This window comes from Poecile atricapillus, chromosome 28, assembly GCF_030490865.1.
Source record: "Poecile atricapillus isolate bPoeAtr1 chromosome 28, bPoeAtr1.hap1, whole genome shotgun sequence".
NCBI classification, from domain to species: domain Eukaryota; kingdom Metazoa; phylum Chordata; class Aves; order Passeriformes; family Paridae; genus Poecile; species Poecile atricapillus.
Window position 1 is genome coordinate 2,301,177 of NC_081276.1, and position 238,087 is coordinate 2,539,263.

General features: G+C 56.2%; 18 protein-coding genes, 1 long non-coding RNA gene and 2 other non-coding genes across 31 annotated transcripts; 8 read left to right on the top strand and 13 right to left on the bottom strand.

Annotated features, from left to right (window-relative positions):
* Positions 1 to 8,903: 8,903 nt before the first annotated feature.
* Positions 8,904 to 58,128, bottom strand: GNG7 (G protein subunit gamma 7). Its single transcript, XM_058858467.1, has 5 exons — positions 58,018 to 58,128; positions 44,474 to 44,526; positions 35,800 to 35,869; positions 12,376 to 12,494; positions 8,904 to 9,544 (listed from the first exon to the last, which is right to left on the bottom strand). The coding sequence occupies exons 4-5, from the start codon at positions 12,454 to 12,456 to the stop codon at positions 9,419 to 9,421; spliced, it is 207 nt and encodes a 68-aa protein (XP_058714450.1). The 5' UTR covers positions 12,457 to 12,494; positions 35,800 to 35,869; positions 44,474 to 44,526; positions 58,018 to 58,128; the 3' UTR covers positions 8,904 to 9,418.
* Positions 58,129 to 64,232: 6,104 nt separating this feature from the next.
* Positions 64,233 to 67,669, bottom strand: DIRAS1 (DIRAS family GTPase 1). Its single transcript, XM_058858461.1, has 2 exons — positions 67,546 to 67,669; positions 64,233 to 64,892 (listed from the first exon to the last, which is right to left on the bottom strand). The coding sequence occupies exon 2, from the start codon at positions 64,869 to 64,871 to the stop codon at positions 64,275 to 64,277; it is 597 nt and encodes a 198-aa protein (XP_058714444.1). The 5' UTR covers positions 64,872 to 64,892; positions 67,546 to 67,669; the 3' UTR covers positions 64,233 to 64,274.
* Positions 67,670 to 71,130: 3,461 nt separating this feature from the next.
* SLC39A3 (solute carrier family 39 member 3) lies at positions 71,131 to 75,903 on the bottom strand. 2 transcript variants are annotated; one of them, XM_058858440.1, is made up of 4 exons: positions 75,532 to 75,903; positions 74,423 to 74,561; positions 73,097 to 73,352; positions 71,131 to 71,979 (listed from the first exon to the last, which is right to left on the bottom strand). In XM_058858440.1, exons 3-4 carry the CDS (start codon positions 73,301 to 73,303, stop codon positions 71,245 to 71,247), a joined length of 942 nt encoding a protein of 313 aa, XP_058714423.1. In that variant the 5' UTR covers positions 73,304 to 73,352; positions 74,423 to 74,561; positions 75,532 to 75,903; the 3' UTR covers positions 71,131 to 71,244. The 2 variants fall into 2 exon arrangements, with proteins under 2 accessions (XP_058714423.1, XP_058714422.1); XM_058858439.1 differs by lacking the exon at positions 75,532 to 75,903 and adding an exon at positions 75,156 to 75,212.
* Positions 75,904 to 76,126: 223 nt separating this feature from the next.
* Positions 76,127 to 96,289, bottom strand: SGTA (small glutamine rich tetratricopeptide repeat co-chaperone alpha). 2 transcript variants are annotated; one of them, XM_058858443.1, is made up of 12 exons: positions 96,234 to 96,289; positions 92,216 to 92,357; positions 89,916 to 90,019; positions 88,340 to 88,424; positions 87,354 to 87,453; positions 85,517 to 85,621; positions 84,250 to 84,388; positions 83,372 to 83,434; positions 82,494 to 82,531; positions 81,400 to 81,489; positions 78,599 to 78,714; positions 76,127 to 77,315 (listed from the first exon to the last, which is right to left on the bottom strand). In XM_058858443.1, the coding sequence occupies exons 2-11, from the start codon at positions 92,313 to 92,315 to the stop codon at positions 78,600 to 78,602; spliced, it is 939 nt and encodes a 312-aa protein (XP_058714426.1). In that variant the 5' UTR covers positions 92,316 to 92,357; positions 96,234 to 96,289; the 3' UTR covers positions 76,127 to 77,315; position 78,599. The 2 variants fall into 2 exon arrangements, with proteins under 2 accessions (XP_058714426.1, XP_058714427.1); XM_058858444.1 differs by having other exon boundaries at positions 92,216 to 92,354; positions 96,230 to 96,279.
* Positions 96,290 to 96,447: 158 nt separating this feature from the next.
* Positions 96,448 to 105,502, top strand: THOP1 (thimet oligopeptidase 1). Its single transcript, XM_058858420.1, has 13 exons — positions 96,448 to 96,703; positions 97,121 to 97,324; positions 99,412 to 99,560; positions 99,974 to 100,081; positions 100,808 to 100,910; positions 100,996 to 101,156; positions 101,242 to 101,377; positions 101,455 to 101,821; positions 102,077 to 102,278; positions 102,355 to 102,541; positions 103,071 to 103,199; positions 103,389 to 103,525; positions 103,605 to 105,502. The coding sequence occupies exons 1-13, from the start codon at positions 96,688 to 96,690 to the stop codon at positions 103,758 to 103,760; spliced, it is 2,055 nt and encodes a 684-aa protein (XP_058714403.1). The 5' UTR covers positions 96,448 to 96,687; the 3' UTR covers positions 103,761 to 105,502.
* Positions 105,503 to 105,511: 9 nt separating this feature from the next.
* On the bottom strand, positions 105,512 to 110,141 carry LOC131589223 (inactive serine/threonine-protein kinase PLK5-like). 5 transcript variants are annotated; one of them, XM_058858434.1, is made up of 8 exons: positions 109,932 to 110,141; positions 109,632 to 109,739; positions 109,381 to 109,497; positions 107,572 to 107,701; positions 107,113 to 107,200; positions 106,942 to 107,037; positions 106,099 to 106,297; positions 105,512 to 105,676 (listed from the first exon to the last, which is right to left on the bottom strand). In XM_058858434.1, exons 1-8 carry the CDS (start codon positions 110,028 to 110,030, stop codon positions 105,512 to 105,514), a joined length of 1,002 nt encoding a protein of 333 aa, XP_058714417.1. In that variant the 5' UTR covers positions 110,031 to 110,141. The 5 variants fall into 5 exon arrangements, with proteins under 5 accessions (XP_058714417.1, XP_058714416.1, XP_058714420.1 ...); XM_058858433.1 differs by having other exon boundaries at positions 107,572 to 107,722; XM_058858437.1 differs by lacking the exon at positions 109,381 to 109,497.
* Positions 110,142 to 110,219: 78 nt separating this feature from the next.
* On the top strand, positions 110,220 to 116,083 carry ADAMTSL5 (ADAMTS like 5). 2 transcript variants are annotated; one of them, XM_058858424.1, is made up of 12 exons: positions 110,220 to 110,735; positions 111,637 to 111,697; positions 111,789 to 111,928; positions 112,219 to 112,279; positions 112,365 to 112,473; positions 112,553 to 112,680; positions 112,766 to 112,889; positions 113,335 to 113,418; positions 114,005 to 114,168; positions 114,256 to 114,499; positions 114,759 to 114,844; positions 115,686 to 115,898. In XM_058858424.1, exons 1-12 carry the CDS (start codon positions 110,368 to 110,370, stop codon positions 115,749 to 115,751), a joined length of 1,635 nt encoding a protein of 544 aa, XP_058714407.1. In that variant the 5' UTR covers positions 110,220 to 110,367; the 3' UTR covers positions 115,752 to 115,898. The 2 variants fall into 2 exon arrangements, with proteins under 2 accessions (XP_058714407.1, XP_058714406.1); XM_058858423.1 differs by having other exon boundaries at positions 110,228 to 110,735; positions 114,773 to 114,844; positions 115,686 to 116,083.
* A 3,776-nt stretch (positions 116,084 to 119,859) lies between these two features.
* On the bottom strand, positions 119,860 to 126,061 carry PCSK4 (proprotein convertase subtilisin/kexin type 4). The gene is made up of 15 exons (XM_058859061.1): positions 125,864 to 126,061; positions 125,381 to 125,485; positions 125,205 to 125,300; positions 124,261 to 124,389; positions 123,257 to 123,333; positions 123,065 to 123,153; positions 122,448 to 122,620; positions 122,161 to 122,373; positions 121,927 to 122,027; positions 121,532 to 121,635; positions 121,316 to 121,433; positions 121,060 to 121,230; positions 120,743 to 120,867; positions 120,379 to 120,498; positions 119,860 to 120,305 (listed from the first exon to the last, which is right to left on the bottom strand). Exons 1-15 carry the CDS (start codon positions 126,059 to 126,061, stop codon positions 119,917 to 119,919), a joined length of 2,208 nt encoding a protein of 735 aa, XP_058715044.1. The 3' UTR covers positions 119,860 to 119,916.
* Positions 126,062 to 126,239: 178 nt separating this feature from the next.
* Positions 126,240 to 132,390, top strand: REEP6 (receptor accessory protein 6). Its single transcript, XM_058858462.1, has 5 exons — positions 126,240 to 126,465; positions 128,447 to 128,540; positions 129,339 to 129,477; positions 130,329 to 130,497; positions 131,965 to 132,390. Exons 1-5 carry the CDS (start codon positions 126,351 to 126,353, stop codon positions 132,012 to 132,014), a joined length of 567 nt encoding a protein of 188 aa, XP_058714445.1. The 5' UTR covers positions 126,240 to 126,350; the 3' UTR covers positions 132,015 to 132,390.
* A 110-nt stretch (positions 132,391 to 132,500) lies between these two features.
* Positions 132,501 to 133,479, top strand: C28H19orf25 (chromosome 28 C19orf25 homolog). Its single transcript, XM_058858466.1, has 3 exons — positions 132,501 to 132,547; positions 133,037 to 133,212; positions 133,298 to 133,479. The coding sequence occupies exons 2-3, from the start codon at positions 133,065 to 133,067 to the stop codon at positions 133,477 to 133,479; spliced, it is 330 nt and encodes a 109-aa protein (XP_058714449.1). The 5' UTR covers positions 132,501 to 132,547; positions 133,037 to 133,064.
* A 2,720-nt stretch (positions 133,480 to 136,199) lies between these two features.
* On the bottom strand, positions 136,200 to 154,042 carry APC2 (APC regulator of WNT signaling pathway 2). 2 transcript variants are annotated; one of them, XM_058858402.1, is made up of 15 exons: positions 153,764 to 154,042; positions 149,723 to 149,881; positions 149,536 to 149,626; positions 149,294 to 149,462; positions 149,112 to 149,220; positions 148,916 to 149,029; positions 148,618 to 148,695; positions 146,501 to 146,581; positions 146,035 to 146,416; positions 145,034 to 145,129; positions 144,799 to 144,938; positions 144,641 to 144,718; positions 144,441 to 144,557; positions 142,608 to 142,822; positions 136,200 to 141,932 (listed from the first exon to the last, which is right to left on the bottom strand). In XM_058858402.1, the coding sequence occupies exons 2-15, from the start codon at positions 149,861 to 149,863 to the stop codon at positions 136,553 to 136,555; spliced, it is 7,191 nt and encodes a 2,396-aa protein (XP_058714385.1). In that variant the 5' UTR covers positions 149,864 to 149,881; positions 153,764 to 154,042; the 3' UTR covers positions 136,200 to 136,552. The 2 variants fall into 2 exon arrangements, with proteins under 2 accessions (XP_058714385.1, XP_058714383.1); XM_058858400.1 differs by having other exon boundaries at positions 146,035 to 146,581.
* On the top strand, positions 142,565 to 144,757 carry LOC131589245 (uncharacterized). The gene is made up of 3 exons (XR_009279700.1): positions 142,565 to 142,703; positions 144,498 to 144,575; positions 144,696 to 144,757. It is a non-coding gene; the product is annotated as an uncharacterized LOC131589245 (long non-coding RNA).
* Positions 153,413 to 154,252, top strand: LOC131589496 (proline-rich protein 2-like). Its single transcript, XM_058859062.1, has one exon. The coding sequence runs from the start codon at positions 153,413 to 153,415 to the stop codon at positions 154,250 to 154,252; it is 840 nt and encodes a 279-aa protein (XP_058715045.1).
* A 1,928-nt stretch (positions 154,253 to 156,180) lies between these two features.
* Positions 156,181 to 159,372, bottom strand: RPS15 (ribosomal protein S15). Its single transcript, XM_058858465.1, has 4 exons — positions 159,281 to 159,372; positions 158,861 to 158,946; positions 157,246 to 157,480; positions 156,181 to 156,342 (listed from the first exon to the last, which is right to left on the bottom strand). The coding sequence occupies exons 1-4, from the start codon at positions 159,281 to 159,283 to the stop codon at positions 156,229 to 156,231; spliced, it is 438 nt and encodes a 145-aa protein (XP_058714448.1). The 5' UTR covers positions 159,284 to 159,372; the 3' UTR covers positions 156,181 to 156,228.
* A 1,538-nt stretch (positions 159,373 to 160,910) lies between these two features.
* On the bottom strand, positions 160,911 to 186,085 carry DAZAP1 (DAZ associated protein 1). Of its 3 annotated transcripts, none has more exons than XM_058858431.1 (12): positions 185,912 to 186,085; positions 179,790 to 179,830; positions 179,173 to 179,339; positions 178,840 to 178,905; positions 178,190 to 178,297; positions 175,999 to 176,047; positions 171,668 to 171,750; positions 168,216 to 168,369; positions 166,583 to 166,612; positions 166,011 to 166,151; positions 165,053 to 165,235; positions 160,911 to 161,898 (listed from the first exon to the last, which is right to left on the bottom strand). In XM_058858431.1, exons 1-12 carry the CDS (start codon positions 185,941 to 185,943, stop codon positions 161,726 to 161,728), a joined length of 1,227 nt encoding a protein of 408 aa, XP_058714414.1. In that variant the 5' UTR covers positions 185,944 to 186,085; the 3' UTR covers positions 160,911 to 161,725. The 3 variants fall into 3 exon arrangements, with proteins under 3 accessions (XP_058714414.1, XP_058714413.1, XP_058714415.1); XM_058858430.1 differs by having other exon boundaries at positions 178,190 to 178,300; XM_058858432.1 differs by lacking the exons at positions 171,668 to 171,750; positions 178,840 to 178,905; positions 179,173 to 179,339; positions 179,790 to 179,830; positions 185,912 to 186,085 and having other exon boundaries at positions 178,190 to 178,301.
* Positions 186,086 to 187,426: 1,341 nt separating this feature from the next.
* GAMT (guanidinoacetate N-methyltransferase) lies at positions 187,427 to 190,230 on the top strand. Its single transcript, XM_058858448.1, has 6 exons — positions 187,427 to 187,680; positions 188,171 to 188,316; positions 188,401 to 188,464; positions 189,035 to 189,102; positions 189,213 to 189,323; positions 189,517 to 190,230. Exons 1-6 carry the CDS (start codon positions 187,497 to 187,499, stop codon positions 189,655 to 189,657), a joined length of 714 nt encoding a protein of 237 aa, XP_058714431.1. The 5' UTR covers positions 187,427 to 187,496; the 3' UTR covers positions 189,658 to 190,230.
* A 489-nt stretch (positions 190,231 to 190,719) lies between these two features.
* On the bottom strand, positions 190,720 to 194,230 carry NDUFS7 (NADH:ubiquinone oxidoreductase core subunit S7). Its single transcript, XM_058858458.1, has 8 exons — positions 194,111 to 194,230; positions 193,853 to 193,889; positions 193,591 to 193,659; positions 193,134 to 193,248; positions 192,384 to 192,563; positions 192,264 to 192,310; positions 191,326 to 191,414; positions 190,720 to 190,916 (listed from the first exon to the last, which is right to left on the bottom strand). The coding sequence occupies exons 1-8, from the start codon at positions 194,124 to 194,126 to the stop codon at positions 190,819 to 190,821; spliced, it is 651 nt and encodes a 216-aa protein (XP_058714441.1). The 5' UTR covers positions 194,127 to 194,230; the 3' UTR covers positions 190,720 to 190,818.
* Positions 194,231 to 194,399: 169 nt separating this feature from the next.
* On the bottom strand, positions 194,400 to 194,473 carry TRNAN-GUU (transfer RNA asparagine (anticodon GUU)). Its single transcript has one exon. It is a non-coding gene; the product is annotated as a tRNA-Asn (tRNA).
* A 1,010-nt stretch (positions 194,474 to 195,483) lies between these two features.
* Positions 195,484 to 195,556, top strand: TRNAF-GAA (transfer RNA phenylalanine (anticodon GAA)). Its single transcript has one exon. It is a non-coding gene; the product is annotated as a tRNA-Phe (tRNA).
* A 1,108-nt stretch (positions 195,557 to 196,664) lies between these two features.
* PWWP3A (PWWP domain containing 3A, DNA repair factor) lies at positions 196,665 to 206,865 on the bottom strand. Its single transcript, XM_058858416.1, has 15 exons — positions 206,766 to 206,865; positions 205,848 to 205,890; positions 205,110 to 205,205; positions 204,014 to 204,105; positions 203,704 to 203,774; positions 202,213 to 203,247; positions 201,558 to 201,671; positions 201,138 to 201,208; positions 200,647 to 200,723; positions 200,092 to 200,152; positions 199,759 to 199,834; positions 199,444 to 199,494; positions 198,622 to 199,052; positions 197,846 to 197,934; positions 196,665 to 197,647 (listed from the first exon to the last, which is right to left on the bottom strand). Exons 3-15 carry the CDS (start codon positions 205,164 to 205,166, stop codon positions 197,572 to 197,574), a joined length of 2,301 nt encoding a protein of 766 aa, XP_058714399.1. The 5' UTR covers positions 205,167 to 205,205; positions 205,848 to 205,890; positions 206,766 to 206,865; the 3' UTR covers positions 196,665 to 197,571.
* Positions 206,866 to 209,992: 3,127 nt separating this feature from the next.
* On the bottom strand, positions 209,993 to 225,253 carry LOC131589497 (calcium/calmodulin-dependent protein kinase type IV-like). Its single transcript, XM_058859063.1, has 11 exons — positions 225,144 to 225,253; positions 221,626 to 221,704; positions 221,261 to 221,323; positions 218,023 to 218,105; positions 217,859 to 217,931; positions 216,343 to 216,433; positions 216,178 to 216,252; positions 213,644 to 213,719; positions 213,430 to 213,556; positions 211,413 to 211,565; positions 209,993 to 211,036 (listed from the first exon to the last, which is right to left on the bottom strand). The coding sequence occupies exons 1-11, from the start codon at positions 225,239 to 225,241 to the stop codon at positions 209,993 to 209,995; spliced, it is 1,962 nt and encodes a 653-aa protein (XP_058715046.1). The 5' UTR covers positions 225,242 to 225,253.
* Between the last annotated feature and the right edge of the window lie 12,834 nt (positions 225,254 to 238,087).

A 238,087-nucleotide genomic window follows, 5' to 3' on the forward strand; every position in this document is an offset into this window, starting at 1 on the left:
ACTGGCTGGAGCCCCAAGGGAGAGATGGACACTGGCCAGGGAGAGATGGACACTGCCCGGGGAGAGATGGACACTGGCCAGGGAGAGATGGACACTGCCCGGGCAGAGATGGACACTGGCCAGAGCCCCAAGGGAGAGATGGACACTGGCCGGAGCCCCAAGGGAGAGATGGACACCGGCCGGAGCCCGGAGACAGACGGACACTGGCTGGAGCCCCGAGGGACGGACACTGGCCGGAGCCCCAAGGGAGAGATGGACACTGGCCGGAGCCCCGAGGGACAGACGGACACTGGCCGGAGCCCCGAGGGACAGACACCGGCCGTAGCTGCCGTCCGAGGAGTCGTGCTGGACCGTGGGCTGGAGCTGGACACTCAGGATTTTTGGCAGCTGGGACCCGAAGGAGGCGAGGATTGCAGAGGGCTGGATTTTTAATTTTTTGTTGTTGTTGTTCTTGCAAAAAAACTGCTTTTCAAAGAAGTTCTCGACATCTGCACAGAGGGACCTGCACCCCCCGGGTGCTGCTTTTGCACTTGGAGACCCTGAGCTGAACCTTTAACAGAGTTTATTCTTCTACCGAGCGAGGAGCTGAATTTATTTGCAATAAAATGTCTGACGTGACTGTGGTGTTTGCTCTTCCCTCCGCTCTGCTGGAGCCGTTCCCAAGCGAGCCGGCAGCGGCATCGGCGCCTCCTGGGTGGGTTTTTGGGGTGGGCTCCACCTCCCCTGGGGGTTCCCACCCGTGTGTGGCCTCTCGGCTGCTGCAGGAGGAGGAAATTCCCACCCCGCCCTTCTCTGAAAAAAGGTTTTTTCCAAGAAAAACACCCACGAGGCGCCCTGAGCTCCGTGGGAAACTGAGGCACGGCCGGGGATGGAGTTTCCCCCCCACCCCCGCAGAAACCGCGGCCGTGGGAACCGGGCTGGGGGGGAGCCCCCGGGGGATTCCCTCCGTGCCCCGGGGGTGGGGATGGGGGGGGAATCCCGAGGGTCCCGGGGGGGTGTTTGGGGCTGGGCTGAGCTCGCCCTGCCCCGCGTGGCTCGCACGGGGTGACCCCGGGTGGCCCCGGGAGCGGTGCCAGCCCCGGCAGGGACACGCTGTCACTGCGGGCGGGGACACAGCGACCGGCCAGCCCCGGCTGGGGACACGGTGACGATCGCAGAGTGTCCCGTGCCTCGGGGACGTGCCCTGTGCCCTCATTCGGGGATTTGATCGCGGAGGGGGGGGGGGTGGGAAACTGAGGCACGGAGGCACCGCGGGGTCCCCAGGGGACAAAGTGGTGACAAAACCCTGTGGGGACCCAAACTGCGACCCCACCCCACGAGCTGTGGGGTGTCGCCGTTCCCTGGGATCCCCCCGGGACAATCCCAAAGGGAAAAGGGCGCGGGGGCGGCCGGGGCTGCCCGGACTCGTTCGGCGGCTCCGGGGTCACGGGGCCATTCCTGTCGCCGCTGTCACCGCGGCCGTGCCGCTCGTGTGACCGGTGTGTCAGCCCTCGGCTGTGTCACGGGGGCGGGAGGAGGTGACGAACCCCCAAAATCCCCCCCCCCCCCAAAATCCTCCCCAAAAATCCCCCCAGGACACCCCCGAGCGCAGCCCCCTCGGAGCTCCCCCACCCGGGACCGGGATCACGCACCTGAGACACCCCCACGGTGTCCCTGTGCCCCCCAAAACAGCAGCTGGGGCACCCCCAGAGCCCCGGAACCCCCCAAAAATCCCCCCATGGGCACAGAGACCCTCTGGGACCCCCCCCAAAACAGCAGCTGGGGCACCCCCAGAGCCCCGGAACCCCCAAAGACCCCCCCCAAACAGCAGCCCAAGGGCTCAGGAACCCTCAGACCCACCTGAGACCCCCTGGGACCCCCCAAAACAGCAGCTGGGGCACCCCCAGAGCCCCCCAAAAATCCAACCATGGGCACAGAGACCCCCTGGGACCCCCCCCAAACAGCAGCTGGGGCACCCCTAGAGCCCCGGAACCCCCCAAAAATCCAACCATGGGCACTGGGACCCCCAAAACAGCAGCTGGGGCACCCCCAGAGCCCCAGAACCCCCCAGAAATCCCCCTATGGGCACTGGGACCCCCAAAACAGCAGCTGGGGCACCCCCAGACCCCCCCCATGGACCCCAAAGTCCCCCCAGCAAGAGGGGACTCAGTGGCTCCCTCCGGTTTGGGGGTTCGGGGAGGGGTCCCCGATTCACCCCCACCCCCCCCCAAATCAGCACCGCGACCCCCCCCGCACGGCCAGCGCGGGATCATTAAACCCTGAGCCATAATTAGCTAATTAATCAATAATTAGCAGGTCGCAGCCGGCCCGGGGGGTGCAGGATGGGTGTTGGGCACCCCCCAAATGCTGACACTTTTGGGGGGAGGGGGTTTTTTTTTTGGGGGGAGGGGGTGAAGATGCCACCCCGAGTGTCCCGGGGGTGACACCGGTGTCCCGGGGGGGTTTGGGGGTCCCGGGGGGGTCACGGAGCCCCTTCCCGGCTCGGGGCACCGCTCATTTCTGGCTCTGTCCCCGGCCCCGAGCTCGGGCTCCACCCCGGGGGCGACACCGGCGACAAAAACCCGGGGGGGCACCGCCTGTGTCCCCCCCACCCCCAATTCCCCAGCGGCTCCGCCCATCCCCGGAACACTGCGGGAAACTGAGGCACGGAGCGGGAAGTCACCTCCGTGACGTCAGCATTGCGTCACGGGTGTCCCCCGTGGGGACATCGGGGCATCCCCCGCGGGCAGGGGGCGAGGGGGGGTCCCCGGGAACCCCGAGGTGACACCGGGGGGGACCCGCGGCTGTCCCGGGGCCGGGCGGGGCTGGGAGGGGAGGGGTTAATGAGGGCGGCGGGGGTTAATTAGAGCGGCGGGGGTTAATTAGAGCGGCGGGGGTTAATTAGGGCGGCGGGAGTTAATGAGGGCGGCGGGCAGGCTGAAAGCAGCCCGGGGAAGGGGGGCTGGGTGTTAATTCCCGGTGCCGCTCCCGGTTCCCGGTGAATTCCCGGCCCGGTGCCGCTCCCGGTTCCCGGTGAATTCCCGGCCCGGTGCCGCTCCCGGTTCTCGGTGAATTCCCGGCCCGGTGCCGCTCCCGGTTCTCGGTGAATTCCCGGCCCGGTGCCGCTCCCGGTTCCCGGTGAATTCCCGGCCCGGTGCCGCTCCCGGTTCCCGGGGTTTTGATGGGAATTCCGGGGGGTTTTGGGATTTTGGGATTCTGGGCTTGGATCCCGCTCTCTGTCCCACCCCCGTCACTTCCCAGCGGTTTTGGGGCTGAAAATTCCCAAGGATTCCCGCGGGAGTCGGGAATCCATTGGAATCCACTGGAATCCATTCCAAGGTCTGGGTCCCGCTGATTTTCCGGGAATGCGGCTCCGGAGCTGCCGGGGAGCTGGAACAGGCCGGGATCCCTTTTCCCGGAAAAAGGAAGGAATGCAGCGCTGGGTTTGGATCCCTCGGCTCCGGAGATTCCCGGGAAAAAGGAAATTCCCAAGAGCTCCCGTGGAGGGATGGGGAGAAGAGCGGTGGGAAAAGGGAATTCCTGAGAGCTGGGAATTCCCAAGGGCGGGATGAGGAGATTCCCGAGGAGCTGCAATTCCTGGGAATCGCCATTCCCAATCCCATCTGAGCATCCAGGGAGCTCCAGAGCCGGGGGGGAAAAGGGAATCCCTGAGACTCGGAGAATTCCCAAGGACCCTCAATCCCAGGGGATCCCGAATTCCTCCAGGATCCCGAATTCCCAGAGGATCCAGAATTCCTCCAGGATCCAGAATTCCTCCAGGATCCCGAATTCCCAGAGGACCCAGAATTCCTCCAGGATCCGGAATCCACCCAGGAATGAGGAGGGGAGATCCAGGGGGGTCTGAGCAGTTCCAGAGGGTGGGAAAAGGGAATCCCTGAGAGTGGAAAGATTCCCAAGGGGTTTCAATCCCAGGGGATCCTCAATCCCAGAGGATCCGGAATTCCTCCAGGATCCCAAATTCCTCCAGGACCCCAAATTCCTCCAGGATCTGGAATTCCTCCAGGACCCCGAATTCCTCCAGGATCCAGAATTCCTCCAGGATCTGGAATTCCTCCAGGATCCAGAATTCCTCCAGGATCTGGAATCCACCCGGGAATGAGGAGGGGAGATCCAGGGGGGTCTGAGCAGTTCCCGAGGGTGGGAAAAGGGAATCCCTGAGAGTGGAAAGATTCCCAAGGACCCTCAATCCCAGAGGGATCCTCCAGGACCCCGAATTCCTCCAGGATCTGGAATTCCTCCAGGATCCAGAATTCCTCCAGGATCCGGAATCCACCCGGGAATGAGGAGGGGAGATCCAGGGGGGTCTGAACAGTTCCAGAGGGTGGGAAAAGGGAATCCCTGAAATTCAGAGAATTCCCAAGGACCCTCAATCCCAGAGGATCCTCCAGGATCTGGAATTCCTCCAGGATCCAGAATTCCTCCAGGATCCGGAATCCACCCGGGAATGAGGAGGGGAGATCCAGGGGGGTCTGAGCGGTTCCAGAGGGTGGGAAAAGGGAATCCCTGAGAGTGGAAAGATTCCCAAGGGGTTTCAATCCCAGAGGATCCTCAATCCCAGAGGGATCCCAGAGGATCCAGAATTCCTCCAGGATCTGGAATCCACCCAGGAATGAGGAGGAGAGATCCAGGGGGGTCTGAGCAGTTCCAGAGGGTGGGAAAAGGGAATCCCTGAGATTCAGAGAATTCCCAAGGACCCTCAATCCCAGAGGGATCCTCCAGGACCCCGAATTCCTCCAGGACCCCAAATTCCTCCAGGATCCAGAATTCCTCCAGGAGCCGGAATCCACCCAGGAATGAGGAGGGGAGATCCAGGGGGGTCTGAGCAGCTCCCGAGGGTGGGAAAAGGGAATCCCTGAGAGTGGAAAGATCCCTGAGTGGATTCCCAAGGGGGTTTCAATCCCAGAGGGATCCCGGAGGATCCGGAATTCCCAGGCAGGCAGAGGAAATCTGGGAAAATGCAAAGTGAGCCTTTTTATTGTGTTATCCATTGACTTGGGAAGAAGGATTCCAGGGAATATTAAACACGAGGAGGGATCGGGGCTATGGCACACGAGAAAAGGGGGGAAAAAAATCAACAAAACAAATCCCAAAAAACAACCCCCAAAACCTCGGGAATTGCAGACGGATGAGGATCCTACGGCACAGACACCGAGCACTTCCTAAGGACAATCCGGGAAAAAAAACCTGGATCGGCGTTTGGCAATGAGATCAGAGTTTGGCAAATTAATAATAATTAATAATAATAATAATTAATTGTTTGAATGATAGATCGGAGAGGAGAAAACCAGGAGCGCCACGGGGGCTCGGAGTGGATGAATTCTTGGGATTTTAAATAAAGTTGGATTTTAAGGGAATAAAAAAAGGGGGATTTGGGAAGATCCAGAGGCTCCGGGGTGTCCCGGCTCCGTCCCCCGAGACAGGGAGGGGAGGGCAAGGCAAAGGGAGGAAAACTGGAATAGGAGCAAAGTTTCCTTTTATTCCCAGATTTCTATTTTTGGCACTGGCTTCACCCACATCCCATAAAGAAAGGCCAGACAGATCTGGGCATGTGGTTAAATCCCAAAAAAAAAAGGCTTTTATGGATCTGGGCTCCAACTCCTCCCCTTCCAGCACTTAAAAAGTCCTGAAAAGTTCTTTTTTTGTGTGGTTTTTTTTTTTGTCTCTCCCCCTTTTTTTTTTTTTTTTTTCCTGTGGTTTTTTTCCCTCCTTTTTCCTTTTTTTTTTTTTTTTTTTTTTTTGGTGTTTTTCCTTTTCTTTTTAAAACAAATTTATTTGGCAAACACAGTTAAACAAAGTACGAGCAGCTCCCGGGAATCGGGATTTTGGGATTTCTGCCGTACAAAAAAACACCCACGGGATGAGCACGGATTTACTCGGACAAGGAGAAAATTCCAGGGGGGAAAAAAAAAAAGGAAAAAAAATAAATCTAAAATTAAGGATTTTTTTTTTTTTTTTTTTTCCCACTCCCGGCTCCCTGTGGGACCCTCGGAATTCCAGGATCCCGTGGGAGATGCTCCATGGCCTTCCTGCCCCCTCTCCCTGCTCCTTTTCCCTTCTCCCAACCCCTTTTCCCTTTTCCAGCTCCTTTTCCCACCCCTTTTTCCCTTTTCCCTGCCTTTTTTTCCATTTCCCGGCCCCTTTTCCTTTCCCCCTTTTCCAAACCTTTTTTCCTGGTTCCTTGCCCCTGCTCCCTTTTTCCCCAACCCCTTTTCCCTTTTCCCAACCCCTTTTCCCTTCTCCCATCCCCTTTTTCCCTTCTCCTGGTCCCTTTTCCCTTCTCCCATCCCTTTTTTTCCCTTCTCTCTGCCTCTTTTTCCCTTTTTCCAACCCCATTTCCCGGCCCCTTTTCCTTTCCCCCTTTTCCAAACCTTTTTTCCTGGTTCCTTGCCCCTTTTCCCTTCTCCCATCCCCTTTTTCCCTTCTCCCATCCCCTTTTTCCCTTCTCCCATCCCTTTTCCCTTCTCCCATCCCTTTTTCCCTTCTCCCACCCTTTTTCCCGGCTCTTTTTCCCTTCTCCCATCCCTTTTTCCCTTCTCCCATCCTTTTTCCCGGCTCCTTTTCCCTTCTCCCATCCCTTTTTCCCTTCTCCCATCCCTTTTTCCCTTCTCCCATCCCTTTTTCCCTTCTCCCATCCCTTTTTCCCTTCTCCCATCCCTTTTTCCCTTCTCCCGGCTCCTTTGTCTCGGGCAGGATCCCGGGATGGGGGAGGCAGAGGGACCCCGAAGCCTCCGAGCGAGAATTCCTTGGGATCCCCATCCCGTGGGATTCTCCCGGGACGGGGGCGGGGGTTGGAGCCCCTGAGGAGGAGGAGGAGGAGGAGGAGGAGGAGGAGGAAGAATTCCCGGCTCCGGGATAGCACCAAGCTCTGGTCTCGAACACAGAGGAAGAATCAGATCTGGAGTAGAAAAATAAGGCTGGAATTGTCCGAGAGTTTCAGGACAGAGGGAATTCCCTCCTGGAGAAGGAATCCCGGGCCGGGAGCTTGGAGCAGGATGGGATGAGGGGGATTTGGGATCGAACTCTCCAGAAAAAGCTTTGCTGGGGGGACAGGGAGGGAAATGATTGGGAAATGATCCCGTTTTCCCTACTCTGCTGGGATGGGCGGGACATTCCCGAGCCCTGGAATTCCGGGACACCGCGGGGAGCTTTCCCAGGAAAAGCCGCTCGGCTTTCAGTGTTAAAAACCTGGGATTTTCCCCATTTTGTTGCCAAATGAGGGCGGGCTGAAAAGAAGGAATTGCGAATTCCCGGGGCTGTGGAGCGGCTCTGCCCATCCCGGCTCCCCCGGGAATTCCATCGCCTCTGGAAAACGCCTGGAGCAGCTCCCGGTGTCCAGCCTGCCCCGCTTTGGGAATTTCGCAATTCCGGATCCAGGGAATTGGGAATCCTTTCCCATGGGAATTGCAATTCCCTGTCCCGTGATGGGATCCCTGGCATTCCTAACCCAATCCAAAGCTTTTTTGGGGAATGGGGAAACTCCCAGGATTTCACCTCAGGGTTGTTTTTATCCCTTTCCCAAAAAACCTCGGGAGAACCGGGAATGGCCTCTCCCTGCCGTGGCCTTGGGAAATCTTTTCCAGCCTCACGGATTCTGGGATTCTGGGATTCTGGGAATGTCTCCCAGGAGCTGCTGAGCCCCGGGATGGGCCCTGGGGACATGGACTGGGCTTGGACACCCAAATCCCGGGATCTGCCTCTTCCCGACGGATCCTGTGGCCACTCCATGGGAATTCCCGGAGCTCTCCCGAGCATCCACCAGCCCTGGCACTTTCCAAGGGCCCCATGGAAGTGTCTCCTGCTCCCCCTTTTCCCTGGATCCCCCTTTTCCCTGGAATCCCCCTTTTCCCTGGACCCACCTTTCCCTGGATTCTCCTTTCCCTGGGTCCCCCTTTCCCTGGATCCCCTTTTCCCTGGATCCCCTTTTCCCTGGATTCTCCTTTCCCTGGATCCCCCTTTCCTTCTCCCCCTTTCCCTGGATCCCCCTTTTCCCTGGATCCCCCTTTCCTTCTCCCCCTTTTCCCTGGATCCCCCTTTCCTTCTCCCCCTTTTCCCTGGATCCCCCTTTTCCCTGGATCCCCCTTTTCCCTGGATCCCCCTTTCCCTGGATCCCCCTTTTCCCTGGATCCCCCTTTTCCCTGGATCTCCCCTTTCCCTGGATCCCCCCCTTTCCCTGGATCCCCCTTTCCCTGGATCCCCCTTTCCCTGGATCCCCCTTTTCCCTGGATTCTCCTTTCCCTGGATCCCCCTTTTTTCTTCTCCCCTTTTCCCTGGATCCCCCTTTCCCTGGATTCTCCTCTTCCCTGGATCCCTCTTTTCCTTCTCCCCTTTTCCCTGGAATCCCCCTTTTCCCTGGATCCCCCTTTCCCTGGATCCCCCTTTCCCTGGATCCCCCTTTCCCTGGATCCCCTTTTCCCTGGATCTCCCTTTTCCCTGGATCCCCTTTTCCCTGGATCCTCCTTTTCCCTGGATCCCCCTTTTCCCTGGATTCTCCTTTCCCTGGATCCCCCTTTTTTCTTCTCCCCTTTTCCCTGGATCCCCCTTTTCCCTGGATCCCCCTTTCCCTGGATCCCCCTTTCCCTGGATCCCTTTTTTCTTCTCCCCTTTCCCTGGATTCTCCTTTCCCTGGAGTTCAGCGGGAAGAATTCCAGTGCGGAAAAGGGAGATGGGAAACGCCGGGAATTTGCCGATTTGGGTTGAAACCCCCCCAAAAAAAGTCGATTTTTCCAAGATTCTGGATGCAGCGGGAGGCTCCTTCCCTTCCCGAATTTGGGGACAGCACAAAGATCCCGGCCTCCCCCATCCCTAAAATTCCTCCTGGGATTTCTCCCAGCTGAGAATTCCCCCGAGTGGAGCCGTGGGATGCAGGGAAAAGCTGCTCCAGCCTCCCTTTGGCCATTCCCAACTGGGATTTTTCCAGCTGGATTTGGGGATTTTGGGGGTTTTTTTTTGTTTTTTTTTTTTTAATTCTGGTTTTCTACAAAATCTCTCCCACCTCGTCCCTTCTCCAGAGGAAATTCCCGCTTGGATTCCCACTGGGAATGACCCCGCCCTCCTCCTCCTCCTCCTCCTGCACCGCCCCTTTCCCAAATCCAAATATCCCGATAAAAAAAATCCCCCTCCTCCCTTTCCTCCCAATTTTTAAATCCCAATTTCAATTTTTAATCCAGCTTTCCTTTCCCTAAAATCCCCCCCTTTCCCAAATGGATTTTTTCAGGATTTTTTTAGGGGATGTTTTTTTTCTCAGGGAATTTTTTGGATTTTTTTTTTGTTTTTTTTCTCACGAATTATTATTATTATTATTTTTTTTAAGTTCTGTTTGAAGCCAGCGTTGAGTTTTTACCCCCTGGGCGCAGGTGGAAGTGTGGAGGAAGCTGGATCCGGAGGTTGGATGGGAATTCCTTTCCGGAAGGATCCGGAGCTATAGGATGGTGCAGGGTTTTTTGTCCTTAAAGGGATTCTCGGAAGCGGGAACTCCCACCAGGAGAGGATCGTTCCGGGCATGCTGCTCACAATAATTCATCAGCTCCGAGGATGCTTTGGACACCTGGAAATTGGGGAAAAAAAATCAGGAATTTGTGGGAATATTCCCAGTTTGGAGTCACTGGAACTTCCAGGAGTTTTGGGGATTTACATCCAGATTTTCCCTGAAATTTTCCCTGAAATTTGGTGGAGATGAGAAATATGGATGTGGAAAATCAGGATTTGTAGTGAGGAGTGTGGGGAAATAACCCAGCAGGGAGATGTAAATGGAATATTGTATCCATGGTTTTTAGGGATTTGGGATTAGTCTGAGGATCCTTTAGAGACCTGGATATTGGGAAAAAAAACCCAGGAATTTGTGGGAATATTCCCAGTTTGGAGTCACTGGAACTTCCAGGAGTTTTGGGGATTTACATCCAGACTTTCCCTGAAATTTCCACTGAAATTTGGTGGAGATGAGGAGGAAAAATGAGAATTGGACATGGAAAATCAGGATTTGTAGTGAGGAGTATGGGGAAATAACCCAGCAGGGAGATGTAAATGGAATATTGTATCCATGGTTTTTAGGGATTTGGGATTAGCTCTGAGGATCCTTTAGAGATCTGGATATTGGGAAAAAACCCCAGGAATTTGTGGGAATATTCCCAGTTTGGAGTCTCTGGAACTTCCAGGAGTTTTGGGGATTTACATCCAGATTTTCCCTGAAATTTCCACTGAAATTTGGTGGAGATGAGGAGGAAAAATGGGAATTGGACATGGAAAATTGGGATTTGTAGTGAGGAGTGTGGGGAAATAGCCCAGCAGGGAGATGTAAATGGAATATTGTATCCATGTTTTTTAGGGATTTGGGATGAATCTGAGGATCCTTTAGAGATCTGAAATTTTCCTGGATATTGGGGAAAAAATCCCCAGGAATTTGTGGGAATATTCCCAGTTTGGAGTCACTGGAACTTCCAGGAGTTTTGGGGATTTACATCCAGATTTTCCCTGAAATTTCCACTGAAATTTGGTGGAGGAGGAAAAATGGGAATTGGAAAATCAGGATTTGTAGAGAGGAGTGTGGGGAAATAACCCAGCAGGGAGATGTAAATGGAATATTGTATCCATGGTTTTCAGGGATTTGGCATCAGCTCCAAAGATGCTTTCAATACCTGGAAATTGGGGAAAAAATCCCCAGGAATTTGTGGGAATATTCCCAGTTTGGAGTCACTGGAATTTCCAGGAGTTTTGGGGATTTACATCCAGATTTTCCCTGAAATTTGGTGGAGATGAGGAGGAAAAATGAGGATTGGACATGGAAAATCAGGATTTATAGTGAGGAGTGTGGGGAAATAACCCAGCAGGGAGATTTAAATGGAGTATTGTATCCATGGTTTTTAGGGATTTGGGATTAGTCTGAGGATCCTTTAGAGACCTGGATATTGGGGGAAAAAAAATCAGGAATTTGTGGGAATATTCCCAGTTTGGAGTCACTTGAACTTCCAGGATTTTTGGGGTTTACATCCAGATTTTCCCAACAGAAATTTGGTGGAGATGAGGAAAAATGGATGTGGAAAATCAGGATTTGTAGTGAGGAGTGTGGGGAAACAACCCAGCAGGGAGATGTAAATGGAATATTGTATCCATGGTTTTCAGGGATTTGGGATTAGTCTGAGGATCCTTTAGAGACCTGAAACTTTCCTGGATATTGGGAAAAAAACCCCAGGAATTTGTGGGAATATTCCCAGTTTGGAGTCACTGGAACTTCCAGGAGTTTTGGGGATTTACATCCAGATTTTCCCTGAAATTTCCACTGAAATTTGGTGGAGATGAGAAATATGGATGTGGAAAATCAGGATTTGTAGTGAGGACTGTGGGGAAATAACCCAGCAGGGAGATTTAAATGGAATATTGTATCCATGGTTTTCAGGGATTTGGGATTAGCTCTGAGGATCCTTTAGAGACCTGGATATTGGGGAAAAAAAATCAGGAATTTGTGGGAATATTCCCAGTTTGGAGTCACTGGAATTTCCAGGAGTTTTGGGGATTTACATCCAGATTTTCCCTGAAATTTCCACTGAAATTCGGTGGAGATGAGGAGGAAAAATGGGAATTGGACATGGAAAATCAGGATTTATAGAGAGGAGTGTGGGGAAATAACCCAGCAGGGAGATGTAAATGGAATATTGTATCCATGGTTTTCAGGGATTTGGCATCAGCTCCAAAGATGCTTTCAATACCTGGATATTGGGGAAAAAATCCCCAGGAATTTGTGGGAATATTCCCAGTTTGGAGTCTCTGGAACTTCCAGGAGTTTTGGGGATTTACATCCAGATTTTCCCTGAAATTTTCCCTGAAATTTGGTGGAGATGAGAAATACGGATGTGGAAAATCAGGATTTGTACTGAGGAGTGTGGGGAAATAACCCAGCAGGGAGATGTAAATGGAATATTGTATCCATGGTTTTTAGGGATTTGGGATTAGCTCTGAGGATCCTTTAGAGACCTGAAACTTTCCTGGATATTGGGAAAAAAATCCAGGAATTTGTGGGAATATTCCCAGTTTGGAGTCACTGGAACTTCCAGGATTTTTGGGGTTTACATCCAGCTTTTCCCAACAGAAATTTGGTGGAGATGAGGAAAAATGGATGTGGAAAACCAGGATTTATAGTGAGGAGTGTGGGGAAATAACCCAGCAGGGAGATGTAAATGGAATATTGTATCCATGTTTTTCAGGGATTTGGGATTAGCTCCACCTGGATGTTGAGGGGTGAAAACCCAGGAATTTGTGGGATATTCCCAGCCTGGAGAGGATTTCCATCTCCAGATCCCAGAGGGAATCCTGGATCGCCGCCATCCCGAGCTGGGCTCATCCCAGGGGGGGAAAAGTCGGGATTTTTCCCGCTGCCATCCTCACCTTGATCCTCTCGATGCCGGCCTCGATGCGGAGCTGCTCCACCAGCTTGCGGGCCTGCGCTATGTTGTTAGTCGTGGACATTCTCTGCCATCGGCTCCGGGCCCTGGCACAGCAGAATCCTGGAAAAAACATGGAAAAAGCGGGGTTGGAGCGGGGCACGGAGCTGCTCCGGCTGCGGGACCACGGCGGCAGCGCCAGGGATTTGTGTGTGGTGTTCCCGTGGGGTTTGGGTGCACATTTCCCATGGGATTTGTGTGTGGTGTTCCCGTGGGGTTTGTGTCCGGAATTCCCATGGGATTTGTGTCCGGAATTCCCATGGGATTTGTGTGTGGTGTTCCCGTGGGGTTTGTGTCCGGAATTCCCATGGGATTTGTGTCCAGACTTCCATGGGATTTGTGTCCGGAATTCCCATGGGATTTGTGTCCAGATTTCCCATGGGATTTGTGTCCGGACTTCCATGGGATTTGTGTGTGGCATTCCCATGGGATTTGTGTCTGGAATTCCATGGGATTTGTGTCCAACTCTGTGGGGCCATGTCCAACCTCTCCATTGGATCATGTCCATCCTCCCCACAGGATCACATCCAATCTCCCCACAGGATCACATCCAATCTCCCCATGGGATCACATCCAATCTCTCCATGGGATCACATCCAATCTCCCCACGGGATCATGTCCATCCTGCCCCTGGGATCATGTCCAATATTCCCATGGGATCACATCCAATCTCCCCATGGAATCATGTCCAATCTCCCCACGGGATCACATCCAATCTCCTCATGGGATCATGTCCATCCTCTCCATTGGATCATGTCCAATCTCCCCATGGGATCACATCCATCCTGCCCATGGGATCACATCCAACCTCCCCATGGGATCACATCCAATCTCCCCATGGGATCACATCCAATCTCCCCATGGGATCATGTCCATCCTCCCCATGGGATCACATCCAATCTCCCCACGGGATCACATCCAATCTCCCCATGGGATCACATCCATCCTGCCCCTGGGATCATGTCCATCCTGCCCTGGAGCCGTGTCCCTGCACCCCCACAATTCCTGGCAGACCCTGCCCCCTCTCCTCCCCCTCACTTTCACCCAACAACCGAAGGATTTTCTCCACAACACCAAAAGAATCCTCCCCAATCCCAGGGCCGGCCGCTCCAAACCCCTTGGCCAGACCCCAAAATCCAGGGGATTTCTCTGGGTGACACCTCCGTGTCCCAGCTGGTGACTCAGCCCTTCCCACCGTCCCAACAGAGCTGGAGACCATTCCAGGAGGAGCAGGAGCCAAAGCAAACACGGCTCAGACCCCGCCGGCGCTCCCAGCCCCGCCAGCCGCCCACCGCAGCCTTTCCACCGCTTCATTCCAGACTCCTCCAAGCTTCTCCCCACGCCTGGCGGCTTCAAAGCCAAACATTCCCGGCGGGATCGGGCTGGGAGCGCCCGTCCCATCCCAAAAATCCTCGCCGTCTCGCCTGTGTTTGGACATTTGGGGAGTTTATTCCAGACCGCAAGGGCGCTCTCAGGGATTGTTTTGCTTGGCAGCAATTCCCGGCTCCTCAATCCCTGAGCAAAACTCGGGAATTCTGCGGGGGGAGGAACCAGAGGCGCTCCAGCCCCGCGTTCCCGGCTCTGCCGCGGAGAATTCCCTGAATTTGCAGGGTTCTTTGGGAATCTCCGCCTCTCCCGTCCTGGAAGTTAAGTCAGGCCAAGATGGGGAAGCTGCCAGGGTGAAATCAGGTCTGGCTCTGTGGAACAGAGGAGGAGGAAGGCGGCTGTTCCTCCGGGGAAGGACGGGAGCTGCAGCTCCCAGGATCCCAGGGAATCCCAGCAGGGCCTTTTCCCTCTCCCAAGGGTAAAGAGAAGGTGCTGAGTTCCTCAGTGGGGTCTGAATCCTTCCCAGTCCCAGATTCCACAGGGGGATCTGAATCCCTCCTAATTCCAGATTCCTCAGGGGGATCTGAATCCATCCTAATTCCAGATTCCACAGGGGGATCTGAATCCCTCCTAATTCCAGATTCCTCAGGGGGATCTGAATCCCTCCTAATTCCAGATTCCTCAGGGGGATCTGAATCCCTCCTAATTCCAGATTCCTCAGGGGGATCTGAATCCCTCCCAGTCCCAAATTCCACAGGGGGATCTGAATCCTTCCCAGTCCTAAATTCCACAGGGGGATCTGAATCCTTCCCAGTCCCAAATTACACAGGGGGATCTGAATCCCTCCTAATTCCAGATTCCTCAGTGGGGTCTGAATCCCTCCCAGTCCCAGATTCCACAGGGGGATCTGAATCCGTCCTAATTCCAGATTCCTCAGTGGGGTCTGAATCCCTCCTAATTCCAGATTCCACAGGGGGATCTGAATCCCTCCTAATTCCAGATCCCACAGGGGGATCTGCATCGCTCCCACTCCCAAATTCCACAGGGGGATCTGAATCCCTTCCAATCCCAAATTCCACAGGGGGATCTCAGTCCCTTCCAATCCCAAATTCCACTGTGGGATCTGAATCCCTCCTAATCCTAAATTCCACGTGGGGAATCTGAATCCCTTCCAATCCCAAATTCCACTGTGGGATCTACATTGCTCCCAATCCCAGATTCTACTGTGAGATTGCACTGCTCCCACTCCCAGATTCCTCCCTGGGATCTGAATCCCTCCCAATCCCCTATTCCACTGTCTGAATCCCTCCCAATCCCATATTCCACTGTCTGAATCCCTCCCAATCCCATATTCCACTGTCTGAATCCCTCCCACTCCCAGATTCCACCCTGGGATCTGAATCCCTCCCAGTCCCAGGTTCTGCAATGGGATTAAGAGCAGGGAAAAGCTCCGTGTCAAAGTCCAGCTCCTTCCAAATCCACGAGCTCCAGAGCCCTTCCTGCTGCAGGCACTGCCAGCACCACGGTTCACCTGGACAAGGAATTAGCAGCAGGCAGCAGGGGGGTGGAAAAATTCAAGGAATTTGTGTTTCCAAGTGTTTGCAGCAGCACAGGATCACCTGGCTGTACTTTCTCAGCTTCCTGTTTACGGAGCCAGGCTGATGAATCAGCCCAGGGAGAGTTCAGAGAACTCCTGGGAGCTGTTCCCACCCCCATCCCTGTCCCTGCAGCTTCCTGAGGATCCCAGGCTGCCTGAAGGAAGGATGGTGTGGAGAGGGTCCTGATCCAGGCAGGAATTGTTAAATGAGTATCCTAAAAATCCCTGGCAGGGCAGAGATGTTCTCCTCCCTGGTTTATGGTTTCAGGGAGTTCCAGGAGCTCTGCAGCTCCCAGGATCCCGGGGAATTCCTGTTTCCCTTTTCCCTCTCCCCAGAGCAGCGAGGAGCAGCAGTCGGTGCTGAGTCCCACAGTGGGATCTGAATCCCTCCCAGTCCCAAATTCCACTGGTTCCACTGTGGGATCTGAATCCCTCCCAGTCCCAAATTCCACTGGTTCCACTGTGGGATCTGAATCTCTCCCAGTCCCAAATTCCACTGGTTCCACTGTTCCACTGGTTCGACATTGTTCCCCATCCCAGATTCCCCAGGGATCTGAATCCCTCCCAGTCCCAGATTCCCAAAGGATCTGAAACCTTTCCAGTCCCAAATTCCACAGGGATCTGAATGCCTCCCAGTCCCAGATTCCCAAAGGATCTGAATCCCTCCCAGTCCCAGATTCCACCCTGGGATCTGAATCCCTCCCAATCCCAGATTCCCCAGGGATCTGAATCCCTCCCAATCCCAGATCCCACAGCAGGACCCGACCCCCTCCCAGTCCCGGTTCCCGCTGGTTCCCTGGGTCCCGGGGTGAGCTGTGACCCCTCAGTGCCGTTAACGGGAGCGGCCCCAGGGATCCTCCCCGCGCTCGGCTCCGGCTGCGAGCCGGGAAAGCCAAAACAACCCCTGGAGACGTCCCTCGGCACCGGGGGATGGGGGAACAGCCCCAGGGACAGGCAGGAGAGCAGCCAGAGGTGGGTGATGCAGCTTTGGATCCAGCTGTGCTCCCTTTGGATCCAGCTGTGCTCCCTTTGGATCCAGCTGTGCCCCCTTTGGATCCAGCTGTGCCCCCTTTGGATCCAGCTGTGCTCTCTGGATCCAGCTGTGCTCTGTTTGGATCCAGCTGTGCCCTGACTTTGGATCCAGCTGTGCCCTGGATTTGGATCCAGCTGTGCTTTCTTTGGATCCAGCTGTGCCCTGGATTTGGATCCTGCACTGCCCTGCATTTGGATCCAGCTGTGCCCTGCATTTGGATCCAGCTGTGCCCCCTTTGGATCCAGCTGTGCCCTGGATTTGGATCCTGCACTGCCCTGCATTTGGATCCAGCTGTGCCCCCTTTGGATCCAGCTGTGCCCTGGATTTGGATCCAGCTGTGCCCTGCATTTGGATCCAGCTGTGCCCTGGATTTGGATCCAGCTGTGCTCTCTGGATCCAGCTGTGCTCTCTGGATCCAGCTGTGCTCTCTGGATCCAGCTGTGCTCTCTTTGGATCCAGCTGTGCTCTCTTTGGATCCAGCTGTGCTCTCTGGATCCAGCTGTGCCCCCTTTAGATCCAGCTGTGCTCTCTGGATCCAGCTGTACTCTCTGGATCCAGCTGTGCCCTGCATTTGGATCCAGCTGTGCTCTCTGGATCCAGCTGTGCCCCCTTTGGATCCAGCTGTGCCCCCTTTGGATCCAGCTGTGCCCCCTTTGGATCCAGCTGTGCTCTCTGGATCCAGCTGTGCTCTGTTTGGATCCAGCTGTGCCCTGACTTTGGATCCAGCTGTGCCCTGGATTTGGATCCAGCTGTGCTTTCTTTGGATCCAGCTGTGCCCTGGATTTGGATCCTGCACTGCCCTGCATTTGGATCCAGCTGTGCCCTGCATTTGGATCCAGCTGTGCCCCCTTTGGATCCAGCTGTGCCCTGGATTTGGATCCAGCTGTGCTCTCTTTGGATCCAGCTGTGCCCTGGATTTGGATCCAGCTGTGCCCTGCATTTGGATCCAGCTGTGCCCTGGATTTGGATCCAGCTGTGCTCTCTGGATCCAGCTGTGCTCTCTGGATCCAGCTGTGCTCTCTGGATCCAGCTGTGCTCTCTTTGGATCCAGCTGTGCTCTCTTTGGATCCAGCTGTGCCCCCTTTAGATCCAGCTGTGCTCTCTGGATCCAGCTGTACTCTCTGGATCCAGCTGTGCCCTGCATTTGGATCCAGCTGTGCTCTCTGGATCCAGCTGTACTCTCTGGATCCAGCTGTGCCCTGCATTTGGATCCAGCTGTGCTCTCTGGATCCAGCTGTGCCCCCTTTAGATCCAGCTGTGCCCTGCATTTGGATCCAGCTGTGCTCTCTCTGGATCCAGCTGTGCCCTGGATTTGGATCCATCTCCACCGTCCCTTTGCCCACATTTTAAGGAACGCGGTGTTTGTGAAAGGGCCGGGCAGGAAGCACAGCAGGGACACGCAGCTCTCCTGCACATCCTCCCCAAGGGAAGAAACAACCCCCAGAGCCAGAATTCCTTCCTGCCAGGGGGGGAAAACCTCGGGAATTCGGCCTGGCCCCACCCGCAGCTGCTGCTGGAGCTTTTCCCTTCCCTGGCTCCGTGACTCAGCACCAGCCCCGCTCTCCTTTCCCTGAGTCACCCCAACCCTCGCTCAGCACCGACAAATCTCCCCCAATTCCCGCTGCGGCGCCTCCCGAGGCCTTTCCCGGCCCATCCCGGGACAATCGGATTTTCGGGAATGGTGTCGCTCCTCACGCTGTGCCCGGGAGCTGTTCCAGGAGGGATGAAATCACTCCCGGGCAGCTCTCCCTGTTCCTCCGGCAGATCCCAGCCCAGGGAACGCTCACAGGAAGATTTCCCAGCAGCTGGAAAACGGCGCTAAAACCGCGGGGAAGCGATAAAAAAATCAGGGAACACCAAGACAGGGGCAGGGAGGGATCATCCCGAGGCCAAGGACACAAAGAGCTGGGAGGGAGGTTGGGAAATGCAGCCGGGGATGTTTGGGAATGATGGAAACGCATCCCAGGGAGGCTCTGGCTGCGGGAGCAGCCCTGGAATCAGCAGGATTTGGTGTTTTAAAGCCATTTGGATATTCTGGAGTAAAAACTGGATCCACGTCCTGACTCAGCAGGAATCTCTGGTTCCATCCCTGAATTTCCAGGCTCAAATCCGCTGCCATTCCCGGGAATGCGGCGGGTGGGGCTGAGGCTGTGGCGGCAGAGCCCCGAGGTGATGGGAGCGCACGGAGCCGCTCTGATCCCGGCCAAAATCCCCATTTGGGCTGTTTTCCTGGGAAAAATCCCCATTTGGGCTGTTTTCCTGGGAAAAATCCCCATTTGGGCTGTTTTCCTGGGAAAAATCCCCATTTGGGCTGTTTTCCTGGGAAAAGGGAGCGGTGACGGTGACAGAGCGGTGACAGAGCGGTGACAGAGCCGTGACAGAGCCGTGACAGCAGCGCTGGCTCTGCCGAGCCGTGACTCAGCAGCGGCTCCGTGCTCGGCTCCTCCTCCTCCTCCTCCTCCTCCTCCTCCTCCTCTCCCATCACGGATCCCGGCTGGCCCCGAGCAGCCTCTGCCCTTTCATCCATTTATTTATGGATTCCTTGGTGGATTTCTTCCCGGCTGGGATGGATCAAGAAGAACTTTGATCCTTTCTCTGTCAGCTCATCCAAACCTTTCCTTCCCTTTTCCTCAGCTCACCCAAACCTTTCTCTGCTTTTTTCCCTCATTTTACCCAAACCTTTCCTTCCCTTTTCCTTCAGCTCACCCAAACCTTTCCCAGCTTTTTCCTCATTTCACCCAAACCTTTCCTTTCCTCTTCCTTCATTTCACCCAAACCTTTCCTTCCCTTTTCCTTTGTTTCACCCAAACCTTTCGTTCCCTTTTCCTTCATTTTACCCAAACCTTTCCTTCCCTTTTCCTTCAGCTCACCCAAACCTTTCCTTCCCTTTTCCTTCATTTTACCCAAACCTTTCCTTCCCTTTTCCTTTGTTTCACCCAAACCTTTCCCTGCTTTTTCCTCATTTCACCCAAACCTTTCCCTCCTTTTCCTTTGTTTCACCCAAACCTTTCCCTGCTTTTTCCCCTCATTTCACCCAAACCTTTCCTTCCCTTTTTCCTCATTTCACCCAAACATTTTCCTCCCTTTTCCCTCATTTTACCCAAACCTTTCCTTCCCTTTTCCTTCAGCTCACCCAAACCTTTCCTTCCTTTTCCCTCATTTTACCCAAACCTTTCCTTCCCTTCCCTTTTCCCTCATTTCACCCAAACCTTTCCCTCCTTTTTCCCTCTCCTTTTCCAACCGAAACGTGGCCTCGGGATGAGGGTGAGGAGGCTGAAACCGGCCGGGCCTGTCGGGGCCTGAGGGCTGAGCCCTGGCCCGGATCGCTCGGGTTTATCCCACGGTGCCACCTGCGCTGACGCCAGCGCGGAAAAATGCGCTGATCCCGGAATTCCTCCCATTCCTCTCATAGCTGAGAGCTGCCACTCCTCCCACACCGAGAGTCTGGGCAACACTCACCCTTCCAGGACCTCACTGACCCCTCAGGACCCTCTCTACCCTTCCAGGACCCCCTCTACCCTTCCAGGACCCCATTTACCCCTCAGGACCCTCTCTTCCCTTCCAGGACCCCATTTACCCCTCAGGACCCTCTCTTCCCTTCCAGGACCCCATTTACCCCTCAGAACCCTCTCTACCCTTCCAGGACCCTCTCTACCCTTCCAGGACCCCATTCACCCCTAAGGACCCTCTCTACCCTTCCAGGACCCCATTCACCCCTCAGGACCCTCTCTTCCCTTCCAGGACCCCATTTACCCCTCAGAACCCTCTCTGCCCTTCCAGGACCCCATTCACCCCTCAGGATCATTTCTTCCCTTCCAGGACCCTCTCTACCCTTCCAGGACCCCATTTACCCCTCAGGATCATTTCTTCCCTTCCAGGACTTCATTTACCCCTCAGGTCCCCATTTACCCTTCCAGGATCCCCATCTCAGAGCCAGCTCCCGTTTTTTGGGGATGAACTCATGGATTTTGGGATCAGAGTGAGCTGAGATCATCCCGGAGCCAGCTCCCGTTTTTGGGATGAATTCATGGATTTTGGGATCAGACCGAGCTGGGATCCCCATCCCAGAGCCAGCTCCCGTTTTTGGGATGAACTCACAGATTTTGGGATCAGAGTGAGCTGGAATCACCATCCCAGAGCCAGCTCCTGTTTTTTGGGGATGAGCTCATGGATTTTGGGATCAGATCAAGCCAGGATCATCATCCCCAGAGCCAGCTCCCGTTTTTTGGGATGAATTCATGGATTTTGGGATCAGAGTGAGCTGAGATCCCCATCCCAGAGCCAGCTCCTGTTTTTTGGGATGAATTCATGGATTTTGGGATCAGAGTGAGCTGGGATCATCATCCCAGAGCCAGCTCCCGTTTTTGGGATGAACTCACGGATTTTGGGATCAGAGTGAGCTGGAATCACCATCCCAGAGCCAGCTCCCGTTTTTGGGGATGAGCTCATGGATTTTGGGATCAGAGTGAGCTGGGATCATCCCAGAGCCAGCTCCCGTTTTTTGGGATGAGCTCATGGATTTTGGGATCAGATCGAGCCGGGATCATCATCCCCAGAGCCAGCTCCCGTTTTTGGGATGAGCTGATGGATTTTGGGATCAGATCAAGCCAGGATCCCCATCCCAGAGCCAGCTCCTGTTTTTTGGGATGAATTCATGGATTTTGGGATCAGAGCGAGCTGACATCCCCATCCCAGAGCCAGCTCCTGTTTTTTGGGATGAATTCATGGATTTTGGGATCAGAGCGAGCTGACATCCCCATCCCAGAGCCAGCTCCCGTTTTTTGGGATGAACTCATGGATTTTGGGATCAGATCGAGGCTCCTGGTCCGGGAGGGAACAAAGGCGGCTCCGTTTCCCCCCGGCACTTCCTGAGCAGCCTCAAGGAGCCATTGATCGGATTTTTCCCTGACTGCAGCAACTTTTTATTCCCTGCCTTTGAGTTTTTTTGGGATTTTCTTTTTTTTCCCCCCTCCTTTCAGATCTCTGGATTTCGGTGGGACCAGGAGCAATCGTAGGGAAAACTCCCAAAAACTCTCCAAAAACTCCCTAAAAACTCCCTAAAAGCTCTAAAACCTCCCTTGATCCAGAGCAGTCTGAAACATTCCCAAGAAATTCCCTCATTTTTTTCCAGGAAAACTTAAAGTTCCCGAATCCCCCCCTTTTTTCCCAGGAAAACCTGAAGTCCCCAGGACTTCATCCCTTGATCCAGAGCAGTCTGAAGCATTCCCAAGAAATCCCCCCCTTTTTCCCAGGAAAACCTAAAGTCCCCTAAGGAATTCCTCCCATTTTTTCAGGGAAACCTGAAGCTCCCAAGAAATTCCCTCTTTTTTTTCCAGGGAAACCTGAAGTCCCCAGGAATTCACCCCTCAATCCACTGCAGCCTGAAAAATTCCCCCTTTTTCCAGGAAAACCTGAAGTCCCCAGGAATTCATCCCTTGATCCAGAGGTCTGAAGCATTCCCAAGAAATCCCCCCCCTTTTTCCCAGGAAAACCTAAAGTCCCCTAAGGAATTCCCTCCCTTTTTCCAGGAAAACCTGAAGCCCCCAGGAATTCACCCCTCAATCCAAAGTACTCTGAAGAAATTCCCAAGAAATTCCCCCCTTTTTTCCAGGAAAACCTGAAGTCCCCTAAGGAATTCCCCATTTTTTCCAGGAAAACCTGAAGTCCCCAGGAATTCATCCCTTGATCCAGAGGTCTGAAGCATTCCCAAGAAATCCCATAAACTCACCACATTTTTCCAGGGCTGCCTGGTGCATTCCCAAGAAATTCCCCCATTTTTTTCCAGGGAAACCTGAAGCTCCCAGAAATTCCTCCCTCGATCCACTGCAGTCTCAAGAAATTCCCAAGAATTCCCCCCCTTTTTCCAGGAAAACCTGAAGTCCCCTAAGGAATTCCCTCCCTTTTTCCATGAAAACCTGAAGTCCCCTAAGGAATTCCTCCCATTTTTTCCCAGGAAAACCTGAAGTCCCCATAGGAATTCCCCCCTTTTTCCATGGAAACCTGAAGTCCCCTAAGGAATTCCTCCCATTTTTTCCAGGAAAACCTGAAGTCCCCATAGGAATTCCCCCCTTTTTCCATGGAAACCTGAAGTCCCCCCAGGAATTCCTCCCGTTTTCCCTCCCTGCCATTCCCGGCTGGAATTCCCTGCTCCCCGATTTCCCGGGAACAGCAGGGTGGGGATTCCTGGCAGCTCTGCCAGGGCAATTCCAGCTCCGTGCCCTGAGTCACCGGAGCACATTCCAGAGTTTATTTTTAGCTCTCCCAATAAAAACAAATCCAATTAAAAAAACAAAAAAACCTGTGAGGGCAGAACATCTTCCAGCTCCCAAATCCCAAAATCCCCAAAAAATTGGAATTTGCTTTTCCAGGTCCCTGGGGGAGATTTGCAGAGTTTTTCCCTGTGCTTTAAATCCCATTTTTCAGCAGGAAAAGCTCCCTGGATCACACCAGGGAAGGTTTTTCCATAGGGATGAGTTCCCAAAGCTGGGAGTGAGGTCACCCAGAGCTCTGGGGTGAATTCCCGAAGGAATTTGGTCCTTTTTCCTCCCCTCCTGCTCCGGAGAGCTCGGGATCAGCTGGAATCTCCTTCTCCTGGATTTCCCTGGAGCAGCTCCACATTTTCCAGCTCAGGGAGGATCAGTCCCTGAGGGAGGAATTCACCAGGAGCAGGAGAGCTCAGCCCTGCTGGGAAACAAAATCCCAAAAACTCGACTCCAGAACTTGGGGATGAACACCCAGCTCCAGCTCCGGGCTGGAATGGGAACACGGAGCTGCTCCGGGATCCTCATTCCCTAAAAAACAGCCCTGCTGGAATCAGAGCCTGGCTCATTCCCGGCTCATTCCCAGTTCATTCCCAGTTCATTCCCATCCTGGAATGGGAACACGGAGCTGCTGGAACCAGGGCCCGGCTCATTCCCGGTTCATTCCCAGCTCATTCCCGGCTCATTCCCGGCTCATTCCCAGCTCATTCCTGCTCTGGACTGGGAACACGGAGCTGCTCCGGGATCCTCATTCCCTAAAAAAGGGCCCTGTGGAACCGGGACCTGGCTCATTCCGAGCTCATTCCTGCTCTGGAATGGGAACACGGAGCTGCTGGAACCAGGGCCCGGCTCATTCCCGGCTCATTCCCAGCTCATTCCTGTTCTGGAATGGGAACACGGAGCTGCTCCGGGATCCTCATTCCCTAAAAAACAGCCCTGCTGGAACCAGGACCTGGCTCATTCCCAGCTCATTCCTGTATTGGATTGGGGACAGGGAGCCCCCTGGGATCCTCATTCCCTAAAAAAGGGCCCTGTGGAACTGGGACCTGGCTCATTCCCAGCTCATTCCCGGCTCATTCCCGGCTCATTCCCATTCTGGAATGGGAACACGGAGCCCTCTGGGATCCTCATTCCCTACAAAAAGCCCTGCTGGAATCAGGGCCCAGCTCATTCCCAGCTCATTCCCGGCTCATTCCCAGCTCATTCCCGGCTCATTCCCATCCTGGAATGGGAACACGGAGCCCTCTGGGATGTTCATTCCCTACAAAGGTGCTGCTGGAATCAGGGCCCGGCTCATTCCCGGCTCATTCCCAACTCATTCCCGGCTCATTCCTGGCTCATTCCCGTTCCCTGACCTTTGGGCACCGCTCCTCCTCCTCCTCCTCCTCCTCCCATCCCCATCCCGTGATTTCCCCATCCCATCCCAGCTTTGTTTCGGGATCTCCGGGCGGTGCCAAATCCCCCCCTCCATCCCCCCGGCCGCATCCAGAGCGGGATGAGCGCATGGATCGGGATCCCGATGATTCCTCATCCACCAAACCCCGTGACCGCCGCTCGTTTTCCCGCAAAACCGCGGTTTTTTGGGAAAATGGGATGAGTGTGGGATCACGGGATGGGCGAGGGGAGGGAGCTGAAGGCTCTTTGCTCCCGGTCACGCTGCGCTGGAGCCGCTCCAAGCCTGAGCTCAGCGCTGGGAATGCTGCCAGAGGGGCCGGCAGGGCTAAAAAAGGGAATTTTCCTTTGGAAAAGAATGGGATGAGGAGAGGGAGGAACGTGAGGGAGAGGCCTCGGGGTCACGGGAAAACCTCGGTGGTTAAATTTGGAAATTTATCTGCTGCAGGATGGGGAAAAACAGGGATAGGGAAAGAGGTGGAATTCCTGGAGAGGTTTTGGAGTGAGCTCATTACGGGGATTTGCGGGATACAGGGAATGGCTTCCCCCTGGAAAAGGGAACTTTTTCCCACTGGAAAAGGGAACTTTTTTATCCACTGGAAAAGGGAACTTTTCTATCCACTGGAAAAGGGGAGTTTTGAGGGGGATTTGGGAAGGGATTCCTGCCTGTGAGGGTGGGGACGGGATGGGATGGAATTCCCGGAGAAGCTGCGGGAATCAGCGGGGTCAGTGGTGCCAAAATCCCATGGGATAACCCCAGGATCACATTTAGGGTCAGAAGGGTTTGTGGTGCCAAAATCCCATGGGATAACCCTGGGATCACATTTAGGATCAGAGGGGTTTGGGATGGACAAATCCCATGGGATAACCCCGGGATCACATTTAGGGTGGGGTTTGGGATGGACAAATCCCATGGGATAACCCCAGGATCACATTTAGGATCAGAGGGGTTTGGGATGGACAAATCCCATGGGATAACCCCGGGAACACATTTAGGATCAGAGGGGTTTGGGATGCACCAATCCCATGGGATAACCCTGGGATCACATTTAGGGTCAGAGGGGTTTGGGATGCAGAAATTCCATGGGATAACCCTGGGATCACATTTAGGGTGGGGTTTGGGATTTACAAATCCCATGGGATAATTCTGGGATCACATTTAGGATCAGAGGGGTTTGGGATTTACAAATCCCATGGGATAACCCCGGGATCACATTTGGGGTCAGAGGGGTTTGGGATGCACAAATCCCATGGGATAACCCCAGGATCACATTTAGGGTCAGAGGGGTTTGGGATGCACAAATCCCCATTTCCAAGCAGGAAATTCCATATTTTGGGCACCTGGATCTTGCACTCAAACAAGATCTTAACGGATCAAACCCACAATTCCCAACAATTCTGTTTTCCTAGGAAAGCTGGGTGTCGATTCCTCAGATTCCATGGAATCCCAAACCCAATCCCAGCCTCAATCCCACAGTTTAACACATCCCTGACGCTCCAGGGCTCTCAATTCCCACCCTTTTCTGGGAAAACTTTCAAACCCCCAGCTTGGAAAAGATTTTCAGGGTCACCACGGGACAGGGAACTTCCCAAACCACGGGAAGAAGGAAAAAGGAAAAACTTTTCCTCCAGGAAAAAGAGGGAATTTCCCCACCCTGCACAGAATTCCTGCTTTTCCTCATCCCTCATTTCAGATTAATTAACGCTGCTCCCACCTGGAGTCTCCCAGGACTAAAAATAAAGGGAGGAGAGGCCGGATTTAGAATCCCGTGAAAAAATTTGGCACTTTGGAATTCCAAATTTGGGAGCTGTGCTGGGAATTTGGCTGCTCCAGAACGGCTGCAGCCTTTGGCACCGTGCTGCTCTTCCTCCTCCTCCTTTCCCACCTCCTCCTCCTCCTCCTCCTCTTCCCAATCCTTCCCTGGCACAGGAATCACCCAGGAATCCGCTCATCCCGGTTTTTCTCTTGGAAAAAAGCAGGGAAAAGGATTCTCTCCTTCCGAGCTGAGCCCGTGCCAGGTGCTGGAGGATCCCACAGCAATTCCAGCTTTTCCCAAAGCTGGATCCGGCTCCCTGGGGCTGAATCGGCTGGGTCACCATCCCAAATTCCCAAACAATTCCCAAATCATTCCCAAATCATTCCCAAACAATTCCCAAATCATTCCCAAATTATTCCCAAATTATTCCCAAATTATTCCCAAGCAATTCCCAAATCATTCCCAAACAATTCCCAAATAATTCCCAAATCATTCCCAAATCATTCCCAAATTATTCCCAAATCATTCCCAAATTCCCAAACAATTCCCAAATCATTCCCAAATTATTCCCAAATCATTCCCAAATCACTCCCAAACAATTCCCAAATCATTCCCAAACAATTCCCAAACAATTCCCAAATCATTCCCAAATCATTCCCAAATCATTCCCAAATCCCCAAATAATTCCCAAATCATTCCCAAATAATTCCCAAATAATTCCCAAATTCCCAAATCATTCCCAAATCATTCCCAAATCATTCCCAAATAATTCCCAAATAATTCCCAAATTCCCAAACAATTCCCAAATCATTCCCAAATAATTCCCAAATCATTCCCAAATTCCCAAATCATTCCCAAATCATTCCCAAATCATTCCCAAATCATTCCCAAATGGCAGCAGGGGTTCAGGCTGGGAATGTTCCCTGAGGGATGGAATAAGGACAGCACCAGATTTAGGGATGGGAAGGGAATTAAAAGCAGCTTTTGTGGGAAAAATGGGAATTTTGGGATCGGGCAGGCGGCAAAAGCTCTGCTGGGTGAGATTCCCAAAGGTGGGAGGAGGAGGAAGGAGAGGGATCAGTGCTCCAGGAATTCCAGGAATTCCAGGAATTCCAGGAGTTCCAAAGGAGGTGGAAGTGCTGGGAATGGAGAGCCGGGACATGGAATCATGGAATGGCTCCAGGAATCAGGGCTGGCTCAGGGAATTCGGGATGGTTTGGGTTGGTTCATGGAATTCTGGGATGGTTTGGGTTGGTTCATGGAATTCTGGGATGGTTTGGGTTTCTTCATGGAATTCTGGGATGGTTCATGGAATTCTGGGATGGTTTGGGTTTCTTCATGGAATTCTGGGATGGTTTGGGTTGGTTCATGGAATTCTGGGATGGTTCATGGAATTCTGGGATGGTTTGGGTTGGTTCATGGAATTCTGGGATGGTTTGGGTTGGTTCAAGGAATTCTGGGATGGTTTGGGTTTGTTCATGGAATTCTGGGTTGGTTCATGGAATTCTGGGATGGTTTGGGTTTGTTCAGGGAATTCTGGGATGGTTTGGGTTTGTTCATGGAATTCTGGGGTGGTTTGAGTTTCTTCATGGAATTCTGGGATGGTTTGGGTTTGTTCATGGAATTCTGGGGTGGTTTGAGTTTCTTCATGGAATTCTGGGATGGTTTGGGTTTGTTCATGGAATTCTGGGATGGTTTGGGTTGGTTCATGGAATTCTGGGATGGTTTGGGTTTCTTCATGGAATTCTGGGATGGTTCAAGGAATTCTGGGATGGTTTGGGTTGGTTCATGGAATTCTGGGATGGTTCATGGAATTCTGGGATGGTTTGGGTTTCTTCATGGAATTCTGGGATGGTTTGGGTTGGTTCATGGAATTCTGGGATGGTTTGGGTTGGGAAGAAGCTTAACCCTCAAATTCCTAACCCTCAAATTCCTAATCCTCAAATTCCTAATCCTAAAATTCAATCCTAAAATTCCTAATCCTCCCATTCCCAATCCAGGCTCTGATTTGGAATTTCAGGAGTTTTAAGGCCAGGAATTGAAAGGAAAGAACGGAGGAAGTTTCCACCCAAACCTGAGGCTGCCTTATCCCAAAAATCCAGCGGGAAGAGCTGCTCTTCCCATCCAACAGCTGGAAAACATCTGGAGCTGGAAAGGGGAGCTCTGGGATCAGCTCCCAGCTCCGCAGGGACCCCTGGTTTATAGGAAATCATGGAATTCTTGGATCTGGGAGGGGTTTAAGGATCATCCCAGACAATTCCCACCATCCTGGGCTGCTCCAACGCGGCCTCGGCACTTCCAGGGATCCAGGGGCAGCCACAGCTGCTCTGGGAATCTCCCAAAATCCCAAAATCGGGGCTGGGAACTCAGGCTGGAGCCGTTCCCAGCCTGTGATGCCTTTCCCAGATGTGCTCCCGCATCAAAACATTCCAAGGCTTTTTCCCAGGGGAAAACGGAGCCCGAATTCCCCCAAAACCTGGGAAAACAAAGAGGTGTCAACTCTCCCAGGAAGGGAAAGCAACATCCAAGAGGGAAGGAGCAAAAGTTTGGGAATTCTGGCTTGTTCCGTGTGTTTGGGCTCTGAGGATAAAGATTTTCCTGGAAATAAATTTTTACTAAAAAAATCACGGAAAATTTTCCCTCCTCAACTGCTCCAAAATTTCCCCACGGGGTCACTGGGACAATCCAATCCTAAAAAATCCCAGGATTTCTGAGCAAATCCTGTTTTTAACGGGATCCAGGACAGCCTCAAAATTCCCTGTGCTGGGCTTTGGGCATGGTGGGAATGCTGAGCTTCCCAAAATCCCAAATTCCCATCTCCCAGCGGTATTTAGGGCATGGAAAAACATGGAAAAACATGGATTTGATCCTGCAAACACTCGGTGCTCATCAATCCAAGACTGGGAATGCGGGAGAAAGGAAAAGCTTCCTCAGAGACCTCCAGAATTCCCAGGTTTTTTGGGTGTTCTCCACTTTCCCTGCAGAATTCCAAAGGAAAGGAGGAGCAGCAGGTTTGGGAAGCAGAGGTTTGGAAAAGCAGCTTGGGTGATCTTCATTCCCCTCCAAAAAATAGGGAAAGTATTTCTCCTTCTTCTCATTCCCCTCCAAAAATGGGGAAACTCCTCCTCTTCTTCACATTCCTCCCAAAAATGGGGAAAATAACTCTCCCTCTCATCTCCTGCCAAAAAAATGGGGGAAACTCCTCCCCTTCTCCTCATTTCCTCCCAAAAAATGGGGAAACTCCTCCTCTTCTTCACATTTCCCCCCCAAAAATAGGGAAAATAACTCTCCTTCTCCTCATTCCCTCCCAAAATTTGGGAAAACTCCTCTCCCTTTCCTCAATCCCCTCTGAAAAACAGGGAAAGCATTTCTCCCTCTCCTCATTTCCTCCCGAAAACAGGAGCGGCTCAGGAGACGCCACTCAGCTCCGGGAGGGTGGAACGGGACGGGATCTGGGGATGGGATCCAGGGATGGGATCTGGGGATGGGATCTGGGGATGGGATCTGGGAGAGGAGACGGGGATGGGATCTGGGAATGGGATCTGGGAATGGGATCCGGGGATGGGATCTGGGGATGGGATCTGGGGATGGGATCTGGGAGAGGAGACAGGGATGGGATCCGGGGATGGGATCTGGGGATGGGATCTGGGGATGGGATCTGGGGATGGGATCTGGGAGAGGAGACGGGGATGGGATCTGGGGATGGGAACTGGGGATGGGATGTGGGGATGGGATCCAGGGATGGGATCTGGGGATGGGATCTGGGAGAGGAGACGGGGATGGGATCTGGGGATGGGATCTGGGGATGGGATCTGGGGATGGGATCTGGGGATGGGATCTGGGGATGGGAACTGGGGATGGGATCCAGGGATGGGATCTGGGAGAGGAGACGGGGATGGGATCTGGGGATGGGAACTGGGGATGGGATGTGGGGATGGGAACTGGGGATGGGATCTGGGGATGGGAACTGGGGATGGGATCTGGGGATGGGATCTGGGAAAGGAGACAGGGATGGGATCTGGGGATGGGATCTGGGGATGGGATCTGGGAGAGGAGATGGGGATGGGATCTGGGGATGGGATCTGGGGATGGGATCCAGGGATGGGATCCAGGGATGGGATCTGGGGATGGGATCCAGGGATGGGATCCGGGGATGGGATCTGGGAGAGGATCTGGGAGACAGGGATATGATCTGGGGACGGGATCTGGGGACTGGATCTGGGAGAGGTGGCAGGGATGGGATTTGGGGATGGGATCTGGGAGAGGAGACAGGAGAGGAGGCAGGGACGGGATCCAGGGACAGCATCTGGGGACAGGAACTGGGGACAGGATCCAGGACAGGATCTGGAGATGGGATCCGGGAGAGGCAGCAGGGATGGGATTTGGAAATGGGATTTGGAAATGGGATCTGGGGACAGGATCTAGGGACAGGATTTGGGGACAGGATCTGGGGACAGGATCTGGGGACAGGATCTGGGGACAGGATTTGGGGACAGGATCCAGGGACAGGATTTGGGGACAGGATTTGGGGACAGGATTTGGAGACAGGATCTGGGGAGAGGCCCTTAGGGACAGGTTTTAAGGACAGGATCCAGGGACAGGATTTAGGGACAGAATCCAGGGACAGGATCCAGGGAGAGGCTTCAGGAACGGGATTTGGGGACAGGATTTGGGGACAGGATTTGGGGAGATGGAGATGTTTCAGGGACAGCTTTTAGGGAGAAGTTTTAGCCACGGATTTCAAGGAGAGATTTTAGGGAGGGATTTTAGCCACAGACTTTAGGGCCAGACTCTAGGGAGAGATTTCAGGGCTGGATTTCAGGGCCAGAATCAGTCTGGAAGGAGAATTCCTGGGAAATTCAGGAAGCTGGAACAGCCAGAGCAGCACAAACAACTCCGCAGTCACGGGGCTTGAAAGGCTCTTTGAATTTCTGTGCGCAAAAAGGACGGAGCGCAAATGCCACGGGCGGCTCCAAAGGCTCTGGATCATCCCGATGATCCATCCCCACCTCCCCCAGGGAATGAGTCAGGCAGGCCCCGAGCAGGGCAACACCTCCAGCCTCCGACACTTCCCAGGAAAATCTCATTTCTGCAGCTCAGAGAGCAAAAAACCGCCAGGGATTGGGTGCAGGCTGCGTAGAAAATCCACGTGGAGCGGATTGAGCAGCGCCCAGCAGCAGGCACAGAGCCAAAAAGTTTTCATTTGTTCTGTTTTTCCTCCTCCCAACAGGCACAGGAACCCAAAAGGTTTTTATTTGTCTGATTTTTCCCTCTTTTCAGCAGGAACAATAGCCTAAAAAATTTTTATTTGCTTGATTTTCCCCTCTTCCCAAAAGCCAGAAGTTTTTATCTGCTCGGTTTTTCCTCTTTCCAGCAGGCACAGGAGCCTAAAAGTTTTCTTTCTAATTGATTTTCTCCCCTCCCAACAGGCACAGAAACCCAAAAGTTTTTTATCTCCCCAATTTTCTCCCCTCCCAACAGGCACAGAAACCCAAAAGTTTTTTATCTCCCCAATTTTCTCTCTTCCCAACAGGCACAGAAACCCAAAAGTTTTTTATCTCCCCAATTTTCTCTCCTCCCAACAGGCACAGAAACCCAAAAGTTTTTTATCTCCCCAGTTTTCTCTCCTCCCAACAGGCACAGAAACCTGAAAGATTTTATCTGCTCCATTTTCTTTCCTCCCAAAACACACAAGAACCTAAAAGTTTTTTATCTGCTCGATTTTCCCTTTTCCCAACAGCCACAAGAACCCAAAAGTTTTCTTTCTGCCCGATTTTCTCTCCTCTCAAAATGCACAGGAACCTGAAATTTCTTTATCTGCTCGATTTTCCCTCTTCCCAAAATGCACAGGAGCCCAAAATTTCTTTTCTCCTCCCCGTTTTCTCTCCTCCCCGCACATCTGGGCAGCTGTTGAGGCCCAGACTCGGGGCAGAGGAAGGTGGAACCCCCCGGGTGCAGCTGGAAGGGCCCCCCCAATAAACCCCGGCAGGATTTGGGCTCTGGGGCGGCTCCGGGATCGGGGAACGGGGGAGGGAATTTTGGGAGGCCGGGATTTGAGTAATGGGTGGGGGGGGAGAGGGGGGGGCTTAGCTCAGGGTGCAGGAATCCATCTGTCTGTGTGTCTGTCTGTCTGTGTGTCTGTGTGTGTGTCTGTCTGTCCGTCTGTCTGTGTGTGTGTGTGTCTGTCTGTGTGTCTGTGTGTGTGTGTGTGTCTGTGTGTGTGTGTCTGTCTGTCTGTGTATGTGTCTATGTGTGTGTCTGTCTGTCTGCCTGCCTACCTGTCTGTCTGTCCATCTGTCTGTGTGTCTGTGTGTCCGTCTGTCTGCCTGTCTGTCCGTCTGTGTCTGTGTGTGTGTCTGTCTGCCTGTCTGTGTGTCTGTCTGTCCATCTGTCTGTGTCTGTGTGTGTCCGTCTGTCTGCCTGTCTGTGTGTCTGTCTGCCTGTCTGTCTGTCCGTCTGTCTGTGTGTCTGTCTGTCTGTGTGTCTGCCTGTCTGTGTGTGTGTGTCTGTCTGTCAGTCTGTCCGTGTGTCTGTCTGTCTGTGTGCCTGTCTGTGTGTCCGCCTGTCTGTGTGTCTGTCCATCTGTCTGTCTGCCTGTCTGTCCATGTGTCTGTCTGTCCGTGTGTCTGTCTGTCTGTCTGTCCATCTGTCTGTCTGTCTGTCTGTCCATGTGTCTCTGTGTCCATCTGTCTGTGTGTCCGTGTGTCCATGTGTCTGTCTGTCTGCCTGTCTGTCCATGTGTCTGTCTGTCCATGTGTCTGTCTGTCTGTCTGTCTGTCCATGTGTCTGTCTGCCTGTCTGTCCATGTGTCTGTCTGTCCATGTGTCTGTCTGTCTGTCTGTCTGTCCATGTGTCTGTCTGTCTGTCTGTCCATGTGTCTGTCTGTCCATGTGTCTGTCTGTCTGTCTGTCTGTCCATGTGTCTCTGTGTCTGTCTGTCTGTCCATGTGTCTGTCTGTCCATGTGTCTGTCTGTCTGTCTGTCCATGTGTCTCTGTGTCTGTCTGTCTGTCCATGTGTCCGTCTGTCTGTCTGTCTGTCCATCTGTCTGTGTGTCCATGTGTCTCTGTGTCCGTCTGTCTGTCTGCTGCTGCCCTCTGCTGCCGTAGCCGGGCGGGGATTCTCTGTTTTGGGGAGGTTTTGTTTTTGGGGTTGGGGTTGGGGTGTCAGAGCTCGGCTCGGGGTGAAGAGTGCGGGGAAATGTGTCCTCATCTTCATCTTCATTGTCATCCTCGTCCCCCTTCTCATCGTCCCCATCCTCATCTTCATCTTCATTGTCATCCTCGTCCTCACACTCATCGCCATCCTCGTCTTCTTCATACCCATCCTCATCCTCCTTCTCATCATCCTCATCGCCATCCTCGTCTTCATCCTCATCCCCATCCTCATCTTCATTGTCATTGTTATCCTCGTCCCCCTTCTCATCATCCTCATCCTCACCCTCATCTTCATCCTCATCCCCATCCTCATCCTCCTTCTCATCCTCCTCATCCCCATCCTCATCTTAATTTTCATTGTCATCCTCGTCCTCATGCTCATTGCATCCTCATCTTCATCCCCATCCTCATCTTCATCCTCATCCTCCTTCTCATCTTCATCCTCCTCATCCCCATCCTCATCCTCATCCCCAGAGAAGATTTTTGCCTGGTTTTTGGGGTGAAATGTGCAGAACAGGAAGGATTTTGGCTCCTTTTTAGGGGGAAAATGAGACAGGGAGAGATATTTGCTCCATTTTGGGGGGAAAATGTGAAAAACAGGAGCTGTTTCTTCAATTTTTGGGTGGGAATGAGGATTTGGAGAGGTGTTTACCCCATTTTTGGGTGGGAATGAGGATCTGGAGAGGTGTTTACCCCATTTTTGGGGGGGAAAATATGAAAAAGAGCAGGAATTTCTCCCATTTTAGAGAAGAACATGAAGAATAGGAGATTTTTGCCCCATTTTTGGGTGGGAATGAGGATTTGGAGAGGTGTTTGCTCCATCCTCATCCCAGGAAAGTCCCAGCGCTCCCGGTGGCTCCGTTGCTGGCTCCAGTTTAATTAGAGCGCTTTAATTAGGGAATTTGCATAGAAATTAATGAGCACCGCCCCCCCGCGGTCCGAGCGCGCCCTCTGCCGCCCGCAGCGGCAGCTGCAGCCGGGGAAATGCGGGATTTCTCCAAGAAATAAATGGGATTTGCAATGGTTTTCCACCCGAAATGAACAAAATCGGCCGCAAAATTCACAGAACTCGGCTGTGGAAATGCGGAGCTCGGGAGACACCCCTGACAACCCCAAATGTCACCCCAAAAACAACCCCAAAAACAACCTCAAAAACAACCTCAAAACACAACCCCAAACACAACCCCAAACACAACCCCAAATGTCACCCCAAAAACAACCCCAAAAACAACCTCAAAACCAACTCCAAACACAACCCCAAAAACAACCTCAAAAACAACCTCAAAAACAACCCCAAAAACAACTCCAGAAACAATCTCAAAACCAACTCCAAACACAACCCCAAACACAACCCCAAAAACAATCCCAAACACAACCCCAAAACCAATCCCAAACACGACCCCAAAAACAGCCCCAAACAACCCCAAAACCAACACAAAACAACCCCAAACAGCCCCCAAAACAACCCCAAACAACCTCAAACACGACCCCAAAACAACCCCAAACAACCCCAAACACAACCAAACACAACCCCAAACACAATCCTAAACATAACCTCAAAACCAGCCCCAAACACAACCCCAAAACCAACACAGAACAACCCCAAAATAACCCCAAACAGCCCCAAACGTAACGAGCAGCACCCACAGTCAGCACCTCTGGATCCAAACCAATTCCAAACCAGTTCCAAACCAGTTCCAAACCAATTCCAAACCAGTTCCAAACCAATTCCAAACCAATTCCAAACCCATTCCAAACCAGTTCCAAACCAGTTTAAACCAATTCCAAACCATTTCCAAACCAATTCCAAACCAATTTAAATCAATTCCAAACTCATTCCAAACCCATTCCAAACCAATTCCAAACTCATTCCAATTCCAAACCAATTCCAAACCCATTCCAAACCAGTTCCAAACCAATTCCAAACCAATTCCAAACCAGTTCCAAACCAATTTAAACCAATTCCAAACCAATTCCAAACCAGTTCCAAACCAATTTAAACCAATTCCAAACCAATTCCAAATCAATTCCAAACCAATTCCAAACCAATTCCAAACCAATTCCAAACCAATTCCAAACCAATTCCAAATCAATTCCAAACCAATTCCAAACCAATTTAAACCAATTCCAAACCAATTCCAAACCAATTCCAAACCAGTTCCAAACCAATTTAAACCAATTCCAAACCAATTTCAAACCAGTTCCAAACCAATTTAAACCAATTCCAAACCAATTCCAAATCAATTCCAAACCAATTCCAAACCAATTCCAAATCAATTCCAAACCAATTCCAAACCAATTTAAACCAATTCCAAACCAATTCCAAACCAGTTCCAAACCCATTCCAATTCCAAACCAATTTCCAAACCCATTCCAAACTCATTTCAAACCCATTTCAATTCCAAACCAATTCCAAACCAATTTAAACCAATTCCAAACCCATTCCAATTCCAAACCAATTCCAAACCAGTTTAAACCAATTCCAAACCCATTCCAATTCCAAACCAATTCCAAACTCATTCCAAACCAATTCCAATTCCAAACTCATTCCAAACTCATTTCAAACCCATTTCAATTCCAATTCCAAACCAATTCCAAACTCATTCCAATTCCAAACCAATTTAAACCCATTCCAAACCCATTCCAAACCCATTCCAATTCCAAACTCATTCCAAACCAATTTAAACCAATTCCAAACTCATTCCAAACCAGTTCCAAACCAATTCCAAACCCATTCCAATTCCAAACCAATTCCAAACCCCTCATCCAGACGGTTTTTCCAGAAAAAAATGAAGCAATTAACAGGAAATTAATTAACAAGGAGACAAATGCCGAGCTCTCCTCTCACCTTCCTACTGCAGAGCAGTCCCGGCCTCCGTCCCCGATCCCGGCGCTTCCTCGGTTTCCCTGGATTCCTCCTGCCAAGGAAAAGGGGAATTCAGCAATTTGGGAATTTCAGGAATTTCCAGCGGGAAATCGGGAATCCAAAATCAGAATATCGGAATCCGTTCTTGGTTTTTTAGAAATCCCAACAAAAGGGAAATATTTGGGTCTAAATCCAGGGTTTTTTTGGGGGGGGGGAAATGAGGAAAAAATCTCATTTTTGGAGGGGAATATGAAGGAGAGGAAGAATTTGTATCGTTTTTGAGGAGAACGAGGCGCTGCAGAGGGGTTTGCTCCATTTTTGGGGTGGAATGTGAAGAACAGGAGCCGTTTTTCCCGTTTTTAGAAGGGAATGAGGACAGGGAGAGGTTTTTATTCCCATTTTTTGGGGGGGAATATGAAAAAGAGAAAGAGTTTCCCCCCATTTCAGGGAAGAATGTGAAGAAAAGAAGATTTTTTACCTCATTTTTGGGGTGAAATGTGCAGAACAGGAAGGAGTTTGGACCTTTTTTGGGGGGGAAATGAGACAGGGAGAGAAGTTTGCTCCATTTTGGGGGGAAAATGTGAAAAACAGGAGCTGTTTCCCCCATTTTTGGGTGGGAATGAGGATTTGGAAAGGTGTTTACCCCACTTTTGGGGTGGAACATAAAAAAAAGAGAGAATTTCCCCCATTTTAGAGAAGAACATGAAGAATTAGAGATTTTTGCCCCATTTTTGGGAGGAAATGAGGATTTGGAGAGGTGTTTCCCCCATTTTTGGGGTGGAACATGAAAAAAAAAGATAATTTTCCCCATTTTAGAAAAGAACACAAAGAATGGGCGCAGGTTCCCCCATTTTTGGGTGGGAATGAGGATCTGGAAAGGTGTTTCCCCCATTTTTGGGGTGAAACATAAAAAAAAAGAGAATTTCCTCCATTTTAGAGAAGAACATGAAGAATAGGAGCTGCTTCCTCCATTTTTGAGAGGAAATAAGGATTTGGAGAGGTGTTTACCCCATTTTTGGGAGGAAATAAGGATTTGGAGAGGTGTTTGCCCCATTTTTAGAAGGAAATGAGGATTTGGAGAGGTGTTTACCCCATTTTTGGGAGGAAATGAGGATTTGGAGAGGTGTTTCCCCCATTTTTAGAAGGGAATGAGGATTTGGAGAGGTGTTTACCCCATTTTTGGGGTGAAACATGAAAAAAAAAGAGAATTTCCCCCATTTGAGAGAAGAACACAAAGAATGGGCGCAGGTTCCCCCATTTTTGGGTGGGAATGAGGATTTGGAGAGGTGTTTGCCCCATTTTTGGGAGGGAATGAGGATTTGGAGAGGTTTTTGCCCCATTTTTGGGGTGAAACATGAAAAAAAAAGATAATTTCCCCCATTTTAGAGAAGAACATGAAGAATAGGAGCTGTTTCCCTCACTTCTGGGAGGAAATAAGGATTTGGAGAGGTGTTTACCCCATTTTTGGAAGGAAATAAGGATTTGGAGAGGTGTTTACCCCATTTTTGGGTGGGAATGAGGATTTGGAGAGGTGTTTCCCCCATTTTTAGAAGGAAATAAGGATTTGGAGAGGTGTTTCCCCCATTTTTAGAAGGGAATGAGGATCTGGAAAGGTTTTTGCCCCATTTTTGGGGTGAAACATGAAAAAAACCAGAAAATTTCCCCCATTTTAGAGAAGAACACGAAGAGAAGGAGGAGGAATTTCCCCTATTTTAAAAAAACATGAATTTTTTGGTGGGGAGGAACATAAAATAATATAAACAATATAAACTATTCCAGTGACATTTCAGCACAGAAAGCCTCAGCCTGTCCCGCTCAGCACATCCTGGCAGGTGGAATTCCCAGGAAAACCTCGTTCCCAGGCTGCAGGAACGAGCTGAACTTGGGAGAGCTCCCAAAACTTTGTTGGGAACCCCTCGTGCTTCACGTCCCTGGCTCCTTCCCAGTAAAACATTGCTCAACCCCGAGCCAGGATGAATTCCAGGAATCCATCGGAGCTGAAATCCAAGCCTGGTTGTTTTTCTCCCTGCTTGGATGTAAACACTTGGGGTTGGGTTTTATTTTCTGGTTGTTGTTGTTGTTTTGGTTTTTCTGTCAAATTCACGTCAGTGATTCCGGGCTCGGGGTCAGCTCAGGGCTCCTCTCTTCCTCCTCCTCCTCCTCCTCCTGGGGATTCAGGGATGGGAAACAGCCCAAAAAAAACAGTTTAAAGTTGGTGGGGTTTGTATTTAAACCCAGTTTAAAGTTGTCAGTTTTGTCTTTAAACCCAGTTTAAAGTGGGTGAGTTTTTGCCTTCAAACACAGTTTAAACTTGGTGAGTTTTTGCCTTTAAACCCAGTTTAAACTTGGTGGGTTTTTGCCTTTTAAACCCAGTTTAAAGTTGTGAGTTTTTGCCTTTAAACCCAGTTTAAAGTTGGTGAGTTTTTGTTTTTAAACCCAGTTTAAAGTTGGTGGGTTTTGTCTTTAAACCCAGTTTAAAGTTGTGAGTTTTTGTTTTTAAACCCAGTTTAAAGTTGGTGGGGTTTTGTTTTTAAACCCAGTTTAAAGTTGTGAGTTTTGTCTTTAAACCCAATTTAAACTTGGTGGGTTTTTGCCTTTTAAACCCAGTTTAAAGTTGTGAGTTTTTGCCTTTAAACCCAGTTTAAAGTTGGTGAGTTTTTGCCTTTAAACCCAGTTTAAAGTGGGTGAGTTTTTGCCTTCAAACACAGTTTAAACTTGGTGAGTTTTTGCCTTTAAACCCAGTTTAAAGTTGCTGGGGTTTTGTCTTTAAACCCAGGAGTTCTCCAGCCCTTTCCCAGCTCATTCCCTGGCCTGGCTCCAAGCCCCAGCTCCCCCAGGATTAAATCCCCTCCTGGATCAGCCCCAGACTCAATCCTGCCCCTTTGTGCTCCGTGGATATTCCCAGATCCAGGCCCAGAGCCGGGCTTGTCCCATCCCTAAAACCATCCCCTACAAACAGCAACCAGGGCCAGCACCCCAAAACCATCCCCTACAAACAGCAACCAGGGCCAGCACCCCAAAACCATCCCCTACAAACAGCAACCAGGGCCAGCACCCCAAAACCATCCCCTACAAACAAACAGCAACCAGGGCCAGCACCCCAAAACCATCCCCTACACACAGCAACCAGGGCCTGCACCCCAAAACCATCCCCTACAAACAGCAACCAGGGCCAGCACCCCAAAACCATCCCCTACAAACAAACAGCAACCAGGGCCAGCACCCCAAAACCATCCCCTAAAAACAAACAGCAACCAGGGCCAGCACCCCAAAACCATCCCCTACACACAGCAACCAGGGCCAGCACCCCAAAACCATCCCCTACAAACAGCAGCCAGGGCCAGCACCCCAAAACCATCCCCTACAAACAGCAACCAGGGCCAGCACCCCAAAACCATCCCCTACAAACAGCAACCAGGGCCAGCACCCCAAAACCATCCCCTACAAACAGCAACCAGGGCCAGCACCCCAAAACCATCCCCTACAAACAAACAGCAACCAGGGCCAGCACCCCAAAACCATCCCCTACAAACAGCAACCAGGGCCAGCACCCCAAAACCATCCCCTACAAACAAACAGCAACCAGGGCCAGCACCCCAAAACCATCCCCTACAAACAAACAGCAACCAGGGCCAGCACCCCAAAACCATCCCCTACAAACAGCAGCCAGGGCTGCACCCCAAAACCATCCCCTACAAACAAACAGCAACCAGGGCCAGCACCCCAAAACCATCCCCTACAAACAAACAGCAACCAGGGCCAGCACCCCAAAACCATCCCCTACAAACAGCAACCAGGGCCAGCACCCCAAAACCATCCCCTACAAACAGCAACCAGGGCCAGCACCCCAAAACCATCCCCTAAAAACAGCAACCAGGGCCTGCACCCCAAAACCATCCCCTACACACAGCAACCAGGGCCAGCACCCCAAAACCATCCCCTACAAACAGCAACCAGGGCCAGCACCCCAAAACCATCCCCTACAAACAGCAGCCAGGGCCAGCACCCCAAAACCATCCCCCACAAACAGCAACCAGGGCCAGCACCCCAAAACCATCCCCTACAAACAGCAACCAGGGCCAGCACCCCAAAACCATCCCCTACAAACAGCAACCAGGGCCAGCACCCCAAAACCATCCCCTAAAAACAAACAGCAACCAGGGCCAGCACCCCAAAACCATCCCCTACAAACAGCAGCCAGGGCCAGCACCCCAAAACCATCCCCTACAAACAGCAACCAGGGCCAGCACCCCAAAACCATCCCCTACAAACAAACAGCAACCAGGGCCAGCACCCCAAAACCATCCCCTAAAAACAGCAACCAGGGCCAGCACCCCAAAACCATCCCCTACAAACAGCAACCAGGGCCAGCACCCCAAAACCATCCCCTACAAACAAACAGCAACCAGGGCCAGCACCCCAAAACCATCCCCTAAAAACAGCAACCAGGGCCAGCACCCCAAAACCATCCCCTAAAAACAGCAACCAGGGCCAGCACCCCAAAACCATCCCCCACAAACAGCAACCAGGGCCAGCACCCCAAAACCATCCAGGGCAAGGCTCAAAATCCTCAAAATCAAAATTTGTGAGCAAAGATTTTTCTCTGGAGCACAACCATTTCCCAGGAATTACAACAAGAACAACCATTTCCCTGAGTTTTCCTCTTTTTTTTTCCCTGATTTCCTCCTGGTTTGGATGAACCCAGGGATCCCAAATCCATCCCTCCCCTCCTGGAGGACACCCCAAGTGCACTAATTAGGGCACTAATTAGGGCAAAGTGACACAAATGGGACAGGAAATGGAATTTTGTTGGGTTTATTTTTTTAGGAAAGTGAGGCAAGAGGAGGCAGGGATGGAGGGAACAGGAGCAGCGGTCACATGAGGCTGCCCAGCCCCATTAGCCACGCTAATGAGTTTCTCAGTTAATGAGTTTCTCAGTTAATTACTCAGGATGAGGAGCTGGGAGCGGACACAGCTCCACTGCCAGGGACACACTGCCCTCTCTTGGAGACTCCAAACCCAACCCCGCCAAGGATTGAGGATAAAAAACCGCTGGAATCTCCTAAAAAATGAGATTTTTCCCCAAGAAACACCTCAGGCCTGGCTGGTGATTCCTGGAGGAGCAGGGAACACGTCTGGAGCTGCTCCTGGGACAGGTCAGTCCCCTTGGAAAACCTCTGGAAAACATCTGGAAAACCTCTGGAAAACCTCGGGATAACCTCGGGATAACCTCTGGATAACCTCTGGATAACCTCTGGATAACCTTTGGAAAACCTCTGGAAAACCTCTGGATAACCTCTGGATAACCTCTGGATAACCTCTGGAAAACCTCTGGATAACCTCGGGATAACCTCTGGATAACCTCTGGAAAACCTCTGGATAACCTCTGGAAAACCTCTGGATAACCTCTGGATAACCTCTGGAAAACCTCTGGATAACCTCTGGATAACCTCTGGATAACCTCTGGATAACCTCTGGAAAACCTCTGGAAAACCTCTGGATAACCTCTGGATAACCTCGGGATAACCTCGGGATAACCTCGGGATAACCTCTGGATAACCTTTGGATAACCTCGGGATAACCTCTGGATAACCTCTGGACAACCTCTGGAAAACCTTGGGATAACCTCTGGATAACCTCTGGATAACCTCTGGAAAACCTCTGGAAAACCTCTGGATAACCTCTGGATAACCTCTGGAAAACCTCTGGATAACCTCGGGATAACCTCGGGATAACCTCTGGAAAACCTCTGGAAAACCTCTGGATAACCTCTGGATAACCTCTGGATAACCTCGGGATAACCTCGGGAAAACCTCTGGATAACCTCGGGATAACCTCTGGATAACCTCTGGAAAACCTCTGGATAACCTCTGGATAACCTCTGGAAAACCTCTGGATAACCTCTGGATAACCTCTGGAAAACCTCTGGATAACCTCGGGATAACCTCTGGATAACCTCTGGAAAACCTCTGGATAACCTCTGGATAACCTCTGGAAAACCTCTGGATAACCTCGGGATAACCTCTGGATAACCTCTGGATAACCTCGGGATAACCTCGGGATGACCTCTGGAAAACCTTGGGATAACCTCTGGATAACCTCGGGATAACCTCTGGATAACCTCGGGATAACCTCTGGAAAACCTCTGGATAACCTCGGGATAACCTCTGGATAACCTCTGGATAACCTCTGGATAACCTCGGGATAACCTCTGGATAACCTCTGGATAACCTCTGGATAACCTCGGGATAACCTCTGGAAAACCTCTGGATAACCTCGGGATAACCTCTGGAAAACCTCGGGATAACCTCTGGAAAACCTCTGGATAACCTCTGGAAAACCTCAGGATAACCTCTGGAAAACCTCTGGATAACCTCTGGAAAACCTCGGGATAACCTCGGGAAAACCTCGGGAAAACCTCGGGATAACCTCTGGAAAACCTCTGGATAACCTCTGGAAAACCTCTGGAAAACCTCTGGAAAACCTCTGGATAACCTCTGGATAACCTCTGGATAACCTCTGGAAAACCTCTGGATAACCTCTGGAAAACCTCGAGATAACCTCGGGATAACCTCTGGAAAACCTCTGGAAAACCTCTGGAAAACCTCTGGATAACCTCGGGATAACCTCTGGACAACCTCTGGAAAACCTCTGGAAAACCTCTGGATAACCTCGGGATAACCTCTGGATAACCTCGGGATAACCTCTGGATAACCTTGGGATAACCTCTGGATAACCTCTGGAAAACCTCTGGAAAACCTCGGGATAACCTTGGGATAACCTCTGCAAAACCTCTGGAAAACCTCTGGATCTCTTCAGCAAAACCCAGATTTATTTTTTTTTAGGATTAAGGAATTGGAAAGATGGAGAATATTGAAAGATTATTGATAGATATTGATGGATATTGATAGATATTGATGGATATTGATGGATATTGATGGATACTGATGGATATTGATAGATATTGATAGATATTGATGGATATTGATGGATATTGATGGATATTGATATTGATGGATATTGATGGATATTGATGGATATTGATGGATATTGATGGATATTGATAGATATTGATGGATACTGATGGATATTGATGGATATTGATGGATATTGATGGATATTGATGGATATTGATAGATATTGATAGATATTGATAGATATTGATAGATATTGATGGTATTGATGGATATTGATAGATATTGATAGATATTGATAGATATTGTTAGATATTGATAGATATTGATAGATATTGATGGATATTGATGGATATTGATGGATATTGATAGATATTGATGGATATTGATGGATATTGATGGATATTGATGGATATTGATGGATATTGATGGATATTGATGGATATTGATGGATATTGATGGATATTGATGGATATTGATAGATATTGAGAGGGGTGATATTGAATATGAGCGATGATATTGTGGTGTCACAGAGGGGTTGGGGATGGAATGGACAGGAAGGATCAGCCAATTCCAGGAAAAAGAATGGAATTGCAGGAAAAGGATGGAATTGCTGGGATAAGGATGGAATTGCAGGGAAAAGGATGGAATTGCAGGAAAAGGATGGAATTGCTGGGATAAGGATGGAATTGCTGGGATAAGGATGGAATTGCAGGAAAAAGGATGGAATTGCAGGGAAAAGAATGGAATTGCAGGGAAAAGGATGGAATTGCAGGGATAAGGATGGAATTGCAGGGATAAGGATGGAATTGCAGGGAAAAGGATGGAATTGCTGGGAAAAGGATGGAATTCCATGAAAAAGGATGGAATTGCTGGGATAAGGATGGAATTGCAGGGAAAAGGATGGAATTGCAGGAAAAAGGATGGAATTGCAGGGAAAAGGATGGAATTGCAGGGAAAAGAATGGAATTGCTGGGAAAAGGATGGAATTGCTGGGATAAGGATGGAATTCCATGAAAAAGGATGGAATTGCAGGGATAAGGATGGAATTGCAGGGAAAAGGATGGAATTGCAGGGAAAAGGAGGGAATTGCAGAAAAAAGGATGGAATTGCAGGAAAAGAATGGAATTGCAGGAAAAGAATGGAATTTCAGGAAAATGATGGAATTGCAGGAAAAAGGATGGAATTGCAGGGAAAAGAATGGAATTGCAGGGAAAAGGATGGAATTGCAGGGAAAAGGATGGAATTGCAGGGATAAGGATGGAATTGCAGGGAAAGGAATGGAATTGCAGGGATAAGGATGGAATTGCTGGGATAAGGATGGAATTGCTCAGATAAGGATGGAATTGCAGGGAAAAGGATGGAATTTCAGGGAAAAGGATGGAATTCCATGAAAAAGGATGGAATTGCAGTTTGGATAAGGATGGAATTCCATGGAAAAGGATGGAATTGCAGTTTGGATAAGGATGGAATTCCATGGAAAAGGATGGAATTGCAGGGATAAGGATGGAATCCCATGAAAAAGGATGGAATTCCATGAAAAAGGATGGAATTGCAGTTTGGAGGCTCCACTCTGGGTTCCTGTGTGATTTCCTGCTCTCCATGCAGGGAGGGCTCAGCACGGCCACTGGGGCTGCACCTCCCAGCCTGGGTGAACTTTGGGATCATTCCCACCCAAATTCCCATTGGGAAATTCCCGGATTTTGAGGCTCAGGGGGTGTTTGGGTGCTGCTGGCACCTACCTGGGCAGGTGTCCCCAGCTCCTCTGGCACACGGGGGGAAAAGGATGGATCTCCTAAAATAAAATAGAATAAATTAAATTAAATTAAAATAATTTAAAAAATAAAATAAAATAAAATAAAATAGAATAAAATAAAATAGAATAAAATAAAATAAAATAAAATAAAAAGAATAAAATAAAATAATAAAAATAAAATAAAATAAATAAAATAAAGAAATTAAATTAAAAATAAAATAAAATAAAATAATTAAAAATAAAATAAAATGAAATAAAATAATTTTTAAAATAAAATAAAATAAAAAAATAAATAAAATTAAAAATAAAATAAAATGAAATAAAATAATTTTAAAAATAAAATAATTAAATAAATAAGATTAAAAATAAATAAAATAAAATAAAATAAAATAAATAAAATAAAATAAATAAAATAAATAAATTAAATTATAAATAAAATAAAATAAAATAAAATAATTTTTAAAATAAAATAAATAAATAAATAAAATTAAAAATAAAATAAAATAAAATAAAATAAAATAAAATAAAATAAAATAAAATAAAATAAGACAATTTCCAGCAATTGAAAGGATCCCACAGGGAATTCCAGCTCTTCTCAACCCCAGATTCGAGCCCAGCAGCTGAAGCACCTCACACCTTTTCCCCCATTTCCAGCAGCCCCTTTTTCCCTGTTTTTTCCCATTTTTTCCCTGTTTTTTCCCCATTTTTTCCCTGCTGGAATCCATCCCATCCCAGAATGATTTAAAACACCTCACACCTTTTCCCCATTTCCACCATTCCATTTTTCCCCTGGTTTTTCCCTGTTTTTTCCCCATTTTTCCCTGTTTTTTCCCCATTTTTTCCCATTTTTTCCCTGTTTTTTCCCCATTTTTTCCCATTTTTTCCCCATTTTTTCCCATTTTTTCCCTGTTTTCTCCCTGCTGGAATCCAGCCCACCCCAGAACAATTTAAATCCACCCAGCCACATGAGGGCTGTGTCCTCTGGGGTGCTTTATTTACTATAAACTATTTATCATTTTATTTACTATTTATGTAAATTCAGGACCTGCCTCACAGATTTTTTTAGCAGGGGGATGAAATCCTAAAAATCCTCAAAGGAGATTTTTAGTGAGGATGAGAAAAGCACTCGAGGTGGATTTTTCCATGCTCATCCAAAGAGTTTGGGATTAAAAAAAAATAACCTTCAATTTCCATCAATTCAGACCTGGCTTTGAATTTATTCCAATAAGAGATTTTTTTAAATTTATTCAAAAAAATATTTTTTAATTTATTCCAAAAGAGATTCTTTTTTTAAAATTTATTTGAATTTATTCCAAAAAATATTTTTGAATTTATTCCAAAAGAGAATTTTTTAAATTTATTTGAATTTATTCCAAAAAATATTTTTGAATTTATTCCAAAAGAGATTCTTTTTTTTAAATTTATTTGAATTTATTCAAAAAAATATTTTTGAATTTATTCCAAAAGAGATTTTTTTTTTAATTTATTTGAATTTATTCCAAAAAATATTTTTGAATTTATTCCAAAAGAGAATTTTTTTTAAATTTATTTGAATTTATTAAAAAAAATATTTTTGCATTTATTCCAAAAGAGATTTGGGGTTTTTTTAATTAATTTGAATTTATTCCAAAAAATATTTTTGACTTTATTCCAAAAGAGAATTTTTTTTTTAATTTATTTGAATTTATTCCAAAAAATATTTTTGAATTTATTCCAAGAGAATTTTTTTTAATTTATTTGAATTTATTAAAAAAAATATTTTTGCATTTATTCCAAAAGAGATTTTTTTTTATTTATTTGAATTCATTAAAAAAAATATTTTTGCATTTATTCCAAAAGAGATTTTTTTTTTTTTTAATTTATTTGAATTTATTCCAAAAAATATTTTTGAATTAATTCCAAAAGAGAATTTTATTTTTTTGGTTTTGGTGGAGGAGGAAAATCCCCCCTGGCAGCTCCCAGGCTGTGCAATTCCATACGTGAGTCTGAAGATGGCTCCATTGGAATGAGGAATTGATTCCATGGATCCATCCATGGATCCATCCATGGATCCTCCATCCCCCACCTGCCCAAAGCAGGAATGGAGAGAAAATTCCCAATTCCCTGCAGGGATCCCAGGGGATTTGCTGAAGGAAACAGCTCCATCCATGACATCCCTGAGGCTGGGAGAGGGGAATTTCAACAAAAGAAAAATCCAGGGAAAAACCAGCGACTGCTGGAAGTGAAAGACAAGGAGAGTGACAGAGATTTCAGGGAAGAAAGGGAAGAGGAAGGCAGAGCTGCAGCATTTCATCTTCTGTTCCTCCCCACAACGAGCCAATTAAAAAGCCCACACACTAAATTAATTCCAGTTCCAGGGGAGCTGGAAATACAGAGCCACTATTTAGGTTAGGGAAAATTGCTGCATTCTGCTCCTTTGTCAGGTGGCAGAGAATGACATCTGCAAAAGGGGGAAAAAATCAAATTAAAAAAAAATAAAATAATAAAGCAGAGTTTGGGCCCCAGCACAGGGGGAGTAAAGGAAAGGGAATTCAGGGATTTGAGGATTTGAGGAGCCTCATCCCCACGGACACGGGGCCAGGGCACAGATCTGGGCAAAGATCCTGATGTTTTCCTCACATCCCAGTGATGCTCTCCCCACATCCTGACGTTGTTTTCCCCACATCCCGATGTTTTCCCCACATTCTGAGGATCTTCTCCCCAAATCCTGATGTTTCCCCCATATCCTGATGTTTTCCACACATCCTGATGTTGTTTTCCCCACATCCCGATGTTTTTCTCACATTCTGATGATCTTCTCCCCAAATCCTGATGTTTCCCCCATATCCCATTGTTTTCCCCACATTCTGATGTTGTTTCCCCCATATCCCGATATTTTCCCCACATCCTGATGTTGTTTTCCCCACATCCCAGTGATGCTCTCCCCAAATCCCGACGTTTCCCCCACATCCTAATGTTTTCCCCACATCCTGATGTTGTTTTCCCCACATTCTGAGGATCTTCTCCCCAAATCCTGATGTTTCCCCCATATCCAAATGTTTTCCACACATCCTGATGTTGTTTCCCCATATCCTGATGTTGTTTCCCCCACATCCCAATGTCTTCCCCACATCTCAGTGTTCTCCCCACATCCTGATGTTTTTCCCACATTCTGATGATCTTCTCCCCATATCCAAATGTTTCCCCCATATCCCAATGTTTTCCCCATATCCTGATGTTGTTTTGCCCACATCCCAGTGATGTTCTCCCCACATCCCAGTGATGTTCTCCCCACATCCCAGTGATGTTCTCCCCACATCCCAGTGATGTTCTCCCCACATCCTGATGTTTTCCCCACATTCTGATGTTGTTTTCCCCACATTCTGATGATCTTCTCCCCAAATCCCGACGTTTCCCCCACATCCTAATGTTTTCCCCACATCCTGATGTTGTTTTCCCCACATTCTGAGGATCTTCTCCCCAAATCCTGATGTTTCCCCCATATCCTGATGTTTTCCCCACATCCTGATGTTGTTTTCCCCACATCCCAGTGATGTTCTCCCCATATCCCGATGTTTTCCCCACATTCTGAGGATCTTCTCCCCAAATTCTGATGTTTCCCCCACATCCCAATGATCTTTTCCCCACATCTCAGTATTTCCCCCACATCCCAATGATCTTTTCCTTGTGTCACCCTCGCTCCCAGCTCCACCAAGAACCCTTCGGAGAGAGCAACCGCCCCAAAGCCCTGGAATTCCACAAAACCCCGCTCCCAAGGAGATCCCTGCCGGAGCCAGGAGAGCCGGGAAAGCAACCCAGGAGTATTTCTAGGGCTGGATTAGAGCGGGATCTGCTGGGAATGCAGGGAATGGAGCAAATTCCCATTCCCAGAGAGGTGACAGATGGATGGGCTCTCACTTCCCAATCCATCTTTTTCTTTACACAGAGCTGCTGCAGCTTTATCCAGCTCTGCTCCTGGAATTCTCTCCCGTTCCCGCTTCCTTCGGGCTGGTGGGACGGGTATTAATTAAAAATTATTAATTAATTAATTCATGTTAATTCAATCCTGGAATTGCTCCTCCACTTCCTACTCCAACCACCAGCTCCACAACAACCTTTTCCATCGGGATAATGTCGTTATCCCGGGAGGAATGGATGGGATGATCATCCCACATTTTATTTCCACAAAACCTGGCAAAAAACGGGTTTTTCCTTGAATAATCCCACTGAAATTTACCAGCTGGGAAAATGCAGGAATATCAAATTTTACAAATCCTGGAATTTCCAACCACCCGGAGCACGGAGGAGAAAATATTCCCGCTGGGATAAAACCTGGGAGAACATTCAGGAAAAACAGGGATGTGGACAAAAAGCTTTTCCCATCCGTTCTAGGATTCAATGGAACGTGGCCAGTCCCAGCCCTCTTCCCACCCATCCATTCTGTTTTATTTTAATCACCAGCCCCAAACCCCAGCCATGGGCAGCATTTCTTGGATCAGCTGGATACAATCAGTCCCAGCAGGAATCCAAACCCGTAATTACGTGGAAAAACGGAGGGAGGGTTTATTTATGCAGGGGACGGGAGTTTTGAGGATGAGACGAATAAATCAGGGGGAAACGGTTAAAAAAGAAGGATTGGGGAAGTTTGGTGAAGAAAAGCAGCTGCAGCAGAGGCTCTGTGGCTTCTGGAATTGCAGGAAAAACGGGAGGTTTGGACCTGGAATGCTTTGGGAATGTTGGGATTCGGGGAAGCGGAGCAGCCCCCCCTGCCTTGGCTGTGAATCCATTTCCTACCCAGCTTTGTTCAGCCTCCCATAAAAACTTCCTGCCCTTGCACCGACCTTCCCAGAGCGCTTTTCCCCACCCTGGAGCCATTCCCACCTTTTCCCAGGCTGCCAAAACCTCCCTGGGAGCGAATCCCTTCGGAATCACATCCACCTTTATTCCCAAATCCTATCCAAACCACCTCTCCCAAAAAAACACCTCTGGGGACTCTCCCAAGTTTTCCCAACCGCTGGAAAACACGGATTTGATATTTTTTTTTCCCCCTCTCACCCAGGGATGCACACACAATGCATCTCCTCTGGTTGACAACCCCTCTTCTATTTCGGGAATGCTCATCCGCAGGTGGAATTGGATTTCTGTTCCCATGACTGACAACACAACTCCATCCCGGCCTATGGCAGCTGCTGCTATTTTCAGCTCTCTGCCTCTCTCCAGTATTATTCCAAAGGTGAGAACTATTTCCAGAGAACACCAGAACAGCGTTTTTCACACCTTCACAGGGGAAAAAAAATATGGGAAAAAAAAAAACAATGGAGGAATTTTGGAAGTTTTGCCACGGGGCGAAGAATTGTCTGCGGTGAAGGGAGTTAATGAGCTGGTGGAGGGTTAAAATGGAATTTAAATCCGTGTTGGAATGGGGAAAATAATCTTTAAATAATCTTTAAAGTGGGGTGCCACGGAGATATTCCTCAGCAGAAGGCAGGGAAGCGCTGATTCCATGGATCCTGGCAATGTGGGAATGGGAATTGTGTGTAGGGATTTATAAATCCATAAAAACGGGTGAAAAGGGATGGAATTCCGAGCTGGAAATGCTGAATGTGGAGGGTGGGATTTGGGTTTACAAGTTCTCAATCCAGTGTGAGAGTGGAGGATCCTCTGGAGCCTCTGGATCCTCGGGAAGAGGAGGAGAGGGTGGGATAATGAGGCAGGGAATGGTAAGCAGTTAATTAGCAATTAGAGAGGGAGAGGCAGAGATTTCTCCTCGCTGACCCGCTCATCCCAACTCATCCCGACATTCCCGGGGTGTGGGAATGGCTCCTGCCCACCCCTCTGTGATTCCCCAAAAAAATCTGTTCCCATGATGGAAAAAAGGGGGAAAATGGGGGGGGAAAAATGGGGGGAAACTGAGAGAGAATGGGGAAAAAATGGGGAAAAATGGGAAAAAAATTGGGAGAAAAATGGGGGGGAAATGGAAGAAAATGGGGGAAAAATGGGTGGGAAATGGAAGAAAATGGGGGAAAATGGGGAAAAAATGGGAGGAAAATGGAGAGAAAATGGGGGAAAATGGGAAAAAATTGGGAGAAAAATGGGGGGAAAATGGAGAGAAAATGGGGGAAAATGGGAAAAAATTGGGAGAAAAATGGGAGCAAAATGGGGGGAAATGGGACAAAAGGGAAAGAAATGGGAAAGAAATGGGAAAGAAATGGAGAAAAAATGAGAAAAAATGGGGGAAAAATGGGGGGAAATAGGGAAAAAATGAGGGGAAAATTGGGGAAAATTGGGAAAAAAATGGGGGGAAAATGAGGGAAAAAATGGGAAAACAATGGGAAAAAATGGGAAAAAAATCCAGCCACAATGCCAGGATAAATGGAATTCACCTCAAGCCATCCACGTGCAATTCCCACCGACATTCCCGAGCCAGCCCTTCAGTGTCAGTGCCCCACAGGGCTGCAGGGAAGGAATTTTTCCCCTAAAGCCACGGCTGCTCTCCCAGAGTAGGTGTTGCCCCGTGACTAATCCCTGGAAGCCACCCAGATCCATCAGCTGCTGATTCCAGCGTTGGATAAACGTGGAATTCTTTATTTCACCTCTGTGGAAATGTGGCTAATCCTGGCCACAGCCCCACGGAGTGAAGGTGCTGCTTGGCACAGCTGGAATATTGGATAAACTGGAATATTGGAATGTTGGTAAAGGGATTTGGATTGTGGCTCTGTTGGTGTAAATCCCCCCCAAATCCCGGGATTTTGCTGCCTTTCCCAGAAATGTGTTTGCAGCGAGGCCCTGTGGAGCAGTGACAGGCACGGAATGGGCTGTGGAGTCACCAAACTGGGATTCAGAGGAGGATTTCGGTTGGAAAATTGTTCCTGGATCATCAAATCCAAGCTGTGCCCAATGCCCACCTTGTCCCCAGCCCAGAGCTGCGAGTGCCACCTCCAGGGACTCCTGGGACACCTCCAGGGACTCCTGGGACACCTCCAGGGACTCCTGGGACACCTCCAGGGATTCCTGGGACACCTCCAGGGATTCCTGCGACTCCAAACCTCCCTGGCCAGCCCTTTCCAAGGCCTGGCCACCTCTTCCATGAGGAAATTCCTGCTGTTCTCCCACCTGCAGCTCCCTCAGGCTGTTCCCTCCTGTCCTGGTGTCCCCTGGGACCCCCCTGGCTGTCCCCTCCTGCCAGGGACGTGTGGAGATTGGGAATGTCCCCCCTGATCCTGCTTTTCTCCAGGCTGAGCCCCTTCACAGCTCCCCCAGGAATTCTCCAGTCTCTTCCCAGGAGTTCTCCAGACCCTTCCAGCTCCCCAAGGAATTCTCCAGACCATTTCCAGCTCCTTCATGAATTCTGCAAACTCTTCCCAGCTCCTTCACAAATTCTTCTGACCCTTCCCAGCTCCCTCAGGAATTCTCCAGACCATTCCCAGCTCCCCCAGGAATTCTCCAGACCATTTCCAGCTCCCTCAGGAATTCTGCAAACTCTTCCCAGCTCCTTCACAAATTCTTCTGACCCTTCCCAGCTCCCTCAGGAATTCTCCAGACCATTCCCAGCTCCCCCAGGAATTCTCCAGACCATTTCCAGCTCCCTCAGGAATTCTCCAGACCATTCCCAGCTCCCTCAGGAATTCTCCAGACCATTCCCAGCTCCCTCAGGAATTCTCCAGACCATTCCCAGCTCCCTCAGGAATTCTCCAGACCATTCCCAGCTCCTTCAGGAATTCTCCAGCCCCTTCCCAGCTCCTTTTCCTATTTTTTTAAGGGAAGAGGGATTGGCTGGGAGGAGCAGGGAATGCTCAGCTCAGGGATGCTGGAGCACCAGGAGCCAGCTGAGCTCAGTGGAACAGGATAAACTCGGGAGAGATAAAGACATATCTGGGATCACGCTGCCGCCTGTGCCAGAACGTCTGCTGGGAATGTCTGGATCGTGGATTTGTTTCCCAAAAAAAACCCCAGCGTGCTGCACAGCTCCAAGCTGATGGACAGACATTCCTGGTCTGGAAAACCATGGAATGCTTTGGGTTGGAAAAGTCCATCCAGTGTCACCCACACCTCCTATTCCCAACCTGGGACAATTCCCTGGCGTTCGAAGGGAAAGCAGCACCGGGATTTAAATTGGAAGGGAAAGCACGGGGAGAGGCCAGATCATCCTAAAAAAAGCCAATGGATCGGGATTCCATAACCCAAATGATGGGAATGCCAAGGTTTAATTGGGATCAGTGCAATTAAACCTGCCTGACACCGGTGGAATTCCGTGGATGCTCCCTCGTGGAATAGAGGGAAAAACAATTCCCAAGATTTCACCCAGGAGCTCCTTGGAAACGCTGCCAGATCCTGTGGATCCCTGGAAATGCAGCACCTGGAGCTTCCTGGATCCTGAACCCGGCAGAACCGCCAGGACCCCACGTAGGGACAGAATTCCCAAGCTGGAAACGCATCCAGCAATTCTCAGCCTGCCCAAAAGGTTTTGTTTTAATAAAAAAGGGAAATAAAGAGTCCCCCAGGCCTCCATTTCTTCTCCCTGGTAGAAAAGTTTGATGAAATTCCCAACATTTGTTTGGGAATTGCACCATAAATTCTCGGAGGAGCAGCCGGGCCACGTCAGGATTTATGGAGCATAAACACCGAGCTCTTGCCAGCAACAAAAAAAAATAAAAATGAAGCAACTCAGAGTGGAGGAAATGAAAAATAAAACAGCACAAAAAACCTCCCAAAAAAGAAGAGAAATCCAGAGAAATCCTCCTGCAGCTCCCGAGCTCGGGATGAGCTCTGGAGGGGACAAACCACACCAGGATTGTTTCAATCTCGTGCATTTTTCTAACAGCAGAGGAGGCAGAAATGGACAAAATGCCTCCAGGGCTGAAAAAAACAAAACTAAAAACCCTTTCCAAACTATTCTATAGATTTAAAAATAGATTTCTTTTTCATTCCCAGAGGGGACAAGTTGGGAATAAAACAAAAAAAAAAAGCTTTTTAGAGGGGGATGTTGAGAGTGTCCATCCCTGGCTGTCACCTGAGAGGGATCTGGGAATGCCAAGAGTGGGAATTTCCTTCCCTCTGGAATCAGGGCTCGTTTTCCTGCTCCTCCATTCCCATCAGGAGCGAGATTATTGTTCCAATAACTCTTTTCTCCCATTGCTTTCTGGAACATGAAAACAAAGGAGGTTTCTCAGCTTTTGGAAAGTCACTAAAAATCCATCTTGAAGCGGAAATTCGGGAATGTTTTCATCTCTACAGACCCAAGCCAGGCTGAAGTGGTTTAAAACTCCTTCTTGTCTGTCAGGAGAGGGGAAAAACCGCACGATAAACGATGAAAAAGCACAACCCTTAACTAAATTTCCTGTTTTGTGTCTCGGCGTTAACAGCGTGCCCGAATTTCCTCTTTTTTTTTTTTTTTTTTTATTATTTTTTTCTGTCCTTAACGTCACAGCCAATCCCTCCCCACCCATTCCACAAAAACCCCGAACTGCTGGAGATTCCAGCTCATTCCCAGGAAAAATCCAGCTCCTCACACCCCTTAAAACAAAGATTAAACCTCCCTCAGAGCCCCCACCAGCGAGAATTCACCCAATTCAACCAATTACTCCCCAAAATTAAACACACTTTTGCTTGGGGTGGTTTCTTAATTAATTCCTGGCTGCTCAGGTATTTTGGAGGAGGAAAAAAACGAAAAAAAAAGGAATTTTTTCCTTCTTTTTTTTTCCAGGATTGTGCAAGAATTTCATTTTTTTGGGGGGGAGTGGGGGAGAAGATGGAAACTGGAGAGCGTTTGCGAGCGAGTTTCACTTTCAGAAACTCCAAATGCCGCCGTGCTTTGGGGCACAATGGCTCGTTTGTCCCCTGGGTTTCCATCCAGGCCCTTTTTGGCACGACCCAGCGGCAGCAGATGATAACAGGAGGGACCAAAAGCAAGGCCTGGGCTCTGCCAGTTCTCTGAATCCCAGCAATTTATTGTCAAGTACAAATTAAGTGGGGAAATCTCGGACTAATTAATATTTAAGACAAAGCTCTTTCTCTCTCAGCTTTTGAGTTTTTTTGTTGGGTTTTGTTTTTTTTTTTTTTGTCTGAATGTGACAACGGGCAGGCAGGGAACTGGATTTATTTATGGTTTTAGTTCTGTTCCCTTTCCAGTTTGTGGAAAAGCCAGGGGAGAGGAAGATAAAGAAAAAAAAAAATCACCTGGCAACAGGTGAGACACCCTGAGCAGAGACCCTGGGGATGCTGCAGCTGGGAAATCCAGAATCTGGCTCCACAAAGAAGATTTTTGTGGATAAACCACTCCAGGAATTCCGGGATATTGGAATTAGAGGTTTCCACCACTTCAGGAATTCCAGGATATTGGAATTAGAGGTTTCCACCACTTCAGGAATTCCAGGATATTGGAATTAGAGGTTTCCACTGCTTCAGGAACCCCAGGATATTGGAATTAGAGGTTTCCACTGCTTCAGGAACCCCAGGATATTGGAATTAGAGGTTTCCACTGCTTCAGGAATTCCAGGATATTGGAATTAGAGGTTTCCACTGCTTCAGGAATTCCAGGATATTGGAATTAGAGGTTTCCACCTCAGAGCTCCACTGTGAGACCTTCACATCAAGGTCAGGTTGGAATTTTGGGGCTTGGAGCAACCTGTGGATAGTGGAAGATGTCCCTGCCTGTGACTGGATGGGTTTTAGGGTCCATCCAAGCCAAACCACCCCAGGATTTTTGGTGACCTCAACTCCTCTGATTTCTCATAAAAATGAGGAAATCAACACTGGTTCTACAGCCTCAAGCAGGTCCCTCACTTATCTCACATCAGCACACACACACCGTATTTTATAAATCACTTTTTCCCCCTCACTCTCTTTTTCCAGGCACAAGAATCCCCAAACAACCACAAAATTCCCCCTCTGATTTTCCAGGTTTTTCCAGCCCTTTTCCCCACAGCCTCTGGAAACTCTTCCAGAGCTGCACTGGGGGTTACAAATCCAACCAAACCATCCCATTTTTCCACCCTGAGCTCATTTTTAGGGCTGAAAAGGCAAGAAAATGATTTGTTTAAGCGCCAGCTCCAGCTCTGTGCTCGCCACCTCCTCCCAAACAGCTCCCCCCACCCGCTGGCCACTGGACAAGTGGCCACTTGGAGCCTTCCACGAACCAGAGCGTTCCCAGGGCGATTATTCCGGAGCTGGAGCTCATCCAGCCCCAGCTCTAACGGGGCAGCGACAGCCACAATCCCCTAAGAGCGAGGAAACTGCCGTAAAATCAGGAAACTGCCATCAAATCAGGAAACTGCCACCAAATCAGGAAACTGCCACCAAATCAGGAAACTGCCACCAAATCAGCTTTTTCCAAGAGTGTCCAGTTCCTCCGGAGCCAAGAGAAGCGGGGTCCCTCGTTAGGCTAACGAGCTCCGGGGCACGATGACAAGGCCGAGCTCCAGGGCACGAGGCTGATAAGGGGGATGAGAAGGGGACAGAGCTCCGTGTCCCCTGTCACACGCTCCCCTCCCGGCTCGGATCCCTGCTGTGCTCCCTTCAAACAGGGATCAACGTGCCCAGGGCAGCTCGGGATGCTTTCATTCCCTCCGGAACAGCGCATCCAGGGATGAGATGGGAACAGCGGGAAAACGGGAATGGGCACCAAAACTGTGTCAAGCGTGGCAGCCCCCCCGCCCCAGCAGCCACACAAAAGAGCCATTTCCATTCGTGTCACAGCCACAGATGGCAGGAGAAAACCTCTGGGACAATCAGCTCCGTTTAAATGTATTGATCCAGCTTTTTTTTGGGGTGGTTTGTGGGTTTTTTTGCCTGTTTTTCCCAGCAAAAGAAGGGGATGAATGGTGGCTACAGAGTCACAAATTCCCGTGGATTTGTTTTATGGTCACGGAGCTGAGCTGGGAGGTGAAGGATCTGCTCACCTGGCTGTGGATATCCCACAGGGCAGGGAGACAAAGACCTGTGGAACCCCCCAGGGGGGATGGAGGCCTGAGCTCAGCCCTGAGAAGCCACCGGGCTCCGAAAAGCTGAAGAAAACCAAGCAATCGCCTCCAAGGCCTGGAGTTTACTTGGATTAAATACTGACTTGCTGACTCCTGTGGTCTGTCACACACCAGATTTCTCTCCTGGGAGGAATCACCCCCATTGGACGGGTCCAGGGCAGCGTCACAAGGAGCTCACAAAGCTGGAGGGTACCAGTTTTCCCAAAAAAAAAACCCTATTTAGCCACAATAACTTCCTCCAAGCAGCAGCAGAGGTGTCTCAGAGCAGACACAGCTCCAGCCCAGCCCACCTGGCTTTGCTTTAAGGCCACACCTGACAGCCACAGCCCAGGATGGAGGCAAATCCCAGATTTGTACCCACAGCTCCAATCCCTGCTTCCCTGCACTTCCCCAACTCCTAAAGGACGCCCAGCTTCCCATTCCACACCTCTAATTGGAAGTGAGGAGCAGGAGACAGATTTCTCTCTCTCTCCCTTTGTCTGCGGCACCCACTTACCTCCTCTACACCTCAATAACACAAAACCCAGATCCTGCAGCCACCCCTCCTTTATGTAACCCACACAATTCCCCGAATCCTGCCTGGATCAGGCGGGATCCCAGCGCTGTCCTCTGCCAGCCACCGGCTCCTCTCCACACCAACCCACCCTCAACTCGCACGCGGGAAACAAACAAGGAAATTATGAGATGTTGGACGTTCTGCCGAGCTCCCAACCTCCTTTTTCACCCCAAAACAGGGTCTGCTTCACCATTAAAGTCACCCAACTTCCCAAGCAGCTGGCGCTGAACCGTGCCCCTCATCCATTCCGACTGTCCCTTGTCACCTCGGCCACCCAAAAATGCCCCTCAGCACCCCACCCCCGGCGCCAGCCATCGCCCCCTGCCCCCCAATCCGCTCAATTCCTCCACCTCAAAACCTGGAGACCCCCCAGAAATCCACCACAGCCCCCCTCTGTGCCCCCCGAACAGCCCCACGTCATCTCCTCGCTCCAAGCCTTGCACCGAAATCTCCCCCAGCGCTGTGACCCCCCCCGGGACCCCCGGAGCTGCTCACCCCAATCCCCCACCCTGGCCAGGCTCCAGCACCCCCCTCTGCCCCCCCAGGACCCCCAAACCCCCGGCCCAGCCTCCCCCAGACCTGCCCAGGGCTTCTCTTGTCCCACCCCTCTCCTGCCCAGCTCCCCCCGAGCCCCCCCGGTACCCCCAGCCCCTTCCCACCCCCCGATCCCCCCTCATCCTCCCCAAGGTCCCCCCTGTCCCCAGCCCTCCCTCAGCCCCCCGACCCCAGCCCCCTTCCAGCCCTGCCCGGGGCCCCCCACACCCCCCCAGAACCTCCCGCCGCCCTCCCCGGGCCCCCCGCCCCTCTCCCCCTGCCCGCACCCCCCTCACGCCCCCCGGAGCCCCCTCAAACCTCCCCGGGCGCCCCCGGCCCAGCCCCGCCGCCCCCCACGGGCGGAGAGGGGCCCCGGGCAGGGCCGCGCCGGGGCGGGAGCTCCGCCAAGCCGCGGCCTGAGCCAGCCGGGCGTCCCCCCCCGCTGTCCCCGGCCGTCCCGCCCCGCTCGCGGCGGCTCCTCACCGGTACCGGCGGGAGCGGGCGCGGCGGGCGCGGAGCGGAGCCGCCGCCTCAGACACCGCGCGGCGCAACGCACCCTGCTGGCCCGCGGGCGGCGCCGGCCCCGCCCCCCGCGCCTGACGGACAGCGCCCGCAGCCAATGGGAAAGCGCGGAGAGCGGCGCGCGGGGGGAGGTCCCGCCGGGGGGCGGGGCCGGGAGCGGCCGCCAAGTTCGGTTGCGGCGGCGGCGAGAAGGGAGGGCGGGGAGGGGGCGGGGCCGCCGGAGGAGCGGCGGGAGAAGTGACCAATCAGTGCGCGGGGCGGGAAACGGGGGTGTGGCTTCATAAACAGCTCATTAATATTAATGAGGTGGGAGGGGGCACGTGGCGGCCGGGGCGCGAGGCACCGGGAGGGGACACCCCGGGAGCACCGGGGATCCCCCGGTGTGTGGCGTCCCCTCCGTCCCCTGGTCCCTCCCCAAGGCCTCCCCGGGACCCCCGAGTCCGTGCTCCTCCGGAACCCTCGGTGCAGCCTGACCGGACCCCTGTGAGCCCCCGGAGCGTGGGGGTGCTGTGCCGCCCACCGCCCCCTCCTGCCCTGGGCAGCCCCGGGGGGACACGGGCGGGGGAGGGACCCCCGGGACACCCCCACACGCCGTGGCCCCACCCCACGGCACTGCACAGGTGAGGGGAGCAGGATGCGGGGGGATGCGGGACCGATCTCCTGGATGCTCCGCAGGGACCCCAGGAGCGGCCCCGCCGCAGGTTCGCCCCCCGTTTCCACCGGGACCCCCGAGCCCCGCGTGGCTGCGGGGAAAGGCTGCGGGTCCCACAGACCCCCTGTGTGACCCCACTGCGGGGCTTGGGGCACCCCAAATTCCCCAAACATCCCCGGGCACAGCCCTTCCCCTCCGGGCTCTGCCCAGCCCTGTGTGCCGGGGGTCTCAGCCCCGCTGTCCCCCCACCCTGGGGAGCCGCTGCCCCCTGGGAACCGAGGGGAAAATCCGTGGGGATGAATCAGCAGCGGGCGGGAGTCACGCTGGAGGAGCGGGGGGAGCGGAAATCACGCCCTGAATCGAGGCTTTGATTCCCCCCGCGGCCGCCACCGGCACCGGGCGAGCGCGGCCGGCGGGTCCCGGTGGTGCCTGGTCCCGGTGTCCCCTCGGGGGTCCCGGTGTGGGGACACAGCCGCGTCCCCGGGGCAGCAGCCATCGCTTCCCAGCGCAGCACGCACCATTCCAGCCGCGATCCCAGCAGGAATTGAGGTGGAGAAACGCCAAGCCCGGGCTGTCCCCACCGCGGCGGGGACGTGGCCCCGCGGCCGGGCACACACGGCACAGCCCTGGCCGGCGGCTTGAATTGGGCTGAAAACTCAATAATCCTGTTATCCTGATTTTCCCTTTAATCCAGTTTGCTCCCATATGTCCCGGCCCGCCGTGTCCTAATCCGCTTTTCCTGCAGATGGGCAGCGCCGGGCTCGGGGGAACCCCGAGGGGTGCCGGGGCCGCCGTGTCCCCCCCGCTCGGCGACACGAGGGGACAATATTCCCAATATTCCAGGCAGCACCCACGGCAGTGCGAGACACGATGCCAGGAGCCGCTTTGGGTCCCAAAATGCGGATTTGTGAAATCGATGGCCGCGGGATGCAGCCACGGAGGAGGGAGCGACGGGAACCGCGCCGCGGCTCATCCCAGCGCTCATCCCATGGCTCATCCCGCTAATTAACGCTCAGGAGCAGCTTTGTTTAAAGCCTGGACCCGGGGGAGGCTCCGGGCGCCCGGCGAGGATCCTCCCTCCCGGTCCTGCCCTGGTTTTTGGGAGCTCAGGGTGAGGTTTGGGAGGGCTGCAGGGACCCAGCGCTTCCCGGGAGAAGAATCCTGGAGGTCATTCCTGGGAGTATCCCGAGGGACACCCGGGGCTGCAGCAGGACCGCGGTGTCCCCTGACACGGCGGGCACAGGTCCCCATTGCGGGGGGACAGTGGGAGGGGACAGAGGGGACAGAGATGGGGAGTGGGAGAGCCGGGAATGGAGGGAAGCTGAGATTTTCCACCCCCGAGGTGTTGTGGAGCCTCTGGAAGCGCTCTGAGTTTTGGTTTGATGGTGCCACCCCAAATAGCTGAGAGTCCTGAGGGGTCGCAGCAGGTGGGGGCTGGCACCGAGTGTCCCCATGTCCCTGTCCCGCTGTCCCCCGGATCCGCCCAGGCCACAGAAGGGACACGGGGACAGGAGCGGTTCCCACGGGCAGTGCCAGGGAGCTGTGACATCCCTGCGGAGCTGGCACTGTCCCCACGGAGCTCAGAGCATCCCCCTCATGGATCTGTGACTGTCCCCACCCAGTCCTGACTGTCCCCACGGAGCCACGATGTCCTCACGGAGCCGTGGCTGTCCCCAGGGACCTCTGTGGCTTTCCACAGTGACATTGCCAGCCCCGACATTCCCGGGAGCTGTGACTGCTCCCACAGATCTGTGTTATCCCATGGATCCAGAGCCATCCCCAGGATCCACAACCATCCCCACGGATCCACAATCATCACCAGGATCCAGAACCATCCCCAGGATCCACAACCATCCCCGGGCATCCACAGCCATCCCCAGGATCCAGAACCATCCCCAGGGATCCAGAACCATCCCCAGGATCCAGAACCATCCCCATGGATCCAAAACCAACCCCAGGATCCAGAACCATTCCCATGGATCCACAGCCATCCCCAGGGATCCAAAACCAACCCCAGGATCCAGAGCCATCCCCATGGATCCAGAACCATCCCCATGGATCCAGAACCATCCCCAGGATCCACAACCATCCCCATGGATCCACAACCATCCCTGGGGATCCACGACCATCCTCACAGATCCAGAACCATCCCCATGGATCCACGACCATCCCCATGGGTCCACAACCATCCTCAGGATCCACAACCATCCCCATGGATCCAGAGCCGTCCCCAGGGATCCACAACCATCCCCAGGGATATATGAGCATATCCACAGATCCCTGCCATCCCACTGGATCCCTGCCATGCCCAGAGATCCATGCCATCCCCTCAGGTCTGTACCATCCCTGCAGATCCCTGTCATCCCTACAGATCCCTGTCATCCTCACGGCTCCGTGCCATCCCCTCGGATCCCTGACAATCCCCACGGATCCATGACGATCCCCACGGATCCACGACCATTCCCTGGAACCCCTGCGCATCCCCCGGAGCTGTGCCCTGGCCGGGCTCTCGGTGCCCTCGGCGGTCCCGTTCCCGCTCCCCCCGCCCGTTCCCGCTCCCCCCGCCCGTTCCCGCTCCCGGAGCCCACGCGGCTCCCGCGCCCGGGGAGCAGCGCTGGTTTCCATGGCAACGGGCGTGATGACGCACGCGCCGCGCTCCCGCCCCCTCCCCGCGGGAACGGCCGGGGACGGCGACACGCGGGAGCGCGCGCGGAACGGGGGACACACACCTGACACACACCTGGCACACACCTGGCACACACCTGGCACAGACCTGGCATGTGGGGCACACACCTGACACACAGCTGGCACACACCTGGCACACACCTGGCACACACCTGGCACACAGCTGGCACACACCTGGCACACACCTGGCACACAGCTGGCACACAGCTGGCATGTGGGGCACACACCTGACACACACCTGGCACACAGCTGGCACAGACCTGGCACACAGCTGGCATGTGGGGCACACACCTGGCACACGTCTGGCACACACCTGGCATGTGGGGGACACACTTGGCATGTGGGGCACACACCTGGCATGTGGAGGACACACCTGGCACACACCTGGCATGTGGGGCACACAGCTGGCACACACCTGACACACACCTGGCATGTGGGGCACACACCTGGCACACACCTGGCACACACCTGGCACACACCTGGCACACATCACACACCTGCAGACGTGTGTCTGTGGCCGTCCCACAGAGCCGTGATTGTCCCCAGGGTCGCGCAAACACTTCACACACAAATCACACACACACAGTGACAGAGCAGGGTGTCACACACAGATCAAACTCACACACACAAACACACAAACACATCACACACACAGATCACACTCACACACACAAACACACACACAAACACATCACATACACAAACACAGACCACAAACACACACACACACATCACAAACACACACATCACACTCACACACACAAACACACCACACACAAACACAGATCACAAACACACACAGATCTCACACACACACAAACACATCACACACAAACAGATCACACACACACACACAGATCACACACATAATGACAGAGCAGGGTGTCACAGACATACAGATCACACACACACACAAACACAGATCACACACACAGATCACACACAAACACATCACACACACACAGATCACACACAAACACAGATCACACACATAATGACAGAGCAGGGTGTCACAGACACACAGATCACAAACACACACAGATCACACACACAGATCACACACACACACACACACAGAGATCACAAACACACACACATAGATACACACATCACACACACACAGACACAGAGATCACACTCACACACACAAACACAGATCACACACACACAGATCTCACACACAAACACATCACACAAACACAGATCACACACACACAGATCTCACACACACACATAGACACACACACACACACACAAACACATCACACACACAGATCACACACACACAGATCACAAAAACACAGACTCACACACACAAACACATCACACACACACACACACACAGATCACAAAAACACAGACTCACACACACAAACACATCACACACACACACAGATCACACACACAAACACACACAGACACACACATACACACAGAGCACAAAAACACACAGACTCACACACACAAACACATCACACACACACAGAGACACACACACACACACAGATCACAAAAACACAGACTCACACACACAAACACATCACACACACACAGACACACACACACAGAGATCACAAAAACACAGACTCACACACACAAACACATCACACCTCTCTCCCCCCTTCCCGTGCCCCCCCCGTGGCCTCTCGCCCCGGCCGGGGGCGGCTCCGGGGACGGGGAGCGTTTCTCGTCTCTTTATTGAAGGAAGACTATTTCTAGAATAAAGGCTACATCGTCACTCCCCTCGTCCCCTGGGCCCTCAGATCCTCGTGTAAAAAGCCGGGGGGTGCGGGGAGCTGGGGGGGGGCTCGGCCTGCCCGGGGACCCCCCCTCGGGGACACCCCGGTGGCGGCGGGGGAAGGAGCGGGGCCGGAGCGAGGGGACAAACCTCGAGGGGACGAGGGGCTGGTGACAGCGCGGGGACCCCGCTCCGGCCGCGGGGGAACAAGCGGGGCTGCGCCAGAGCTGGAGGGTGCCGGGGGGTCCCGGGGGTGCGGGGCCAGGCCAGCCCGCGGGGAGGGGGCGCTGGGGACGGGGTGGCACTGGCCGCCAGCGGGGCACCGCTCCCGGTGGGGAGGGGGCAGCGGGGGGCGCGGGGGGCCCGGCCGGCTCTGGGGCCGGGGCTCTCCCGCCGGAGCTCACCAGGATTGTGCTGGGTCAGGACCTCCCATCGCGGACCCGATGCTTTGTGCTTGGGCTGGCGGCTCCGGCTGCGGCACCGGGGCTGGGGGGGACACGGGGTGAGGGGGGCCCGCGGCGCCGGGGTGGGGCTGGGGGCTCGGGGGTGGCACCACGATGGGGCTGGGGGGGGTCACGGTTCCGGGCTGGGGGCTCGGGGGGCCGCGGAGGCGGACGGAGCTCGGGGGGCTCGGGGGACACCAGGATGGGGCAGGGGGACCGGGGGACACCGGGCAGGGGGACACGGGCACCGCGCAGGGGCTGCCCCCGCCCCGGGTCTCTGCCCGCAGGAGCAGAGCGCTATGGCGTGGGGCTGGGGGCGCGGGGGAGGAGGGGGGGACCGGGACACGCGGGACTGTCCCCAAGGGTGACACCGCCACCCCCACGTGGCACCGTCCTTCCCTCCCACGAGGACCGAGGGCGGCCGGGCCCGGTGGCACCGGTTGTGCTGTGCGTGCCGGGGGCGCGCTCCGGCCGTGCCGGTGGCGAGTCCCCGTTCCTGCCGTGCCCGGGGCCGGGGTGGCCGCGTGTCCCTGGGCTCGGCCCCGTCTTCACCCCCGGCCCCGGGCACAGTCACAGTGATGGCACACGGAGGACGAGGGGACGGTCCCGCTGCGGTGCCACTGCCACGTCCAGCCGTGGGGGGGAGGAGGGTGCGGGGGGTATCCGGAGTGGGGAGGGGGGCGCGGGCCAGTCCGGGGCTCTACATGATGCTGCACTTCCCCTTGATTTTGTCTGTCCTCTTCTGCTTGCTGGAGCGCTTCCCGTCGATGGTGAGGCTGACGTTCCTCCTCTTCTCCAGGTTCAGCAGCTCCTGGAAGAGCTCCTTGACGTTGTAGTTCATCTTGGCCGAGGTCTCCATGAAGGCGCATTTCCACTCCTTGGCCATGGCCTCCCCCTCCCTGCTCTCCACCTCGCGCTGCGTCTCGTCGCACTTGTTGCCCACCAGCATGATGGGGATGCTCTCCACGCTGCCCTTGATCTGCACGATCTGCTGGTAGATGGGCTTCAGCTCCTCCAGCGACTGCTTGCTGGTGACCGAGAAGACCAGGATGAAGGCATGGCCCTTGGAGATGGACAGGCGCTGCATGGCCGGGAACTGGTGGCTGCCGGTGGTGTCGGTGATCTGCAGGGTGCACACGCTCTTGTCGCAGCTGATCACCTGCCGGTACGTGTCCTCGATGGTGGGGATGTAGGTGTCGCGGAAGGTCCCCTTGACGAAGCGCAGCACCAGCGAGCTCTTGCCCACGCCGCCGGCGCCGAACACCACCACGCGGTAATCGTTGCTCTGCTCCGGCATCTTGCCCCGCAGTCGCCGCCGCTGCGGGGGGACAGGGAGGTGTCACCACCCGAATCCAGTGGTTTGCCCCCACCCCCCGAGAGATGCAGCCCCGGCTGGGAGCTGGGCTCGCTGCCCTTGGGACGCCCTTGCCGGCCCGGGGTGCGGCCGCCTCGGTTATTTTTACCGGCTGCCCGCTGTGGCCATATGGCCGAGCGTGGCCACCGGCACCGCAGCTGCTGCCGAGGCTGCCGGGGGGGGTCGCTGGGCAGGGACCCCCCGAGCCCGCTCTGCAGGGCACTCACCGGCCCGGAGAGGTCACGGTGGCACCTGGAGCGCCCAGCTGGGCTCTCTGCCCAGGTTCGGAGGTGCCCTTTGGCACGCAGACTGTGCTGCTGTGTCCTGCCACCCCTGTCACTTGCTGTCACCCTGTCCCACGCCGTGTCACCCCCGTGCTCCGCTCCCACCCCACGGGTGTGCTGGGGAGCGGAGGGAAGGAGCGTGGCACAGCCGTGGGCTACGGGCGGTGGGCAGTGGGTCAGAGACCCCTCCTGGCCACCCTCACGCTGCCAAACCTCGGTGCCCACCCACAGGGGACAGCTGGACCTGGGCAGGGTCCCCAGTGCCCACCCACAGGGGACAGCTGGACCTGGGCAGGGTCCCCAGTGCCCACCCGCAGGGGACAGCTGGACCTGGGCAGGGTCCCCTGTGCCCACCCGCAGGGGACAGCTGGACCTGGGCAGGGTCCCCAATGCCCACCCACAGGGGACAGCTGGACCTGGGCAGGGTCCCCAGTGCCCACCCACAGGGGACAGCTGGACCTGGGCAGGGTCCCCTGTGCCCACCCGCAGGGGACAGCTGGACCTGGGCAGGGTCCCCAATGCCCACCCACAGGGGACAGCTGGACCTGGGCAGGGTCCCCAGTGCCCACCCACAGGGGACAGCTGGACCTGGGCAGGGTCCCCGGTGCCCCTCGAGTGCTGCAGCCCCGGGTGTGAAATGAGGGGGCAGCGCCGGTGCTGGGCCCTGCTCCGGTTCCCCCAGCGCAGAGCAGGGCTGGCAGCACCAGCTCTGTCCCAGGAGGGTCCCCAGGGCGTGTGGGACCCTCAGAGAGCCTTGGGGACATGAAACCCAGCACGGGACAGGGTTCCCAAAGGTGTCCAGTCACGGGATGAGTGGGAAGGAGGGGAGGGAAGGGGTCCTGAGCACTGCTGAAGGACTGTCCCCAGTCAGCTCCACTGCTGCCACCCCAGCTCAGGGAAGGGGGACACAAAGTGCCCCCGACAGCCCCGTGCTGGTGGCTGCCCTGGGCACGGCAGCTCCTCCTGCATCCCTGAGCATCTCCAGGGGAACCAGCCCCTTCCCACGACCGCTGCCTCCCCATCCCAGGCCACCGGGGGGGTCCGGACCTCACAAAGCAGCCCCAGAACCCCGAAATGTCCCCAAAGAGCAGAGCCAGGTGAGGCTGGGAGCTGGAGGAGCCCATCCCCGCAGCCTCGGGCAGCCAAGGAGCTCAGCCCATCGTGGGCTCCTTGGATCCCACCACGCTGGGAGCGTCACCAGCACCCGGGGGCTGGGGCTGGAGCGGGGGCCGGGGCTGAGCTGGCGCGTGGGAACGTCCAACCTCAGCTGGGGCTGGCAGTGGTCCCACCCTGTCCCACCTGTGCCATCCCACCTGTGTCACCTGCCTGTCCCACCTGTCCCATCCCACTTGTTCCACCTGTCCATGGCACCGCCAAAAGCGCCCCCGGCCCCACAGCCCCGCCATGGAGAGCTGAGGTGAGGGCTGGGCTGGACAGACCCCCACGGAACCCGGGGGGCTCTTTGGGGTGACCCCATGGTCTGTTGGCCCGACCCCAACAGTCCCTGGTACCCCCCCTCAGCTCGTGGGCAGGGACCCCCCGGGCCTGACCCTGCCGGGGGGCTCTGCACCCCCAAGACCCCCCAGCGCCCTCCCACTCGTGCCCCCAGCGCTGGGGGCGACAGCGGTGGGGAGCCGGGGGTCAGCACGGAGGGCAGGGGTGGGATGGGGAGCAGGGGAAGGGCAGGGGGAGGATGGAGGGGCAGGAGAAGGGGCTGGATGGAGGGATGGAGGGGCTGGATGGAGGGATGGAGGGGCAGGGAAGAGCAGGATGGAGGGATGGAGGGGCAGGGAAGGGCAGGATGGAGGGATGGAGGGGCAGGAGAAGGGGCAGGATGGAGGGGCAGGGAAGGGCAGGATGGAGGGATGGAGGGGCAGGATGGAGGGATGGAGGGGCAGGGAAGGGCAGGATGGAGGGGCAGGGAAGGGCAGGATGGAGGGATGGAGGGGCAGGAGAAGGGGCAGGATGGAGGGGCAGGGAAGGGCAGGATGGAGGGATGGAGGGGCAGGGAAGGGGCAGGATGGAGGGGCAGAGGAAGAGCAGGGTGAACGAGCATCCCGCTCAGGATGGAGATGGAGAGGCAGGGGAAGAGCAGGACACAGATGGAGGGGCAGGATGGAGATGGAGGAGCAGGAGAAGGGGCGGGAGGGACGAGCATCCCGCTCACGATGGAGACGGAGAGGCAGCAGAAGGGCACGGACAGATGGCGGGGCAGGGTCGCGGGTCCCCCCGCGCCGCTCCCCGCCCTTGCCGGCAGCACCCCCGGTCCCCGCGCCGGCCGCGCTCCCCCGGCCCCCGCCGCGCCGGTCGCATTGCGGTGCCCGCCGCCTCACCGTGTCCTGCCCGGGATCCGCCCTTGGCTGCGGGCGGCGCGGCGGCCTCAGCGCATGGCCCGGCCCGGGGCGGCCCCGGCCGGCTCGGCTCCGCTCCGCCCGGCTCGGCTCGGTGCGGCGGGGCTCGGCGGGGGCTGCGGCCGGTGCGGCGGGGCCGGTCGGGCTCGGCGGGCTCGGCTCGGCTCGGCTCGGTGCGGTGCGGCCGCCGCAGAGCCGATCCCGCCCCGCCGCCGGCCCCGCCCGCCGCGCCCGCCCCGCCCGGACCCCCGGGCCCGGCCCCGGGACGGGGAGGGGGACACACGGACAGCCATGGGGACACACGGACAGACATGGGGACACACGGACGGCGATCAGCGAGAACGGGGACACGCGGGCAGGGAGGGGGATGGAAACACAGACGGGAACGGGATGGGGACGCACGGAGACACAAACAGGGTGACACGGATAGGGACGGGTGGGGATGGGGACAGGGACACACGGATGGGAACACACGGAGAGAGATGGGGACACGTGGGGGTGAGGGTGGAGAGCCAGGCAGGGAGACACGGACAGGGACACACGGACAGGGACACATGGACAGGGACACTTGGGAATGGGGGACACATGGACAGGGACACTTGGGGACAGGGACACACGGACAGGGACACACGGACAGGGACACACGGACAGGGACACTTGGGGACGGGGACACACGGACAGGGACCCCACACGGACAGGGACACACGGACAGGGACACACGGACAGGGACCCCACACGGACAGGGACACTTGGGGATGGGGACACACGGACAGGGACCCCACACGGACAGGGACACACGGACAGGGACACACGGACAGGGACACATGGGAATGGGGGACACACGGACAGGGACACTTGGGAATGGGGGACACACGGACAGGGACACATGGGAATGGGGGACACACGGACAGGGACCCCACACGGACAGGGACACAATTGGGGACATGAATCCATATGAGGAGGGGCAGCCCAGGGACTTGTGGATGGGGACCGAGCCCCACAGGTGGTGACAGGGGACACAGGGACGGGACAGACGGATGCCAAGGTCCCAGCCAGGCAGGGCACGGCTGGCAGAGGGTGCCGTGAGCCCCAGTGGCATTGGGGGTGGCCTGGGCAGCGATGCCGGGCTTTGGGGACACAGAGGCCACGGTGCCACCCCAGCACAGGGCCTCTGTCACCAACTGGTGTCACTGCTCATGGCAGAGCCCCAAAACCCCAGAGGGGACACACGGGGGGTCCTGGTGGGGCTGTGGGACACTCAAGTGCTGCCTGAGCGGGAGCAGAAGAGCCGCAGGGTGACCATCCCCAGCTGTGTGTCCCAGAGGTGACAGAAGTGACTCCGGGGCTCCCGCGGTCCCTGCCACAGCCGGGCTCTGCTCCTGCCACTCCCGAGTGGTGGCAGCAATTAAAATCCGCAGCCTCTATTAATAAACAGCCGGCGGGCACCGGGCCACGCTGGCACCCACGCGTCCCCACGGGAACGGGGAGAACGACACGGGGACCTCGGCCAGCCCCGGGAGGTGACAATGGCCGGGGAGGGGTGGGGGGGTGGCAGCCTGAGCCCCCCGCGCCGCGCTCGGAGCCGGATACTCCTCGTTAGAGGGAATGAATGAGTTTTCCTTGCTCGTTTTCCTGCGGCTCCTCCTCGTTCCATTGAGCCGCAGCTCCCCGCCGGGCCTGACGCAACGGGGCGGCCGCTCACGCAGGGCTGAATCACGGCGCTGCCGAGCCGGGGCTGCTCGGGGGGTCCCGGCTCCCCTCCCCCGGGCTCGGCACGGCTCGGGGGGGTCCCGCCGGAGGGGTTTGGTTGCCCGGGGAGGGGGCTCAGCCCACGCCGGGGCCGGGCACGTGTGGCCGCCGCGTGAGCCGGACGCGGAGCAGCCACGGGGGACAGCAAATAAAAAAAAAAGCGAGTGACAGCGAGGGGAGAAGGGCAGGGAATTTATTGGGAGCAGCAGGGCCTCCTCCTCCTCCTCCTCCTGCCCGGAGCACGGGATGATCCTGTGGATGAACCCCCCCCAAAGGCGGTGGGATGAGGATGGGGGAGCTCAGCACCCCCAGGCGCTTCACAGCCCTCCCCGATCCCAAACCGCAGCAGGAGGAGGGTGCGAAGCGGAGGTGACAGCCCAACAGGGGACACTCAGCACCGTGTCACCTCTCCCCCTCATCCCCCCCAGGAGAGAGGTCACCCCTCAGGGGAGGTGACAGAGCCCTGAGGCTTTACCACGCCGAAGCAAATCACGTTCTCCTCATCCTGCTGGTTTGTGTCATGCCAGGCCCAAAATAACCTCCCTCCGCCTCGCCCCCCCTCTCCACTCCAGGTTTTCAAAGGAAGATTAATTGACTCGGGGATGTTGCAGCAATTAAACTAACGAGCCCCAGGATCTGTCAGATGATGCTCAGCTGCCTCCATATGCTGCAGCTGGGCCACCGCGGAGGCTCCGAGCCTCCTTCCCGCTGCCGGCACTGCGCCATCCTTATAATTCCATCAGCGCTTCCAGGAGCCCGGCGGAAGCTGCTGCAGGAGCGAAGGCTCCGGGTAATTAAAATGCAGCCCCTGCCTGAGCCAGGCTGTGTTTCACGGCTGGGGAGGAGCACATTCCCAGCTCCAGCCTCTGATCCCAGCTCCTTGCTCCCGAGGGTAAATCCGGCGGGATCGGCGGCTGCTGAGAGCTGCTCGTGTTTCCCAGCAGCGGCTCCGCTCCCCGCCAAGGGAGCCCATTCCATTCCTTTGGAAACCTGGAGGAGCCTCGGAGCAGCCCCTGATGGGAACTGCTCAGCCCCCAGGACTGCAGAGCACTGAAAACACCAGAGTTTGCCCCAAAATATCAGTGCTGGAAATCATTACTGCCCGTTTGCTGCGAGCTCATGGATCCCAGGTTCTGGGTAAAGCAAGGATCTGTTCCATCCCTGCAAGTGTCCAAGGCCAGGCTGGACAGGGTTTGGAGCAACCTGGGATAGTGGATGGGCTTTAAGGTCCCTCCCAACCCAAACCATCCTGGGATTCATCCTGATTTTCAGAGGTTTTCCTTAGGGAACGCTCAGCCTGTGGAGACCATGCTGAGAAGGAAGCAGGGTAGAGGCGCCCGGCCTCGTTTCTTCCATGAATCCCTGGGAAAGCTGAGCTCCCCGAGCTCCAGGTGGGCCACTGGAAGCTGTGTGGAGCCAGCAGGGCCCAGAAGGCTGGAGCCCCACAGGGATGTTATTTTTGGCAGCTCTTACAACCAGGTTTTGCTCCGAACTAAGCCGGCGAAAGCAGCTTAGCGCAGCCTGGCAATCCCTGCTCCCACCTGCTCTGCCTCCATTCCCGCTTGTTCCTCACCTCCTCGGAGCCCCCGCTGCAGGCTCCTGGCCCGAGGGGAAGGAGGGAGAGCGGGGTGGGCTCTGGGCAGTGCAGGAAGCCACAGGCACTGGAGGAGCTCCTGGAAGCACATTTCACCCAGATCCTTAACGTCTGTGTCCGCTAATCCCCGCAGTCCCTCGGGCAGGGACGATCCCTCGGGCTATTCCTCACTCTGAACACACGGGAAGAGTTTCTCCTCCTCCAGGTCCTCACGGAAACACCTCCAGGTCCTCACGGAAACACCGCCCGGCTCGGCCGTTCCAGCGGTGAAAGGGGCGGCTCCTCCCGGCGCCGGTGGGAGGGGAGAGGCGAGCTTTGCTCCCTCGGCTTCCCGAGGCTCACCAGGGGATGAGCACCAGCCCGGCCAGCGCGGCGTAGCCCAGCACCAGGCACAGCACCTTGAGCAGCCGGTGGCTCTTGTCCTCCAGCTCCTTGGCCAGGATCTCGAAGAAGGTGACGAAGAGGAAGGTGCCGCCGGCGACGCCCTGCAGCAGCAGGGACGCCACGCTGCCCGCGGCGTTGCGGCTGCTCTCGATGCCCATCCCGACGCCGATTCCCAGCGGGATCATCAGGCACACGGCCACCGCCAGCTTGGCCGCGTCCCTCAGCGCCAGCGAGGCCTTGGCCATGCTGATCCCCAAAGCCACGGCCACCAGCGTCTCGTGCACGGCCACTCCCAGGAACAAGCTGACCACTCTGCCGCCGTCCTCCTGCAGGCCCAGGGCCAGGCCCTCGAAGATGGAGTGGGTGCACAGGGCGAACACCAGCCCCAGCAGGCGCCGGGGGCCGCAGCGCGCCAGCTCCGGCAGCGCCAGGCCGTGCGAGCCGGGGCCGTGCTCCCCGTACGGGGCGCGCCCGCGGGACGGGCCCATGAACGGGCTCTCGTACTCGGAGTCGCTGCCCGCGTCCGAGCCGGCGTTGAAGGTCTCCAGGTCGATGAAGGAGGGTTTCTCCTTCTGGAAGGTCAGGAAGAGCTGGTCCACGAAGACTGACAGGAAGAAGCCGACCATCATGATGGTCTCGGCCACAGGGTAGTCCATGGTGACGTTGTTCTGCCTGAGCACCTCATCGAGCTGGAAGGGAGCAAAAGATCCAGCCCTTTATCCCTCTGGGGGGAACCATTCCCACAGATCCACAGTGAATCCATCCCCTTTATCCCTCTGGGGGGAACCATTCCCACAGATCCACAATGGATCCAGCCCTTTATCCCTCTGGGGGGAACCATTCCCACAGATCCACAATGGATCCAGCCCTTTATCCCTCTGGAAAGAAATATTCCCACAGATCCACAATGGATCCAGCCCTTCATCCCTCTGGAAAGAAACATTCCCACAGATCCACAATGGATCCAGCCCTTTATCCCTCTGGAAAGAAACATTCCCACAGATCCACAATGGATCCATCCCCTTCATCCCTCTGTAAAGAAACATTCCCACAGATCCACAATGGATCCAGCCCTTTATCCCTCTGGAGGGAACCATTCCCACAGATCCACAATGGATCCAGCCCTTTATCCCTCTGGAAAGAAACATTCCCACAGATCCACAATGGATCCAGCCCTTCATCCCTCTGGGGGGAACCATTCCCACAGATCCACAATGGATCCAGCCCTTCATCCCTCTGGAAAGAAACATTCCCACAGATCCACAGTGAATCCATCCCCTTTATCCCTCTGGAGGGAAACATTCCCACAGATCCACAATGGATCCAGCCCTTCATCCCTCTGGAAAGAAACATTCCCACAGATCCACAGTGAATCCATCCCCTTCATCCCTCTGGGGGGAACCATTCCCACAGATCCACAATGGATCCAGCCCTTTATCCCTCTGGAGGGAAACACTCCCACATGGACACAGTGAATCCATCTCTGTTCCTCTGGAGGGAACCATTCCCACAGACCCACAGTGGATCCATCCCCCTGTCCCTCTGCAGGGAGACATTCCCACACGGACACTCCATGGATCCGTGATGTACCTTGGCAGGGGACAGGGAATCCCTGCCTTGCTGTTTGATCCTCGCAGCCTCCTCTGCATCCCACAAATCCCCATGATTTCCATGGAGAGAAGCAGGAGCTGCCCTTCATGGACATGTCTGAGGCTGTTCCAGCAGGACACAGCCCCCTCACTCCCATTCCCACCCGGGATCCCGCAGGCTCAGCCATCCCCAATCCAGGATTTCAGCGGGACTCACCTTCCCTCTCACGGCGGGCAGGAGGGCGTTGAAGCAGGTGGCCAGGAAGACTCCGCCCCCGAAGGAATTCCAGAGGGCCAGGATCTTCCGGGAGCGCTGAGCCTTCTCGTAGTCAGCCTCGATGATCCTGACGGGCAGCAGGGCCCCGGCCAGCACCAGGACACAGATCCCCAGCAGACACAGCACCTTGGCCACCACGATCCTCATCCTGACAGGATTCCACACCTCTGGGTGTGCTCAGAGCAGGGACATCAGCCTGGACAGGGGTGGGAATAACACAGAGGTTTGTTTTTTTCCCCTTTAGGAGCCACAGAAAGCAGCAGGGAAAAGTTAAAAGTGTGTTCAAAAGGAATTTGAGAGCCCTGGAATTGTGGTCACTTCAAACCACCCTTCCCTGCAGGTCTTCGAGGCCAGGTTGGACACTGGGAAATCCCTGCCAGGGCCTCCCCGCACTCCCAGGGTGGAATTCCTTCCCAAATTTCCATCTGTCTCCTTCCCAAATTTCCATCTGTCTCCTTCCCAAAATCCCATCTGTCCCCTTCCCAAAATCCCATCTGTCCCCTTCCCAAAATCCCATCTGTCCCCTTCCCAAAATCCCATCTCACCCCTTCCCAAAATCCCATCTCTCCCCTTCCCAAAATCCCATCTCACCCCTTCCCAAAATCCCATCTCTCCCCTTCCCAAAATCCCATCTCTCCCCTTCCCAAAATCCCATCTCTCCCCTTCCCAAAATCCCACCTGTCCCCTTCCCAAAATCCCACCTGTCCCCTTCCCAAAATCCCATCTGTCCCCTTCCCAAAATCCCATCTCTCCCCTTCCCAAAATCCCATCTCTCCCCTTCCCAAAATCCCATCTCTCCCCTTCCCAAAATCCCACCTGTCCCCTTCCCAAAATCCCATCTCTCCCCTTCCCAAAATCCCACCTATCCCAGCCCTGTGGCCCATTCCCCATCTCCTGCCAGCCCAGGCCCCGTGCCACGTCCCTCTTTAAGGGACATCAAGGGACAAAGAGAGGAATTCAGAACCCATCAGGTGACACTGACTCACTCCAGGTCTGGCCAAGCCCAAAATCTGGGCCCAGGCACCACCCACGGCAGTGCCAGGGCAGAGGGAAGGGATCAAATCCTCCTTTCCCACAGCTCACACCTCTGGAACGCACCTGGCTCCCCACAGAAACCCTTAAACCTCTTTTTTTCCCCCATTTTTCACCCAAACCAGCCCCTTCCAAAGCCTCGAGTTGAGGCAGAGCAGCCACATCCAGCATCCCTGAATGGATGGAGGGAAAGGAAGCTCCAGGAACACCTGGAACACCCCAGGAACTCCTCACCTGCTCCTCCTGCACACCTGGGCTGCGTCCCCAGCCCCAAAACCGCTGCACCAAGGGATTGACTCAGCTCCTGCTCGGATTAGTGGCTCATAATGAAGCATCCAAGCGATGAAAAATATTATATAATTCAGGCAGGGCTCTGTGGGAGGAAAAACAAAAGGGGTTCCTCATCCGTGAGCCTCTAAATGCCAGGGATTCTGTTAAAAACCGGCCCTTTCAAGCCTTGGAGATTGTCCCATCACTTTAAAAAAGGGGGTGATGGGGAAGGGGCTCCTGGAAAGGGGGCAGAGATGAGGGGAGGGGGCTCAGGGCTGCTGGGAGGGGGGTGAGCAGCTCCAATGGCGAGAGTTCAGCTGGGGAGACCCTCAGAGGGGGCCGGGGTCTGCCCTGAGCCCTCCAAGGTGGGGAGAGAACCCAGCTCCAGCCGCTCCCAGGCAGATGGAGCCCAGCCCGAGCCCCTCATGGTGGGGAAGGGGCCCAGCCCCAGCCCCTCATGGCGAGAAACCCCTCACAGGAGCTTGGGCTCCGCCGCCATCCCCTCACACCCAGAGCGGCCGAGCCCCAACCCCTCAACACAAGGTTGGGGTCCAGCCCCTCACACAGGGGGCCGCTCTCCCGGCCCTGTCCCCCCTCCCAGCCCCGCTGCGACCCCCGGTTCCCCTCCCCGGCCCCGCCATCCCCTCACGACCCCCTCGCCCCCGTTACCCCGGCAACCGCCCCCCCCTCCACTCACGGCCGGCCCCGCTCGCTCCCGGCCCGGCCGCCCCGCACGCGCCCGCCCACGGCGCCCTCCCATTGGCTGAGGCGGAAAAGCCGATTTCTGATTGGCCGCCCGAGCTGTCAATCAGCACGGCCACGCTGAGGTAGCGGGGAAGCGGCGATTGAGGTCCGCGGGAAACGCGTCCCGCAGCGCTGGGTTCCGGGGATCGCCGGGAAAAACGGGAATGGGAAAAACGGGAAAAACGGGAAAAATGGGAAAAAACGGGAAAAACGGGAACGCCGGGAATGGGAAAACCCTGGAACAGCGTCCCCGACACCCACACCACCTCCTCCTGCCGCTCTGTGATCAAACCGCGCCAATGGCAGCTGCAGGGAGAGCTGAGGCCCACCTGAAAATTCCATAAAATTCCATAAAATTCCGTAAAATTCCATAAAATTCCCGCTTTTTTCTTTTCGCTGTCAGCTCCCAGAGGAGCCAGGACTTTCTGGGAAATTCTATCACTTCATCTTGGAGCTCAGGGCCAGGCAAATCCTCTGGAATCAGGAGCCGCTCCAGGTAAAGCAGGAGAAATTCCCTGGAAAACCTCGCCTGGAATTCAGGGCTGGAAAAACCCAAAAAAGGTGGAAAAACACCAAAAAAAAAAACCGAGACAGGAAAAAAAGGAGGAAGGTGAAGGAAAGGAAATAAAATGAGCCCAAAACAGAGGGAAAACGGCTCCGTGGTTTCCGTATTTTTGGATAATTCCAGAATATTTTCCTTTCCAGCCTCAAATTCCTTCGGCTACAAAAAAAAGAAAAATAAAAAGGGATTCAGGGAAGGAGAAATAGGGGAAAAAAAATTAAAAGTTTTCTTGTTTTTGTGTTGTAGGAAAGCGCAGGAGGAGAATTCCCACCGGGAAGGCCAAAAAAATTGGGAAAAATGGGATAAACGGAGCCCGAAACCCACGGAAAATTCTGGAAAATCACCTGAGCACGACGACGGGATAACAACCAAAGTGTCCAAATGTTTTTATTCCTCACGAGTGACACGAACCACATGAATTCCATGGAGCCTCCTCCAAAAAAAAAAAACAAAAACCAAAAAAAAAACCAAAACAAAAAAAAATAAATCACTTTTTTTTTTTTTTTAATTTTTCCATGATTTTTTTTTCCGTCTCCCGAACGTTCCGGAGGGGCTCCTCCTCCCCCCAGGAGCCAAAAAAATCGGATTTAAATCCCCTTTTTTTTTTGGATTTCAAAAAAAATCCTCTGCTCTCACCCCGCTGGGAATTTGAGGCGGCTCCAGGAGTTTCTCCCTGCCCGAATTCCTGGATTTTTTTTTGGATCCAAATTTGGATCCAAAGTGGGGAATTTTTGGTTCCCTCCACCCCGACCCCAGCTGACATGCAATTAAAAAATCAAAATAATTAGGAAAAAACTCCTTTAAACACACTAAAAACGCTTTCACTCCCTCCCTGCTGACGTTCCATGGGAGAAATTCCCATTTTTTTGTTGTTTTTCCCAGAGTTGCCGCACACCCAACGGGATTTTCCAGGATTTTTTTGGGATGGGGGATAAAAAAAAAACCCCAAAAAAATGCCCTGGGGGGAGGTTCAGTCCTGAGTCCCCCGTGGATCCTGGAAAAGGGAGCGGCAGAATTCCCAAAAATCCCAGACTTGGAGCGAAATCCTCATTCCCAGAAAGTGGAAAAATCCTGGGAATTCCAGGGTGGGGACGAGCAGGGACTCAAACACTTCTTGGAAGTGGCTCCCGAGGAGGGGAAAATTAGGGGGGGGGAAAAGAAAAATAAATGAAGAATTTGATTGGAAATTCTGCAAAAAAAACCAAAAAATTGGGAATAAAAATCCCCCAGGCAGCGATTTGGGAATTTCCCAGCGGAATTCTCCCAGTTCAGGTGGGAAATTTTGAGTTCAGCTCTGCTGGGGCTGCCAGGAAAATGAAATAAAATTTAAAATTTTGGGAAAAAGGGGGAAAAAAAAGGGAGGAGCAGGGTGGGAAAATTGGGAATTCTCGGTGGCATGCAGGGCACGGAAAGATTTGGGAATTATTTTGTTTTTTATCCGTTGAAGTTTTGGGTTTTTTTTTTCCCCCCCTCTCGGACACTTCCAAGTCAAGAAATGGCGACACGGACGCGGCTCCCAGCTGGAAAAGCAAATTCTGGAATTCCCAGGGGCTGTGGAGAGAGGAAAAAGAGGGAATTCAGCTGGGGGAAAAAAAGGGGAATTTCATGATTTTAATTGGTTTGAATTTCTTTTGATTTCTTTTATTTGGAATGGATTGCTTTATTTTGGAGTTTGATTTAATTTCAGTTTAATTTGTTTTAAATTGAAATTGTTACATGGTAAATTAAATGTAAATTGAATTGATTTGTCTTTATTAAAACTAACAGGTTTTGATTAGAATAATCAACTATAATAATCATTAATTATAAGAAAATAATTATATATTTATATATATTATACTTTATATATACTATATATATTATACTTTATATACACTATATATACTTTATATATAATTAATTATTAATTAGAAGAAATAATCATTATTTCATCTTCTAATAAACAAAAATCACCCATTTAACAACTTTAATAAAAAAAAGTATTTAATATTCTTGATTAATTAGAATAATTTCTTTATTAACTATCATAAGAAACCATCATTAGTCAATTATTTTATCTTCTAGTAAACAAGAACCACCCATTTAACAGCTTTAATAAATGAAATATATTCAATATATTAAATATATCCAATATATTCAATATATTAAATATTAATTATATTAATTAATTATTAATATATTAATTATTATATACTGAATATATAAATTAAAACAAATTAATTAAATAAATAAAATAAATGAATAAAATAAAATAAATAAATAAAATTAAACCAACAAATAAATAAAATAAATAAAATTAAATAAATAAATTAAAGAAATAAATTAAACCAAACACATTAATAAAATTAACTAAATAAATAAATGAATTATATTAAATACATTATATACATTAAATAAATAAATCAAATACATTAAACACATAAATAAAATTAATTAAATAAATAAATAGATATTAGATACATTATATACATTAAATTATAAATATATTAAATATTAATATATTAATATATAATATATCAATATATTATATTAATATTATATATTAATATGATAATATATTTAATAAATATATTAAATATATTTAATAAAGCATTAAATTATTAAATATACATTTATTAAATTAAATAAATCAAATAAATCAAATAAATTAAATACATAAATAAAATTAATTAGATAAATAAATTTGGGCTGGAATTCCCTCATTTTGCCTTTTCAGTGACATTAAAAAATTATCAAAAAATTTTCAAAAATCAACGTTTTAAACGTTTTTCTCGGAATGGGAATGAATTGATTGGAATTTGCTGGAATCCCGTGGGATCCCGGCCTCCTCCCACCTCACTCCTGCTGCTCCTCGTTGCTGGCGCTCGGGGTCCGGCTCCGGATTTGGCTGCGGAGCTGCTCGATCAGCTCAGGGTTCTGCTGCTGCATCTGCTGCGCAAACTGCTGGCCCCTGCAGGGGGACACGGGGACATTGGGGACATTGGGGACATCAGGGGACATGGGGACATCAGGGACCGCAAACTGCTGGCCCCTGCATGGGGACACACGGACACAGGGACACACAGACATCAGGGACCACAAACTGCTGGCCCCTGCATGGGGACATGGGGACATCAGGACACACAGACATCAGGGACATGGGGACATCAGGGACCATGAACTGCTGGCCCCTGCATGGGGACATGGGGACATCAGGGACATGGGGACATCGGGGACATGGGGACATCAGGGACATGGGGACATCAGGGACATGGGGACATCAGGGACATCGGGGACATGGGGACATCAGGGACATGGGGACATGGGGACATCAGGGACCGCAAACTGCTGGCCCCTGCATGGGGACACGGGGACATCAGGGACATGGGGACATCAGGGACATGGGGACATGGGGACATCAGGGACTGCAAACTGCTGGCCCCTGCATGGGGACATCAGGGACATGGGGACATCAGGGACCGCAAACTGCTGGCCCCTGCATGGGGACATGGGGACATCAGGGACATCAGGGGACACACGGACATGGGGACATCAGGGGCATCAGGGGACATGGGGACATCAGGGACATGGGGACATCAGGGACCGCAAACTGCTGGCCCCTGCATGGGGACATCAGGGACATGGGGACATCAGGGACATGGGGACACCGGGGACACAAGGACATCAGGACACACAGACACACCAACATCAGGGACACACAGACATCAGGGACCGCGAACTGCTGGCCCCTGCATGGGGACATGGGGACATCAGGGACATGGGGACATGGGGACATCAGGGACATGGGGACATCAGGGACACACGGACATCAGGGGACATGGGGACATCAGGGGACATCAGGGACACACAGACATCAGGACACACAGACACACCAACATCAGGGACACACGGACATCAGGGACCGTGAACTGCTGGCCCCTGCATGGGGACACACGTTCACAGGGACACGGGGACACACGGACATCGGGGACACACGGACATCAGGGACCGCCAACTGCTGGCCCCTGCAGACACACGGACACACGGACACTGGGGACACACGGACACATGGACATCAGGGACACACGGACATGGGGATATGGGGACACACAGACATCAAGGATAGAGGGACACAGGGACAGTGGGACATGTGGGTATGGGGACAGACTGACATCAGGGACATGGGGACAGCAGGGACACTGGAGACATGGGGACACGGGACACCAGTGAGAAGTCCTCGGTAACACAGGACAGGGACACCAGGGACAGGAGAGGGGACACAGGACAGGGGACACAGGGGACACAGGACAGGGGACACAGGACAGGGGACACAGGACAGGGGACACAGGGGACACAGGAGAGGGGACACAGGGGATACAGGAGAGGGGACACAGGAGAGGGGACACAGGACAGGGGACACAGGACAGGGGACACAGGAGAGGGGACACAGGGGACACAGGAGAGGGGACACAGGAGAGGGGACACAGGACAGGGGACACAGGACAGGGGACACAGACAACAGCCTGGGACATTCCCAGCCCTGGATCTACGATTGTTCCCCTGGATTGTCCCCCCTGATTGTTCCCCCTGATTGTCCCCAGGATTGTCCCCAGCCTGTCCCCAGGACTGTCCCCAGGATTGTCCCCAGCCTGTCCCCAGCCTGTCCCCAGGATTGTCCCCAGGACTGTCCCCAGGACTGTCCCCAGGCTGTCCCCAGGCTGTCCCCTGCCTGTTCCCAGCCTGTCCCCAGCCTGTCCCCAGGACTGTCCCCAGGACTGTCCCCAGCCTGTCCCCACCCGTCCCCAGGACTGTCCCCAGCCTATCCCAGCCTGTTCCCAGGGTGTCTCCAGGGTGTCCCCAGCCTGTCCCCAGGACTGTTCCCAGGACTGTCCCCAGCCTGTCCCCAGCCTGTCCCCAGGACTGTCCCCTGCCTGTCCCCAGCCTGTCCCCAGCCTGTCCCCAGGATTGTCCCCAGGATTGTCCCCAGCCTGTCCCCAGGACTGTCCCCAGGATTGTCCCCAGGACTGTCCCCAGCCTGTCCCCAGGATTGTCCCCAGGACTGTCCCCAGCCTGTCCCCAGGACTGTCCCCTGCCTGTCCCCAGCCTGTCCCCAGGATTGTCCCCAGGATTGTCCCCAGGACTGTCCCCAGCCTGTCCCCAGGATTGTCCCCAGGATTGTCCCCAGGACTGTCCCCAGCGTGTCCCCAGGATTGTCCCCAGGATTGTCCCCAGGACTGTCCCCAGCCTGTCCCCAGGATTGTCCCCAGGATTGTCCCCAGGACTGTCCCCAGCCTGTCCCCAGGATTGTCCCCTGCCTGTCCCCTGCCTGTCCCCAGCCTGTCCCCAGGATTGTCCCCAGGATTGTCCCCAGCCTGTCCCCAGGACTGTCCCCAGGATTGTCCCCAGGACTGTCCCCAGCCTGTCCCCAGGATTGTCCCCAGCCTGTCCCCAGGATTGTCCCCAGGACTGTCCCCAGCCTGTCCCCAGGATTGTCCCCTGCCTGTCCCCTGCCTGTCCCCAGCCTGTCCCCACTGTGTCCCCAGGACTGTCCCCAGCCTGTCCCCAGGATTGTCCCCAGCCTGTCCCCAGGATTGTCCCCAGCCTGTCCCCAGGATTGTCCCCAGGACTGTCCCCGCCCGTCCCCAGCCGCGCTCACGCCTGGATCAGGCTGGCCAGGTCGTTGGTGTTGGGGCTGCTCCCGGCCGCTCCCATGGCGTTGTGGCCTCCCGAGATCATCCCGGACATTCTGGGAGGGAAGAAAAGGGGGAAAAATCCCAAAAAATCCTGAAAATCCCAAAGAATCCCAAAAAATCCCAAAGAATCCCAAAGAATTCAAAAAAATCCTGAGAAATAAAAAAAAAAATCCCAAAAAATCCCAAAGAATCCCAAAAAATCCCAAAGAATCCCAAAGAATTCAAAAAAATCCTGAGAAATCAAAAAAAAAATCCCAAAAAATCCCAAAGAATACCAAAAAATCCCAAAGAATCCCAAAGAATCCCCAAAAATCCCAAAAAATCCCAAAGAATCCCAAAGAATCCCAAAGAATCCCAAAGAATCCCAAAGAATCCCGTGTTTTACACCTGGGAATGGGAGCAGCTCCCCATCCCAAGGATCACAGAATTCCCTGCTCCAGCTTTTCCTGGATCAGCTGGAAAGATGTAATTAAAGTGAACAATAAATAATTGTGATAATGCCAATATTCCCAGATTCCTGGATTTATGGAATTTCAGCCCTGCTCCAGGGCTGGATCCAGGCAGGAATTCCAGCTGGCAGCAGGCACAGGAGAAGCCAATGGGAGCTGAGTGGTCTCATCCCAAAAAATCCAAGGATTTGGGGGCTCCAGAGGGTCCCTCCCTCCTCCCCCAGGCCTGGCCTGAGCATTCCCTGGATTTAGGAATTTATCCATTTTCCTGAAATACCATGGACTGCTCCTCACAACCATCCAGGAATGGGAATATTCCCATTTCACCCGAGCTGGGAAATCCTGGAATCCCATCAAAAAGCCAATTCCAGGGGGCCGTGATCCATCCCATCCCACCTCCCTCTGGAATGATTTCATTCCAACCCCTCTCCCAGCACCTCCCAGAGCTCAGGGAACTGGGGCTGCTTCCCAGCCCCCCTCCACATTCCAGGCCCAAATTCCCTCCCCAGATTCCCTCCTGTTCCCATGGGGAAAGGCCAAAGCCACGGAGAGAGAGCCTGGAGGGAGAAATTCCCGGAGGGAATAAAGAAAAGCGGGATCCAACTCACAGCTGTTGTACTTGGGGGTTGTTCATGAGGTTTGAGGCCTGTGGGGAATAAAAAACGACAGAGTGGGATCAACCCCAAAGGGAAAGCTTGGGAATCCTTGGGAATCCTTGGGAATCCGGGAAAAAGGGGAAAGAAGAGCAAAGGTGGAGCCTGGAGCAGCCCAAGCCATTCCAGAGCCTGTGGAAAGACTGCGGAGAAATTCCCGGCTTTGTCGGAGCTGGAGGGAACAGCAGCAGCTTCCACACAGCTCCAGGGATTGGGAAAAGCTCCCAGAGAGGCTCCAGCCCAAGGAATTCCATGTGAGGAGACACTGGGGTTCCCAGAGAGGCTCCATCCCAAGGAATTCCATGGGAGGAGACACCAGAGAGCCTGGAGAGGCTCCATCCCAAGGAATTCCAGCCTGGAAAAGCTCCCAGAGAGGCTCCAGCCCAAGGAATTCCATGGGAGGAGACACCAGAGAGCCTGGAGAGGCTCCATCCCAAGGAATTCCAGCCGGGAAAAGCTCCCAGAGAGGCTCCATCCCAAGGAATTCCATGTGGGGAGACACTGGGGTTCCCAGAGAGGCTCCATCCCAAGGAATTCCATGTGGGGAGACACTTGGGCTCCCAGAGAGGCTCCATCCCAAGGAATTCCAGCTGGGAAAAGCTCCCAGAGAGGCTCCATCCCAAGGAATTCCATGTGGGGAGACACTTGGGCTCCCAGAGAGGCTCCATCCCAAGGAATTCCAGCCGGGAAAAGCTCCCAGAGAGGCTCCATCCCAAGGAATTCCAGCCTGGAAAAGCTCCCAGAGAGGCTCCATCCCAAGGAATTCCATGGGAGGAGACACCAGAGCTCCCGGGGCGGCCCCAATCCCAAGGAATCCCGGGATCTGGAATTACCATGCTCATGAAGCCGGGGTTGTTCAGCAATCCGGCCAAGTCGAAGCCTCCGGGGCCGCCGGTCTGGAGGAGAGAGAGCAGAGCCAGCCCTCATTCCCAGCCCTCATTCCCATTCCCAGCCCTCATTCCCATTCCCATCCTATTCCCAGCCCTCATTCCCATCCTATTCCCATTCCCAGCCCTCATTCCCATTCCCAGCCCTCATTCCCATCGTATTCCCATTCCCAGCCCTCATTCCCAGCCCTCATTCCCATCCTATTCCCATTCCCAGCCCTCATTCCCATTCCCAGCCCTCATTCCCAGGGAATTCCAGTGAAAACCTTAAGAAATTCCCAAATTCTGGGACTTTAAGCTTAAAAAAATTTCCCAAATTCCAGGGCTTTAACCTTAAAAAATTCCCAAATTCCAAGACCTCCTTTAACCTTAAAAATTCCCCAAATTCCAGGGCTTTAACCTTAAAAAAAATCTCCAAATTCCAGGACTTACCAGGACCTCTTTTACCTTAAAAAAATTCCCAAATTCCAGGATTCTAACCTTAAAAATCCCCAATTTCCAGGATTTTAACCTTAAAAATTCCCAATTTCCAGGATTTTAACCTTAAAAACTCCCCAAATTCCAGGACTTACCAGGACCTCTTTTAACTTAAAAAAATTCCCAAATTCCAGGATTTTAACCTTAAAAATCCCCAAATTCCAGGACTTACCAGGACCCCTTTTAACTTAAAAAAATTCCCAAATTCCAGAATTTTAACCTTAAAAAAATCCCCAAATTCCAGGATTTTAACCTTAAAAAAATCCCCAAATTCCAGGATTTTAACCTTAAAAATTCCCCAAATTCCAGGATTTTTACCTTAAAAACCCCCAAATTCCAGGACTCACCGGACTGGGAGTCTCCTTCATTTTCTGTTCAGCGATTTTGAGGTTGGATTTGTAAGTTTCATTTTCTGGATCCAATTCCAGAGCTTTTTTATAATAAACCACGGCTTCCGTGTGTTTGTTTAGGCTGGAGAGGGCCAGGCTGGGAAGAAAATCAAAATTCAAAGTCACAAAAGATGTTTTTTGGTAATTTTTTAATTTATTTGGTCCATATCAATTTCCTAAAAATTTAAAAATAAGATTTTTTTTCTCCACCCTGAAAAGCTGAAACACCAGGGATTTTTTGGGGGGATTTCAAGGATCCAAAATTCCCTGGAAAAAATAAAAATTAAAGTCACAGAGAGGTTTTTTTTGGTCACTTTTTAAATTTAATTAGCTCATACCAATTTTCTAAAAATTAAAAAATAGGAATTTTTCTCCACCCTAAAAACCTGAAACACCAGGGAAGTTTTTTGGGGGGTTTCAAGGATCCAAATTCCCTGGAAAAAAAATTAAAAAGAATTTAAAAATTAAAGTCACAGAAGATTTTTTTTGGGTTAATTTTTTAATTTATTTGGTCCATATCAATTTTCTAAAAATTTAAAAATAGGATTTTTTCCTCCACCCTGAAAAGCTGAAACATCAAGGAATTTTTGGGGTGTTCAGGGATCCAAATTCCCTCGAAAAAAATAAAAAAAATTTAAAAATTAAAGTCACAGAGGGGTTTTTTTTGTCACTTTTTAAATTTAATTGGCCCATACCAATTTTCTAAAAATTTAAAAATAGGAATTTTTCTCCACCCTAAAAACCTGAAACACCAGGGAATTTTTTGGGGGATTTCAAGGATCCAAAATTCCCTGGAAAAAACAAAAATTAAAGTCACAGAAGATTTTTTTTGGTAATTTTTTAATTTATTTGGTCCATATCAATTTTCTAAAAATTTAAAAATAGGATTTTTTTCTCCACCCTGAAAAGCTGAAACAGCAGGGAATTTTTTGGGGTGTTCAGGGATCCAAATTCCCTGGAAAGAAAATTTAAAACATTTAAAAAATTAAATCCACAGAGGGGTTTTATTTGTGACTTTTTAAATCCATCAGCTTTCTAAAAATTAAAAAAAAAAGAACTTTTCTCCACCCTAAAGAACTGAAACACCAGGAAATTTTTCCATGGTGGAACAAACCAACAAAATCCCCATTCTGGGGTGTTCCAGGACCCAAAATTCCATGGGGAAAGGCGGAAAATTCCATGGGAAAAGTGGGAATTTTCAGGGATTTTCTGGGAATTCTCTCACCCCATCCTGCCGTAGGCTTTGCTGTAGCTGGGGTCGATGCCGATGGCTCGCTCGCAATCCCGCACGGCTCCGGCGTAATTCCCCAGCTTGCTGTAGGCAGCAGCTCTGGGAAAAGGTGGAAAAATGGGAATTAGGGAATGCTGAAAAGCTGGAATATCCCAAGGGAATTCCCTCCCAATCCCAGCTTCTCCCAGCTGGGAAAATTCCTTTTGGTTTCTCTCCTTCCCTTCGGTTTCTCTGATTTTCAAAGAGGGGAAATTTGGTTTGAAGGTGAATTTTTGGGGTTTTTGGGTTTGTCACGGTGAGGTTGCCAAGAGTGAGATTCCCTCCCCCTGGAGCCAATTCCCAGCCCAAAATTCCCAGTCCAAAATTCCCAGCCAAAAAAATTCCCAGCCAAAATTCCCAGCCAAAAAAATTCCCAGCCCAAATTCCCAGCCAAAAAAATTCCCAGCCCAAATTCCCAGCCAAAAAAATTCCCAACCCAAATTCCCAGCCAGAATTCCCAGCCCAAAATTCCCAGCCCAAAATTCCCAGCCCAAAATTCCCAGCCCAAAATTCCAGCCAAAATTCCCAGCCCAAAATTCCCAGCCCAAAATTCCCAGCCAAAAAAATTCCCAGCCCAAAATTCCCAGCCCAAAATTCCCAGCCCAAAATTCCCAGCCAGAATTCCAAGCCCAAATTCCCTTCCCATCTCCGGGTGGATCTGAGCTCCCACCACAAGCAGGGAAATCCCGTCCCAGCCGAGATCAAAATTTGCTTTATCCAAGAATTCCCTGAGGAACAACACAAAATCCTCCTCCCCCCTCCCACACACAGATCCCTGGATTCCCCAGCAGATCCCTGGATTCCTCAGCAGATCCCTGGATTCCCCAGCTCCTTGTTCCATCCCTGAATTCCCCAGCTCCTCTCTCCATCCCTGAATTCCCCAGCTCCTCTCTCCATCCCTGAATTCCCCAGCTCCTCTCTCCATCCCTGGATTCCTCAGCAGCTCCATCCCTGGATTCCCCAGCTCCTCTCTCCTTCCCTGAATTCCTCTCTCCATCCCTGGATTCCCCAGCAGATCCCTGGATCCCCCAGCAGATCCCTGGATTCCTCAGCAGCTCCATCCCTGAATTCCTCAGCTCCTCACTCCATCCCTGGATTCCTCAGCAGATCCCTGGATTCCCCAGCTCCTTGTTCCATCCCTGAATTCCCCAGCAGATCCCTGAATTTCTCACTCCATCCCTGAATTCCCCAGCTCCTCTCTCCATCCCTGAATTCCTCAGCAGATCCCTGAATTCCCCAGCAGATCCCTGAATTCCTCTCTCCCTCCCTGAATTCCCCAGCAGATCCCTGGATTCCTCAGCTCCTTGTTCCATCCCTGAATTCCTCAGCAGATCCCTGGATTCCCCAGCAGATCCCTGGATTCCTCAGCAGCTCCATCCCTGAATTCCCCAGGTCCTCTCTCCCTCCCTGAATTCCCCAGCAGATCCCTGAATTCCCCAGCAGATCCCTGAATTCCTCACTCCATCCCTGAATTTCTCATTCCATCCCTGAATTCCTCACTCCATCCCTGAATTCCCCAGCAGATCCCTGGATTCCTCACTCCATCCCTGAATTCCCCAGCTCCTCTCTCCATCCCTGAATTCCTCAGCTCCTCACTCCACCCCACAATTCCCACCCCATCCCTCATCCCTCCCATGCCTCACAAAGCTCATTCCCACTCCCAGGAGATCCCAGGAGATCCCAGGAGATCCCAACGAGCGAGGAACCCATCCCAACCCCCCCAGGATCCGTGAAAAAGCCTGGGAATTTTGTCCCTCTGGGAATGCTGCTGCAGGGAGGAGCGGCTGGGTACCTGTTGCAGAAATAAACGGCGTTGGCCGGGTTTAACTCGATGGCTTTTCCATAAAAAGACACGGCAGCCTCGAAGTTTTCCGCCTTCATTTGGTCGTTTCCTGTCAGGAATGTGGGAAAAGATCGGGAATGGGGCAAAAAAAATCCAGGGATAAACCAAAGGAAAGGTCAGGATCCATGGAAATGGCACAGGGTTTTTGTCAGCACAAACTGGGAATTCTATCCCGTTCCCTCAGCATCCTCACGGCTGGGAATTCCTTCCCAAAATCCCATCCAAATTCCCCTTTTCCCAGCAGGAAGCCATTCCCTGTGTCCTGGAATTCCATCCCTTATCCCAAATCCCTCTCCAGATTTCCTGGAGCTCCTTTAGGCTCTGGAAGTGGCTCCCACCTTTCCTTGGACGCTCCCAGGGATCCAGGGACAGCCAGAGCTGCTCTGGGAATTCCATCCCATTCCCTCAGCACTCTCCCAGCTGGGAATTCCTTCCCAAAATCCCATCCAAACTCCCCTTTCCCAGCAGGAAGCCCTTCCCTGCATCCCAGAATTCCATCCCTTATCCCAAATCCTTTATCCTGCAGCTCCTTTAAGCCCTGGAAGGAGCTCCCTGGAGCTTCTCCCACCTTTCCTTGGACACCTATCCTGGGAATTCCAGCATTCCTGGATCCTGAATCCCAAAACCCAGGCTCTGCCTCAGGGGGAAGCGTTGCATCAACGCCCATCCCGGTTTTTCCCAGGAAAAATCCGTGCAGGGAGCAGGAGGGATGGATGCTCCACACCCCACAGGATTTCTGGGATCAAAATCCCACTGGGATCCAAAACCCCCTGGCACCAAAACCTCCCCAACCCTCCTGGAGAGCCAAAGCAGGAACAGAAAACATTCCCTGTTTTCTCCTCATCCCATTCCAAGCATTCCCCAGGTGCCAGGGAATGCAGATCCCTTCCCAATTAGCAGCAAATCCTCGTTATCCAAAGCCCAGGGCTCGTCACCTTCCGTCTTGAGCCGTTCAGCCTCGGCCACGTCATCCTCCGAGGGCGTCACGGGCTCCGAGTTCGTTCTGGAATGTTCCAGCTCCTTCCAAGGACAGGGAGAATGTTGGGAAGGTAGAATTAGAAAGAGATTATAAATATGACTGTAGCCAGAAAGGCTAAAGAAGAAATACAAATGATGGCATGGTTTGAATAATTCAAAGAAACCGGGCTGATATGCCAGAACACATTCTTTCCTGCAATAAAACCAAGCTGAGACCCCTCTCCCCAGCCTTATAAGGAAAGGTCTGAAGGACCCTGAGATAACTAAAAATATGCAAAAATAGCGTTTTCTATAGGTTGCACACAAATGTTACTGTATTAGTATGCTTAGAAAGATTGGTTAGTAAAGGAATAGAATATTCATATGTATAGGTTATATAAGTAATTGTAAAAGAGAGTTCGCTCTCTCTCTTGGTAACTTTTAACTTTTTGTTCTCTTTGCTCTCTTTGTTCTCTTGGTTCTCTTGTCTCTCTTACTACGTTCTCTTGCTGCTATTTCCTGCTCTTCTTTATCTCTTTTTCCCGGCTCTCTCACTTCTCTTCTGTTCTGTTACTCTATTTCTTAGCAATCTTAAGTCTTGAACTCATGTATTCGTATCTTACCCTATTTTGTATTGCTCTCTCTGAGCCTGCTTTGAGCTCTATCTGCTGGCTCATAGCAGGGTCCCTCTTTCTCTCTATCCCACGCCCTGAAATAAACTTCTAACCCCTAACTCGCTTATAGAGGTCTTTGTCGTGTCTCACACCGTCCCCAGAAAGGGTCTCTGTCGTGGTTTTAAGCTAGTAACAAAAAACTACTTATTTTCTGCTAGAGATATGGATTAAAATAAGAGCAAAACAGGCTTAAAACTTAAAAGGAATAAAGACAGTTTATTAACAAACTACTAGAATAAGAATACCAAAATAAACTTTCAGAGAACCCTTTTACTTTTTTACTGTTCACTGTTTTCCAGGAAGGCTCACAGAGACAACTGAAGAAGATTTTTACCTTTGAATCACTTATCCTTAAAAATAACATCCCTAAATTCAATTTGACCCATTGCACATTTCAGAATAGTGTGAAATGGGAGGAGTGGACTCTAGAAACTCCATGGACTAGCAGAAAGAGACTTCTGTTTCTCTATGGGGACTGATGAAAAGACTCTGAAATTGAGACTGTTTTTGACCACCAAGATTGTAAAACTATTTTTTTTTTTTTTGTCTCTATGTTGTTATGTGTACAAAGAAATGATCAAGTAGTGAAAAGTAAAAGGGTTCTCTGAAAGTTTATTTTGGTATTCTTATTCTAGTAGTTTGTTAATAAACTGTCTTTATTCCTTTTAAGTTTTAAGCCTGTTTTGCTCTTATTTTAATCCATATCTCTAGCAAAAAATAAGTAGTTTTTTGTTACTAGCTTAAAACCACGACAGTCTCCTACAGGAGAAGCTGAGGTGAGGATTCCCAGCAATTCCCATTTTCCCAGCCCTGCCAGGGGAGCAGCAGGCTCCTGGAAAATCCAGCAGGGAAAAGGGAACATTCCAGAACACTCGCTCACCTTCCCTGCCACAGCTTCAAATATTTCGGGAAGGGTCTGGGACACAGCCAGGCTTTGATCTTCCATGGAGACCCCAAACGCTGTTTCCAGGCACTGGATGGCCACTGGATAAGAAAAATCAGGATATGAATTAATTAACATTCATCCTTCTCCCTCATCTCTAAAAAAAAAATGGGAAAAAAACTCAATATTTTATGGGATTTTTGGGTCGTATCTGCAGGTTTTGGCAAAACTCAGAGGAGCTCCCTGTGGATATCCTGGATGGAGCTGATCCCGATTCCCAGCCCCTCGAGGATTCCTGGGGGTTGGAAGTGAGTCAGGCTGGGGCTGAATTCACAGCTGGGAATGTGGGAACAGCCCAGAATTCCAAGGAGAGATCCAGAAATTCCCCTGGCTCTGGGAACAGCCCAGAATTCCAAGGAGAGATCCAGAAATTCCCCTGGCTCTGGGAACCCTGAGCCAACTCCTCCCTGCCCAGGCTTGGGAAGCTGCTGTTCCCAGGGAAAAGCTGTTCCCAGGGAAAAGAGAACTTCCCAGAGCTCTCCTGCCAGGTTTTACATCCCAAAATATCCCATTCCCAGCATCCATCCCCCAGGAATGTCCCCCCAAGCCTTTCCCGGGACAAAACCACAAATCAAGGACTGAACCTTGAGCTCCTTAAGGAAACCTTTCAAAATATCCACGTGCTCTCCCTGCCCTTTGGAATGGGCTGGAAAAAACCTGAGGGATGGAATTTTGGGGAGCAGAAGAGGAAAAACAAACCCCAGGAACACAAAAATTATCCCAGGAGCATAAAAATTATCCCAGGAGCATAAAAATCGTCCCAGGAGCACAAAAATTATCCCTGGAGCACCAAAATCTTCCCAGGAGCACAAAAAGTATCCCTGGAGCACCAAAATCATCCCTGGAGCACCAAAATCTTCATTGGAGTACAAAAATTATCCCTGGAGCACAGAAATTATCCCTGGAGCACAGAAGTTATCCCAGGAGCACAAAAATCATCCCTGGAGCACAAAAATTATCCCAGGAGCACAAAAATATTCCCAGGATCCAGGGAATTGCCATTTCCCAGCCCAGAGAATCCTCCCGGCTCTGCCTCATCCCAGATTAATCCTCCAGGACCCCGAGCAGGATCAGGGAGGTTTTTGACCCCAGGTTCATCCCTGACTCCAGCTCAGCTGCTCCTGGAAGAGATCAGAAGGCACCAGAATCCCTGGAAAACTCCCAAAAGGAAAAATTAACTCCAAAATGCCAAAGGGAAAAATGAATCCCAAAGTCTTGAGAGGAAAAATTATCTCCAAAATCCCCAAAAGGAAAAAACTCCAAAATCCCCAAAGGGAAAAATTAACTCAGAAATTCCAAAAGGAACAATTAACTCCAAAATCCCCAAAGAAAAAAATTAATTCAAAAATCCCAAAAGGAAAAAATTCCAAAATCCCCAAAGGGGAAAATTAACTCAGAAATCCCATAAGGAAAAATTAACTCAAAAATCCCCAAAAGGAAAAACTAATTCCAAAATCCCTAAAGGAAAAATTAACTCCAAAATCCCAAAAGGGAAATTTAACTCCAAAATCCCTAAAGGGAAAAATTAACTCAGAAATCCCAAAAGGAAAAATTAATTCCAAAATCCCTAAAGGGAAATTTAACTCCAAAATCACAAAAAGGAAAAAATTAACTCAGAAATCCCAAAAGGAAAAAAATAATTCCAAAATCCCTAAAGGGAAACTTAACTCAGAAATCCCAAAAGGAAAAAATTAACTCAGAAATCCCCAAAGGGAAATTTAAATCCAAAATCCCAAAAGGGGAAAATTAACCCCAAAATCCCAAAGGGAAAAATTAACTCAGAAATCCCAAAAGGGAAAAACTCCAAAATCCCCAAAGGGAAAAATTAACTCAGAAATCCCAAAAGGAAAAAATTCCAAAATCCCCAAAGGGAAAAATTAACTCAGAAATCCCAAAAGGAAAAAATTAAATCCAAAATCCCAAAAGGAAAAAATTAAATCCAAAATCCCAAAGGGAAAAAATTAATTCCAAAATCCCGTAAGGAAAAAATTAACTCAGAAATCCCATAAGGAAAAAACTCCAAAATCCCCAAAAGGGAAAAATTAACTCAGAAATCCCAAAAGGAAGAAAATTAAATCCAAAATCCCCAAAGGAAAAAATGAACTGCAGAATTCCAGCACCGGGAGCATCCCGGCCAAACCCAGGGGCAGAAAAAAGGGAAATAAACCCCAAATTCTCCCAAATTCTCCCAAATTTTCCCAAATTTTCCCAAATTTTCCCCTGATCCTCCCACCCACCTTCCAAACTCTCCTGAGCATCCGGGGACATTTTCCCGCTCTGGAGCTGGGTGTGCAGGAATTGGATGATGGAAAAGGCGAGACGCTTCTGGTCTGCCATGCTGGGAGAGAGGCTCCACCGCTCCTGCCTTCCCAAAAACTCCTGGAAAAACGGGAAAACATGGATCAGAGGAGGGAAAGTGTGAGGCTCCACCGCTCCTGCCTTCCCAAAAAACTCCTGGAAAAACAGAAAACATGGATTGTGAGGCTCCACCGCTCCTGCCTTCCCAAAAAACACCTGGAAAAACGGGAATCATGGATCAGACAAGGAAAAGGGAAAGGGGTGTGAGGCTCCACCGCTCCTGCCTTCCCAAAAAACTCCTGGAATCACAGAAAACATGGATTGTGAGGCTCCACCGCTCCTGCCTTCCCAAAAACTCCTGGAAAAACGGGAAAACATGGATTGTGAGGCTCCACCGCTCCTGCCTTCCCAAAAACTCCTGGAAAAACGGGAAAATATGGATTGTGAGGCTCCACCACTCCTGCCTTCCCAAAAAACACCTGGAAAAACGGGAAACATGGATTGTGAGGCTCCACCGCTCCTGCCTTCCCAAAAACACCTGGAATCACAGAAAACATGGATCAGAGCAGGAAAAGTGTGAGGCTCCACCGCTCCTGCCTTCCCAAAAAACTCCTGGAATCACAGAAAACATGGATTGTGAGGCTCCACCGCTCCTGCCTTCCCAAAAAACTCCTGGAAAAACGGGAAACATGGATCAGAGGAGGGAAAGGGTGAGGCTCCACTGCTCCTGCCTTCCCAAAAAACATCTGGAATCATGGAAAACATGGATCAGAGCAGGGAAAGGGAAAGGGGTGTGAGGCTCCACCGCTCCTGCCTTCCCAAAAACACCTGGAAAAACAGAAAACATGGATTGTGAGGCTCCACCGCTCCTGCCTTCCCAAAAAACTCCTGGAATCACAGAAAACATGGATTGTGAGGCTCCACTGCTCCTGCCTTCCCAAAAAACACCTGGAAAAACAGGAAAACATGGATCAGAAGAGGAAAAGGGAAAGGGTTTTGGGGTGTGAGGCTCCACCGCTCCTGCCTTCCCAAAAAACACCTGGAATCACAGAAAACATGGATTGTGAGGCTCCACCGCTCCTGCCTTCCCAAAAAATACCTGGAATCACGGAAAACATGGATCAGAGCAGGAAAAGTGTGAGGCTCCACCGCTCCTGCCTTCCCAAAAAACACCTGGAAAAACGGGAATCATGGATCAGACAAGGGAAAGTGTGAGGCTCCACCGCTCCTGCCTTCCCAAAAAACTCCTGGAATCATGGAATTTATGGATCAGAGGAGGGAAAGGGAAAGGGTTTTGGGGTGTGAGGCTCCACCGCTCCTGCCTTCCCAAAAAAGGAAACATGGAAATCTGGGATCACAGGAGGGAAAGGAAAAGGGTTTTGGGGTGTGAGGCTCCACCACTCCTGCCTTTCCCAAAAAACACCTGGAATCAGGGAAATCCGGGATCACAGGAGGGAAAGGGAAAGGGTTTTGGGGCTGCTGTGCCTCGGAGGGAGTTTTCTGGGATCAGGGAATTGTTGGATTTGGGAGATGAGGGGGTTGGGATGAGTGACAGCTCCAGAATGTTCTTTATGGGCTTCAGGAATTCTCCAGGTTTGGATTCGCCCTGTGCTTGGCACAATCCCACCCCAGGGGTCTGAAATCCTTGGAGCGCTGAGGAGTTCAGCAGGAAAAATTCCCACTTTTCTGCTCCTGGCTCCAAAGGTGGGAGCAGAAGGAATTGGAGACCCCAGAGCTGGCCCAGCCTGTCCTGGCAGGGAAATCCCAAAAATCCCAAAGCCAAGAGATCCCAAAAATCACAACCCAAGGCTGGGAATTCCCAGCAATCCCACGGCATTCCCAACGATCCCATGACAGTTCCCAACGATCCCACTGCAATTCCCAATGATCCCATGACAATTCCCAACGATCCCATGACAATTCCCAACGATCCCATGACAGTTCCCAACGATCCCACTGCAATTCCCAATGATCCCATGACAATTCCCAGTGATCCCAGGACAATTCCCAGTGATCCCATGACAATTCCCAGTGATCCCAGGACAATTCCCAATGATCCTGCTGCAATTCCCAATGATCCCACGGCATTCCCAACAATCCCATGACAGTTCCCAACGATCCCATGACAATTCCCAGCGATCCCACTGTAATTCCCAATGATCCTGCTGCAATTCCCAGCGATCCCACGGCATTCCCAATGATCCCACTGCAATTCCCAATGATCCTGCTGCAATTCCCAATGATCCCACTGCAATTCCCAATGATCCCACGACAATTCCCAGGGATCCTGCTGCCATTCCCAGCAATCCCGTGACAATTCCCAGGGATCCCGTGACAATTCCCAACGATCCCACGGCAATTCCCAAGGATCCCAGGACAATTCCCAGTGATCCCAGGACAATTCCCAACGATCCCGTGACAATTCCCAGAGATCCCACTGCAATTCCCAATGATCCCATGACAATTCCCAACGATCCTGCTGCAATTCCCAATGATCCTGCTGCAGTTCCCAGTGATCCCACTGCAATTCCCAGGGATTCTGCTGCAATTCCCAATGATCCCACTGCAATTCCCATCGACTTCATGACAATTCCCAATGATCCCACTGCAATTCCCAATGATCCTGCTGCAATTCCCAATGATCCTGCTGCAGTTCCCAGTGATCCCACTGCAATTCCCAGTGATCCCAGGACAATTCCCAATGATCCCAGGACAATTCCCAACGATTCCCCGGTAATTCCCAAGGATCCCATGGCAATTCCCAACGATCCCCCGGTAATTCCCGAGGGAAAGCGGCTCCGCTGCTGCTGCCGGGCTCTGCCGGTCCCGAGCGTTACCGGGTTTGTGGAGCTCAGCCGGGATCGTTCCACCGGGAAAGGAGCTCCAGTGAACGAGCCCAGCGGTACCGGAGCGGCACCGGAGCGGCACCGGAGAGGAACCGGAGAGACACCGGAGCAGAACCGGAGAGGCACCGGAGAGGAACTGGAGCAGAACCGGAGCGGCACCGGAGAGGCACCGGAGCAGAACCGGAGCGGCACCGGAGAGGCACCGGAGCGGTACCGGAGAGGCACCGGAGCGGCACCGGAGCAGAACCGGAGAGGCACCGGAGCAGAACCGGAGAGGCACCGGAGAGGTACCGGAGAGGCACCGGAGCAGAACTGGAGAGGCACCGGAGTGGAACCGGAGAGGCACCGGAGAGGAACCGGAGAGGCACCGGAGCGGCACCGGAGAGGCACCAGAGAGGCACCGGAGAGGCACCGGAGTGGTACCGGAGCGGTACCGGAGCGGTACCGGAGCGGCACCGGAGAGGCACCGGAGAGGCACCGGAGCGGAACCGGAGAGGCACCGGAGTGGTACCGGAGAGGCACCGGAGCGGTACCGGAGCAGAACCGGAGAGGCACCGGAGAGGCACCGGAGCGGTACCGGAGCAGAATCGGAGAGGCACCGGAGCGGTACCGGAGAGGCACCGGAGCGGCACCGGGCCCGCCTGTGCTCCCGTTCTCCAGCCCCAGGAGCCCCCAGCCTCCGCCGGCTGCCGGGGCGGGCGGAGAAGGGAAGGCACCGCTCCCCGGTGTCCCCTCCCCGTGTCCCAAAGCCCCGGGAGCACCGGCCGGACCCTCCCCCGCTGGAGGCAACCGGGGACCCCCGGCCCAGCCCCGCGCCCGCCGCCACCGCCGGGGGTGTCCCCGGAGCTGGCACCAGCAGCACTGGAGACAGAGAAGCCCCAGCGGAGGGCACAGTCCGCTCCCGGTACATCCCGCTCCCGGTACATCCCGTCCGGTCCCGCCCCCCAAGGCCCCGGTGCACCCGGTACCCCCCGCTGCCGCTGCCCCCATGCGGCCCGGCACCGCGGCTGCCGGCGGGCAGCACGGCCCGGCAGCAGCGGGCCCAGAGGCGGAGGGGTCCCGGTGAGGGCCCCGTCCCGGTGCCGGTGTCCCCCGGTCCCCCCGCACTCACCGGACACTGCCTGGGCCGGGCGCGCTCCCGCACTGCGCATGCGCCGCGCCCCCTGCGCGCCGGCGCCACCACGGCCACGCCCCTTCCCTTATAAGGCCATAAGGGCGTGGCCTGCGGCGGAAGCCACGCCCCCAGCGGTACCATAGAGATGCGGGGGCGTTGCCATGGGAACGGGCGGGCGGGACCCGGGGATGCTCCGCGCCCGCCCCGCGCCCGCCCCGGGGCCGCTCCCGGCCCGCTCCGAGGGTCGCGCCGGGGATGAGCCGCCCCCGCTCCCCGGCTCCGCTGCGCTGCGCTCGAGGCGGGAGCGGCCCGGTCCTCCACGCTCCCAGCATGCCCCGCTCTCCCGCCCGCCTCTCCGGTCGGGGCACATGCTCGGTGCGTGGGGCCGGCCCGGTTTCCTCCCGGCCTCGTCAGCAGCGCGGGGCCTCCCGATACCCGCGGTACCCCCGGCATGGCCCCCCCGACAGGTACCGGCGGCTGGCGGCGGGATGGGAGCGCGGGGAGAGCGGGGGAAGGGAGAGGGATGGGGCGGCGGGACCGGCCCAGGGACAGCGGGACCGGCCCGGGGACAGCAGCTCGGGCCCGGGGACAGCGGGACCGGCAGGGGGACAGCAGCTCGGGCCCGGGGACAGCAGCTCGGGCCCGGGGACAGCCCCTCAGGCCCCCCCTGGTCTCCTCTGCCCCCCCGGTCACCTCTGTGCCCCGCACGGCCTTGGCAGGGACACCTGGCGGGGCAGGAATCAGGTTTCGGTGGATTTAGGGAGAAGAGCTCCCTGGAGACGATCCGGCCGCAAATCCGCGCTCCTCCGAGCTGGGCTCGCTCCAGGCCCTCCCTGGAAGGGCTTTCCCGGAGCTTTTCCCGATCTTTCCCCGCTGTCCCGCAGGGAATGTCGTGGACAGCCAAGCCCCGCGGCTCGTGGCCAACCTGCTGCGCTGGGACCTGACGGCCGAGCAGATCGAGGCCATGGCCACCGAGCTGACCGAGAGCACCAAGCTCGTCTACGACCGCGTGGGAGCCCAGGAGCGCGGCGAGGTCTCCTACGAGAACACCCTGAAGGCTCTGGCGGACGTGGAGGTGGAATACACAGGTGGGAACCCGGGATTTGTGGGGATCGGGGAAGGGGAGGCTGTTCCTGCCCCTCCTCCCCTGGAGAGGCTGGTGCAGATTTCCCCGATTTTGGGAAAAAGGAACGGGCTCCACCCCCCCGAGGAGACACAGGAGGTGAGAGCACGGAATCCCAGCGTGGTTTGGGTTGAAGGGACCTCAAAGCCCAACTTCCACCGTGCCAGGCTGCTCCTGGACACTTCCAGGGAAGGGATATCAGGCAGGAATTCCTCCCTGGGAAAGAGAACCAGAGAATCTGTGGCTGCCCCATCCCTGGAAGTGTCCCAGGCCACCAGGGATAGTGGAAGATGTCCCTGCCCAGAGCAGGGCTGAGCTTTGAGGTCACTTCCAGTCATTCCACGATTATTAAGATTTTTTTTTTTGATGTTTTTTTAGCTCTGTGCCATCACCTGCTTTTCTCTCCCCCTGGCTGCCAGCAGAACATTGTTTTTCTTCCCCAGTTAATGTTTATACAGCACAAAGAACAGATTTGGAAGAGCAAATTCACCCTTTGGCAGCAGCAGCCACGTTCCCAAGGCTGTCCTGGCTTTCCTGTGTCACCAGTGGGAACAAAGAAAAGATCCCAGAAATTCTCACCTCCTTCCTCCTTTTTCCCCTGGTGGATAAATGTCTCTCCACGTGCCTGCCGTGTTTCCTGCTGGGATTTTTTGGGGAATAGGAAATCCTGGTGGGAATTCTTTGGGAGAGTAAATCCTGCTAGGATTTTTTTGGGAAAGTGCCACGGCGATTTTTTGGGAGAGCCAAATTTGCTGTGATTTTTTTTGAGTAAATCCCTCTGAGATGTTTTTGGAGAGTAAATCCTGCTGGGATTTTTTTGGGGGACTGAATGCCACTGGGATTTTTTGGGGGGAGTCAATCCCTCTGGGATTTTTTGGGGATAGGAAATCCTGCTGTGATTTTTTTGGAGGGCAAAATCTGCTGTGATTTTTAGGAGAATAAATCCCTCTGTGATTTTTTGGGGGGAGTCAATCCCTCTGGGATTTTTTTTGAGGGTAAAATCTGCTGTGAATTTTTGGGGAATAAATCCTGCTGTGATTTTTTGGGACAATAAATCTGCTGTGATTTTTAGGAGAATAAATCCCACTGTGATTTTTTTGGGGGGAGTCAATCCCTCTGGGATTTTTTTGGAGGGTAAAATCTGCTGTGAATTTTTGGGGAATAAATCCTGCTGTGAATTTTTGGGGAATAAATCCTGCTGTCAATTTTTGAGAGAATAAATCTGCTGCAATTTTTTGGGAGAATAAATCCCACTGGGATTTTTTTGGGAGGAGAGGAGAACACCACAATGTGATGGCACCAAAACCTCAGTTCTGGTGTCTTTCTGAACAATTATTTACAGCAGGGCTGACAATTCAGGTGACAACCTTGTGACACCTGTGCTCAAGCTGTCTGGGGCAGGGAGCAGCTTCATCTTCCTCCTCTCCCTGTTCTTTTTTTTCCCTGAAACAACAGGAAAAAGAGAATTGCTCTTGCTCAGCAGGAGGAATGCTCATCTCAGCGTGGCTGTCAGCAGTTCCCTGCCTGAGCCGCCTGCTCAGCTGCTCCTGGGGGGAGAATCCAGGTGCTCCAGAGCAGCTGCAGCGCTGTTCCTGCAGGGTTTTTTTGCAGGGATAGCAGCAGGGAATGTTCTCCCTGTTTCCTGGGGTGGGATTGTCTCAGGACAGGCTGCACCTGGGGCGTGGTGGGTTTTTTTTGGGGGAGGTGTCTGTAGGGAGGGATTCTTGGAGCTTGGAAGGAGACAGGGAATGCTGCTGCTGCTGCTGTTGGGAATCATGGAATTCCTCCAGCTGCATCGAGTCCAGCTCCCAGCCCTGCACAGGACACCCCAAAAGCTGGGGCAGAGCCGTTGGGGGGGTCTCACAGTCACAGAATTCCCGTGGATTTTGGGGGAAGCACTGTGGGAATCCAGCGGGTGGACACGCCGGGGAAGCGACAGAAAGCAGCCAGAGCCACATCCCACCTCTGGGCGTTTTGGGAGATGCTCTGGGGCTGCCAGCCTGGCTCTGGGGGTGCAGATCCATCATCCCTGTCCCCTTTTTGTCCCTGCAGTCCGTAGGAACATGCTGGATTTCCCCCAGCACGTGTCCCCCTGCAAGGCCATCCGCGCCGCCAGCACCGAGGCCGACAAGAAGCTCTCGGAGTTCGACGTGGAGATGAGCATGAGGCAGGACGTGTACCAGAGGATTGTGTGGCTCCAGGTGTGTCCCCTGGCAGCCAGGCAGGGCGCTGGGACCCTCCTGGAAATCCCAGAAAATTCTTTTCCCTCGTCCCAGAGCTGAGAAGGGAGCGGCAGGGCGGGCCAGCTGCTGGTGAGGGATGGGGAATTTGGGATTGGGGGCTCTGCCCCCACTCAGAGCCTTGATCACCCCTTTGCTGAGGGGTTGTTGGTGAATCCAACCCAAAAATTCCCCCACAAAACGCTGATGTGGCACAAAAACATTTAAAATAAGTTTAATCTGGGAGGAAGCCGTGCCCAGAGGAACCACTGCACCAACCCAGAGCCTCCCCTGGTTCCATTTGGTGTTCCCAGAGCTCCCACTGGGACACAGCTTCCTGCAGCACCTGATCCTGCAGCTCCCTGAGGAGGAATCTTATTTCTTTTTTTCCCCAGGAGAAAGCAGAGAGCGCTTCCCTGGAGCCTGAGGCTAAGAGGTACCTGGAGAGGCTGATCAAGCTGGGGAAAAGGAACGGGCTCCACCTCCCCGAGGAGACACAGGAGGTGAGAGCACGGAATCCCAGCATGGTTTGGGTTGAAGGGACCTCAAAGCCCAACTTCCACCGTGCCAGGCTGCTCCTGGACACTTCCAGGGAAGGGACAGCCACAGCTCCTCTGGGAAATCTCTGCCAGCGCCTCCCCACCCTCACAGGAAGGGATTTTTTCCTGATATCCCATCTAATCCTATTTCTTGTCAGTGAATCCATTCCTCCTTGTTCCTGCCACAGGATCCCTGGTGGGGCTCAAGGCTGAGGCTCAGATTTGGGTTTTGCCCCCAGTTCTGGTGATTTTTGGGTGATGTTTCCAGCTCCCCCTTTTTCCTTTCCATCCAAGGAAATTCCTGGGAAGCTGAAATTGGGCAATTAGCACCAAATCCCCACATTCCAAGGGCTGGAGTTGGGCTGTGAGGGATCTGAGCTGCTCAGGGGCCTCCCTCTCTTAATCATGCACCAGCAGAGAAGCTCAAAACTGGGTTAAAACCAGAAGAAAAGGTGAAATAAGGAGAGGGGAGGTGGTTCCTGCAGCTCCTGGGGCGGCAGGGAACAGGCAGGACCTTGCTGAGGTGGCTGATCCCTGCCAGGTGTGACCCCAGGGAGCCTGTTCAGGGCTGCCTGCACGCCAATTAATGAATTAATGAATTAATTCTGCCAAGGCCAGGCTCAGTGCTCAGCGCTGGGGGCAGCCTGAGCGCTCCCCTGAGCTCTGACCCCGATTTTCTGCCTCCTGAAGAAAATCAAAGCGATCAAGAAAAAGCTGAGCGTGCTTTGCATCGACTTCAACAAGAACCTCAACGAGGACACCACCTTCCTGCCCTTCTCCAGGGAGGAACTGGGTATGGAATGGCCGGACTGGGAGATCCCAGAGCATTCCTGGACAATCCTGGGCTCTCCCTCAGCCCCTGCCTGCTCTTTTCCCAGGGGGGCTCCCCGAGGATTTCCTGAACTCGCTGGAGAAGACGGAGGATGGGAAGCTGAAGGTCACCCTCAAGTACCCACACTATTTCCCCCTGCTGAAGAAGTGCTACGTGCCCGAGACCAGGAGGAAGGTGGAGGAGATGTTCAACTCCAGGTGCAAAGAGGTCGGTGGGGCTGGCAGGGATCTCCCCTGGGATTCCTGTTCCTCTCCACGCTGCTTCCCTTCTCCCCTCACTCTCTGCCTCGCAGGAGAACTGCCTGATCCTGAAGGAGCTGGTGGACCTGAGGGCTCAGAAGGCCAATCTGCTGGGCTTCAGCACCCACGCCGACTTCGTGCTGGAGATGAACATGGCCAAGAGCAGCCGGACGGTGGCCACGTTCCTGGGTACGCCCCGAGCAGGGACATCCCGGGCCGGGTGTGCTGCTCTGCTCCCAGTCCCAACCCTGCCTGCCTCCCCCCAGATGAGCTGGCCCAGAAGCTGAAGCCCCTGGGGGAGAAGGAGCGGGCCGTGATCCTGGACCTGAAGAAGAAGGAGTGCGAGAAGCGCGGGCTGGAGTTCGACAACCGCATCAACGCCTGGGACATGCGCTACTACATGAACCAGGTGGAGGAGACCAAGTACAGCGTGGACCAGAACCTGCTCAAGGAGTATTTCCCCATGCAGGTGGTCACCACGGGCCTGCTGGCCATCTACCAGGAGCTGCTGGGCCTCACCTTCCACCTGGAGGAGAAGGCTCAGGTGTGGCACGAGGACGTGCAGCTCTACACGGTGAGGGACACGTCCTCCGGGGAGACCATCGGCAAGTTCTACCTGGACCTGTACCCACGGTGAGGCCTGGGGCGAGGGGAAATCCGGGAGCAGAGCCTGAGGAAGGGGAGATTCCCGCTCCCAGACCAGTGTGGGGTGCTGGGGCAGGGATGGGGGTCACTGGGAGCATCACCGGGAGCGTCACCGGGAGCGTCACCGGGAGCGTCACCGGGAGCGTCACCGGGGGATCCTGCTCTGAGGACCACAACGGGGGAGGAGAACGTGGCTGTGCCTGGCTTTGGGGAGGATCCCTGAGCCTCCTCTCCCTCCCCCAGGGAAGGGAAGTACGGCCACGCCGCCTGCTTCGGCCTCCAGCCCGGCTGCCTCCTGCCGGACTCCAGCCGCCAGATCTCGGTGGCCGCCATGGTGGCCAATTTCACCAAACCCACGCCGGACGCCCCTTCCCTGCTGCAGCACGACGAGGTGGAGACCTATTTCCATGAATTTGGGCACGTCATGCACCAGCTGTGCTCTCAGGTGAGGCCTCCCTCCGTTGGGGTTTTCCCCCCCGTCCCTCTTTCCCGCGGAATTCCGAGCCGGCCGCGTCCCGCAGGCGCAGTTTGCCATGTTCAGCGGGACGCACGTGGAGCGGGACTTCGTGGAGGCCCCGTCGCAGATGTTGGAGAACTGGGTGTGGGAGAAGGAGCCGCTGCTGCGCATGTCCAGGCACTACAAGACAGGGAGCCCCATCCCCGATGAGCTGCTGGAGAAGCTGATTAAATCCCGGCAGGCCAACACAGGTGGGAGGGAATTGGTGTCCCCCGGCTGTGGGGACGGGAAGGGGACGCTCAGCTGGGGATGGGAAAGGCTTTTCCTTGCTCTGGGGGTTCTGAGGGGATGGGGGGAAGGAACATGTGGGAGGAGGGAGGGTGATGTGGCAGTGACAGTGACAGAGAGGTGCCACCCAGGCTGCCCTGCTGCCACCAGCCTCGGTGATGCTGCTGCAGGCAGGGTGGCAGCCTCAGTTTACCTCCTCCTTCTCCTCCTTCTCCTCCTTCTCCTCCTCCTCCTCCTTCTCCTCCTTCTCCTCCTTCTCCTCCTTCTCCTCCTTCTCTCTCCTCCTTCTCCTTCTCCTCCTTCTCCTCCTTCTCCTCCTTCTCCTCCTTCTCCTCCTTCTCCTCCTTCCCCTCCTTCCCCTCCTTCCCCTCCTTCCCCTCCTTCCCCTCCTTCCCCTCCTTCCCCTCCTTCCCCTCCTTCCCCTCCTTCCCCTCCTTCCCCTCCTTCTCCTCCTCCTCCTCCTCCTCCTCCTCCTCCTCTTTTTGGGATCAGGGCTCTTCAACCTGCGCCAGATCGTCCTGGCCAAGGTGGACCAGGCGCTGCACACCCAGACCAAGGCTGACCCCGTGGAGGTGTTTGCCCAGCTCTGTGAAGAGGTGCTGGGTGTCCCTGCCACCCCAGGTACCCCGTGTCACCCTGCCACCCTCCTGTCCCCACACACAGGGCTCAGATCCTCTCGGGTGGGGACAGTTTCTGCTGGCTCTGGGAAAAGCAGAGCTGGAAGAAGCTGGGAAGTTCCTCCCTTTATCCCCTGGGACAGCCCTGGAGGAGGTTTTTCCCACAGGGAAAATGCCCCTTGTGTCCCCTCAGGCACAAACATGCCGGCCACCTTCGGCCACCTGGCCGGGGGCTACGACGCTCAGTACTACGGCTACCTCTGGAGCGAGGTGTACTCCATGGACATGTTCCACACCCGCTTCAAGCAGGAGGGAATCATGAACTGCAAGGTAGGGAGAGGGTTCTGGGTGTGGCCAGGCACATTTTGGGTGTGCCAGCCCCACCCCACACCCCGGTGTGTGCCCGCAGGTGGGCATGGACTACAGGAACTGCATCCTGCGGCCCGGCGGCTCCGCGGACGCGTCGGACATGCTGAGGAGGTTCCTGGGCCGGGAGCCCAAGCAGGACGCTTTCCTGGCCAGCAAGGGACTGAAGGTGGAGAGCAACTCGGTGCCTTCAGCCTGAGGCGCCTCCGGGGCCGTGCCGGGGGAAGCTCCTGCCCACGCACCCGCCCTCGCCCGGTTCCCGTCACCAAACACCCCCCGGGCCGCCCCTGCCCGGAGCTGCCCCTCCAGGCTCCCCCTCCTGGGCTTTGGGAGCCGGGCTCAGCCCTCTGTGGTGACGCAGAGGTGACCTGTCCTCGTCCCCTCTGGGGCTGGGGGTCACCCGCACCAATTGGCTGAACTTTGAACCTGATTCCTGCACCAGGGTGAGTTTTGGCCTCATTTTGGAGCCGGGGAGGAGGGGGAGAGGAGTTCCCAAACTTGAATCTTTGTTTTTAAATCCCTTCTCTTTTAAGAAATCTCCTTCTTGTTGTTGTTGCCACCTCGGCTTGGTTTGTGACACAGCTGTCACCAGGGCAGGGACAGTCCCGCTCTCCCCAGCTTTGGGCAGCTCTTGGCTGTGCAGTAAAGATGGGGAGATGCCAGAGCTCAGAACCTGCAGGGAGCTGACTGGAACACCCTGCCCTGAGCCCCTCAGGGACCCTCCTGCCCGGCAGGGGGACGGAGGTGGCCGGTGCAGGCGTTCCCATGGCCTCTGTGTGCTGCCAGATGTCCCAGGGCCACCTCGGGGTCGTCCTGGGGCCACCCCAGGGCAGCCAGGGGGGCTCAGGCTGTGACAGCCCGAGGGTGTTGCTGTTGCTGTCAGCTCCGAGCCGGGCTGGGGCAGGGGAGGGTTGTGTTTATGACTGAAAACAGCGAGCTGACAGCTTCAAACAACACAAATGCCGGGATAAAAATATCCCACGGGCTCCGTGCCAGGCCTTGAGCTGCCAGCGGCGCCACGGGGAGGGACAGCAGCCAGCCTGGGCTGTGCCACCTGCCCCGGGCTGTCCCCAGCGCGCCCCTGGAGCCTGTGTGGCACCAACTGTTGTGGCACGAGGTTCCTGACCCCGCTGGCCAAAGGCTGGGTTTGCTCCCGGCTTGGGAGAGGTTTGGAGCGGATTCCTCAGGAGCTGAGGAGCTCCAAGGGGGGAGTTGGGATTTGTGTCCCCACCCCTTCCAGCCTCGGGTGCGTTGAGAGCCGTGGGCTCCGTCCCTGCTGCGCTTTGGGGACACAAGTGACAGCCACCATCACAGGGAATCCACAGAGCTCCCCCCCAGCACCGAGTCCTTGCTGTCACCTCCCTCCCCCAGACCCTGCTGGTGGCAGGGGGAGGCCGGTGACAGCCCCCAGCCCGTCCCCTCTGGCTCTGAGTCCCCTCTGGAAGCGGCTCCTCGGTGCTGGCCGGGGCCACCTCGAGCATCTTGTCCTTGTCCCCCCTCTCTGTGTTCCGGGTGCTGCCGGCCCCGCGCTGTCCCTGGCTGTTTTTAGTGTCCTGTTTTACCGAGCTTTCACCATTCCTCCAACTCTTCTCTCCAGAGACAGCTTTGGAGCTGGACAGGGAAACCACGCACTTTCCTCCCTTTTCTCCCAGTAGGGGTGACCTGGCACCTCTCCAGTCCCAGGAGCAGCACCGGGACGTGGAGCTGCACCTCCCCATCCCCATCCCAGGCTGGCAGGGAAGAGAGCTCCTTTATTTTGGGGTGGGTTTGGATTTGGGGGTTGTGGGGTTTTTTTTTTTCCTGCTAACAGTTTTAAGGGCAAACCGGTGTGTGCGTGTGTGTGTGCGTGTGTGTTCGTACTGGTCACGTCCCACCCCGCTTGTTTCCATGACTGGATTTTAGACGGTTCCCAGCACTAATAAAGGTTTTTTCCTCCACGGATGTTCGGCCTCAGGTGCTTTGGGGAGGGGCACGGCCACCCCCAGGGGTGACAGGGACGCAGCCACAGCCCCTCCAGCACCGCAGCCCCCGCAGGATCCGGCGCAGGGGCTCCTGTCCCACGAAGATGGGCACGGAGTGGCAGGCGCGGGGTGGCAGCGCCTGGGGTGTGAAACCCTGGGGGGCGACAGGCGGTGACACCCCCGTGTCCCCCGGTGTCTCTTGGCGTCCCCCCCGTGTCCCCCGGTGTCCCTCCCGTGTCCCCCGGTGTCCCTCCCCTGTCCCTCGGGGTCCCCCCGGTGTCCCCGCGTGTCCCCTGGTGTCCCTCAGGGTCCCCCCCCGTGTCCCTCGGGGTCTCTCCGGTGTCCCCACGTGTCCCCCCGTGTCCCTCGGGGTCCCTCCCGTGTCCTCCGGTGTCCCTCGGGGTCCCCCCGGTGTCCCTGCATGTCCCCCGGTGTCCCTCGGGGTCCCTCCCGTGTCCCCCGGTGTCCCTCGGGGTCCCCCCCAGTGTCTCTTGGGGTCCCCCCCGTGTCCCTCGGGGTCCCCCCCGTGTCCCCCGGTGTTCCTCGGTGTCCCCCCCGTGTCCCCCAGCCCCACACCTGGGTGAGGAAGGGGTGTCCCAGCACCCCCGCCAGGCTGGGCCGTGCCGCGGGCTCGGGGTCCAGCATGTGGGCGATGAGGGCGCGGGCGCGGGGGGAGAGCTGGGGGGGCAGCGGGTACCGAGCCCCCCGGATGCGCCGGTACAGCTCCGGCCGGTGGCGAGCCTCGAACGGGGCGTGGCCGGTCAGCGCCGTGTACCTGGGGGGGAGCGGATGGGAGGCAGGGCCGGGAGCGTCCCTGTCCCCGCTCCGGTGTCCCTGTCCCCACTCCGGTGTCCCCGCCCCCGCTCCGGTGTCCCTGTCCCCGCTCCGGTGTCCCCGCCCCCGCTCCGGTGTCCCTGTCCCCGCTCCGGTGTCCCCGTCCCCACTCCGGTGTCCCTGTCCCCCCTCTGATCCCCTGTCCCCGCTCCGGTGTCCCCGTCCCCCCTCCGGTGTCCCTGTCCCCCCTCTGATCCCCTGTCCCCGCTCCGGTGTCCCTGTCCTCACTCCGGTGTCCCCGTCCTCCCTCTGACCCCCCTCACCCTCTCTCCATCTCCCTGAGCCCTCCCTCCATCTCCCCTCATCCTCCCTCCATCTCCCCTCCTCCTCTCTCCATCTCCCCTCATCCTCCCTCCCTCTCCCCTCACCCTCTCTCCATCTCCCCTCATCCTCCCTCCCTTTCCCTTCATCCTCTCTCCATCCCTCCTCACCCTCCCTCCATCCCCCCTCATCCTCCCTCCCTCTCCCTTCATCCATCTCCCCTTATCCTCTCTGCATCCCCCCTCATCCTCCCTCCATCCCCCTCACCCTCCCTCCCTCTCCCCTCATCCTCCCTCCCTCCCTCTCCCCTCCCTCCCCGCTCACACAGCGCAGCCCAGGGCCCAGACATCCGATGGCACCGCGTGTCCCCTGCGCTCCAGCACCTCCGGGGCCAGGTACGCGGGTGTCCCACAGAGCGCCCTGAGCCGGGGGACAGGAGAGGTGACCCCCGGGGACACCAGGGGGGAACCCCCCGTCCCTGCAGCTCCCGCTCACCCCCAGCGCCGCCCGGGCGGTGCCGCCCGCCGGGCCAGCCCCAGGTCCCCGATCTTCACCCGCATCCGCTCCGTCACCAAGAAGTTGCCTGTGGAGGGAGGGACGCGAACCTCGTCACCCTCGGGTCACCCTCGGGTCACCCCCCGGTGCCTCGGGTCGTCCCCGGTGCCTCGGGTCACCCCCCCGGTGCCTCGGGTCAACCCCCCCCGGTGCCTCGGGTCACTCCCCCGGTGCCTCGGGTCACTCCCCGGTGCCTCGGATCGCCCCCGGTGCCTCGGGTCACCCCCCCGGTGCCTCGGGTCACTCCCCCCGGTGCCTCGGGTCACTCCCCCGGTGCCTCGGGTCACTCCCCCGGTGCCTCGGATCGTCCCCGGTGCCTCGGGTCACCCCCCGGTGCCTCGGGTCACCCCCCCCCGGTGCCTCGGGTCGCCCCCGGGTGTCCCCCCGAGCCCCACGCACTCAGTTTGAGGTCCCGGTGGACGAGCCCGTGCCCGTGCAGGTAGCGCAGCCCCGAGAGCAGCTGCCGCAGGTAGTAACGCACCTCCGGCTCCGTCAGGCGGCCCCGAGCCCGCAGGATGTCAGCCAGGGACTGGGGACAGAGTGACAGGGGCTGGGGACAGAGTGAGAGGGGCTGGGGACAGAGTGACAGGGACTGGGGACAGCGACAGGGGCTGGGGACAGAGTGACAGGGGCTGGGGACAGTGACAGGGACTGGGGACAGAGTGACAGGGACTGGGGACAGGGACTGGGGACAGAGTGACAGGGGCTGGGGACAGTGACAGGGGCTGGGGACAGAGTGACAGGGGCTGGGGACAAGGACAGGGGCTGGGGACAGAGTGACAGGGGCTGGGGACAGAGTGACAGGGACTGGGGACAGAGTGACAGGGGTTGGGGACAAGGACAGGGGCTGGGGACAGTGACAGATGCTGGGGACAGGGACAGGGACTGGGAGGCCTGGGGACAGAGCAAGGCACCAGGCTGGGCGCTGCTGAAGTCCCGGCCTGAGCGAGCTCAGTTTCGGGGTTCAGTGGCTCCATTTTGGGGTGTTTGGTCTCAGTTTTGAGGTTCAGGGGCTCATTTTTGGGCTGTGGAATTTCAGGGTTCAAAGGCTCAATTTCGGGCTGCAGGGGCAGTTTTTCGGGGTTCTAGACCTCGGTTTTGGGGTTCTAGAGTTCGGTTTCAGGGTTCTGTAGCTCTGTTTCGGGGTTCAGGAGCTCGGTCTCGGGGATCTAGAGCTCGGTTTCGGGGTTCTGGAGCTCGGTTTCGGGGTTCAGGAGCTCTGTTTCGGGGTTCTGGAGCTCTGTTTCGGGGTTCAGGAGCTCTGTTTCGGGGTTCTGGAGCTCGGTTTATGGGTTCAGTAGCTCTGTTTCGGGGTTCAGTAGCTCTGTTTCGGGGTTCTGGAGCTCGGTTTATGGGTTCAGTAGCTCTGTTTCGGGGTTCAGGAGCTCTGTTTCGGGGTTCTGGAGCTCGGTTTATGGGTTCAGTAGCTCTGTTTCGGGGTTCAGGAGCTCTGTTTCGGGGTTCTGGAGCTCTGTTTCGGGGTTCAGGAGCTCGGTTTCAGGATTCAGGAGCTCGGTTTCGGGGTTCTGGAGCTCGGTTTCGGGGTTCAGGAGCTCTGTTTCGGGGTTCTGGAGCTCGGTTTCGGGGTTCAGGAGCTCTGTTTCGGGGTTCTGGAGCTCGGATTCAGGGTTCTAGAGCTCTCTTTGGGGGTTCAGGAGCTCTGTTTCGGGGTTCAGGAGCTCTGTTTCGGGGTTCTGGAGCTCGGTTTATGGGTTCAGTAGCTCTGTTTCGGGGTTCAGGAGCTCTGTTTCGGGGTTCTGGAGCTCGGTTTATGGGTTCAGTAGCTCTGTTTCGGGGTTCAGGAGCTCTGTTTCGGGGTTCTGGAGCTCGGTTTATGGGTTCAGTAGCTCTGTTTCGGGGTTCAGGAGCTCTGTTTCGGGGTTCTGGAGCTCTGTTTCGGGGTTCAGGAGCTCGGTTTCAGGATTCAGGAGCTCGGTTTCGGGGTTCTGGAGCTCGGTTTCGGGGTTCAGGAGCTCTGTTTCGGGGTTCTGGAGCTCGGTTTCGGGGTTCAGGAGCTCTGTTTCGGGGTTCTGGAGCTCGGATTCAGGGTTCTAGAGCTCTCTTTGGGGGTTCAGGAGCTCTGTTTCGGGGTTCAGGAGCTCTGTTTCGGGGTTCTGGAGCTCGGTTTATGGGTTCAGTAGCTCTGTTTCGGGGTTCAGGAGCTCTGTTTCGGGGTTCAGGAGCTCGGTTTCGGGGTTCAGGTCTCACCCCGCGGCTGCAGAGCTCCAGCAGCAGGCAGAGGTGGCCGCGGTCGGTGAAGTGCCCGTGCAGGCGCACGATGTGCCGGTGGCGCAGGTGCCGCTGCAGCTCCCGCTCCCGCTCCACCTGCACCGACAGCAGCCCGGCAGCCCCGGGGGGGGGACCCTCGGCATCCGGAGACCCCCGGGAACCCACCCTGAGAGGGGCTACCCCACGGCTACCGTCCCCTCTCGGTGGCGAGTGTCCCCGGGAGGACTCACCCTGTCCCCGATGGCCGCAGTGGCGAGCCGGGCTCGCGGGATCAGCTTGGCCGCGTACAGCCGGCCACTGGTCACCTCTGTCACCTGGTAGCAGCGGCCGAAGGTGCCCTGCGGGTGGGAGTGGGCAGCCAGGAGGGGCTCCCGAGGGTCGGGGCGCCCACCCAGGCACCGGAGCTGCTGAGGCTCAGTCCCCTGCCTCAGTTTCCCCTTCCTCAGAAGGGATGGGGTGGGTCCCCAGCGGGGAGGGGGCGCTGGGGAGGGGGCGAGGGGCGGTTCAGGGGGGCGAGGGGGTGGATTTACCTCTCCCAGGAGCCGTCCCCGCTTGTAGAGCGCGCCGCTGTCCCAGTCCCGGAGGTACCAAGCGGGGGGGGGCTCAGCCCCTGCGCTCCGCGGGACCATCCCGCCCGCTCTGCTCGGCACCGGCGACACCCCAAGGGAGGGACACCCGCACCCCGACACTCACTGTAACCCCTTCAGCTCCGGGCTGCGGGTGCCCCTGGAGCCCAAGGGTGCTGCGTGTCCCCCCCACCCCCCCGCACACCCAACACCCACCGCTCTGGACCCCCCAAGCCCCCTCAGAAGACCCCATCACGCAGCGGAGACCCCCTCGGGGGTCCCGGCCCCTCGGGGATGCCCAGCACCGGGAGGTCCCGGATCGGGATCCGACCGCGCAGGGGGGTCCTGGCGCCCCTTCCCCTCCCCCGCTGGGGCTGAGGGGGTCCCAGGGGGGGCGCTGATGTTGCTTCGCAGCACCCGCGACCCCCGAGACGCCACCAGCCCCCCCCCGACCGGCGGAGCTCCGGGCCCCCAAGGGTTAACGGGCGGCCGGGGAGGGCTGGGCGCACCTTTGGGGCTGGATATTAATAACGCGGCGGGGAGGGACGGGAGGCGAACGGGGAGGGTGTGTGTGGGGGGGGGGGAAGCCTCGCCCGGCCCCCCCGGAGCTGCGCAGGCGATGCCCGCTCGCCCCGGGTCCCCCCCGCTCCCCGCAGCCGGGACACCGGACCGGGACCGAGCCGCCGGGACGCCGCGGGCGAGGCGCGGCATGGCCGGGGGGGGCTGTGGGGGCGGCTCGGACCCCCGAGGGGGACCCCACGGTGCTGGGTAAGCTCCTGATTTCTGCTTTAACCCTCGCGGACCCCCCTGCCCCCCACCCCTGCGCACCCCCGGAGCTCCTGCGGGGAAACTGAGGCACGCGGTGCCCCCGCCCCCCCCCCGGCGCTGCCAGCGGGGTCTGGGCATCACCCACCCGGTACCGTCCGAGACTCGGCGGGGTCCGGACGCTCCCAAAACCCCCCCGGAGCGGCGGCAGCGCGACCCCCCGGCCTTTTCCCTGTCCTGCTGGGGGGACCCAGAGCCCAGGGCTGCCGGTGGCCACCCGCGACCCCCCGGTAGCCGCGGGAGCTGCGCGGCGGGACGGAAGCGGCCGGGCCGGGGCATTCCCCGAGACGGGGATGGGACCCGGCACCCCCCGCACCCCCCGCACCTCCCAGAACCCGAGCTGGGCGCTTTGGGGGGTGCTGCAGGATCGGGCTCTTTGCGCCTTGGGGGTCCCCCCCGCTGCCCCCCACCCTGCTCGCCCCACGGCGGGGCCGGATCCGGATCGGGGAGCGACGCGGAGCCCCGGCGAGCAGGTCTGGTCCTGCCCCGGCAGGCAGCGATCCCGGCCCGGCGCCCGCCGCGGGGCCCCGGGGGCGGCGGGGCCGTCGCCCGTCCCGGGGCCGGTGGGGACGTGTGGGGGGACACGGCGTCACCTCCGGGGTGTCCCCCAGCCGCCTGTCCCCGCATCCCCTCCCTGGGGACCCTCCCGCTGGGAGTTGCCCCCACCTCACCCCGTCCCCCTCACCGGCGATGATGATGATGGTGATGGTGATGATGATGATGATGATGATGATGATGATGATGATGATGATGATGGCCCCACCTCGGCGGCGATGCTGGGCTGGGGGGCCAGCCCGGGGTCACCCTGCTGGCCCTGGGGGGCTCAGGGCTCTCTGCTCCGCAGGTCCTGGCGGCCGTGGCGGCTGCTGCTGCTGGCCTGGCTCAGCCTGGTGGGCACGGCACAGGTGAGGGGGCTGGGGGGCAGCTCAGGGCTTTGGGGCACCCCCGAGCTCCTTCACCCCGCTCCCAGCGCTGACCCTCACCTTCCTCACGCAGGACTCAGCCCTGGGGATCCCAGCGAGGGTCTCCGAGCCCCCCGCTCGGCCCCGGGGGATTTGGGGGTCCTGGGGACCCTGGAGCTCCTGCTCCAGCTCGTGTGGGGACGGCGTCGCCCTGCGCAGCCGGAGGTGCCTGCGGTGAGTGCGGGATGGGGCAGCCCCTGGGGTGTCCCCAACCTCCGTGTGGCACCCAAATCCCACGGCAGGGCCTTGCCACCACCTCGTGTCCCCCTGGGCCCTCAGCGCCACCCTGAGCCCGGTGCCTCCACCCTGGGGCGCGGCTCCAAAGGGGTGAGGGACACTGCGGGACATCGGGGTCCCCAATCCTCTTCCGCTGCCCTGTGCGGGAGCGCCTCGGTGGCCCGGTGGCCCTGTGGCTGTCCCTGTGGGGGACAGGGAGGGGACACACGCTGTCCCTGTGACCGCAGGACCAGCGAGGAGCAGCCGTGCCCGGGGGAGCCGCGGCAGTACCGGCTCTGCCAGCTCCAGGTGAGCGCCGGGAGCGCCGCGGCACCGACCGGGCTGTCCCCGCTCCCCGCGGCGGCTCCCCGGCTCCATCGTGCTGCTCCCGCAGGGCTGCCCCAGCGGCTCCGTGCCCTTCCGGGCCATGCAGTGCTCCCTCTACGACAACCGGCCCGTCCTGGGCACCTCCGCCCGCTACCGCTGGGTGCCCTTCCACGGAGGTGAGTCCCGGGGTGCTGACGGCCTCACCGGGGGCTGTCCCCGGCATCACCCCAACCCCTTCCCACCCTGCTCTGGCAGCCCCAAACCTCTGCGACCTCAACTGCCTGGCCGAGGGACACAACTTCTACTACAGCTTCGGCCGGGTGCTGGACGGGACCCGCTGCGGGCCCGGCTCCCCGGACCTGTGCGTCGGTGGGCGCTGCCTGGTGAGTGCGCCGGGACCCCCGAACCCCCCAGAACCCCCCGGAACCCGAGCCCCCCGCGCTGAGGGGGTGTCTGGGCTCCCCGCAGAGCGTGGGCTGTGACGGGATCCTGGGCTCGGGCTCACGCCCCGACGCCTGCGGCCACTGCGGCAGCGGCCACGGCTCGTGTGTCCTCGTCCAGCGGCTGTTCCAGGGCTCGGACCCCTCCTCCGGTGAATGAACCATTGCCCCGGCCCCCTCCATGGGTGAATGCTTTGGCTCTTGGCTCCCCTGTCCTCCTGTCCCCCTGTTCATCCGTGTCCCCAGGGCATCGCCTGGGTCCCCCCATTGTCCCTTCCCCTCTCCATGTCCCCCCATCCACGGTGGGAGGTCTGTGGTCCCTCCCTGTCCCCAACACGCAGGGACAGGGGCTCGGAGCAGGGATTCACTCGGGGGGGTTTCACTCATTGCAGAGGCGTCACTCCTGGGGGCTCTGCTACGTCCCCAGGGGTGTCCAGGGTCACTCCGAGTCCCTCTGTCCTCGGGTCCCCGATGTCCCAGCACGTGGGGCCCAGCTGGGTGAATACCCCAGACCCGGGTCCCCTCTGTGCCTGTCCCCTGTCCCTCTGTCCCCTCGGGGTGTCCCCTGGGCCCTGCCCTGACTCTGCCCCTCCCCAGGATATTTGGGATACGTGAACGTGACCAAGATCCCGGCCGGGGCCACCCACATCAAGGTGACGGACAGGAGCCGCAACTACCTGGGTAGGCTGTGAACTGCCTCCGTCCCAGTCAGTCCCAGTCCATCCCAGTTGGCCCGGGCAGGGCAGGGCAGGGCAGGGCAGGGCAGGGCAGGGCAGGGTGGCCGTGTCACGCAGTGCTGGCCCATGTTTGTCCCATGTCGTGCCGTGCCGCTCCCTCCCTCGGATGCTGTTTTGAGCATCGCGGGGTCAGTGAACTCGCAAGCGCTCGGGGCAATTTTCCAGAGGCCGCGGCCGCGCGTTTTGGGAAGGGCTGAGCTGGATCAGGGCCAGACCGGCCGCTGCAGCGCCAGGACAGGGACCTCCATCCCCACCCCCCGTCCCCTTTCCCATGCAGCTGGAGCCCCTTCCCCCATCCCAGCCAGGATTTGGGGGCTCGGGGCTGGGTTCGCACACCAGGCTTTGGGCCCGAAGCCAAGATCCTACAGGAACGCGGATTGCCGGAGCCCCGAGCGCGGCTCCCCGGCCCACGCTGCCCTCCCGCGCCGGGAGAGGCCTCCGGTGGGGAGCCGGCCGGGGGTCCCGGGGGCCGTGCGGGGGTCCCGGGGGCCGTGCGGGGCTGGCTTTGCCGGATCCGCTCCCTCCCGCAGCGCTGATGGCGAGTGACGGGCGCTACGTCCTCAACGGGGACTGGGCCATCGCCTGGCCGGGGCCCTACGAGGCTGCGGGGACCCTCCTGACCTACAGCCGGGCCCCCGACGGCACCGAGAGCCTGGAGGCGCCCGGACCCACCCAGGAGGACCTGCACGTGATGGTGAGGGCTGGGTGGGACACGGCGGTGGGGACAGCCCCCACCCCCCGGCCCCCACCGCTCCTCCCAGCCCCTCCCGTGCCCCCCCAGGTGCTGCTGCAGGAGCCCAACCCCGGTATCGAGTACCGGTTCTGGCTGCCCCGCGGGCACCCCCAGCTCGGCCGCGGTGACACGAGCCCCCTGCGGCAGCCCCAGCCCCGGGGGGCCGGCAGCCCCCCGCCCCCGGAGCCCCCGCTCAGCCCGGCCCCCGCGCCGCCCCCACAGCCCGGGGGCTTCACCACGGAGCCGCCGCCGAGGAGCCCCCCTGGCTGGAGCCAGGACGTGGCTGCCGCAGGTACCTGCTCGGGGGTCCCCGCAGGAACCTCCTCGGGGGTCCCCACAGCCCCCCAAAGCCCCCCACGCCCCTGGCTGGGAGCATCCTGGGCTGCCCATGGGGAGCAATAAGATGGGGACCCTAAAAAGGACCCTAAAAACCCTCGCCAGGGCTCTCAGGAGCCCCGTGTGACCCTCTGGACCCACAAGCTCCCCTCCCAAAGTTTCATGAGGGGGTTCGGGGGGTTCAGGGGTCCCCTGTGCCCCCTGAATTGCTGCAGCTTTATCCCCGCAGGGCGCTGCGGGAGGTGCCGCCCGCCCAAGGGGCGCTCCCAGCGCATCCGGCACTTCTGCCAGAGCGACTTCGGTGAGCGCCGGGACCGGAGGGTCCGCGGGGAGTGGGACACCCGTCAGGGGTGGGACAGGGCCGAGGACACTGCAGGGACAATGCCAGCAGCGGGAAGGAGCGCGGGATGATAGCAGGGGCGGTGCTGGGGACGGGAACGCGCTCAGGGTGAGGGCAGGGATGATGAGAGGAATGGGAAGGGGCTCGGGGTGATACCAGGGATGATGAGAGGAATGGGAAGGGACTCGGGGTGATGCCAGGGATGATGAGAGGAATGGGAAGGGGCTCGGGGTGAGGCCAGGGATGATGAGAGGAATGGGAAGGGGCTCAGGGTGAGGGCAGGGATGATGAGAGGAATGGGAAGGGGCTCGGGGTGATGCCAGGGATGATGAGAGGAATGGGAAGGGGCTCGGGGTGAGGGCAGGGATGATGAGAGGAATGGGAAGGGGCTCGAGGTGAGGGCAGGGACGATGCCAGGGGTGGGAAGGGGCTTCCCTGTCCCCGCTGCTGGGACAGGAAGGGGCTCAGGGTGATGCCAGGACAATTCCAGGGGTGGGAATGTGCTCAGGGTGATGCCAGGGCTGATGTCAGGGATGGGAAGGGATTTGGGCTGATATTGGTGACGGGAGGGGTCTCAGGGCATTACCAGGGCAATACCAGGGGTGTGAAAGGGCTCAGGGTGGCACCAGGGCCGATCCAGGGATGGGAAGGGGCTTGAACTGATGTCGATGACATGAAGGAGCTCAGGGTGATGCTGAGGATCACCAAGAAGAGACTTGGGGTGATGCCAGAGGCGATGGGCTGGGAAAGTGGGACAGGAAGAGGCTGAAGATGCCCCATCCTCACCCCCCTCACCCCCCAGTATTCCACGGGCGGATCCTGGCGCGGCGCCTGGTGGGGCAGGAGACGCGCTACGAGGTGGAGGTGAAGGAGCGGTACCGGCAGCGCTTCCCGCTGGTGGCCCGGGAGTACCTGTGGGTGCCCAACACCTGCGGCTGCCCCGCGCTGCGCCCGGGCGGCGAGTACCTGCTGATGGCTCGGCGCCACGTCAACCACGAGCACACCTTGAACCGCATCCTGCTGCAGGACGACGGCTACGCCCGGCCCTGGACGCCCCGCGAGGCCCGGCTGGTGCGGGAGGCGGCCCGGAGCTGTCCCCAGTCCCGGCCGCCCTGAGCCTCGCCCCGCTGGCACCGCCGGGCACCGAACCCTTCCCACGCCCCCTCCCCGCGATGTCCCCCCCACCCCGCCCGGTCCATCTCGCCGTCCTTGGGGTGCACGTGGCAGCGGGGGGGGGGTGGAGAGGGGGGTGGTAATTTATTGTTTTTGCAGAAAATAAATTGTTTATCCCCTCGCTCGCTGCGTGAGTGTCCCTTCCTGGCTGGCGACGGCCCAGGGGGTCCTCCCATTTCTGTGTCCCCATGGGCAGGGGGGGCTCCACCGTGTCCCTTCCCAGCTTAGGGGGTCCCCTTTGTGTCCCCATGGGGCTCCTCTGTGTCCCTCTGATTCAGGGGGTCCCCTTTGTGTCCCCATGGGGCTCCTCCGTGTCCCTCTGATTCAGGGGGTCCCCTTTGTGTCCCCATGGGGCTCCTCCGTGTCCCTCTGATTCAGGGGGTCCCCTTTGTGTCCCCATGGGGCTCCTCCGTGTCCCTCTGATTTAGGGGGTCCCCTTTGTGTCCCCATGGGGCTCCTCTGTGTCCCTCTGGTTCAGGGGGTCCCCTTTGTGTCCCCATGGGGCTCCTCTGTGTCCCTCTGATTCAGGGGGTCCCCTCTGTGTCCCCATGAGCAGGGGGTCGCCTCCGTGTCCCTCCAGTTCAGGGGGTCCCCTCTGTGTCCCCATGAGCAGGGGGTCGCCTCCGTGTCCCCTCGCTGAGCCCCAGGAGCAGCTGGCACCCTGCAGCGTGTCGCTGTCGCTGTCCCCATGGCCGCGTGCCAGGCTCTCCCTGCCGGGGTCGGGGACCTCCCGCTTATCTCCCTTCCGGCGGAGCCGAGCGTGTCCCCCCCCCGTGCCGGAGCCCCCCCGCCCGTAACCCAACCCTTGGGCTGGTGGCGGCCACCGCGGGGCCCCTGTGGGGACAGGAGGTGACCGGGGCCACCCCGGGGGGCTTCGCCAGCTCGGGGCCGCCTGGGGGTGGGTTTGGAGCTGATGCCAGGAGAAGCTGAGACCTCGCAGCTCGTGTGGCTTGGGACTGTCCCCAAATGGGGTCCCGATGGCTCTGAGGTGCCCCGAGGGGCAGATGCCAGCCCAGGAATGTCCTTGTCACAGCGGGTGACATCACCACGGGCCGGAGCCCTGGCACCAGCTGGGGAGCCCAGAACGGAGCCCCAGCCGGTCCCGGTAAAGTCTGAGTGGTTCCAGGTGCTCCGGGGTGATTTGGGCTGCAGAGCTTCCTCCACCCTATAAAAACCCTCCCTCCCGCCCCCCGCCCCTCACGGCTGGTTTGGGGCTGCTGGGGGGGTTTGTCAGAGCCATGGAGGGTTTGGGGGCCACCCCACGCACGGAGAAACCCCCCGGGGGGGTCCAGGGGCTCTCGACCCCCAGGGCCGCGGCTCGTGGTCGGGCCAAGAGCCGGCAGAGAGAGGGGGAGCAGGGGGAGCGCGTCCCGCGGGGGTGGGTGCGGGTCCCCTGCTCCCCCACCACGCCCGGGAAGGGGCGGCTGGTCCGGCGGGGTCCCGAGGAGCGCCCCAGCCCCGGGGAAAGCGGTGAGCGCGTCCCTGCCCGGGGAGATCCCTGCGTGGGGCAGGGGGGGCTGCTCTGGCTGTGCTGACGGGATCCCTCTGCCCCTCAGACCCTGCGAGCCCCCCTCCACCGCCGCCCTGCCCCGAGGGCTCCTATTTCTCGGCGCTCCCCGAGGTTGAGCATCAGGACCCCGCTGTCCCCCCAAGCCTGTGAGTGTAAGGGGGGTCCCCATAACCCCCCAATATGTGGGAGGGGTCCAACAGCCCCCCCAGCACCGCTGACCCTCTGCCTTCCCCCCTCCAGGCCGAGCTCGGGGGCCCTGACCCCTGGGATGGACGGTCCCCGGAAGATCCGGAGCAAGTTGCAGCACACCCTGGTCCTGGAGCTGGTGAGCTGGGAGGGGCTGGGGGGGCTCTGCAGCGCCTGGGGCTGGGGGCTCACCCTGTTCCCTGTCCCCAGGATGGGACCCTGCTCTACTCCTCCCTGCTCGCCCGGGGGCAGCAGGATGCCACGGCCACCTTCACCATGAACTTCCAGGCCAGTTCCTACAAGGTGGGTGCCTCGGGGTTGGGACAGTGGGTGTTGGGGAGCTGTGCTTTGGGGCTGTGGCTCTCGACTGCCACCCCACGTGGCCTCTGTGCCAGTGTCCCTTGAAGGGCAAGGGGCTGTGAAACCCGAGTGGTGAGGATGATGAGGGATCCCGCTGAGGGCTCCCCTTGGGGCTCACCTTGGTGTCAGGAGTGGGGTGCTGGTGCTTCTCCAAGATGCTGTTCCCTCCCAGGTCCACGTGAAGCTGCGTCCACACGTGCAGGAGTTCTTGGAGAGCCTTTCCAAGACCTATGAGGTACCCGGAGCCCCCGGGATCTGTGGGGTGACCCTGGGGACTTCCCATGCAGGGAACCTTCACCCTCTCTCTGCCAGATCTTCATCTACACCACTGCCAAGAAGGACTATGCCAAGAAGCTGCTGGAGGTGCTGGACCCCAAGAAGAAGCTGATCAGGTGATGGTGCTGCCCCGCTGGGGACCTCCTGTGTGACAGGGTGGGGTCCCCACGGCTCTGTCTCCCCGCCAGGCGCTGCCTCTCCCAGTCGGATTGTGTCTGCTCCCAGGGCTGCTACTGGAAGGACCTGACCCAGCTGGGCAGGGACCTGGCCAAGACGGTGGCCCTGGACCATGCCATGCAGGGCTTCCCTGCCCAGGTAGGGCAGAGCCGCTCCCAGAGGGAATTTGAGCATCCCCGTCCCCGGGAGCGCCGTGGCTGTGCCGGATCCAACCTTCTCCCTGTCCCCCCCAGGCTGCCAACTGGATCCCGGTGCCACCGTGGTCTGGGGACCCTCAGGATGAGGAACTGCTGCCCCTCATCCCGGTGCTGGAGCAGCTGGGCCAGGCGGTAGGAGATGTGGGGATGGGGACAGGAAGGGGACGGGGGCTCTGGGCACTCCCCTACCCCTCCTCTCCCTGCGCAGGAGGACGTGCGCCCCGAGATCCAGCGGCGATTCCCGCCCCAACAGCTGCCTGCATGAGGATGAGCCTGGAGGAGCTCTGGGAGAGGCCCTGGGGAAGCTGTGGATGCTCAGGGACATCCAGCACCTCATCCCATGGAGCTGGGCTGGCTGTCCCAGGAGCCTCCCTTGGTGTTTGCAGGGATCCCAGCTCATCCCTGGGGGTGTCCCCAAGGAGAGCCCCTGCCTTTGGACACGGAGCTCCGTCCTGGCTCCCTCCTCTCCCTGCTCTGTAAGGTCCAGCCAAGGCTTTCACGGGTCATTATAAGCTTGGAGAAAGGTCTGGCTCTGTCTTAATTCCCGAAACTCTTCAGCTGAGCAAACACGCTGTGCTGGGGACGGCACAGCCGGGGAAGGGGGGGACACAAACCACATCCCCGGTGTCCTGGGGCAGCCCAGGGCCCTGGCACGGGGCCGGTGCTCCCGGGAGGGCCCCAGCTGGCAGCTGTCCCTGTCCCATGCCTGCCCCGTGCCGTGGGTGCCACATGCCAGGGCACAGCTGCCACACGTGGGACAGAGCCACCCTGAGACCCCTTTTTTACGGCCTGAAGCTGCTGGTGAACAGGAATTGGGGACTTTGGAGGGGGTCTGGGCTGGCCTCTGCTGCCTCATGGGCTCGTGGCCGAGCTCCTGCTGTGGCCACGCGGGTGCAGCTGTTTGGGGACACGTCACAGCTCATCCCTCTGAGCCTGGGAAAGGACACAAGGGCTCCTGGCCCCTCTGGGAATGTCTCTGTCCCCAGGGGTGTGGGAGGAGCACCCACCCCTGTCCCCTCGCACAGCTGGACACGGGGTGGGACCATCCCAGGCGCTGCTGGGAGGGGGAATCACCCTTGGAGAGGGCAGCTGGAAAAGCAACAACGCTTTATTTCAGAAGCCAGGCACCATCCCAGCTCTGTCCCGGGCTGGTGTCACTCTGTCCTCCTGGCCTGGGCACAGCACGGAGCCCCTTTGCCAGCGCAAAGCACCGTGCGGTACGTGGGGTACAGCACCCCTGCCAGCACCAGGCTGCTGCAGACCAGGACCGTGACAACCACGAGGTCCCTGCGCAGCCCCACGGGGCCGGGGGAGCTCTCCTCGGGCTGCTGGCAGCTGTGGGTGACGTCGTGGAAGGTGCGGCCGGAGGGACAGGAGGTGCAGTTGTTGGCAGAGGAGCCCTGGCAGGTGTAGCAGGACGGGTGGCAGCTGGCACAGACGCGGGCGGTGTCCCTGGGGGTGGCACTCTGGGCTCGCCCGTAGTAGCGTGGGGGGCAGTAGGACAGGCAGGAGCCGTGGTGGGTGTACAGGGAGCTGCCACAGTCTGTGGGGAGAGGCTGGGGTGAGATTCGAGGGACTCTGAGCGTTGTCACTGTCCCCCCCAAAGCCTCGCTCACCCTCGCAGGCTCCCTGCTCGTCCCTCCTGAGACACTCGTCGGTGGCGGTGGCTGCGGAGGGCCTGGCTGGCATGTCCTCATCCGTGCCGTGCAGGTGCAGGGTGAAGCTGCTCAGCTGGCCTGGGGACAGCAGGGACAGGGGGGCTGCCAGGTGAGGGCTATGGGGCTGGAAGCTTTGGGGTTGTGCTCTGCTCCCGGCCGTGTGCTGGCCAAGGAGACTCCCAAAGCTCGGGCTCCTGTGGAAAAGGGCTCATGGCCAGGAAGGAGAAGCCAAGAAATTTCCCATTCAAGTGGGGGAAGGAAGAGTGGCCAAGCACAGAGTGACCCCAGTAAAAATGGGGTTCACCCCCCATGGGGCACCCACCTGTGTTCTGGTTATCGCCCCTGTTCTCCAGCTGGAGGGTCCAGATCCCCTTGGGGTTCTCATCCCAGAAGTGAGTGGACATGAAGCTCCAGTCCTTGTAGCCGTCCTGGCTGGTGTCATAGGGGCTGGAGGAGGAGAGCAGAGCTGGGAGTGCCAGCCCAGGGGCCTGGAGGGGCAGGGTGGGACCTGAAGGGTCACCCTGTTCCTGCCCTGAGGGGACACTCCCACGTGGCAGGGGTCCAGAGGGGTTTTGGGTGCAGTGACCCCTTTTTGGGACTCTCCAGGCCGTGGGATCCCCGGTGCTCCCCTGTCCTTACCGCACTGTCACCAGCGTGGACGTGGTCCCCATGGGGCTGCTCAGAGCCACCACCAGGTCCCCCCTGCGGCTGTAGCTCAGCGACAGCTGGACCTGGACGTGCTCCAGGGAGCGGATGCTCTCGGAGCAGGAGGAGGCATCCGTGGAGATGGTGAGCCTGGAGCCGATGTCCCTGTCCAGGACAAGCTGTGGGTGAGGGTGTTCCCAGATGGGGCAAATCCCCGTGGGAGGCTGGACCTGGGCTCGCTGTCCCTTACCTGGGGACCTGGACGGCCTGGACCGAACACTTCTCCTGGGGCCGAGTCCCTGTCCACGTGGTGGCCGCCTGCACCAGCAGCCCCGCGTCCAGCAGCCCGTAGCCGTAGTAGTGGCTCACTGGGACACAGGTGGCACCCAAGAGAGGGAGCCGTGAGCCCCTGGGTGCCAGCAGGGGGCTGCTGGAAGGTGTCCCAGGGGCTGAGCCCTGCACTCACCCCTGCGCCCCACGCCGTTCTCGGCCCAGTCCTCTGCCTGCAGGTGAGCGGGTCTGGAGGCCCTGACGATGAGGTGCTGCAGGTCACGCCACGTCAGGGCTGGGCTGGAAGCGAGGAGGACATGGGGACAGAGGTCTGGGTTGGTTTTTAAGGAGGAAATTTGGATCTTCTGGGGTGGGTAGAGCAATGGTGAGGGCCCAAGCTGATCCTCCCAGTGATTTCCTTCAGTGCTAAAATGGGAGCAAAGAGCTCCAGAGGACAATCCTCCCTCTCTCCCGTGGCCCTGGGGGAAGGCCATGACTGCACCCCAACCTTCCTGCTGTCCCTCCCCTTCCTCGCCCCTGCTTGGGCACCAGCTCTCCCTGGCAGTGTCCCTCTGTCTCGGTGTCACCTACTTGGCCTCCAGCGCCAGGGCCACCATCCCCGCGGCCAGCGGGGCCGAGGCGGAGGTGCCGGTGTGTTTGTCTGTGCAGCGGTGGTGCAGGTCAGTGGTCACCTGTGGGGACAGGGGCTGCTCTCAGCACTGTTCCCAAGAAATCCGCCCGGAGCTGGGCTACCTTCAGCAAATTCTCCTTTTGGAGACACCGTGCTGGGATCTGCGTCTGCCCCAGAGCTCTTGTGACACTCACAACCTGCACCGTGCTGGTGCTCCTGCTGCTGTAGGTGGTGGTGAGGATGGCGGGGCAGCTCTCGCCGTAGCGGGGCCGCTGCCCGTCCCCCAGGGCGCTGCCCACCGACACCGTGTAGATGCTGTTGGTGTAGCCATCGCAGTTGCAGTTGTCATAGTTGGTGCCACCGTTGCCTGAGGCCCAGATAAAGATGGAGCCGAGCCCGCCCCGTCCCTGTTGAAGATCAGAGTGGGGTGAGCACGGTGTCCTCACATCCCTGGGGTCCCTGAGGTCGGGGCTGGGCGTACCTGGACCACTCCTCTCTGGAAAGCGGCCGCAGCCAGGACTCCCGGCCCGTCCACCGTCCTGCCGTCATCCTCGGGGCCCCAGCTGGCGCTGTAGATGTGGATGTACTGCAGCTGCAGGCTCAGGGCCTGAGCCTCCACGATGTCGGTGATGGAGCCGTCCAGCATGCGCACACCTGAGGGCAGGAGCCGCTGCAGCACCGGGAGAGGCCGCGGTGGCTGCCAGGGGACGGGAGCCAGGCAGGTGCCACCGCGAGGGAAGGACCTGGGGACACCTTGCCAGGACCCCACAGCTTCCAGCAGCTTTCACATGACCCTGCCCTAAGGAGATCAGGCCCCCCGTGCCGCTGCCATGAGCTGCTTCCCAAAGCTCCTCATTAAGCCTTTTGTAATTAAGCCCAGGGAGTGCTCCCGGCTTTTAACCCCCTTTGCCACCCTCACTTCCCACGGCAGAGCCTGAGCCTGCCCTGCTGGGTGTTGGGCTGAGCACTGAACCCCGGGCTGGGGTCACACTGCAGCACCCTGGGCACCCCCATGAGCCCCAGAGCAGCCAGCCCTGGCCATTCCACAGGGGGCTGGAGCTGATTTCCAACTCCCCTCCCACGGGAGCAGTGTCTCACCTCCGATTCTGGAGTTGTAGGCGACGCCTGCGCCACAGACCCCGTTGTTGGCCACAGCTGCCACTTCCCCTGCACAGCGTGTCCCATGCCTGGGGGGCACAGAGTGACCCTGTGAGGGGTGGGGGGCCTGGGACAGCCCCAGCCCCCCCCAGAGATGAACCCCCCCAGTGTGGGGAGCTGGGCAGAACCCACCAGTTCCTGTCCCCCTCTCCGTATCGGGGTTGGGGATCGGGGTCGTTGCTGTTGAAGTCGTAACTTGCCAGCGGGTCCTGTTACAGAGCGAGGCAGCGGCGTGGGCCAAAGGGCCTGGGCAGGGCTGTGACAGCTCGGCACAGGCGCCTGGCACCGAGCCCGGCGCTGGCACAGCCGAGGGCCAGCCCGGGGGGACAGCGGGGCCCCTTCGTGCCCCAGAGCTGGAGCCAAACCCTGAGAGGGAAGGGAGCACCAGGAGGGGCTGAGGGAGATGGGAAGGGGCTCAGCCTGGAGAAAAAGAGGAGCAGGGGGGACCTTCTGGCTCTGCACGACTCCCTGATAGGAGGGGACAGCCGGGGAGTGTCGGGCTGTGCTCCCAGGGACAACAGGGAACAGCCTCAAGCTGTGCCAGGTGGGAGAACAGCAGGAATTTCCTCATGGAAAGGGCGGTCAGGCCTTGGCAGGGGCTGCCCAGGGAGGTTTGGAGTCGCCATCCCTGGAGGTGGCTCCGGGCTGGGGACAAGGTGGGCATCGGGCACAGCTTGGACTGGAGCCTGAAGCCCTTTTGCAGCCTCAGTGACTCTGGGGTTCTGCAGAAAGGGGTGAAAGCAGCACAACGTGGCTGCTTCCCTGCCAGAGCCCAGCGTGCCGAGCCACCTGAGGGCGACCCTGGCTGGCCACACAGCCCGCAGTGAGGAACCACAACCCACGGAAACAGCGGTGCTCCAAACACCCAGGATTGCCTTTCCTTCCCCGAGGAGCACAGGAGGGTTTACCAGCTTTACTGGCTTTGCAGCTTGCTGTAATTACAGCTATTTCGGGGGCTCTGGTGTGTGTACAAGTTCTAACATTTCCTCAGTGTGAGATTTCTCTGCGGGAGACTCCAAACCTTGGATCCAGCCCTGGAGAGGCCGAGCTCCCACCACACAGAGCCAGGGGTGGGATGAAGGTGCTGAGTCCCACCCTCCCTGAAGGAGCTGGGCCCTGGAGCCCCCCATAGTTACGTAGTTGGCAGCCAGGTCAGGATGATCCTTCTCCAGCCCATCATCCAGGACTGTCAGCACCACCCCCAGCCCCGTGTAGCCTCTGCTCCAAGCCGTGAGGATGTTCAGGTCGGGATGGACGTCGTTGTTCTGGAAAAGAGATTAAATCTGATCGGCAGCCCGGGGTCACCTTGGAGGGCTCCTGCTGCCTCATCACTGCCGGCATTAGCTGGGTTTATGTCTCGGTGGGGCACTGGGAAGGGCATTGCCAGAGGCTGGGGGGGATTCTGCCCCTCTGCCCAGCCCTGGGAGGCAATTCTGGGGTGCTGTGGCCAGCTCTGGGCTCCTCGGGACATGGAGCTCCCAGAGTGGGTCCAGTGCAGGGTGACAAAGTGGAGGAGGGGATTGGAGCAGCTCTGACAAAGAAAAGCTGGGGCTGTGCAGCCTTGAGAGGGGCCCTGAGCCCTGGGTGTCCCTGTTTGCACTGAGGGCTCTGGGCCCAGAAACAGCCCCAGAGGAACGGGCAGGGACTGATCCCAGGAATTCCCCCTGCACAGGAGGAAGAACTTCCTCAGTGCGCAGAGCCCGGAGCAGGGAGACTGTGGAGCCTCCCTCCCTGGGGACATCCCAGGACAATCCAGACACAATCCTGGGGATATCCCAGGACAATCCAGACACAATCCTGGGGACAGTGCTGAGCAGGGAGGTGACACTGGATGTGGTCCCTGCATGATTATCTCTCCCTGGGGGTATCCCAGGACAATCCAGACACAATCCTGTGCCCTGGGACGGTGCTGAGCAGGGAAGTGACACTGGATGTGGTCCCTGTGTGATTATTCCTCCCTGGGGGTATCCCAGGACAATCCAGACACAATCCTGAGATGATGCTGAGCAGGGAGTGGCACTGGATGTGGTCCCTGCCGTGATTTGAGCGAGGCTCAGGAGGGGAAGCAGCCCGGTCTCACCATGTACCACTGCTTGGGGAACCAGGGATCCGTGGGCACCACGCCGCTGCCTCTCTTCACGCGTCTCTTCGCCGTCTGCTGCTCAAACCACAGGACCTGGGCGGGGGGCAGCGCTGTGGGTGCCGGGCAGTGCCTGCCCACAGCTGTCCCCCGGCTCCCCGCGCCCTCCTCCCTACCTGGGGGTCCCTGGCGAGCCGCATGTGCCACCCCCAGTGCCTGCTCAGGGCTCTCTGCCGGGTGCCGCGGTGGCTGAAGTGGTGGAAGGGCTCTCCCTCCATCACCTGCGGGCACAAAGAGCTGCTGTGAGCTTCTCCAGGGGACTCCAGGGCCCCGCCTGGGCTCTGCAGGGCACAACGGTGAATTTAACGGGAGCTGCAGCACAGGGCAAGCTGAGAGCGGAGCCCTGGGGAGGGGGTGTGTGCCCTCGGGGGTGCCCAAGGGTTTGCTCTGAGGGTGGGGGGACACTGGCACAGGATTCCCAAATTCCCAGCACGTGTTTGAGGCCAGGTTGGACGGGGCTTGGCGGAACCTGGTCTGATGGAAGATGTCCCTGCCCATGGGACAAGCGAAGGGTACAAACAATGGCACACAGGGCGGGTGCGAACAAGAAGGGGGCACAAGGGGAGGGCTGAGCCCGCCTTTCCCCGCCCAGGCCGCACCTGGCCCAGGTAGAGCAGCCCGTGCCGGCGAGCCAGGGCCCGGGCGTCCCGCAGCCCCACTGCCACTCGCACGGCCCAGCTGCTCAGGTAGACGCGGGGCTTTGCGGGGCCCGGAGGGGCGGTGGCGACCACCACGAGCAGCGCCAAGAGCACCGGGAACAGCGCCAGCACCGGGCCGGGCCTGGCCCGAGCCGCCATGAGGCCGCGCCACCACTGCGCGCGTTCCCATGGCAACGGCGTCGGCCCCGCCCCTCCGCACGGCCCCTCCTCATTGGCCCGCCTTGATCCCCGCCCCGCCTTCTCATTGGCCACGCCCTAACATTAACCCCGCCCCTCCTTCTTATTGGCCCCGCCCCGCCGTTTGGCCACGCCCCCTCTGGCGTTGGCCACGCCCCCGCGGCAGCGCTGACCGGGGCGCGGGGTCGGACCGGGGCCGCTCCGGGGCCGCCGCCGCCGCTTCCTCACCCTCAGCATCGCCACCGCCGCCATGGGCTCCGTGCAGCAGCGCCTGGAGCGCTTCCTCAACAGCCCCGGGCCGATCGGCGACCTGCTGGGCCGGCTGGAAGCCCATACCGGCGTCCAACGGCTCTACCTGGCCACAGGTGCGACCGGTACCGCGGGGTCTCCCCGGTTCTCCCGTTCTGTCCCCTTTTTCCCCGTACCCTGGAGCGCATTGGCAGCTGCTCGCCGCGGCTCTGGGCTCAGCACGGGGGCACGGGGAGGGCAGGCAGGGCCGCCCTGGTTTGGGGGTGCAGAGGGGGCCGTGCTGGGCTGGGGGTGCCGGGGGTGGCGTGGCTGTCACCGCACTGCCCTCGCCTTCCACTGGCACGAAATCCCGAAACTCACAGGGTCCAAGTGTCAGAGGGACCCTCAGGACCCCTGGCCCTGACAGAGGGTGATCGGGTGAACCCCCAGATCGTGGTGGGTCAGATGGGGCACTGGGGATGAGAGCTCATCCCCCCGTCCCACTGCTGGCACCGTGGGGATCCGGCCTTTAACCGGATCCCTGTTGTTCATTAATGAGCAACCAGCCGGATTTTCCCCGGGGATCCTCCTCCTGGCACGCCGTGCCCCCCTCTCCTCTGACCCTCGGCCCTGTGCCCTCTCTGCCAACTCCAACTGGCCTCATCCGTGTGCTCCAATCTGAGATTTCAAATCAAACCTCTCGAGGGGTGCTCGGGGCTTCCCCCGTCTCCTGTGTCCCTCCAGGTGTGGATTTCTGACCCTTCACCTGCAGCAGGGCTGCTGTTCCCACTCTGAGGGGAGAAGCGCCCATGAAGGAGCTGCTGTGCGGGTCGTGTTTGGATGTGGTGCCACTCCAAAGGCATCTCCCAAACAAAACAATCCCGGGGATTTGATCGGGCTCAGCCGTGATGGATTTCTGGGGTAGAACAAGAACGGACGCACCGAAAAGTGATGGTTCTGCATTCTGGATCCCTGTCCCGGGAAGGAGAAGCTGTTGCTGAACTAAAACTTCCCAATTTCTCCCTCCCGTGGCTCTGGAGCAATCCCTAATTTGTGTTAGGACCCGTGGGCTGGGGTTTGGAGCAACCTTTGGGCAGCACCACCTCCAACCTCTCCCTCAGCGGAGCCTTTCCCTGGGGTTTTGCTGTTACATAAATTTCTCTGGGGGTTAAAATCCTGCGAAATCCCTTCTAAGGCTCTTGGGGAATGAAACCCAGCACTGCCTGGACCTGCCTGCCCTCCTCGGAGGGAGGTTTGGGATTGCTCCAAAGCCACGCTGCTCCTGCCCGTCTCCCAGGAAAGACCCGGAGCTGTGGGTGCCCCGGATCGGGGTCGGAGCTCAGCCCAGGAATGCTGCAGCGGGCAGAGCTGGGATAATCCGCCCTCCGAGCCCGAGAAAGGACTTTAATTCACCAGCACAGACAGGTTAATTCCCAGCTTTCTTGCTGCTGATGGAGGAGTTTGTCCCAGTGCTGGGGAGAAGCTGCTGGGCTGGACAAAGTGCTTCATCCTGAGGTTTTCCTGCCCTCTGAGCCCTGCTTTCCATCCCCAGAGCTTCTGTCCCACCTTCCCCAGCCTCCCGCGAGTGTCCCAGCGCTGGGCAGGCTCCAGGCCACCAAAGCCCGCGGCTCGCATTTAATTTAACGATGGAATTGAGCAGCAGGGAAGCGGGGCTGGATTGCGGCTCCCAGGGGAGCCAAACCTTCCTCTGCTCGGGAGGAGCCGCGATCCCGGGCGCCTGATCCGGGAGCAGGGCTCGTCCTTGAGAGGGAGGTCTGGGAATGCCGAGCGGCTCCGGGGGAGGCGAGACGAGCCTTGACTTTGGACCATGGGTGTGTTGTCAGCGTCTCCGGTTCCTGCCGCCCTGGCCCCGCTCCAGGGGCGAAAGTGCTGCGAGATTGGGGTGGTAAAGTCCCGTCCGAGCCCGGGGAGGGGACGAACGGTGACAGGAGCAGGTCACGGCTCCCTCGGGGAGGAGCGGACATCCAGCACCTCAGGGCGTGCTGGAATTAATTGGGGGTGGTGGTTATCACTCACCTGTCGCCGCTCGGGGATGAGGATCCTGCGGGGTGTTCCCCCGGGTGACAGCAGGCACCAGGACCCTCCTGTCCCCCGCAGGTTCCGTGGCTTTCGTGGGGCTGTACCTCATGTTCGGCTACGGCGCTTCCCTGCTCTGCAACATCATCGGCTTCGTGTACCCCGCCTACGTGTCGTGAGTACCTGTCCCACACCTGGAGAGCCTTCCCTGCCCTTCGCTGAGCCTCTCCCCGCTCAGTGAAGAGGCAATTGTGGCTGGGAAGCTCTTGAGACCTTCCTGGAAACGCTGGGACCGTGCCAGAGCAGGCGGTGGGGTTTGGGAGCAACCCTGCAGGGTTTGGAGGATTTGGGAAGCTTGGAGCCCATCCCAGGACTGCAGCAGCCGTGCCTTCCTTCCTTCCTTCCTTCCTTCCTTCCTTCCTTCCTTCCTTCCTTCCTTCCTTCCTTCCTTCCTTCCTTCCTTCCTTCCTTCCTTCCTTCCTTCCTTCCTTCCTTCCTTCCTTCCTTCCTTCCTTCCTTCCTTCCTTCCTTCCTTCCTTCCTTCCTTCCTTCCTTCCTTCCTTCCTTCCTTCCTTCCTTCCTTCCTTCCTTCCTTCCTTCCTTCCTTCCTTCCTTCCTTCCTTCCTTCCTTCCTTCCTTCCTTCCTTCCTTCCTTCCTTCCTTCCTTCCTTCCTTCCTTCCTTCCTTCCTTCCTTCCTCCCTCCCTCCCTCCCTCCCTCCCTCCCTCCCTCCCTCCCTCCCTCCCTCCCTCCCTCCCTCCCTCCCTCCCTCCCTCCCTCCCTCCCTCCCTCCCTCCCTCCCTCCCTCCCTCCCTCCCTCCTTTCCTTTCCCTTCCCTTTTCCCTTTTCCCTTTTCCCTTCCTTCCTTTTTCTTTTTTTCTTTTTCCTTTTTTTTCCCCTTTTTCCTTTTTTTTTCCTTTTTCCTTCCTTCCTTCCTTTTTCCTTCCTTCCCTTCCTCCCCCTGTCCTTCGCAGTGTCAAAGCCATCGAGAGCAGCAGCAAGGAGGATGACACCACGTGGCTCACGTACTGGGTTGTCTACGGCATCTTCAGCATCGCCGAGTTCTTCTCCGACATTTTCCTCTACTGGTTCCCCTTCTACTACGCCGGGAAGGTAACGGCTGCTCGGGGCTCCTGCGGCCCCTGGGGCAGGCTGGACAGTGTTAAAGGAATGAAGCAGGGATTTATTAAAAAGGCCTTTTAAAGGATGCACCTTGGGCAGTACGAGAGCCTGGCCGTGGCTCCACCCAAGATGGACACGAGTTTTCACGCTTTTATATATATTTATTTTATATCTATTATTTATATATATTTATTTTTATATATTTTTGGTCCATTTTTAATATATTTTTCTATTTTTATAGATATTTTATATTTTTATATATATTTATATATTTTTATATATTTATATATTTTTTATATATTTTTAAATATTTTTATATATATTTTTTATATATTTTTGGTCCATTTCCATATTGGGGTTAATTGTCTAATTACAACTTCAAAGTTATGAAGTTCCCCCCTCACAGATTGCTCTCCTCAATTTGCTGTTGAATTTTTTATTTATTTATTTTATTTATTAATTTATTTGGGGAGGACCTGAAGCTGTAACAGTGTCCTTGGTTCTCCTGTGAGGAGAACTTGCTCACACTTTATATGAAATTCACTCACACTTTATATGAAGTTCACTCACACTTTATATGAAGTTCACTCACACTTTATATGAAGTTCACTCACACTTTATATGAAGTTCACTCACACTTTATATGAAGTTCACTCACACTTTATATGAAGTTCACAGCTCTATACCAGGGCAGTAAAGAATGTGGAAAATATAAAAATGAATGCATGAGTGGGGTTTCCCCCCAGCTCAGATCCTGGGAGCCTCCCAGTAAGCTCCAGTAAGCTCCCAGTTGGACCCGTCTGGGGCTGCTGGAGCAGCTGAGCCCCCCCGTGTCCCCGCAGTGCCTGTTCCTGGTGTGGTGCATGGCCCCAGTGCCCTGGAACGGCTCCCAGCTCATTTACCACAGCATCATCCGGCCCCTGTTCCTCAAGCACCACCACGCCGTGGACAACATGATGGGTGACATCGGCACCAAGGCCCTGGACGCGGCCTCCACCGTCACCCGGGAAGGTAACTCGTGTCCTGCTGTCCCTCCGTCCTGCTCCGTGCCCGGTTTTTCCCAGCGCAGGGGCACGGGCGGTTGGGTTTCGCGGTAATTTCCCGGTTCCCGCGGGCCGTGACAGGAGCTCCGTCTCTAACCTCTCTCTCCTCTCTGCGCTGCACGGTCCAGTCCTGCGGACTCTGGCCAAGAGCAGAGCCCGGCTGGCGGCCGGGGTGGCCCCTCAGCCCAGCCTGCCCGTATGTACCGAGCCCCGGCACCGGGCCCGTGTGTACCGAGCCCCGGGACCGGGCCCGTGCCGGTTCCGTGTCCGCCGTGGCAGCGCCCAAACCGCTCTGCTCCCGCCGGCACCGGCGCGGCTCCCGCACAACCGGCCCCGTCTCCCGTGCCCTGGCTAGAGCAGGAGCTTCCCTCCCGCTTCTCCGTAGCCAAACCCCGTCCGTGTGTCCGTGTGTCCGTGTGTCCGTGTGTCCGTGTGTCCGTGTGTCCGTGTGTCCCTCTGTCCGTGCGTCCGTGTGTCCCTCTGTCCGTGCGTCCGTGCGTCCGTGTGTCTGTGTCCATGTGTCCGTGTGTCCCTCTGTCCGTGTGTCCACGTGTCCATCTGTCCGTGTGTCCGTGTGTCAGTGTGTCCATCTGTCCGTGTGTCCCTGCGTCCGTGTGTCCATCTGTCCGTGTGTCCCTGCGTCCGTGTGTCCGTGTGTCCGTGCGTCCCTGTGTCCGTGTGTCCGTGCATCCGTCTGTCCGTGTGTCCGTGTGTCTCTGTGTCCGTGTGTCCGTGTCCGTGTGTCCCTGTGTCCGTGTGTCCGCGTGTCCGTGTGTCCGTGTGTCCGTGTGTCCGTGTGTCTGTGTGTCCGTATGTCCGTGTGTCTGTGTGTCCGTGTGTCCGTGTGTCCGTGTGTCCCTCTGTCCGTGCGTCCGTGTGTCTGTGCGTCCGTGTGTCCCTCTGTCCGTATGTCCGTGTGTCCGTGTGTCCGTGTGTCCCTCTGTCCGTGTGTCCGTGTGTCCGTGTGTCCGTGTGTCCGCGTGTCCGTGTGTCCGTGTGTCCGTGTGTCTGTGTGTCCGTATGTCCGTGTGTCTGTGTGTCCGTGTGTCCGTGTGTCCGTGTGTCCCTCTGTCCGTGCGTCCATCTGTCCCTCTGTCCGTGTGTCCGTATGTCCGTGCGTCCATGCGTCCGTCTGTCCCTCTGTCCCTCTGTCCGTGCGTCCGTGTGTCCGTGCATCCGTGTGTCCGTATGTCCGTCTGTCCGTGCGTCCCTGTGTCCGTGCATCCGTGTGTCCGTGTGTCCGTCTGTCCGTGTGTCCGTCTGTCCGTGTGTCCATCTTTCCGTGTGTCCGTGCATCCGTCTGTCCGTCTGTCCGTCCCTGTGCCCCTGAGCGCTGCCGCCGCCCTGGGTGTCCCCTCCGGAGCCCCCCGGGTGCGGGGAGGGCAGGGCCGGCTGTCCCCGGGGCCGGGTCCTGACGCCGTCCGTGTCTCCGCAGGCATCAAAGCATCCCTGAACATGGCGGAGTTAATGCAGAAGGCGAAGTAAGAGGAGCATCGGGGCCTCCGGTACCGGCACTACAGCCCCGGTCCCGGGAGCAGTACCGGCACCAGCGGCTCCAGTACCGGCACCACGCTCCCACTACCGATACCGGCAACCCCCGTTCTGGCACCGACCTCCCCCATACCGGCACTACAGATGCCGGTACCGGCACCATGCTCCCGGTACTGGTACCGGCATCCTCCGTTCTGGCACTGAAGTCCCCCACACAGACGCCGGTACCGGCACCGTGCTCCCGGTACCGGCACCTTGGCCCTGTTAACGGTACCGGCCAGCCCGGGCCGTTCCCGTCCGGGATCCCGAGTTTCCCCAGCCCGAGTCCGTTGTTCGCCCGGTTCCCCAATAAAGCCCGGTGCCCACCGAGCGCCGCTCCCGTCCCGCCTGTTCCGTGACACCGCGCGGCGCCTTTAAGAGCGCCTGGGGGGGCGGAGCCTCTGGGGAAGGGGCGGGGCCGCGTTGATGACGTAAGAGGGCGTGGCGGAAGTGCGGCCGGACGGTGGCCGGGACGGGGGTGTCTGTCGGTCCGTCTGTCCGCGGTGCGGGGGGGGGGATCAGGGGGCTCTGTCCGTGTGTCCGGGGGGCGGAGGGGGCCGGTTTATCCGTGCGGGGCTGGGGCTCTGTCTGTCTGTCTGTCTGTTTGTCTGTCCAGCGGCGAGGGCAAGGAGAGATCTGTCCGTCTGTCCGTCCGTCCGAAGGGCGGGGGGGGGAGGGGAGTCGGTCTGTCTGGCAGGGAGGGCAGCACAGGGGATCTGTGTGTCTGTTTGGGGGGGGGGGGGTCAGGTGTCCGTCTGTCCGGAGGGGAAGGTGGGGGGAGGGGGGGGTGTCTGTCTGTCCATCCGGGGGGACAGTGAGGGGGGGGCTGTGCCTGCTGCGGGGTGTCCGTCTGTCTGTCCAAAGGGCAGCACGGGGGCTCTTTGGGGGGGGGGTATAGAAAAGGGGAGCTGTCTGTCTGTCTGTCCGTCTGTCCGGGGCGGGGGCAGCGCGGCTCTCTCACCCTCCCCTCTCCTCAGCCCTTCCCCCCATGAGCCCCCCCCCGGGATGAGCTCCAAGGCCAAGCGGGTGCTGCCCACCCGCCCTGAGCCCCCCAGCGCGGAGCAGATCCTGGCCGACGTGCGGGGCACCCACCCCAGCGACCCCATCTTCATCCTCCCCGCCGAGCCCCCCCAGGAGCCCGGCCCCGCTCCAGGTGAGCCCCCGCTGGGGAGGAGGGGGGAGGGCGTGGGGATCCCCCCCGCTCCCAGCCCCGCTGAGCCCCCGGTTGTCCCCGCCAGGCTGCCCCGAGCCCGCGGCCGAGGAGCGGGAGCGGCTGTACCGGCAGATCCGCTCCTACGTGGGGATGAACCAGCGGCTGCAGCGGTCCCGGGAGCAGCTGCGGGAGCGGCGCCGGGAGCTGCAGAGGGTCGGGGAGGCGCTGGACCGCGGCATCGCCGAGATGAGGCAGAAAGCGTTCTGAGGGATCGTAGTGGGTTTCCCTTCCCCGAACCGGAGCATCCGGATTTGCCAGGACAGCCCCGGCTGTGCCACCCCAGTGACTTTTTCTGCCAGGCCAGCACGGCGGCGCTTTCCTGGTGCTGGAATAAAGGCTCGTAGCCCTCCTTGTGCCCCTGGAGCGGCTGCCATGTCCCCCGCGGGTGGCGCATCCTCCGCTCCCTACGACTTTTCCCTCTGGTACTCCCCCGAGGATCACCGCGTCGCCTCCCGCATCGCCGAGCGCCTGAGGCAGGAGGGGTTTCGGGGCTTCACCGAGCACCAGGACCAAGTGGCGGGGACATCCGTCATCCTGTCGGCCGTGGAGGCCATCAAGGCCAGCCGCGTGGCCATCCTGCTCCTCTCGGCCAAGTCCGTGGGCGACCGGTGGTGCCAGCGCGTGTCCCAGTGGAACCTGTTCTGCAACATCCAGCAGCGCGGCCCCAAGGTGGTCCCCGTGTGCGTGGGGGTCACCAGAGCCCAGGTGCCCCCGTTTTTGCAGCACCTCGTCCCGCTGGAATACCAGAACGAGTTCTTCTTCCAGCGGCTGCTGGCCAGCCTGAGGTCCCGCCCGGGGAGCGGGGCCAGGGGGGTCCCGGCCGAGGGGACGCCCTGAGGGACCACCGGGAGGGGCTGGGATGGGTCGGGGGCCAGCACGGCCCCATGGTGTGAAAAACAATCCTGTTTTGCTAATAAAGGTGATGGGAATGGGTCACCCGGCGCTGTGGGCTGGTGTAAACCCCCATTTTTGGGAGCTGGGGGCGCCGCTTTCTGTCTGTCTGCAAAGCCGAGCGCTGGAGGGGCTCTGGGTGTTTCCCACCCCCGCAAGTGTTACCTCGTGGGTGCTTCTTCCCCTTCCTGCCCCCCTGAGCGGGATCCGTGCCCCGCTGCTGCCCTGCCCCGCCGTCACTCGGCTCCTGGGGCTGCTCCAGCTCGGCAGCAGCGCCGGGACACGCGGGGCAGGCGGGATGGGGGCGAGGGGCTGCCTGGGGCCGCTGCTGCTGCTGCTGCTGCTGCCGCCCCTCCCTGGGGGTGAGCACCGGCCCGGGGGGTCCGGCGTGGTCAGCGCGGGCTGGGGGTCACTGGCCGGGGCTGTGGCAGGCGCTGGTGGGGACAGGACCTGGCTCCAGCCGTCCATCGTCGGGGGACACGAGGCCAAACCCCACTCCCGGCCCTACACGGTGTCCCTGCAGATCGGGGGGGTTCACGCCTTCATCAGAACCCACGATCTGCTTCCAGGGGCGGCACCCGCCAAGGGGAGCGTTTGGGAGTCCAAGGGCTACAAAGCTCTGCCCACCCCGAGCCCGGGGGCGGGGGGGCTCCGGGGAGGATGAGTGTCCCCCTGGCCCCCGTCCCCCGGTCGGGGTCACTCGGGGGGCCCGCTGGTGTGCGGGAAGCGGCCGGCGGTGGCCGGAGCGATGTCCTTCAGCAGCCGGGACGCCACCGACCCTTTCAAGCCGCCGGTGGCCACCTCGACCGTGAAGAACAAAAAATGGATCCAGAAAACGCTGCGGATCCGGCCAGGACAGACCAGACACCCCTTCCTATTTACACAGCTTGTCTTTTAATTGGGAATACTGCCCAGAGTCTGGTAAAATAACATCCTTAGTACATAGATACAGTGACGGTGAGCGGAGCCCGGCAGAGCCCGGCGGGATTGTCGGTGGAGGAGGGGATGGCGGTGGCTCGGAGCCCGGGGGCCGATGCTGGCCCTCCTGCCACCTCTGCGCTCTGCTACAGCACTCGGGGGTGCTGCTCCTGGGATTTTCCTCCTTTTCCTCACTCCCGGCTGCTGGTCCCTCCATGCCGGCCACTGCCAGGGCAGGGGGGCTCCTGTGGGCACCGGGGTGTGCCCGTCCCCACCACCCCAGCGCACATCCCTGGGGACCCCCTGCATATCCCCACGGTCCTGGTGTCTCCCCAGCCCCACAGTGTGTCCCCAGCAACCCAGAGCCCCGCGCTGTGTCCCCACAGCCACCCAGCCGTGTCCCCTGCGTGTCCCCATAGTCCTGTGTCTGTCCCCCGTGGCACTGGGATGGGCTGGGGGCACAAAGGTCACCTCATCCAAAGCAGGGAGCGATGGTGTAGGACTGGGAGGTGTCCGAGGGCTCTGGGACCACCTGGGTTGGGGGTCCCTCTGCAGCCCACCCCGCTCCCAGGGCTCGAGGCACTTCCCACACACCCCAGTCTCGGCACCTGGGCCCGGCTGGCAGCAGGAAGAGGGGTGTCCCCGGGGTTTTGGGGTTCGCGGGCGTAATCCAGTCCTGGGTGGATCCGTGTCCGCATCCACAAGGACACAGCGGGATCCTGGCTGCGAGCCGGGCTCTCCTGCCCTGGGGGTGGGAGGCTGGGGGGCTGTGGGTGAAGATTGGGGACCCCAGACCCTTTCCTGGGGGTTGGGCATCCCGGTGCCAGCTGAGCACCCTGTCCCCTCCCAGAACAGCCCCCCAGCCCGGTGACAGCACCCTGGGATGAGCCCATCGGGACCGGGGCCACCCCCACGAGCCCCGCCCGGCTTCTCCTGCACCATTTCCTCCCGTCACCATCTCGGACCGGCGCAGGTGACCCGGCAGCAATCAGGAGCTTCCAGCAGCACAAACCGCGGTGCCGGTCCCCATCTCCCCCTCCGCAGCCTCTCCCCTGAGTCCCTTCCCCTGGTAATAAACGAGCCGGAGTTGGTGCCAGACAAGCCGGAGCGTGTGGGGTTTTCCTGGTCAGCTCCCCGGAGTGTGGGATCAGGCCCTGGGTGAGCAGGATGGGGGCACAGCGGGACACGGCCCCACCTCAGCTTGTCCCTGGATGTCCATGGGTGGGAGGGGATGGTCCATGAGAACCAAGCCCAGCTCGGGGTGTCACACCCGGAACGTTCCCAGTTCTGCCCAGTCCTTTCCGCTGGGAATTGTGATGCTCCAGCACAGCAAGACCCCAGCCGGGGCCAGCAGCAGGTTGGGGTGACTCCCTGGTCCCCAGCTGTCCCACATCCCCATGTGTGTCCCCAGCACAGTCCCGGCCAGCTCCCGTGGGGCTGGGGATGTCGCAGGACCCTCACTGGGGCATCATCAAGCTTGGATTTTCTCCACCGCCTTGTCGGCCACCGCCGTCACCGCCATGGGGCTGGGGACGTAGTTGAAGGGGGTGACACGGGCGGCCTTGCTGGGGGAGCCGTGCCGGCTGCCGGGGAAGCTCCCGGCGGGCGCCTCATGCCCGAAGGAGATGGGCAGGGCGGCCTTGGCGGCCGCGGGGGCTTCGCCGTCGCCGGTGACGCGGGGGTGCGGGGGTCCCTCGCGGCTCTCCAGCGTGGGAGAGGTGCTGGAGTTGGTCTTGGAGGTGGCGAAATCCTCGGTCTGCACCACGGCGTCGCTTGTCTTCCTGGGCGTGCCGGGGGTACCGGGGCTGCCGGGGGGCTCCTCGTCGCCGGAGCCCGCCAGCGGCAGCGCGGAGGAGGGCAGCGTGCTCTTGAGGATGTGCGGGATGTCCTCGTCCCGGATCCTCCGCCACGTGCCCTTCATCACCACCACCGGCGGCTTTCCCGGCGGCCCCCCGGGAGCCGCCGGTTCGTTCTGCCGCCGCCGCGCCGCCGCCTCGGAGCGCACGGAGGACGGGCTGGCCGCCCGCCGGGCCACGCTGATGTTGGGCGAGGATGAGTAGCGCTTGAAGGGCTCGGCCGAGGGCACGCTGGTCTTCACCGGCAGCCGGGACGGGCTCTCGGAGCTGGTCCGGCGCGGCGGTTTGACCCCGGCCGCGGCTTTGCCGCTCGGCTGGGCTCTGGGGATGAGCGGCCGCTGGCCGGGGGTCGCCGGTTTGGCCGCCTTGAGCTCGTCGCAGCGGGAGGAGCAGAGGAACACGGCCGGGAGCGCGGTCCGGCTGCGCTGGGGGGAGCCCCGGCGGGGCAGCGAGGTGGCCGGCGGCGCCGGGGACAGGTCGGAGCGGTGCCGCAGCAGCAGGCTGGAGGATTCCTTGATGAAGGTGAGCTGGCGCAGGAAGCCGGAGCGGTCCGAGTCGCTCCCGCTGGAGCGGGCGGATGACATCCGCACCAGGTTGAGCCGGCTGCCCCCCGAGCCCCCGGGCCGAGCCTTGGAGCCATCGACCTGCTCCTCCAGCACCGGCATGGCCGCCCGGCCCGGCAGCACCTTCCTGCTGGGCTTCTGCATGAAGGGGATGCGCACGGGCGACTTCTGCGTCTTGGACTGCTTGGGAGCCGGGGATTTGGGGGCCGGGGCTCTGGCCGGGGGTCCCGGCGGGGAGGAGGAGCCGCTCGCCTTGCCCGCGGCCGGGCCGCCCTGTTTGGTGACCTGGGAGGGCGACGGCAGCTTCTTGGGGGCGTGCTGGGAGGGCGTGGAGGTGCGGGAGGAGCCCGAGGAGGGGGGGCCTTTGCCGATGCGGGCGGGAGGGGTCGTGCTCCTCTTGGGCAGCGCCAGCTCCGCGGTTTCGGGGGCTTTGCCCAGCCGGTGCAGGCTCCGCGAACGCTGCTGGCTCAGCGAGAGGTTCTTGGCCGGCGGCGCCTCGGGCTTGCCCGCGGGGGTTTTCTTCGGCGTGGCCCGCGGGCTGGGGGCGTCTTTGGCCAGGCTGGGCATGTAGATGACGGTCCTGCCGCGGAAGACCACGGGCAGGTTGGGCACCGGCTTGGCGGGCGCCGGGCTCCGCTCCGCCCGGGAGCTGGCGCGGCCGGCGGGACGGGCACCGGCCGCGTCCTTCCGCTCCGGCCGGGCCTTGCTGTCCCTCCTCGCCGCCTCCCGGCCCGAAGCGCTGCCGGGCCGCTGCTTCTCCTGCCTGCCCAGGGAGAGCTGCAGCGTGGAGCCCACCGAGAGCCCCGACATGAAGGACAGGATGGAGTCGGACTCGGAGGAAGGCTCCCGGGACAGGGAGGCGGCCGCCTGGTGCAGCCAGGTGACGATGGAGTTGGCTCCCTCCTGGATTGCCTGCCACTCCACGCTGTCCAGGTCGGAGCCCCGGTCGGAACCGGCGTCCTCCTCGGGGTGATGCCTGGTCTCGGCTTTCCGCTCCCTCCCGCCGGCTCCCGGCGCCTTCTGCTTTCTCTCCACCAGCCTGCGGCGAGCCGCGGGCCGCCGGCGCTTGGGCATGGCCGAGCCGATGCATTTCTGCAGCAGATCATCCTCCGAGTTGAGGCTGGGCGAGCTGGGCGAGCCCCCCTGCGCCTGCCCCACTGCAGCTGACCGAGGCCAGGTGGCTTTGCCGCAGGGCTGGCCCCGCTCCTCGCCCTCGGAGAGGTTGGCGTCGCTCAGGGAGCTCATGGAGGAGCTCAGGGAGTAGCACGGCGGCGTCTCGTCGGCGATCAAATTGTTTTGAGGCTTCGTCTTCGCCGGACGGGGACTGGGCTCGGGGTCCTTTTGAGGGACGGAGCCTCCCCAGCGCTCCCTCCGTGGCGCCTGGCCGGGCTGGGCTCTGCTGCCGGGCTCGTCCCTTCCCGCCTCGGGCAGCTCGTCCAAATCCGGATCGTAGAAGCAGTAGACGGCTTCCTCCGTCGGCGTGGTGTGGCACAGCGACTGGAACACCACCCCATCCTCCAGAGCATCATCCTTCCTCCCGGGGGCTCCGCCAGCTCTGCCCACCCCCAGCTCCAGGCCGGCTGCGCCCTTCGGGAGGGTCTGGCCCCTCTTCCCCTCCGCTCGGCCCGGCCCCGCTCTGCCCTTCCCGGCGGAGCTGAGGCGGGCGGGGGCCGAGCTGCCGGAGGCGGCTCTGCGGGCCGGGATGGTGCCGGGCTCCCGGCGCCGCTCGGGCAGGGGCTGCTCGGCCTCCTCGCCCGCCGGGTACCGCAGGGTCTCGTCGCTCAGCGAGGCGGCGCTGGAGAAGTTGACGGGGGTCCCGTCGGCCGAGTCGGTGAAGGAGTCGTCGTCCTTGAAGAGGTCGCGGGCGGTGGCTCGCAGGTGTTTGGGGACGGCGGGGTGGGCGTGGGCCGGCACCAGCATGTACACGGGGACGTGCAGCGGCTTCTTGGTCTGCGGATGCAGCACCTGCCCGGACAGCAGCGAGGTCTTGACCTTGCGGAAGCGGGAGGGCATGGCCGAGCTGATGCACTCCTTGAGGATCTCGATGTCATCATCATCGGGGGGCTCGGGGCGCTCCGCCCTCCTCCGGCCCTCCAGGTACCGCTCCTCCCGCCGCTCCTCCCGCTTCTCGTGGGCCGCGAAGTTCAGGCTGTTCTTCTCCGGGAAGGTGGGAATCAGCTTGAGCTCCACGTCCTTCTGCACGTAGTGCTCGTGGAGGGGCAGCGCGCTCAGGCTGGAGGCGCACGAGAAGTTCTCGTTGGGTTTCTCCACCGTGAAGTAGACCATGGAGTCCAGGTCCTGGGGCAGCTGGAAGCGTTCCTTGAAGTCGGTGATCTCCATGAACTTCTTGACGTTGTTCTCCCACTGGATGTTGAACTGGCTGGTCTCCTTCTCAGGCTGGCAGCCCAGCTCGAAGAGGGGAGTCTTGCTGCGGCTGGGGGGCATGGTCTGCCCGGGGCTGTCGGGCAGCTCGCTGGGGCTGATGGTGCCGCTGATCATTTCACTGCACGGGTCGCTCTGGATGGAGCTGGCGATGGAGGGGCTCTCGAAGCTGCCCAGGGAGCTGACGGAGCTGCAGCGGCTCATCACCAGCGGCGTCTCCTGGATGTAATTCTCCGAGGAGCTCGAGGGCGTCAGGTCCTCCTGGCGCGAGGGTGAGGCCTCCCGCAGGAAAACCTTGTCACGCTTTGGGAAGGGGATGGTGATGGGCTGGGAGATCCCCACCGGTGTGGTGGGACCCGGATCCTTCTCCTTCTCCTGCCTCCCATCCTCCCCTTCTGCCTCCCCTTCCTCCATCTCCAGGATCTCCAGGGAGGAGTCGCTGTCCAGGTCGTTCTCGCTGTGGCTCTGCCCGTCCAGCACGTTGTCTGCCGAGGAGAGGGAGGACAAGGAGCTGCAGCGGGAGAAGCAGATTGGGGTGTCCTCCACCGAGTACTTCTGCACCGACTCCTGCTCCGCCGAGGCCGGTGGCTGGGCCGGCAGCTTCTCTGGGATCTTGCTCAGGGGCTCGGCCGCCTGCAGCAGCGCCGGGGGGAGCCAGGCTTGCTTCCTGCCCAGGAGGGAGGGCTGGTGGCCAGCGGCCGTGCTGCTCTTGGCCAGGGTCTCGAGCATGGGCACGTGCTGGTAGGACGGAGAGAGCTTGATGGTGCGAACATGGGGGTCGGTGGGGGGCTTGGTGCCCACCTCCTTCTTCCACTCCATCTCCTTCTCCGGCACCTTGGGGCTGGGGAAAGTCACCACCTTCTTGGCCCGTTCGGGCAGGTCCCGCTGCTCGGGTTTGTCCTGCTCGGCCGGGTCCCGCGCGGGGGGCTCGGCCCGCTCCGGTTTGCCCAGGATGCTCTTGAGGTCGAGCCGGCTGGGCCGCTTCTGGTAGCGCTGCAGCTCGTCACGATAGTCCAGGAAAGCAGCCCTGGGGCAGGGCTTCATGTGCTCCTTGGTGCAGTAGCCGTCGCTGGTGCTGCCGCTGTTGAGGCTGTCGGTGCTCAGGCTGGTGCAGGCCGTCTTCAGCCGCAGCAGGGTGTGCGCCCGGCTCAGGCTCTCCCGCTTGGCGAAGCCGCCGGCGTCCGACAGCCGGCACGGCGAGCAGGACTGGGCGCGCGCCTCGTGCCCGTCCTCGGGGCCGTACTGCCAGTCCAGGCAGTGGTCCTCGGAGCTGAGGCTGAAGCTGTCGTCCGAGGAGTTGTGCATGGTGGAGATGTCCTCCACCAGCTTGTCGATCTTGGCCACCGTGCTGGAGATCTTGTTGGCCAACTTCTCGGCGGCCAGCGAGACGTCGTCCTCCGGCAGCGGCGGCTTCTTGGGCTCGGCCGCCTTCCCGCTGCTGTCCTTCTCCGGCTCCGGGCAGCGCCGCTGCGCCAGCGCCCGCGGCAGCGCTTGGCCCTGCAGGAAGGAGGAGTTGAGGAACATGGAGAGGACGGAGGCGCTGGCTGTCTCCACGCCGGTGGAGATGTTGGGCACCTCGTCGTCGTCGAAGCAGCCCGAGTCGGAGGCGTAGTCCTTCACCAGGCTCTCCATGTGCCGCATCGGCTTCTTGGCGCTCTGGCCCTTCAGGCTCTGCTTCTCCATGGTGTCGAAGGTCTCAGCCAGGTGTTTGGCGTCCAGCTCGGCCTCCAGCGCCTTCTGCTTGCGCATGTAGAGCGAGGGCATGCAGGAGCCCGGCGACACCACGGCCGCGTCCTTGTACTTGGGGGGCCGGTTGGTGAGGAGGTTGCGCAGCGCGGCCGCGCTGCCCATGGCGATCATCTTGTGCTTGGAGTGGATGAGGTTGCGGAGCATGCTGACCGCCCCCAGGTCCCACAGCAGCTCCTGGTCGCGGGGGCTGCGGGCGGACAGGTTCCAGAGGGTGCCGCAGGCGTTGCTGACGATGGTCAGGCTGTGCGAGCGCAGGTGCTGCAGCAGCGTCTGCAGGCAGTTGTGGTCCCGGAGCACCTGCCTGGGAGACAGAGGGGACCCCCCGGCCGTCAGGATGGTCCTGGACCCCCTCCCTGCCCCATTCCAGGGGTGCAAGGTGACCCCACCCCTGCCCAGACATGACATCCCCCCAGTGTTGTCCCTGGGGTCTGCAGTGCCCCTCATCCTGCAGCACACCCAGCCATGGTATCCCCCAACACCATCCGTGGGGTCCATGGTCCCCCATTCCCATCCCACCCCCAGCCATGGTATCCCCAACACCATCCGTGGAGCCCGGGGTCCCCCATTCCCATCCTACCCCCAGCCACAGCCTCCCCCAGCACCATCCCTGGGGTCCATGGTCCCCCATTCCCATCCCACCCCCAGCCATGGTATCCCCCAACACCATCCCTGGGGTCCATGGTCCCCCATTCCCATCCCACCCCCAGCCATGGTATCCCCCAACACCATCCCTGGGGTCCATGGTCCCCCATTCCCATCCCACCCCCAGCCATGGTATCCCCCAACACCATCCGTGGAGCCCAGGATCCCCCATTCCCATCCTACCCCCAGCCACAGCCTCCCCCAACACCATCCGTGGGGTCCATGGTCCCCCATTCCCATCCCACCCCCTCCCATGGTATCCCCCAACACCATCCCTGGGGTCCGTGGTGCCCGGGGTCCCTCAGGTGTGTCCCCACCCCGCGGTGCCCCTCACCTGTAATCCTCCCGCGTGGCCACAAGGCTGGAGACGTTCCTGAGGATGCCACCGCCGCTCTCGATGATGGCCAGGGAGTTGCTCTGGCACTTGTAGGTGAGGGTGCTGACCAGGAAGCCCAGGGCCCCCTCCACCCCGCAGATGGCCGCCTTGTTCTCCGTGCTGTGCGCCGAGAGGTTCCACAGCGCGCTCAGGACGCTCTTCAGCGTCGATTCCTGTCCCGGGAGGGGACACACAACTCCTGTCAGCCCTGTCCGGCCACCCCCTGCCTGCTGTCACCCACCCCAGGGGGTCACACACCCTGTCCAGCCCCCCCCGGCCACTGTCACCCACCCTGGGGGGGTCACACACCCTGTCCAGACACCCCCTGCCCCCCCCAGGGGGTCACACACCCTGTCCAGCCGCCCCCTGTCCACTGTCACCACCCCAGGGGGTCACGCACCCTGTCCAGACACCCCCTGCCTGCTGTCACCCACCCTGGGGGGGGTCACACACCCTGTCCGGCCACCCCCTGTCCACTGTCACCCCCCAGGGGGTCACACACCCTGTCCAGCCACCCCCTGCCTGCTGTCACCCACCCCAGGGGTCACGCACCCTGTCCATCCCCCCCCGGCCGCTGTCACCCCCCCGGGGGGTCACACACCCTGTCCTGCCACCCCCGGCCGCTGTCACCCACCCTGGGGGGGTCACACACCCTGTCCATCCCCCCCTGTCCACTGTCACCCCCCGGGGAGTCACACACCCTGTCCAGCCACCCCCTGCCTGCTGTCACCCCCCCGGGGGGGTCACACACCCTGTCCAGACACCCCCTGGCTGCTGTCACCCACCCTGGGGGTCACACACCCTGTCCGGCCACCCCCTGTCCACTGTCACCCCCCCCGGGGGGGTCACACACCCTGTCCAGCCCCCCCCGCCCCCTGTCACACCCCAGGGGGTCACACACCCTGTCCTGCCACCCCCTGGCCGCTGTCACCCACCCCAGGGGGGGTCACACACCCTGTCCAGCCCCCCCCTGCCCCCCCCAGGGGGTCACACACCCTGTCCAGCCACCCCCTGCCTGCTGTCACCCACCCCAGGGGTCACACACCCTGTCCAGCCACCCCCTGTCCACTGTCACCCCCCGGGGGGTCACACACCCTGTCCTGCCACCCCCTGCCCCCTGTCACACCCCAGGGGGTCACACACCCTGTCCAGCCACCCCCTGGCCGCTGTCACCCACCCTGGGGGGGTCACACACCCTGTCCAGACACCCCCTGGCCGCTGTCACCCACCCTGGGGGGGTCACACACCCTGTCCGGCCACCCCCTGCCTGCTGTCACCCCCCCGGGGGTCACACACCCTGTCCAGCCACCCCCGGCCGCTGTCACCCACCCTGGGGGGGTCACACACCCTGTCCAGACACCCCCTGTCCACTGTCACACCCCGGGGGGTCACACACCCTGTCCGGCCACCCCCTGTCCACTGTCACCCCCCCCGGGGGTCACACACCCTGTCCGGCCACCCCCTGCCCGCTGTCACCCACCCCAGGGGGGTCACACACCCTGTCCATCCCCCCCCGGCCGCTGTCACCCCCCCGGGGGGTCACACACCCTGTCCAGCCCCCCCTGCCCGCTGTCACCCACCCTGGGGGGGTCACACACCCTGTCCTGCCACCCCCTGTCCACTGTCACCCCCCCGGGGGGGTCACACACCCTGTCCAGCCACCCCCTGCCTGCTGTCACCCCCCCGGGGGGGTCACACACCCTGTCCAGCCACCCCCGGCCGCTGTCACCCCCCGGGGGGTCACACACCCTGTCCATCCCCCCCTGCCCCCTGTCACCCCCCCGGGCTCACCTTGCCGGCGTGCAGGGCACAGCGCATCAGCCCGGTGACGCTGCCCACCTCCCGCAGCACCTTCTTGCTGTTGATGTCAGCGCGCCAGGAGAGGTTCCTCAGGATGCTGGAGACCACCTGGAGGGGCAGGGCAGGGTGAGTGGGCACGGGGACTGTCCCCCTACCTGTCCCCCGCCCCAGGGAGCCCCACCAGCACCCACCTGGTGCAGCTCCTCGCTGTCGGAGCCCAGCTGAGCCACGATGGCCTCCATGCAGCCCCTGCGGGAGCACAGCGTGGCCTGCGGGGAGGACGAGGGTGGTGAGGGTGACGCTGTGACCCCCAGACCCTGCTGAGCCCCCCCGAACCGCCGCCCCCCACCTTGTTGACCACGTCGCCGAAGGTGAGGTTGGTGAGGGCCATCCCCGCGTAGCGCCGCAGCGCCAGGTTCAGGGGGTCGTTGGTCATCTTGTGCATCTCGTAGTCCACCTGCAGCAGCTCGGCCACCGCCTGCAGCCCACCTGTGGGGCGAGGCAGGGGTCGTTTGGGGTTCCCCCGCCTCCAGCACCCCGTCTGGGTGCGGTGCAGAGGGGAGGAGCCCCCTCCCGGCGCTCACCCAGCTCGTTCATGGCCCGCCGGTACTCCTCATCGAAGGACAGCTTCATGATGGCACAGGTGGCCTGGCAGATCTGCGGCTCGATGGGCACTGGAACTGCGGGGGGGGGTGCGGCTGAGTCCCCTCTGTCACACACGGTGCTCCCAGCCCTTCCCAGCCCTTCCCAGCCCCTCACAGCCCATCCCAGCCCCTCACAGCCCTTCCCAGCCCCTCACAGCCCCTTCACAGCCCCTCACAGCCCATCCCAGCCCCTCACAGCCCATCCCAGCCCCTCACAGCCCATCCCAGCCCCTCACAGCCCATCCCAGCCTCTCACAGCCCCTCACAGCCCCTTCACAGCCCCATCCCAGTCCATCCCAGCCCCCTCACAGCCCTTCCCAGCCCCTCACAGCCCCTCACAACCCACCCCAGCCCATCCCAGCCCCTCACAGCCCCTCACAACCCACCCCAGCCCCATCCCAGCCCCTCACAGCCCATCCCAGCCCCTCACAGCCCCTTCACAGCCCATCCCAGTCCATCCCAGCCCCTCACAGCCCACCCCAGCCCCATCCCAGCCCCTCACAGCCCCTCACAGCCCCTCACAACCCATCCCAGCCCCTCACAGCCCCTCACAGCCCACCCCAGCCCCCTCACAGCCCCTCACAACCCATCCCAGCCCCTCACAGCCCCTCACAGCCCCTTCCCAGCCCCTCACAGCCCCTCACAGCCCATCCCAGCCCCTTCCCAGCCCATCCCAGCCCCCTCACAGCCCCTCACAGCCCCTTCCCAGCCCCTCACAGCCCATCCCAGCCCCTCACAGCCCATCCCAGCCCCTTCCCAGCCCATCCCAGCCCCCTCACAGCCCCTCACAACCCATCCCAGCCCCTCGCAGCCCCCTCACAGCCCCTCACAGCCCCCTCACAACCCATCCCAGCCCCCTCACAGCCCCTCACAGCCCCTCACAGCCCTTCCCAGCCCCTTCCCAGCCCATCCCAGCACACGCAGCCCCGGCCCGCCCGTACCGGCTCCCTCGGGGCCCCGTCCCCCATCCCGGCTCTGCATCTGCAGCCAGTCCCAGCAGGTCTCCGAGTAGGAGCGGATCTGCTCCAGCACATGCAGCACCCGCATCTCCTTCTTGGCCTGGCCCTCGTCGGGCTGCGAGAAGACGATGTTGTGCAGGGCGGCGTTGGCTCTCATGCGGGCGTCCTTGGCTCCCGTGGGGCTCTCGGGGGGCCCCGGTTCCCCGTCGGAGTCGTGCAGGATCTGGATGAGCAGGGGCAGGCAGCCCGACTTGCGCATGGCCAGGCAGCTCTCCTGCGAGCTGGACATGGCCAGCAGCGTGCGGGACATGTCCTCCTTGTCCCTGGTGGCCAGCATGGACAGCAGCCAGAACACCACCTCCACCTGCGGGGGACACAGCGGGGTCACTCTGCGCCCCAGCCCGGCCTCAGCGCCCCCCGGCCGGGCTCCGCCCGCCGCCCCTCGCACCTTGGTGTTGCCGCCCTCCTCGGGGTGGGTCGGGGGGTCCAGGCTGCCGTCCCCCTCCATGCCCGGGACCTTCCCGCAGAGCTGCAGAGGAGGGGGGCAGGTGGGGAGGGGGCTGCATTGCAGCACAGCCCCTCCCCACCCCCCTGCCACCCCCTGAGACTGCCGGATTTTAAGGGTCTATTTTAAAGGTCTATTTTAAGGGTGTATTTTCAGGGTGTATTTTAAAGGTCTATTTTAAGGGTGGATTTTCAGGGTGTATTTTAAAGGTCTATTTTAAGGGTGTATTTTAAGAGTGTAGTTTAAGGGTGTATTTTAAAGGTATTTTCAGGGTGTATTTTAAGGCTTTACTTTCAGGGTGTATTTTAAAGATCTATTTTAAGGGTGTATTTTAAGGGTGTACTTTAAGGTTGTATTTTAAAGGTATTTTCAGGGTGTATTTTAAGCTAAAACCAGGGGTGTTTGGGGGCGGGGGGCGCTGCTGCAGCCGCGGGCTCAGGGAAGGGAGAGCGCGGGTGGTGAGAGGGTGGGCAGTGGGGAGGGGGCTGCGGGGTGATGGAGGGGTGGGAATGGGGCGCTGTGAGGATCTGGGGGTGTCTGGGGGTGTCGGGGGGCCGCGGGTGCTGCCACGTGGGGCTGTGGGTGGTGGTGGGACGGGGGTGGTGATGGCAGCCTGTGATGGTGACAGTGCCAGGGCTGGGGGTGACAGTGGGACAATGGCAGTGGCAGGGCTGTGGGTGACAGTGGGACAATGGCAGCCAGTGATGGTGACAATGGCAGGGCTGTGGGTGACAATGGCAGTGGCAGCCTCTGATGGTGACAGTGGCAGGGCTGTGGGTGACAGTGGGACAATGGCAGCCTGTGATGGTGACAGTGGCAGGGCTGGGGGTGACAGTGGGACAGTGGGACAGTGGCAGGGCTGTGGGTGACAGTGGGACAGTGGCAGTGGCAGGGCTGTGGGTGACAGTGGGTCCGTGGCAATGGTGAGGCTGTGGGTGACAGTGGGACAATGGCAGCCAGTGATGGTGACAATGGCAGGGCTGTGGGTGACAGTGGCAGTGGCAGCCTGTGATGGTGACAGTGGCAGGGCTGGGGGTGACAGTGGGACAGTGGGACAGTGGCAGGGCTGTGGGTGACAGTGGGACAGTGGCAGTGGCAGGGCTGTGGGTGACAGTGGGACAGTGGCAGTGGCAGGGCTGTGGGTGACAGTGGGACAGTGGCAGTGGCAGGGCTGTGGGTGACAGTGGGACAATGGCAGCCTGTGATGGTGACAGTGGCAGGGCTGGGGGTGACAGTGGGACAGTGGGACAGTGGCAGGGCTGTGGGTGACAGTGGGACAGTGGCAGTGGCAGGGCTGTGGGTGACAGTGGGACAGTGGCAGTGGCAGGGCTGTGGGTGACAGTGGGACAGTGGCAGTGGCAGGGCTGTGGGTGACAGTGGGACAGTGGGACAGTGGGACAGTGGCAGGGCTGTGGGTGACAGTGGGACAGTGGGACAGTGGGACAGTGGCAGGGCTGTGGGTGACAGTGGGACAGTGGGACAGTGGGACAGTGGCAGGGCTGTGGGTGACAGTGGGGCTTTGGTGATGACAGCCTGTGATGGTGACAGTGGCAGGGCTGTGGGTGACAGTGGGACAGTGGCAGTGGCAGGGCTGTGGGTGACAGTGGGACAGTGGGACAGTGGCAGGGCTGTGGGTGACAGTGGGACAATGGCAGTGGCAGGGCTGTGGGTGGCAGTGGGTCCGTGGCCATGGTGGGGCAGTGGGCGGCCGTGGCGATGGTGATGGCAGACAATGACGATGGTGGTGGAGCCGTGAGTGACAGTGGGACAATGACAATTGGCTGTGGGTGACACTGGCAGCCCATGGCGATGCCGGTGACGATGATGATGGCACGCTGCCCGCCCCGGCGGCTCTGTCGGCGGCAGATGCCGCGGGAGCCCCCGCGCCGCCCGCCCGCCGTGGCCTACTTCTGGTCTCCATGGCAACTGCCCATTTCACGGTGCCCGAGCCTCACAAAGCCCTGGCTGTGCCGGTGGGGACAGCGCGGGGACAATGGCGGGGGGGCCGTGCTGGCCCCCTCCTCCTCCAGCCGGGGGCAGGGACAGCCCGGCCCCGCTACCTGCGGCTCCGGCTGCTGCGCCTTGTCCTGCGCCTCCATCAGCTCCTTGTCGATCTGCTCCAGCCGGGATGCCCGGATCTGGGGGGGCAGAGAGAGGGGCTTGGAGAGGGCTGGGACCCCCCAGAACCGCAAGAAATGGGAGGGAGGGGTGTAAGTGTGCACGGAACGGGGTGTGAGGGTGTGAGGAGCTGCTGCAGGGTACCCAGAGCTGCTCGTGAGGGTGCCAAGGGTTGCTCCCATCAGTCTGGAGCCCCCCAGAAGCGGAGCAGGGGGAGTTTGGGGGGGTGAAGGACCCGACCTGAGCCCGCTGCACCATCTCATCGGCCGTCCCGAAGCGTTCCTCCATCAGCGAGCGGATGTGCTGCGCCTCGAACTGCAGCTGCTGCCGGATCAGATCCATCTGCATGGAGAACTGGGGGGCACAGGGGGCGGCGTGAGCGGGGCAGGATCCCCGTGGCCTGGGTGGGGGGACACAGGGGGTGCCCCCCACTCACCGTCTCCACGTGGGGCAGCTCGTCCAGCCGCGTGGCCAGGCTCTGCAGCTGAGCGTAGTACCAGACCTTCTCCTTCTCCTCCTTCTCGATCTCCCCCAGCAGGAAACACCTGCGGGGAGGGGAGGACCCCCGTCAGCACAACCCCCGGCTCCCCCAGCCCCTTTTGTCCCCCAGCCCATCACCTCTCGCGGTCCAGCTCCTCCAGCATGCGGAAGGTGGCCCTGCCCAGCTCCCCGGGGCCGTCCCGGTGCGAGGCGGGGGCCGGCGGGCTCTCCTCGGCGCCGCGCCCCGTGCTCATCACCTCCGGGGCGAACTTGAGGTTGTAGAGGCTGGTGATGTCCATCTGCAGGGCTGGGGATGGCGACCGCGCTGTCAGGGTGGGCTCGGCGGGGTCCCCTCCTCCCCACCCTGCCCGGGCACCCACCTTTGAGCTGGTCCAGCACCTCCGTCTGCCCCGAGGACACCATGACTCGGGCCTCCTGCTCCAGCTTGCCCTGGAGGTGCTTCAGGACCTCCTAAAACAGCGATGGAGCCGTTGAGGAGGGGGAGACGTAGATGGAACCCCCCCATTCCGGGGTCTGTGCCCCGTCCCCTGCCGGGGCTGTCCCCACCTTCATGTCCGAGGTTTCATTTTCCAGCTTGGAGAGGTGGTTGGAGTTGTCCTCCAGCTCCCGCCGGAGGTGGCTGTTCTCCTTCTTCAGCGCCTCCACCTGCCGCACCAGCTGGTCGTACGAGGCGATGGAGCCGGACATCTTCACCTCCTCCAGCGCCTGCGGGGGGGTTTGGGGGTGGGCAGCACCCTGGGGGCTCCCCAGCACCCTCACAGCCCCCCAGCACCCACCGCCCGCCTGGGACCACGGCACGGAGCTGGGCGCCCCATCACCCGCGCCCCCCGAGCCCTGGAAGAGCTGGTGCCCCCCAAACCCCCCCGGAGGGGCGTCCCCGGCTCAGGGTGGGGGTCCAGCGCCACCACCCCGCCAGGCAGAGCCCCCCCAGCCCCCCCAGCCCCCGCCTGGTTCCCACCCTCCGCAGAGCTCCGCTCTCCGCTCCCTTTGTCTCGCTTTTGTCTTCTCCCGCTCCCAACCTTCTCCCGCTCCGCTCCCTCCGGCTCCGGGGGCAGCCCCGGCCTCTCCACGGCCCCCCCGCCCCGCTCTGCCCCCCCCAAACCCCCTCAGCCCCCCTCAGCCCCCCCAGGCACCCCCAGCCCCCCAAACCTCCTCTTGCCGCAGCGCCCGCCGCCCCTCGCACCTGCCCGGGGGGTGGGGGGGTGTCACACGCCGCTGTCACACGCGGGGAGGGGGGGCCGGGGACCCCTCCTCACCCCCCCAGAGGGTCGGGCCGGCAGCGGGAGCTCCACGGCCCCGCGGTGCCTTCGTCAGCCCCGCGTGTGAGCGGGGGGAGCGATGGGGGGGCTGGGGCTCCCCTCTTCCCCCACATCCCCCCCTCCACAGCGGGCCAGGGAGGGGCAGCGATCGAACCCCACCCCCCCTCCGGCTCTGACACCCCCAAATCTGCCCCACGGCGGCTCCCTGGGACCCTTCTGCTTCCACGAGACTTTTTGGGTGTCCCAGCACCCCCTTTCCAGCACAGAGGACCCACAGAGGACCCAGCAACCCCCCAAGGCCCCATCGATGTCCTTCACACCCCCAGGAGCCATCCCAGGCCCCCCCAAAGCGCTCCTTCACCCCTGCACCCCACAGTGGTGGGAGAACCCCAAATCCTGCCCTATGGGTCCTGCTGTGGGGTCCCCCCCTCCCACCGCCCAGATCTGCCCCTGATTCCCAAGGGAGACAAAAACCCCACGGTGTCGATCCCCCCCCAGCTGCCAAAAACTCCCCCCCGGGAGAGAAATAACCCCGGGAGGATGGGACGGGAGAGGGCGGGGAGGGGAGGAAGGGTGGAGGTGTGGGATGAGGGATTCGGGATGCGGAATTTGGATGCAGGATGAGGGATGCGGGATGAGGGATGCAGGATGAGGGATGCAGGATGAGGGATGCAGGATGAGGGATGCGGGATGAGGGATGCAGGATGAGGGATGCGGGATGAGGGATGCAGGAACACGGAATGCGGGATGAGGAATGCGGGATGATGGAGACAGAGCGAGGGGTGTGGGATGATCGGTGCAGGATACGGAATGCGAGATGCAGAATGCGGGAGGAGGGATGGGGGATATGGACCGCAGGGCGCCACATGAGGGAAGGGGGGTGATGGATGCGGGGTACGGGATGCAGGATAATGGATGTGGGATGCGGGGTGCAGGATAATGGATGCGGGATGCGGGATGAGCACGGCCTGCTGTTGCTATGGCGACAGTGATGGGGGAACACAGGCGGTTCCCGGCCTTTCCTGAGGACTCAGACATGGAGGATGGGGGTGTTCAGCCCTGTAGGGGATAATGGGAGCCAGGGGCTTCCACTCCTCCAGGGGAACACGTTCCCCCCTCCCCAGCACCCCAAACCTGTGGGTACCCACCCAACTGCTCAGTCAGGGCCCCCCTCCCCTGGGGGACCCCCACCCTGGAAGAACTCGGGGTGCTCCGACTGCCCTCCCGGGATATTCGGGGGGTTGATGGAGGGGGGAGCTGAGCTCTGTTCCCCCCCAGTTCCTGGCAGGGCCGGCCGAGCGCAGCGGCCGCAGCGGCGCCGGGATCTGCAGCCTGCGGGGAGGGGCTGGGGCCGCACCTGCATCCACGGAGAGGCGAGACACAGCGGGAAAGGGGGGCCAGGGCTGCGGGAAATGGGGGCCAGGGCTGCGGAAAAGGGGGGCCAGGACTGCGGGAAATGGGGGCCAGGGCTGCGGGAAAGGGCACAGGGCTGCAGCTGCACTCCAGCACCGTGATGGTCGCTGTCCCCACAGGACCCGGTGTCCCCCCACGGGCTGGATCCCTGGGGTGGCCATGGGCTGACCCTGGGGGGATGTGATGGCTCGGAGTCCTGGGTGTGTCTCCTCCGACCCCCAAAATCTGCCTCTCCCTGCTGAGGGCACCCCAGCACTGGCTGAGGCCACTGGTGGGGCCTGGATCCATCCAGCAATTTCCTGGCAGGGCAGATGCTGCAGCAGATGAAGCAGCGGCTGCACTGCCCAGCGCACCCTGCTGTCCTCCACACTGCCCACCCCAGTGCCCACTGCCCACCCCAGTGCCCACAGCACTCACTGCCCACTGCACTGCCCCCGGTCCCCGCTGCCCCCCACCCCACCGTCCTCCGCATTGTTCACCACCGCAGTCCCACCGCACGCGATGCCACCCTGGCCTGGGCAGAGCCTGGGGAGCCCTGGGGGTACCCCCAAGCTCCCTGCAGCCCTCGGCTCATTCCAGCCTGGCAGCAGCTCTGGGGACAAGGCTGGGGACAGGGACCGCAGCCGTCAGCCGAGTGCAGCCACATCGCCAAAGCCACAGCTGAGCCCCCGGCCGGCTGCGGCTCGCCGAGCCCCCGGGACATTAAACAAACACCGTGTTGTCACCAGCCCGGGCTGATCGACTCGACCCCGGGGACCCCCAACCACAGCAAACCCCCCCCAGAGAGCACAGCCCCCCCCATCTCGAGCCTGCACACTTGGGGCACACGCAGGGACACGGGGACCGGGGATCTGTCACCCTCTGCTCACACAGCACCGACCCCCGCAGCCCCCGCACACACACACACCCCAACATCGTGACCCGGGGATGGCTGTGGGGCCCTGCTGGGCGAGCACTGGGGTCCCCAACACCTCCAGCACAGCCCCCCCCACACTGCAGGGCCCCCCTAACCCCCCCACGCCCCAGGGCGAACGTGCTCGGGCCAGCAGCCACCTCCCCATCCCCATCCGGGGACACCCCTGCCCGGGGACACCCCTGCCCGGGGACACCCCTGCCCGGGGACACGGCACCGGGACCCTTGGGGTGCCCCCCGGGCGGGGTTGACGTGCTGGTTTAGAGGCCGAGGTTCCTGAGGGACGGTTTAGGGAGGTGGATTTGGGCTGCGGGTTGGTGGGGAGGCTTTGGGGTGTTGGTTTGGGTGAGGTTTTGGGGCTCCAAGTCGGGGGCTCAGCCGCAATCCCCGGCCCAGCCGCGCTGAGGGAGCAGCGGGAGCGGGGGGGGCTCTGCGGGGAGCCGAGCTCGCATCGGGGCGAGGGGAGCTGCTGCCACCCCAGGGACGATCCCCCCGCTGGATGGAGATGGGATGGGAATGGGGATGAGAATGGGGATGAGATGGGAATGGGGATGAAGGTGAGAATGGGGACGGGCGGTGCTGCTCCATCTTCCCCCCCTCCCGCGGACTCCCCGCCGATCCCCGGCATTGCCCGGCCTTTGTCCCTGCAGGATGCGGGGGATAAACGCTGCCCGACCCTCCCGATTCGCCCTGAAGCCCCTGATCGGTTCGGAACCCTCCTGTCCCCCAATACCCCCCGGTCCCCCCGATCCCGCGGGACGGAGCCGCGCCCGCCGCAGGATGCAGCGCAGCCGGGGCCGGGGGCATCCCCGCCGAGGGGAGGGGGCGCAGATCGGGGCCCCCCCGGTGCATCCAACGTCCCGCAAGCCGACACCGCACCCCGATCCCCCCGGCCCCGCCGTGCAGCTCCCCCCGCTTCCCCCCATCCCCGTCGGCTGCGGCGGCCGGAGCCGCCGGGACCCCCGGGGGCTCGGGGGGTGCGGGGGGCAGGTGCGGCCGTACCTCATCCCCGGCGGTGCGGAGCGGTGCGGGGCGGTGCGGGGCGGTGCGGGGCGGTGCGGGGCGGTGCGGGGCGGTGCGGAGCTGGGCGAGGCTCCGGCGCGGCCCCGAGCAGCCGCATCCCGCCCCCGCCCCCCCGCTCTCGGTCGGGATTTTCCAGCGGCGCCGCCGCCGTTAGAGGGCGGCACCGGGGGCTCCCCGCGCCCCCCCCGGCCTGTGCCGGGTGGGGGGAGACGGGACCCCCGGGGAGGGCTCCGTTCCTCTCCGTCTGCCTCTTCTCCAGCTTCCGCAAAAACGCCGGGATCTGCCCCGTCCCCGTGTCCCGGAACGCACCTGCCGCTCCCGACCGGACCGGTCCCTCCAGACCGAACCGGTCCCTCCAGACCGGACCTGTCCACTCAGACCGAAGCGGCTCCCCCGACCGAATCTGTCCCCCGCGAGCCGCCCGGTGCCGTCCCCATGTCTTTGGGGACCCACCCAAGGTGTGGCTGAGCCCCGGTGTCCCCCCCGCCATGGCCCCTCTGCACCGACCCCTCCTGGGACCGTGGCTGCTGCCATGTGCTCAGGCCACTGTCACCCACCGAGGTCACTGTCACCCACCGAGGTCACTGTCACCCACCGAGGTCACTGTCACCCACAGAGGTCACTGTCACCCACCGTGGTCACTGTCACCCACCGAGGTCACTGTCATCCAGAGGTCACTGTCACCCACCGAGGTCACTGCCACCCACCGAGGTCACTGTCACCCACCGAGGTCACTGTCACCCACTGAGGTCAGTGTCACCCACCTCCCTCCCAGCTGGGGTGTCCTGGCCCTCCAGCCATCACCTCACAGGGCTGAGAGTCCCCACACTGCCACAGCTGGACAGTGACCACAGCAGAAGTGACCACAGCAGGACAGTGACCACAGCAGGACAGTGACTACAGCTGGAGTGACCACAGCAGGACAGTGACCACAGCTGGACAGTGACCACAGCAGGACAGTGACCACAGCAGGACAGTGACCACAGCTGGACAGTGACCACAGCAGGAGTGATCACAGCTGGACAGTGATCACAGCTGGACAGTGACCACAGCAGAAGTGACCACAGCAGGACAGTGATCACAGCTGGACAGTGACCACAGCTGGAGTGATCACAGCTGGACAGTGACCACAGCTGGACAGTGACCACAGCAGGACAGTGACCACAGCTGGACAGTGACTGCAGCTGGACAGTGATTACAGCTGGACAGTGACCACAGCAGGACAGTGACCACAGCTGGACAGTGACCACAGCTGGACAGTGACCACAGCTGGACAGTGATCACAGCAGGAGTGACCACAGCTGGACAGTGATCACAGCTGGACAGTGACCGCAGCAGGACAGTGACCACAGCTGGACAGTGACCGCAGCAGGACAGTGACCACAGCTGGAGTGATCACAGCAGGACAGTGACCACAGCAGGACAGTGACCACAGCAGGACAGTGACCACAGCAGGACAGTGATCACAGCTGGAGTGATCACAGCAGGACAGTGACCACAGCTGGACAGTGACCACAGCAGGACAGTGACCACAGCAGGAGTGACCCCAGCCCTGTTCCCCCACGGCCACCAGCGGGAGGGAGGAGGAGTCTCAAGGTCGCATTGACTGAACAAAAAGGGACCCAGAGACCTTCCCTGAAGGACAAACGGCCCTGGCAGCACCGGCCACGGGAATGGGATGCAGAGGGACTTAGAGAGCTCCCCCAAGGGACCCTGGCCAGCAGCAGGGACAAGCCAGGACCACCCTGGGGACAAATGGTCGCTCTCCACCGATGGTTTCACCACAGGACGTGGCACTGGTGATGAGCATTGGGCTCATTTGGCTCAGTTCAGGGACAAAACCAGATCCATCCGGGATCAACTCCTCTCATCTTCCCTCCCATCATCACCCTCACCCTAGAGCATCCCCCAAAACACATCCCTCCCTCCCAGCCTGAGCTGCCACGCCCCAGTTCAGCCCCCAGCCGATGCCACTCGCTGATCCCCGTCACCAAAATCCTTTGGGTTCCCAAACTGAGGACCAGGAAATAATGGTTTGGGGTTTTGACATCAGTGATGGGCCTTGGCAGCTTCTCCTGGGACTCAGGCTGGTTCTGAGCCCTGGGAACACCCCTGCCTTCCCCCAGTTCCACATTTCCACGTTCCCAGTGTTTGTATTAACAAATAAAGTTAAATAAATGGAAATGCTGTAAATATTAAGGCGCCATTCCCAGAGAAGAGCAAGGAATTTCATTCATTTACTAAACCCACATGAAGATTTGTCCACTGCAGGCACTGACAGAAAGCAGTGCCAAAAAACCTGGGAATACTCAGGAAAACACCCAATCATGGTGGAGTGAGGAGTTTAACAAACCCCAGCCCCCACCCTGGGAACAGAGAGTCAGGAGACAGACGGATCCAGGTGGAATTTCTTTATTTACACTGGCAGAGGCTCCCTCCCGGAGCTACTTGAGCGGGATGAAGCGGGAGGAGTGGGTGGCACCGATGCCAGGCCGGCCGTGCTTCACCGGCTTGTACGTGATGGAAAACTCGCCCAGGTAGTGGCCGATCATCTCGGGCTGCAAGGGGAGAGATCTGTGCTGGGGACAGTGCCAGGGGGCACAGGGACATCTCCCTCCCTCCCATCCCAGGGCTGGCAGGAGCCTGGCACGGCCGGTTATTCCAGCCAGGCTCCTCCCGTGGTGCCAGAGGGGCTTCCCCAGCTCTGCCCCTCCCAGCAGAGGTGACGTGGGAGCCACAGGGGCATTTGTGCCCTTCCAGGTGGGATTTAATGCCAGGCAGGAGCATTTAATCCCACTGGTGGTATCAAGTGACACGACCCTGTGGGTAATTCCACTCCTGGGAAAGATCAGGGATCTGTTTCATCCCCGAGCGGTGCCAGCAGGCTGGGAGCCAGGGCTGAACACATGCATCACTCCACTGCAATTCCAGTGCTTCAGAGACAGTGCTCCAGGTGGACACTGAGCCAGCCCTGCTCCAAGGAGGAGCATGAACCCCCAGGGATGACACCTCAGGTGTCCCTCTGAGCCAGCCCTGCTCCAAGGAGGAGCATGAACCCCCAGGGATGACACCTCAGGTGTCCCTCTGAGCCAGCCCCTCTCCAAGGAGGAGTCTGAGCCCCCAAGGATGACACCTCAGGTGTCCCTTTGAGCCAGCCCTGCTCCAAGGAGGAGCCTGAGCCCCCAAGGATGACACCTCAGGTGTCCCTCTGAGCCAGCCCCGCTCCAAGGAGGAGTCTGAACCCCCCAAGGATGACATCTCAGGTGTCCCTCTGAGCCAGCCCTGCTCCAAGGAGGAGTCTGAGCCCCCAGGGATGACACCTCAGGTGTCCCTCTGAGCCAACCCCGCTCCAAGGAGCATCCTGGACCCCTCCCAGACACAGGGAACGAGTTACCAAGAGAGAAGTGAACAGCCCAGACGCCGAGCTCAGTGTTAGAGCCACCTGCCAGGCCCCAGCTCACCTTGATCTCCACCTGGTTGAAGGTCTTGCCGTTGTAGACGCCCACCATGCTGCCCACCATCTCGGGCAGGATGATCATATCCCTCAGGTGGGTCTTCACCACCTCGGGCTTCTCCATGGGCGGCGCCTCCTTCTTGGCCTTGCGCAGGCGCTTGAGCAGCGAGTGCTGCTTGCGGCGCAGGCCCCGGTTCAGGCGCCGCCGCTGCCGCGCGCTGTACAGCTGCATCAGCTGCTCGCTGCCAAACGGGGACAGGGACACTCAGGGGACACCCCAGGGACCCCAAACCCAGCCTGGCTACAGCCTGGGGAGAGCCCAGAGGCTCCACAGCCACAGGGAAACCCAGACAGAGCCTGGGCTACAGCCCCAGGAGATGCTCAGGGACCCCAAACTGAGCCTGGGTAACAACCCAGGGACCCCAAACTGAGCCTGGGGAACAACCCAGGGACCCCAAACCCAGCCTGGGGTATGGCCCAGGGACATGCCCAGGGACACCCCCAGGGACCCCAGACTGAGCCTGGGGAACAACCCAGGGACCCCAAACTGAGCCTGGGGAATGACCCAGGGACCCCAAACTGAGCCTGGGGAATGACCCAGGGACCCCAAACTGAGCCTGGGGTATGGCCCAGGGACACCCCCAGGGATCCCAGACTGAGCCTGGGCTACAGCCTAAGAACACCCTCAGGGATCCCCAACCAAGCCTAGGGAACAAGGCAGGGACAACCCCAGAGTGATCCACACTGAGCCTGGGGTACAGCCTCGGGAGACCACCAGGGACCCCCAAAATGAGACTGAGGAAGTCCCAGCGACCCCACAGCCACAGAGTTGTTCAGACAGAGCCTGGGGTACAGTCCCAGGAGATTCTCAGGGCCCCATACCCAATGGTATTACCTGGATTGAGCCTGGGGACATCCCCAGGGACACCAGACAGAGCCTGGGGTATGGCCTGGGAGACCTCTGGGAGCCCAAACTGAGCCTGGGGTACAGCCTAAGGACACCCCCAGGGACTCCAAACTGAGCCTGGGGTATGGCCTGGGAGACCTCTGGGAGCCCAAACTGATCCTGGGGTACAGCCTGGAGAGATCCCATAGGCACCCCCCAATAACAGCGTTACCCTGAACAGGCCCAGGGAACCCCACCAGCCACAGTTACCCGGACAGAGCCTGGGGTACAGCCCCGGGGACCCCAAACTCAGCTTGGGGTACGTCCTGGAGAGACCCCCCAGTGCTCCCCAGCCAGCGTTAATCAAACCGAGTCTGGGGTACAGCCCCAGGGGGACCCCAAGGCCACTGTGTTACCCAGACTGAGGCTGGGGTACAGCCTAGGGAGACCCCCGGGGACCCCAAAATAACAATGTTACCCCAACTGAGCCCGGAGCACGGCCTCGAGCAGCTCCAGAGACCCCACACCCACAGCATCACCCGAACCGAGTCTGGAGCAGGGCCCCGGGACCCCACACTGACGGTGTCACCCTCTGAGAGATTTTAAACAGTCCAAAAAGCAGCTGCTGAACGCCCGAACCTCCTGTTATTGCCGCTGGTTGAACACAACCTGAGGATGGGGCAGAAGCAGCTCCCCGACCCCCAAAGCCCAGCCCGGGGCGCTCCCCGGCCCTTACTAGGACATGTCGAGCAGCTGGTCCAGGTCCACCCCGCGGTAGGTGAATTTGCGGAAGGTTCGCTTCTTCTTCTGCTCCACCTCCGCCTGCAGCGGGAGAGGGGGGTCAGGGCAGGGGGATCAGGGGATTCAAGGCCGCCCGGGCCCGCGTTCCCCGCCCCGCACACGGAAAGGCCGCGGCCCCACCGAGCCCCGCTGGGCGCCCAGGCCGCTCCCTCCCCTCAGCCCCGATCCCGCCGCGCTGGGCCCCGTCCGGCCCAGGCACCCACGGCCCCCGCAGCGCCCCGGGGAGGCGCATTCCCCGCTCCGCAGGGAAGCCCCGAGCCCCGGGCAGCGCTGCCGCGGCGGGCGAGGCCCGGAGGAGGCGCGGATGGAGGCGGATGGGGCCCGATGGCGCCGGCGGGGCCTTCCCCGCACCCACCATCTTGGCCGGGGCTGCTCGGAAAGGCCGGGCCCGCGCCGGAAGCGGCGAATCTCGCGAGAGCGGCGCGGGAGGAACGGGCGGAGAAGCCGCGCCCGAGCAGCGCTTCCGCCCTCACTGCCCTTAAAGGGGCCGCAGCCGCCCTCAGGGACACCGCGGGGACAGCGCGGGGACAGCGCGGGGACACCTGTGAGGGACGGAGCCTCCCCTTGCCCCCTGAACCTGCCCCTCGTGATCCAGGGAATCCTCAGGTTCCAATAAATCCGCCCCTTCCCGCTGGCCCAGCGTGGAACCCGCACGGCAGCGCCTCAGGGAGGGCCCGGAGCCCGCAGTCAGCCCGGGCCCGAGCATCCCGCACCTGCCTGGGGCCACCTTCGTCCTTCACCCTGAGCCTTCATCTTCCCACGGGAGGCAGCGGCTCTGCGGCTCGGGGCAGGGCAGAACCGGCTCGTTCGGCACAGGTTGATCCGGTTCCAGATCTAACGGGCCTGGAAGAGCTGGTTCTGCGCAGACGGGATCCAAATCCCAACGCTTTTATCCCAGGAGAAGGTAAAGCCGCTGGGTGTTCTCCAGGCTCCAGGGAGGTGCTGTGCCGTTTCCACGGTGTTTCACACTCCTGAGGGAGTGGAGTTGGTGTCTGAACATCGCTGGAACAGCTCCTGTTCCAGCAGGAATTCCGAGCTCGGAGCGCCACGAAGATTCGAGCCCGGAAGATTCACAGTGAGCGGAACCAGATCCACACAAAATACAAAATACCCTCTGAACTGATGGGAGTCCTGCCAGGAGCGACCCAGCGACCTCTGCATCCCAACCCATCCCCAAATCCACCTCATTAACAGGGATTAATTAGACCAGACGGGCTCAGGAGCACGGCCAGCCCCCAGTGAAGGATCCATGGGCAGGATTTGCCCTTCAGCCAAGGGACACTGTCACCTCAGGGAGATCCTTTCCCTCAGCTTAGCCCCACAGTTCAGAGCCAAACCGAGGGGTGATCTTCCAGAAGATGTGAGGCAAAGTTACAGACATTGATATCCACTGAATAAATTCCATAAATTACCCAATTTCCTGCAGTGCCTCCAAGTGAAGGGTGAAGAGCAGCATTTGTGTCACTGCCACCATCACGTGTGACCCAACATGGGGCCAGGCCAAGGGTTTTAGGAGCCCTGGAGCAGGTCAGATCAGATCGAGATCAGAGCCCTTCAGCACATCAGAACAAAGCCCTTGACCAGGACGGATCCTGTCCAGGCTGGAGGATCCTTCACCTGGTTGGATCCACTGCAAGTCCCAGCCCTTCACTGGGATGATCTAGTCCAGGCTGGAGCCCTGTGCCAGGAGGGATCCAATCCAGGCTGGAGGATCCAATCCAAGTCCGAGCCCTTTGGCACATGAGGTTGGATCCAAGCTCTTCACCGGGCTGGAGGATCCTTCCCCAGCTCAGATCCCATCCAGGAGTGGCTCCCTGGCAGTGCCACCCGGTGGGGCTGGCACAGGGCACAGCTGGTGACACCACACAGACCCAGCAGAGCAGCCCCCAAGGACTCCCAGAGCTGCCAAGGGACTCCTCCAACAAACCCACACTCACAAAAACCAAAAACACAAAAAAACCCAGAAAAATGGAGACAGGCTGGTGTTTCTAATCCAAAGGTTCTTGTCTTTATTCAAACCAGGGCTCAGCACTGCTCAGTGCCAAACGCACCAAAACCTTTTTGCCTGAGGGAAAATCCACATCTCGCCAAGGCCTCCGGAGCCCCGCGGCGGAGCGAGGGAAGCGTGGAGCCCGGAGCCAGCGCTCCCCGAGTGCCTCTGTGCATCCGCAGCTCCTGTGCCTGCCCCGGCCCAGCTCTGCCCCCCAGAACAAACAGCAAAATACACTCAGCAGGTTTCTGTCAACTCCCAGAGTTTCGGAACCCTCCGCCCCAAGCGCTGCCGTGGGGAGGGAGGAAGGGGCTGCAGCTCTTCCCCCGCCTCCGACAGCGCTCACGGAAACCCTGTTTTAAATTAAAAAATAAGCCAGCATACATAGTAGAAAATTTCTCTTAAAAATTTCACAATCTGTAAATGTATATATTTTTTTTTTTCTTTTAAACATAAAAGTTTACAATATACGGTAAAACAAAGGCTCAGGAAAAATAATTTCAAAAAAAAGAAACCTGAAGTTTTGAATTAAAGCTGAAGACATTTTTAAAACCCTGTAATTTGAACCAGTGACATTTTCTTTATTTGTGCTGATGGGTTAGAGAAAGGAAAATCTTTAAAAACTGCAGTCCAAACACCCACAGCTCTGCCTTCAGAAGCCATCTGCCCCCACCCCCCCACGAAAAAATTGTTGTTAGGTTTTTCTTCCATCAAGTAATGTGATTGTCACAAGTTCAGAAGTCTGGGATCCCGGGGTTCAGCTGGGCCCAGAGATCCCTGTGGACAGCACTCCCTGATTGCCAGCCCAGGCTAGCGCCGGTAGGGATGGAATCCTTGCACGTTGTGGTTCTGTCCCCGGCCGAAGCCGCTGCCTCCGGCTGGGGGGCCGCTGGATGGCTGCACAGAGGGGCCTCCGTAGGGAGGGGGCTGCTGGCTGGGATCAGAGAAACCTTGTCCAAACCCACTCAAGTCTTGTCCATACCCTGGGGAGAAGGGAAAGGCACAGGATGAGCCTCCAGGAGCAGGATATCCCACAGCTGGCACCGCTCCCTCCCAGGAGCACACCCTGGAACGTCACCTGGGAGGAGCAGCAGCTCTGGGGTCCTGCAGGAATTCTCCCCTTCCTCACACAGGAAATGGCAAAAAGCAGAAGGGAGCAGGTGTGCAGGAAGGGGGAGCTGTGTTTGGGCTGGCAGTTCAACCATCTGCTCACAGGTTTGGTGTGGCTCACAGGTTGTGCTTGGGAGCAGTTTGATTTTGGGTTGGGTTTTTTATTGGTTAAAAGCGGTCAGAACCAGGTCAGATAAGAGATGGAGCCATGAAATTTTCCCTGAAACCTCCCAGATTGAGGGTGCAGTTATGAGATTTTGGCTTGCACACTCAGCTCCATCACCTGGACAATGAAAAACCTTCCTGCACTGAACAGACAATCCTAAAATTCCCTTTCAAATCACACATAAATATTGGAATCTGCACCACAGACCACTCTGGAATGAGCAGAATTTAGAGACAGGGAGAAAAACGGGCGTTTTCTTTCCAAAAGAAAAGACTGGCTGGAATTCCTGCTACCAACACAAAATTTACAACTACACGTAAATTAAGACGACTGAGAAATTGAGAAATTTAATTCAAATTCTCATAATTAAATATGACTCTTAATCCTGGCATCAGCGCCAGCCCCAGCTCTGAAAGATGCTATTAAGGCTCCTAATTACCTAGAGCATTTCTGCAGTGCTGCCTCTCTCTCTCTGCAGGCTTAGAGCAGGTTTAACTCTCTTAATCCCAAACAAAGTCTCTTAGCATGTCTTCAGCAGTTCAGTTTCCAGCTCTGCCTGTCCCTCAGGACTTGCTGGCACTAATGAGCACTAAAACACAGCGAGCTCAGGCTCTGGGAGCTCCAAATGCTCCTCCTGGCACTTGTTCAGACACAGATAAGCAGGCACCCAAAACTACAACGGGATTGTTTGCCAAGGGGCGAGGCTGGGAGTGGAAAAACACAAGCCTGGAGTTGCTCTCCCTGCACACAGGAGTGTGTGAGCCCCACAGCACGGGGCTCAGGTTGTTTGTGATGAAGGAAACCCACAGCACACAGCCACACTCAGTGCCTTGGCTGCTGCCCTCCCTCCCTGGCTCTGCTCCAGCCCAGCTGCTCCCCTGGGCTGTGCAGGTTGTGTGGTTTGAGTGGCTGGCTCCAAAGCCGAGCCTGCATCCATCAGCAGGATGAAGGCAGGCCAGGCTGTGGGAGTGAGCAGCAGCAGGCACAGCTCACTGTGGGGTTTAACCCAGCTGGAAGCACAGCCCTGACACAAAACCCCAACACCTGAGAGCCATCCCTGCCTCTCACCCTCCCCAGCAGCCCCGGCAAGGAACGCCAGGGAACTTCCCCAGGTCCTGCCTGAGGCTCCTCCTCCCTGCTCAGCCTGACCTTGGGAGGGCAGACAAAGCTTCGGGTGTGGCCTGAAAGGTTTGGAGCAGACAAACCCATCCCAGTGAGAAGTGAGGGGACTGCAAGGACGAGCCTCAAGAGCGCCCTGCCCGGAGATAATGAATTTTTAATTATTTTAAATGAATGTAATTAATTAGTTTGATTTTGCAGGGTGAGCATTAGTGCTGACACTCATCCTGGGTGCACACACTGAAGGATTTAGGACACTGCCCAGCATAAACCCTACAGTGCCTTACACTCTTTAGGGAACTCTGTCTTTTTAAAGCCCACACGCTTTACACATTTATGTAAATATATGCAAATAAGGGACATTTCCAGAGATGGGGCAGACACAGCTTCTCTGGGAAACCTGTGCCAGGGTTTTAACACCCTCAAAGAGAAGAAGTTTTTCCTAATATCCAGTCTAAATCCATTCTTTTCCAGATCAAAGCCATTCCCCTTGTCCTGCCACTACAGCTCTAGATTAAGAGTCCTTTTCCATCAGATCCTTCCTAAACTTCCAACACCTCCCAAACTCTGGCTCCTCACTGACTGTAACTGGCTCTGCAGGGATTTGTGCTTTATTTAGAAGGGTCCAACCCACTCCAAAAAGAGTCTGCAAAGAGCCAAGTTCTGGCAGAACAAGAAAAACTTCCTCGAGTCACAAGGGTAAAACTATCCATGAAATCAACTGTGTTTGTAAGAAACAAATGAAAAAATATTTCAAACTCATCAACATGAGACCATGCTGCTTAATAAAAACACATCTCAAAGGCTCATCTTCCTTCAGAGGCTGCGCTTTACACTGCTGGAACTTTGAATAATATCTATTCAAATAAATTTTGTGAAGTTTTCATTTCATAGCAGCTTCTGCAGGAACTTGAGACAGCACTACCACATGGAGAACGTGTTCCAGCAGAAAACAGCCTGAATCCACGGGGCTGCTGCATGAAAAATTCCCTTCAGAAGTAAAAACTGACCAATTACAATCCCTTAAAAACAACATTAGTACAGAGCTCTTTGGAGAGATCTCTGCAGAGATATTTAGAGAGCACAGCTGAAAAACAGGGCTGAGAAGAGCAAGATGAGAATGAGAATTCCCTCTGAGCTCCCTCAGGGAGCAGCAGCAGCAGCAATTTTACTCTGGTGCACAGGCACTTGTCTAGCAATTTTAAAAAGAATTTGTTTTTTGTAGCACTGCCTGCCTGGTTCAAAACTTGTTAGCTCAGTGCCTTCTACCTCAAAGTTACCTACAAAACACAAAAAAAAGCTGTGCACAGAGCTGCACCTTGGGAGAAATGGGGAAGGGATGGAAAAAGGGAGGAAAAGGCACCAGTTTGGATCCTTACACATGCACTGCCCGTCTCTCCATGCTGCTCTTACTCTTCAAGTCTGTTCTCCAAGCTCTGGAGACACAAAGAAAAGCTCACTACAAGCTCTGTGAAGCTCTTGGAGTGGAAAGTTTTAGCTACAGACTTGGGGAGAGTGGAAACTAGGAATTCATCCTGGCAGCGCACAAATCCCTGAAGGTTATTTTACAGCACAAAAGCAACACTTTAGAGCTAAGAAAATTCCCTCTGGCTAGAATATTGCATGATTTAAGGACGGCTTGAGCTGGTGGGAGCATTCCCATCCCAGAGAAGTGCCTGCAGCAAACTGTGTCCAACACTCAGGACTGAAGGGAAAGGGGACAAATGCCAGCAGTTACTCACCAAACTGACTATAAGGGAATTCTGGCTGAGCAGTCGGGGGTTTGCTCATGTCCTGAGTTGCCTGAGATGGTGGTGGTGGTGGAGGAAAAGCGAGTGGTGCTGCCCCTGGAGTGGCAGGTGGAGGGGGGACTCCAGGGGGGGCAAACTGGTCAGGTGGAGGAGGTGGAGCAGTATAACCAAAACCTGGAAGGACAGAACAGATGAACATCAATGTCCTGCTTGCCTTTAGAGATGATACAATTTCAAACCAACATTTCTAAGGCTATGAAACCCCAGGTGTTTGTGACCAGTGGCTGCACAGAGATTCACCTTGACACGTTGGTCACCCCCATGGCTCAAAGATCTCACCTGGCACAGGTGGGAGAAATGCCCCCACAAAGCCATAGGCTGCAGCAGCCAGCACAGATAAAGGGAGAAACTGGGGATCAAACTCTGTGCTCACAAACGTGAGAAATAAGGAGGAAGGTGTATGATCCAAGACTTCAGGAGGAAAAAGCATCTTGAAATAACTGGGTGCTATTTTCCACCTTCTTCTTTAAACTAGGTTTGGGACAGACTTTTGAAAAGTTGGCCTGAGAGGTAGGTGCTAAAATCCTATTTGTATTTCCAGCCCCAGTTACAACCCTAATTCCTTAAGCTCCTCCAAAACCCTGCCTGTGTTCGTGATCACCAGCAGTGAGCTCTAAGTTTTCTCTCAGATGTAGGAACAAAGCTGCACAATGTATCTAAATTCATTTAGCAACACAGATTTAAACTAGAGAATAGAAATGATTACAGCATCCAAGAATAAAATAATCCAAGAAAGATAAAATGCTATAGTTAATTTTAACTCAGAATATATAATCTCAGAAAAATAATTAAGGATAGGTGAAACACAGGAGCAAATCCAAGTCCAGCAAACGATGAGGAAAAGCTGAATTTGGAGCTGGATGTGCTCCAGCCCCTGGAGGTCACTTACTAAATGGTGGAGGGGTGCCATAGCCCTGTGGAAATCCTTGTGGAGGTGGGAATCCCCCGGGAGGTGTGGAGACAATGTATGAGGTAAATGGTGGCGGTGGGGGAGGAGCTCCTCTGCCTGGAGGAGGGGGTCCATATCCACCTGGAAAAGGAAGAGAAACCCAAAAACTGAAGCAGATGAATACCAAGGAGCTGCTGCTGGAGTCAGCTTCCTCTAGGTGGGGTAAGGCTGTTGGGTGGATTTCAAACGTAGGTTCAGCCTTCTATGAATCCTCACTTTGGGAAATATTTGTCCTCCAAGTATCCCCACTGTAAATAATTGCAGTTTAGCATGTAATCCCTTGGTAACAAATTAATGTGGCTGGAGCAGCAGGATGTGTGTCAGCTCCCATTACTGAGCTGCTAAGAATCCACTGTCTTCCCCTTCGTTCCTCCAGGACAAATTCAATCAAGCTTTTAAATGTAGGTTAAATCCTACAGAAATCCACAAATCACTGTGAATGCTCAAAGAAGCTGCACCCGTGCTTGGGAGGATTTTTTCCTTTCAGAATTGGTCCCATATAATGTACTTACCAATTGCCTGTCCAGCTGGCACCCACATCCCTACAACAGAACAAAAAAAGATCCTTAGACATCAGTGAAGCTGCGCACGCCGGAGCAGGGATGATGCAAGAAGGAGGATTTGGCTCTGGGATAGACTGGGTATCCTCCCCATGTCCCTCACAGAGCTATTTTTATGGCCCAAGCAAGATTGTGGGACTATTTCTGAATGTGCAGTTCTGGAAAGACTCTGAATCATTCAGCAAATGACACTCAGAAAAGACAGCAGCTCCCAAACCCAAATCAGATGGAGCATTCGAGAGCTGCCACATACCAAGTGCAAGAAACTACAGAGAACAAAACCCTGGAGAATCCCAGCAGACTACACATCCAAGGGATTCTTAATTTACTACCAGGTTTATCCAAGTTATTTTTGCAGTTTTTGAAGCATAAAAAAAGCCTTTCCCATCCCTTGTGCAGTGCTGAGATTGAAGGATAAATGCTCTCATGTCTGACATTAATCTTTCCAGGAGATCACATATCATTTTCCCTACTAATCACTGCATGGAAAATAATGGGAGTTTCTCAGTTTGCAGATTAGCACATCTGTGCACAATGTCAACCCTCAGCTGCAGCTTTCAAGTTAATCAGCACCGTGGGGAAACGAGCAATCCCCGTGCTGCACTTCCATCCATCGGAGCAGAGATGGAGCAGCCACGCTCCCTGCAGCCCCCCAGGTGAACATTTCTCATCTCTCAGAGCATGCAAGTCACAGCAACTCAATTATCCCTCTGCATTTCTCCAGAAGTTATCAAAATTGTCTTTGGATGAACTCAGCGTGTTTATCCTGCCTCTGGAATCTTGGGGGGGGTTGCAGCCATCAAACTCAGGCTGCTCCTGAGCCCTGCAGGGCTCCTGGTGTGCACTGAGTGCTCTCTGCACCAGAACTGCCTGGTGCTTTCCCAAGCTACATTAAGCAATAAAATTCAAAGGCAAGGCCATCCATTCTCCCCTCATCCCTTTCAGATTTTCCTGATAACTTCCTTTGGAACTGCCTCATCCTTGAAAAGCTGTATTTCAAGCAAATTTGGCACTGGGGTGCTGTGCAGAACTCACTCCACAGCTGGAGTCACACCTGGAACCTTCCCACCACCTTCTCTGAGTCCCCCCAACCCACGGGGATTCCATGTGAGGAGAGGCAGCCCCAAAGGGAACAGGTGAAACACACCTGGGACACGTGCCACACCTGGCACCACCTTCTGCCAACAAAACACATTTTTAAGGAAAACCAGTGAAAAAAACCTCAGGGAAAGAGGTTTATTTTTCCAAGAGGAATTGGGTTTGTTTGGGGAACACTCTGAGTCCCAGTGCTGGGCCCCAAAGCCAGCAGTAATGAGGTGGCATTTGGGGGCTCACACTGGGCTCTCCATCCTCTCCCAGCACGTCAAGGATGTTTATCCTTTGTTCCCATATGGATCTGCTGCTTTGTGGGATCAGCTCCCATGTTAGGGGCTCGCCGAAGGCAATTCCAAAACTAGGGGGGCTGGAAATTTATTCCTGCTCTGAGGGAAATAACCCTGGGAATAACACCTAGGTGAGAGAAGCGAAGTGCAGCGAGCTGGAAAGGCCGGGGAGGGGATGGCACCGTGGGCAGGGCGGGCAGTACCTTGGGGGCCGTATCCCTGCTGCCAGGTCGGAGGGGGCTGCCCTGCCCAGCCGTTGGCAGCGCTTGGCATGATCCTGCTTCCCCACTGGCTGGCCCCTGGCGGCCCCGGAGTTTGGCTCTTGCTATCCCGAGGCTCGGCGCGTTTCACCTCCACCTAAACAAACAGAGGCAGCGCTCAGCGGGGCTGGGGGGGCCCCGCGCCCCCCGGCCCCTCACACACACCCGCAGTTACACTTAAGACTACACTTAGCATCTTATGACTTATGTCTAAGTACTTAATTATTAAAACTTAAGGCCAGTAATTTACAATGTTTCTCAGGTACAGTGTAGGTGATGGTAAGGCATTACAAGTCCTACTGTCGAGGGATTCCGAGAAAAGCATCCTACAAATCACTTCGGTCTCGTTGGCTTTAATCTTAAAACAGCAGTACCCTCTTACAGCAGCTCTGCACTTAAAACAGCAGAATCTTGGACATTAATGACAGACTGATTTCATGTTCAAGGCAGGAGATATGAAGATGATGTTTTCAGTTAAAAAAAACAGAATTTTGAGTGAAGAGGCTGCTCTGAAAAAGGGTACTAATGCTTTAACCAAACATGTTTGGGGTCCATTTGGAAGTGACAGTTTAACCCACCCCAACTAACTGCAATTTCAGCTCTGCTCATACCTGAGAAACACACATTTTTTGATTTTTTTTTTTTGGTATTGTTGTCTTTTTTTTTTTTTTTTTTTAAACTTAAGATTTTATTTAAATGTCTAATGGAAGATAAAGACTTACCTTCCCCAGGCTAACGCTTAAAGAATCTCAGTTAACTCAAACAATGTCAGAGGGAATGGATGTGATAAGAGAATCTTACATTACATCTAACAAAAAAGTAAACAAACATGCAAGTAATAAAAATGGACAGTTGAGTCAATAAGAAGCAAATCTTCATACTGTGTTAAGTCAGTCACAAAACCCCTCCTGTTTTAAAAATTAGTAATCACAGTGCTTAACTTATTTCATTCCAAGATAAAATGTCCTAGTGTTCCCAGCCATGGAATAAGTGCGTTTGACCTACTTAAAATAAGCTGCACATTCAACATAAACCTCTCTCAAAAAAAATAAAAAAATCCAGTTCTGATTTAATGAAACCCTCTCAGCACTCACTGAAATCGAGGCTTTTTTTTTTTTTTTTTCATTTCATGATTAATTTTAATGGGTGCCAGAGTACAAAGAAAATAAATCTCAATCATCAATGGGCCTGAGTAGTATGGAAAATAAAGTATTCAGAATTCTTCCTGCCATGTCTTAAAAGCCATTCATGTTGGAGAACAAACAGGAAACAGGCACAAGGCAAGGACAAAGCCCCCCACACCCCCCCTGCCAATGCCCCAAGGACATGAGACATGACAGTAACCAAATCTCTGTCAGCTCAAGGCCCTTCCAGAGAGGAACCAAGGGAATTTTTCAAAGGACTCAAATTAATGAGTCTTAACACATTTGCCTTGAGGGAATTCGGTTATTGCTTACAAAAGCAGAGGCCTTCTTGCAATTTTAATTTTTTCCCCACCCTTTCAACAACATATGGATTCATTTCAGCAATACCTTTTTAATTACCAAAAAGACAGAAATACCATTTTTAAAGCAGGCGTGATTAGGCAGTGAAGGAGAGAGCAGGGGATCTGGAGCTCATTAATCCTTGTGGAAGAATCCCATTTATTTTTCAGTGCACACTTGGAAGCGGGGAATTGCCAATGTGAGCACTGAAAATTCCCTGTGCAATAGGGAGGTTCAAATTCCACACCTGCCTAAAGCCCAGGTTACCCCAAGAAATGAGGCAACTCTATTACTCTGAGCTAAAAATCTCCCTGAATCCTGCTGCCTTTTTGGGGTTTTTTTGTTACTGAAAGGGGGGAGGAAAGGGCAAAAATTGATTCTTTCAGTTTGGAATTGGGTTTGTTTGGGGAACACTCCGAGTCCCAGTGCTGGGCCCCAAAGCCAGCAGTAATGAGGTGGCATTTGGAGGCTCACACTGGGCTCTCCATCCTCTCCCAGCACGTCAAGGATGTTTATCCTTTGTTCCCATATGGATCTGCTGTTTTGTGGGATCAGCTCCCACGTTAGGGGCTCGCTGAAGGCAATTCCAAGGGCAGATCAGGGAATATTGGAGGGATACAGGTGATCCTTAAACACCCCCTGTGTGATTTACTGCACCTGCTCCCACCTGAGAGCGTCACATCAGGAGCCAAGAACTGATGCTTTGGATCCCACAAGGACATTCTTTTGTTCCCATTATCAGGAAACCACCCAGCTCTCCACCCCAAAACAAGTTCACAGCAATTAAAGGCATTATTACACTGCGAAATGAACCACAACTCCACTGATGTGCAGAGCATGTCCCCTGCTAGCTCAGGAAAGGCTTATGAAATACCAGCACATCAGAGACTTTAAAGACAATTAAAAACCTCATACAATGCAGTCATTTAAGGAATGTGAGAATCTTCTGTGTCTCCCTGAACCTCCTCACTCTAAGTTTAGCAGTTTTAACATTCAGTTTAAAATCTGGATATACCTTAAAGCTGTGCAGGGACTTAAATTTACCAGAATTTCCTGTGGTTCATTTTTCTTTAAATTACTCTTTTCTCTATGTATAAAACTTGGGTTGTCCTGCAACAATTTATTTTGCTTTTAGGTTTGTGTTTTTGGTTTTTTTTCCACAGGTAAAAAGCATGTTCCTTGCTGAGTAACATCAAAGGAGCCTAAAAAATTCCTCCCTATCCAAGCCCCGTTTGCTGACAACACAGTATGAAGATGAAACAACCAGAGGTCACTTAACTGCATTGTGGTTAAATACTATATAGAGTACGTGGGTTGGTATCAAAGTTTCACAGTAAGTGACCCAATTTTTTAAAAAACCAATCCTTCAGAATGTTTTTTTTTTCCTCCCTTTTTCTTTTAAAGTTTAAGATTATATAAAGCAGATTGTCTGACACCACCTCGAGATTTGAGTATCGAGCACACATCTGAAGGAGTGGTATCTTAAACCAAGCCTTGAACAACTCGGATTTCACTGGGATTCTGCTTTTCCAACAGCTGGAAATCACTGATTTCTCTCCTTGCACCACAGCAGTGCTCAAAGCAGAGGCGGTGAGCACCAGTTCATCCCAGTGATGATGATCCCAGTTCACCTGCTCAGCCAGAGCAGCCCCCAGGTCTGTACACACAAGGCCTCACCCCAAGCAGAGCCCACAGCCTGAATCCTCAGGCTTCCACACCCTCCCTTCCCCAGGCTGCCCCCATCCTAACTGCCCTTCTCCAGCAAACTCAGACTTTCCCCACCTCCATGGATAAAGCCTTGAATTTGGACTGCTGAGCTCTCCCATTAATTAAGTTGGATTCCCCAGTGAAATCGCTCGTTGCCCAAGACTTGGTTCTTTCTTAAGGTAAAATAAAACTACAACTACACACTTTTTTGCCCATGATGTCGTGAAAATGCATGTTGACAGCCTGGTCCACTGATTGTTCGTCCTCGAAAGTAATAAATCCAAAACCTAGCCAACGACGAAGAGTGAATCAAGGTAGCAGGGTGTTGTGACACAAAACAGGATGATGAACAGTATTAGGGGCAGACCAAGGGTTCAAGCAGGGGTTTCAGATAACGACACTTGTGTTCAATTGGCAAAAAACTCTGAGGAAACTGCAATGGATACTTCCTGTGAAGAGGCTTTAGTGCCTCGTCTCGATTGCGCGCATGCAGCTTCGAACTGAGCTCGTTAACCGGCTTTTAATTTGATTTTATTCCTCATCCACCTACCAGGAAATGGAAAAACAACTGCTAAAATCAAAATACTTGTGGGACAGCAGATTGAAGTCAAGCAGCTTTGCTGCTCCTCCCTTTGATTCAGCCTAGCTTCCCAAGGAAAACCTATCATATATCCCTGTTCCCCAAAGCTGCAAAGCAACTTCCTCCCAATCCCTTAGCCCAGCTTCCAGTTAGGGAATATTTTCCGTGGAAAATAAGAAAGTTAGTTTGGAAATGTAGCTGTTAAAGCATGAGGAATTTTACCACTCCATGGATGAATGAGAAGCTTCAGAAACTAACAACCTACATCAGAGGTTCTCAAGTTTTCCACACCTTGGAGAAAAAGCATGGAACAGGTGTTACTCCTTCCCAATGCTGCAACCCCCTGTGAGGTGCTGCTCACAGAACGTGGTGCTGCTGCCACATCCTGAATCTGTTTCATTTCTTGCATTTCCTGTTGGTTTCCTTTTGAAAATCCACACAACTCCCCATCCTTTTTGCCCCCCAACGGGTGGCTCATTCCCTTCCGCCTGACCACAGCCCTGCCTGCTGGCAGCTCAGCTGGAACCAGCAGTTTTTTATGCTTGGAGAAAAGTCTGGGAAAGGAGGCAAAGCTCCCCTTTTGGGGGTCACTCTGAGAACCACTGCACGTAGGTTGTAGCTGCTGACACAGCCGAGAGAGTGGCAAAATAGTGGTTAATCCCCCAGGACACGGCGGCTGCTTCATGCCATCACCCACTGGCTGCTGGTGGGGACAACCCAGGGCAGGGAGGGACACATGCAGTACAGGAATTGTGCCATTCTTTGGATCAGCTACGGAGGGGGGGAAAGGGGGGAAGAGCAATAAAAATTAGAAAAGAAACCCGAGGTGCGGCGTGGGAAGCGTTTATGGAACATGGATGCGGTTCTGCTTTTCTGAAACCCAAGATTTCCCCCTTGGTTTGCGTTTTGCTTTGCAGCTAGTGCTGACAGCAGCCAAATCTTGCTCTAAAGCGTTACAGAATACAGGATCTAGCACAGGAATGTCTCTCCACGCTTATCCAACTGCGTTGGGTAAGCCCAAAGAGGCCTAGTGTAGAGAAAGTTTATATATATATATATATATAAAAATACACAAAGATACAGGCCAAAATAGATTCCAGCAGGTCAAATTCTGCTGTCAGCAACAAGAGCAAAAGACATCACTAAAATAAACTGAAAATAAAAAGGAAAAAACTTGGCATTTCCCACACACAAGAGACTGGCAGTATAAACGAAGTTTTGTGGAGCTGTGATGAAAGCAGCCTCAAAGCTGAGAGCAGCATTTCATCACAATATATTTGTCTGAGTTAACCAGAAATCCGAGTGTTGGAGCCAAAGGAAAAGTGTTTGTATTTAAATCACGTTTAGTATTCCAGCCTTTGTCTAAAAAGAGATGGGGAAGAAAAACAATGGATTCCATCTGGATGTGAAGGTTGTTGTTAAATTTGATTCCAAAGCTAAAGGAGGGGAACAGATTGTTGGGAAGGGGTCGGAGGGGTGGAACAGGCAGAGCAAGAGGTCACTGAGGAAAGCAGTAAATAAATTTTTAAAAGGGGATTTAAAAGGGTCAGACAGGTCAAGATAAGGAAGAGTGAAGAAATCAGAGTAACAGAGCAAAACTCCAAGGTGAAGTTTTGAGCAGAAGTGGTGAGAGCCACAACCCACAGCTTCAGTTTTTGAAGGACAAGACTCTGTCAAAGGCTGGAGAAATGAACTGCATCCAGCAGGAATCCAACAAGACCAGAGCAGAGTGACAGGGCTGGTCTGCAGCCAAAGGAGGAGGAGGAGATCAGACACAGCAAGAACCTGGAAATCCCTTCCCAGCTGTTGGCTTGGCCAAGAACAGGAACCAGGAGAAGCTGAGACTGCACCAAAGCTACTTTGTTCCCTCAGAACTGTGACACAGCTGCTGTGCTTGGGGCTGTGGGGAGAGTTTGGATGAGGCAGAGCTGGCAGGAGCAGGCAGGACTGGGAAGAAGCAAAGATCACGTGGATACCTGACCCCAGTCAGCTCCTCAAGGACATCACCTGAGAATTTGGTGCCTCCTGAGGAGCTGGAGGTAAATGGATGCTACAGGGATTAGGAACAGGGATCATCTTCCCTCCTCCTACCAGTAAACCAACATGCACTTCCAAAGAAAGGGTAAAGTGAATGGGAAAAGGCAAAATTCAGAAGGGTCTGAGGAGAGATGGCACTGAATTGGCTGCTGGAATTTTATCAACAGTTATTAAAAGGATAAGGGGACAGAGCAGCAAGAAAACACAGAGCACAGAGAGAAGGCAAGAGAAAATGTGTTCTGGGATGCACAACCAGGAATACCCAATACAAACTCGAGGAATTTTTCCTAGCACCCCCCAGGGACTGCCAAGGCCGTTTTGGAAGATGACTGTTAGTCAGCACACTAAAAAAAGCCTGGAACAGCACAGAAATGAAAGGCAGAGGGACAGGATTCAATAAGTGCTTAAGAAGTCTGATGAATTAGGGGAGGAAGTTTTCTGTGGGTGGAGACAAGACCTTTCCCCCACCTGGCACTTGTGCTTTGCACCCCAAGCCCTCCTTTGCCTGTTTTGTTTTTAGTACAGCTTGAAGCAGAGAAGCCATTAATTGAGACAGGATTAATGCAGACCAGGCATGATGTTTAAGTACCTTTTGCACAGAGGCTGCAAGGCTGGGATTAAATATTGCAAAGATAGAGATGATACAATAATTAGTGCAATATTTCAGAACTTCAGCCCCAAATCACATTCGGATGCCAGTGTCTTTGTCTCCTCTATCCAAAACCAGCTGCTCTAGAGCATTGAAACAGGTGAATTTATGTGCTGTTTAAATCAAAGGTATCTGTTGGAAGAAGATTAGGATAGCTAAAGCAAGAAAACAAAAAAACAAATATATTGAAACTTCGTTTACACTCCAATAAAAGACAAAGCCCGTCCCTCCTCTGACTGCGGAACTGGCCTGTACCTCTGTGATAAATTATCACCTAGAGAGAAGAAATCTAAAGAGATATCGTTAATCACAGTCAAACAATTCACAAAGAGAAAAGAAACAAAAAAAGAACTTACTTAACATTACCATACTTTACTATGAAACACTTAAATATGTCACTAAGGATGTATGTCTAAATTAAAAATAAAACTAAGACTTAACAGCTTAATAAATATGAAGTGAAGGATATATTTCTTAATAATGAGGCAGAAGAGAAATGAAAAGTTCAGATGGCAAACTATTCTCTAGCATGTCCAACATGCTACAGGGTGGGAGCACAGCTAAGCTTCACGTGCCAAAATATTGCCTCTTCCTTGGCAAACAGATGGTGGATGCAAAGGGACGTGGGTGACATGGAACTTGCTTCATATTTTGACCAAAGGTTCCCAGCTTGATTCACTATCTAGTGAATCTTTCAGGTTTTGGGGGCTTTTTTCCCCTCCTCTCTTAAAAATCAATCTGGTATATAGGGATTGTGTATCCCAATTAAAAATATACATATAGTTCAGAATTATTTTGTTTAAGAGGAGTTTTTCTTTAATTTGAGGTGAAGCCATTTAACCAAAACAAAAAGCAGGTGATGGATGGATTCTGTCCTGTCTCGTGCTCTGGCTGGAGCACCCCACATGCACTTGCAGACCCAACGTACCTTTCATGTGGAACAGGAGGAAAATCTGCTTATTTTTTCCTCCCTCAAAAGTACCTTAAGCCACAGGAGTGGCTCGAGAATCAAATTTCATTCAACTATAAAAAAAAAAAACCCCAACCCATCAATGAGCATGAAACATCTGAGTTGAAATGCACAGACCCAAGTGAAGCTAGAGATGAAGAGTCTAGACTTGAAGTGATGTTTGCCCAGTGAATTATTCTTTTTCCTGAGGCAACAGAGGGAAAAAAAAAATCTACCTTTTCTGATGGTGTGAAATAGTTTGCCATCTGACTATAGGAGAGTATGAAGAAATTTCAAGGACAAACTAGATCAGCCTTTACCTCGGGGCCTCTGTTTCTCTGCGTCATAGATCATTACAACTTCAGTGACCTGGAAGAGAGAAGGGAAATTCTACTCCCTGTGCTACCAGGGGAGGGCTGGAACAGTCACCACCGGCTGATTCCTGCTCTCTACTCACAAAGCACAATCCAACTGCAGCCATCATCCCAGCAACAGCACAAAACCAGGGAATATTGCTCTTCCTGGGAGTTTAGAAAGCCTGAGTTCATCTCTATTTTCTCATCACAGTTAACATTTTAATTTAACATTGAGGCTTTGCACTATTTGTACCCACTCTATGGCCTATTACACACCCCAAAGCTTTGTTTACCAGCAACTCATCAGTGTAGCTTTTTAAAACATGTTTTTTTCCCATTTTTAACCATTTTCACTTTCACCATGAAAAGCAGTTTGAGCTGCAGGCAACATTAGGAACATGCAGGGCTCCTCTGATTGAATTACTGCAGCACCAGAGAGGCCCAGAGCACGAGTTCACCAATGCTTTAAACAGCTTTACAAAACCCCTCTAAGTTCTGGATGAGCAGTATCAGTGTGATTTTAACCTAAAAAAAGAAAAAATGGAAACTGCAAGCTGTTCAAGGGCTTCAGGATTATTCTTCTCAGAATGAGCACCACAATGAGCTACAATTTAAATAAAACCTGAGGTGTAGTGTTTATATCAACATTGAAATAGCTGAAGGGAACTGCTCTGAAATCTCTCAGATGCAGAAAATGGTCACAAAATGGGTGTGATTTTGCAGAATTGCATCTTCAAGACAATCCTAGGGTATTTTTACTCATGAGTAAAAATGAGTTTAAAACCTGACACAATTTTATCTTTACTTACAGCTAGAAAACATTTGGGTTTGAGCTGCTGCACTCGCTTGAGCACATCCTACTGGATGCTCCCAGCTGGGGCTGGGGGATCCATGTGGGGATTATGCCATGGGACAATCAGTGCCAGATTTGTCCCTCCACTGCTCCATTTGGATCCTCTTCACCCTGGCCTTAATGACCCAGCAATTATCAAGGCTAAAAATCAGTGCCTGCCTTGGGCTCTTCACTCTCGTGGCCACAAAATATTTGTGAACTCCACTGCTCCGAAGGGATTTGTTACAACTCCAGAAGATTTTCTGATTTCCATACTATGAGCAAAGTGCTACTACTTACTTTTAAGGGCACTTCCAGTTGTGGCTGCTGCCTTCTACATCTGCAGGACATACCCTACATCTCCCCAGCATCCAGGGCACAGCTGGAAAGCCAAGTCTGTGAGGAAGAGCCTTTAGAAACTCCCACAGCTGTGGAAAGTGCTCCCTGTTTTTATTATTAAGTCTACTGCAGCCTTTCAAGCTAAAGAAACAGTTGTTAGCTGTTGCTTTTTGTCTTTTTAAACAAATTATCTTAATGGAATTTTAAACACTGATTTAACTCTTGATAAAGTTAAGAATTTGTTTCTCAATAAATCCTTTGCTGACACTAAGAAATGTTAGAAAAAGGTTGTTGAGAAAAGTATCAAAAACTACACTAAATGCCAACTAAGTTCATTTTCACCAGCACAGTCCTGAATTTAACTCAGGCAATCTTTAACTTCCTCAAACTTATTCACAGCTGAATTATTTAATTCAGTAGTTTATCGTATTAAATGGGTAGTGAGAGATGGGATCAATGGGAATTAAAGCTAAATAAAAAAGCAATACAGAAGATACAGTAATTTCAGTCCAAGGTTACAAACTGAATTAAAGAAGGTGCATGAGGAGCAGTTTGTCTCAGAATGGAGGTTCTAGGGACACCAGAACTAAGTTCCAGCTGAGATGGTTTGAAAGCAGCTACTGCTCCCAAAATAATGGCATGAGATCCAAATTAAACCTGTCTATAGAAAGGGGGGTGGAGGTGGAAATATTAATAATAAAAAGAATAATTTTTAAGCCACCTCAGGAGTTTTTGGAAGAAGGGACAGAATAATGCATCAGGTACACATAAACATGAGGAGTCAGAAGCAGCAAAGTAAATTCCACACAAGCAGCAGGTTCTGCCAAGGGACATTTCCAGATGATGAATGTTCACTACAGTTTCTCACAAAATGCTTCAGGTGCCCCTCCAGCAATTTGTCCAAATTACCCCCAGATTTGACAGCTTGAGGAAATGTGAGAGGAGGCAGCAGGGAGGGGAGGCACCTTCCCCCCCAGGACTCACCACTCCGAACTTCTTGAAGTATTCCCTGAGCTCTGTCTCGCCACAGTTATGAGGAATCCCACCAACAAAAATTTTATTGGATTTATTGTTATCGCTCCTGGATCCTTTCTGCTAAATCAAGGAGGAGAAAATTCAGTCAGAAGGATAATAAGGGTGGCTGCTTCTATCATTTTACAATGAACCATGAACAATGGGCTCTGGCAGGCTGAGAGGAGAGTTCCAGCCTTGAAGTCTCCCAGGCATGAAAGGGAAGCACATTCCAAGCTCAGAGGTTCAGTGTCCCCTGTTCTTCAGAGGACCAGGAATCCAGGGCCTGTGTTCTGAGGCCACTGACTCATTCTAAACTGCAATCTGGTGAAGCTGCAGGGTGTGGAGTGGGCTGGAACAGCATCAGCCCTGACAGTGCCCTTCCAGACACTGCTCTTGAAGCTGAAGAACTCCAGTAAAAGCATCGCTAAGAGCTTAGGAAACACCACACCCAAACTGACACTGCTCTGCACAGGGCCTGCCCGTGGAAATCTGAATTAAAGACATTTCTTAGAAATTAAATCTACACTCGAGTTCTGCATACAGACTTCTACCTTTAAGACATGGATATAATCCAAAGGAATTCCAGAGAATTCAGACAACAGGCAGGGATCTTTCCTTACCCATCCTTCCTTCGGCCGTGTCCGCTCTGGCTGCATCCCCCGAGGTGTGCATGGCTTTGGATCAATCTGGAAGAAGTTCCAGTTTGGTCAGACCTCAGCATGCAGAATTTTGCTCTGAAAGTTACGTCTGTGGCAGCTGAACCCAGCCCTGCTGACATGCAGCTCCTCAGAGCTCAAGGCAACACAAGCCACAGAGTTAGAGCTGCCTTACAATTAATCATTTAAACCAACTACCAGGTTAACTTTGACACTCTGCAAATAAGGAGCAAGAATTTAAAGTAAATCGTTGAAGCTGGTGCAGGAAAAAAAAATAACAACACAAAAGTAACTTACATTTCGGCCATCTAACGTATGAGGTCTGTTGGCCAGCACTGTTCCCACACAGTTGGGATCTTTAAATTTGACAAATCCAAATCCTCGAGATTGATTTGTTGTTTTGTCTTTCATTATTACACAGTCTACGACTTCTCCATACTGGGAGAAGTAGTTACGAAGGGTTTCTGTTAAAGGAAAAAAAAAGCAAGTATTAAAAAGAACCAGATATTAACAACATCAGACTCTGTTTGCAATTATGAGACAACAGATCAGCAAACATGGAAAACAACTCCAAACTCATCTTTTGAAAATGATCACATCTTACTTCCTGTAAACAAGTGGCAGACAACAGTTTATTTCCACTCATACAAATGGAAAATAGTAGGAAAGTGATTCTAAAAAGGGTTGTCCGTTGAGCTGACAAAAACTTCAGCACCAAACAATATAAACCTAAAAGTATTAATATATTTTTAAAAAATAGATATGATTACATATCTGAGCTGTCTCTACAGAAAGTTTTATTAATTAGCAGAGGAGGAGGCTCTCAGCCCAATCTCCTCACCACAGCAATGCCTGTTCAAAGCTCCTGGCTGGGTTTTCACCATGGCCCAATGCCTGCAGCACACATTGCTCACCTTGTGTCGTGCTCCAGTCCAGGCCACCCACGAACAGCTTTCTGCAAGCAAAGCACAGGGCAGGTTTAGGGGCTACAGCAGATGCTCCATCTTATTTAAGGCACAGCTCAGCTCTTCTGGACAGGTTCAGGGGTACCAGGCCCTCCAACACGCCCCACAAAGCTGGTGCTGCACTCCAAGCCGCTGATTAAACCAAACCCTTCCTCCATCCCTGCTCTCTGCTGCTCCCTCACTCACCACAAAACACTCACTTGGCTGCCAGCACCTTCTCGTGGGGTGAAAGCAAAAGTAGAAGTGCCAAGCTGAGGCCTGAGACAGAAGACAAACCTGTGCAGCAGGTACTAAATAACAGAGCAGCACTAATCCAGCAGCAGTTGTGAAACCATGGTACAACCCAGTTTCGAGATAGCGCCGAGGAGGTGAGAAAGTCACGGCTAAACCCCAAACTAAACTGCTTAAAACTGATTCAACTCTTCCTCTGCAAAGAGCACCCAAATCTGCAGGGTTTCCTGTCTCAGCACGCCCAAGGACCTGGGCAGGTGTTACAGGAGCTCCATGCCAGGCTGCCGGCTCTGCAGCTCTGTATCAACTCCTGGGTGTGACAAAAGTTCCAGCAGTCATTTACTCAGTAATTAAAGGCTGGTTACAGCCACCTCAAACACTCTGACCGTGTCAGTACCAAAAAAACCCCTCACAGCCTCCTCCTGAGGAGCAGCATCAAGCTCTGCTCTCTGGGAGGACAGGCAGGAGCCAGGGAAGGGCTGGAGCTGTGCCAGGGCTTGGGATGGATCTCAGGGCAAGGTTCTTCCCCCCGAGGGTGCTGGCACTGCCCAGGCTCCCCAGGGAATGGGCCCAGCCCCAAGGCTGCTGGAGCTCCAGGAGAGTTTGGACAGCGCTCTCAGGGACAGGGAGGGATTGCTGGGGGGTCTGTGCAGGGCTTGATGAACCTTGGGGATCCCTTCCAGCTCAGGAAATTGTGTGATTCTGTGAAAAACTCTGCTGTTAATGGCTCCATGGCTCTGCACAGACAAGCACTAGGATAGTTTATTTTTGGGGGGAGCCCCCAGTTTTCCACTGGACCTCAAAGAGAAAAAATACCTTCTGCTTTGTCTTCTACTTGCCTTTACCTATACTCAAGTACAGCTGAGGGCGGTGAGAATTCCTGCATCCTCACTTACATGGGCAAAGTTGAATTTCTCCTAATAAAAAAAAATTAAACTTCCTTTCACCTGCTCTTTTCAGGAGCAGGTAACGGCAGGGAGAGCCCAGTCATCCCCAGTAAGAGCTGCAGGTGCACTGGGACTACCAGGGAAGTGAAAACCTTGCAACTGGAAGTTCCTGTGGAGCAGGACAGCTCACTGACAAAACCAGCCTGTCCCTTTCCACTTTGATTCACTTCTCAGTGATAGAACATCATGTCACGACCCTTCTGCACCAGCCAAAGTGACAAAATTCAATACTACACAGCACCTACGAGCCTTGTTCCATTGAGGCTAATTCTGTTCATAAGTTACAAGCTGAGACGTGACACGAGTCTTGTCTTTCACAAAAACAGACCAACTGTTAAGCGCTGATCAAAGCATCTCCTTGAGCAGCCAGCAAACAACTGAGCTGGTGACAACGACGGCAAAGACAGCCCTCAGTGTCACAGCAGACAGCGGCTGCCTCTGCTGCCTTATCCTAATGCAAAAGGACGTGTCAGCCCTCCCGGAGAGCAGCACGGGCCGGACCCGGCACTCCTCCCCTGCCCTCCCCGAGAGCAGCACGGGCAGGACCCGGCACTCTTCCCCTCCCCTCCCCGAGAGCAGCACGGGCAGGACCCAGCACTCCTCCCCTGCCCTCCCCGAGAGCAGCACGGGCCGGACCCGGCACTCCTCCCCTGCCCTCCAGAGAGCAGCACGGGCAGGACCCGGCACTCCTCCCCTGCCCTCCCCGAGAGCAGCACGGGCCAGACCCGGCACTCCTCCCCTGCCCTCCCAGCACGGGCCGGACCCAGCACTCCTCCCCTGCCCTCCCCGAGAGCAGCACGGGCCGGACCCAGCACTCCTCCCCTGCCCTCCCCGAGAGCAGCACGGGCAGGACCCGGCACTCCTCCCCTGCCCTCCCCGAGAGCAGCACGGGCAGGACCCGGCACTCCTCCTCCCCTGCCCTCTCTCGGAGCAGGCCTGTTTTCTGCGGGCATGTTCAAGATGACGAAGTTTCCCTCAAGGATTGGAAAAGTGCCCCCAGCTCCCTTTGGCAGTGAGCTGGCTCCTGGCACGGGCTCAGGGCCTTGCTCAACAGCAACCAGTTCACAGCAACAGGTCGTGTTTTGTGACCAGCCAGGCTTTGCCCCAGTGGCCTCACCATCCTGGTGGCTGCCACAACTGTCCCTTGACCACCTTCCCTCTCCACACACAGGACACAAACCCTTCTGCTGTGCTGTTATTTTTGGGGAAAATAAGTAACTCTAATTTTCTAGTAGCAAAGTAAAACCAGCTGATCTACTGCTGTATTCAAAATAAAGTTTTGATGTGTGGTTAGTGACATTTTCTTGACCAACCACATTTGAGCTTATGGCTTGTTTTGGGATGTTTTTAACTAAATTTGATAGCTTGGTATACAAGATTAATCTGTTTTACATGCTTGTAAAAGTACCAGCCTGTGTTCTGAGAACACCAAGCTGTCTGCAAGGAGGCAGGTCACTGAAACCTTCCAATTCCACCATGAATTATTTGTAGTCACCCTACATGGCCTGAAACAGCAAAGCTGGCTTGCTCGAGGCCAGTTCCAGCAGCTATATGGAAATCCACAGCCCTGGTTTATACACATGCTGTGGAACACAAAAAACCAGGAATCTTCTGCCTTGGGATACGCCGTGGTTTGAAGACACTGAGCAGGGCCAGAGTTTACAAAAATCCAGATGTGCTGTGGTACAGGACAGCTGTGAGGCAGGATGGGTGTCTGAGTGCTCCTGCCCCCAAGCTCAGCTGCATCACCAGCCCTTTCCCAAAGTCTCACCCACACTCCATCACAAAAAGCTTTTGGTCCTAACAGTTTATGGGCTGGCAATTATTAAATTCATAGAAACATATAAAATTCATACAACAGCCACAGTTGGAAGGGATCTATAAGCATGGAGTCCATCTCCCAGCCCTGCAGAGACCCTGCAACAATCCCACCCTGAGCATCCCTGAGAGCGCTGTCCAAACACTTCTGGAGCTCCGGCAGCCTCGGGGCTGGGACCATTCCCTGGGGAGCCTGGGCAGTGCCAGCACCCTCAGGGGGAAGAACCTTGCCCTGATACCCAGCCTGAACCTCTCCAGACACAGCTCCAGCTGTTCCCTCAGCTCCCGCCCTTCATCCCAGAGGGCAGAGATTGCTGCTGCCTCTTGGGAAGAAGCTGCAGACCCTGCTGAGTCTCCCCTCACGCTCTTCAATGTTTTTAGCTCATGTCTGTTGTCACCACCCCAAACCCCACACCTCCATAAAGCTCCAAATCTGGAGGACACTACGGTCCATCCCCACTGGAATGCAAAGTCACTCCAGCACAGCCAGGTGACAGCACAACCACCAGCCTGTTTTTTGGGCAGGTGAGGCTGTCCACCATGAGCAGTGAGATCCTGACAGGCACAGCGCCATTCCCCACAGGGATCACCTCAGGAGCAGAAGGTTGGATAATGATTCCTCAGAAGTTGCAGCTGTATAAGAAGTTTTAACCAAGTGTTCCGCCTCACTACTTCCTGGAAGAATTTTAGTTCCTAATTTATTCTTTGTTGCTACAAACATACTTGCTGCTGGAGCAAACTAATCTACTCAGGATTAGTAAAAAAGCATATACAGGTATTTAAAAACCACCAAAACTCACCAAAAGCACAAACTCTTTGCCTACATAAATAATCTGGGGTTTGATTAGTAGCTGTGATCAACACCTCAGCAAAGCTCCCATCAGCTGCAGGACAGAAGGATCAAGATCAGCACTTCATCCAAACCACCCCCAAGTACTAATTAATTAAAACAACACCCACAAGGTCCCTTCTCTACCCATGCCAACACACCTGCAAGGCTTACAGCTTCCTTAGGTGTTTTCTCTGAAAATCTCTGCCTAGAAAAGCAGCTAAATTCATAACTTCCCATCCAGACTTGCCTCTCACAACCAAAGCTTCCTTCCAAGGGCTGAGTTTGTTCTATGCTCTCACCCTTCCTTCTGAGCGCTTTTGGGGGAAGAGAATAAAGAAAATTTCCCTCTCTGATTAACCCCCAATCCTTCCCTATCTGATTACAGCTCAGGAGCACAGCCTGGGAAAAAACTCTGGGACAGCCAAGGATGCTCAGAAGGGGAACTGATTATATTCCATGGAATAACCTGGAGCATGGCACTCACCTACAGCTCGGGAAGTCAGATCTGATCAGGTCTCTCCTAAGGCATCAGACAGTGATTAAGGCCCAGGTGCAAATAAAAACACTTTCAGAGCAAAACCCACATATTTAAACAGGCCTCATTCAATGTGTGTTGGAATTGGATCATCTCTAAGGGCCCTTCCATCCCAAACCATTCCAAAGTGATATTCCAATCACTTATCCTGCCTCCTGTACTTTTAGGATTTACAAATTAAGAACATGCAGTAAATAAGCAGCTTACAAAGCAGGGCAAGCAGCACGGGACAAGTGGTTCTTGTTTCCAGTTTCAAACAAGGTGACCAGTCCTGATGGGCAAACTCTGTGCCAAAACTTGCACTGGAAGAACCAGACAAGGATTTTTTAATTTGTTTTTTGCTACTTTGAGTTCTATCATGCCCAAGTCTGCAACCTGATAATTTCAATGTCACCAGGGTACAGCTCTCAAGCAGAATAATACTGAGTGCAACTGGAAGATCTCTAAGGTCCCTTTCCAACCCAAGCCTTGCTATAATTCTCAAAGCACGTCAGAAGAACCAGACCTGTGTCAGGTTTTTGGTTTGAAGCCACAAAACCCCCTGGAACGCTTAAAACCGGGATTTTCCTGCCCGGAAGTGAGCAGAGGACAGCAGAGGGGAGCTGGGGAGGGCAGCCCTGCGGGGGAACACGGAGGGCAAGGGGAGGCTCCTGGTGCCGCCTTTGTCCCACCTTCTTCCCCCTCCCTCCACCCCAAGCCCCTCAGGGCAGCCCTGAGGAGTCACCAGAAGAAAGTCCCCAGCGGGGTCACAGAATCACAGAACAGATCCTCAAGGACCATCGAGTCCAATTCCTGGCCCTGCACGGAACTCCTCAACAATCCCACTCTGCGCCTGAGAGCGCTGTCCAAGCGCTCCTGGAGCTCTGTCAGCCTTGGGGCCATGACCATTCCCTGGTGAGCCTGGTCACTGCCCCAGCATCCTCTGGGGGAAAAATCCCTTCCCTGATCGCCACCCTAAACCTCCCCGGACACAGTTCCAGCCATTCCCTCGGGTTCTGTAACTGGTCCCAGAGAGCAGAGATCGGAGCTGCCCCTCTGCTTCCCCTCACGAGGAAGTTTTAGACTACGATGAGGTCTCCCCTCAGTCTCGTCTTCTCCAAGCTGAACACAACAAGTAACCTCAGTCACTCCTCCTAAGGTTTCCCCTCAAGGCCCTTCACCATGTCCGCTGCCCTCCTTTGGACGCTCTCTAACACCTCGTTATCTTTCTTATATTGTGGCGCCTAAAACTGCACGCAGGACTCAAGGTGAGGCCGCACCAGCAGAACGGGACAATCCCCTCTCTCGACCGGCGTGTTGTCCCCCCGCCCCGCGTCCCCGCGTCAGGTGACAGGCGAGGAGGACACGAAGGGACACGAGGCGGGAGGCGGGTGGGACACGGGGGGGGATCCGGTGCGGGCGGGCGCGGGAAGCGCCGCGGGCGGGTGACCTTGGGCGCGCGCACCTGCCGCAGCCCCGCGCGCGCGCCAGTCACGTGACGGGAGGGGGGTGTGCGCCCTCACGGCCCCAACATGGCGGGACCGGCCCCCCCCTCAGCACCCCCAGACCGGGACCTGCCCCCCCTCAACCCCCTCCGGCCCGGCACCGGTCCCCGCTCAGCCCCCCCGGCCCGGGGGAGCCCCGGCGGGACTCTTTCCTGAGGTTGCGGGAAAAGGTGACCGAACCTCCCCCGCCCCGTCCCAGCGCGTCGCCCTCCCCTTCCCCTCACCCGATCTCATCGGCGCCTCCCACGCTGTTCATGGCGGCGGCTCCTCCGGGGCCGCGCCCGGCTCTTCCCTCCGGTGGCGGCGGTGCCAGCGGCGGGTAGTGGGGCCGCGGGCGGGCGCTCCTGGCAGTGTCCCGGTTCCCGTGTCCCGGTTCCCCCCCCGCCGCCCCCGGCCCGGCCCGACCCCCCCCGCCGCGCGCTCGCGCTCCCTCAGCGCCGCCGCTGCGCGCGCACCCGCCCCTCGCTACGGGGTCTCCGGGGCCGCGCCCTGGGAGGGGCAGAGAGGGGCGGGGCCGCGCGCGCGCGGGGGCCGGCGGGAAGGGCAGTCCGCGCGCGGGGGAGGGGCGGGGCCTCCGCGGGGTCCCACCCCCGGGGGTCCCAGTGCCCACCCCTAAAGTCCCACTGCCACCCCCGGGGGTCCCAGTGCCCACCCCTAAAATCCCACTGCCACCCCCGGGCATCCTACTGACCACCCCTAAAATCCCACTGCCACCCCCGGGCATCCTACTGCCCACCCCCGGGCATCCTACTGCCCACCCCTAAAATCCCACTGCCACCCCCCGGCATCCTACTGCCCACCCCTAAAATCCCACTGCCACCCCCGGGCATCCTACTGACCACCCCTAAAATCCCACTGCCCACCCCCGGGCATCCTGCTGCCCACCCCTAAAATCCCACTGCCACCCCCGGGGATCCCACTGCCCACCCCCGGGGGTCCCAGTGCCCACCCCTAAAATCCCACTGCCACCCCCGGCCATCCTACTGCCCACCCCTAAAATCCCACTGCCACCCCCGGGGATCCCACTGACCACTCCTGGGGGTCCCACTGCCCACCCCCGGGCATCCCACTGCCCGCCCCTAAAATCCCACTGCCACCCCCGGGGATCCCACTGCCCACCCCCGGGGGTCCCAGTGCCCTCCCATGGGGTCCCACTGCCCTGCCATGGGGTCCCACCGCTCAGCCGCTGGTCCCGTTGCCCACCCGCAGGGTCCCGCCCTGCCCCCGCCGGGCTCAGCACCGCCTGCAGTCCCCCGGGACCCTCCCTCCGTGCCTTACGGTCCAGCCCGGCTCTGCGCTGGGCGTGCGGGTCCCCCCTGGCACGCAGAGCGCTGTGCATGGCACGGGTGTGCTGCGAAGGGGGGCTGGCAGCCTGCTGTGCGACAGTGTGGGGCACAGGGCTGTGTGTGCAGCCCCGGAGGGGGACACAGCCCCTTGCACAGGGAGAACCTCTCCCTTCATGTCCCCCCTGATCCAGCCCGGCTCCACCACTCAGCAGTGCTGGTCATTCACAGCACGGTGCCACCGGGAGCTGGGACATCCTCGGCACCCCCCGGATCACCGCAGTGACCCCCAGGCCAGGTGTGCCCATCAGGGCTGGCAGCTCTGGCTGCCCCATGGTGCCCCGTTCCCGATAAGGGCTCCCATTCCCGATAAGGGCTCCCGATCCCTGGAGGGGCCCCAGCCGCTTGTGCACACTCAGCACTTTCCAGCAGGGCTATTTAAAGCCGGCCAAGAGCCCAGTGGCCCTTTCTTTCCCTCCTCCCCTGGCAGTCTCGGCCCGTCCAGCTGGACTTTCCTCCTGCAGCCATGAGCTCTGGAGCAGCGGCAGGGCCGATCTTCGCCGAGGGTGAGGATTGCAGGGCGGCCTGGAGGGAAGCCACAGCGGGCTACGATGAGCCCGATGCCCACCTGGAGATCCTGGGCAAGCCAGTGATGGAGCGCTGGGAGACTCCCTACATGCACTCGCTGGCCACCGTGGCCGCGTCAAAGGGTAACGGGGACCCCACGGGCTCTGGGAGGTGCTGGGGGTGCAGCCTCCCCAAAAAGAACTGGGGTGGGGGGAGATGTTCTGCTGGCCATTGCACGTGGCCCCCCCTGCAGTGACAGGGGCAGCAGGGCCGCGGTGGGATTTGTGTGCTTGTGTCAGGGTGACGCATTCTTGAAAGGGGATGGGGACATGGGGAAGGGATGCAGCCACCTCCCATCCAGGCCCTGCTGATTTTGGGGTTGTTTCCCTGGCAGAGGGTGGGTTGGATGTTGTTTGTTCCCACTGGGATCAACTGGGGGGATTTGGTGGGGGCAAAGGTGGCAGGGACATGGGGCTGCTCCCAACTTCTCCCCTCAGTGCCAGCAGCACCACGTGCTCCCACCCTGGACCCAAAGAGCCCAATCTGGGGAAAGAACGGGGCAGAATTCAGGGCTGGGGGGGGGTTTTGAGGCAGAGAAAACTCGGAGCTGTGAGCTCTGGGTTCCATCCGCAGGCGGCCGCGTGCTCGAGGTGGGGTTTGGGATGGCCATCGCCGCCTCCAAGGTGCAGGAATTCGACATCGAGGAGCATTGGATCATCGAGTGCAACGAGGGCGTTTTCCGGCGCCTGGAGCAGTGGGCCAAGGCACAGCCACACAAGGTCAGGGGCAGGGTGGGCTGTGCCAGGGTTGGGGGGTGCCTGTGACCCCCCCCCCAGCTCACCCCTCTGCCCCCCCACCCGCAGGTGGTGCCCCTGAGGGGGCTGTGGGAGGACGTGGTGCCAACGCTGCCGGACGGGCACTTCAGTGGTGAGACAGCAGCAGCAGGATGGGGAGGGGTGGGTGGGGAATCCCCAAAGCCCAGGGCAGCCCAGGACATCCCTGAGCCATGGAAAGGGGGGGAAGAGTTTGATCAGAGTGCAGGTGGAGCCCACATCCTTCAGTGGGGCCGGGGACAGGGCACAGCTGGGTCCTTGGGGTCCTTGTCCTGGGGTGGATCCTCGTCCTGGGGAGCAGATCCTTTTCCTGGGATGGATTCTTATCCTGGGGAACAGATCCTTGTCCTGGGGGTGGATCCTTGTTGTGGGGGACATATCCTTGTCCTGGGGAACAGATCCTTGTCCTGGGGTGGATCCTCGTCCTGGGGAGCAGATCCTTGTCCTGGGGGTGGATCCCTGTTATGGGGAGCAGATCCTTGTCCTGGGGAACTGATCCTTATTTTGGAGACCATCACATCGCTGCCTTCCAGGGGTCAGGGACATGGGGACAAATTGCAATAGGAACAGAACAATCCCAGGCCACGAAGGGGGATTTTCCCGGGACACAGGAGCCCCTCAGGGTCCCTCCCAGCTAACGGGCAGCCCCGCTGTTCCCGGGCAGGGATCCTGTACGACACCTACCCACTGTCAGAGGACACCTGGCACACGCATCAGTTCAACTTCATCAAGGTGACACCTCGGGGAGCGGCTCCGTGGGGAGCAGCTGGGGCTGGGAGGGGGAGCTGGGGCCGGCTGCCGTGTGGGAGGAGCTGAGCCAGCTCCCCGCATTCCCGGGACAGGGCCATGCCTTCCGCCTGCTGCGGCCCGGAGGGGTCCTCACCTACTGCAACCTGACCTCGTGGGGAGAGCTGCTCAAGAGCAGGTACAGCGACATCGAGAAGATGTTTGAGGTGAGTTGTTGCCCTCCCCAGAGCTGTGCCCAGGATGAGCCAGAGGCTGTGGAACTCATCCACAGTGCTGGGGATGGGCGGATGGGCCAAAGGGGAGCTCGGAGGGTTTTTCCCCCGGCTGCTGGCACTGTTCCCATGGTGTCCCTTCTCACATGAGCCACCCCAACCCACGGCTGCTCCTCCTCTCCTGCAGGAGACCCAGGTGGGGCCGCTGCTGCAGGCGGGGTTCAGGAGGGAGAACATCAGCACCAGGGTGATGGAGCTGCAGCCACCCCGAGAGTGCCGCTACTACTCCCACCCCAGGATGATCACCCCCACCATCCTCAAACACTGAGAGGCCCAGCACGGGGAGCAGGAGCTGATGAGGAGCAGAAAAGCTCTGATCTCCTTTAAAGCCCCTGAGAGATCGAAACTGATTTAGCCAGAGATGGGTGGAGGCTTGGGATGGATTCCAGGGGACAAAAGGACAGGAAAATCCCTGCCCCAGAAGCCCCCTGCCCTGGAGGGGTCTTGTGGGCTTTGTGGAAGATCTCACCCTGCTCTGTCCCCTCAAGACTTCGAATTCTCCATTAAGCTGGAATTGCAGAGTGTGGGTTGGAGCCTTTGGCCAAAGGGGTTCCAGAACCACCCATTTCCTCTAAAAATTGGATCATTTTGAGAAATCACAGAGTGGCTTCCCACAAGAGTCAAATAATCCACATCAGGTGGGAGAAATGGGGCAGTCTGAGGCATTTTGAGGCATTTCAGCTTCTCCTGAAGCAACTCCCCAGAGAAGTTTCCCAACATTTTTGGCCAAAGCCCACGGCAGCAAATCCTGACCCCAACCCCCCCTCCACCGCTCAATAAATGATGTTTCCTCTCTCCCCAGAAGGGACAAAGTCCATTAAAAGGAATTAAATACCCAAACTGCTGTTCCCGAGTGATTTGTCTTTCCAAAGTGTGTTTGTCCCTCAGGCACGAGCATTCCTCATTCCAGGCTCCTGGGAAGCATCCAGGACAGGCTGCTTTATCCCCACCCTGCTTAGGAGCTCTATATTCAGGTTTATTAATCACATTCTGATTTTAAGCAGCAGTATTTGAGATGTTACAGAAACAGAATTAATTTCTGGCCCCTGCACACACAAATATTACAGTTTTATCAGATCCTGTGTAGGAATTACCAACAAGGAGCAGGTGGTGAGTAAGGGACGAGCTCAGGGAGGGCTCAGGGATCACCTGGACATGTGTTGGTCTCAAAACTTCCCAACAAAGCTAAAAAAACCATTCTGGCAAAACCTTTATGTTAAGATATGTCATCACCTTCCCTGACAGAAACCAACTCAGCAGTGTTATCAAATTCACCTCCTGTTTTTCAAGCCCTCAGATCAGAGGGGTTTATTTAAGACAGGAAAGCACCTGGACCAGGTAGAGTTTTATTGGAAGGCGCGTGAGGAGCCGGATTTGTGCGTGAATGTGAGCAGTGCCCGGGGGCAGGGAGTGGGGACATAAATAAAGGCTATTTCCTGTACCAGATCTGCAACCTCCTCTCCCTCTTGATTTTCCTCTGCAGCTGCAGGATCCCGTACAGCAAAGCCTCAGCTGTGGGTGGGCAACCTGAGAGAGAGAGAAAGGAAAGAAGGGAGGAAAGTCACAGGGCTGGGACCTGCACGGAGCTGGAGGCAGCAGCAGAGGTGCCAATCCCAGGATTTATCCCAAAGCTGACTCCCCTCTGGCTTTGTGGCTGGGACAGCCAGGAGTGTAAAGAAACAAAAAGTGATGGTGTTTATCAAGACCTTTATCAAACAGAGCAATTCTTTGATTCCAAACCGATCAAATTCTGTGATCCAAACCCCTCTCCCACCCCACTGACGGTGCCACCACCATCACAACCCTCCCCACCCCACAATCCCTGGAGCTGCTGCAGCTTCCCCAGCACTGAAACAGGAAAACTTTCCAAACCTACACCCAAGAGCAGAGAATTCCCCCTCCCTGCCCCGCTCCCAGGTGGAGCTGCCTCTTGTACCTGGCACATAAATGTCCACGGGCACGATGCGGTCGCAGCCCCTCACCACGGAGTAGGAGTAGTGGTAGTAGCCCCCACCGTTGGCACAGCTGCAGGACAGGGACAGGGACAGGCTCAGCCCAGGAGGGTGAGCAGGAGGCCAAGGGAAGGTGGCCCTGGGCAGGCAGGCACTGCCAGGCTTGGAGCCACCAGCTGAGAGCTCACAGGTGACACTGCCCCATCACGAGCCCTGCCTGGGATGTTTTTAGATGAATCCAACCCAACTGAAGTGTTCCCATCACCCTCACAAAGCAGATTTCACAGCCCTCCCTCTCTGCTACAAAATCTTCTATTTTCCCTCAGTTTTCCCAGAATTTGTCCTGTTCCAGCCAGGACTGGCTGCCCCCAGCCCTGGTGTGGGGACAAGAAAAGTTGTGAGAATCATGGAACCATTCAGGTTGGAAAAGACCTCTGAGACCATGGAGTCCAACTGAATCCCACATGGAGCAGATTCCAACTGAATCCCTTCATGGAGCAGATTCCAACCAAATCCCTTCATGGAGCAGATTGCAACCAAGTCCCCCATGGAGCAGATTCCAACTGAATCCCACATGGAGCAGATTCCAACTAAATTCCATATGGAGCAGATTCCAACCAAATCCCCCATGGAGCAGATTCCTACTGAGTCCTTCATGAAGGAGATTCCCACTGAGTCCCCGATGGAGCAGATTCCAGCACAGCAGAAGCATTTTGAAAGCCAAAAGCAAACTCTGGGATTCTGGATATACACAAGTTTGGCAGCTGCAAATCCCCTGAAGCTATCCCTGGGAGGATTCACACACACACACCATCCCCAGAAGGAGCCCTTCTGCTCTGCTCTACCAGGCCTCTTTAAGAACTTGGAAACACAAACAAGCAAAGAATTCCCCCCACGGCACCGAGGACATCCCGGCACTCACCTCCCCATGGACACCACGTAGCGAGGCTCTGGCATCTGGTCATAGACCTGCAGGACAGGGACATTTGGGATGGTTCCCAGCTCCCCCTGCCGTGCCCGAGGTCCCCGTGCTCCCCGGTACCTTGCGCAGCGCCGGGGCCATTTTGTTGGTCAGGGTCCCTGCCACGATCATGACGTCAGCCTGGCGGGGGCTGGCCCGGAACACCACCCCAAAACGATCCATGTCATAACGAGGAGCTGCCATGTGCATCATCTCCACGGCACAGCAGGCCAGCCCGAAGGTCATGGGCCACAGGGAGCTCTGTGGGGACAGGCAGGAGCTCGGGTGACACGCAGAAAGGGAGAGTTCAAGGGCAGCAAAACCCACGGCTGCGGGGGAATGGATACAGGGAGAGCTCCGTGAATGTGTCCAGAGCTGCTCCCCTGACGCTGCTGAAGCCACCAAACCACACAGGGACAGCAGAGAAGGGACAGCAGAGAAGGGACAGCAGAGAAGGGACAGCAGAGAAGGGACAGCAGAGAAGGGACAGCTCAGAGTCTCACAGGGACAGTGGTGGCCAGAGAAGGACCAGACCAGCTAAGGCAGAGCACAGCAGACCCAGGGCACTGTCACTCGTGTCACCCTTCCTCACAGGCACAGCAGCTGCCCAGGGCAGGGACAATTCCAGAAAGTTCCTTTTCCTGGTGACCGAAGGGCAGTTCCAGACCCCACACACCCTCAGCCTCTCTCCCGCTCTGTCACTGCACCCCAATGTCACCCTCTGGCCACAGAACTCGGCCACAGGAGCTCTGAGCCTATTTTTACCCTGACAGGAGGTGTCTCCCATCTGTCACCCTCGATGCCAGGGGAGCCCGCGGGCTCGGGACTCACCCGCCGTGCCCAGTTGACCAGGTCATCGAGCTTGGTGATGACGTACTCGCCACGGCTGCTGGGGACGTAGGATTTCCTCTGGACAACAGCAGAGCTCTTCTGCACCTGGACAGAGCTGAAAGGAACAGCACAGAGCCATCACTCTCCAGTTATTTCCCTGCAGAATCAGCCCTTAGCCCTCCAAGGGCTGTGATTCCCCGAGGAATGGCAATCCCACCCCTCTGTTTGTAGCAGAGGATTCTCCCCAGGGTGGGATCTGTGGGTTTGCTGCTCAGGCAGAGCCCCTCAGCCAAGCCCCAACCACAGAGAGCCCCGGGGCTCCCAGAGCTGCCAGATCTCCCCGGATTGTAGCAGGGAAGGGAGGAGACGCCTGAGCCGGGGTGGTGGCACAATCTGCTGTTCCCTGTCCCCAGGGGTGGTGGCACAATCTGCTGCTCCCTGTCCCCAGGGCTGTTACCTGTCAGCGTGATCGGCCGCCGGCGTCTGATGGAGCAGCTGAGCCTGAACGGGACTCACAGAGCCGGGCCTGGGGACAGAAAGGGCCCGCACAGGGTGACAGAACCCCCAGAGCCCTCCCGGGAGCCGGTGCTCCACAAACCCCAGCGGGGAAGGAGACCCCCAGTGACCCCCCCAAAGCTCGGGGAGCCCTTCAGCCGCGGCTCCGGGGTCCCCCCAGCCCCGGTGTCCCCAGCCCCGGTGTCCCCAGCCCCGGCGCTCACCGCCAGCCCAGCACACCGTGCGCGGGGAGCCGGAGACCTGCAAGAGAGGACGGGAGAGCTGAGCGCGGCTGTGGGCCGGGAACGGCCTGCTGTCCCCTCAGGGCTCCCTCCCGGTCACTCCCTCGGCGCGGGGTCGAGGGTTTGTTTCGGTCCCCACACCGGTCCCTATCCCCGTCCTGCCCCTGTCCCCGGCCCGTCCGTGTCCCGTCCCTGTCCCCGTCCCGTCCGTGTCCCGTCCCCGTCCCCGGCCCCGCTCACGGCCCAGCGCCGCCATCTCTCGCAGCCCTTCACGCAACCTCTGCGCGCGGTGCACCCGCTAAAGCGCCCGGCGCGGCACCGCCTCAGCGCTCCGGCGGGAAACGCGTCCCGGCCGAGGGGTTCCGGAGGCACCCGCCGGCCCCGCCGCGGCCCGCGGCAAAACGATCGTAAAACAATCCCCGGCGGGCGGGGCCGTCCCGGGGCTGTCCCGGAGCCGCCACAGGACTCGGCGGGAAGGGCTCATCCCGGGGCTGCGGAGCTGCGATCGAACAAGAAAATACTGAGCGGCCGTCCCTGGGTGGGCTCGAACCACCAACCTTTCGGTTAACAGCCGAACGCGCTAACCGATTGCGCCACAGAGACCGCGCTGCCGCCGCCTCCCGCCTGTTCCCGTCTCGCGCCTGTCCCGTGTCACGCCCGCCCCCGTGTCCCGCCTGTCCTGTGTCCCGTTATCCCTCCCCGGGTCCCGCCTGTCCTGTGTCCCGTTATCCCTCTCTGTGTCCTGTGCCTTGTGTCCCATTATCCCTCCCTGTGTCCCGTTATCCCTCCCCGTGTCCCGCCTGTGTCCTGTGTCCCGTTATCCCTCCCCGTGTCCCGCCTGTCCTGTGTCCCGTTATCCTTCCCCGTGTCCCGCCTCTGTCCTGTGTCCCGTTATCCCTCCCTGTGTCCCGCTTGTGTCCTGTGTCCCGTTATCCCTTCCTGTGTCCCATTATCCCTCCCTGTGTCCCGTTATCCCTCCCCGTATCCCGCCTGTCCTGTGTCCTGTGTCCCATTATCCCTCCCTGTGTCCTGTGCCTTGTGTCCCGTTATCCCTCCTCGGGTCCCGCCTGTCTTGTGGCCCCGTCCCCGTGTCCTGTGTCCCATATCCCGTGTCCCACATCCCGCCCCTGTGTCCTGTGTCCCGTGTCTATGTCCCGACTGTCCTGTGTCCCATATCCCGTGTCCCACATCCCGCCCCTGTGTCCTGTGTCCCGTGTCTATGTCCCGACTGTCCTGTGTCCCATGTCCCGTGTCCCACATCCCACTCCCGTGTCCTGTGTCCCGTGTGCCACACCCCGTCCCCCTGTCCGGCCTGTCCTGTGTCCCGTGTCCCACCCCCGTGTCCGGCCTGTCCCCTCCATGTGTCCCCCGTGTCCAGCCTGTCCCCCCCCCGTGTGTCCCCCGTGTCCGGCCTGTCCCCTCCGTGTCCCCCCCCGTGTGTCCCCCGTGTCCGGCCTGTCCCCTCCGTGTCCCCCCCGTGTGTCCCCCGTGTCCGGCCTGTCCCCTCCGTGTGTGCCCCGTGTCCGGCCTGTCCCCTCCGTGTCCCCCCCGTGTCCCCCGCCCCGCGCGGCGCCGCCGGCGGTGACGGGCGGGGGGCGGAGCGCGCTCGTGCAGCCGAAATAGCTCAGTTGGGAGAGCGTTAGACTGAAGATCTAAAGGTCCCTGGTTCGATCCCGGGTTTCGGCAGAAGTTTCTTTTCCTGCCGGGACCCGGTTTGCAAAAGTGCTGTTTTCACCCCAAAACACCCCCCGGGGTTTCCGAATTCGTTATTCCCTCCCCAAACTCTGCACGTGATCGTTTTAAATATTCTGGAAACAGACAGGGGTGAAGGATTGCAGGATATAACCCTGGATTAATGATAAATATTATTAAAGAAATTAAATAAATATGACTTATGAATTAATAATAAATATGAGTTAATGATCTTACACTGATCATTGACGAGGGAAGCTGAGGGAACATGGATTAATTAACACTGGACAAGCAGATGTGGTGTGTGTTAGCCCATTTTAAATAAAGCACAAGAACAAAAAACAGTGAGCTCATTTCCCAGTGATTAATAATGTGAAACTGAGACAGAGACAGGATATTACAGCTTTATCTGATGTATAAAAAATATCTTCACCTGCTGTAAGACTGGGGTGGAAGCACCACCCGCCACAGATTAAAATAATGAAACAAAAGCAGCAAATTTTGATGATTCACTTCATCCCACTTTATTAAATCCACATGATGTGTACATGGTGAGGCTGAATCTGATGCCCAGCAGCAGTGAGTGACCAGTGGGGCAGCACTGGAAAGGGGTGGGACAAGGTCAGGATTATCCCTGGAAGTATCCAAGGCCAGGCTGGAGGGGCTTGGAGCCCCCAGGGAGATGTCCCAGACCAGGGATGGGCTTTAAGGTCCTTTCCACCCCAAACCATTCCAGGATTCCACAGCTGCAGTGGAGGTGAGGTGGTTCTGCTTCTTAACATCACTTGATCTTAACAGCACTTGAGGAGTTTTGATGGAGAAGGGAGCAAAGGGTTAATGTGAAGGAGGGGGAAGTTGATCCCCATCTCCAAATTACCCAGAGCACTGGGATGAGGGGCAGGAAATTCCCTCCCCAAACTCTCACCTCCAAAGGGAAAGTGCCACTCACAGCTCTGAGTTAACTCCATCATTAATTTTTTATCCTATCCTACAAAACTCATTATTCCTCCTCCCAGGTTTTAATAAAAAACTCACTTCTTGGCCTGTCCCTATAATTGAGGTACTTGAGATAACGGGAATGAGGATTCCATGGTAAAACTCATTAGAGAGCACAGAGCAATTAAAAGTGTAATTAAAATATATTCAGATAATTACTACCAGCCGGGATAGACATCTGGATCCCAATTTCAACTTCTGTATTTCAAATCATCTTGGGTTTTACTGGACAAGCAAGGAGATCACATTTCATTATCACAGAGAAACCCTAATCAGGGGGTTTTATGTATCATTTATCATTATTCATCATTAATTAGTTCTTGGTGACACTGCTTCCATGTGCCACGGCTCCAGCAAAGGTGGGCAGGGAGCTGGGCAGGATTAAACTGGGAATTCAGATGAGAAAAAGACAATTAAAAGCCTCCCAAAATTCCTGGCCTCAAAAGAGGCAATAAACCAGCATTCCACTGGCTCACTGGTAGAGGAAAAGGGAATGTTTTTGTTTAAGCAAACCTGGATTCCTTCTCCACGGGATTTTATTTGTCATAACAGAACAAAACCCCACAAATCTTTGTGATCCAGGTGGCAGCTCTGAGCACCAATCTGATTTCCCACCCTTGGAGATCCATCAGGCAGGAAGGAGGAACCCCCCGGGAACGTTTCCTGCAGGAACCCCCTCCTGGTTTTATCAGCAACAACGAGGCCACCAGGATAAAATCCCTTCCCAAGTTGGGTGTTTGGCTAAAAGAACCCACGTGGAAGTTGGTGGAGCAGCAGAAGCTCTGCACAGCACTGGGGGTCTCTGGCAGCCCCCCAGGAGGGCACTGATGGATCAGGATCTGGCAGATCCTCAACATGGCGAGGCCATGGGAAGCAGCGAGGGCTGAGAGCCAGCTGGGGCTGGGAGCAGAATATTTGGGGATATACACACAGACTTTACAAAGAATGCCACGTTTTTGTACAAATCACCACTGGTTATTTACACCTGGCCCCAGGGCAGCCCCGGCCACTCCTCAGCTCTCCGCAGGCTCTGGCTCCGTCTTGAGCTTTTTGCTTCCCAGGACTTGCTCATCAAACAACTCTCTCTCTCTGGAAAGAAAAATATAGAAATTAATAAATTAAAACAGGGTGTTATTGTCCAGATTACATCACCTGGACAAATTAAAGCTGGCACATTTTGTCCCTCATGGGAGGGGGACACTGAGCTCTCCCGCTCTCACCCCAAACCTTTTCTGTATCCAACAATACTGGGGTAAAACCCTTGGAAAATCCTAAAAACAAATCTACCTTTTGCTCACAGGTGGTCCTTTAATGTACTTCTCTTCTGCCTTCTCATAATCAATGTCATCCACAGCAGCAATGGCACAGATGATGGCCTAGAAAAGCATTGAATAATTAATAATAATAATCAATAAACAAAACTAAACCACAGCCAGGGATTTCAAGCTGCCTCAGCTGAGCACACTTGGAGAAAAGGGTTCCTCAATCACTTGGAAAACTTGGATGAAATCGCTCGTTGAGTGCCTGAAATTCTTAAATAAATAATATGAACTTGTTCTGTATCATCCCCTGGGGGGTATTTTTATCCTCAGATTAAAATATTCTTCACAGTAATTTTGTTTCTACACGAGTTAATGTTCTCCTGGGAAAATTCCTGTGAAGAACACAAGGTATCCACAACAACTGTAAAAACAGCCAACACACCACCCCCCACCTCGACACACACAAAGGACCAAGAAAACCCTGAGAAGTTGCCAAATTAAAATAAAAACCCCAAAAACAAAGCCTTGAAGCATTCCAGAAGTAATTAAAAAACATCAGAAAACCATCAGTCTGCTTTTAAAAGCAACAAACTACCTGAAGCTTCTCCTCTCTGTGCTTAAAAATCAGCATTTGAGTGACTCAGGCTGTGGGAAGGGGTGAATATTCCTGCTTGGCTCAGCTCTGGGAACTCTCTCCACATCATTCCATAGGAGCCACATCACACCAAAGGAATAAATAATGGGAATTACAGTCATTTATCACTCCACAGTTCATTTTCCCCCCGTTTCATGCTCCCTCACCTCAGGTAAAAGCACATCTGAGATGAATCTGATGCCGTCCCCCAGGATCTGGTGCAGGTTCTTGGTGTCCATCTCCCTGTACACCTCCTTCAGGTACCCAACCACCAGGTCCAGCTGCTCCTCATCCTCCAGGTAAGTCTCCACACAGGTCATGTACCGGCTGGAATTCAGGAATTTCTTCAGCCAGCGGGATTGTTTCCCACTTTTCAAGATCCCCAGGAGATGTTCTTCAGCTCCTTTTGACTTGACTATGAACTCCACCAGCTTCTTGTTCTCCCTGTCCCTGGCAGCTCTGGTCCTGTCAGGGAGGAGCTTCCTCGGGGGTTTCTGGGGGGAGGTGTCTGAGGAAGACTCTCCAGCCCCTTCCCCCTCTGTGTTTGGGAATGCCATCTGCACCACACTCTGGTATCCCTCTTTCCTCACTGGGTAGCCTGAAAGAGAAACCACAACAATTTAGATTGAAATGTGCAAAGAGTTTTCATAACCGTAGCGATAGAAAATAAGGAATTTTATTGCTGAGAGGAGTTTTTCTTCCTTCCCTACCAAAGAGGTTAAAAAGCCACCACCAAAAACATTTATTTGCCTTAAATAAAATGAAAATATAAGGGAGCAACATAAGGAACCAGTCACAACTCCAACTGACCTGATTGTCTCGAACCACCAGTGTTTATTTAATTTATTAAACCCTTAATTGCAAGAATGGGGAGTTGTAAATTCACCAGCAGCCCCTCTCTGTGTCTGGTGCCACAGTCACTTGTGTAAATGTTGGAGCTACGTTTACCCAGCCAAGAGAAAAATTCCCAAAGGGATGGATTCACTTACTGATATCAGCAGCAAAATACTCCAGGAAGGACCCAGTGAAAGAATGACAACCTAAAAACCAAAACCAGGGGCAGTGATCAGTTCCATTCAGCCCAGAAATCCAAGCTTGGAGTTCCCTTTTCCTGGAGGATCTCAGGATGAGATTCCAGAGAAGCTGGGAGTGCCCAAGGCCAGGCTGGATGTGGCTTGGAGCACCCTGGGACAGTGGAAGGTGTCCCTGCCCCATGGCAGGGGGGACTGGATGGGTTTTAAGGTTCCTTCCCACCCAAACCATCCTGGGATTTGGTGATTCCATGGTCACCTGCCCCTCCTTACCCACTCGGATCCGATAGTCCAGGATCAGCTGGAGGCACCACTCGATTTCCCTGGAATAGTTCTCCTTGGCTCGTTCCTGCAAAAGAAGGAGGATTTTCTGTCCCAAATCCAGCAGCTCTCCAAGAGTTTCAGGCCAGGACACCAAGCAGGGGACAGAAATGGACCATGACAATTTTTTCCTTGCAGTAAAAGAGCTCCTGCCAGAACTGTCACAGGGATGAGAGCGGCTTTGAGGGGGTCAAGCCCCACATTCCACTCCTGGAATTATTTATATCCTGGGTTTCCCACTGTATTTGCCCAACCCCTGCAGTTCCAGATCTCTGGGATACTCACAATGAGCTCCTGCTTCTCCTCACAGTCAAAGTGCTTCAGGCTCTTCAGAGACACTGAGAAACTTTTAAAGAAACACAGTCAGAGGTGCAACTCCACTGCCCCATTTCCCTGTTGTTTTACTGCAGTTCTGCTTCTCCCTGAAAATCCCACTTCCCAAGGAATTAAGGAGCACAAGTTCTAATAGTTTTTGCTTCCAGAGCATGTTAGCAGTATGGAATCTTCTAGCAAATGAGAAATACCTCGTTCAGAGAAAAGTTAAAGGCAGCCCAGTGCTTCCAGAAAGTTTGGGCAGCACAAGAACAGTGGCTGCATTCCAGGGATTTCTTTTTTTCGGTTTTTGGTTTTGTTTTCGATTCCTCAGCCCTTCCCAGGGAGAGGGAGCTGCCTCAACCTGCAGCGTGACAAAGTACCTGCAACCTCACCTGCCCCACTGCCCCAGCCCCTCCCTCCCAGATCAGCCTGGGGAGGACTGTCCTCACCCTGCACCAGGAAACAAGCACAGGACCCGAAATAAAGAGACTGGAAAGTCAGGATGGGATGAAAATCCACATTTACCCTTTTTTCTTCTCATTTGTGGTGCCATCTATGAAGAGCACACAGGCCCTTCGGTGCTTCCTCTTCACTGCTTTCACCTGGAGAGAGGAGAAAGCCTCAAAAATCCTAATCCTGATAAAACAGGGATATTTTTTTCTGTGGATATCTCCCACTACAACCCACACTTAAACTTTTCCTGTTGGTGCAACTTTCATTTATTACACAAATATGAAAATTTCAAGTGGAAGCAGCAACCAGTTACCCCAAGGGAGCATTTTTAGTGCACAAAGAGCCTCCCCTTTCTTTTGCAAATTGGGAACAAAATCCTGTGCTCTGTCCAAACAGGTGTGAATTTACCACATTTTGAGTGTTTTTAGAACAAATTTACTTCTATCAATTTTGAAATGCTTCTACTGGAAGGTCTTCAACACCTCCAGGAAGGGTAAAAGTCACTCCAGCACTGGGAATTGCTCCTTATCAGCAGGATATGAGGAGGCAGGAGCTGCTCTTACCACGGCTGGCCAGTACGGATACCGCTGCAGCTTGCACCACACCAACATCCCTTCCTCGAAGAATTTGGGTTCTGGCATGAAAAAGAAGGGAAATTTTTCCTTAAAAACAATAAAATAAAACAGATGCTGTCCCTCTCTTCTTCTCCTTCAGGAGAAACTCCAGGAGTTTCTCTTCAGTGTTTTTACAGTGACCCCAAAATGCAGCACTGGGACTTCTGAACCCAGCAACTTTAACCCCAGGCTCCTGCCCAGTTTCAGGGATTTCCATTTCATTCTGCTGCAAAACGTCTGATGGACCCAGGAAATGCATTTTATCCCAAGCCTGGACACAGCTGGATTCCCTCCTGGAATCCCTGTGGATTGCAGGCAAACTGCAGCTCACAGAGGGGGAAGAGCCTCAGGCCTGTGCTGATGTCTCACCTCGATGGGACAGAACACTTGGGAAATTTTCCTCCTCTTCATCCGCCAGAGGTGAGAGTGGAGGGAGGCTCTCCGAGGAAAATCTCCTGGAAGACATTCCAGAGGGTTCCAGCCCTGCCAACGGCACCAGGATCCAGGGATTAGGATGGGATCAGCCTCAGAGCAGGTGAGACCCCTGGACATGACCCCAGAGGGGACACAGGGTCTGTCCCACCCGTGGGGACCTGACACACCTGCACATCCCTAATTAGGGACTCTTAATTCCCTGATCATGTGGATAAAAGAGGGAAAGGGGAAGGAATGGGGCTGGTTTCAGGACCCTGCACCTGCTCATTTACAAACATTTAATCTCAATTTACCAGAGAGCAGCAAGGCAAAACAAGTGCGAGCTCAAAAAAAAAACCAAACCAAAAACCAAAAAACCAAAGCTTTCCATGGCAAAGCCCAAGCAGTTCCAGACAACCCAAACACCACCCAAGCCCTCCCCAGCACTGAGGGGATCAGCATTTCTGCTTCCCAGGAATTGAAACCAAAAGGAATTAAATCAGCAACTCAAAAGCCACTTCCCCAAAAGCAAATCAACATTCCAAGGTGAGTAACAGTGCTCAACACCCATGTGGGATGAAGGTTTCCCTTCCCCAAGGGATTTTCCCACCTTCATCTTCCTCGGAGTCAGGGGCTTTATTCCCAGCCAGGTGTGAGGGATCCTGGTTTTCCTCCTCCTCCTGAGGCTGAGGGAAGGCACCAGAAGGCCCAGGTGAGGATCCAGGGTGGCTCCTGCATTTCCTGTCTGTGCCTGAGGCCACACCTGCCCCATCCAGGTGTTTTCCAGCCTCTTCCTCTCTCCTCCCATCCAGCTGCTTTGCCAGGCTCTCACTCTCACTGCTGATGCTTTTCTCCAACTCATCCGAGGCAGTTCCACAGGAGGAATCCAGGAATGCTCTCCCAGGCTGAGCTCCTGTCTTTCCAGGAGGTTCCACAGTGCCAGATTTAGACAGGACAGGTGGAGACCCCTCCTCAGGAGCCACCTGTGCTTGATCCTGTGGGGAATCATCCCTACATCCTCTTTTCCTTCCTTGCTGACTTCTTCCAGCCTTTGGCACACAGGACACGCCATTCCCTGTTTTGGGCTGGATTTTCCTCTGGCTGGGGGATGATTTTGATTCTGGTTTTTCGCAGTTGTGACCATCAGGGGCTGGTGGCACACGCGAGTCCCTGGCACCGCACCTGGCAGGGTTTGTTCCACCCCCACGTGTTCTGGCAGGGCTTGTGCCACTTCCAGGTGCTCTGGAAGGGTTTGTGCCACTTCCAGGTGCTCTGGAAGGGTTTGTGCCACTTCCAGGTGCTCTGGAAGGGTTTGTGCCACATCCAGGTGCTTTTCCACTCCCCTCTGGAGCCACAGAACCTCCCTGGCTCCGCGCTTTGGGATCATCCTTCAGCCCACAGTTATTTTGGGGTTTTCTTTTCCTCTTGGCAGCCTCAGGTTCTGACTTTTTAGAGCGAGAGCGCAACAAGAAGCCGTGGGAGGGGGCGGGGGGAGCAGATTTCTCCTGGGAAAATTCGGAATTTGGTCCTTCTGCAGGTGGTATTTGACTGCCTGAGTCAGTCTGGTGGAGAATATCCAAGGCAATTTTAAGGGAACAGCGATATTGCAGCTCCTCCACGGCCTCACTCATGCTCTTCTTTTGCTCTGATGAGGAAAAATATTCAATAAATGAAATTACCCTCGTTATTCTATCACAAACAAAATGTATTATTAAAGAAATAATGTGTGTTACTCAAAGTGTTTCTTTTAAGGTACATTTTGTATTACTTCAATCATCCACAATTCCCAAGGCAAAGGATGGAGAAACACAAAGACCAAGCTGGAAGTGCCTCATTTTGAGGGCAACTCCCATTTCTTCACCATCCCTCCAACAAACCACCCCAGAAAAGAGGAAAATGATCGTTTTTCACCTATTTTCCAACTTCATGGAAAAGGGGAGAAGAAAATAAGTGAAATACACAAGTTTTATCTCCCCAGGCTGAGTTTCTGCAGGGATTTTTCACCCCAAAAAGACACCAAGCAGCACATTTGGAGCTTTCTGTGGGTACTTTACACCCCAAAAAGACACCAAGAAGCACATTTGGGCCCTTCCCTCCTCACCCAGCGTGGAGGCAATGGCCTTGATCCGCTCCTCCGTCAGGGGAACAACATTTGCAGAGCTCACACTGACCCTGAAACACAAAAAGGTGACTGGAAGCGGCACCCAAAACACTCCCAGCACCACAAAACTGCTTTCAGACAGCAAAAAAACCCAAATAATCCCTCCCCAACCTGTCCTTGTTTTGGTTGAACACCTAAACCTCCTGCAAATCCAGGATCCCATCTCACAGGCATCTTCAGGTTCCTTTCTTCCCCTTATTTTTTTAACCTCTAAGAATGCAAACACTTGACAGGAACAAAGACACTCAACTGCTTCTCCAAGCCAAGGATTTCAGCTTTAAATCCCATCCTTTTCGTGGTGGCAACAGGACTGCCCCCGGCAGCTCCAGGCTTGCACAAAACCTGTGTTAAAAGCAAAAAAATTTCATTTAAAAATCCTTAACCAACAGCAAAACGTTTATTATAAAGAGCAGCTCACCACAACCGAGTTGGCCAATCAATAAGGCAATTTATTAATTTGTTGATAAGGGATGAGCAGGCAGCTCTGGGGATGAGGGGAGTCTCCACTTCACCAACACATCCACTTTATCCCTGGACTCTGCCTCTTTTTTAGGCAGTTTTTTGTTGGGCTATCCCCCAAGCAGCCGTGGCTGGGAGCCCCCAGCAGGTCTGGGGAAAGCTCCAACATGTGGCCAGGTTACACTTCTAGCAAGAAGGTAACAGCAGGAACAAGTTAGTACATGTTTGCACAATGCCGCTGTTTTCTTCATACATTGAGAGTGGACACAATTTACAATTATTTGCTGAGCTATAACTGTGGCAAAAAATATGTAACAGCAAAAGCTAGCAGTTCACAGCAAAGGGATTTAAACAAAAATAATGGAATTGTTATATTTGTCACATGTCCATGCTTTAAGTTCAGTATTCTTTGTTTACACTGATCCCGTGGTGTTTCCATAATGACAGGAATCACTATGGAACAGCCCACAGGTGCCTGGGAGCAGCCTTAGGATCCTAAAATCCCAGGATGGATGAGGTGGGAAAGGACCTTAAATCCCATCCCATCCCATCCCTGCCATGGCAGGGACACATTCCACTATCCCAGGCTGCTCCAAGCCCCATCCAGCCTGGTCTTGGGATCCAGGGGCAGCCACAGCTTCCCTGGAAATCCATTCCAGGGCCTCACCACCCTCACAGTGAGGAATTTTTTCCCCAATATCCCATCCAACCCTGTCCTCTGGCAGTGGGAAGTTATTCCTCCATGTCCCATCTCTCCATTTTTTCTTGCTGGCATCTCCACAGCCCAGACAAGTTCAGACACATTCGCTGGGACCTCTCCCTTCCTTCCTGCTCTGCTTTAGCCCTTCCCAAGCAACCTCCACAAACACTTCCTCATTCCTCGTTACCTTGGCTGGCCACAAACGCCTCTTCCACTTGCAGAGAACGAACTCTTGGTCGGTCATGGCTGAGCTTCACGTGGAAAAGGACAATTCCAAGGTGTTCTGAGGGGAAAAAAAGGGAATAAAGGAGTCACCCACCTTTGTCCATTGCAATCCTTGGCTTTTTGAAGGAAAGGCAGCATTTAGTCAAACATATTACTACAGTTATTATTGTTTTTCCTTCAGGATCACTGCACTGATATCACCCTACAGCATTCTCCAAAATTTTATCTTAAATTCCATTTTCCTGTAGAAGCTCAACCCTAATGGCTGCCCCACTCCTGGAAGTATCCAAGACCAGATTGGACAAGACTGGAGCAACCTGGGATAGTGGAGGGGATGGGGCTGGATGGGCTTTTAGGTCCTTCCAACCAAAATGATCCCAGGATTCAAGAATTCCATAATTCCAGGAGCACAAGTGGCTCTCACTGAGTGTGTTGGGTGAGGAAAATACTATCAGGAATTACACAATGCAGCCAGGGGCCTGCCCAATCCACAGCTTCCAGCAACCAAACCCTGAAAATGGGGAGCTACACCCTTAAAATAACACACTGCATAGACCTCTAGCAGGCAATTTGATCCCAAATTTTACACACGGTTTGCAACAGAAAACCTGAGCAGAGCTGCCTCAGAGCTTCCTCAAGGGTTTGGTTATTTTTTTAAAGAAAAAAAGACATACTGAAGACAAGCCCTTCCTGTACTTACAAGGTCCAGGTGCTGGGATGGCCGGGGCTCCGGGATGGCGGCCCTGCGGCGGCGGAGGGAGGGACGAGGGGCCGTTAGTGGCGCCCGGAACGGCGGGGCCGGTGCGGAACCCCCCGTGAGGCGGCGCGGGGACAGCGGGAACCGCCCGGCCCCAAAAACCCCACGTGAGGGGAGGGACGGGACGCCCAAACCTCCCCCCAAGCCAGCACCGTGAGGGGAGGGACGGGACGCCCAAACCTCCCCCCAAGCCAGCACCGTGAGGGGAGGGACGGGACCCCCAAACCTCCCCCCCAAGCCAGCACCGTGAGGGGAGGACGGGACCCCCAAACCTCCCCCCAAGCCAGCACCGTGAGGGGAGGAATGGGACCCCCAAACCTCCCCCCCAAGCCAGCACCGTGAGGGGAGGGACGGGAGGCTCCCCCAAACCTCCCCCCAAGCCAGCACCGTGAGGGGAGGGACGGGACGCCCAAACCTCCCCCCAAGCCAGCACGGTGAGGGGAGGGACGGGACGCTCCCCCCAAACCGCCCCGCTCATCCCGGACTCGGTGAGGGACGGGACGGGGCCCCCAGACCCGAACCGCTGAGGGGATGGACGGGATCCCTCATCCAGAGCCCCCTCCATAAGGGACGGGACCCCCGAACTCCCCTCCGTGAGGGATGGAACCTTCCAAGCGCCCCGGTGAGGGGAGGAACGGGACTCCTCAAAACCCTCCCCTCACAGGGGACGCCCCCCCACCCCAAACCTTCCCTGGTGAGGGGAGGGATGGGCCCCTCGCTTCGCCCGCTCAGAGGGCGGACGGGAGTCCCAAATACACCCCCGGTGATGGCACCCAGACCCTCGTGTCCCCCCACCCCAGACCCCGCTTGAAGGACCGGGGGGGGAGGGGGAGATGGGGGGGGGGGGGGGGGCACCGTTACCGTGCGCGCTCCCGACAACAGCGCCCCCCGCGCGCGCCGCCGCCGCCGCCCTCCACATGAGGGTCTGCGCATGCGCCGCGCGCACCGCCCAGCACCGCCCCCCGGACCAATCAGCGAGCGCCGCCTGGCGCCCCGCCCTCCCCTCCGCCGCCAAAACACGAGGCTCGACCAATCAGAGCGCACGCTGCCGCCTTGGCCACGCCCAGCTCATCTTCTATTGGAGGGTTGGGAAAGCCACGCCCTGTCTGGGCGTGCAGCATGGCAACGGGAAGAATGACGTCATTGTCGCGGGTGGTGACGTCATTTGATGGTTTGGGCAGTGCCAGGGACAGGGACATGGATGGGACAGGGGCAGGACAGGGACAGGGACAGGGACAGGGATGGGACAGGGACAGGGATGGGACAGGGACAGGGACAGGGACAGGGACAGGACAGGGACAGGGGCAGGGGCAGGACAGGGACAGGGACAGGGACAGGGATGGGACAGGGACAGGGGCAGGGACAGGGATGGGACAGGGACAGGGACACGGACAGGACAGGGACAGGGATGGGACAGGGACAGGGACAGGGGCAGGACAGGGACAGGGATGGGACAGGGACACGGACAGGACAGGGACAGGGATGGGACAGGGGCAGGGACAGGGACAGGGATGGGACAGGGACAGGGACACGGACAGGACAGGGACAGGGATGGGACAGGGACAGGGACAGGGGCAGGACAGGGACAGGGATGGGACAGGGACAGGGATGGGACAGGGGCAGGGACAGGGGCAGGACAGGGACAGGGACAGGGATGGGACCGGGATGGGACAGGGACAGGGATGGGACAGGGACAGGGACAGGGATGGGACAGGGACAGGGACAGGGATGGGACAGGGACAGGGGCAGGGATGGGACAGGGACACGGACAGGGACACAGACAGGGACACGGACACGTTCCCGAGCCCGGCTGGCTCCGTGTGCCCCTGGCACCCCCGCAGCGTCAATCCAAGGCGGATCTAATCCAAATTCTTGGAACGGGATTCCCAGAGAAGCTGTGGCTGCCCCTGGATCCCTGGAATTGCCCCAGGCCGCGTTGGACGGGGTTTGGAGCAAGCTGGGACACACTGGAAGGTGTCCCTGGGGATGGCAGGGGGTGGGACGAGATGATCCTTAAATTCCCTTCCAACTCAACCCTTTAACCCCGGCATTCCAAGAAAAAACAGTGGAAACGGAGCCCAGGCTCTGAGATTCGATGCTTTATTCACTGTCTCTACTTGGTTATAAACACCTGGCTGTCAGAACTGTCACCACCACACTGAAGCAGTCACTCAAACACACTCTGCAAACAGCAACAGACCAAAATGCACCTCCCTGGAATGCTCTCAGGAGTGCATTTTTCCTATCTTTAAATACGGATACCTGTGGAATAATAATAAGAGACAAACTCCCATTCTGTTTTTTTCCTCCTTCTGGAGTATCCTAGAGGTCCTTCGTGTAATTGATTTGTTAATTCCTGTTTTCCTGCAGGATTGGGAATCCTGCAACTGTTAATCAACCTTTTCCCTGCTTGGCAGGCTCTGGGGGTGCCCAGCCTGGTCCTGCGAGGGGCTTTGATCAGCATTTCGTGTCAAAAGATACAAAATAGTCTTTAAAACCTGGGTTAGGAAACAACGAGGTGGAGTTCAGGTCCCGCCAGAGACACGACACGGAGATGGAAGGACATCCAAGGACAGGATGGACTCTGGAGCTGAGCACCCTGCAAGGCTCAGCCCTCAGGATTAGAAAAAGGAGAGGGAAAAACTTCCCCTCCTGCGAAAGAATGCAAAGAAAAAGGGAGAATTTCCCTGTGCTGCAGAGTCCCACGGGATCAGCGGCTTCATTTCCCCCTGGGACACCTCACTGGGCAGCTGCTTCCCCACAAAAGAGCAACTCCAGTTTAAAAAAGTGCAGCTCTGGTCAAGCCATGATATTTTTTCCCAATTAAAAGCCCTCTTGAGCACTTTATTTCTCTGCTGTCTTTGGCTCCCAAAATCCCACCGAGCTGCAGGGTGGATCCTGACTCAGAGCTGTTTTCATTTCTGTTTGTGCTGGAGATAAACCCTAAATCCTTCTTTCCTCCTCCTGCTCTCACCTCAACCTCCTGAGCCTGCTCTGTCACCCTCAGGTCCGTCACCGCTGCGTCACCTTTGGAAAAAAATCCAATTTTGGGGTTTTTTCCCCCCTTCCTGTCCCAGCTGCTCGATTCTCTGTCCCCATCCCGGTGGAATGAATCTCCTGTATTAATTTATTCTCCTCCAGGTGGGATTTTTACCCTGAACACACCATTCTAAGCCCAAAATGTGAGGGTTCAGGTCATGGTTGCTGCCTCAGGGCTCAAACCTGGCAGGATCCCACCAGCTCCACATAATTCCCACATGGAATATGGCTTTTGCTGTCCACTCACTTGCTCTGTATTAAAATCTGAAAATGCTTATCCTGTTTCCTGCCTTTTAGAAAAATCCTTTTCAAGAAGTTTGCCTGCTGATTTCATTAAAAAATAAAAATTAAAAAAGATACAAACTCATCGTCCTTTCTCAGGGAACAGCAGTTACGTGGCAAAAATCTCACGATATTCAAGAATTGTGGAAATTCCTGTGTTAAAATCATGTAAATCCTGACCTGGAACACTGAGGGGAGGCTGGACCAGCATTCCCAGTGCCACCAGCACCAGCAGGGATCCACAAAGCTGAAGGTGGGGAACACACCCAAAAAAACACAACCTGGTTGTGCCTGGGAATAAGGGAAGCACTGGGCTGTTCTCTGGAGAAAATCGAACATTTGGGGTCAAAGGCTCCTAAAACCCCTCCTAAAACAGCAGCAACACCACAGCTGGGCTGGTGACAGCGCTGGAGCTGTCACAGCTACAGCAGCAAAATCCAAAAGAAAATCCAAACCAGGATTATTTCCAGAAACCCCTTAAAGACAGCTGGCTGCCTTTGCAGGGAAAGGTGGGAGAAATCCTGACTTCTGCTCTTTGCTCCTCGTTTTTTGGGATCTTCCCAAGCCACAGCGGCCCAAAGTGCTGCGGAGTGGGAAGAGAAAGTCACCGGCTCGTCCCCTCAGCTGGACGGGCACAGACACAGGGACAGTGACCAGGGGGTGACAGGACACGACACGAGGATGGTCCAGAGCTCAGAGCACGGGCTCGGGGCTCTCGGGACCCCCGGCAGCGGCCAAGGCTCGGCGGTGTCACCGCTCTGGGCCCGCTAACTGTCACAGCCGGCACCTGGCACGGCCACCGGGGCCACGGCGGGGTGGTCACTCTGGAACGTGGTCACTGGTGTCACAGCAGGGTGGTCACTCTGGAACACGGCCACTGGTGTCACAGCAGGGTGGTCACTCTGGAACGTGGCCACCGGTGTCACGGTGGGGTGGTCACTCTGGAACATGGGCACCGGGGCCACGGCAGGGTGGTCACTCTGGAACGTGGTCACTGGTGTCACAGCAGGGTGGTCACTCTGGAACACGGCCACTGGGGTCATGGTGGGGTGGTCACTCTGGAATGTGGCCACCGGTGTCACGGTGGGGTGGTCACTCTGGAACGTGGTCACCGGTGTCACGGTGGGGTGGTCACTCTGGAACGTGGTCACCAGTGTCATGGTGGTGTGGTCACTCTGGAACGTGGCCACTGGTGTCACAGCAGGGTGGTCACTCTGGAACACGGCCACTGGTGTCATGGCAGGGTGGTCACTGTCGCTCTGGAACACGGTCACCGGTGTCATGGCAGGGTGGTCACTGTCACTGTCACTCTGGAACGTGGCCACCGGTGTCACAGCGGGGTGGTCATTGTCACTGTCACTCTGGAACACGGTCACCGGTGTCATGGCAGGGTGGTCACTGTCACTGTCACTCTGGAACATGGTCACCGGTGTCATGGCAGGGTGGTGACTGTCACTGTCACTCTGGAACACGGTCACCGGTGTCATGGCAGGGTGGTCACTCTGGAACACGGTCACTGGTGTCACAGGGGGGTGGTCACTGTCACTGTCACTCTGGAACACGGTCACTGGTGTCATGGCAGGGTGGTGACTGTCACTGTCACTCTGGAACATGGTCACTGGTGTCATGGCAGGGTGGTGACTGTCACTGTCACTCTGGAACACGCCGAGCTCCGTGTTGGCCTCAGGGCCGCCGGTCCCCACGGGCCGGGCCAGGCCTCGGGGTCTCCCCTGGGCGCGGCCGCTGCGGGAGCAGTCGTGGTGGCCGTGGTTGCCCAAGCGGCTGGAGGCCACCACGGCTTTCATGGCAGCCTGGGACAGAGAAAGAAAATTAGGGAATTGTGGAATGTTTGGAAAATGGTGGAATGTTTTGTTGGGCCCAAAATCCTGGCCTGGCCCAACAATCCCAGCCCAAAGCCTCCTGGAGCTGTGGCAGCACCGGGGCCGGGAGCGTTCCCTGAGGGAATTCAGCGCCACCAACACTCCCTGAGGGAGGAACCTCTCCCTAAAACCCATCCCAAAAATCCCCTGGCACAGCTGGAAACTCTTCCTGGCCATGCCAAGAGGGTGTTCGGCAGAATTTTGCCTTTACAGGCTCTCTCCAGGCCCTGCAGGCCGCGGGTGGGGACGTCCCCGGTGCTGTCACAGGTCCCCAGTGGTGACAGATGTCCCTCCTGTCCCTCCTCACCTTCAGCTTCCTCCTGGCATTGAATTCCTGCAGTTTCCTCTGTGTGCTGTCCATGTGAGCGAATTTCGCTGCTTTCCCGGTGACCCAGGGGTGCTCCAGGGCCTGCTGAACCGTCAGCCTCTTCTGGGGATCCAAAACAATCAATTTTCTCACCTGAAAGCACCAAGATTTTTGTTGTTTGGATATTATTATTATTATTATTATTATTATTATTATTATTATTATTATTATTATTATTATCATCATCATCATCATTATTTTATCATTATTTTATCATTATTATTATCATTATTATAATTACTATTATTATATTACTATTACTATTACTATTACTATTACTATTACTATTATTATCATATTTAACATTTAACATTTTATATTTTAATATTATTCAATATTGTATACTTATATATACATTATATATATTTGCACATTACTATATTATATTCCATTATATTGTATTATATTGTATTATATTGTATTATATTATATTATATTATATTATATTATATTATATTATATTATATTATATTATATTATATTATATTATATTATATTATATTATATTATATTATATTATATTATATTATATTATATTATATTATATTATATTATATTATATTATATTATATTATATTATATTATATTATTACTATTATTTGGATTGTTTGGATTGTTTTGTAATTCGGAAGTAACTCAGAGGAAAATAAGAAAGCATTATAATAAATATATAATTTATATTATATATGAATATATATTATAATAAATCGTAAAATCAATCTTAAAAATAAGGAATAAATAAAGGGAATTAAAGAAAGCCAGAGTACATCACAATAAATAAATAATAAATTCACATTAAAAATGAAATGTGTGAGAAATTAATCAATTTAATTAAATAAATACATGTAGTAAATACATGAAAATGAAATCATGAAATGCATGAAATCAAAATGAAAATATGTGGTTAATAAATAAAAAGAAACAAATGCAATACATAGACAAAAATTAAATCATAAAATAAGCAAAATCAGTAATGAAGATAGTGATAAATAAATGAACATTTGTAATAAATTAAAATTTGTAATAAATAGATAAACATAATTAATAAATAATAAAAATATGTGATAAATAAATAGAATTAAAGAAATTAATAAATAAATGGATAAAAATGAAATCACAAAATAAGCAATCAAAATGTCGTAAATAAATAAAGGAATTAATAAATAAAGGGATAAAAATGAAATCATTAAAGAAATAATAACCATAATAATAAATGATAATAAATCAATAAAGAAATAATATGCAATGAATAAATAAAACTGAATTAATTAAAAAATAAAAATAAAAATAAAAATAAAAATAAAAATAAAAATAAAAATAAAAATAAAAATAAAAATAAAAATAAAAATAAAAATAAAAATAAAAATAAAAATAAAAATAAAAATAAAAGGAAGGGAAAGGAAAGGAAAGGAAAGGAAGAAAGGAAAGGAAAGGAAAGGAAAGGAAAGGAAAGGAAAGGAAAGGAAAGGAAAGGAAAGGAAAGGAAAGGAAAGGAAAGGAAAGGAAAGGAAAGGAAAGGAAAGGAAAGGAAAGGAAAGGAAAGGAAAGGAAAGGAAAGGAAAGGAAAGGAAAGGAAAGGAAAGGAAAGGAAAGGAAAGGAAAGGAAAGGAAAGGAAAGGAAAGGAAAGGAAAGGAAAGGAAAGGAAAGGAAAGGAAAGGAAAGGAAAGGAAAGGAAAGGAAAGGAAAGGAAAGGAAAGGAAAGGAAAGGAGAGGAGAGGAGAGGAGAGGAGAGGAAAGGAGAGGAGAGGAAAGGAGAGGAGAGGAAAGGAAAGGAAAATTAAAATAAAATAAAATAAAATAAAATAAAATAAAATAAAATAAAATAAAATAAAATAAAATAAAATAAAATAAAATAAAATAAAATAAAATAAAATAAAATAAAATAAAATAAAATAAAATAAAATAATTTTTTTTAAAAATGTACATTTTCCCAAGCCCCAGCTCTGCCTGGCTCACCAAATCCTTGGCGTTTGGGGACACCTCATCCCACCAGGGGGACACAAACTCGTAGTCGCAGGTGAGGATCCGGCTGTACATGTACTGATCCCCACGAGGGTCGAAGAAGGGCTCGAAGCCACAGAGCCTGGGGGGGACAGAGCCGTGGGACACGGTGACACAAACCCTGCCACCCCCAGGACAGCCAGCAGTGTCCCCTGGCTGTGACACTCACAGGATGTAGGTGATGACACCCACGCTCCACATGTCCACCTCTGGCCCGTAGGGACAGCCGTGCAGGATTTCGGGGGCTGGAAAGAAAGTTTGGGGGTCAAATACACCCACGGTGGGGGGGTCCCAGCAGAGAAAAACCCCCCTGGGCAGAGGCAGGTGTGGGGAAAAGGGATAAATGGGGAGGAAAAGGGATAAATGGGGAGGAAAAGGGATAAATGTGGAGAAAAAGGGATAAATGTGGAGGAAAAGGGATAAATGGGGAGGAAAAGGAAAAATGTGGAAGAAAAAAGGATAAATGTAGAGGAAAAAAGGGGATAAATGGGGAGGAAAAGGGATAAATGGGGAGGAAAAGAATAAATGTAGAGGAAAAAAGGGATAAATGTGGAAGAAAAGGGATAAATGTGGAGGAAAAAAGGGGATAAATGTGGAAGAAAAGGGATAAATATGCAAGAAAAGGGATAAATGTAGAGGAAAAAGGGGATAAATGTGGAGGAAAAGGGATAAATGTGCAAGAAAAGGGATAAGTGTGGAGAAAAAAAGGGATAAATGTGGAGGAAAAGGGATAAATGTGGAGGAAAAGGATAAATATGGAGAAAAAAAAGGATGAATGTGGAGGAAAAGGATAAATGTGGAGGAAAAGGGATAATGTGGAGGAAAAAGGATAAATGTGGAGGAAAAAGATAAATGTGGAGAAAAAAGGGGATAAATGTGGAGGAAAAAAGGGATAAATGTGGAGGAAAAGGGATAAATGTGGAGGAAAAGGGATAAATGTGGAGAAAAAAGGGATAAATGTGGAGGAAAAGGATAAATGTGGAGAAAAAAAAGGATGAATGTGGAGGAAAAGGATAAATGTGGAGGAAAAGGGATAATGTGGAGGAAAAAGGATAAATGTGGAGGAAAAAGATAAATGTGGAGAAAAAAGGGGATAAATGTGAAGGAAAAAGGGGATAAATGTAGAGGAAAAGGGATAATGTGGAGAAGAAAGGGATAAGCATGAAAAAAAAGGGATAAATGTGGAGGAAAAAAGGGGATGAATGTGGAGAAAAAAGGGGATAAATGTGGAGGAAAAGGGATAAATATGCAAGAAAAGGGATAAATGTAGAGGAAAAAAGGGGATAAATGTGGAAGAAAAGGGATAAATGTGGAGGAAAAGGGATAAATGTGGAGGAAAAAGGGATAAATGTGGTGGAAAAGGATAAATGTGGAGGAAAAAGGGATAAATGTGGAGGAAAAGGATAAATGTGGAGGAAAAGGATAAATGTGGAGGAAAAAGGGGATAAATGTGGAGAAGAAAGGGATAAGCATGAAAAAAAAAGGGATAAATGTGGAGGAAAAGGGACAAATGTGGAGAAAAAAGGGATAAATGTGGCTTTGTGCCAGCCAAATGTGTCATGGCCCCAGCCATCCCTGCACCGAGTTGTGCTGGGCCTCAGGCAGGGAAAATGCCCTGGATTGTCCATCCCATCCCGCTTTCCTCTCCCCAGAATGTCCCTCCGATCCCAAATTTTCTCCTTCCCAGGATGTCCCTCCTGTCCCCTTTCCCTCTCACGAGAATGTCCCTCGCATTCCAAATTTTTCCCTCTCCAGAATGTCCCTCCCATTCCCAATTTTCTCCTCCCCAGAGTATCCCTCCCATCCCCTTTCCCTCTCCCCAGAATATCCCTCCCATCCCCTTTCTCTCTCCCCAGAGTATCCCTCCCATCCCATTTCCCCCTCCCCAGAATGTCCCTCCTGTCCCCTTTTCCCCCTCCCCAGAATGTCCCTCCTGTCCCCATTTCCCCCTCCCCAGAATGTCCCTCCCATCCCATTTCCCCCTCCCCAGAATGTCCCTCCTGTCCCCATTTCCCCAGAATGTCCCTCCTGTCCCCATTTCCCCCTCCCCAGAATGTCCCTCCTGTCCCCATTTCCCCCTCCCCAGAATGTCCCTCCCATCCCATTTCCCCCTCCCCAGAATGTCCCTCCTGTCCCCATTTCCCCAGAATGTCCCTCCTGTCCCCATTTCCCCCTCCCCAGAATGTCCCTCCCATCCCCTTTCCCTCTCCCCAGAATGTCCCTCCTGTCCCCATTTCCCTCTCCCCAGAATGTTCCTCCTGTCCCAGAATGTCCCTCCTGACCCCATTTCCCCAGAATGTCCCTCCTGTCCCCTTTCCCTCTCCCCAGAATGTCCCTCCTGTCCCAGAATGTCCCTCCCATCCCATTTCCCCCTCCCCAGAATGTCCCTCCTGTCCCCATTTCCCTCTCCCCAGAATGTCCCTCCCATCCCATTTCCCCCTCCCCAGAATGTCCCTCCTGTCCCCATTTCCCTCTCCCCAGAATGTCCCTCCCATCCCATTTCCCTCTCCCCAGAATGTCCCTCCTGTCCCAGAATGTCCCTCCTGTCCCCTTTCCCTCTCCCCAGAATGTCCCTCCTGTCCCCATTTCCCTCTCCCCAGAATGTCCCTCCTGTCTCAGAATGTCCCTCCTGTCCCCATTTCCCCGTCCCCAGAATGTCCCCCCTGTCCCCATTTCCCTCTCCCCGGTTTCCCCCTCGCTCACCGCAGTACCCCGGTGTCCCACACACGGTTTTCATGGTGTCCTGCTCATCCACGATCTTGGAGAGCCCGAAGTCACCTTGCAGGGACACGAGGGAGTGGCGCTGCCATCAGGGAGGGGCTCAGGGGTCCCCCAGGGTCCCCAACCCCTCCAGGGTCCCCAACGCACCGATTTTGAGGGGTGCATCGGGGGACAGGTCTGCGTAGAGCAGGTTCTCCGGCTTCAGGTCCCTGTGCACGACTCCATTCTTGTGCAAATACTGCGGAAAAAAGGGAAAACGGGATGTGCAAAGGACGGGAACGGCCTGGGACACAATTTGGGAGGTGGCAGCAGCGATTGGGGACCTGTCACAAACTCGGGACCAACTCGGGAACAGTTTCCAATCAGGAGTTGGCGTTTTTTAAAGCCTCCTGTTGCCATGGAAACTCTGGGATGCAGAGCAGCCCTGACCTTCCTCCTCCCTCCCCTTCATCCCCTCCAAGGGCGGATCCATCTTCTCCCAGCGGAGCCTTTGGAAGGCCAAGGGCAAGTGGACAAATGTTTGGGATAGAGACAGCTCGGGGTGCCTCTTCCCAGGGATATTTGGGATAGAGACAGCTCCAGGTGCCTCTCCCCAGGGATATTTGGGATAGAGACAGCTCCAGGTGCCTCTCCCCAGGGATATTTGGGATAGAGACAGCTCCAGGTGCCTCTCCCCAGGGATATTTGGGATAGAGACAGCTCTGGGTGCCTCTCCCCAGGGATATTTGGGATAGAGACAGCTCTGGGTGCCTCTTCCCAGGGATATTTGGGATCAAGACAGCTCCAGGTGCCTCTTCCCAGGGATATTTGGGATCAAGACAGCTCCAGGTGCCTCTTCCCAGGGATATTTGGGATAAGGGAAGCTTTGAGCATCTCTTCCCAGGGATTTTTGGGAATGGGACAGCTCTGATTATCTCTCCCCAGGGATATTTGGGATCGAGACAGCTCCAGGTGCCTCTTCCCAGGGATATTTGGGATGGGGACAGCTCCAGGTGCCTCTTCCCAGGGATATTTGGAATCACTGCAGCTCCAGGTGCCTCTCCCCAGGGATATTTGGGATGAGGACAGCTCTGAGCATCTCTCCCCAGGGATATTTGGGATGGGGGGAGCTTTGAGCATCTCTCCCCAGGGATATTTGGGATCACTGCAGCTCCAGGTGCTTCTCCCCAGGGATATTTGGGATTGAGACAGCTCCAGGTGCCTCTCCCCAGGGATATTTGGGATGGGGACAGCTCCAGGTGCCTCTCCCCAGGGATATTTGGGATGGGGACAGCTCCAGGTGCCTCTCCCCAGGGATATTTGGGATAGAGACAGCTCTGGGTGCCTCTTCCCAGGGATATTTGGGATGGGGGGAGCTTTGAGCATCTCTCCCCAGGGATATTTGGGATCACTGCAGCTCCAGGTGCTTCTCCCCAGGGATATTTGGGATTGAGACAGCTCTGGGTGCCTCTCCCCAGGGATATTTGGGATGGGGACAGCTCTGGGTGCCTCTCCCCAGGGATATTTGGGAATGGGACAGCTCTGATCATGTCTCCCCAGGGATATTTGGAATCGAGACAGCTCCAGGCCCCTTTCCCCAGGGACATTTGGGTGCAGCCCCCCCAGTGCCACCCCCAAAGCACCCCCAGGACCCCCTCACGGGGCTGTCCCAGGGTCACGGTACCGAAACAGCCTCCAGGATCTGCTTGACCACGTGCGCCGCGTCCCGCTCGCTGTAGAACCCCCTCTCCACGATCCTGGGGGCACACGGAGCCTTCAGCCCCCTCCATCCTCCTCCTCCTCCTCCCCCATCCCACTGGGATCCATCCCCCTGCAGCGGATCCGTACCTGTCGAAGAGTTCTCCCCCCGTCACCAGCTCCAGCACCAGCGCGATCTCCGAGGGCGTCTCGAAAATCTCCTTCAGCTTGATCTGGGAAGGGAGACAGGAGGGAATTGGGGATGTGGGGGGGGTGGAGTGTGGGGTGTGGGGTGTGGGATATGGGATGTGAGGTGTGGGATGTGGGATATGGGATGTGGGATATGGGATATGGGTTATGGGATATGGGATATGGGATATGGGATACAGGGATGTGGGATACGGGTGTGGGATATGGGATACAGGGATATGGGATATGGGATATGGGATACAGGGATATGGGATATGGGATATGGGATATGGGATACAGGGATATGGGGTGTGGGATATGGGATGTGGGATATGGGATGTGGGATATGGGATATGGGATATGGGATGTGGGATATGGGATGTGGGATATGGGATATGGGATATGGGATATGGGATACAGGGATATGGGATGTGGGATATGGGATATGGGATGTGGGATATGGGATGTGGGATATGGGATATGGGATATGGGATATGGGATACAGGGATATGGGATATGGGATATGGGATGTGGGATGTGGGATATGGGATGTGGGATATGGGATATGGGATGTGGGATATGGGATATGGGATATGGGATATGGGATATGGGATATGGGATATGGGATGTGGGATGTGGGATGTGGGATATGGGATGTGGGATATGGGATATGGGATATGGGATACAGGGATGTGGGATATGGGATATGGGATGTGGGATGTGGGATATGGGATATGGGATACAGGGATAAGGGATGTGGGAATGCATCCCAACTCTGCTAGGGGGAAGCTGTGACCACCAGGGAGGGGGGAAAGGGTCATTTCAGGGCAAACATTTCCCTCCTCCATTTGGTTTTTCCCCACTCTTGATTTGTTTTCACCTGAATTTTTTTAACTGTCCGCAGCAGCCCCGCTCACTTAACACGGATTAAAGATGAGTCTGGGAATGTGCAGAGCCTTGATCATCCTCACATCTCCCAGCTGGTTTATCAGAGCCCCTCGAGAGCATTTGAATTTCGCTGCTCCATGGGCACCTCGGAGCCTCTGTCCGGTCCCAGGGGATGGATCCTGATGAGGGAGAGCCGGACACACCCTGCGAGGTCACGGCCACTCTGGGATCCATCTGGAAACATCCCTTGGATTGTTCTGCTGCACAAGAGGCACCAAACCCCTGTTTTCCTCCAGACTTTTTTGTGATTCGGCTCCCACACGAGCCCTTTGTGCCTCCACAGCCCATCTGGAATTAACAATTCTCTCTTAAAGCGACGTCCAAATGCAATTTTTCCTTTTTTTTTTTTTTTTTTCCTTTTTTTTTTTTTTTTATTTAAAAAAAAAAAACGAAACCCAAGAATTTCATGCTTCTTAAGACTTTTGTGACACCACGAATTTCATGGGGCTTTAATCATTCCCTTCCCAGGCTGGGTGACAAGCCGTGATCCCCCGCGGGGTGAGAGACACTATGTGGCAGCTTATTGCATTATAATAATACACGGAGCACTATAATTTTCCTATTAACTTCAAAAGTTTACAATCCTATTATCAGCCTCTGCCGAGGTCGGTGCCTCACGATAGCGGCGCCGGCGTCAATAATGGAGCAGAGCAGCTCCTCTTCAAACATCACTTGAACTCGGGATGAGCAGAACCCCACGGAAACCTCGGGGATTTAAATATTCAAACTGGGCTGGATCCTCCTCCACGGCTCCCAGGAGGAAAGGGGAGGGCAGAAATTGGATTTTCTGTGGTGTTCCTGATAACACATCAGAGAGGAGCCTCTTCCCATCCACGCTGGCCTCACCTGGGCTGCTCTGAGCGGATGATTCCCATCCTGGCTGTTATCCCTGGGTCTGCCCAGATGTCCTGGGATGAGGGGAAATTTCTCCATGGAAGAGGTTGAAGCACCAAATTGCCCCAAAACACTGCAACACCCCAAAACGGGCCCACGTCGAGCTGGCTGAGAGGTTTAGAGATGACTTGCCCCCAGTGCTTTGAGCATTTTCTCTCTGGTTTTGGGGATGTTTGAGATTTCTCTTGGCTTCATCTGTTGCATGAAGGGTTTGGGGCTTCTCCAGAGAGCAAAGCTCCGAGGATGGGCTGGGAGCAGCCGTGTCCAGGGTTTGAGGGATGCTGAGGCTTGGGCAGCAGAGCCAGTGGCAAGGCAATGTCCCAGGGATGTCCCAGCGATGTCCCAGGGATGTCCCAGGGATGTCCCAGCGATGTCCCAGCGATGTCCCAGGGATGTCCCAGGGATGTCCCAGCGATGTCCCAGCGATGTCCCAGCGATGTCCCAGCGATGTCCCAGGGATGTCCCAGGGATGTCCCAGGGGTGTCCCAGTGATGTCCCAGTGATGTCCCAGCGATGTCCCAGTGATGTCCCAGGGATGTCCCAGCGATGTCCCAGCGATGTCCCAGCGATGTCCCATCAATGTCCTGACCACAATCCCATCCAGAGCAGGGCCCCTCAGCCCCACAGCAGCTCCCAGGTGGTTTTTTTGTGTCATTTCCTTAACTCAGGTGTTCTCCAGGATCCTTTTGCCACTTCCCAGTGGAACCACACAGTCGGGAACGAGCCTTTTTTGGGATGTGGGGGGCACGGAGGCCCCTGGAGCTCCCGTTTTCCCCGGAGAGCTGAGCAAGGGAACGGCCCCAGCCCCCGCAGCCTCAGCCTCCCCTTTTATCTCCCCTGGCAGGATTCATTACAAACACACAATTTTCCTGGGATTCATTTGATCTCCGTGATGGAAATTGCTTGCCTGGTGGAAATCTCAAGCCAGGGCGTGGGGAGGGGGAGGACGGGGGGGTCCTTGGCCTTGGGTATCAGAGCTGGGAGCTCAGAGCAGCTGCAAGGACCAGGAATTTCAGGTGGCAGCGAGTGGGGAATCACCTGGACACTGTCGGTGAGGCAGGGAGGGGACACGGGGTGCAGGGAGGGGACACGGGGTGCAGGAAGGGGACATGGGGTGCAGGAAGGGTTTTCCATGGGGTGCAGGAAGGGTTTTCCATGGGGTGGGAAGGGTTTTCCATGGGGTGCAGGAAGGGTTTTCCATGGGGTGGTGCCTTCACCCTGCACCAAGCTGGGATGAGGACAAGGACATTCCAGCCCTTCCCTCAGCACTGGGCTGAGTTAAGGGCAAACCCGTCCCCAGCAGCCGTGGACCCGACCCAAAGGGAGGTGGCAGCCGTGTCACGAGGCTCCTACTCACGATGTTGGGGTGCGAGAGCCGCAGCAGGACCCCGATCTCCGTCCTCACGATCTTTTTGTCGATCTGGGAAGCAGAGCCCGCACAGAGCTTGTGTCACCTGCGCTGCCAGGCCTGGCCCCGGCTCCCCACCCCGCAGAGACCCCCTTGTTACCCCCAGCACATTTCCAAATCTGTCCCGGGGCCCACCCCAATCCCAAATCCCAGCGCTTTTGTCCCCGTGGGACCCCCAGGCTGTGGGAGCGGTGCCCGGTGCCAGCCCCATCCTGGTTCCGAGGGGCAGGGGAGGAGAGACAGCCCCAGCCCTGCCCCCCAGGCTCCCTGATGCTCCCCCTTCCCCTCCCCAGCCCCTCTCCTGCCTCGCTCACCGTTTTCTTCAGGATCTTGGCAGCGTAGGGAGCTCCCGTGCCCTTCTCCTGGCAGCTGAACACCACCGAGGTGGCTCCCCTGGGAGGGCAGGGAGGGCGTGAGGCTGGCACAGAGCTGGGGGTCCCGCTCCCCCTGTGCCCCCCACCAGCACCTTTGGCAGTGCCAGGCCCTGGGAGCTCAGTGTGGATCCCACTCTTCATGGATCCTGCTTTTCATGGATCTCCCTCCTCCTGAATTCTCTTCCTCCGGCTTCCCTCCATTCCTGAATTCCCTTCCTCCTGCATCCTCCCATTCCTGAATTCCCTTCCTATTGAATCCCCCCATTCCTGAATTCCCTTCATCCTGAATTCCCTTCCTCCTGCATCCTCCCATTCCTGAATTCCCTTCATCCTGAATTCCCTTCCTACTGAATCTCCCCGCTCCTGAATTCCCTTCCTCCTGCATCCCCCCACTCCTGAATTCCCTTCATCCTGAATTCCCTTCATCCTGAATTCCCTTCCTCCAGCATCCTCCCATTCCTGAATTCCCTTCCTCCTGAATCCCCCCATTCCTGAATTCCCTTCCTTTTGAATCCTCCCGCTCCTGAATTCCCTTCCTCCTGCATCCCCCTCTTCTTGGATCGCATTTTTCACAGATCCCCCTCCTCCAGCATCCTCCTCCTGCATCCCCCCACTCCTGAATTCCCTTCCTGTACCCCTCTCCTTCATCCCCACCCCTCATCCCCTTCCTGCACCCCCTCCTGATGGGTCCCTCTCCCGCACCCCCCTCCTCCTGCACCCCTCTCCCGCATCCTTCCCGGCTGAGGCTATTTTAATTAAACCCGACTTCTACAGGGGGTTTAAATCCTTAAGCGGCTTTCCCGACGGGCCGGAGCCGCCGTGTCCCCGCTCGCAGCCTCTGGGCGACAGCAGCGACACTGCCGGGGTCCCATCCCGGCCGATCCCGATGTCACCAGACAGCTCCTGCCAGGTGACACCGCCGCGTCCCCTCCGTGCCCCTCAGCCACCTCGGCTCGAGTTAATCGCGTTTCCCGAGCGCTGGACGGTGAAATCAGCCCAGAGCTCCGGGGCTCATTTGCAATTCCATCTCCCTGCCTGGCTCCTGGAGCAGATTAATTCCTGCCCCCGGGTAATCGGCCGCGTTTTGCCGCACTTTGGCTTCGCCGCCCTCTGGGAGGGAGCTCAGGCTGTGCCTGGAGGTGCCCGACAAGATCAGATCCCCAAAACCACCGAATTTCACATCGAAACCTCCCCTGAGCCCACCAACATCCCCCCCTCGCTGCAGCCCCCGAGCTCCCGGGTGCTCTCCTGAAAGAAGGATTTGTCTTCAAGCCCCGAGCAGATTTTGCAACTCATCCGGCTGAATTTGGGAACGGCGTTCCCATGGCAACGGCAGCGCCGGGTACCGGCTTCCTCCAGGATGCTGCGGCATCCACCTGGCACCGAGCAACCCCAACCCTGCCCAGCTTCAAAACATTTCCTCCCTTTCGCCAAACGTTCTCCATGAGACTTCAAAAGTGATTTGGAGAATTGTTGCGGCTGGGAGGGGCGGGGAGAGGCGGCCACCACCTGCTCCAGCTCAGGAAAACAGGCAAAAGCTGCAATTTGACCCCAAAATGGCATCGCTGCTGCTGCGACCACAACGCTCATCCAGAGGGAGAAGCCACGAGGTTATTGTTGGAATTTCCCAGCTGGGCTGGACACGGGGCAGGACCTTCCACCCCCTCTCCACGACTGAATCCCAGCCAGGATCTGTCGCCTCTCACCCTCCCTGTACATTTTTCCGCACGGACAATTCCCAGCCTGATTCCCGTCGTTAACGAGATCATTTAGGAGCGCTCGGCTCGGTGTTTAGGAGGGCTCGGGGTGGCTCCTGTGCCCGCTGTGCCCGCGGCGCTGCCCCTCACGCGTCCCCAATTAGGGCAGCGCTCGGATCCGGGCTGGAATTCGCCACACCTCGGCCCCCGCAGCCACCGCTCAAGGCCTCAAATAAATATCCCCAATCAGCCTTGCCTGCGATGGGAGATAATTGCATTTGCTTCCCAGATGAACTGGAAAATGTCGAACGATGGGATTTGCCGAGAGCCTGGAACGTGCGGCCGCTGCGAGAGCCGGGAGCAGCCTCGGGCTGGGTCCTCCCCGCTGTCCCCACATCCCTGCCCGGCTCCCTCCGTCCCTCTCCTGCTCCCTGGGGTTTCCTGGACAGAACCGGCTCCAACCGTGCCAGGAGAAGCTCTAAGGGAGAGCTGTGCACGGCCAGTGGGCTCCCACAGCCCAAATCCCAGCCGGGTCCCAACACCGTGAGTGGGAGGCTCCAGGACTGAGACCAGCTTGATTTAAATCTGGTGCTGAAACTGGATGGATGGATTGAGGGATGGATGGATGGATGGATGGATGGATGGATGGATGGATGGATGGATGGATGGATGATGGATGGATGGATGGATGGATGGATGGATGGATGGATGGATGGATGGATGAATTCATTCCAGGGGCTCCAGGTCTGTTCTTCTGTCCTACATCCCTCTGTGCAGGGCTTTGCTGATGCGGCCACACCTCGATATAAACCCTTGAATTCCTGCTTTCACCAAAACTGCTGGTTTTTAGGATTCTCTGAGGATTTAAAACCAGTGGCAGCCGGGGCTGGCCCAGCCTGAAGCACCAAATCCACCTGTTCCAGAGTCAGGGCTCTGAGGCAGCGCTGCCTCCTCCCACAGGCACAGCCCGGAGCTCCCACAATCGGGATCACCAAAATTCCCCCCACAGGCTCCCGGCTCCCCCTGCCTGAGGGGCACCAGGACACCTCAGCCGGGATCCCAGCCCTCAGATGGGGCCTCCAAGCCCAGTCCAGAGCTGGGAATCTTTGTGGAGGCTGGTGCTGCCTGGCAGGGAGGACCCTGACTGCCCGTCCCCGGAGCCTCGGGGTGCTCAGAGGGGAGATGGGTCTCCCCACGGTCCCACTGCCATGGGCATGAGGAATATCCAGCTCCACAGGCCCAGGGACCCCCGGCCCGACCTGCAGACCCCCAGTGAGCGCTCCCAGACCCTGACAGCAGCGTCACAGCACAGTCCAAGCACCAGGTTACACCAGAGGGGAGGGTCTGTCACCATCCATCCCCCTTATCCATCCTCCCGTCCTTCCACAGCCCTTCTGCACCCATTCATCTCCCCAGCTTGTCCATCCCTTCCTGCATCACTCTGTTCTTCCATCCCTCCTCATCCATTCCTCCCACACCCACTCATCCCCTCGGTATCTGTCCCTCCCTTCCTGCATCACTTCACCCCTCATTCTCCTTCACCACCGCCCCCAAATCCCTCCAACCCTCCCATCCATCCCCTCCATATTCCTCCACCCTTCCCCACGTCCCTCCATCCCCCCCTGCTTCCCTCCCTCCCTCCTGCCTCCCTCCAGCCCCCTCCCCACCAGCCCAGTCCCTGCCCCATCCAGGACCCTCTCCCACCCCGGGGGGGCTCCTGCCCCTCCCAGCCCCTCCCTGCTCTCTCTCCCCGCCCGGTACCGTCCCAGCTCGGGGCCCACGACGTAGAAATCTTCCAGTGCCGCCTCCCGGTGGGATCCATCGATCCAAAACTCGCTCCCGCTCTTGGACGACGGCATGGTGGGCTGGGGGCTGCGAGCTGCCGCCAGCTGCTGGCAAGGGGAGACCCCGGCATGGATCACCGCAGCCCCCCCTGAATCACCCCCACCCAATCCCCCCCGCGCTGCCGGGAGTGCCCAGATGGCTCGGGAAAAACCAGCGCTCGGGATTATCGAGCGCCATGGAATTACGGCCACAAATCCCCGTCCCACCCGGCACGTACGATGCCTTTTCCGAGATAATTCCCCCCGCTGTGGGATGTGTCCCCCCTCCGGCTTTTCCCACCGCCCTCCTCCCCCCTTTCCCACCCCATTCCCACCTGTCTGGGGATCCCCCAGAGCCCGGCGGGCCGAGCGCCCCCCGCCTGCTTTGCACCCCGATTCCTGCAGCCTCCCCCAAACCCCCCCGGCCCTCCGCACGCCCCCGGGAATTTTGGGGTGGGGTCGTGGCCCGGCACGTACCGTCACCTGCGGCGCCGCTCGTGTCCCCCCGGGCGCTGCCTCATCCCCGGGCACGGGGGGGTCCGGAGCCCCCGGGGCCGGTGCTGAGCCTGCCCGCGGACCCCCCCCCGCTGCTCCCCAAAACTGGGCCTCACGGCTCAGCTCCTCGGAGGGGCTTCACGGGGCGCTGAGCGGCGCTGGGCTGGGAGGATGCAGGGATGGGAAGATGGAGGGATGCAGGGATGGGAGGATTCGGGAATGGAGGGATGCAGGGATGGGAGGATGCCGGGATGCGGGAGCCCAGGGATGCCGGGCAGCAAGGATACAGCTGCCAGGATGCCGGGATGGGAGGATGCAGGGATGCAGGGATACCGGGCAGCACCGGGAGGCAGGGATGGGAGGATGAAGTGATACCGGGCAGCACCGGGAGGCGGGGATGGGAGGATGCAGGGCTGCCGGGGAGCGGGAGAGCAGCGCTGCAGGGACAGAGGAAGGTGGGGATGCGGGGCCGGAGCTGCGGAGCACCGGGACCCTCCCAGGCAGCATCACCGGCTCCGCCGCGCTCCCGCCTGGCTCGGCCGTGCCACCCCCCGGCCCGGCGCCGCCACTGCACCCCCCCGCCGCCCCCCGCCCCTCCGGGGCTGCGGGACCCGCCCGGTGCTCGGGGAGTCCGCTTGGCCCCCATCTCACTCCCCGCAGCGGCGGCGCCCGGTCCCGCGGCCGGGCCAGGGCGGGGGCACCGCGGCCGCTTCCCGGGAGCACCCGGAGCCCCCCCGGTGCTGCGCCCCCCATCCCGCCCCGCCGCCCCGCACGCACCGGGGCCGGGCTGAGCCCCCCGAGCAGCCGCAGCCGGGAGCCCCCCGAGCCGGGGGGCGCCGGGCGGGGGGCGCGGGCGCTGCCCGGAGCCGCCGCACGGTGACGCCGTCGCCCACCGGATGGGAACGGGGGGGGGCGGGGGGACATGGGGAGGGGGGAGGGGGGAGGGGACGGGGCGGGGCTGGGATTGGGATTGGAGAGGGGTTGAGTTCCGGTCCTGGAGTGGGAATGGGACTGGGAATGGCGGGAATGGGACTGGGAATGGCGGGGCTGGAGGAGGGGGGTGAGGTGGGAACAGGGATGGGTGGGTTTAGGGTGGGATTGGGATTGGGGATTGGGGATGGGGCCGGGAACAGGGATGGGTGGGTTTAGGGTGGGATTGGGATTGGGGTGGGGCCAGGAACAGGATGGGAATGGAGATGGGATTGGAGATGGGATGAGATAGGGCAGGTACTGAGAATGGGATGGGAGTGGGGATGGGGCCGGGGTGAGACTTGGGGATTGGGATTGGGGCCAGGAAGAGAATCAGAATGGACGTGGGATTAGAGAAGGAGATGGGATGGGACTGGACTGGGACCGTGGATGGTGTCTGGATGGGACCAGGGATGGGACGGGAGTGGGGATGGAATAAATCCAGGAATGGGGTGGGAGTGAAGATAGGGGTGGGATTTGTCTGGGAAAGGGAGGATGGGGCTGGAAGGGGTCCAGGAACAGGGTGGGAGTGGGGATAGGGTTGGGGTGCCATTGTCCCTGCATCTGGGGCCACCCAGGCTGCCGGGGAGCCCCGTGGGGTGTTGTGTCCCTCACAGCACAGGGAGCAGGAAATCCCTCATGAACATCCAAGGCGAGGAAATGTTATGTTTTTTTCTATTAAGAATTGGAAATAGGAAGAGCATCCCATAGGACAGAGCCCCTCCAGTGGGACTGAGGGGTAGACAGGCCCTGAGGATGCTTCAGGACCCCCCAAATCCCTCAGCACGAACAGGAGACCCCCCAAAAGGCCCCGCCATGAAGGTCTCGCCAGCAGGAAACATTCTCCTTGTCACGGGCTCCCCGAGTATTTATTAGAATATTTTATCATATCTGAGGGAGGCAAACTCAGCCCTGCTTGATCTCCTCCAGTTGCAACTCCCTTTTGAAAGGGATGTTCGTACAGGGAGTGACCTGCTCCGTGAATAAATTGACTCTGCCTCCGTCTCTCCCCGTCCTGGAATGTTGTGGAGACAAGGGTGGGCTGGAGAGGCTGCTTTGCATAATTAATATTTATCACTCGGTCCCGAGCAAGCACAGTCCCCCCGTTGATCCCCAAAGGCTGGGGGGCTGTGTTGGCAGACGGGAGGCAGCTCCTTCCCTTCGGAAACCTCAGAACTGGGCTCCTAGCGAGGGCTCCAAGCCCCCCCGGGGCACCCACAGACACCCGTGGGTGGGCACGGGATGGGGCACGGCGCTGGATCCAGCCCGGCCAGGGGGAGGTGGGGATGGGGATGGGGCAGCCCCCGGCCCCTGAACACCCCGAAATCCCCACGAGGCGGGGGGTGCCCTTTGCAGCAGCTCTCCCCAGCCTCAGGGGCGCATTCCCAGGGTGCAGATCCAGCCGCTGGCAGGGGGAATTGTCCCATTCTCTGCCGCTTTGGTGGGACGGTGGGGCTGGATCCGCGCCTCCAGCCTTTTGTCTGCGGGAGAGGAATTAATTATTTTGTTCTCTCATTACCCTGGACTAAAAATCCATTTCTGAGCAGCATAAATTTAGGTGCCTGAAGTGGCTATTTTAACATCCCGGGAAACATTTCTCTCCCTCTCTCGCCCCTTTCCCAATCATTTCTGAATCATTGGCAGCCATCGACGTTCCGGATGAAGCACAAGATGGAGGGACATTATCCAAACACGCCCAAAGGACCTTTCCTGGGTGGAAAACGGGACGGCGAGGCTGAAGCGGGGTCCCCACGCTTCCCCCAAACCCCCAAACCCCCCGGGCTGGGGGTCTGGGACAAATCCCAGCGCGGGCAGAGCGGAGTCTGAGAACGGCCCCGAGAGGGACCGGCTGCCGCCGATGTGCTGCTCAATTGTTTGGAACATAAAATGGAAATTAATACATGGGGTGAACCCCCCCGGCATCCCCCCCTTCCCCCCAGCGCCGCTCGCCTCGTTAATTGAACGGCGCGAAGCAAATGAGGTCAGAGCTCACTTGAGCCAGACAAGGACACGGGAACACGCGCGGCTGCCGGCGAGGCAGGGCTGTACCTGCCCGTGTTTAGCATTCCTGCCGGGATCCGCTCATTAAAAACCTAAAAGGCGGCTTAAGCATCCCATTAGAGCCTCGCCGGGCTCTGGAGCCTTCCCTCGCACACGCGTTTTGCGGGGAGAGCGGCACCGCAGCCGGCCACGGGCACGGGGGGTTGCAGTTCCTGCCCCATCGCTGGCTCTTCGGGGGGCTTTGGGGCTCTCCGGGGGGCTTTGGGGCTCTCCGGGGGGCTTTGGGGCTCTCCGGGGGGCTTTGGGGCTCTCCGGGGGGCTTTGGGGCTCTTCGGGGGGCTTTGGGGCTCTTCTGGGGGTCCCTCGAAAGCCGTGAGGCTGAGGGTGAGAGCGGCAGGAGAGGTGCTGGAGGCCGGGATGCTGCTGGAGCACCCCAAACCCCGAGCCTGGGTCAGGCTCCTGCTGCTGGGGATGCCCAGGGGTCTCCCCTGCCCCATCTTTCCAAGGAAATCCCCTCAGCCGGGTTCCCACGCTGTGCCTCAGTTTCCCCAGCTCGGTCAGGGCCTTGCCGGTGGGTTCTGGCCCTTCCCCTTTTCCAGGTGTCCCCAGGGATGTTCCCGGCTCCATCCCCAGCGCGGATTCCTCCTCTGGGGTCAGACCCTGCTGCTGTGGGAGCTCCACAGGTGCCGCTCCAGCCCTGCCTGGATTCCAGCAGGATTTTGGGAAGAGGTGGCACACGAGGATCCCGGTGGGACCCCTCCCAGTCTCCACTCACCCAGGACACCCCAAGGGGCTCCGTGCCGGGGCTGTGGGCACGGATCCCGTGGGATGCATCATTCCCGAGGCACTGGATGCTGTCACTGCTCCAGGGCCCACCTGGGGACCCCACTCCTCGTGTCCCATCCCAAACAGGGCCCCAGCAAGTTGGGGGGGCCCCGAGGCACCCCGGGGCTGCTCAGCACCCCAGCCAGGAGCACCCACACTTCAGGGCCTCTCTCAGGTGGCACCTGGGAGCCGCCTTGTGCCACCTCCTCGGGGCTTCGGCTTCCCAAACCTCTCCATCCTCATCCCAGTGAGCCAACCCAGAGCCCACCCAGCATCTCCCCTCTCCAGAGGAGGCTCAGGCATCCAGCATTCCCTCTTTCCCAGCATCTCCCTGCATCCTCCTCCACTTCCTCCCGGTTCCCTTTCTCCCTCTCTTCCTTTTTTTTTTTTTTTTTTTTTTCCTAAGACAAGAAATGAGTTGTCTTCCCGCAGATGTGACTAAAAGCACTCTGGAAATGTCAGCCACTGCTGGAAAGGGACCCAGATAACATTTAGCTTTAGGTAAGAGAGTAGATTTTCTCTGCACTAATTCATATTTATAAGCTCTCGTGTTCCCGGGGAGAGCGCGGCGCTGATGGCACTCGCTGATTGCCAGCGCGCGGAGCAGGGAATTGTTTTCATATCCGAGATTAAAGAGTGGTTTCTGCTCCCAGTGGCACCTGTGTATTTACACTGGTCATTCTCAATTCATTCTTATAAGATTAAGACTGGAAATGGGAAATGGTTATAAAGTGCCGAGCCCGGAGGGGTCGGGGGACGTGATGGGGACGGGGCAGAGCCCGGCCCTGCACCGGGAGCAGCCCAGGCCCAGGAGGGGCACGGGGGCTCTGCTCTCCTTGGGTCAGAAAACTCCGTCCAGAGGGAAATTCCTCATCCAGATCCTATGGGATGGTCACTCTGAGTGACCCCAGTGGGGATGGGTGGGGATGGGTGGGGATGGATGAGGATGGATGGGGATGGATGAGGATGGATGAGGATGGATGAGGATGGACAGCCAGAGCACCACGGGCAGCAGGATGGACACAAGCCAGCCACAGATTAGCTGAGAGCTCTATTTCCATTAAGATTAGGTAAAAGATTTATTTCTATTAAGATTAGGTGAAAGATTTATTTCTATTATGACTCGGCGGAAGATTTATTTCTACTATTATTATTTTTCAACACATCCCGGGGTTTGTGTCAGCTGATTAAAAGCAAACAAGTAAAGCTCTTCTTCTCCGTGGCGGATCAAGGATTTGGGAACTTTTAGAGCTTTATTTAGTTTTTCTCTGTTTTATTTAACTTTTTTTTTTTTTTTTTTTAAATCGTGTTTGCGAAGTGACTGAGCAGAGAGTCGGAGCGTAAACATGGGGGAAAAAGGAAAAAAAAAATCCCCGGGTTGTGTCAGGGATTGAGGGGCTGGAATTAGGGGGAGGAAGGGGCAAAAAAAAAAAAGGGGGGAGGAGGCGGTGGGGGATGCAGGAGGGGTTCGGGGTGGAAAGGGAAAAAGGCGAAAGGAGAAACAAGACAATGGCAGAAGGCACCCCGGGGACTTCCTGAGAGGTTTTAGAAATTCAAAATACGCCTTAGAGCCTCAAAGCTGTGTCAGTCACAGCCCCGGCGCAGGGATCACTAAGGCTGCGGCCAAACAATACCAGATTGTGTGAGGAAGGTGGGAAAATCGGGGGTCTCAGCGGCTCCCGCTCACACCAGCGGTTCCGCCCGTCAAGCACGCGTTCCACATGAATCAATTCTGGACAGAGCCGCGGCATAATCCCCGCCAGCCTCGCTATGACAACTTGAAGGAGAATTCGGCGGCTGAGTGACAGCAGACGGAGAACTGACAAGGCAAAAGGCCGCAGGACTTTCCTGCCCTTTTTTCCCGTTTTTTTCTTCTTCTTTTTGGTTTTTTTTTTTTTCCCCCCCTTTCATTCTCCCTTTTCCCCCCTCCTCCCCATCCCGGTAACTTTTCCCTGGCGGCTCCTCGGGGCGCACACGCGTCCCTGCGCTGCTGCTGTCGAGGGCAGAGGGGTTTCGCTCCCTCCCTGCAGCCCCTCTGCCCTTTCCCCGCTCCCGGGGACCCTTCCCGCAGCGGGATGCTCGGGGCTGCGGTCACCTCCGCCACCCAGACGGTCACGGGGGGACACGGGGCTGTGACCTCAGGCCAGGGTGGTGGTGACAGAGGACACGTGGCGCTGGCACCCGGCTGCAGCTTCGGCACGGGGTGGTGGGACCCCCAAATTGGGGGCTCACAGCATCCCCTGTGCGGCTGGAGGGGCAGGGGGGGGCTTGGCAGAGCAGAGGGGCTCCCCCAGCACAGCCAGTGAGGCTTTAATTACTCCAGGCTCATTATCAGAGGGGTGTAATGAGCCCTGTGGGTTTGCCGGTTAATTCTGGGCTGGGGTCACCCGTGTGGGAGTGTTGGGGGTCACCTTCAGGTGGGTCCTGACAAATTCCACCCCTGACCCAGGGGACACCGGCAGCACCCAGCACACGGTGCCAGGGCGGGGATGGAGCCAGGGCTGGGGTCCAGGGAGGGTTTGTGGGGAGGGGGCAGCACCCCTGAGCTGCTCCAAGCCGAGGTTTAAAGATTCCAGTGGTTAAAGCTGCTCCTCCATCCCTGCAGCTGAAGGAAGCACTAATCACCTCCCTGCGCCACCCCCCCCGCGCTCCCGCCTCGTTAGGTAAATGAGTGTATTATTAATAATCATATCAAGGATAAAAAGTGCTTTTGTCACCTCTGGATCCCGCTCCTTTCCAGGCTGCCCTGTTCCGGTTCCACATGCCTGCTCGGGGAGGAAGGAGGGAGAAAGGAAACTAATTAAAAATTGCCAGTGTCTTATGTCGGAGCGTTTGGGTGCGTTGGGTGGTGAAAGACGAGCGGCTTGTTGCAAGAAAATCAATTTTACAGTTACAGGAGCAGAATAAATAGAGGTGGTGCGTTAAGGCAGGAGGATGAGCAGCCTCGGAGGGCTCCAGCTCCGCAGGGATACGGGATGAGCCATCCCGGGTGTCCCCACCCCATCCCAGCCCCATCACCCGGCAGCTTTTGCTCAGAACCTGCTGAAAAAACATCCAAAAGAGCTCCTAAATTCAGGCTGGACGCCTCAGCCGGGGCAGAAATTAGGGATTTTTTTTCCCTGAAAAGCAGAATTTGGCCCCAAAAGCCACCCAGAGCGTGGCTGTGAGGTGCACATGGACTTGGGGGGAGGTCACCTCATCCCGACCCCGGGCAGCCCCGGCACGTCCCGGCTCCCGCTCGGAATCCATTCCCATCCCCGCCGCACGAGGCTCCATCTGTATTTTATTCCTCTCGCCTCTCCGCAGGCCTGTGGCTAAAATCTATTGGTTTCGTGCACGATTTCATTGTCTTTTTGGGGTCAGGGAAACGGTGAAGCAGCCAATTCCCCTTGGCGGGGGGGTTAAACGCTGCTCGCCCCGCGCAGCGATCCCGGGGGGGCTCCTTTGCCTGGGAATGAGGGAGCAGCAGCCGGGGGTCCCCGACCAAAATGACTTTTATGCTAAACGGGACGCGGGGGGCGGGAGGCGCTGGGAGCGCGGCTGGAACGGCGCAGGGGGCGCCGATTTGGGATCTCTCTGCTTCTTCCGGAGCCGTCGGCCGGGACCCCTCCTGCTCTGCTGGATGCAGCAATCCCTTCCCCGCTCCAGAGGATTTTTCCCGGCCCTAGATCCCGTTTTTTCCCTTCCTGGCCTGGCTGGGCTCGGTGTGCCTTTCCCAGCCTGATCCCAACCCCATCAGGATTGTCCTTCCTCGTCACAGCAGGACACGCCGATCCCTAATCCTCAAATCGTCCCTCGCCGGTTTTGCATCCATCTCTAAGCTCCTCATAATAGATTTATTAAAAAAAAAAAAAAAAAAATTAAAAAGGGAAGGAAAGAAAACCCCTCTGTGGGTTATTAGGGGATATTTTGGTTTTAATTGAAAAGTACCCGGAGCAGAGGGGCCGGATCTGGATCCTCCCCAGTGCGAGGGATGGGACCACTTTATCCCAGATGTCACGAGCATCCCATTCCCGGGAAACAGAGGAGGGAAGGGCCCCGTGAGGGACTCCCCGGTGGGGTCAGGGAGTCCCCAGGTGGGGACAGGGGCTCCCCAGAGTGTTGTGTGCAGGGGACACAGCCCGCTCCGTGCCGCGGATCCCAGGGATGGTGTTTGCAGGAGCCGCCGCTCAGCTCCCGAGATATTCCTGGAGTTTGCTGGGCTGGGAATTTTTGACCAGGAGCTGCCTCAAGCAGGCTCTGGTGTGAGGAAAGGGAGGTCTCTGGGTGAATCAGCATTTCCGAGCTGTGCCAGGCATCCCAAATCCCCGCTCTCCATTAGCACCTAATAAAAACGGAGCTAATTATGAATTAGCGCGGGATGAAAATGTTTTGGTTTCTGTTCCCCGGGAGCTGCTCAAACCCCTCGGCTAATCTGGAGCCGAGGACGGACGGGATCCCCCAGCCCCAGGGCCAGCCAGGGGCTGCTCTGCTGGGGGGGACAGAGCTGGGGGCACCCAGAGCCGGGAGAACGCGGAGCTGAGAGCACCCAGGGCAGAACCAGAATTTGGGGAGCCGCCAGGGCTCCACTGCACGAGGGATCCTTCCCCGAGGGATCCCCGCACGAGGCACGGTGGGATCAGCAGCATCCCCAGGACGAGCAGCCTCTGCCCCAGGGGCACGGGGAGGGCACAGCAGCCGCCCCGGTGCCCGCAGCCCCTGCCCGGGTTGGCCCTTTTGGGGTCCAGAAGCCTCGTGGGCCACCAGGAGCAGCCAGGACTGGCCGCGGGCAGCACCGTGCGGGCAGCCCCAGGCTGGCACCCGGCTCAGCTCGGCCGGGCGAGGAGCTCGTTGTGGATTCACGGCACTCCCCGGCACAAATGGGTTTAAACTACCTTAAGTGTTTCAGCAGGGAACTGGCGCTGGCGGTGTAACACTGTATTACCACAGCATTAGGAGTGAAGTATTGATCCTAATCCCCTGGTTCAAAAATAGGATTATCAGAAGGGGAGGGAGGGAGGAAGGGAGGGGGTGCGGGTGGATCCCCGTCCCCAGCCCCCGGAGACCCGGTCCCTGCGGTGGAGGGAGAGGTTGGGGCACCGAGGTGGCACCCGGGCGGTATCCAGGTATCCCTCGGCCCTGGAACGGCTGCGTCCCTCTGGATCCAGCCTCACCCCGCAGGGATTTACCCACCCCGAGTGTTTTGGGAAGGGGCACGGGGCGAGCGGGAGCTGCCAGCGAGGGGCTTCTCCTCCCGCAAACCTCGGTGGCAGTGACCGTGGCAGGAGCGGTTCCGTCTGACTGTCTCCAGGCGCACATTCCCATTCCCATGAAAAGCCATCTCCCCGACTGATCGATTCCCACGCCCGTGCTCCTTATGGATTGATTGATTGACCGATGGAGCGAGCCCGGCCCGGGCCTGCGAGAATTCCCCTTGCTGCTCCTCCTTTTACTTCGTTCCCTTCCGGAGCTCGGCGAGGGGGGAGCAGCTGCTGCCGTGGGGCACAGGGGGAAGGGGAGGCTGCCAGAAGTGGGGTTACAGCAGGGTCACAGCGAGGAGTGGGGCGGCACAAGGAGCAGGTGACACCGAGGAGCTGCCACCGAGCCACGGAGCCCCAGGGCTGATGGCGCTGGTCAGTCAGTGATGGAGAGGGGATGGATTCCCTGGATTCTCTGGATTCCCTGGATTCCCTGGGGTGTGTCCCACCTCTCGGGGCACCCAGCTGGAGCCGTCTCCTCACTCTAGATTAATGGACAGTGACAGAGGCTGGGCAGGGATTGGGGTTCTGTGCAGGGGGAAAGGGAAGGGTCTGCGCAGCCCCCACCCCATCCTGCCTCGTCTATGCCAGCCCCGCTTTTTCTTGAGCCCCCCAGCACCGGAGCCGGTCCCAGGGTGACTCCCCCGTCCCCTCCCCGGCCACGGCCTCTCCCCGCCTGGCTGACTCTCCATACAGTTCCCATTTCACTCCTAATCTCCTCTCTTAGTTTTTAATCCCCTCTCTCCTCCCAGGCTGCCTTTCCCTGTCCTCCCTCGCCTCCTCTCCTTCCCTCTCCCTTCGCCTCCCCCTCCCCGCAAGACAAATTACCCTTAATGATATGCTGAAGGCCATGACACCCATGTTGTCTCTTTGTCATCCTTCGCGGTGCAGCGTGAAAAGATAATACAAACCGCGGCACTTATCTACAATTGAGCGCCAAGACAACCTGCTAATCCCTTAATAACGCGGCGCCGGCCCCACGGCTGCCTCTGAATGCCAAATCGGCCAAATCGCCGCCGCTGCCAGCGCCCGCGGCCCGGCTCGGGGTGCCCCGGGTCCCGGCGGGGACGTGGTGCCGCCGAACCGGCGGAAAAACTCGGTACCGGAGCCAAAAGGTGCGGGGAGAGGGCGGGCGATGGGTGATGGAAGAGGATGGGGGTGATAATCAGCCATGGATGGGTATGAAAGGTTGGGGAGGTGGAGGGAAAGCTTCGATAAATGAGTAAAAAAAGGATGGGGAGATGGGGGAAAATCTTCAATAAATGGGTAAAAAAAGGATGGGGAGATGGGGTCGTCAAGTGGCAGAGGATGGGGGGATGATCATCAATAAATTAATGCAAAAGGATGAGGGGATGGGATCACTGAGTGGCAGAGGATGGGGAGAAAGCCTCAATAAATGGGTAAAAAAGGATGGGGAGATGGGGGGAAAATCCGTAATGAATGGACCTAAAAGGATGCAGTGATTGGATCATCGAACGGCAGAGGATTGGGGGGAAATCCTCAATAAATTGACCTAAAATATTGGGTGAATGGGGGAAAAAATCTCAATAAACTGACCCAAACGGATGCCCTGATGTGATCATAAAGTGGCAGAGGAATGGAGGAGGGAGAAATCTCAAAAAATAGGTGCAAAAAGTTGGGGAAATGGGGGAAATCCTCAATTAATGGGTGAAAAGGGTGGGGAGATGAGATCATTGAGTGCCAGAGGATGGAGAAAAATTCCCCATAAATGGATCCAGAGGATGAGAGGAGAGCATGGGGTGGGCGCCAGCTCCGAGGGGGAAGAGGCCGGATCCCTGTGACCCCATCCCGATTCTGCCGGTGGCCATGGAAAACCCATCCCAGATGGCTGATCCCTGTCCAGCTGCAGAACATCTGGGCACATCTGGGCATCCCAGAGGGGTTCGTACCTGGTGTCCACCCCCCAGGATCCCAACTACCGAGTGGAAATGTGAGCACAGCAACAGCGTGACATCCCTGCAGGTCCCACCCCAAACCTGCCGGTGTCCCATCCCAGATGTGTCCTGGCACAGAGCACGACAGACTCAACGTGCACCAACATCTGGGCACATCTGGGCATCCCAGAGCGGCCACACTCAACACCCACCCCAGAAACCCCAGCGGAGATCCAGCGCCGCTGCTCCCAGCACGTGCCAGCCGCGACGGGGACACCGGGTGACACCGGGTGACACCGAGTGACATCCCCAGCCTCACCCCGCCCTGACGGACAAGAATCGCCGCTTCATTTCCGGCTCCCTTTCCCCTTCCCACCCCCGCCGTGATTTACCTCTCCCCAGAGGAGCCCAAAAGCTGTAAACACACTTTTATTTGTCAGTCGTGTCCCCGCAGCCGCGCGGCTGTTGGGAAGGTAATAAATGATTCTGGTCCTCTTGGCTTGATGATGTCGGGATTAGGAGCCCTACATATTTTATGGAAACCTCTACATGATCTTCCTTGATAAATCATTTAAATAGGAGTGTCTTTTCTTGGTGTGGGATATAAAATATTTACTGGAGCGGGTGAAGGCTGTTCATCCGTGTTTACCCTCCCGCTTCCCAGCCCGGCTCTGGTGACAAACAGCTCAGCCCTTCACTGGCTCAATGGCACCTCGGCTGTGACACGGGGACAGGCTCCTTGGGGTTGAAAGCTGGGAATTTTGGGGATTTATGTGCTCCCCCAGCTGCGTTTTGTTGGAAAAAGAAGTGATTTTGGTGCAGCGTCAGAGCAGCCTCCCCGTAGCGCCCACCAGCCCCGTGCCAGGGAGTGTTTGCCATGGCGTGACCAGCTCCAGCCTGCAAAACCGGGGTCCTCAAGGGGATGGAAGATCCCTCAAGGGGAATTTCGGGGATTTATGTGTTCCCTCAGCGGAATTTTATAGCAAAAAGAAGGGATTTTGGCGCGGCATCAGAGCATCCCCCCCGCAGCGCCCAGCAGCCCCGTGCCGGGGCAGTGCCATCCACGGCAGGACCAGCTCCCGCAAAACCGGGATGGCCGCAAGGATGGGAGCTCCCCAAAGGGAATTTCTGGCACCGACAAATCCCCTCAGCTGCATTTTGTTGCAAAAAGAAGTTATTTTGGTCCAGCACCCCAGAGCATCCTCCCTGTAGCACCCACCAGCCCCTCACCAGGGAATGTTTTCCATCATCTCCAACCTGCCAAACCCGGGGGTTCCCCCTCACCTCCCGCATTCCCGGGGCTGGATCCCCTCATCCCTTGCCCACCTCATCCCCACCTCCAGCCCCGGCAGCCTCCGCAGCGTCCTGCTCCCCTCTCCATTAGCATTCATGGCAATTCTTTTCATTTGTTACCTGGTAGGGGAATGAAAACACGTTGTTCCCCTCAGCGGGGGGTTTCC

What these genes read in the sequence shown, in the direction of transcription:
- GNG7 (XM_058858467.1), bottom strand. Translation starts at nt 12,456, where the DNA reads ATGTCCACGACTAACAACATAGCGCAGGCCCGCAAGCTGGTGGAGCAG. An exon ending in CCGGCATCGAGAGGATCAAG is followed by an intron (nt 9,545 to 12,375) that starts GTGAGGATGGCA and finishes CCCAATTTCCAG; the next exon opens with GTGTCCAAAGCATCCTCGGA.
- DIRAS1 (XM_058858461.1), bottom strand. Translation starts at nt 64,871, where the DNA reads ATGCCGGAGCAGAGCAACGATTACCGCGTGGTGGTGTTCGGCGCCGGC.
- SLC39A3 (XM_058858440.1), bottom strand. Translation starts at nt 73,303, where the DNA reads ATGAGGATCGTGGTGGCCAAGGTGCTGTGTCTGCTGGGGATCTGTGTC. An exon ending in TGCCCGCCGTGAGAGGGAAG is followed by an intron (nt 71,980 to 73,096) that starts GTGAGTCCCGCT and finishes GCTCCCTTCCAG; the next exon opens with CTCGATGAGGTGCTCAGGCA.
- SGTA (XM_058858443.1), bottom strand. Translation starts at nt 92,315, where the DNA reads ATGGCAGACCAGAAGCGTCTCGCCTTTTCCATCATCCAATTCCTGCAC. An exon ending in AAAGCCTACGGCAGGATGGG is followed by an intron (nt 84,389 to 85,516) that starts GTGAGAGAATTC and finishes TTTTCTTCCCAG; the next exon opens with CCTGGCCCTCTCCAGCCTAA. An exon ending in CTGGCCAGCCTGATCCAGGC is followed by an intron (nt 78,715 to 81,399) that starts GTGAGCGCGGCT and finishes GTCCCCCTGCAG; the next exon opens with GGGCCAGCAGTTTGCGCAGC.
- THOP1 (XM_058858420.1), top strand. An exon ending in CGTGGAGGTGGAATACACAG is followed by an intron (nt 97,325 to 99,411) that starts GTGGGAACCCGG and finishes TTGTCCCTGCAG; the next exon opens with TCCGTAGGAACATGCTGGAT. An exon ending in AGGGAATCATGAACTGCAAG is followed by an intron (nt 103,526 to 103,604) that starts GTAGGGAGAGGG and finishes GTGTGCCCGCAG; the next exon opens with GTGGGCATGGACTACAGGAA.
- LOC131589223 (XM_058858433.1), bottom strand. Translation starts at nt 110,030, where the DNA reads ATGGTCCCGCGGAGCGCAGGGGCTGAGCCCCCCCCCGCTTGGTACCTC. An exon ending in GGGGACGGCTCCTGGGAGAG is followed by an intron (nt 109,740 to 109,931) that starts GTAAATCCACCC and finishes TCCCACCCGCAG; the next exon opens with GGCACCTTCGGCCGCTGCTA. An exon ending in CCACCGGGACCTCAAACTGA is followed by an intron (nt 107,201 to 107,571) that starts GTGCGTGGGGCT and finishes CTCCCTCCACAG; the next exon opens with GCAACTTCTTGGTGACGGAG.
- ADAMTSL5 (XM_058858423.1), top strand. Translation starts at nt 110,368, where the DNA reads ATGTTGCTTCGCAGCACCCGCGACCCCCGAGACGCCACCAGCCCCCCC. An exon ending in CTGGGTGCCCTTCCACGGAG is followed by an intron (nt 112,474 to 112,552) that starts GTGAGTCCCGGG and finishes CTGCTCTGGCAG; the next exon opens with CCCCAAACCTCTGCGACCTC. An exon ending in CTTCTGCCAGAGCGACTTCG is followed by an intron (nt 114,845 to 115,685) that starts GTGAGCGCCGGG and finishes CTCACCCCCCAG; the next exon opens with TATTCCACGGGCGGATCCTG.
- PCSK4 (XM_058859061.1), bottom strand. Translation starts at nt 126,061, where the DNA reads ATGGCGGCTCGGGCCAGGCCCGGCCCGGTGCTGGCGCTGTTCCCGGTG. An exon ending in GGAGAGGGGGACAGGAACTG is followed by an intron (nt 123,154 to 123,256) that starts GTGGGTTCTGCC and finishes TGTGCCCCCCAG; the next exon opens with GCATGGGACACGCTGTGCAG. An exon ending in TCCAGAGAGGAGTGGTCCAG is followed by an intron (nt 122,374 to 122,447) that starts GTACGCCCAGCC and finishes GATCTTCAACAG; the next exon opens with GGACGGGGCGGGCTCGGCTC.
- REEP6 (XM_058858462.1), top strand. Translation starts at nt 126,351, where the DNA reads ATGGGCTCCGTGCAGCAGCGCCTGGAGCGCTTCCTCAACAGCCCCGGG. An exon ending in CCTTCTACTACGCCGGGAAG is followed by an intron (nt 129,478 to 130,328) that starts GTAACGGCTGCT and finishes GTGTCCCCGCAG; the next exon opens with TGCCTGTTCCTGGTGTGGTG. An exon ending in CTCCACCGTCACCCGGGAAG is followed by an intron (nt 130,498 to 131,964) that starts GTAACTCGTGTC and finishes GTGTCTCCGCAG; the next exon opens with GCATCAAAGCATCCCTGAAC.
- C28H19orf25 (XM_058858466.1), top strand. Translation starts at nt 133,065, where the DNA reads ATGAGCTCCAAGGCCAAGCGGGTGCTGCCCACCCGCCCTGAGCCCCCC. An exon ending in GGAGCCCGGCCCCGCTCCAG is followed by an intron (nt 133,213 to 133,297) that starts GTGAGCCCCCGC and finishes TGTCCCCGCCAG; the next exon opens with GCTGCCCCGAGCCCGCGGCC.
- APC2 (XM_058858400.1), bottom strand. Translation starts at nt 149,863, where the DNA reads ATGTCCGGCTCCATCGCCTCGTACGACCAGCTGGTGCGGCAGGTGGAG. An exon ending in AGATGGTGCAGCGGGCTCAG is followed by an intron (nt 148,696 to 148,915) that starts GTCGGGTCCTTC and finishes CTGCCCCCCCAG; the next exon opens with ATCCGGGCATCCCGGCTGGA. An exon ending in GTGCCCTGCACGCCGGCAAG is followed by an intron (nt 142,823 to 144,440) that starts GTGAGCCCGGGG and finishes CTCCCGGGACAG; the next exon opens with GAATCGACGCTGAAGAGCGT.
- LOC131589496 (XM_058859062.1), top strand. Translation starts at nt 153,413, where the DNA reads ATGCGGGGGATAAACGCTGCCCGACCCTCCCGATTCGCCCTGAAGCCC.
- RPS15 (XM_058858465.1), bottom strand. An exon ending in CAGCTGCTCGACATGTCCTA is followed by an intron (nt 157,481 to 158,860) that starts GTAAGGGCCGGG and finishes CCCGTTTGGCAG; the next exon opens with CGAGCAGCTGATGCAGCTGT. An exon ending in TCAACCAGGTGGAGATCAAG is followed by an intron (nt 156,343 to 157,245) that starts GTGAGCTGGGGC and finishes CTCCCCTTGCAG; the next exon opens with CCCGAGATGATCGGCCACTA.
- DAZAP1 (XM_058858430.1), bottom strand. Translation starts at nt 185,943, where the DNA reads ATGAACAGCGTGGGAGGCGCCGATGAGATCGG. An exon ending in ATACGTTAGATGGCCGAAAT is followed by an intron (nt 178,906 to 179,172) that starts GTAAGTTACTTT and finishes AACTTCTTCCAG; the next exon opens with ATTGATCCAAAGCCATGCAC. An exon ending in AGAGAAACAGAGGCCCCGAG is followed by an intron (nt 171,751 to 175,998) that starts GTAAAGGCTGAT and finishes GTCGTTGGCTAG; the next exon opens with GTTTTGGATTTATTACTTTC.
- GAMT (XM_058858448.1), top strand. Translation starts at nt 187,497, where the DNA reads ATGAGCTCTGGAGCAGCGGCAGGGCCGATCTTCGCCGAGGGTGAGGAT. An exon ending in GCCGGACGGGCACTTCAGTG is followed by an intron (nt 188,465 to 189,034) that starts GTGAGACAGCAG and finishes GTTCCCGGGCAG; the next exon opens with GGATCCTGTACGACACCTAC. An exon ending in ACATCGAGAAGATGTTTGAG is followed by an intron (nt 189,324 to 189,516) that starts GTGAGTTGTTGC and finishes CCTCTCCTGCAG; the next exon opens with GAGACCCAGGTGGGGCCGCT.
- NDUFS7 (XM_058858458.1), bottom strand. An exon ending in CACGGTGTGCTGGGCTGGCG is followed by an intron (nt 193,660 to 193,852) that starts GTGAGCGCCGGG and finishes TTCTGTCCCCAG; the next exon opens with GCCCGGCTCTGTGAGTCCCG. An exon ending in TGGTCAACTGGGCACGGCGG is followed by an intron (nt 192,564 to 193,133) that starts GTGAGTCCCGAG and finishes CTGTCCCCACAG; the next exon opens with AGCTCCCTGTGGCCCATGAC.
- PWWP3A (XM_058858416.1), bottom strand. Translation starts at nt 205,166, where the DNA reads ATGACCGACCAAGAGTTCGTTCTCTGCAAGTGGAAGAGGCGTTTGTGG. An exon ending in TGACTCCGAGGAAGATGAAG is followed by an intron (nt 201,672 to 202,212) that starts GTGGGAAAATCC and finishes TGCCGTTGGCAG; the next exon opens with GGCTGGAACCCTCTGGAATG. An exon ending in GGACTATCGGATCCGAGTGG is followed by an intron (nt 199,495 to 199,758) that starts GTAAGGAGGGGC and finishes TTTGGTTTTTAG; the next exon opens with GTTGTCATTCTTTCACTGGG.
- LOC131589497 (XM_058859063.1), bottom strand. Translation starts at nt 225,241, where the DNA reads ATGCCGTCGTCCAAGAGCGGGAGCGAGTTTTGGATCGATGGATCCCAC. An exon ending in GGCTCTCGCACCCCAACATC is followed by an intron (nt 218,106 to 221,260) that starts GTGAGTAGGAGC and finishes CTCCCTTCCCAG; the next exon opens with ATCAAGCTGAAGGAGATTTT. An exon ending in GGTGTCATCACCTACATCCT is followed by an intron (nt 213,557 to 213,643) that starts GTGAGTGTCACA and finishes TGTCCCCCCCAG; the next exon opens with GCTCTGTGGCTTCGAGCCCT.